Source organism: Macaca mulatta, chromosome 17 (assembly GCF_049350105.2).
Source record: "Macaca mulatta isolate MMU2019108-1 chromosome 17, T2T-MMU8v2.0, whole genome shotgun sequence".
Lineage (NCBI taxonomy): Eukaryota > Metazoa > Chordata > Mammalia > Primates > Cercopithecidae > Macaca > Macaca mulatta.
The window spans coordinates 12343948-12553334 of record NC_133422.1 but is presented as its reverse complement, the minus strand read 5'-3'; the positions used below and the strand labels follow the sequence as shown (position 1 = coordinate 12553334).

General features: G+C 36.5%; 1 protein-coding gene and 1 long non-coding RNA gene across 9 annotated transcripts; both read right to left on the bottom strand.

The window, feature by feature from the left end:
* Positions 1 to 10415: 10415 nt before the first annotated feature.
* Positions 10416 to 199726, bottom strand: PDS5B (PDS5 cohesin associated factor B). 8 transcript variants are annotated; one of them, XM_015120857.3, is made up of 35 exons: positions 199583 to 199726; positions 139441 to 139567; positions 136310 to 136513; positions 130016 to 130102; positions 129810 to 129907; positions 129052 to 129178; positions 120531 to 120611; positions 114993 to 115133; positions 112359 to 112474; positions 109380 to 109474; positions 103910 to 104055; positions 100644 to 100795; positions 99315 to 99428; positions 93632 to 93713; positions 91026 to 91074; positions 88046 to 88185; positions 86466 to 86581; positions 84158 to 84263; positions 80664 to 80824; positions 56516 to 56639; positions 53408 to 53566; positions 47592 to 47660; positions 46029 to 46165; positions 42687 to 42810; positions 34752 to 34956; positions 32338 to 32452; positions 30069 to 30201; positions 29632 to 29751; positions 28607 to 28669; positions 27874 to 28019; positions 23686 to 23791; positions 17893 to 18332; positions 17693 to 17803; positions 15113 to 15251; positions 10416 to 13428 (listed from the first exon to the last, which is right to left on the bottom strand). In XM_015120857.3, the coding sequence occupies exons 2-35, from the start codon at positions 139546 to 139548 to the stop codon at positions 13393 to 13395; spliced, it is 4350 nt and encodes a 1449-aa protein (XP_014976343.1). In that variant the 5' UTR covers positions 139549 to 139567; positions 199583 to 199726; the 3' UTR covers positions 10416 to 13392. The 8 variants fall into 8 exon arrangements, with proteins under 8 accessions (XP_014976343.1, XP_014976344.1, XP_014976345.1 ...); XM_015120858.3 differs by having other exon boundaries at positions 17693 to 17800; XM_015120859.3 differs by having other exon boundaries at positions 23692 to 23791.
* Positions 121765 to 127279, bottom strand: LOC144336262 (uncharacterized). The gene is made up of 2 exons (XR_013407885.1): positions 126945 to 127279; positions 121765 to 122028 (listed from the first exon to the last, which is right to left on the bottom strand). It is a non-coding gene; the product is annotated as an uncharacterized LOC144336262 (long non-coding RNA).
* Positions 199727 to 209387: the final 9661 nt, after the last annotated feature.

Here is a 209387-nt window from a genome sequence, read left to right as displayed (position 1 = left end):
TCAAGTTGGGCCATTTAAAATAAGCTCTAGTTTAAGAGGTCAAAAGCAGAGGGTAAGGCAAGAAGACACAGAACTTGGTCTCAGAATCAGGTTTGGATGAGATTACAGCCTGAGACATAATAATAGGAATCAAAACAAAACCAGTTGGCAAGATGAACTGCAGGCAATGGGCAACTGTCCGGTATTTGAGAGCCCATGAGAAGTGGATACTGGAAGACGGTAACATGGCTTGGATATTCTCCAGCTCTGACTCATATAAATCTCAGTGAGGTATCTATAGCTACATATCTGTATCATATCTCTGCAGTTGTTTTCTTTAAATACCAACTCTTACCCTCTTATTCACAAGTGGGCAAGGATCCCCGTGAACTGAATTCATGACATATGCTTTGATAACTAAAGGCTAACAATTTTAACTATTATTTGTAGTGTCCTTTATCCTTTACAAAGATTTTTCACACACACCATATTTGATTGATGACACTTTAGTTTTTAAGAGCTATTTTTTGCCTATTTGACAGATGAGGAAACCGTAGTGGAGACAGATAAAAATGACTTGTCTGTGATCACACATCTATTACGTTTGCAGAGCCAGTAGAATGAAGGCTCCATTGGCTATTGACCCTTTCCTTTACACCTGGAGTTAACACAAGTAATAAACACATCTACACCAATATGAAGTGTCAAATATTTTCCCCATAAATGTAGTATCATTCAAATGTACGTGGAGAGGAGTAAAAACTTACAGAGCATGGCAAATCTAAAGTTACTGCCTAAGTTTAGGTATAGTCAAAAGTACCCTTGAGGCCGGGCACAGGGGCTCAAACCTGTAATCCCCGCACTTTGGGAGACCGAGGTGTGCAGATCACTTGAGGTCAGGAGTTCGAGACCAGCTGGCCAAAATGGTGAAACCCCATCTCTACTAAATATACAAAAATTAGCTGGGCATGGTGGTGCACGCCTGTAGTCCCAGCTATTCCGGAGGCTGAGGCACGAGAATCGCTTGAATGCAAAAGGTGGAAGCTGCAGTGAGCAGAGATCACGCCACAGCACTCCAGCAGTGATAGAGCAAGAGTCCATTTCAAAAAAAAAAAAAAAAAGCACCCTTGAGAATAGGTAAATTTATGAAATGTTATTGCTTCCTTGCAAGATTTACTTCATTTATGTGCCTTATACTTATCCAAGCATATATATGTTGTTGTGATGATTAAAGAAGGTAGTAGAGTGAGATCTTTCAAAGCAAGTGCTTTTAAAATCAGTGTATTTTTTTTTTTTTTTTTTGAGACGGAGTCTCGCTGTGTCTCCCAGGCTGGAGGGCAGTGGCGTGATCTCGGCTCACTGCAAGCTCCGCCTCCCGGGTTCACGCCATTCTCCCGCCTCAGCCTCCCAAGTAGCTGAGACTACAGGCGCCCGCCACCACGCCCGGCTAGTTTTTTGTATTTTTAGTAGAGACGGGGTTTCACCATGTTAGCCAGGATAGTCTCGATCTCCTGACCTCGTGATCCACCCGCCTCGGCCTCCCAAAGTGCTGGGATTACAGGCTTGAGCCACCGCGCCCGGCCTAAAATCAGTGTATATTAATGATATGGCTCTACCAAAGTAGTATGTCTGTTATCTGTATACATATATATTTTCTCAAGGGATAATAGAAGTACAACTACTATTATATAAAAGTCAGTACAAGTATTTTTTATCTTTAAAAACAAGACAAAAAGCAGATGACTCTTACATTAAGTTGCAATGCCAATTAAGTAATAAGTGAAGAAAAACCACCAGTGAAAATAAGGGGGATAGAGAAAGGCAGGAAGAAAACCCTGTTAGAATAGTGTCACAGGGGCCAGTAAAAAGGAAGGGATATACAGAAGTCATGAACAGGACCTAAAAAAAGGACGGGTTATAGTCACTGACACGCTCCAATAATAGCTCCAAAAAAATGAGCCGCTCTCCAACTGGGGTGGCTAGCAGAAGCCCTGAGGAACTGAAGTGACTCCAACTTATGAGATGAACAGTAGTAGCATAATGACACGCTATAAGATAACAGCCTTTTAAGAAGCAGCTGAGGAAGACTCAAAGATGATGGATTGAATACAGGTTTATGAAACTCTTGTGCCCCCCAAAAAACAGGAAAGAATAAAACCTAAGTGCTGGAATCAGGGAGGGACACCATAGGATCAAGACAGAACAATGATTACTGGCAACTACCCTCCCTCATAAAACGATGGGAGATAATATAAAAACACAGACATATACTAGATAAATCCGCAATGATGAGAAAAAGAAATGTAGAAATCTTGACAAATTCTGGGGAAAAAAGTATATCCTGAGAAAGAACTATAGCCTGAAGCACATGCTGGAAAAAAATGTTGCCAGGGTAAAGCTGAGATGTGGAAGACAGCTGGCTCTAAAATGTCAAAAACTCTAAGACCTCCAGAAGAAGAACAGAGAAAATGGAGGAAAAAAATAAATAATAAAAATAGCTAAATGCTGTTTTTTAATCAGATGGAACACAAAATGACACGGGGAAGTTGATAAAAAGGAGAATCAAATACTAATAAAAAGCACAGCAAGATTAAGACCATACAATTCAATCAAAAAGCATTAAAGAGAAGAAAACAGGTATTTAATACTGCTGACATGATACAATGCATCAAGAATAAAGTATCAGTCACAGGACTCCTCACATCAAAACTTTGAAATATATAAAGTAAAAACTGATACAAATACAAGGAGAAATATTCATAATCTTTGTGGGAGACATTAACAAAACCATCTCCCCTAAACCAGAAAGTTTGACAGACAATAAAAACAAGATATAAAAATTTAAGTAACCTAAATAAACAAGCTCAATCTAAAATACAGATACACACAAACTGATACAAGGCACTGTGAATAAGCCTTCTTTTTGGCATACATAAAACCACAGAAAAATCTCTCAGTAATACAGACAACAAAATTATACAAGTGACATTCTTGGTCCATAAATTTAGCTATATCGGAATAACAAAAGGATAATAAAATAAAAAATACGCCCCTCCCTTCAAGCCTTTCCCCAAATTTTTTTCCTCCTTTGAGAGGAAAAAACAAAAACAAAAACAAATAAAAAAACAAAAAACACTAGGCTTAATAATCAAAACTAAAATGGCAAATTATTTAGTAATGAGCAAAAGGGGGAACACCACCAAACAAGACCTATGTGATATAATCAAGAAGTACTTAGAAGAGGAATGCATATATTAGAAAACAAGAAAGACCAAGATGTAAGTGAACTAAGCATTCAACCCAAGAGACTAAAAGAACTACTAAGTGCAAGTGAAGTTGAAAAAAGAAACCAAGATCACTGCAAAAATTATAGAAATAAATGCTCAAACAATAAAACTAAAAGCTGCTTCTTGGAAGTTTTTAATGATTCCAATGACAAAGGAAAAAATGTTGACAAAAAACTTAGACTCAAGAAAACAAAATATAGAGAGATGCTGCAGAGGTTGACAAAACAAAACAGCCTGTGTTAAAACTTTTCCTAACAAATTTTCAAACCTAGAAATGCATGATTTCCAAGGAAAAGATGATTACCAAAATTGAGCCAGGTAGAAGGAACAATCTGGCTTAACCAATCATAAAAGCAGCTAAAAGGCAATAAAAGTTTCAGCTCCTAAAAAAATCTACTAAGCACCAAAGGAGTCACACAGTTTTTAGTAAGATGATATGGAGACTAAACTAGTGTTCTTATCCACCACCAACAATTAGAAAGCCACTTTTAAAGAAAGTTACAATGTGCAAGACTGTTATGAAGAAAACTGTAAAACTTTATTGATAGAAAAAAAAGCAAGATCGATACAAAGAGACTGACCAACTAACCAGCCATATTCATAAATGGGAAGATTCAATATCATAAAGATGGCCATTTTCTCCAAATATGTATTTTTAAAGTAGTTCTAATAAAAATCCTAAAGATTTTTTCCCCAGAATCTGGCAACATGATCTAAAGATTCTTGTAGAGGCATAAAAATACAATAGCCAGGACAATTTTGAAGAGTATTAATAAAGAAATGCCTTACTATGAAACTACAGTAAATATACTACATACATAAGCTAATGCAATAGAAAAGGAAGCCTAGAAACAGATCTCAACCTCTAACTGCCTGCATTTAGTATACGGCAGACAGAGCATTGTAAGTCAAGTAGAAAGAATAAACTATTCCATAACTAATGGTACTGAGGCAAACGGCTATCCATTTGAAAAAGAGAAAGTAAGATCCTTAGCTCACAACACAAATACAGTTTCAAACTGATACCAAACTAAAAATGAAAAGCAAACAGAAGCTCTTATACATTGTTGGCGGAAGCATAAAGTAATATAACTACTTAGGAATGCGATTTGACAATACCTAGAAAGCAGAATGCCCGTATTTACTAAATTCAACATTTCCATTCAGAATAATTGTTTATGAGACAGGAAGATGTTTACTTTCGAACTGCTTATAAAAGTGAAAGTGCAAACAACCTGATTATCTACCAATAAGAAAAAGGATTAACTGTGATAGAAAAATGGATTAACTGTCGTATATTCCAACAACAGAATGCTTTACAGTAATTATGAGGAATTAACTACTGGATGTAATCAAATCCAAGATAACATCAATTATAAGGTACAGCATTATTCCGTCATTAAGCAAATGCTGCCAATTTTAAGACACCACTGATTTAGGAAGCATCCCATTTTAAAAGATGTTATACTGTGAAGAAATGGAGACCAACGAATGTCAACATGGCTATATTTCAAAGACACGGTGTTGGGTGAAAAACAGGTTTCAAAATGATAACTATGATGTCTTTTTTCCAAAAAAATCTAAAAAGACGAAATAGTCCTAGCTATTTTAAATGCACATAAGTAAAATGAAGATGAACACATGCATGAAAATGATACACATTATTAGGATAAAACAAAAAAGGGACTGCAGCTTGTGCACAGCTTTTTTATATGTTATAAGTGAGCTTATCTTCTCCACCAAGGGGACAGAGACAAATCAATCACTCCACAGCGTCTGTGACACACACAATTATAGAATATCCTTCAAACCCAAGAAACACAGCTTGCTAAACGTTTCTGAGATCTTATTCCTCACTCACAGGAAGTGGGTAGGGTGTGCATCTGTGTGCGCCTGTGTGTGTGTGTTGAGGGGGAGAAGTTAATGCAAACTGAAACACAGCATCGTTAGTATCTTTTAAACTTGGGAAATTAGATCATGAATATCTATTAATGAGATAATCAATGTCTGCTGTATTATTTCCTGCATGTCTGAAACACTTTTTTACTTAAAATTTTAGAAAGCACCAAATAAAACTTTTTAAAATTCTATGAAAATTTCAGGAAGCAAATAACTCCTACACTACATAAACGTTTATGGAAAAACACAAACAACTTTCCAACTCATTCTAGAAGGCTAACAAAAACTCCTCACATCAATACTGGAATAATGCTAGTATGACAAATTATAAAGCAATCTCAGACGGACATGAGAATACTAAGTAAAATGTTAGCAAACTGAATCTAGTAGCATGACCAAGCTGAGTTAGTCCTACCAAAGTGAGGATTATTCTATATATGATGTATATTAATATAATTCATTAAATTATATTTTTAAAAACATAAACTTCCATACAAACATGGAATTAAACATATATTCCAGATTTTATTTTTTAATAACCTGATTAGAAATAGAAACTGTCTTAAATTAGAAAAGGCAGAATGCTTTCTATTTAACAATGCTCTGGAGGAACCAACCAATGCTAATTAGACCAGAAAGACATTTTGTATACATATCAGAACAACATGAAACAATACTGACAAAACCATTTGCAGACTGTATTATCTATCTAACAAATCTAAGATAATTAACTGAAAAGCTGTTAGAATTAGAGTTCAACAAAGCAGCTAAAAACAAAATAGCAGCTGGGTTCAGTGGCTCACATCTGTAATCCCAGCACTTTGGGAGGCCAAGGTGGGTGGATCGGCTTGAGGCCACAAGTTCAAGACCAGCCTGGCTAATATGGTGAAAGCCCATCTCTGCTAAAAGTACAAAACATTGGCTGGGTGTGGTGGCACACGCCTGTAGTCCCAGCTACTCGGGAGGCTGACACACAAGAATTGCTTGAGCCTGGGAGGCAGAGGTTGCAGTGAGCTGAGATTGCTCTATTGCACAAAGCAAGACTGTCTCAAAAGAAGAAAAAAAAAAAAAAAAGCATAGCAGTTATACCAATTAGAAAATAATGGAAATAGCAAGTAATAATAATACAACCCATAAAACATTTTAAAAGGTCCAAAGCCTATTCCTAAGAAGAAAATAAAAACTGTATTGAAAGGAGGGCCTTAAAAAAATCTATCTCAGTGGGAAGACTCAATACTGAATAAGCAAAAATAACAAGAATAGCCAAGGAATGACCAAGACGTTTTTAAAATTAAGACTTGGAGAATTTTTGGACCAAATATAAAAACTTATCGGTATAGTGAATTAGATATTGGTACAGGCAAAAGATAAAAATTAGAAAAAGAAATCAATGAAATAAAACACAAAATATGATGGAAGAATTAGCTAAATAGGAGTGACCCATGATGTAGAGCTTTGTAGGGCACATTATCATAAAAGCGATTTATATTAAAAGTATATAAATTTAGGCACATTATCCTAAAATCAGTGGTGTCTTAAAATTTTATCCCATTGAAAGGATAAAAGGTTTATATTATTTGCTACTGTGCTGCTGCTGCTGCTGCTGCTGCTGGAGGGTAGATGAAATCATGGTACTTCACAATCTGGCTACATTATGAAAATGAATTTGAGGCGGGGCAAGAGTAAATGTGAGACCAACAAAGAGGCAAAGAAATGATGAGAACTTAAAGGAGATTGGTGGAAAAAAGTAGAAAAACTCAAGGAATAATCAGGAGGTAAACTCAACAGGACTTGATGACAGTCTGTATACAGGTGTAAGGGACAGGAATTAAAGCAAATTTATAGATTTGCATTACTAGTTAGACACTAATTCCATTTTCAGACATACAAAGACGATCAGATTTGTGAAGGAAAGGTTATTCATTTAGTTTCAGAAATGCTGAATTGGAGGTATTATAATAAATTCTTAATAGTTACATGCTTTCAGATTTTAGAAATGCCAGATGATGTAAAATGCCTACATTTTTTTTTTAGAAGCTGTTTCCACCTTCAAACAGAAATTCACATAAAGGACTGGAATCCAAATATCCAAAGCACCCAAAGACTATGTAAATACTAATAAATCACATGCTGAAACTGATGAACCCTGACACCAAATATTTTATCCTGAAGAATATGTCCCACCCAGCTTCCCTCATATCAGTAAATGACACCACTCACTCAGTTTCTCTAGCTCAAAGCTTAGGAGTCATCTTTGATTCATCTCCCTCACACTTCCATATCCGTTAGCAAGGGCTACTAACTGTAACTTCAAAATACCTCACGAATCCAAGTACTTCTCACAATTTCTATCACTCTCATTGTGAAATGAATGAACAAATTGTCTAGACTACTAATATAACTTAATAAAACTGGGGGGCTTCTATTCTTAAACTCTATTAGCCATTCTCAACAATAGCCAGAGTAGCATTTTTAAAAATTAAAACAAAGAAATCCTGCCACTCTCCTACTCAAAGCCTACAATGGATTCTCATCAACCTTTGAACAAAATTGCCAAGAGACATCACAGGTCTACCCCTTCATCTTTTGTTCAATTCAACTCCAGAAACATCAGCCTTCTTGAAATCCTTGATGCACAAAGTTCATCCTTGACTAAGGACTTTTGTACTTACTCTTCCCTATGCCTGGAATACTCTTCTTTCAGATATTCATAAGGCTTGCTGCCTCACTTAATTGAAATCCATGCTCAGATGTCACCTTCTCAAAGAAGCCGCCTTTGACTACCCTGTGTCAAACAGCATTCCTGCTGAGAAGCTGGGCGGAATAGCTTGAACGAAATCTCCTGCAGGTTTGCTGTGCTAGTCTGTCACATAATGCACATCTTACCATTAAGACATTTGAAACAACCAGATTGAATCTAACTAAAGTTGCAACCCAGGCTCAACTCTTGAGGTGATCAATCTCTATAATGCCTAAAAGAAAAAAGGGAAAATCTCTTGGGAGAAAAATCACATCAACTTCAATCCTTTAGTACTTTTAATTCAATGTCCTCAAATAAGAAAAAAGTTACAAGATCCATAAGAGGAAGGAAAAAATGTGACCAGGAAAATTTTTATTGATGTTCAATAGAAAAAACAGTTAAAAGAACGAGATCCACAAAGGACTGAGATGTTGTAGTTAATTCGCACAGATTTGGACTATAAAATTAAGAGAAAAGAGGAAAAGATGAGTAAAAAGAGACTTTCAACAGAGAACTGAAATCTATAAAATATTATTAACTGGACATTCTAGAACTGAAAAATACTTTTTTTTTTTTTAAAGACAGAGTCTCACTCTGTCCCCCAGGCTGGAGTGCAGTGCACTGTGTGATGATCTCAGCTCATTGCAACCTCTGGCTCCCAGGTTCAAGCAATTCTTCCGCCTCAGCCTCCTGAGTATCTAGGATTATAGGCACCCACCACCACACCTGGCTAATTTTTTATTTTTAGTAGAGACAGGGTTTCACCACATTGGCCAGGCTTGTCTTGAACTCCTGACCTCAAGTGGTCCACCCACCTTAGCCTCCCAAAGTGCTGGGATGACAGGTGCGAGCCACCACACTGGCCTAAAAAATACAATATTTGAAATTAATAACTAATTGAAAAGTTAACAGGAAGAACAGACATAGCAAAAGAAATCTGAAGATGGATCAACAGAAATATACAAAATGAAGCACAGAGAGAAAAAGAGAGTGGAAAGAACAGAAAACACACTTAAAGGCAGATGGGATACAAGCAGTCTAACACATTTATAACTGGAATGTCAGAAAGAGAAAATAGTGTAGAATATGTGAAGAGGTAACAGCCAAAAATGTTTCAAAACTGATGAAAGACATCAACCTGCAGATACAACTGGTCAGTAAACCCCAAGCAAATTAAATAAAATGAAAAGCATACCTAGGCATACCATAGTCAAACTGCTGAAAACAAGAAATTTTAAAAAAAAAAAAAAGAAAGAAAAATGAACTAACATGATAGCACAAAACGATTCTTAAAAAAAGAACAGAGCGAAAACAGAAAATCTATGAGTAAATATGAGAACATGGACTATTCAACAAAGATATTGTGGCATTTTTATACTGAAAATAGACAACTTTAGCACAAAGGAGCGAGAGGCAGATACAGTTGAATTGTTTTAAACTTTTTGCATTGTTCTGATGGTAGCAAAAGCATTAATCACAGACTATAATAAGTCAAACATAAAAACTGTAATTCTAAAATAACACAATCAGGTTTAACTAAAAAGCTAATGGAAGAGATGGAATAATAAAAAGCACTTAACTGAGCCAGAAAAAGGCAGGAAAGGAGAAAATAAAGGAGAGACTGGCATAAAAGAAAATAAATAGCAAAATGGTAGATTTAAAATCAACTATATAAGTAACTACACTAGAGCTTAAACACTATTAAAGAACAAAGACTCTCAGATGAAAGAACAAAATCCAAGTATGTTTACATGATACACATTTTAACCATGAGAACATAAATATGTTGAAAATAAAAGGAAAAATTTTATCATGCAAACAATAGCTAAAACAAAACTGATATGGCTACATTAATATCAAGCAAAGTAGATTAAAAATATTCATAAAGATACCAAGTGACATTTTAAATTACAAACCATATCACTTCATCATAAACATATAACAATCCTAAACTGTATGTTTCAAAGTATATAAAATAACTTCTCCATCTATCATTAGTACTTTCTATCCTGCTTTTCCTTTTTTTCACTGCATTGTTCACAATCTGACATTATATATTAATTTTTTTTCTTTTTTTTTGCTTATTCACCCACCTCTAATATAATGAAAGTACCACAAAAGCAGGGACTTATTCTATCTTGATCACACTTTATCCTCCGCAAAACTGAGTAAAATTTTTGAGTGCCTGTCACATAGTAGGCACTTAATAAATGTTTGCCAAATGAATAAAACTGCGACTGGCAACTTATTTATTTAGTGCTTATTTTTAAAGTTTATATTATACATTTATTTGGTTCAGTTACGCAATTATTTAACTTAATACTTAAAAAACCTCTGTCCGCCAACATTTTGCATGAGAAGTTTAAACAAAAGGTTTGGAAAAAGTTACTGAGACGTGTTTCCACTTTATGAAACAAAGGCTCCAAAATTAAAAATCATCAAATGTGCCTTTCTCCATTTAGTATTTAAATATATATGTTGATTTACATAAACAAAATAATACACTCATATTAACTTTCATGTTTATTCAACTTCACAGAAATCTAAAAATGTGTCTGAAAATTGGTTATCTATTTAAATATCAATTGTTCATTATAGTGACATAATACTATGTGATGGCAGAGATATGCCTAATTTAAACAAATTCTTAAATTCCTGACATTCTTACAAGTGGACAAAATGAAATCTTAAAAATCAAACTTACAAGTTATAAGAAGATACAGAAAGTAATTTAACCTTTAATACCTGGAATAAGTTTTACAGCCACATTTGTAATTTACATATACAGTGGAGATCACTGAAAAAGCTTCCTGTTGCACTGCAGCAAGACATTTTATTATAATGTGGATTAAACAAATTTGCTACAGAGTGCAGCAAGATAACCTCACTGAGGAATAAGATTTTCATAATGGAGCTTGTTACAGGGAGTTAAATATTTTCTTAATGTTATACAGTACATATTTTCAAAACGAACATTATCACTGAATAGTCTGCTAACAATTGTTAGCAATTAATGTTTTATACACAATTTTATTGTAAAGTATGTGGCTTCTATAAATGTTAGTACATGAAATGTTAATACATGAAATGTTAAGTTTAAACGTAAGATAATCCCCTAAGATGGAGACTCGAGACATCAAAACTGTGATTATTGCACCTATTTCTCTACCAAAAAAAAGAAAAAGAAAAATTTACATCGTAATCCACCCAAAAAAAGAACAGACAGGTTGTAAAATTACAGACTCATTGGCATTGAACATAACAAAATCTACAATGAACATTTTTTTGTGAACTGCTGTACAGCATTACAAAAATGTGCAACGAAATTTGGTTAACTATGATCATGCAAATAAAAATCCTTCACAATCATTTTTTCGTATGTTTTATAAAATGTTCTTAATGATATATTTCCATAAACATTTCCGGTGCAATTTAATCAATGACAAAAATACAAAGCTATTCCTTATTCTTTATGTTATAGATTTTAAAACATGCCTTTGTACTGCTGAAACAGAAATTATGTGTTTGGGAAAACCGAGCTAAGGAACCATTTCAAAACCAATGTATCTTGATCCAACCTGAGCTGCTTTTGATATATGACAGCCTCTCATAATTACTGGTGTCAGTATTGTTGTAAATGAAGAATAGTTAAATATGGAGAGATTAAGACACAATTCAAAACACTTTTTAAAAAATAAATGGCTGTTTCATAAACACGAACAAATCTTTAAAAGAAAAATAATCATATCAACTGCAGTATACATTGGCAAATAGTAAAATGTCATTTTCCAAAATAGTAGCTTCTTTATTATATGCCCCATCTATTATAACCAATCTTGGAAATATACCTTAAACATAATGGTGTATCATATGAAAATGTTCCACTATTCAATGTGATAAATTTAATAAGTTAGAATATGATTTTTATTTTCCTCTGGTGTTAACCATGAAAAAACATAACAGCACCTAAAATACTAAAATGAATTTAGGTAAGCATTAAGTAGTAACCTACATGTTTTGGTTCAAAATACAGTTTATACAACTGTACAAAGGATACCGCCTTAAGTAATTTATTTCTGTATTTTGCAGATTACAATGAAGGAAAAAAAAGACCTGCTCTAAATCCAAATAAATTTCCACTTCTCCCAATCTGGACAAAGTGGAATTTCATTCAAAGTTCACAAGACTGTGACAACTACAGTAGCTGATATAGTTGGATATATCACTTCTACCCTGCCCCACCCCCCAGAATCAATTTTTTGGCTCCAAAATAAAGTACAATAATAAACTCTTGATGAAAAACTATGTTATGGGGCAATCTATCATAGACTATGGCTAAATATGAATTTACAGAAAAGAGCACATCCCATTTTCAGCACTTTTTTTTCATAAACATGCAACTCACTATAAAATACAAAACACTTGGCTTTCAAGAACAGCTTTATAAAGACACACTGCATCAATAAAATTTTTTCTTTCTGATTAACTTTACACTGTTATGGAGAACTGGAATTTTTCTAATGTGTATATATCAGGTTTTATATTATAGTGTAATTTGCGTTTTTTGAACATAATGTTCAAGAGGAAATATCTATACACAATAACATTCTAGACTATTAAAAACTCATTCAAATTACAGAATTTTATTGATACAGTAGATTAATAAAAACTGAAAGGATGATAAAATGGGATAAAGAATTCAGTACATTATTTTATAACACACTCTTTAAAATTAAAATACTTTAAATCTTTCTTCTTAAAATTTTCATTGCCATGAAAGGCCAGAAAATTCTGGGACCAATCAATACTGAGGTGTACAGTAATCCAAGAACTTCAGGACTATTTCACAATTTGCATGGTTGTCCTCCTATCAGAGGCATCGTTCCGGTGTAATGGCAAACAATTAGCACCTCTGAAGATTAAGGGTGCCCAGGAGTAAACACTAGGTAAGATACACAAAGGGAAGAGACCATTTAACTCTCCAACAAATAGTGACATCAAGAAAATGACACCAATTGTTGAAAAAAAATTTTTTCACAGTAAAATTGCAGAGAATACAAATACAAACACTGACAGATTACTGCTTAAGATCTATCCTAACAAATTCTTTTCAAATCAATAGATCCAATAAACAGTTGGGTACTGTCAGTTTAAAGCCGCAGATAAAAGCTATACAAGCACTTCAGAAGTCAGAAACATTAAAAAAAGAAAAAAGATATTTACAAGTTTCTTCTTTATGTCTACACAGCCATCGCACATTACACTTTCACAAGACTCCATAGTCAAGGTTATCATGCGTATGGCTAAAGCATGTGACCACAAATTGTATGGGGTCACCAAAGTAAGGTCCAACTGTCCACTCTTCAGCAGTCCCATTTTGTGCATCAAAGGCTTTATTCAGCCTCAAGTTTGACCAAAAAAAAAAAAAAAAAAAAAAAAAAAGATTTTTCCAAAGCGTTCACAGAGAAAGTTATTAATTACATTTGTTCATCGTCGTTCCCTTTTAGCACTTCGCCGCCGTACCTTAAAAGGAAAGTCACCAGATGCTTAATTAAAATGGGTATATGTGCATAAGATATGCAGTAATCATTTTTAACCAATCTTTATTCTCGTTTGTTCCTGATTTTCTTTGCTTTCCTTTCCCTGAAACTTTTTTATCCTTACTTTCTGCTCTGGCATCACATATTCAGAGGGTTCTATAATATTTGAACCCTTACGTGCTCACAGACTTTCCCAGAACAGCAGAAGAAAAAAACTATTTTACTTTTCTATCACAGAGGTCAATGTCTACAGAAAGAAAAATAACTCAAACAGATTAATCATCTTTCTACTTATGTTTCCTGTGGTAAATGAAAACATTTCACATTTATGAACTTACATTATCTTTCTGGGAAAGTAGTTACTGAGTTTGAATCTTAACAATTATCAATACAGTAAAATAACCTAAAATTCAAACATATTATCATTTACTGGCAGGCACTAACGAAAGCATAAAACTTTAGTTCAAAAAATGTCAATATTAACAACAGGAATATAAAACAGGGTTTTAATTTACTATGTAGTTTTCTCTGGTGAAGACATCAATCGTTACTGACTCTTCAGCCTTCCTTACTTTGATGTCCCCCCAAAACCCTTTAAGAAACAAGCCAAATTAATTTGAGACCACAATTAAGCATATTTTCCTGTGTACTTAACTCACTTATTCACAAACATGAATCCTGGTACAGATAGGAGTTCTGATTCCATTAAATACGACAGAACAGTAGAGACCAATTCTGAGACTTGATTACAGAACTTGGGTTTCTCAAACAAAGATGGGAGAAGAGCTTCTACTTAAATGTATTATATTTTTTCATAAAAGAAATATCTGAGTTGTATTAACTGGTAAAGTTATTTATTTATTACTTTGAAAGTCAAGAAGTGCTGGGTGCAGCAGCTCATGCCTGTAATCCCAGCACTTTGGAGGCCGAGGCAGGAAGATCACTTGAGGTCAGGAGTTCGAGACCAGTCTGACCAACATGGTAAAATTCTGTCTCTACTAAAAATACAAAAACTAGTCAGGCATGGTAGCACTGGCCTGTAATCTCAACTACTTTGGAGGCTGAGGCAGGAGAATTGCTTGAATCTGGGAGGCGGAGGTTGCAGTGAGCCCAAATCGTGTGCCACTGCACTCCAGTCTGGGCCACAGAGTGAGACTCTGTCTCAAAAACAAAAACAAAAAAGTCAGGAAGTAACACATCCCTACTTTGCAAAATAAGTATGTATTACCAATTTTATGAATTCTCATTCAGCTCAAACTTCAATTTCAAAGGCTGATTTTATTCTGTGTAACTAACTTCTAATTTCTATTATGAAACCCAAATAGAAATACCAAACAGAGAGTTGTAAAATATAAACAGTAGTATACTTAATGTGTATCAGTGCCCTAAAATCAAGGTACAACTTAAACGCTTAAAGTGTCAATATCAGAATGCTATACATTCAGTTCAGACTTGACATTTACATTCTCACTAAGCTACACCTATTTGCTTAGTTTCGGGTTTCCATAAGAGATGTTCTCCATTATCCAACCTGGTAGATGAAACGATGCTATAAACTAATGAAGAAAAATATATAAATACTTAGAATTAGACAAGTACTAAATGATCTAACCAAACATTTACTGTTTTTATATACCACACCACTCAAAGAAACTTTGAACACATACATTTACTGTAGAAACTTCCTCCTCCTCTGTTTCTTCCTGTGGAATATCATCATTGACAGGAGAGCTACCCTGAAACACATCTACTTCTTCACTTGAATCATTTTCCTTAGTAGCTGCTTGTTTGGAGCGTCCTACACGGCTAGAGTAAAACACATGTAAAATACAATGAACGTTCCAATCTTTCAGTAGATTACCTCGTTAGAAGAAATGCTTCAAGTATTTCATCAATTGTCATATCATGTTTACCCTCAATTACTTTATGAGACAAGAACATTTCTTTAATATTCTGAATCCTACACTAGCATTTAATCACAGAATCTTACAAATTATCTACCAAGTAACAACAAAAAAAGTGACTGAAAACATACGATAAAGGAATTCAAAACATAACTCAAAGTCTTTTCCTTTCATCTTTCCTAATGCAGTAAAAGGCATCTATGTCTACTGAGCTGCTCAAAGCAGAAAGGGATTTTGCTTTGAATATAGTGTACCGGTCTTTGGCCTTACAGATTCTTACAGAGATCTCAAATTCATTCACTTCTCTCCACATCTCCATTGCTACCACCTAACTCAAACCATTCCCATCTCTTATCTCTTTACAAAGTTATCTTTTAAAAGTACAAGACAGATGATGTCACTGCCACTACAGAGCTCCCCACTGAGCTGAGAATAATTTGTAAACCTCCTTAACACAGTATACAAGGAACAGTAGATGGTCCATGCCTACCTGTTCATTCTCATCTCTTTCTGCTCCCCAACTCCCCACAACTACAATTCAGCAAACCCTTGCCTTCCTTTAGCTTTCTGATTTTGCCAAGATTTTTCTCACTTCAGAAACTTCAAATACAGTGTTCTTGCCACCTGTTCTCTGCCTGTCTAGCCCCTACTATTCTCAAGATATCAACTCATTGTTACTTTTAAAGAAAAAGCTTTGTCACTCCATTAAGATGGTAGAAGACAAGAACCACGAACCCATGAAAACAAGAACCATGTCTGTTTTGTGTCCCTAGCACCTAGTACTCTCTGAAACACAGGAGGCATCAAAAAATATGTAATAGAACCATCTAATCAAATGGATCCCTCTTGATAAATATTTACTTTTTAAAATTAGTAACATAACTTATCACTTCTATAAGCAATCCAAAATGTGCATTTTTTAACTCATGCTCAAACCAAACAATTTTTCTACTTGGTTTGGTTTTTCGGGATTAATGAAACTATAGAAATTACATGAAACATAATGACAATCTTTTTCAATTTCATTGATGTCAGAACAAGAAAAAGAAACAAATCCTGACATACGTTATTATGTTATATCTAGCTCTAGAAAGAGCTTCCCAGTGAAAGGAAGATAGGCTTCCAAGACAGACTACAGAATCTTTTTCTGTATCAATTTTTTTTTTAAAGAAATACTTATTTGGTTTAGAATATTCACAGGACTTGTGTAATTTTAGGAGAGCACAATAATCATTTAAACCCTGAATTTCATGATGTCCAAATATAAACAAACTAAAATTATGAGGTTTGTTATTTCCTTGTTACATCATTCATGTGAATTTTATTAAATAAAGGATTCCTTAAGAATCCTTTGTTTAGAAATACTGATTTCCTTTGGTTGAATCCAAACACATTTATAAAGCTGCCACAAAAAATGTACTTACCTTTACTTTTAACCTGATAGAAAAATTACATGGAAGATGGCATGAAGTACTGGCTAGACACCCAGGCAACTTTTCCTCTTCCTGTGGAATACACAGGAATAGGAAAATCTCTAAGATAATTGAGTATTTAACGACAGTATGTTGGCAACTCTGAAAAGTCAAGCCACTGATGTAATTATGTATGGGTGGGATTGCTCTCAGAAAAAGTGTGCTAAATTTCCGACTAATAGAAGACATGCTACTTTATTTCCACTCACATAACTGAGGAGAAAAAATACTGTCAAATCTACAAATTATAGCACTGATATTCTTATGACACTAAAATTTGGGGTACACATTGTTACTATACCTCTCTTATAAATGTGTTTGTGTGAACATCTAAAACTATATACATGTTGATATAGATACACGAACTGGATTAGAAAACAAACAAAACCAAGATATCAAACACTTGAGACCAACATGTGATAATTTGTATGGATATAATTTTTAAAAAACAGTACCTGTTACTTTCCTACTACAAGTTCAAAGAATAAAAACAGAAGCATAGACCTGTTTTCTTTCATTTAAAAGAAAAGGTGCTAATGAGAAACATTAAAAAAAATGGTTTTGTGGAATGACGAGGCAACCTGGTCAATGTGTGGTGATTATTTAAAAATATCTTATCATTTCCTTAGATATCATAAAGTCTGTATAGGAAATAATATGCTACTTGGTATCCACTTATAAAGATTTGCCTACACCTGTAAAAATGTACAAGATAGTTTATTGAGATATCAGTCACTCAGGTAAGTTTATAAAAATTTTATCTTACCTAGTGTAATGGGGCTAAATATATGGAATTTAAATATAGCAATATGTATGTTTACAAATTTAGGAACTTTTGAAATTGGTTTGAAATTTAATATTCACAACTTACACATTTTTTTTTGGTTGTGATGGTGATGGCGTTTTTGATGGTCTTCCTCGTCCTTTCTGTGGTGTGGATTGTGTGGATTCAATTGCACTAGATTCAGGAGATTCTGCTCTGCTTTGGGAAGACCCAAATGTGGATAGCATCAAATTATGATTTATAATATAGTAACGAAATAGATGCAGTTTAGAGTTACACATGCTTACCTCTGCTGTGCTCTCCTTGACACTCGGTGCTGTTTGCTTTTGGACTTCTGTTCTGTATTTCCACTTTGTCTTTCTTCTTCTTCCTCCTCCTCTGGTGCTGGAAGTCCAGATTTTTTTTTGCTTCCTTTTTTAGAAGTTTTCAATGTTGGCTCTTCTTTTGGTGTACTTCCACCAAGAGGTTTTGGTGGTCGGCCTCTCTTACCCTTTTTTGGTGGACTATTCTGTTCATCTTCATTTTCTAATATATCTTCTTTGAGCCTCTTTTCCTCAGGCCACTGCTGTTCATCAGATTCTGAAGCCGTATGGCCTCTTTTCCGACCTCGCTGACTGCCTTTAGGTTTCTGTTCCTGTACCAACTTAGTCAAGTCATCCATACCTAATTTCTCCTCCTGTTCTGTGACGGGTGTTTTTTTCCTGCCTCTAGGCTTCTCCAATTCAGACTAGAGGAAAAAAAAAAATTCACAATTTATGGTTATGAAATTGTGAGTATATATATTTTGAGGAAACAAAAAAATGTTATCTACTGTTGTCCCAAACATGTACCTAAAATATACAGCTCTTAAATACACCAGAACTGTATTTATTTGCTTTTATTATAGTTTTTAATTTGAAAAACTTACCTGAGGTAAAAGGGTACATTTTCACTCTTACTTTTAAGTTGGAGTGTCTTCAAAGGAAACCTCTCAAGATCAGTATCTTATTATATTATAAATTTTAGTGAAGAGCTATCTCATTAAAAAGAGCATTATAAATTCAGTGCTTGGTCCTAAATGACAACTATACTAAAGTATCTGTTTTGATAGTCAATTTAAGTAATTCTAATTTTACCACACAGTGCATAAGACATAAAATATTAACTATATGACATGCTTACAACATCATAAAAGAAGTATTATTTTACAAATGGAGGTTGCAAGATATAAAAGGTAAACATATTCATCATTTATTATAAATTTTGGAAACACTTCTGAATTACAGATACTGCTTCTTTCTAGGTTTAACTAACAACAGAAACAACAAAAAACCAATGGCTTTCACATTTAAAATAAAATCCTAGTCTATATTCAGAGAATCTATATGTGAACCAGCGTGAAGGCTGAAGAAATTCTCCGAAGACCCAACAATAATTTGTATGTATGAACACTTACAATACAAAGTTGATTTCCAAAAATCTGCAGCAATTTATATTTTCAAACATCACTGAAAAGAAAACAACAAAAACTATCAAATTATCTGTAACTTTTTCTAACTTTAAATTGAGTTTCCTGTGTGTGAACTGCATAATTACATCCTTGGTATTGTGTCCTTTGCCAACTTTGATTACTCGGGTGTTAGTGGGTTTTCTCTATATTCTTCTATGCTTTTGTGTATGCCTCTATGCTTACTTTTAAGTGTTATTTCTTTATTATTATTATTATTTTATTTTTGAGACGAAGTCTCGCTCTGTTGCCCAGGTTGGAGTGCGATGGCGTGATCTTTGCTCACTGCAAGCTCCACCTTCCAGGTTCACGCCATTCTCCTGTCTCAGCCTCCTCCCAAGTAGCTGGGACTACAGGTATCCGCCTCCATGCCTGGCTTTTCTTTTTTCTTTTTTCTTTTTTTTTTTTTTTGAGACGGAGACTCGCTCTGTCACCCAGGCTGGAGTGCAGTGGGGCAATTTCGGCTCACTGCAACCTCTGCCTCCCAGGATCAAGCGATTCTCCTGCCTCAGCCTCCTGAGTAGCTGGGACTAGAGGGCATGTGCCACCATCCGCAGCTAATTTTTGTATTTTTAGCAGAGATGGCGTTTCGCTGTGCTGGCCAGGCTGGTCTCAAACTCTTAACCCGAAGTGATCCACCTGCCTCAGCCTCCCAAAGTTTGCTGGCATTACAGGCGTCACTGCACCTGGCCTTTAAGTGTTATTTCTTATTTGCTTTGGACTGAATTGTGACCCCCATAACAACAACAAAAAAAAGTATGTTGAAGCTCTAATCCCAATGTGACCCTATTTGGAGACAAGGCCTTTGGGAGTATTTGGTTGAGATGAGGTCATGAGGTGGGACCCGCAGGATGAGATTAGTGTCCTTAGAAGAAGAAATACCAGTGAGTGAGCTTGGGTGCCTTTCTTCTTCCCCCCACCCCACACCTCTCATGTGAGGACACAGGAGAAGGTGGCATCTGTGACCCAGGAAGACAGCCCTCATCAGGAACCAAATCTGCTGGCACCTTGATCTTGTACTTCCAGCCTCCAGAACTGTAAGAAAATACATTTCTGTTGTTTAAGCTACCCAGTCTGTGGTATTTTATAATGGCAGCTTGAGCTGACTAAGACACTATTGTATATTGTTTTAGAATAGAATGTGAGGTGAGATTCTAAACTGGATTCTCCACTCCCAAAGACACATTCAACCATTTCAGAATCAATGATTTGTAGTGCTTCCTTTATTTTGTATGTTTTGAACAAGAAGAATATTTACGGGCTATCATAACAGAAGCACAGTATTTTACTAAGTATAATTATGTGTCTGGTAGGGCTGAACCTACCTGTATTTCTCCTCCTTTTATATCTATTTATTCCTCCACATAGACTTGAAACAAAATCATGCTGGAATTTTACAATTATATATTCACTTGGAAAAAACTGTCATCCTTTTTTACTCCTATTTCCTAAACAGGAACGTGGCCTATCTTCTCTCTCTTCAAGTCTTCCAGTTTTGAGATTTTCTACATATAGGTCCTCCCTATCTCAGTTTTGAGATTTTCTACATGTAGGTACTCCCTATTTCTTTTTAAGGTTATATTTAAATCTATGAATCTGTCAATCAATCAATCAATCAAAGTTTGTTGTTGCAGTGGTTCTTGTGATAAAGAAAATAATCCCTTTTCCCCTAAATGTACATCTGATACAAAGCAAAATTATCAGAGTAATGTTAGTTACAAACAAAAATATATACACAGGTAAGGATAGATTTTCAATTGCTTGTTTTATTTTTCTAAGATTACAAAACTAACAATTCGTCAAACATTCTAGAGCAATTCTAAAAAACAGTGGTGACAGCAGGTTGTTTTGTTTCTGATTTTTAAAAAGAATGCTTCAAGTATTTTGCCTTTAGGAAGAACGGCATTGACTACTGATTTAAAATAGACAAAACTTTTAGTACATTAAAGATGTATCCTTCTGGTACTAGTTTACTAAAAGTTCGTATTTGTCAAGAATGGATTTTAAGTTTTATTTATGTCCTCTAGGCATGATCTGAAATTATTTGTTTTTGGTTTTCCCTTTGGTTTATTTAATATATTATTATATTAAAAGATTTGGTAACATTAAGCTATCCTCATATTCTAAGGAGACGGGAAGATCTATACATGACTGGATTTAGTTTGTTTTTATTATTTAGAGTTTTGTGCACAAATTAAAAATTAACTGTTACTCAAAGATGAGAAGGTAAAAGAAATGTTAAATCAGAACTAAATTTAAAATGTTACTTCTTGTTTTAATTGCTACAATTCTTTTTGATGTCCAAAGATGTAAAAAGGAAGATGATTTCCTTTATGCTTTGGAAAAGGTTGGTGGTAAAAAGAAAACCCAATGTCTACTTTCTTGAGAATACTAATCTAGTTTCCTAAAGCACCACTACTTCTCATTTCTTTTTCATTTTGCATTGCACCGTTTTAAGAACAGAGGGAGTACAAAATCGAGGTTAGAAGCAAAAGATAGGGAAAATATGTTATTTATAAAGCTAAATATTTAAATACAAACGTATATGAAAAATAATTCCTTTGCCATAAAATTTCAATGTGAAGCTGGTAACAAGCAAATGAGACCATGCTCTTTGATTATAATCCACTGGTCTTTAAATTCAATTTGTGTCTCATAATGCTCATCTGAGGGCACTTCAGTCAAACCTAGCTTATTAGTAAGATTCTCCTAGCACCTGTAAAACTGGACCTAACGTTACACATTATCCATGCCACAACAAATAGCAAAAGGCCTCTACTGCAATCATACTAATAGATCTCAAGAGCTCAAAAATTCAAAACTGTTCTATGAAAAATAGAGTAGACTTTGCTCTGTACTATCCCAAAAGGTAAAAGTATACGTAAAATTTATAGGGTTACAGAATATTAAGAATTAATAAAAACCATGTTTCCCAACTTTTAGGGGATGGGAACACTAAGGGTATAAGTGTAGTACACTATAGGTGTGGGTATGAGTGGCCTAGTTGACTTTTCCAACAAATGAAATACATCATGAGCTCTCTGCTTAAAGCATTCTCAACATGGTGACCAGCTCTCATCACTAATAAAGGAATTTCTGCACTAAGTGAGAACTAAGAAGACATAATACCTTGTCCAATTCAAGGATTTTCTTCTGTAAATCCAGATAACAAGACTCTTTTCAAACTAAATGATCAATTCTTAATTTTGCTCATGTGAAATTTTTAAAGCACCAAAAAACATCATAACTTACAGTAAATATAGTGAGAATTCAGTAAAATTTTAGATAATTCTTTCTCGGCCGGGTGGTGTGGCTCAAGCCTGTAATCCCAGCACTTTGGGAGGCCAAGGCGGGTGGATCACCTGACGTCAGGTGTTTGCGACCAGCCTGGCCAACATGGTGAAAGCCCGCCTTTAAAAATACAAAAATTGGCCATGCATGCTGGCACACAACTGTGGTCCCAGTTACCCAGGAGGCCGAGGAAAGAGAATCACCTGAACCCGGGAGGCGGAGGTTGCAGTGAGCCCAGATCGCGCCACTGCACTCCAGCCTGGGTGACAAAGTGAGACTGCATCTCAAAAAAAAAAAAAAAAAAAGAATAATTCTTTCCAAATAGAAAAACACTCTGCCAAAATAAGTTACTGGAGAAACATGAAAATAGACTTCTTGGCATGTGTAATGTTGGACCAGTAGAAGACAAGATGGACAGTAATATTTTAGAGAAAGCAAAAGTAATTATTTTTCGGATAACCTCTCACCTCTATTAATCAAGTAGATTCAAACATTTTAACTTTTATTATTATGATAACCATAATCAAAAGTCGTAACAATGAAACAGCAGCAACAATTCATTTGGGCTAAGTCACTTACTCTGATAAAGTTTACCAGCTAAGTATCCATAATTTACATACAGATAAGAAAATTGATTCTTATAGCCTAATCAGTTATTAAGAAAATGATCTGAAGCTGAACTGTAAAGTCAAAACAAACCCAGTTAAGTCCAGAGTTGTGTTAGAAGACATAACTGTATTTTGTGTCTATACTAAAAATTCAGCAAATTTGTCTTAAAATAACACAACTATCATACAAGTTATTTTATTATTTCTATTAAGATTTAAAAACTGAACAAGAACTTGAGAACTATAGCATTTTCTACCTTTAATAGCAGCTCAATTAGTAAAAGGCTCAAGAAATAAATTAAACGAAAAAACCTTTAAGGATCCTCATTCCATTCCCTTTCTCTAAGGCTAAGTCTAAATATCCTATGTTAACACCACCACCACCAACAACAAAACCCCAAGCAAATGAGGAAAACAAAACAATACAAAAACCAAACAGTTGAGTATGCAACTGGCAAGTCTAATACCAAAAACCTGAACAATTGAGATTTCTCATCACATTCATAAGGAGCACAGATTCTATATACTTAAATTACATAGAGGATAATTATAAACTCAGGTTTGTGATTAAAGCCACTAAAATAAAATGAAAATATAAATTTGATAGTCATGTTAACTGGTTTCAGTGTAAACATTACTATTTACTAAGTAAAATTATTATTAATATTATTATAAAATCAATGCAAATATCTCACCCTTACAAGATCAGAGTCGTCTCGTTTGTCACTTTTTTTCCCCGGCAAAGGTGAAGACATTGTGTAATCTTCATTTTCACTGTGATCCATTTCAGAACTATCAAGCCTTTTAATACAGATATTTGTAATTGTTATTACAATCAAATAACCTTAAAAGCTTTTTCTGTTCCTAGTATAGCTTTACAGATTCATGGGAAAAAATTTCATTCTTTTCAAAAATGAACCAGTTTTATTCTACCATATTTGATACTAACTCAACAAGCAATGAAGCTCATTTAATTCAATATAGTGAAGAAATTTAAAAAATCAAAAATTTAAATCTAGTTTTTTCTTTTTAAAACCTAAATTCTATTTTGGGGTCAGATCATAGAACCAATTAAAACTTTTCTTGTTGGCAGGTTAGCTTGGTCTACACACTGCAACCTGCCCCAGTTCCTTACCCTATTCTATTTTTTCTTCTCTCTGTAGCATTTAACACCCTCTAACACACCATAATTATTACATCTATTACTTACTGACTACCTTCCTCTGCTAGAATATAAGCATGAATCTTTTGTCAATCAATTTTACTTACCAATGTATGCCAAGCACTTAAATCAGCGCCAAGCATAGAGTAGGCATTCATATAAAGGTCCAGGCTTCTGTCCTGGGTGGTCTCATCTTTATCTAGTTTTTAAAACTAAATCTCAATCTCTGATCCAGCTGCACTGAGTTCTAAACTCACATATCCAATTGTCTACTCAACACTTCACTTGAAACTCTAATAGGCACCTGATCTTTAATGTAACCTAAACAGTCATTTGAACACTCTTCTTATTCCCACTTCCCCAAAACACACACATACAAACAGAGCCTGTTCTTCCTCAAGGCTTCTGTATCTCAGTAAATGGTACCACCATCTTTCCAGTTATTCAGGTAAAAAGCCCAGGATACACCCTTAAATCCTCCCTTTCCCTAGCTGTTCACATCCAATCCATCAGAAAGATCATCTGCATCTAACATCTAAATAAATCTTAGAGTGGTCTAAAGGTAGTGAGTTATTCTCAACTGATTGTTCATAGTTAGTTACACATCAAACTCCTTGTTTTAACTCACTCCTCCCTTCTCACTACTGCACTTGACTACTCTTTAAAAAAAAAAAAAATCTGAAATTTGACTATTTACCATCTTCTTCCCTCTTCATCCCTGCCATAGATTATGATTCGCTGACTCCTGACTGGTTTTTCTACCTCAATTCTAGCTCCTCTATAGTACATTCTGCACAAATCATCAAGGCAATTTTAAAAAAAAACACACACACAAAAATAAGATTGCTAGACTCCCTGGCCACCTTTTCAGTTGCACTTAAAATCAAATCCAGATTCCTTACCGTGGTTCACAAAGTCCAAACATAATCAGGCTACCTCTTAACTTCCTCTCATAATTTTTCCCTCATTCCTACTCTCCAACCAAACAGGTTTCTCAAATATACCTACTCCATTCCCCTGGAAACAGTCCCACTAAACAGATGGAATTTGGAAGAAAAAAAATAACAAAACAGATTGGTCACAAGTTGAAAGAAAGTTTAAAGAAAACTATATTGAAAAAATATAGGCCGGGCGCGGTGGCTCAAGCCTGTAATCCCAGCACTTTGGGAGGCCGAGACGGGCGGATCACGAGGTCAGGAGATCGAGACCATCCTGGCTAACACAGTGAAACCCCGTCTCTACTAAAAAATACAAAAAAAAAAAAAACTAGCCGGGCGAGGTGGCGGGCGCCTGTAGTCCCAGCTACTCGGGAGGCTGAGGCAGGAGAATGGCGTAAACCCGGGAGGCGGAGCTTGCAGTGAGCCGAGATCCGGCCACTGCGCTCCAGCCTGGGCGACAGAGCAAGACTCTGTCTCCAAAAAAAAAAGAAAAAGAAAAAATATAAATTACGACACTTTTGTGTTGAGTAACAAATGGATGATAAGGAGAGGGTGAAATTATACTTATCTTGAAAGTAAACAAGGGAAGTCAATTAAGATCTCTGAGCAATGAAATAACATCACAACAGCAGTATTTTTAAAGGATTATCTAGCAGTGATACAACATACACAGTTGAGAGGAATAAGGAAGTAAACTAGTCAAATACAACAATAATTAAAGAAAGAAAATGAACTAAATGATGACAGTAAAAAGAGAAGTACAAAACATTGCTTAGAAAAAAGTTAGTAAAACTTAGCAACTGAACAAATATAGAGGTGGGAAGAGTCAAACACAATTTTGAGGCTTTTTGCCTAGATGACTAAGTGAATTAGATCATCTTTGATTATAACGAGGAATTCAAGGAGAAAAACCAGTAATTTAGAAAATGAGTTGATGGAAATGTTTCTGGTCATGTTAAATATGAGGCCACTTGGTAGAAAATGTCCAACTGATATAACTAAACGGTCACTTAGGTAACAGCCACTAACATGCATTAATACAGGAATCTAGAACAAACAAAAGCTATAAATGCAATTTCTTTCATTTCTATCATACTACATATCATTCAAAAATTTATTCACTGTAAGAAATGTGGTGGTAAGATTTTTAGAATGTCACCTACCTTCTTTACTGATTGGTTATCAACAATGAAAAATACAGTATAGTCTTTTAATAATAACTTGGCAAAAATCAATAAATAGTGGCAGGTTAGCCCTATACAATGCTCTGTGCTAACAAATGGTGCCCTAAGCACTTATGCTAAAACTAGTGAAAGGATGAATTAATTTTCCTTTTATTTTTCTCAAAACAAGAATCATTTTTAAAACATTTTTTAATGAGCAAAGGACATGAACAGACACTTCTCAAAAGAAGACAAAATGGCCAACCATAAAAAAAATGCTCATCATCACTAATCATCAGAGAAATGCAAATCAAAACTACAATGAGATACCATCTCACATCAGTCAGAATGGCTATTACTAAAAAGTTAAAAAACAACAGATGCTGGTGAGGCAGAAGAGAAAATAGAACACTTATAGGTTGTTGGTGGGAATGTGAATTAGTTCAGCCACTGTGGAAAACAGTTTGGAGCTTTCTCAAAGAACCTAAAACAGAACTACCATTTGATCTAGCAATCCTATTACTGGTTGTATATCCAAACGCAAATAGATCGTTATAACAGAAAGGAACATGCACTCATTTGTTTAATGCAGCACTATTCACAATATCAAAGATATGGAATCAACCTAGATGCCCATCAATAATGAACTGGATAAAGAAAATGAAGTTCATATATACCATGGAATACTACACAGCCATAAAAAAGGATGAAATCATGTACTTCACAGCAAGGAGGCCATAGTCCTGAGCAAATTAACACAGGAACAGCAAACCAAATACTACATGTTCTCGCTTATAAATGGGAGGGAACATCGAGCACACATGGGCATACACATGGAACAACAGACGATGCAGACTACTGGGGGAGCTGGAGAAAGGAGGATATGGGCTGAAAAACTACCTATTGGGTACTCTACTCACTACCTGGATGCAATATACCCATGTAACAAACCTGCACATGTACCCAACGTATCTAAAAGTTGAATTTTAAAAACCCAAAAAGCAAAAACACACTTTTAAAACAAACAAAAAAGTTTATACATGTACATGGTACTAAACAAAGATATTCAAATGATACCAAAAAGTATAAAATAGCCTCCCTTCTATACTAGGTTAACATAAACACTGTTAAGATTTTGTATATTCTTCAAAAAAATTTCTATGCATATAAAAACAAATGTGAACATAAATCTGCTTTCAATACTTAAAGATTCCATAATGCTGTTTTATATACTTGGCCTTTTTCACTCAATAATGTATTGTGGAAACTCTTCCATACTAACTCAGACCTCATCATGTTTAATGACTATGTATCCCATTGTATGATACACCATAATGTAACAGTTTTAGAATTGCTACACACTGAGGTTGGAAACTAGTTTATGTGTACTAACACAGATTACCCCCAACAAACTAAACAATGAAAGGCTAAGATGGAGCACCCATCCAAAATGAGAAAGCAAGTAAGTATGAACTTGTGACTACCAATGTTAAATGGAAAAAGTAAGTAATACATTACTTTCCATTTACTGACATGAAACATTTTGGATTATATTATTTCAGATCTCATAGCCTTGCTGGAATCCTTAAATGTAAATTGTGGCATTTCTTCTGCACTTACCTCCCCTTTATTCTTCCAGGAGAGCTTGGATTTGAGCTGCTGCTTGCATTGCTTACAGTTTCCATTCGTGATGATTTGGTCTGAGATTGTTTGCCTGCTGATGAAAGCGGCTTGTTAACAGCTCCTAGAACATTGGTTGTTTTAGGCTGAAATGAGAAATGCACATCTTTTTATTTGATTAAAGCCAAAAGAAAGTTACATGTAAAGAACCATAAATAACATCTCTGTCAAGGTATTTACTTACAAATCATGAAAAATGTGTCTATCCTTAAGCAAAATAAGTATAAACTAAATATTACTTGAACAAATTAAAAACTATACAGACAGCATAACAGTTGAATTTCTTAGTTATTTGGAGAAAATGGCTTACATAAAAAGTGAGAACAAATGAAATGAATAATCAACAATGAAAATAGATAATTAGACCCTTGCCATGGAAAGACATAAGAATATGTTTTTTTAAAGATTTTTTATCTTGATATTAATCTAAGAAGTCTAAGAATCAGGTCTCCTGGGACTTAATTACAAGCTAAAAAGTAAGTCTGTGTATTTCAGCTTGCATATATTTAGTAAATATAATTATTTCTTACTAGTAAATGGAAGACAGTTAATACTTATATTTTTCTAGCTTGAAAATACAAATTTTTGAAGCAATACAATATAACACAATTTTGCCAATAATCACACTAAAATAAGCTGCCACATAAAAATTAAAATGATTCTCAAAACATACTTTTCCAGGAGTGAAAAATGATTTCATTTCAGGAGGCAGATAATTTTTGGTGTTACTGAAATTCTACAACCAAGAGAAAAAGAAGTTGTCAGTGAATATTAAAACACTATCTACGAGGTGGTTCAAAAGCCAACAAAGCAAAGAGCAGTTTTTTTATTTAAACTAAATTATCATATGAAACACAAAATTTTAGTCACTGATTTTAACTACTGTCATAAGCTTAAACCAACCTCATGCCAACTCTAATATTAACAAAACATATTTGAGCTCTAACATGTTAGAGCTCTCAGAGTGCATCAGAAAACACATGCTTCTTTAATAACACCCTTCAGGAGAAAGATCACATATACATCTATTACTCTGCTCACCTCAACGTGACAGCCCTTTTAGCTACTAAGCACTCCTACAGGGCTGTTCCAAATCTCTATACCCTGGTAAGGTCTTAACTGGCACTTTGCTTTAAAAGCAAAAGGAGGATAGTGGTCATTTCCATACTCTGTTACTCAATATGTTCAGCTAAATTATGAGGAATTAAATAAATTATGAGGGAGTAAGAGGGATTGTGGGAAATACTTTTTACATCTCATATCACACTCAAGTTTTTTGGAGAGTGGTTTGGTAACACTCTTGTAGTATTCCCAGGGTCTTAGGCATGTTCCAGTGTCCGTTCTCTGTTTGTTTCCTCATACCAATTACAAATCCCAATAAAGGGCTTTAACTTCAGACTGTATCTCTATCAGCACTCTCCTTCCCATTTTGAACAATGGCCATTAATTCACAAATTCACATGCTTTGATCACATTTCTGCCTGTGCTCTAAGACTGTCTTAAAACTGAACATAAACACCAGATCATCCTAATATCTGAACCTTACGTGTGTCCTCCAGTTTGACTCATATTCTGGTTCTGATCTTAAATCACATTCTTAAGACTCATAGCAATCTTTCCATGATGATTCCTATCTTCCTACAACCCAGTGCTCAGAATACATTTTATTTCAACTTACACAAATTGTAAAGCAACTACCTTGTCAGGTTGAGTGAAGAAACGAGCTGGTAGTACTGGGTCTTTAGGAGATTCCAAACTGTATGTAGTACTCTTTGACATGATGATATTCATGGCAACATCACACACGGTATACAGTTTCTGCAATAGTATATTTTTAAAAAACAGATACTTAAGCTGGCAATCTAGACTCTGTAAACTAGCAATAATATCAGAACATGAATCCAGTCTGAACAGTAAACTAATGAAAGCAATAGTCTGTGTAAGCATTTTAGTTTACACTACTGGTTTTGCTCATTTACTTGTAATAAAATTACTGCTAATTGCATGTCAGTAATTCTAATTACTAATAGAAAAAATTATTTGATGCTGTCTATAAATACTACAAAAGTTTCATACCTTACACCTAAATTTTTAAATCAATATGGAACCATAATTATTTACAAAGAATTACATACTTCATTCATTTTTGCATCATCTGGTCCTTGGGCATCTTTTGTTTGTTTAATATTTTCTACCATCTTTCTGATAAATGCATGACTGTTATTTTCATTTTTAGCCATTAATATTTCCAGAACAAACCAAAGACATCTAAAAAAAAAAAAAAAAGGAAAAAAGAAATACAGAAGAAAATAATCCTTTGTTAAATATAGATACAATAATTCTAAATATAAATATAACAAACCTAGATTATGTAACTCCAGGAAGAAAAAAGAAAGAAACAGTTACAAATCAGCAAGAAAAAAGAATATGTCACACAAACATATCAACAGGTCAACAATGCAGACATAAGCTTATAAGATCCCTTCTTAAAATCTCACTAGATTTCCAAGGAGGCAGGTTAAAGAGGAAACATAAATGGCAGAAAGGATGAAGTCATCTTAACCCTCAGCTATGGCAGGGAGTTAAAGACTGTCAAAGGAATAGTGGGGCCATGGATCAAGTGAGGCCTCAGATACTCAAGACTGACTACAGTCCTGATGGGAACTCTTCAAGAGAATATAACTGCCTTATTAAATATAAAAACAGTTAAGAATATTCATTAATAGAGAGAACAAGTCACAATAGACAACTATAAGCATTGTCTTTACTTAAAAAGGGAAAAATTAAAAGAAAGCTTCAGTAGCTCAGTTTTAAAGTTAATTACATAAAACTCCATTCAATAAAAAATGAAAGTGTTTTGCCTATGTATTATACAGAGAGAAAGGAACAAAGTTATAGTTGATACATAGAGGAGAAAAGTAATGGGAAAAGGAAGAGAGAAATGTGAAGCAAGGTATTATACTAGAACAGAAAAAAATAACCTTTAGGAACTTAGGTATAGGATAAGTTCTTCTGAAGTGGCTCCCTGATAGAACGGAGATCACACATGGCTACACTGAGGCAACTTAGAAATACAACCGTTAAGTGTCTAGTAAATTCCAAAGGATGTTTTATTTATTTTTAAAAACCCAGTGTTCTCAGAAAGAGGTGGCTAGATGTTTTCAACAGTTTTAATCACTCTAACATAGAACTAATTTTGATAGAACTAATTTTTTTTTTTTTTTAAATAGAGACGGAGTCTCACTCTGTTGCCCAGGCTGGAGTGCAGTGGCACGATCTTGGCTCACTGCCAACCTCCACTGCCCAGGTTCAAGTAGTTCTCCTGCCTCAGCCTCCCAAGTAGCTGGGACTACAGGCACGCACCACCACATCTGGCTAATTTTGTTGTATTTTTAGTAGAGATGGGGTTTTGCCATGTTGCCCAGGCTGTTCTGGAACTCCTGACCTCAGCTGATCCACCCACCTCAGCCTCCCAAAGTGCTGAGACCTGTTTACACGCATGAGCCACCATGACCAGCCAACCTAATTTCTTATTTTTTAAAAAAGAAAACTGCAGTGGGAAAAAAGGGCATTTTTTCCTTTGCCATGAGAATTTATCAGTAATTTGATTTTATTCTCCTGAAGCTTCTCAAATTATTTAACTATGAAATATTTCCATACATTAAGACATTAAGAATTATTTTAACATAACAGGAAACTAAAGGCATCATAAATTAGTTGATTAAAAATCCCAATGGTAATCTTTTATTGTAACTGAAAGAGGACTAGGGTCTCAAGCTTATTTAAAGAATTATGCTGGTCTTAAAAAGACTTCTCTAAATATCATTATATTCCTATTCCCCATCTAGGCACGTACAGTGTTTTCAGTCTTCAAGCAATAATCTTTGAAAGAATTACAAATATTTTAAACTCTAGTTAGAGAATTACCAATTAAGTAATAAGTGGAAGTAGTTCCCCAGTTATGAATCTGGCCCATTGTTAAATCAGACCATTCTCTTTCTACAGAGGAAGATAGTTATTGCACAGAAAAATGTGCTTACTACATGAATGAAAAAGAGATTATTAACTGACCTCACATGAAAATCTACACAGTTTCAGAAGGAAGAAGGAAAAGAAAAGAAATGGAATGGAAATTTTAATGAATTACTTCAATAGAAAAGGAACACCAGACTGGTAAAGAAACATAACTATAATAATTATGATTAAGTTTTGGGAAACTATATTAAAAATGTAATATAAAGAGATGGTATGAAAAAAGAAAGACAAGAGAGCAAATAAAGAACCTTAAATGCCTAATAAATGAAATACATCAATAAACTAATTACAATTGAGATCCAATTATCAGCATTAAGGAGAAAAAAATAACTTTCAGAAAATATGAAAATGGGATGGAAAAAGTCTTACTCTTTAACATCTTTAAGTTGTTCAATATCCTGTACTTTGACATAATCTGGGTCATGTGCCAAAAGGTGAATTGTATATGGAACAACATATTCTGGTAGAAGAGACAATAATTTTTCTGAAAAAGAAAAAAAAAAAAGAAAAGAAAAGAAAAAAGAAAAAGAAAAAGAAAAAAACAAACAAACAAAAAAATATCCAGGTTAGAAAACCAAATCTTACACACTCTTTCTTTCGTACTACATTTTCTGCATCCCAACAGTTTACCACAATGACTTGAAGAAAAATATATTGAAATACCCTGTGTTGAGGTACACGATAAACAGTCTATTCATTCACCTACCATGTTCAATACTGAAACGGCCTACTAAATAAATCGTGGGCTGAGGCTACAGAAACAAATATTTCAATTTTAAAATACGTAAGGAAAAAGTGACCCAAACAAACTATATTCAAGAGTGAGAGACAAAACATCTATTTTTCCTATTAGAAGTGACCCTATGTTTAACACTCTCTTTAAGCTGCTGAGCAAAATGAGTAACATCTAGTATTTTTCAGAGTCAGTATGGAACAACAAGAGGCTGACACTACTTGTAACAGAAGAACAGAATGAAGGAACAGACTTAAGAGTTTCAACAGCTATTTAGTTTAAATTCAATTATTTTTGTATGTTGGCTGAGATAAGCACATTCTGTTAGAGAGGTCAGAATGGTAAACCTAATTGGTTTAATAAAGGGTACGCACAGACTGGGACTCATATTCTGGACAATTTCCATTTATTTATATTTCCTATTTTCCAAATAAAAATATAAATTAGATGTTTTAACCTCGTGTATATGTGTCAATAAAGCATCAAATTTCCTTTATTTCTATTGCTAAATCTACAGAGAATAGTTTGTATGTAACATCATTCATTTCAAGGCCAATGTGGAAAGAAAAAAGTAACACAGTTTAAAATCTGGTGAAATTAAAATTAAATTCTATCAAATATTTATTCAGTGTTTACTATGTTCCAGGCCTATATTAGAATCTAAAAATATAAAGATGAGTAAGACTAGGTAAAGAGCTCACACTAAAGCATAATCAGAGACGGAAGCTACACTTCAATGTGAAAGGTGCACCAAAAGAAGAATGGCTAACATACTGAGCACTTCTTTGGGCCATATATTATGCCAGGCACTGCATGTAATTTTTTAATTCTCATAACAACCATAAGCAATCAGTATAATTATATCAATTTTGCAAATAAGGAAACTAGGGCACGAATGATTAAGCAATCTGCCAAAATACGACCAGTAAATGGCAGAGGTGGGCTGTGATTGCAGAACCCTCACATTTTCCAACGTAAGGAAGGAAGAAAAAGAAAGAGGGTCACAGTGATGTGGTAGCCACAAAACTCTATTTTGAAGCATTCAAAAGGTGTCAACCATGTTCCTTGGTTTTGTTCACTGTTTGTCTGGAAAAGGGAGTCAATTTCCAGATAGAGTTAACAACAGAGAAAAAAGACTGTTACACAAATTTCAAGTAATCGAAAGTAAATGAAACAGAGAGTTCATAATAGGGAGCAGAAAGAAAGCTTGAAACTCAGGCTGAGAGCAAACTATAAAGGGCTATGATAAGGTGTTTCAACTTTATCCCACGAGCAACAGAGAATCAACAGAAATTTCAAGTAAGGGACTGATGCGATCTAATCTGTTTTAGAAGGATAATTTTGATAACAATGTGATACAGCAGGCAGTGGGTCAGAGGCACAGGAACAATTACTACAGGGAGGCAATGTATACAACAATCCAAGTGAAAATATAGCAAGGTAGGAGAGTAGAAGATAAATGTTCAAGACATTTGGAGAAAGAATTAACAGAACTTGCTAACGGATGAGAGGAGGGAAAAACGGTATGAATAATGCCTCTCATTTCTAACTGAGATAACGGGATGGATTTTAATGCTGATTGTTAAACAAATCATAGAAGTCAAGAGGCACACCAACTAACCTCAATGGGGTAAAGTGAGCAGATGAAAAGTAGGCACGCAAACACCTGATATTAATGTCAGCTACAGGTGAGAACAAACAACAAAGATCAAAGACGTGTACTTTTTTTCGACTAAAATAAGATAATGTTTAGACAATCTATATAAATGTACAAATTTTACTATTCTGTTAAAAGTACCTCTAATGTCATTGTTTATTTTCCTTGGCCATTTAGTCCTTCACATAAAGAGATAAAGGTTGATATTTAAGTACCATGCATTTATATTTTTTAAATGACCTTTATATTAAATGAAAAGCAGTTATCGAAAAATGGTAATATCTTAATGAGTGTCAATTACAAATAATAAATAACAGTAATATCATGTTGTATTCTATAAAACTGAAACTAGTAGGCTGAAAAAGTATCCTTTTCATTTTCTTATATGCTTACCACTAACAGCTGCATGCTGCTTCAAATACTCCCGCCTTACATTTATATTTTTCACCAAACATTGCCTAGCATGAGCTCTTCTCTCCTTTACAGGATCTTTTGCACAAAGGGCACAGATTGCCATATACTCAAGTGGAAGCCGTAAACGGGAAAGGCCTTTGTGAAGTTTCTGGGCAAACACTTGTCTTACTTGATAGCATTCATCCTGTAAAGACACAATTATTCCAGATATTATTCAAATGGCAGCAAAGAGTAACGACTTCAGATATAAAATTTGCTATTTTAAGTAAAGAGTAAATAGTAGCAAGTTTATCTACGATAATTGCTTCACTGCTCACAAGAGTGAGATGTTGTGACTAAAGTTCATTTCAAAGCTGCACTATTCATCTGGACCTTAATAAGTACCAGTTAGATGTGTTAGAAAAAAAACATACCTTTAAAACAGAAAAAAACTAGTAAATATAAATCTGCCCTAACTTAAGTAAGATACAAAAATTAAGGTTTAAACACAATCTCATATGTCTCTCTTTCATTTACTGGGCAAGATAAAACTGTCCAATTTATACATTTTAGTTCTATCACTGAAAAAAACTATTCATATTAAAATGCACAACTCTAGCTGGGCACAGTGGTAGACACCTGTAGTCCCAACTACTCAGGAGGCTAAGACAGACATAGCAAGATCTTGTCTTTTAATAAAGAATTAAAAAGCACAACTCTGAAGGTAAGAATTACTAATCCATTTCAGAAACACCAAATTACTTTGACTTCTATACTTAAACCAGGCTGATTATTACCCATGTGCCTGCTTAACTCATACTACTCCCCTCTCCTAAACTACCCACCCCTACTCTCCTAGCTAACTCCTACTTACCCTTAAAGACAGCTTATACATCAGACAGAAAGCAGTGTGTAATCTGTATCCAGCACCCACCTCTGTGCTCTTAGCATTCTGTACTTATCTCCAGCACAGCATTTAGTATAAAGTATTAAAATGACTGGTTTAAATGTTTGTCTTACCCATCGGTACTTGTTCCTTGCAGAAAAGAATTACCTTTACCTCTCTAAGCCTAACACAAAACCTGGCACACAGATGACCAGAAGTTTTTCTGAAAGACAGGAGTTTCCCCTTATCAGTGAAGGATACATTCCAAGACCCACAGTGGATGCCTGAAACTGAGGATAGCACCAAATCCTATATATGTGTTTTTCTATACATATGTACCTATGATAGTTTAATTTATAAATTAGGCACAGCAATAAATTAACAATAACTAATAATAAGATAGAACAAGTATAACAATATACTATAATAAATGTTATGTGAATGTGGTCTCCCTTGTTCTTAAAATATCTTATTCTGGAAAAGCTAAACCACAGATAGGAGAGACTACTGCATAGGGAAAAGTTCAAACTTTTCTATATGACCTACAAAGACCTTCATGATTACACCTTATGCTCCACCAGTTAAATACAGTATGGTGTGTTTCTTACTGTTGTTAACAATTTCTTCATCCAGAATGATCATTTACTTTGTTTATCTTCCCCAAAAATCTTGGTCATAACGTCTTGCTCTTATCTTTAAATCCTTATTTTATATATCTTCTTTCATTTCATTTAAATTTCAGTTTATCAAAATACCAAACATCTACTTTTAGAGAAGTAGTCTAAACTAAAGAGCTTCTGTACAGCAAAAGAAACAAACGATCAACAGAATAAACAGACAAACAACAGAATGGGAGAAAATTTTTGCAAACTATGCATCCAGCAAAAGTCTAATATCCAGAATCTATAAGAAACTTAAATAAATTAACAAACAAAAACCAAACAACTCCATTAAAAAGTGGGCAAAGGACATAAACAGACAGTTTTCAAAAGAAGATATACACACAGCCAACAAGCATATGAAAAAATGTTCAACATCATTAATCATTAGGGATATGCAAATCAAAACCATGAGATACCATCTCGTATCAGTCAGAATGGCTATTAATAGAAAGCCAAAAAATAACAGATGCTGGTGAGACTGTGGAGAAAGGGTAACACTAATACACTGTTGGTGGGAACGTAAATTAGTTTAGCCATTGTGGAAAGCAGTTTGGTGATTTCTCAAAAAACTGAAAACAGGACTACCATTTGACATAGCAATCCTGTTACTGGGTATATACCCAAAGGACTATAAATCATTTCTACCATGAAGGTACATGTATGTATGTATATGTTCACTGCAGCCCTATTCACAACAGCAAAGACACAGAATCAATATAAACGTCCATCAACCGTAGACTGGATAAAGAAACTGTGATACGGATACACCATGGAATACTACATGCGCTTTTTGCAGCAACATGGATGGAGCTGGAGGCCATTATCTTTAGCGAATAAAGGAACAGAAAACCAACTACTGCTGTTCTCACTTGTAAGTGGGAGCTAAACATTGAGTACACATGAACACAAAGAAAAGAACAACAGACACCAAAGCCTTCTTGAGGGTGGAGGGTAGGAGGAGGGTGAAGATGGAAAAACTACTTTTTGGGTACTACGCTTATTACCTGGATGATGAAATAATCTGTACACCAAACCCCTGTGACTCAACAATTTACCTATATAACAAACCTGTACATATACCCCGAACCTAAAGTTTAAAACACACACACACACACACACACACAGAGGCCGGGCGCAGTGGCTCACGCCTCAGCCATTTTGGGAGGCCAAGGCAAGTGGATCACCTGAGGTCAGGAGTTTGAGACCAGCCTGGCCAACATGGTGAAGCCCTGTCTCTACTGAAAATACAAAAATTAGCCAGGTGTGGTGGCGGTTGCCTGTAATACCAGCTACTTGGGAGGCTGAAGCAGGAGAAATGCTTGAACCCGGGAGGCGGAGGTTACACTGAGCTGACATTGCGCCACTGTACTCCAGCCTGGGCGACAGAGCAAGACTCCATCTTGGGGCGGGGGGTAAAAACTAGCTGTGGGGAGGGAAGGGGAAAAAGCAGTCTAGTTTTCACAGAAACAATTATCTACCCTCGTATTCAACAAAACAAAGTTAATGTTAACTCACCCTGCCCTCAGTCCCACAGAGAAGAGTCTCTGTTATAGAATTATTTATTATGAAAATACCCAATTACAAACTGGGTAAGTAAAAATCCACATATCACAAGCGTATTCACAAATGAGCAGGTCATTCATTAAAATCCCAATCAAGTACAGGTTTTTGTCCCTCTCTGACTAATCATTCAGGATGCAACAATACAAGTTAACTGCAGTGTCAACCCTTGAATCATCACACAAGTAGCAGGTTTTCAAAAAGTCATCAAAGTGATGTTAGATAACTGGGAAATCATAGGCAACTCCACTAACACAAATAATAACTGAAGAAGAGAAAACTGGCAGGAATGATGACACACACACACGAACTTCAAGAGAATCATGTGAATAATTAAGTATAAAAAGCGCTACTGGGAACTGAGGAAGTCTTCAAATGTTTTTCTGCAAAGATGATTATCCTTTTGACCGGTATTACAAAAGTGAAATGGGAAATAAAGAATAGGGTAATACAATTTTATCTGAAAAAAATGTACCCCCCAAAAAGCAAATACTGTATATAATTGGTTAAACATAGGAAAAAAACAGATGGTGTCTAATACTACAAAGTTCCCCCCCAAGATAAAGTTCCAATCAAAGCTTTTATTCACTACTGACTATGAAATTAACTTTAGTCTGCAGCTTAAGTAAATTCACTTTTAGTAGCTTTTTTTTAGTACAAAGTATCCTCAAAACTACCATTAATTCCATGTAAATCGTTCAATTACTTTGTGTATCTCATTGTATTATTGATACAACTCTATTCTCTGTTCTCCTAAGAGATTGTTAGCTTCTTTGGGCTACAACCATGACTTACTCATCTTTGTATTTCCAGAACTTAGAACAATGTACAACACACAGAAGTACAGAGTAAATTTTTCGTGAACTGAATTCCAAGTTCTAAAATATCTAAGCAATTATTGTTAAAATTCATAGTTTTATTAAATTTTTGCAAATGTACTTTCTGTTCAAGTACATAACAGCCGCCTCCCAGATACAATAGTGCATTTAAAGAGCCTCAACTCAAGAAATAAAGTACATGTAGCAAAGCACAAAGCATAGTCTTGTATGTATCAGAGGACTGCAGAAAAAATCCATAGGAAATCAAAGACTTCTTCCAGCTAAAAGAATCAGAGCGAGTTTTGTAAAGAAGGTTGTGTCTGAGCGCTGACTTGAAGGAAGGGTTAGGTTGGATGTGTGGAAATGGGAGTAAGGAGAAAATTAAAGGAAGCAAAGTACAAGGCACATAAAAGAAAAAAAGCTGTTCAGCTACATGAAATGAGGTTAAGTAAAGGAGAGTGTGCTCAACAAGATTTTTAAGTGTATATTCGGGTTAAAATATTAGAGGGACTCAAACACCAGGCTAGAGGGACTCAAACACCAGGCTGTAAAATATGTGCAGTTATTTTTACAAGTATAAACCTCCTAAATATTTTTTGAACAGAGGAATGACATGATCATACCTGTAATTACGGAAATTTACCAACAATAAAAAAGATTCACAACAGTCTTGGTGAGAGCTAATGATGATTGCAGCAATAAGAATGGTCAAGAAAGTATGAATAAAAATTATATAATGGATATCAAAGGACAGAATTATCTGTACTTTGCAACAAGGTGTAAGGACAAGACAACAGTCAAATATAAACCATGCTTTTAGGTATAAGAAATGTCATTCAGATTTATTTAACACTTATATAGGCTCTACATGTCAAGAAAGACTAGATCTGGGAAATATTACAAATTTATCTCAAGATTATATTCACAGAACATAAAAGTATAAAACTTCTGTTTAGCATTTGAAGTAGGACCCGAGTCTTGAAAAAAACTCAGGTTGCTGATTTAAGAGTCACTTACACAGATGATGAGACGGCCAAAGAAGATTGAATAAGTAAAGAAGTTGATCCTAGATAGATCCTCATAAAACACATACATTTAAAAAAAAAAAAAAAAAAAAAAGAGGACGAGCCAGAAAATGTAATCAGATAAGTAAAGCAATAATCAAGAGACAGAAACCAAATAAGACAGTTTTAAGAATAAAGGAGTAATGAGTTGTGTCAAATAATATAAATAGGATAATGAAGCCCAGTATCATTGGACTTGAGGACTTCAACAGGACATTTTTGGAAAACAATGAAGGCAAATGACAAAATATGAGTAGAGAAGACAGGATAAGAGAGTAAGAGAGACAAAGAGAGATTATTCTTTCTTGAGGTTTGGAGTTTTAAAAAGAGGAGATGGGCAAGTGATGTAAAGGAAGAACATAATTAGAGAAAAGTTTTGTTTAAAATAGGGTAATTTGATATGTTTTTAAGTTGTGAGAAGATGCTAGTAACTCATTTTTAACCACTGACACATGTTCCATAGTCAAGAGAATTCCAAAACAATCTTAAAGTTCAGGCCATTTGAACTTTCACCTTGGGAATTTGGTGCTTGAGGTGGCAATATATAACAAATATTGTGCTGGAAAGGAAGTCCTTAGAAGTCAGTAACTGTGGATGCTTTTTACTCATAGTAGACATTTACCTAATGGCTGGCACATACTTCTTAAATACTGTAAGTTTCCAATAAAGTCCATTTCTTGTATTTCTATACTTTGTGTTTTTTAAATATTTCCACTTCAATAATGATAGCAGCAAATGCTCTAAGAAATATCATACCAAGAACCTGATAGACTGTAAGTCTTACCAATTTAATAAAATAATTACACATGTTGCTTTCTTCTAAGAAATGTAATAGATACTTTTTAAACAATTTTCAGGTTCTTATAAGATTATCTCCAACAATTAAGCAGGGAAACTAAACCAAGGAAGTTATGGGCTCCCCAAAATTCTTTTTTTTTTTTTTTTTTTTGAGATGGAGTCTCACTCTGTCGCCCAGGCTGGAGTGCAATGGCGCAACCTCGACTCACTGCAACCTCTGCCTCCCCAGTTCAAGCGATTCTCCCGCCTCAGCCTCCTGAGTAGCTGGGATTACAGGTGCGTGCCACCATGCCCGGCTAATTTTTTGTATTATTAGTAGAGATGGGGTTTCACCATGTTGGTCAGGCTGGTCTCGAACCCCTGACCTCATGATCCACACGCCGCAGCCTCCCAAAGTGCTGGGATTACAGGTGTGAGCCACCGCACCCGGCCCCCAAATATTATTTCTTAAATGGTTTTGTCTGAACAATAAAACGAAAATCATTAACAGAATTTGAAATAGCTGCCTTTTTTTTTTTTTTTTCGAGACGGAGTCTCGCTCTGTCGCCCAGGCTGGAGTGCAGTGGCCGGATCTCAGCTCACTGCAAGCTCCGCCTCCCGGGTTTACGACATTCTCCTGCCTCAGTCTCCTGAGTAGCTGGGACTACAGGCGCCTGCCACCTCGCCCGGCTAGTTTTTTGTATTTTTTAGTAGAGACAGGGTTTCACCGGGTTAGCCAGGATGGTCTCGATCTCTTGACCTCGTGATCCACCCGTCTCGGCCTCCCAAAGTGCTGGGATTACAGGCTTGAGCCACCGCGCCCGGCTGAAATAGCTGTTTTTAAAAGACTGAAGTACCAGTCTTGACAAATCATTTGACAAAAATGATTACAGTTTAAAAATAGATGATTGTTTGCGTCTAGAGAGTTATACATAAGTGGCAATTTAAAAATACGTACTAGAATAAAGGGTGGGAATGAAGAATTACAATGATGACTGAAGTAAATTATTAAGACTGCTTGGAAAAGAACAGAAAAACTTAAGTGTAAAATAACCAAATTATTAATGAAAAACTCGTACTGAAATTATTTTATTTACTAATGTGAAACCCCTTTTTACTTTTCTCAATGATGCTAAAGACTTCTAAAGTTGTACAGTCCAAATATAAAGTTACTCTAACAAGAAATCCATAAAACTGGAATAGGAATCTGAAAATTTTACTGCTCATAATCTGAAAACTTAACTCACCGAGTAATAAGGAATGCTTCTAACCTGAAATTAGTTCTATGTCATATAAACTATAAACTTCTATACTGTTGTTTTCCTTTCAGGAACTGAATACATACAGTCAGTCTTCACTATTTGTGGATTCTATCTTTAGAAATTTGCATACTCATTAAAATTTATTTGTAACACCAAAATTAATACTTGAAGCAATTTTTTGGTCATTTGCAAAGTAAATACACAAAGCAGCAAAAAATGTAAGTAGCCAGATGTGTACATTCCCAGCTAATGTCAAAGAAGGCAACACCGTGCCTTCGTTTCAGCTTTCATATGTAAACTGTCCTTTTTGAGGTCACAGTTTTGTGGTTGATGTTTTTGTTAGTTCATGATGAAGTACTGTCTGGTGTTTCAAAGCACAAGCATAGTGATGAACTGCTGTCTGGCGTTCCAAAGCACAAGAAGGTTCTGATATTCCTTACAGAGAAAATGTGTGTACTAGATAAGCTTTGTTCAGGTATGAGTTACAGTGTTGTTGGCTATGAGTTCAGTGTTAATGAGACGACTATATATAATAAATAGTCTTTAAACAGAAACATACATAAAACAAGGTTGTACATTAACTGGATGATGAAAATGTTGTGGCCAGGGGCTTGAAGGAATCTATTCTGTGACTTCTCCTAAGAGCAATTGTTCAGTATCTGCTAAATGAATGCCTATGATAACATTATAGAAAACTATTACAAATAAGAAGACCAACTGTACTATGTTAGCGACCCAAAACTCAAATGACAGTTTCAGAACTCTGAGATGTTTCTCATGCATAAATTTTTCAAAAACAAACCAACCATAAACATTCAAGATTTTAATCTACGTATGACAGTGGATTTTTTTCCTTCCTAAAAGTCAAAGACCTTCTAACGTAGTTGTACATAGCCATTTCCTTACATTGATAGCTAATGCGCATAGCTGATATTGTTCTAATGTGATGATTTCATGGTAACAGGGTTCTTGTGCCAGCTTCACAATAGCACTCCCAGCAGCAAGTCTCAGACGTGACATATCTGGTTTACTGAAAAATGAGTAGAATGAAAATAGATTAGAATTTGAAATGTTTGTACAAAATGTTCTATACATCTAATTTTATTAAAAATTCTGGCCAAAAAAAGTTTAAAAAAAATGCTGTGATCTGAATGTTTGCGTCCCCCAAAATTCCTATGTTGAAATGCAAGGACCTAGGAGATAGTATTAGGAGGTGGGGCCTTTGTGAAGGTGATTAGGTCATTGTGGGAAACCCTCATGAATGCGATTAGTGCCTTTAAAAAGTGGCCTGAGAGGGCTTGTTTACCACTTCTGCCATCTGAGGACACAGCAAGAAGTCAGCAGTCTGCAACCCTGGAGAGGGCCCTTACCAGAACCCAACCATGCTGGCACCCTGATCTTGGATTTCCCGGCCTCCAGAACTGTGAGATATAAATTTCTGTTGTTTATAAGCATGGTATTTTATTACAGTAGTCTGAGCAGACTAAGACAGAAAATAATTTAGTGATACTGAACACCATATTATGCTCATTTAACTTTGGAAGAAGTTTTCTAATACTACAAAATTCTTCTTTTAAACATAAGTCAATGCTAGCGTCACTCAAGTCATTTAATTCCCTCATTCTAAATAAAACAGGTCTTAGTCAAGCACAGAAGAAATCTGTCTGTATGTTTAGTTGTTAGGTTTTATGTATTCTTCTATGGATTTTGTTGGAGATACGTTTATGTATAGATGAGGCACCAAATATGTTCTAGCTTGCTAATAAATCAACCACAACTACTGTGCTAAGCACGAAAGAAGAAGAATGAAAGCAGGTGTGGTGAGGAAACATTACTATTCTTAGCTAGAATTCAACTTCTCAAATATTACCATGAGGCTCTTTTTAAGTTCAAGGAGAGAAAACTGCTAAAATGAAGCACAATTCATAGAATTCCAGACTAGTAAATACGTCTAAACAATCCTTCCTAATATAGTGATATATTAGCTGAAATAAAGGGGATCTTGAACAAATATAAGGAGGGAGAAGTTGTAACTCCTTAAATAGAATCCCCTTTGTAGCTCTATAGTAAAAGACTGTTATTCAACATCCATGCAACAAATCTATGTCTATTGTGTACATATAGCACTGCGGGGTATTTAAAATAAAAGACACAGTCTTAGTTTTCCAAGACTTAATAATCTAGTTGGCCATGTAAAAATATTGACTGGATGCTAGCCAACATTAGTAAGGTTCTAAAGTTGTAAGACTTTGTCTCAAACGTGTGTCTCATCTCATCAACAACAATATTCCAAGTAGCTAATAATCAGTAAATCATAGTTCTTAGTGCAGAGAGTATAAACCACCTGTTGGATGTTTTCCTCACAGATGTGGGCAACAGATGCTTCCTGTGTATCCATCCTTAAAACTTCCCATCTAGACCAGGGGTTTCTATTTAACCTAGTAAACTTTTTTTGTTTTGTTGTTTTCAGCTTTATTAAGCAGAGGAAACTTTTCTTCAAATCAAATCTTACATAAAAGTTTAAGGTGTAAACACAAAAAATCACTGTTGCTTAAACAGGAATGCAAGCTTCCTACTTAAGGAAAGGACAGAGACCCCCACCTACCAACTCCCAAGACTCCATCTGTTACGTCTCTACCAGAAATAATTCTTATTCCAACTCTATGCTGCCCCTAAATATTTCTGAATGTCATATGGGTTCCATAAAAACCAGCTTAAGTGACATTATATACTGGGTATTATTCCAATTACATTACATATTTTAATACATATACATGAACTCTATAAGGAGATACTATTGCTATCCTCATTTTACAGATGAAGAATCTAAGACACGTAGAAGTTAAATAACTTGCTGATAAATAAAAGCAGCTGATAAATGGTGGAACCTCAATTTGAACCTGTGTAGTGTGTCTTCAATCTGCCTGAATGTTGTAAATCACCAAAGTATTTTGCCTCTCTGATAAAAGTTTATATAGCTGAATATAATTGGCCAAATAAGAAGTATAAAATAATATAACTAATAAATTGATTTATAAGGCAAAACGTATTAACACTGAGAAAAATTTCTACCAGGCTGAGCTGATCAATACAAAATTATTTCAAATTCAGCAAAAATTTTAAATGAAAACATACTTATTTGTAACTCCTAAACACTGGCGTATATAAATTATGGGTATAGAGAAATGAAAACAGAATAGATTAATTAGAATAAAAGAAAGTAAACAGATCAATTGTATATGCAGAATGAATAGTTTACCAAGTTTTTTTATATGTTTTGTTTGAGAAGGATGTGCTTCTCTTAACATTCTATGCAAAGAATACAGTATAAGCAAAACATACAAAGATGGAAAGGCAGAAGGCAGCTGGCAGTCATCTTTCTATGTTTTCTTATTAAAGCATTTAGATATACCAAGGAGCACAGAGCTATTCTCCTATTTCGTATTACCAAGGAGGGGCACTAAATGGCATTTGATTTACACAGAGGATAAACCTGTAAATTTCAACTAACACTGACATAATAACTACTACTATCATCAATGCTTCTAATTATTATGTGCTAAGTAGTGTTTTAAATGCCTTAGGTATACTAACTTATTTAGTTATATCATAACAGCTAGATGAACCAGGTACACATAATTATTACCTCTACTTTATGGATAAGGAAACTGAGGGACCAAGAAGTTAAAGCAACTTACTGAAGTTCACCTGACTAGTAAGTGGTGGAGCCAGAATTTGAATCCAGGCTCCAGAGTCCAGCAGTTTTCAATCACTACTCTATACTACATCTTTCAAAGAAAATGAAACAAAATAAAATAACAAAAAAAAAAGTGTTCATTTTCAATAATTTACTTCAAGTACATTTTTAAAGTATGCATTTACTTACACTTCTGGAAATAGATTCAGTAAGTTGCCTTCCACTCAGTCTGTTGTTTCCCCTTATATGTTTAACAAGAATGTAAAACACCAGTTATTGACTGGTGTACACACACTTTCATATGAGATATTCTAAAATGTAAGAATCTATTGTTTAAAATATATACAACGTATACTAGAACCCTGCACCAGACATGTGACAGCCACTGTAAAATAACCACTATACAAAAGCACATTCCAGTAAAAATATGTGAACATGTACAAAGCAATTCTAATTATTTTTTTTAAAAAAGCAAACAGCACCATTCAACAGTTACACCAAGAGTTGAAATACTGTGCAATCCAAAGAACTGTGAAATAGTAAATGCATACCTAATTTTCCCCTGTTCTGTCAAGTCTCCATCACTATGCAATATTGTTGTCAGTAATCTTAAGGTAGAAGTTCCTGATTTACTGTGATTATTTTTCATTCCAAGTAGCCATCGAACCATCATTTTAATAGCCTGAATCTATTTAAGAGACAAGTCAACAAATAAAACATTGGTACATTTTGAAAGAATTTCTGTATCAACTTTTTAAAAAAATAAAATGTATTTAGTGGATGCTTCTTAAGAAAAGAAAAAAATTCTTTTCTGTATATATGAAGATAATCTTAAATGTTTTAAATTAAAGATGTTTCAGACCTCCAAGAAAATGGCAAAAGAATGATTTGACTAAAGACTAGTTCGTTATTTGCTGTTTTAAAATGTTTTCCCAACATGCATTTGATCCTTTGGAAAATACAGTAAAATCATGCTTAACCTCTCTAATCAGAAAAGTTAAGTTCCCAACTACTAATTACATTTAATCTCTTCTGTCTAAAAAATGATACCACTCATATTTGTTCTACATTTTATAATTATGAAGTACTTAAAGTATTTTTACACCATTACTTCCTTTAATGTTTCCAAGAATTCTTTTGAACAAGTACATCTCTTTTTAAAATGATGTACAAATTATCTTTCACATATTATCTCAGCTTTTTACAGAGCTAAGGCTCAGACGCTAAGAGGGTCTTCAATAGTGTCTGGCTCACGGCAAACACTGACGATCTCTTTCCTGGCCAGTTGGTAAGTATGCCTACCAACCGGTAAGTTGGTAAGTGGCCTACTTTCTAGTCCAGTGTTGCTTTCAAGTATACAAAAACTGCAGCTTGAGACCAATGCCGAGAAAAACAGGTTTATACTGAGGCTCAAAGTATCAAGCATCATTCATTGATGTAAAGGTGGGGCTACTGTACGAGTCTGCAAAACTAGCATCATAACCTCAAGCCAGAACAATGTGAAAAGGTAGTTCGTAATACAAACTATAAATACACACACACACACACACACACACACACACACACGTGCGCGCGCGAAGGGTTTATAAGAAATTACAGCTAGAAAATAACAATATTTAATATATTTATTCTTGGCCTTCACATCTTAGTAGTGGATTGAGATGAGGTCTACATTACAGGCCATAGATGGTTTTAATAAATCAAGTCTATACCAATGATGAGCAATCTTATAAAACTCCTGATTCAATAAATTATAGGCTGAATTTTTTAGAAATAAAAAGTTTTATTAAATCCCATGGAAAAGATGAACAGGTTTAAAATCTGAATTATCATCTTTACAGAATGGAGGAAAGTCCACAAAAACTAGCACTGCCTTTTGCCATCAGGGAAGCAGCTTTCAAATCTTTTTTTCCCCTCAAATTAGATTATGTGCAGCTGTCCACAAAATCCCAGCTTTCTCATTATTACCCTATAGTCTCACAGCACATGAGATGTCATACAGTAAACATAAATACTTGAGTGATTTTAATATCTCTGCAATAGAAATTTTAATATCTCAAATATTACAATATGGTAACTATATTCAAATCAATAGATCTATGCATATTACTCACTTTGACCATTGTCTCAGGAGATACTTCTTCATCTGGAACCCAAAGTTTAGTTGTCTTTTTCCCTGGAAGCTTAAAAAAAAAAAAGGACTTTAAAACATACATATGAATCCTCCTTTTCAATTAGCACTTAGAAAATGAATGAAATCTGTACCTTCTGCAGTGACATTTGTTATATATGACTAAAGTACCTCATCTAACCCTATTTACTTTAAAAAAAAAAAAAAAAAAAGGTTGAAAGGCATACCTTCACTAGCACCGATGTACAGCACTTACAGATCCATCACGATTGGTTCTTTCTAGGTGTGTGGTGGGACTAACTCTAACTTCTTACACATCACTCCCTTATTTAGCCCCTTTTGAGATTCAATTATTTAATGCAGGTGGCAAAAACTAGGACTTAAAAGGAAAAAAAAAAAAAAAAAGGAGCCAAAAGGTGTACCTCTTAAACAAGAGGAAAGGTATTTAAAAAAAAAAAAAAAAAAAAAATCTTGAGCTGGAGGGGTTTGTTTTTGCTTTCAGCACAACCCCAAACTAATCCTGAAGTGATCATGTGTAAGTACTAGTAAATAGGTGTTTACAGTAGTAACCAGGAAATTAAAATCAGATGGCAAAAGAGCTGAACCAATCTTGGAACACTTGAGATCCCATTTTTACCCTCATGACAAGGTACAGTAATTGAATATCACCTCAGGTAACCCTCTGGCAACAAACAGGTAGCCCTAACATATAAAAGGCAAACTCCCTCAAACACAAAGAGCTACAGATTCACATACAGTTTAGGACTCATTTCTTCCGTTGAGAAGTGCCTTCAAAGTATGAAGTAAAAATAATGAAAAAGGAATCATATTAGGTACACTGTGACGAAATTTCTAACTAAGGATGTCAAGATCCCAAAAGTTTCCATAGAGAAACTACCAAAAGGAATAAAAAATAAACTTCAGATTTCTCAGCTGCAAGACCAGATGCCAAAAAAACGATGCTCTGATTTTTCAAATGACTTGAAACACAGAATTCTAATATCCAAGAAACAGTACTGAAGAATGAACACTAGAATTCAAGACAGAAAGTTTCCAAATTACAATCCATGTTGAAAGAATTACTCAAAGATAACACTAAAATATTTAATTCACAAGAAAAAACTAAATTAATATAAACTACTACAAATACAAAGAAAAATGAAAACAAAAACCTTACATAAATAAGAAACTATCAGATACTACCAGAAACAACAGAGACTATCAGGTAGATTTATAAATAATAAAGCCACAAAAGATACAACAAAAACAAATGACATATGAAATCTGAAAATTATGGGATGGAAAAACATACCAGTCAAGATGAAAAGCACTGAAGAGGATATGGACTTAAATGGGATACTGATATATTTTATCTTACAACACCAAATAAAATATAAAATTCACGAACGTTTATACAACTAGCAGAATAACAAAATAAACCAGAACAAACATGATTAAAAGCAGAAGATTGAAAACTTCATCACAGCAGAAGATGTGAATACACCTCTTTCAAAAACTGATAAGTTAGGATGAAAAAGGATAAATACCTAAAATGTAAGTAAATGTACAGAAATAAAATATGCAAGGATTAGAAAATAAAGCTGGCATTCTTTATAATTGACATAATTAAAATAGAATTTAGCAAGAAAGATGGATATAAAATCAGAACTACCAAATAATTCACCTCATCAATCATAAACATAAAACATAATCCTAAAAACTTTATTTAGCGCCGAACGAAAGTTGTATGAGAGAAATTTAAAAAATTTTTTTTTAGAGAAAACTATAAGACTTTAAGGAAAGACATCTCGTGGAAGGGCAAACAAATCAATGGAAAAGAACAGAGGCACTATAGGAGACATGAGTGGTAGCACTGCAGATTACTAGGAGATGGTAAGATATTTAAAAAACAGTGCTGGGAAATTTGGTAACCCTAAGATGCAGCAAAAATGAAATCCTTATATCATAGCATACAAAAAACAAGTAAATCAATTCCAGACGGATTGATTTTTGTGTGTGTAAAAAAAGAAAACCTTCGAACTTTTAAAAGAACATATGGGAGGCTATTTTCATGACGTTAGAGTAGGAAAAGATTACTTAAACAAGATGTAAAAAGTATTAACTACAAAAGAATAATGATAAATACAGCTACATTAAAAGTAGTAACTTTTGTTCAGGCCGGGCACGGTGGCTCACGCCTATAATCCCAGCACTTTGGGAGGCTGAACTGGCTGGATCACGTGAGTTCAGGAGTTCGAGACCAGTCTGGCCAACATGGTGAAACCCCGTCTCTACTAAAAATACAAAAACTAGGCGGGCATGTTGGTGGGCGCCTGTAGTCCCAGCTACTCGGGAGGCTGAGGCAGGAGAATGGATTGAATATGGGAAGTGGAGGTTGCAGTGAGCCGAGATAGTACCACTGCACTCTAGCGTGGGTGAGTGAGACTCCATCTCAAAAAGAAAAAAAAAGCAATAACTTTTGTTCAAAGGATCAAAGGACACAATAAAGGAGTGAAAAGACACACATAAATGAGGTTTTACACATTTCATGATGATATTATAACGTGCACCAGATAGAAGATTAATGTAGGTAAAGATTACCTATGGGAAAAAAGCACCAAGGGGAATAAAAGGTAAAATACATCAAAAGGGAATTTCAGAAAGTAGGCAACATGAAGGGTGACTAGACATATAAACTTAATTAGTAACCACAGAAATGCATATTGGTACTATAATGAGCTATATTAGATTAGATACTGTATCTATTATTTTCTACCAACAGAGTATAACATTATTGCCAGATTTCTTAATAGAAAAATAAGTCTTAACAAATATTATAGAAAATGATTTGGAAAAAAGTGAAAAGTTCAATATGTCTATATACTATGATTCATCAACTTCACTCATAGGAATAAAACCTAGAGAAATTCTTGCTCATATGTAGCAGGGGGCTTCAACAGAAACATTCACAGCAGCACTGTCCAAGAGTAAAGAAATGGAAGTATTCCGCAATCTACCAGAAGAATAAATAAATAGTATTTTCCACAGTGAAATTATAGAGTAACAAATGAATGAACCACAGTTAGATTTAGTAACAAAGATTATTCCTAAAAACAAATGTGGAGTGATAAAGGCAAATCCTCCAAGACTATATAGGGTGTGATATAATTCTTAGAAACCTCAAGAACAAGCAAAACTAAACAAGTATGTGGAAAATTTTGTTGTTGTCAGAGAATAACCCAAGATTCAAGAGAGTAGATACTAGGAACAGGGAGCAAACAGAAAGGATTGAAGAGTAATAAAACTCTAAGAACTCTAAGGAACTAAGAGTTCATAGGTGTTCACTGTATTACGAAACATGTTATACAAATGTTATATATATTCCTTTGTACATATCAAATATACAATAAAACAAGACAAATTAATGGATTAAAAATGGTGAGCAGTTCTGTTTCTGACAAGATGTGACTAGGTTGCTCTGAACCAATTTTCATACTAAAACAAATGGAAAGGCTAGACAAAATATTTTTTAAAAATCAGTTTGAAGGGAATAGACAACTACCAAAGCAGTGAGAATTTGCAGGGCAAAGTTTCAAATGAGGAGGGAAAGCAAAAGATTTGAGTCTGGCATGAGATTAGTTTTTTCACATAGACGATTAATGATTCTGAAAGTGAAAGAAAGGGGGATGAGAAGTTGAGCAAAGCTTTTCTGTCACAGAGCTGGAAGAACAAGATTAAGAATCCTGAGCCCATTAAAAAGTAAAGTCCTTGTTAAACAACCGGGACTTCTGGGTGGATCCCAGACAAATATACTCTAGACATAAGGTGACCAGAAAAAAAAAAACAAGCTTGTGAAAAACTGAAGCCAAACTTTCATTTTCATTGGATGGAAGTGATGTTGACAATGGCTTAACTGCCTGATAGAAACAAAAGTAAAATTCTGGAAGAATATAAACTCATCTGAAGCCTCATATTATCTCAACAACTTTTCATACAAAAAGTCTATCAATCAAAAGCAATATATGTACAAGATAAAATTTGACCAGAAATTTACAGAAAAAAGTAGACAAAAGTTGTAAGAGATCAAGATGATAAGCCTAACAGATATAATCTTAACATAATTAAGATTTTTCAAGGATTTAATGACAAGCAAATTCTGCAGCAAAACAAAGAGCTATGTTTAAAAACTATAGAATTACAGAATTGAAGTATATGTGTACATATGTGAAATTAAGAATTCAATGCATAAGCTTTATACGATTAGACAAAATTGAAGAGAGTGAACTCAAAGACAGGTCAGAAAAAAACAAAAACTGAAGCATGAGGAGGCTGGTAGAAAAGTACAGAAAAAGTGTGTCAGACAGCTAGACCACAGCAAAAAAAAAATGTACGTTTAAAGTGTGTTAACAGAACTGCAGTAAGAAAGAGAATATGAAACAGAAATCATATATGTAAAGATAATGCCTGAAAATTATTTAAAATTTGTAAAACACTTTAAGCTATACATACAAGAAGAGCTATAAGCCCCAAGTACAATAACCATAAAGGAAAGTATACCCAGACACATCATAGTAAAACTGGAAACCAATGGAAAATAGAAAAGACACATTCATTCTCAGCAAAAAGACAGAAGACCTTCAGAGGAACAAGACTGTCAATAAACCTCAAGAAAAAAGAAAATGGAAAATAGAATAATATATTCAAATCATTGATGGGGGAAAATATGCCAGTCTAGAATTCTTAACCCAAAGAAAGCATCCTTTAAAAAACTAAGGTAAAATAAAGATTTTTCCAGACAAACAAAAACTGACAAAATTCATTAATGGAAATCCAAACTAAAAAAAAAGTACTAAAGTCGTTCTTTAGATAGAAAGAAAATCATTACATAGAAAGGAATGAAAAACAAAAGGAGAAAATATGTTAGCAAATCTAAATAAATATTAACTGCATAAAATAACAGCTGTAATAGAACTGTGTGAACAAGAGCACCAAAAAGCACCAAGGAATAAAGGGGATTAAAGTATTTTGAGGTTCCTTGTGCTATACTGAAAGTTCAAAGCAGACCAGTTGACATTGGCCTTTAATAAGTCAAAAGTCCATGTTGTAATTTTTAGGAAAACTACTAAAATAATAGTAAAGTGCAAAACAGACTGGTAAAATGAAATAAAAATATTTAATCAAAAATAAGAAAAGAGAAAAATGAACACAACTGACAGACAAACTGAAAATAAAAAATCAGGTGGCAGATTAACCCAAATATCACTACTTACATTATGTTTACTTTTGGGAGTAGAAACTTTATCTCATGTTTCTTTTAATTCTCCAGAGAACCTAGTACAGTGCTGTCACAGCAGATACAAAATAACTGAAGACTAACAAAACCATTATTTCCTCTCCCAATGTTTTTTCATTCTCTCCCAATGTAGGGAAAAGAACTTAATATAGAAAAAGGAACAACTATAATCATGACAACCATACTATGAGCTGGTTTACCAATCTGCATATTTTTAAAAATAGATGTCCTGTCAAAAATTAAACCCTTGAAATAGATAGCATCAGGTTATATTTTATATTTATCAAGGAATGTATTTGAGGTCATAAACCTATTCTCAACTAAAAAGATGTTTCAATGTGGTTTCGCTTATAATGGAGACAAGGCTTATTTTTGTTAAATAGGAAAACCTAAAATCAAGGCAGTTAAATGGAAGTATTATTGATATCATTTCACTTCTTTCCTTGTTGAATAAAATTCCAAAAGTTAACATTACAAAGAACATGAATCTAAAAAATATAAATTACCCGATCATTCATGAGAAGATCCTTCACAATGAAAGTAGCTACCAAAGATTTCAAAGGAGCAGCAAATTGATCAGGTGCAAGGAGAGCAATATGACCAATAGTAACCAATGGTGTTATGAGATGTTCCAGGTTGCTTGGATCTAGGCTCTTATGCAGAGGCTGAAAATGAGGACAGGAAAATATATTTCAACTCTACACATATGCAAATAAACTGTTTACATATTTCATTTTCAAATTACAAAATTGTAAATTACAAATTTTGTAATTTATTTTGTAATTCAAATTACAAAAATTTATTTTGTAATTCAAATTATAAAAATTATAAAAACTACAAAAATTTCAATAAATATACACAGTATAAGTATTAACTCAAGATTACATTTAGACTTCTATAGGTTATCTATGTCCAGAAGGCATCAGGTTCAAACATTTTCAGTTTTGCCCAATTCAGTTTAGAGGTAGGGTAAAGAAACATTTCAACATGCACTTCATAGCATATAGTTTATGACCATATACATGAAACTGTTAGAGACTGCTAGGGTTCACCAATATCCACTTCAATTTCCTGGGCATAGGGATGACTCCACTAGTAGCTTCCTGTGCAGTTGGTAAGGATATATGAATGAGTTCTGGTCAAGGGAGTGGGAGTAAAATGAAGTATGCCACATATGCACTGAGGTAGGTATGAGTAGTGTGTCTTCACAGGCTGTACTCACTGGCTGGCTTGATGCCAAGGATCCAGTGGGATTTAAAGAGAAGTCACTAATCAGAATGAGTCTGTGTCCCTAAGCCACTGATTAGAGAGGGTCATTCATACACCCACTGGGCTTTTCAGAAGCAAGAAATAAGCTTTTACTACATCTAGTCACTTGAATTTGGGGGTCTTCATTATAGCATCAAATATTAAATACCGTAACAAATAAAATGATTTTTGCTTTTCTGATAGGAAACCCAACCATTAATATGCATTTTACCATGACAAAAGAATGAAGAAGCTCTTCAAATACTCATATAAAATGATACCAGAAATAAACTATTGTTAAGGCTGGGCGCAGTGACTCACACCTGTAATCCCAGCACTTTGGGGGGCCAAGGCAGGTGGATCACCTGAGGTCAGATGTTCCACAGGAGTTCCAACATGGTGGAACCCCGTCTCCACTAAAAATACAAAAATTAGCCAGGCTTGGGGCATATGCCTGTAGTCCCAGCTACTCAGGAGGCTGAGGCAGGAAAATCGCTTGAACAAGAAAGGTGGAGGTTAAAGTGAGCAGAGATCACGCCACTGTACTCCAGCCTGGATGACAGAGCAAAACGCTACCTCAGGAAAAAAAAAAAAAAAAGAAAACAAAACAAACAACGTGTGTGTGTGTGTGTGTTCTAGTTTTTGAAATCAGAAGGGTGACTAAAATATGCCATTGGCATAAAGAGAGAAAGGGGAAACAAAATATGTGTGTGCATGTGCATCTTTATATGCCCTTACTTGTATATGAGTAAAATATATCTGGAAAAGTACATTTAGAAACTAGTAACAATGGCTCTGCCTCTGGGAAAGGAAACTAAGCGGCTGGGGATACATGGGTGGGGGAACTTTTCACTGTATATTCTTTTTTGCATTCTTCTGATTTTGAAGCAGGTGAATATATTTTCTATTAGACATTTTAATGCCACATTTTAATGAAAAACTGGTGCTCTATTCTCCCACACAGAACACTAAGAATTGTAGGCTTGAAAGGCAATACAAAACTGTTCTTTCCCAAAAACTTAGGGCAATATGAGGCTTCATTTAGTCAAAAAATACATTTAAAGGAGTCTACTTCTTGCTATTCAAGACTTCCCTCGGTACTTCCATTGCACATCTTGCAAGCCTATTGTCCATATTATCAACAAAAATATCACAGTATAGTTTTTTCAATTAGCTTACTATAAGTTTGATAATTTTCCATAACAAAACCATGTCTAAAAAGCAAAATTAATGGCCAGGCCCTAGATTAGTGGAACCTCAAAAATGCCAGATATTTCTCTCAAACCTTTTTTCAGGAAGCCAGCCAACCACGTTACATAGTAATAGGACTATAGAGGTTCTTGTAAAGATAAAACAGCAGATACAATATCAAAATGAAAACAAAACTACTCTGAAATTCAGCTTCTATCAGTGTTTCTCTCATCACCATTGAAAGGAAAAGGAGAGCAACCAACAACAACAACAACAAAAAAACTTTCCTATAAATTAACATCAATTTATTGAAGCCATTCTCATATACAAACACAGACTACAGAAAATATCTCCATCCCCAAATACACAAAAACTAAACTTTCTGCTATCTAAAGGAAAGATGGTGTTTGGAAGATAAACTACTTTTCTTTCTCCTTCAGGTCTTTAACATAATACATGAAAATATGACAAAAGTACCACAAGAGTTTCTAAAACAAAGATATTAAGTCGAAGTACTTATGGTAAGGAGCGTCAGAATAATTTCTAACTTGTTTTGACTTTACTCAAGGCTCTTGAACTAAAATTACAAAGTAGGATTTTATGAATTTTCTGCTTAGCTTTTATTTGCAATAGTAATGTTAGCTTAGGTCCTAATTACAATAGGCAGCAATAAAATTGCAATGCCTGGGTAAAGTAATGTGGTAAAATGTGGGTAAAATAATATAAAATATATATTGACAAAGACACTTTATATCTGACAAAATTAGGTCAGTTATAAAAGTATAAACTTACTTTACATTAACAATTAGTACTGATTTACTAGTTTCTCAAACAGAATTCAAATTTTTTCATCCTATAAATTGAGAGAATAATCCCCTGTTACCTACTATCTGTAACTATGATTTTATATGTAATTACCTGTTAACAAAAAAGTCTCCAAATACAAACATATAAACCAATGTACAAAAATATACAATGCTTGATTTCTGAATCTGAGTTTGAATACTGAGATATTTTCATATTTTAACACTTATCAATGTTGATTTTACTGATTCAAACTCTGAAAATATATTACAAAATGATGCATCACCAAATGGGAACATTCCATTAAATCATCAATATTTGTTTTGTAACTATGACATATGAAACAAACAAGAAAATTTTTTTCTCATTACCTCAAATATCTGTGCAAACTGGGTCTCTTTACTAGAAAATATCGCATGGATACAATGAATGGCATATTTGGCTTGACGGGGGGGTCCTTTTTTAGATTTGTGATGTAGAACAGGAAGCAAGGCTCTATAAAAAAAAAAAAATCAAAGAAAAACAATAAACCAGAAAAATCAACAAGACTTCTGCTAGATACTTTAATATTTGTATTTTTAAGTAATGATTTACAAGGACAGAAAAAGTCACCAAGATTTACTCAAACTCACTTTCAAAAGCCTATGATTTTGCTTTATAAATATTTATATTAAAAACATAATCCAAATACAAATGTGGTGTTTTTTACTTTTTATTTACCAATAGCAAACACTAACAAGGCTGGTGACCCACACTCTCCTGTTAATGTCGCTTCCAAAGGGCCTTTCTCTTTTTATTCTTACTGCTATCATTCCAACTAAGTTTCTGCCACCTTACACATGTACAAAACTGACAGTCTCTTCTTTCTCAAGTCTCTGCCTCTTCCAATTCACCTTTCATTTTGTGCCAGGGCAAGCCACAAAAAGGAAAATCTGATTACACAATGCTTATTAAGCAATATTACATGACAGGGACTAGTAAAAGGCTCCAATATTTAACCTAATGCTACTAGCATTTTAGGGACAAGATAAATTAACAAAATATATGTTATGTTAAACTGTGAGAACTGCTACAGAGAAAACTTTTTTTAAAGATGGAGGATAGAAATAGGAAACAGGGAGGGAGGTATAAGAGAATTACAATTTTAAACAGAAGATCTCCCTGATAAAGAAACATGTGAGCAGAGTTCTGAGGGAGGTACTGAATAAGTCATGCAGCCACCTGGAAGAACATTCATGCATCGTATTATTTTATAACTCAAACATTTAAAATGAAAAATGAATAAAGGAGCTCTTAAACTATTAGACAAACATCTCAAGGCAAAAGAAACTTCCATATCTTCCTCATTGCCTAATACCAACCCAGTGCTTATCACACTAAGAGTAGAGTCTCACAAAAGATACTAAAGGTGATGTATAATTAACAGAAATACATTCCTAACATGTAAAGGCCTAAAAATGGAGAATGAAAAGACCAACAAAAACACAGAAAAACACGCTAGATAGAAAAAGGTAAAACGTTCTTTTTTTTTTTAATTTATTTATTATTATTACACTTTAAGTTGTAGGGTACATGTGCATAACGTGCAGGTTTGTTACATATGTATACTTGTGCCATGTTGGTGTGCTGCACCCATCAACTCGTCATTTACATCAGGTATAACTCCCAATGCAATCCCTCCCCGCTCCCCCCTCCTCATGATGGGCCCCGGTGTGTGATGTTCCCCTTCCTGAGTCCAAGTGATCTCATTGTTCAGTTCCCACCTATGAGTGAGAACATGCGGTGTTTGGTTTTCTGTTCTTGTGATAGTTTGCTAAGAATGATGGTTTCCAGCTGCATCCATGTCCCTACAAAGGACACAAACTCATCCTTTTTGATGGCTGCACAGTATTCCATGGTGTATATATGCCACATTTTCTTAATCCAATCTGTCACTGATGGACATTTGGGTTGATTCCAAGTCTTTGCTATTGTGAATAGTGCTGCAATAAACATACGTGTGCATGTGTCTTTATGGCAGCATAATTTATAATCCTTTGGGTATATACCCAGTAATGGGATGGCTGGGTCGTATGGTACATCTAGTTCTAGATCCTTGAGGAATCGCCATACTGTTTTCCATAATGGTTGAACTAGTTTACAATCCCACCAACAGTGTAAAAGTGTTCCTATTTCTTCACATCCTCTCCAGCATCTGCTGTTTCCTGACTTTTTAACGATCGCCATTCTAACTGGTGTGAGATGGTATCTCATTGTGGTTTTGATTTGCATTTCTCTGATGGCCAGTGATGATGAGCATTTTTTCATGTGTCTGTTGGCTATATGAATGTCTTCTTTTGAGAAATGTCTGTTCATATCCTTTGCCCACTTTTTGATGGGGTGGTTTTTTTCTTGTAAATTTGAGTTCCTTGTAGGTTCTGGATATTAGCCCTTTGTCAGATGAGTAGATTGCAAACATTTTCTCCCATTCTGTAGGTTGCCTGTTCACTCTGATGGTAGTTTCTTTTGCTGTGCAGAAGCTCTTTAGTTTAATGAGATCCCATTTGTCAATTTTGGCTTTTGCTGCTGTTGCTTTTGGTGTTTTAGACATGAAGTCTTTGCCCATGCCTATGTCCTGAATGGTACTACCTAGGTTTTCCTCTAGGATTTTTATGGTATTAGGTCTAACATTTAAGTCTCTAATCCATCTTGAATTAATTTTCATATAAGGAGTAAGGAAAGGATCCAGTTTCAGCTTTCTACTTATGGCTAGCCAATTTTCCCAGCACCATTTATTAAATAGGGAATCCTTTCCCCATTGCTTGTTTCTCTCAGGTTTGTCAAAGATCAGATGGCTGTAGATGTGTGGTATTATTTCTGAGGACTCTGTTCTGTTCCATTGGTCTATATCTCTGTTTTGGTACCAGTACCATGCTGTTTGGGTTACTGTAGCCTTGTAGTATAGTTTGAAGTCAGGTAGCGTGATGCCTCCAGCTTTGTTCTTTTGACTTAGGATTGTCTTGGAGATGCGGGCTCTTTTTTGGTTCCATATGAACTTTAAAGCAGTTTTTTCCAATTCTGTGAAGAAACTCATTGGTAGCTTGATGGGGATGGCATTGAATCTATAAATTACCTTGGGCAGTATGGCCATTTTCACGATATTGATTCTTCCTATCCATGAGCATGGAATGTTCTTCCATTTGTTTGTGTCCTCTTTTATTTCACTGAGCAGTGGTTTGTAGTTCTCCTTGAAGAGGTCCTTTACATCCCTTGTAAGTTGGATTCCTAGGTATTTGATTCTCTTTGAAGCAATTGTGAATGGAAGTTCATTCCTGATTTGGCTCTCTGTTTGTCTGTTACAGGTGTATAAGAATGCTTGTGATTTTTGCACATTAATTTTGTATCCTGAGACTTTGCTGAAGTTGCTTATCAGCTTAAGGAGATTTTGGGCTGAGACAATGGGGTTTTCTAAATATACAATCATGTCATCTGCAAACAGGGACAATTTGACTTCTTCTTTTCCTAACTGAATACCCTTGGTTTCTTTCTCTTGCCTAATTGCCCTAGCCAGAACTTCCAACACTATGTTGAATAGGAGTGGTGAGAGAGGGCATCCCTGTCTTGTGCCAGTTTTCAAAGGGAATTTTTCCAGTTTTTGCCCATTCAGTATGATATTGGCTGTGGGTTTGTCATAAATAGCTCTTATTATTTTGAGGTACGTTCCATCAATACCGAATTTATTGAGCGTTTTTAGCATGAAGGGCTGTTGAATTTTGTCAAAAGCCTTTTCTGCATCTATTGAGATAATCATGTGGTTCTTGTCTTTGGTTCTGTTTATATGCTGGATTATGTTTATTGATTTGCGAATGTTGAACCAGCCTTGCATCCCAGGGATGAAGCCCACTTGATCATGGTGGATAAGCTTTTTGATGTGTTGCTGAATCCGGTTTGCCAGTATTTTATTGAGGATTTTTGCATCGATGTTCATCAGGGATATTGGTCTAAAATTCTCTTTTTTTGTTGTGTCTCTGCCAGGCTTTGGTATCAGGATGATGTTGGCCTCATAAAATGAGTTAGGGAGGATTCCCTCTTTTTCTATTGATTGGAATAGTTTCAGAAGGAATGGTACCAACTCCTCCTTGTACCTCTGGTAGAACTCAGCTGTGAATCCATCTGGTCCTGGACTTTTTTTGGTTGGTAGGCTATTAATTATTGCCTCAATTTCAGAGCCTGCTATTGGTCTATTCAGGGATTCAACTTCTTCCTGGTTTAGTCTTGGAAGAGTGTAAGTGTCCAGGAAATTATCCATTTCTTCTAGATTTTCCAGTTTATTTGCGTAGAGGTGTTTATAGTATTCTCTGATGGTAGTTTGTATTTCTGTGGGGTCAGTGGTGATATCTCCTTTATCATTTTTAATTGCGTCGATTTGATTCTTCTCTCTTTTCTTCTTTATTAGTCTTGCTAGTGGTCTGTCAATTTTGTTGATCTTTTCAAAAAACCAACTCCTGGATTCATTGATTTTTTGGAGGGTTTTTTGTGTCTCTATCTCCTTCAGTTCTGCTCTGATCTTAGTTATTTCTTGCCTTCTGCTAGCTTTCGAATGTGTTTGCTCTTGCTTCTCTAGTTCTTTTAATTGCGATGTTAGAGTGTCAATTTTAGATCTTTCCTGCTTTCTCTTGTGGGCATTTAGTGCTATAAATTTCCCTCTACACACTGCTTTAAATGTGTCCCAGAGATTCTGGTATGTTGTATCTTCGTTCTCATTGGTTTCAAAGAACATCTTTATTTCTGCCTTCATTTCGTTATGTACCCAGTAGTCATTCAGGAGCAGGTTGTTCAGTTTCCATGTAGTTGAGCGGTTTTGATTGAGTTTCTTAGTCCTGAGTTCTAGTTTGATTGCACTGTGGTCTGAGAGACAGTTTGTTATAATTTCTGTTCTTGTACATTTGCTGAGGAGTGATTTACTTCCAATTACGTGGTCAATTTTGGAGTAAGTACGATGTGGTGCTGAGAAGAATGTATATTCTGTTGATTTGGGGTGGAGAGTTCTATAGATGTCTATTAGGTCTGCTTGCTGCAGAGATGAGTTCAATTCCTGGATATCCTTGTTAACTTTCTGTCTCGTTGATCTGTCTAATGTTGACAGTGGAGTGTTGAAGTCTCCCATTATTATTGTATGGGAGTCTAAGTCTCTTTGTAAGTCTCTAAGGACTTGCTTGATGAATCTGGGTGCTCCTGTATTGGGTGCATATATATTTAGGATAGTTAGCTCTTCCTGTTGAATTGATCCCTTTACCATTATGTAATGGCCTTCTTTGTCTCTTTTGATCTTTGATGGTTTAAAGTCTGTTTTATCAGAGACTAGTATTGCAACCCCCGCTTTTTTTTGTTCTCCATTTGCTTGGTAAATCTTCCTCCATCCCTTTATTTTGAGCCTATGTATGTCTCTGCGTGTGAGATGGGTCTCCTGAATACAGCAGACTGATGGGTCTTGACTCTTTATCCAGTTTGCCAGTCTGTGTCTTTTAATTGGAGCATTTAGTCCATTTACATTTAAGGTTAAGATTGTTATGTGTGAACTTGATCCTGCCATTATGATATTAACTGGTTATTTTGCTCGTTAGTTGATGCAGTTTCTTCCTAGCCTCGATGGTCTTTACATTTTGGCATGTTTTTGCAATGGCTGGTACCGGTTGTTCCTTTCCATGTTTAGTGCTTCCTTCAGGGTCTCTTGTAAGGCAGGCCTAGTGGTGACAAAATCTCTAAGCATTTGCTTATCTGTAAAGGATTTTATTTCTCCTTCACTTATGAAACTTAGTTTGGCTGGATATGAAATTCTGGGTTGAAAATTCTTTTCTTTAAGAATATTGAATATTGGCCCCCACTCTCTTCTGGCTTGGAGAGTTTCTGCCGAGAGATCTGCTGTTAGTCTGATGGGCTTCCCTTTGTGGGTAACCCGACCTTTCTCTCTGGCTGCCCTTAAGATTTTTTCCTTCATTTCAACTTTGGTGAATCTGGCAATTATGTGTCTTGGAGTTGCTCTTCTCGAGGAGTATCTTTGTGGCGTTCTCTGTATTTCCTGGATTTGAATGTTGGCCTGCCCTACTAGGTTGGGGAAGTTCTCCTGGATGATATCCTGAAGAGTGTTTTCCAACTTCGTTCCATTCTCCCCCTCACTTTCAGGCACCCCAATCAGACGTAGATTTGGTCTTTTTACATAATCCCATACTTCTTGCAGGCTTTGTTCATTTCTTTTTCTTCTTTTTTCTTTTGGTTTCTCTTCTCGCTTCATTTCATTCATTTGATCCTCAATCGCAGATACTCTTTCTTCCAGTTGATCGAGTTGGTTACTGAAGCTTGTGCATTAGTCACGTATTTCTCGTGTCATGGTTTTCATCTCTTTCATTTCGTTTATGACCTTCTCTGCATTAATTACTCTAGCCATCAATTCTTCCACTTTTTTTTCAAGATTTTTAGTTTCTTTGCGCTGGGTACGTAATTCCTCCTTTAGCTCTGAGAAATTTGATGGACTGAAGCCTTCTTCTCTCATCTCGTCAAAGTCATTCTCCGTCCAGCTTTGATCCGTTGCTGGCGATGAGCTGCGCTCCTTTGCCGGGGGAGATGCGCTCTTATTTTTTGAATTTCCAGCTTTTCTGCCCTGCTTTTTCCCCATCTTTGTGGTTTTATCTGCCTCTGGTCTTTGATGATGGTGATGTACTGATGGGGTTTTGGTGTAGGTGTCCTTCCTGTTTGATAGTTTTCCTTCTAACAGTCAGGACCCTCAGCTGTAGGTCTGTTGGAGATTGCTTGAGGTCCACTCCAGACCCTGTTTGCCTGGGTATCAGCAGCAGAGGCTGCAGAAGATAGAGTATTTCTGAACAGCGAGTGTACCTGTCTGATTCTTGCTTTGGAAGCTTCCTCTCAGGGGTGTACTCCACCCTGTGAGGTGTGGGGTGTCAGACTGCCCCTAGTGGGGGATGTCTCCCAGTTAGGCTACTCAGGGGTCAGGGACCCACTTGAGCAGGGAGTCTGTCCCTTCTCAGATCTCAACCTCCGTGTTGGGAGATCCACTGCTCTCTTCAAAGCTGTCAGACAGAGTCGTTTGCGTCTGCAGAGGTTTCGGCTGCGTTTGTTATTGCTCTGTCCCCAGAGGTGGAGTCTACAGAGACAGGCAGGTTTCCTTGAGCTGCTGTGAGCTCCACCCAGTTCGAGCTTCCCAGCAGCTTTGTTTACCTACTTAAGCCTCAGCAATGGCGGGCGCCCCTCCCCCAGCCTCGCTGCTGCCTTGCCGGTAGATCACAGACTGCTGTGCTAGCAATGAGGGAGGCTCCCTGGGTGTGGGACCCTCCCGGCCAGGTGTGGGATATGATCTCCTGGTGTGCCTGTTGGCTTAAAGCACAGTATTGGGGTGGGAGTTACCCGATTTTCCAGGTGTTGTGTGTCTCAGTTCCCCTGGCTAGGAAAAGGGATTCCCTTCCCCCTTGCGCTTCCCAGGTGAGGCAATGCCTCGCTCTGCTTCAGCTCTCGCTGGTCGGGCTGCAGCAGCTGACCAGCACCGATCGTCCGGCACTCCCCAGTGAGATGAACCCAGTACCTCAGTTGAAAATGCAGAAATCACCAGTCTTCTGTGTCGCTCGCGCTGGGAGTTGGAGACTGGAGCTGTTGCTATTCGGCCATCTTAAAACGTTCTTTAATATTATACTGAGTGGGCAAAAGTTGGAAGCGTTCCCTTTGCAAACCAGCACAAGACAAAGATGCCCTCTCTCACTACTCCTATTCAACACGATATTGGAAGTTCTGGCCAGGGCAGTCAGGCAAGAGAAAGAAATAAAGGGTATTCAAGTAGGAAAATAGGAAGTCAAATAGTCACTCTTTGCAGATGACATGATTGTATATTTAGAAAACCCCATCGTCTCAGCCAAAAGACTCCTTAAGCTGAGAAACAACTTCAACAAAGTCTCAGGATACAAAATCAATGTGCAAAAATCACAAGCATTCCTATACACCAATAAAAGACAGAGAGCCAAATTATGAGTGACCTCCCATTCACAATTGCTACAAAGAGAATAAAATACCTAGGAATACAACTCACAAGGGACGTGAAGGACCTCTTCAAGGAGAACAACAAATCAGTGCTCAAGGAAATAAAAGATGACACAAACAAATGGAAGAACATTCCATGCTCATGAACAGGAAGAACCAGTATCATGAAAATGGCCATACTGCCCAAAATAATTTATAGATTCAATGCTATTCCCATCAAGCCACCATTGACTTTCTTCACAAAACTAGAAAAAACTACTTTAAATTTCATATGGAACCAGAAAAGAGCCCAGATAGCCAAGACAATCCTAAACCAAAAGAACAAAGCTGGAGGCATCACGCTACCTGACTTCAGACTATACTACAAGGCTACAGTAACCAAAAAAGCATGGTACTGGCACCAAAACAGATATACAGACCAATAGAACAGCACAGAGGCCTCAGAAATAACACCACACATCTACAACCATCTGATCTTTGACAAACCTGACAAAAACAAGCAATGGGGAAAGGATTCCCTATTTAATAAAGGTTGCTGGGAAAACAGGCTAGCCGTATGAAGAAAACTGAACCTTGACTCGTTCCTTATACCTTACACAAAAATTAACTCAAGATGGATTAAAGACTTAAATGGAAAACCTAAAACCATAACAACCCTAGAAGAAAACCTAGGTAAAACCATTCAGGTCACATGCATGGGCAAAGACTTCATGACTAAAACACCAAAAGCAATGGCAACAAAAGCCAAAATTGACATATGGGATCTAATTAAACTAAAGAGCTTCTGCACAGCAGAAGAAACTTATCATCAGAGTGAACAGCAACCTACAGAATGGGAGAAAGTTTTTGCACTCTATCCATCTGACAAAGGGCTAATATCCAGAATCTACAAGGAATTAAACAAATTTACAAAGAAAAAAACAAACAACTCCATCAAAAAGTGGGTGCAGGATATGAATAGACACTTCTTAAAAGAAGACATTTATGTGGCCAACAAACACGAAAAAAAGCCCACCATCACTGGTCATTAGAGAAATGCACATCAAAACCACAATGAGATACCATTTCACATCAGTTAGAATTGCGATCATTAAAAAGTCAGGAAACAACAGATGCTGTTGGAGAGGATGTGGAGAAATAGGAACGCTTTTACACTGTTGGTGGGAGCATAAATTAATTCAACCATTGTGGAAGCCAGTGTGGTGATTCCTCAAGGATCTGGAACTAGAAATACCAATTTGACCCAGCAATCCCATTACTGTGTATATACCCAAAGGATTATAAATCATTCTACTATAAAGACATATGTTTACTGCAGCACTATTCACAATAGCAAAGACTTGGAATCAACCCAAACGCCCATCATTGAAAGACTGGATAAAGAAAATGTGGCACATATACACCATGGAATACTATGCAACCACAAAAAAGAATGAGTTCATGTCCTTTGCAGGGACATGGATGAATCTGGAAACCATCATTCTCAGCAAACTAACACAGGAACAGAAAACCAAACAACACATGTTCTCACTCATAAGTGGGAGTTGAAGAATGAGAACACATGGACATAGGGAAGGGAACATCACACACTGGGGCCTGCCATGGGGTCGGGGGCAAGAGGAGGGAGAGCATTAGGACAAATATCTAATGCATGTGGGGCTTAAAACCTAGATGACAGGTTGATGGGTGCAGCAAACCATCATGGCACATGTATACCTATGTTACAAACCTCCACATGTATCTCCGAGTTCTGCACATGTATCTCAGAACTTAAAGCTTAACTGTTTTTTTTTTTTTTTTTTTTTTTTTTTTTTTTTTGAGACGGAGTCTCGCACTGCCGCCCAGGCTGGAGTGCAGTGGCCGGATCTCAGCTCACTGCAAGCTCCGCCTCCCGGGTTCACGCCATTCTCCTGCCTCAGCCTCCCGAGTAGTTGGGACTACAGGCGCCTGCCACCGCGCCCGGCTAGTTTTTTGTATTTTTTAGTAGAGACGGGGTTTCACCGTGTTAGCCAGGATGGTCTCGATCTCCTGACCTCGTGATCCGCCCGCCTCGGCCTCCCAAAGTGCTGGGATTACAGGCTTGAGCCACCGTGCCCGGCGCTTAACTGTTTTTAAAAAGACATACAAATTACCCTAAAATGTATGAAAAACTGTTTACCGTCACACATTTTTTAAAAAATTGTAACAAGAGGACTTCCGCTTCAGATTACAATGGTGTAACTAAGACTATTTACTCTCCTGCCTTAAACGCCCAGAAGAGATAAATATGCTAAAGGTTTCAGACACTAGGGAACAGGCAGCAGAGAAATGTGATCCCTGATAAATGAGAAACAAACCAGAAGAGTTTTACACCTGCCCAGCTTATTGCATGGAAGTATTAAGTAGTTTCCAGGCTGTAGTACAAGTGACCCAAATAGAGCCTGGGTTGAGGGAGATAAAGATGAGAGTTCAGGGAAGCCAAGGAAGCTCTGATTTCTAGAGCACAATACCAGAAAGGAAGGAGTTACAAAGGGAAAGGCAGCATGAGCTCTGCTAATCTGCAGAGGCTATCCCTGAGTCTTTGGTTAGATAATGATCCTCACTCATGTTAGGAGGAAAAACTACATGAGACCAGAAAAAGGACCATGGAAAACAGTAGAACAAAAAATTCCCTCAACACAAACAGGGCGGGTAATTACTCATTCCCACCAGTCATACTAGAAAGCCCTTATAATATACAAACAGGAGAAAAAGTACTCAATAGAAATAGACCCAGAAACGACCATAAGTGATGGAATTAGGGTAGACATTGAAACAGCTGTTACAAAAAAACACTATGCTACACAGACTCAAGAAGGTAGAGTAAACCAGGAACGCACCGCTAGAAATGAAAAATAAAAAATATAAATATATATAAAAATATTTAAAAAGAACACAAATAGAATTACTAAATACAAGAAATACAATAGAAATGGAAAATAAACTGATGGAATTAAAAGCAGATTACACACTGCAAAAGAAAAGTAACAGTGAACTTGAAGACATAGCAATAGAAACTATCAAAATAAAATGAGAGAGAAAAAAGGGCAAGAAAAAAATAGTAACACAGCAGCTGTGATCTATAAGACAGTATCAAGCAGTCAAAAATACTTGTAACTGGAGTCCCAGAAAACAAGAAGGCAGATGGAGAGAATAGGAAAAAAAAAAAGTATTCAAAGTAATAATGGCCAATTTTTTTCCCAATCTGATTAAAATAAACTTAGAGATCCAAGAATCTCAATAAACCTAAAGCAGAAAAAAGATAAACCATTTCAAGGTACGTTATTATTCATGTGGTTAAAAATTAGTGAAAAATAGGAAAATCTTAAAAGCAGTGCAAAAAACAGAGAAACAAGGAGTGATATAACACTTTTCATCAGAATCTTCATTCCAGAAGATAATGGAGTGGCATCTTTTAAATACTAAATGAAAATAACTGTCAACCTAAAATTCTATTCCAAGTAAAATTATCTTTTAAAAATGAGGGAAAAATAAAGACTTTTTCAGACCAAAAAAATTCACTACAAGCAGAATTCACTACAAAATTCACTATGAAGAGAACTATACAACAAGAAATTAAAGAGTTCTTACAGAAGAAAAATGATACCAGATGAAAATATGAATAGACATCCAACAAATGAAAAGTGACAGAAATGGTTACTATGTGTGTAAAAGAAATTTGTCATTATTAATCTAAGATATACTAGAGTAAAAATATCAAAAACATTTTATGGGATTTATAACATATATAAAAACAAAACATAAGACAACAAAACTTAAAAGACTGGAGGAAATGGGCATGGAAGTATAGTGCTATAAAGTTTTTACACATTAGTATAATTCTATTGGATGTAGATAAACCAATAGTAAAGATAAAATCATAATACTTGACTAATCTCAAGAAAAGCAGACATAAAGAACACAGAAAAGAGGAAAACTATCAAGATGGTAGATTTAAACCCCACCATATCAATAATTACAGTAAGTGTAAATGCTCTAAGCACTCCCATTGAAACAGTTTGTCAAATTGGATTCAAAACAACCATAATAAAAGCAAACAAGGAAACAAAAAACAATAGAAAGACAACTAGGACATTTATTTAAAAATAAATAAATAAATAAACTTTTTTTTTTTTAAAGGGTCTTGCTCTATTGCCCAGGCTGGAATGCAGTGGTACAATCATAGCTCACTGCAGCCTGAAACTCCCGGGCTCAAGTGATCCTCCCATCTCAGATTCTCAAAGCACTGAGATTTACAAGTGTGAGCCACCACAGCCGGCCAAGAAACTCACTTTAAATATTAAGTCCCAGGAAGACTAAAAATGGAAAGAAAAAAAAAAAAAGGGAAAACATATGCCTTACAAACACTGGGACCAAAGAAAAGTACAAATGGCTACACTATTCTCAGACACAAAAGCCTGCAGAACAAGGAAGATAACCAGAGTTAGGAAGAGATGTATTTCATAACAACATTGTTTATTGGCAAGGCTGTAGGGAAGCAGACACTCTTATATACTGCTAGTGAGAATGCAAAGTGGTGTAACCATTATGGATAGGAACACAGGAACAGCTAGCAAAATTGTACATGCATTTACTCTTCTATTTCTAAGAATTGCTCCCAAAGACAACTGTCAAAAAACACAAAAGGCGCAAATACAAAGCTACTCACTGCAAGACTGTAATAACGAAAACAACCCAATGTCCATAAATTATGAACTGGTTAAATAAATTATGATACAGCCACATAATAAACGAGGACCTCTCTATATTTAAATGGGATAACTGCCAGTCCATGCCATTAAAGAGAAAAAAGGTGAAGAAAAGTGTATATAGTTTATCTTACTCATTTATCAAATGTGCGTACATATACATATGCAGACAGATATGTGCATGGAAGGGGGCTTTTTTTTTTTTTTAATCTATGGGCAAGAAAGGCAATAGGTTAGAGGTTTGACGAACAGATGCTAGACTTCTGAAATTTACCTTGCTTCCTTTAGATATTTTTAAAGCCATTTAACAGTTCATATAATTAAAAAATACATTAAATTTTAAAAGAGCAACCTTTCAAAAAGAATGAAACAAATGAACAAGGGTATGTATCCATGTGATAGCATAACCACCCAAAGAATAATTATTCCAAATAGCTTTAAAACAGGAATTTGACTGCAGATCTCTAATATGATACACACCAAATAAAAAAGAGAACTAACTAAAAAAGTAAACGACTACTTTTAGGAATCATATTGGTGGTGCTACTGCTACTATGAGACTGCTATGGACATATTATGGGATAAAGCAATTGAGTTATTATGTAATATTACAGGGTTATTATCCTGTGCTATGAGGGGAAAAAAGAGATACAAATGTAAAATTGAAGTTCAGTAAAAACCATGTAATCCTAAATTTGAATTGGAAGAATCGGTATAAACAAACATGAATTTCATCTTTCAAAAAAGCTATGTCTACTGAATTATCATAGAGTCATGATTTATACATTAGCAATTAGTACCCACAGGACTTGTGTTGTGATTTCTTAATACCATTCCCATTAAAGGGAACCAGAGCCCCTCGGAGAATTGGCCAATTCCAGGTCTGGGGCAGAACAAGTACAAGACGGTCCTAGAATATCTTGTTATACAAGATAGCAAAGAAATTACAGAGATTATTGGGATTGTTCCAAAGGACTCATGGACTAACCTGAAGAGGCTTCCAAGATTTTACACAGGATAATCTGGGCATCAAAGCATGCGATCACTATAACTGACTGAAACACAAATACGTGTAAACTCATTATGATTTTTTTAAAAACAACACTCAACTGGTCACCTCTGGAGTACACTAGTCCTCTTTATTTTGAATATTACTAAATTACATTCAAAAAATCAAGCATTTATCCTGCCTTTCCTAAACAAATACAATACTGGGAAACCAAAGAATCGATAAGAATTTCCTTTTTACAAAAGCATTCAGCTAGGAAGTGAAGAAGAATGACAATAAGAATATCAAGACTGATTACTAATATCAACAGCTGCAAACATCATAGAGAGATGGCCAGCTATTATGAGCCTCCTGACAGGAAAGCATATCAATCTTATAAAATAGTCCTGTAAAAATAGAAAAGTTGAACCAGAATCCAATCAGGTCTCTGGATTCAATCACCATTTTAGAAAAAATAAAGAAATATGGCCAGGCACAGTGGCTCACACCTGTAATCCCAGAACTGTGGAAGGCTGAGGTGGACAGATTGCTGGAGCCCAAGAGTTTGAGACCAGACTGGGCAACAAGGTGAAACTCTGTCTCTACAAACCAACATAAAAATAAGGCAGGCATGGTAACATGTGCCTGTAGTCCCAGCTACTCATGAGGCTGGGTGGGAGGACTGCTTGAACCAGGAGGTCGAGGCTGCAGTGAGCTGTGATCGCACCACCGCACTCTAGCCTGGGCAACAGAGCAAGACCCTGTCGCAAAAAATCAAAACAAACAACAAAGAACAACCTATCAAATTATGTCTAAGGGATACAATTAGCAAAAATCAGTCTATGGATAACCCTTGAAGAGAAACAACCTGATTCCTACTGCAAGCAGAGTGAGAGCTGGAGAGAAAGCCCACAAGAAACAAGATACTTAAAAGACACAGCAACCAATCACAATGTATAAATCTTACTTGCATCCTGAATCAAACAAACCATTTTTGAGGAGGAAGGATGGCTTGAGCCCAGGAATTTGAGACCAGTCTGGGCAACATAATGAGAGACTCTATCTCTACAAAAAGTTAAAAAAAAAAAAAAAAAAAAAAAAAAAAAAGTAGCCGGGTGTGGTGTCTGTGGTTCCAACTACTAAGAGGCTGAGGTGGGAGGGTCACATGAGCCCAGTCACTTCAAGGCCACAGTGAGCTACAATCTCACTACTGCACTCCAGCCTAGGCAACAGCACGAGACCCTGACACAAACAACAACAACAACAAAAACACATTTTTTTAGAAAACCAACTGGATATTAAGTTATTAGTGTTAACTGTGTTTGGGATAAAGATATATAGATGAAATAACAATATCTGGGATTTGCCTTCAAATATAAGAGGAACAAGGGAGTGTGTGGAGGCACAGAAAAAATAAAGCTGGCTGTAAGTTTATTCATTGTTAAGGCTGGTTGGTGAATACATGGGGATTTGTGTTCTCTATTTCTGTGTATGCTTGAAATTTTCAATAATAAAACTTGGAGAAAAAAATAGTGTAACTAAAACACTAGTCTTTTAGTCTATGTTTTGTGGTTTCTTTGTGAAATAAAAGATTATTATTCTGTGGTTACTTCAGTAACTAAACTTCATAGACAAGATCTATCTTCTCACTTGATAATGCAAACACCTATAATCTTTCCCCAATAATCAAGAGAAAAATTATTGTTCACACTAGCAGCAACTTTAGCTGAGACTGTTAAAGATAGTTATGTGAAATTTTAGCTCATCCAATGTTTTACATACTCAGTTACTTTAACAGAAAACAAACTGAAACAATGAACACCAAAAAAAAAAAAAATCTTAAGAATTCTGCAGTACTAAGTCAATGAAAATAAATAACCACCCATGCTGACTGCTTTTGCTATTAAAATGAATTTCTTATTCCCTCATTAAATTGACTTTCTTCCTTCAAGTTTTTTCCTTGATAACAATCATACCAACATAGAAAATGAAAAATACATTCAAACTGAAAAATACATGAAAACCCTGAAGAAAAAACTCAGCATTTCACTACCCTGAAACAATACTGTCAACATTTTGATGAACACTCCTAAAATTTCTCTAGACATATTATTATACAGACATTAATAAGTGAGGATATAAAATACACAGTACTTCGAAACATTGTTTTTTAAACCAACAATGTGTGTAGAACCTCATTTGTCAAATATTGCTAAGCATTATTCTTTTTACCAGTCACATAGCTCTTAGTGCATGTATAGTATATGGCTATACCAAAACTAATCTCATACTGATAAGCATTTTAGATTTAAAAGTTTTTATAAACACCTTAACCACAATACCATGAATATCCCTGTGCTGGCTGTTTACATACTGTCTCTGAGCTTTAAACCTACCCTTTCATAATCTGCTCAGAGATCCTGAAGCTGTAAATCTGCAAAGAGCTGGTTTCCTATTAATTTCTTCCACTACAAGGCACTAGAGCTTCTTAAGGCATTCTGAGCAGTAGTTTCACTGCTCCCCAGCAATAGCCAGGCCACACCATACTTTGGCAGTGTGTTGGGTGAAACTGGCAGGGTTCCTCCACCTCTTAACACTACTTCTTCCCAATTATCCCACCAGCTCTAGAGCTACTAGCTGCTTCCAGCAATTTGTATCTCTGGATTACCAATGCAACTTTTTTCTCTTTTGTCCTTTAAACATCTGTATTAATTTGTTTAAAATACAGTCATGCCTCACTTAACAATAGGGATACATTCTGAGAAACGCATCACTGGATGATTTCATTGTTGTGAGAACATCAATAGAGTATACTTACTAGATGGTATAGCCTACTACACACCTAGTCTATATGGTATGACCTATTGCTCCTAGACTACAAACTTGTACAACATGCTACTGTACTGAATACTATATGCAATTATAACACAGTGGTAAATATTTGTATATCTAAACATAGAAAAGGCACTGAAAAAATATGGTATCAAAGATAAAAGTTGTACCGCTGTATAGTGCAGTTCCATTATAATCTTACAAGACCACCATATGTATCTGGTCTATCATTAACCAACATACCATTACGCAGTACGTGACTTTATACCTAGTATAGTTTGTTTCTCTGACTGAACCCTGAACTATATGATAGATTATGTGCACATCTTTTCTAATTATCTCTGGGATAAGTTCCTGAAAGTGCAGAGTCAAAAACTATACACATTTTAAGTTTGCATATATTACCACATTACAAACCTAGAAGCATAGCATCATTTTATACTCCCAAGAGAGCATTGTTGGAATGCTAACACTGGTTGCATCACATAATTGCTTTTATTTGTATTTCCTTGATTACATAAGCATCTTTTCATGATTTCGAAGGCTGACAGGACTTCCTGCTTATAAACTTCCTGTTCATTCTCTTTGCTAGTATTCTATGAGGCTTATATTTGTTATTCCTTCATTAAGAATCTTTATATAATACATTGCAGCTGGGCACGGTGGCTCATGCCTGTAATCCCAACACTTTGGGAGGCCAACGCGGTCAGATCACTTAAGGCCAGGAGATCGAAACCAGCCCGGCCCACATGGCAAAATCTGGTCTCTACTAAAAATACAAACAAAAAAATTGCCAGGGATGGTGGCACATGCCTGTAATCCCAGCTATTCAGGTGGCTGAGGCACAAAAATTGCTTGAACCTGGGAGGCAGAGGTGCAGTGAGCCAAGAGATCATGCCACTACACTCCAGCCTGGGAGACAGAGTAAAACCCTGTCTCAAAAAGAAAAAAAAAAAAAAAAAGAGTCTTTATACATTTATACATTACAGGTATTAACCTTTTCTAATTAATATTTACTGAAAATAGTCCTCCAGTATATAATTTGTGTTTCCAACTTATTTCATGATTTTGGCTTTTATCTAAATAGTGGTTCCTCACCTCCACTAAAATATAAAGCAGAGACTTAGCCTGTCCTCTTTATTACAATATCCTCAACACCTAGAACAGTACCATACACCTAGAACCATACCATACATGGTGGGGCAGGGGTTGGGGGTGGGGGGTAACCCATAGATATCTTTTGCAACAAATGAATTTTAACAAAATAATACAATCCAGGCCAGGCACGGTGGCTCATGCCTGTAATCCCAACACTTTGGGAGGCCAAGCTAGACAGATCACCTGAGCCCAGGAGATCAAGACCAGCGTGGGCAACATGGCAAAACCCTGTCTCAACAAAAAATACAAAATTTAGACATGCATGGTGGCATGTGTCTGTAGACACAAGTACTTGGGAGGCTGAGGTCGGGGAACTGATTGAGCCCCGGAAGCTGAGGCTGCAGTGAGCCATGATTGAGCCACTGCACTCCAGTCTGGGTGACAGAGCAAGACCCTTTCTCAACAAAACAATAATAGTAATAATAATGATAATCCAATCCCTCAGTATTTCATTCACGACTTTGGTATTAGTGTCCCTTCCTCTACAAACAAGGAAGTTATAAAAATATACCAGTTACCTAGTAATTTGATTAATCCATGTTATATACTTAAAGCAAATCCATGCTATATACTTAAAATAATGCAAGAATTTGTCTTTGATTCTTCTGGAATATATGTAAAATCAAAGTAAACAGTCTATTTTCCTTTCAAAACTGCTTGTTAATTATTTACTAGGTAACCTAACTTTTCCTGGCCAATTTATTTGCTAAACATTATATCCCCCCCCCATCCACCATTATTACAGCATTGCAAATTTCTTGTATACTTTACTTCTAGGTCTTCTGATGTTTACTCCCATAATAATGTAAATGACTGTTGGTTATATAAGAAAAATTTTGGATTTTTACATACTTATTTTGGCTACTCCATTTTGAGTAGTTTTTCGGTTGATTCTCCTGGATTTTCCAAGAAAAATGAAAGCCTCTTCCTTTCCCACACTTGTATTTCTTATTTTATATTCTTACATAATTACACCAGTTAATGCTTCCAAAACAATGTTAAACAATAGCAGAGACAGTGTGGTTTCTCATCTTGTTCCTGCTTTTACCGGGAATGCTACTGGTGTTTTACATGATGCTGCCTATTGGTTTGAGAGAGATTAATTATGTTATGAAGGTACTGATTCCTATCTTATTAGATTTAATTAGAAACAGACTGATTTTTTTGGCCAGGTGCAGTGGCTCATGCCTGTAATCCCAGTACTTTGAGAGGCCAAGGCAGGTGGATCACAAGATCAGATCGGGACCATCCTGGCTAACACAGTGAAACCGTATCTCTACTAAAAATACAAAAAATTAGCCGGGCATGGTGGTGAGCACCTGTAGTCCCAGCTATTCAGGAGGCTGAGGCAGGAGAATGGCCTGAACCCAGGAGGCAGAGCTTGGAGTAAACCGAGATCGCGCCACTCCACTCCAGCCTGGGCAACAGAGCGAGACTCCGTCTCAAAAAAAAAAAAAAAAAAAAAAAAAAGCCCTTTCAGCATCTATAAAAAATGATCTATTGTGTACCCTTTTCCCTACTTATATAATAAACTGTAAACATAAACAGTAGGCTTATTAATATTATACCAACCCTCTCTGTACACTCCTAAAATTAACCATGTCTGGCCACAATATATTCTCATTTTATTATTTAAATTATCTTTTTACTAATATCTTACTTATACAAAAATCACATATTAGTAAGATTTGTGTTAGGGTTTTCTTAGGGGGTGGGGGGATATCTTTTACTAGGTTTTAGTATTCATGTTAGTTATCCTGGCTGTAAAGAAAATAAGTGCTTTCTTTTCTATACTCTGAACAATTAAAAGAATTAGAATTCCTGGTTTCTTATACATTTGAAATATCTCCCTCAAGACACAACTTACACTGGTGCTTTTATTAGAGAATAACGTTTCAATTTCTTTTATACCTACAGTCTGTTTGGTTTTTGTCTTTTCTCGTCTTGAACTTACTTACATCATTCTTAAAAATCCAGGTTTTCAAATATATTTACATAGCCATATCCAAAAGTTAAATAATTAGAGTAAAATGATAGGCAAAGACAAATCAGAGATACACAAACAAAAAGGAAACAAAATCCAGAGTTAGAGGGCATAAACAAAACTGAATTCCAGAGGGAAAAGCATACAACTATGTAGACAGGGTAACCACACGATTAAAAAAAGGGTGGTACGTTTACTGAGTCCTGTACACTTAAGAATATCCTTCATCTGCCCCTACTTAAAATTAACTAGGACTACCTAGGAAATTCTTTAGTTATACTGTTTCTTCCATCAGAGCTCTCCAGCTGTTGAATCATTAACTTCAGAAATTGTATGTGGTTTGCCGGGCGCGGTAGCTCAAGCCTGTAATCCCGGCACTTCGGGAGGCCGAGATGGGCGGATCACGAGGTCAGGATATCGAGACCATCCTGGCTAACACTGTGAAACCCCGTCTCTACTAAAAATACAAAAAAAAATTAGCCGGGCGTGGTGGCAGGCGCCTGTAGTCCCAGCTACACGGGAGGCTGAGGCAGGAGAATGGCGTGAACCCAGGAAACGGAGCTTGCAGTGAGTGGAGATCGCGCCACTGCACTCCAGCCTGGGCGACACAGCAAGACTCCGTCTCAAAAAAAAAAAGAAATTGTATGTGGTTTGAAAAGAAGTCAGCCAGCTTCATTATCTTCCACTGCACTGACCTAACTAGTTTTTCTTGATATTTGCAAGATCACCTTTGCAATCCCTGATAATTTAGCAAACTGCACCAGTATATTTTCCAAAAATGAGTCTTCATCTCCAGATTCATATTTTCAATCATTCAAAACAAATTTATTATTATTCTCTTTAATATTTTCCATTTCCCATTATTCTACTATCTTCTCCATAGACGTCAATTACGGTTTTTCACTATCTGCAATTCATTCTCTTTAACTCCATTTTTTCTGTCCAATTTCTCCATATTCTATGCAGATTTCCTCAAGCCAAATCTCTAGCTCACTGATTCCATCTTCCATATTGTTTACTCTGCTCCTTGCTACTTATATTAAATTATATTCTATAATCAATATCCTTAGCCCTTTTTCATGTATTATCTCATTTTTGTTATCTTTTTTCTCCTCATGTAATTTGCTGTTTACCTTCCTTGGCAGCTTAAATGACTAAGACTTTCTTTTGATACTAGAAAAATTCGATTCTAAATATTGCTTATCAGTTACTTTGGAATGCTAAGATCATTACATAGGTTTTGTGTTTGTTAACTTGCTTATCTGTATTCTGTTAATTCATCTTCAAGTAAGAAAAATTCTCTGGCTTTGCTATTTAAACAAACGTATAGTTAGCATCTCCCGGATGACTGAACACTTCTCTTAAAAAATTAACGTAAAAGCTCCCAACTCAGGCTGCAGTTGCTTCATCACCTGGCTAACTAGCATAGGAATTAAAGTTAGGACTAAAGGTAGTAAGTCCTTTTTCTCTGTGTAATTTATCTCCAAATTTGTTAAAACTGTTACAAGGATAAGAACCAGTCACTGGAGCTATGGGTACATCACATGCTGTGATAGGATCCTCAGTTTTGGCACATCTAAATACTTTTAGGAAAGTCAGACTCCTGAGAGACAAGCTGAGTCACAATGGAACTCATATAACTCATCGTTATGGAACCCCATAACTCATCATCATTTTTCATTTAATGGGTCAAGCGTATAACTGTTTTCTGCTCCCGTAAAGTCGGTCAAAAGATATTTCCTTCATGATTTTCCTTAGTCTTACCTCATCACTAAACTTTGCTCTTCCTGGTAAACAGGTTGACCTAAAGAAAAATACTATGACCACAAAGCCTCTCCTTTAGTCCTAGTACAGCTAAAATCAGGTTCTCTTTCTTTCTCTTAAAGTGTGTCCATACAACAATATCCTCCCTCTAAATTAGCAAATAATAGGACACTTACAGTACACTGCCAATACATATCCCTTGTCAGTCTTCTCACATTCAGTACAGTCTTAATGGCACATCTGGTGCCAATTCTGTCCAGTTTGTGGTAGCTTTATTAGATACATTTTTCTTTAGGTTCTTTTTAATTATTTTGATGAATTCAAGAGAAGACAGTTTAATCAACAGTCTCTTAACTGTATTATTTTTCCTCAAAATCAACTCACCCAATTTAATAAAACATTAAATCTACATATATAGTTTATCTCCTGGAAGAAATTATTATGAGTTATTTCATCAAGAACAGTGTGTGCACACTGTAGGAATTCAGTATCAGCTGAGTTAATTCTCCTCATGAGAAGTATCTGAAATATATTCAGTATATAAATCAAATAATTTTAAATACTTCAGTTCCACAGTAAAGCAATACATTTTAAAATGTCCCATGTACATTTCAAATTGTCCACCTTTTGACCCTGTTCTTGTGGTTCTACAAATATATCAAACCATGTTTCTTTAAAATATAAAAGTTACTAGGAAAAACAATCTAGAATGAAAATAATAAAACCTCCAGGGAATAAGCCAAACTTGAACTCTGTCAATGCTCTAATTAGAAAAGAAACTGCGGTAATGGGTATCACACCACAGGCATTGGAGCCAAACAGGCCTAAATTCAAATCCTGGCTCTGTCACTTGCTAGCTATATGACCTGGGTCCATTTACCTCTGAACATTAGATTCCTCATTTGGAAAACCAGGATAATAACTGAACTTCTGAAGGCCGGGCGCGGTGGCTCAAGCCTGTAATCCCAGCACTTTGGGAGGCCGAGACGGGTGGATCACGAGGTCAGGAGATCGAGACCATCCTGGCTAACCCGGTGAAACCCCGTCTCTAGTAAAAAATACAAAAAAATAGCCGGGCGAGGTGGCGGGTGCCTGTAGTCCCAGCTACTCGGGAGGCTGAGGCAGGAGAATGGCGTAAACCCGGGAGGCGGAGCTTGCAGTGAGCCGAGATCCGGCCACTGCACTCCAGTCTCCGCGACAGAGCAAGACTCCGTCTCAAAAAAAAAAAAAAAATAACTGCACTTCACTGAATTGTCACAATGTTTAAATGAGACAGTATAATAGGTGGACATTCAGCAAATGGTATACAGCTGTGTATAGTTTATACATAATGTGTATGTATAGGTATTACATATGTCTGTGCGAGAAATACACATACATAAAACCAAACTCATCTCTGATCTGACTAGGAGAGCCACAGCAGCATCCAAAGGGAAGCTTATGTTCTGGGATTACTTAAAAATTAGAAGTCAGGGCCGGGCGCGGAAGCTGATGCCTGTAATCCCAGCACTTTGGGAGGCCAAAGCAGACAGATCACTTGAGGCCAGGAGTTGGAGACCAGCCTGGCCAACATGGTGAAGCCCTGTCTCTATTAAAAATACAAAAATTAGCCAGGTGTGGCAGCGCATGCCTGTAATTCCAGCTACTCGGGAGGCTGAGGCAGGAGAATCACCTGAACCTGGGAGGTAGAAGCTGCAGTGAGCCAAGATTGCGCCACAGCACTCTAACCTAGGTAACAGAGTAAGATTCCGTCTCAAAAAAACAAACAAAAAAAAAATTAAGAAGTCAGTTCCAAACAATAAGGTTTCTTACTCTTGCCAGAGAGACTACTGTTATAAAATTTTAATATGTTTCTATTACCATTTAAATAATTGCCGGCCAGGCACAGTGGCTCACGCCTGTAATCACAGCACTTTGGGAGGCTGAGGCAGGCAGATCACCTGAGGTCAGGAGTTCAAGACCAACCTGGCCAAAATGGCAAAACCCCATCTCTACTTTACAAAAAATTAGCCGGCCGTTGTGGCGGGTGCCTGTAATCCCAGCTACTCAGGAGGCTGAGGCAGGAGAATCGCTTGAACCCAGGAGGCGAAGGTTGCAGTGAGCTGAGATCACACCACACTACACTCCCAGCGTGGGCAACAGAGTGAGGCTCCATCTCAAAAAAAAAAAGAAAATAATAATAATGCCTTGGTTCTATTTATCAGCAGTTTCTAGAATTAAGTACACATGAACAGAAAGGAATAACAAAAATTATACCTGAAACTCTTAATTGCAAGCTAGCTTTACTCCCAGTCTCTTTCTAAGGAAAAGACCCAGGGGCAATTCTTCTCCACAAAAACCATGGTACCCCAATCACAACTAACCGACTCACGGGTAAGCCAGAAGTGATGAGGTAGAGGTGAAAGCAACCACCTATGACTACGCCAGTATCAGAACCACCTATTCCATATTCTCTCCAAGAACTAGAAGAGATACACATAGAGAAGCAGTGACATGTAAGAAATGAAGATTTATTCTTCTGATTATAAAATCTTGAACTATGATTATCCCAGGATAACAGCTCAATTTGCAATTATGAGAAATACTGGAACACAGAAAAAATTGCACTGCTGTTAAATATTCCATGCTTCTCTACTTCCTTGTGTCAATTAAAGCCCTGCTTCTGAAATTTGTTTGTTTGTTTCAGTACCCTAAATCACAGAGGAAACTGAAGAATATTATAGACAGTCCTGATGAAATTCCTTTGAAATTTCCCATCATACCTTAAATTCATATGAATTGTTTATTCTATGCCATAATATACCAGGGATTATCAAACTGATATATCAGAAAAATATGCCATGTTTATCCCCCAAGTTCACGCATCTTCTAAAATACCAATCAATGCTTACTCCCATGAAAGGAGAATCTAAACTGAACATTACAGACTTAAGATAACCTAGACAGTTTTTCCTCAAAACTTGAAAGATTCCAATTATTACATAAATCAAGAAATAATTACGTTTCTGATGTCCAGAATATTTATCAAAATAAACTCAACTCACGATCTGATGTGTGGAAAATCCTCTTCAATTCTGCTTCCTGTGTTTTTGAAAATTTGTAATGCAGCTTCTGCTACTTTTTCATCATCCATTTTCAGACAAGCCAGTAATGATTCAAATGTTTCAGCAGAATGAAATGAGATGGGATGTGTAAATGAGAGTACCTATAAAATGAATCATAAAAATGATTTGTAAAATTTTTTCATCTTTGTAATACAAATCCAAAATATTACATATTAGAAATACTATAAATCAAAATCATAAAAAAAGTTATGTTAACCAAAATCTGAGAGCACTATAAACAAAATTTAAAACATACTCAACTATGTAATGGAAATGTTCCTCTGTAGGAAGACTGTATGATATAATGAAGTAATTTCTTCCAAAATTAAATTACATATTAATATAATTTTAGTCAAAATAATTTGGATTTTGATTATTGTTCAGGTTTTTTGGTGGAGAATGAGAGGAGAAAAGGGGACATGAAGAGAGAATTTAACAAAACATCTCTCATCTTCCCAATAAACATCATTAGCAGAGACTGAGTAAGAACAGAATAAACTAGGGAAAGGGGTAAAACACTGACAAGATAGTAAAGAAGTCTATAAAGTTCCAATAACCAAATCACAATGGTACGAACATTAGAATAATCATGAAACAAAAAATATAAGGCAGTAAGTAGACTCTAGAATATATAAAAAATTAGATTATATAAATTGTAAGAGATTACAAAGAGGTCAACAGAAAATAAATAGTCCTGAGAAAACTGAATAGCTACTGGGAGAAAATCAAATTAGGCCCCCCGCCCCCACAACACACTTTCAAAATAAATTTCAGATGGGTTGTGTTTAAGATTTAAAAAAACAAAAACAACAAAAACCCTCTGGACAAGACAGGGTTTTTTTAAGCATAAAATAAACAAAAGGAATCAAATGTGGAATGTAAAAAAAAACAGCATGCAGCAGAAAAATATACTAAGTATAATGCCACATTTATGTTTCTAAAATAATCAAAATAAGCAACATGTTATTTAGAGATACATACATAGATGATAAAACCATAAAGAATATTGAAAGAATAATAAATCCAAAATTCAGGACAATGATACCTGGTGAGGGGACGTGAGTAGGCAAGAAAAAAGACTACTCAGGGAACTTGAACAATATTTTTAATATTCAATTTAATGTGACACTCTATCTACTTTTCACTTGTATTCACTTGGTTACTACATATTGACTTTTCACCTGTATTCACTTGGTTACTATATTTTACAATTTACATATAAGAGAATATATGTTTATACATATATCAAATATGTACCAAGAAAAAGCAAAGGAAATACAAAGCTCATTTAAATCAGCTAAAAAAAAAACCACAAAAGACAGAGATGTCAGTAGATGTATGAACAAAGGATAAAAATGGTGAATTTACCATAGGGAAAACACAAATGATTAACATGTGGATAGTGGACCTCACTAGTATTAAATATGCAAATTAAAACATTATTTTTGCTTATCAGATTTGCAAATCTTTTAAAAATGTATTATATTCCATTTTGTGAAGGTTAAAAAGATGGGCACCTTCACATACTACTGATGGAATTATATATGGGTAAAATTTCCCTGTACAACAATTTAAATATACATTGCTCCAAGAATTTTGAAAGTGGTCACTCTCTTTAACTCAATAATGCTCTCCTAATTTTCTAAAAAATATGACATTACCAAGAGATCTTACATAGAAACACTCAGCTTAGTACTGTTTGTAAGAATGGAAGTAGAAAAATGAAAATATTCAACAATAGGAAAATACTAGTGATACAGAGAAAGGAGAGTCCCAAAGTGAGGCTTAGCCCGCAAGGGTTTTTGGCTTTGCCAAGGAAAGAATTCAGTGACATGGTAAAAGAAAACAGCTTTATTGAAGTAGTAGTGTTACAGTTCCAGAGGTGTTACATATACCTCTATGGCTGCTTCTGCAGAGCAGCACTACCCCACAGGTAGGGTGCAGAGAGCTGCAACTCAGGGCAGTTTCACAGTAATATTTATACCTACTTTTAATTATATACAGACTAAGGGGCAGTTTATGCAGAAATTCCTAGGGAAGAGGGAGTAGCTTTTGGGTCATGGTCATTGTCAAAGAAAGGGACTACTGTCTATATTTACTGTCTATATATACTGTCTATATTTCTAATATAGTATTTCTATATTACTATTATAGTATTTCTATATACGGGTATTGCCACAGCAATGGTAAACTGAAAAGGCACATTGGTGGGCGTGTCTTGTGGAAAGCTGATTCTGTCTTGCCCTTGTTTTAGCTAGTCCTCAATTTGGTCCTGTGTCTGAGCCCCACCTCCGGAGTCCAGTCCTGCCTCCTGCCTCAGTAGGATAGTATGATACCCCAAATAATGGACTAATCACCATTTCAAAAATGTTTATTATTATTTTTACCACAAGCTAGGAATGGTGCTAAGAAATTCACGTACATGATTTAATGTCCTTTGCGAGACAAGCACTTAATCATTATCTTTTTTTTTTGAGATGGAGTCTCGCTCTGTCGCCCAGGCTGGAGTGCAGTGGCGCCATCTCGGCTCACTGCAAGCTCTGCCTCCCGGGTTCACGCCATTCTTCTGCCTTAGCCTCCCACGTAGCTGGGACTACAGGCACCCGCCACCACGCCCGGCTAATTTTTTGTAATTTTTAGTAAAGACGGGTTTTCACCGTGTTAGCCAGGATGGTCTCGATCTCCTGACCTCGTGATCTGCCCATCTCGGCCTCCCAAAGTGCTGGGATTACAGGTGTCAGTCACCGCGCCCGGCCTTAATTATTATCTTGATTTCATATGAGGAAGTGAAGCAAGTAATGTGGTCAAAGGCAGACCTAAATGACAGCTACTAAATGACAGCCAAAAATCAGATCTGCTTTAGACACTCTTAAAAAAAAAAAACTCTTGAAAAACACCAAGAAAAATGCTTATTTTTAATAAGGGAAAATAGTTAAGGATACAAAATTGTATATTCAGCTTGATCTCAATGATCCCAACTATGCATTTGTTGAAGATTAAAAGGAAACAAAAGAAACTAATGTTTATGTATGATGAACCTATGTTTTTTATAATTTTATATATTCTAAGTTGTCAATAATGAACTAATATTTTTACAATCAGTAAAAGACAGAATATTTAATGAAACAAAAAAAAGTTTTACAAGAATTTGGCTCATTGTGCAGCAGAGCTGTACCTTCTTTGCTCACTAATGACACCTTGAATTATATTCCACTATTTTAATGTAATTAGTACTAGGCTAGATTATAGCATTTAAACCCCAAAATAATCAGATCACATGTAAGAATAAAAATACAATTTCTAAATCATCTAAAACAACTGAGAAAATTTTACTTTAGATTATATAAACTTAAGAAGAAAACATCAAGAACAAATAATATAAACTGTACATGTTAAACAGATATCTAATTAGGCACTTAATTTTAAATAGATACCTTAAGCAGTTCAAGACCAGCTCTGATGGCTTGATCAGTTGGAACACCCTCATCTTCATCATCTGCTGTTCCATCTATTGATTTGTTCACTTGCTTAATAAGAGCACTAAAATACGACCAAAAAAAGTCATTTTTTCAAATGTTCCTAGCAATGTCTAAGAAAAATAATCCTGTGTTACATATATGTGCATATACATATATACATATCTGAACCGAATACAAATTTGATATAACTGGTTTTTAACACTACTGCAAAACAACTATAATAAAATATTTTCAGATGCTTCTTTTCAAAAACAGTTCTTTTTTTTTTTTTTTGAGACGGAGTCTCGCTCTGTCACCCAGGCTGGAGTGCAGTGGCCGGATCTCAGCTCACTGCAAGCTCCTCCTCTCGGGTTCACGCCATTCTCCTGCCTCAGCCTCCCAAGTAGCTGGGACTACAGGCACCCGCCACTTCGCCCGGCTAGTTTTTTGTATTTTTTAGTAGAGACGGGGTTTCACCGTATTAGCCAGGATGGTCTCGATCTCCTGACCTCATGATCCGCCCATCTCGGCCTCCCAAAGTGCTGGGATTACAGGCTTGAGCCACCGCGCCCGGCCTCAAAAACAGTTCTTTTCCCTTGCCCATTCAAATGAGGTCAAAATGTTATTCAATTTGTTCTTTATTAATGCTATCAATATCTTTATTATTATATTTTTCATGGCAGGTCTGAGCTCAAACACATAAATGACAATTATTTTTAATTATCTAAAACTGATTATTAGTCCAGCAAGTAGAACAATATACACAGAAATAAAAAAGGATAAAGGAAACATTAAGCCCTTCTAAACCATTTACCAAATATTACTGTGTGTCAGGCACAGCTGTCAGAGTCAGAAATATATCTAGGCCTCCTCCTAAAAGGTGAGGAATATCTAAGTAACAGACATACAATAAAACCTCATTAGAACATCAGAAAAGGAACAACAATAGATCAAAAGGAAACATTATGTTTTCAAACTTTCTTCTAATAAAAACAAGCTTATGTTATTTTATTTTATTTATTTTCGAGACAAAGTTTCACTTATTTATTTATGAGACGAAGTTTCACTTTGTCACCCAGGCTGGAGTGCAGTGGCGTGATCTCGGCTCACTGCAACCTCCGCCTCTCGGGTTCAAACAATTCTTCTGCCTCAGCCTCCCAAGTAGCTGGGAATACAGAGGTGCACCAACAAACCTAGCTAATTTTTGTATTTATAGTAGAGACAGGGTTTCACCATGTTGGTCAGGCTAGTCTCAAACTCCTGACCTGAAGTGATCTGCCCGCCTTGGCCTCCCAAAGTGCTGAGATTACAGATGTGAGCCACCACGCCCAAATTTACTTAATAAATTTGTCTGATTCAGTCTTCCTCTTAAAAATACAGTCTTCTACTTCTTGTCTTGCTTTTTAAACCTCAGAACTACCTCTTCAAATGAAAACTGATATAAGAGGAGTCCAAAGTGACTGACAAGTAACCAAAATAGGGTCTCTCCATTTGTAAGGGGTCAATGACCATAAGCTATGCCCAATGCCCTCCCCAACAAAACATCCCCAAAAGGGTTTGAGTACAAGATGAAAAAATCATTAGTATTATTTATTTTAGATTATAACATATACCTCTCAAAGAACACTATTGATGACTAGTAAATCAGTATGCCCTATATATATTGTATAAGTACTTTATTTTTTCAACTGTGGAAAACATTTTAGGGAAAGTTTAAAAATAAAAAAACATCTCTTCCCACATTTCACAAAACGGAATGCAGAGAGAAAAAGAAATAAGTTTCCAACTTGTCACAGGTAGTATCAAAAGCTGAAACTTTAAATGAGGGCTGTTTTAAAAAGCAACATTTTCAGTTCTCAAATTATCTCTGAAAATGCATCATTTGTTCCTTTGCAACAGATTCACCTAGTTTCCCAAGGGTATAAATAAAATTTATTTATATTACCTAAACTATGCAAGTTAACAAAAAAGAAGAGTGTCTGGTATACTGTTAACAGATAAAATTAGGCTTAGATTGACAATTTCTCATACAATTTGAACCAATCCTTAAAATTAAGATAAATAACAAGAAAAACAACAAATATACAGGTACAGATGAGTGTATATATGTGTGTGTGTGTGTGTGTGCATATACAAATACAGATATATACAGAGGAGTACACAATACACACAGATGTGTAGCTAGTTTGGTGCCTTGTATATAGCAGGCACTCAACAATGACCGATTCCTGAATGCATGAATGAATGAACAGCAATGAGAATGTAGTATTTTATATACAAATACCTGATAGATTCGGTATCTATGTGCACAGGTGCTATCCTCTCCAAGAGAAACTTGATCATTTCCAGGAAAGGATTTGTAGGCTGTTTGGGGTTGCCCAACTTCTTAGTTATTTCACGCTGTAATACAGATTTTTTCAGTATTACAAAAGTACATTTAAACAAATCATTATATTATAATATTAAGAACCAACAATAATTAAAACCATGTAACACTGACGCTGGAATAAACAAATCAATAAGAACTGAACAAGTCCAGAAAAAAAGACTGAATTAAGGATTTAGCATATGAAAAAGGTAATATTTCAAGTAATCAGGGAAAGGTAGACTAGTCAATACACTGTATTGAAATAATTGGATAGACATTTGGAATAAAAACAAAGTAAGGCCCCTGTCTCATATATTACATCAAAAATATTCCAAAAGGATAAAAATACAAATGAATAAAACCAAGAGTCACTGGATGAACAAACTTGAGGAAGTAAAATTATCAGAAGAGCTTGTTAAAACTACAGATTCCTGAATTTAACTCTGAAGAGTCTCATTTAGTTGATCTGGGGTGAAGTCAAGAATCATCTTTCTCTAAAAAGCATTTCAGAAGGTACATAGGTAACAGATTAAGAATCACTGACAAGAATAAATATTTTCATTCACTTATAACAGAATAGGATTTCATAAGCAAGATAGCAAAGTCAAACACCATGAGGTAAATACTGACTTACTTAGATAAAGATAGAAACTATGGTATGCAAAGAACATAATAAACAAAAAGGGTAAACTAAAACTGACAGAAAATAATCTGCAACTTAACAAATGCCATTATGACAAACTCACAAATCAATAAGATAAAGACAAATACCATTCTATAAAAATAGCAAATATTATAAACCCAACCTACAAAATAAATATGAATGGCCAATAATCCCAAGGAGAAAAAACGGTCAGATGAATAGCGACTAACAAATATAAATACTATCAAAATAATTGTGTTTTTGTTTTCACTTGGGTTTTGTTTCCAGCAATGACACTGACCAATATTGTTATGTGTGAGAAAACGGTCACTGTCATTACTGGTGATTAGCATAAAATTAATTCAGTTCTGGAGAACAATTTGCCAAAGCATATTAAAGGCTTTAAAAATGAGCTGTCAAGAGCTATCAACCTATGCAATTGTACTTCTTAGAATTTATCCTAAAGAAAGAATCAAGACTGTGTAAAAATATTAATTATATTCTTCTTCATAGTAACCAAAAAGTAGGAAAAAATGTGAATGTGTAACATAGTGGACTACTCAATAAATTATAGTACATGTATTCAATGGAGCTATTAAATACTAGAAAAGACTAATTAATGAAAAAGTAAAATGTACAAAACTGTATGTATAATATAATCTCACTTTATAGAAGGACATACACCACAATATTAACAGCAATTGTCTCTATAGAGAAATTACAGTTTATCTGCATTGTTATTTATGTGACATTTTTCAAATTACATGATGAATATACATTACTTTTATAAAAGAGAGAGACAATAAAGAAGATTTGGGGGCTTTTTCAAACATTAGCTCTTTACTGTCCTTACCACACAACCTTCAGCCTGCTTGCAGGAGCATGTTGGACTAACAAGTACTTCTAACTGCTTTCTTATTTTCTCATCATCTTCTAACACCTGTGTGAATTTCTTCATGAAATCCTGAGCCTTACCAGGATCAGGTAAATTTCCTTAAAATAAATTAAAGTTCAATTAAAATCAATTTTTTTAATTCTTAAAATAATAATAGGTCAATGTTTTCATTTCTTTTATTGCTTTAAAATCCTTACCTACAAATTCAGATTAGTTTAAGAAATTAAATTGTGAAACACCTTCAATAATCAATTTTCACAAATAAAGATATATTTTCTAGAAATATAAAACAGGATCATTGTGAAGGGACATATACGCAAGGAAAGACTAAAATGGCTACTTCCAAGTAATCCCTTGTAATATTTAAAGGCATCAAATGTCAACCTGAATAATGCCAATTTTATTAATGTCCCCTTGAGCTTGCTGCACACACTGCTCTCTTATAATTTAAGAGATTAATCACTAAGTTTTACCTTTAAGAACTATTTTCCTGTATTTCCCTGTTTATTGTTAAACCAACCCAGAAAGTTTACATATACATTCTTGCTATCTAGCAGTGACATATACTGAGCAAACTATTCCAGGTGTTACTGCTGGGTAAGTCATTACTGCATGGGAAAGAATGAATCTTTGTAAAATCAAAAATGATTTTTATACTATTCTGCTAATGTGTCTATGTATCAAAATACTTATGAAAGCTAGTAAAATGTTGACTGTGGTATCTTTTTTTCCTGGCTTCTTAACTGTTATAGAGAGCCAGACTAGAATATGGCATCTCCAACAACAGAAATTGTAAAACAGAACTTCGGCACTTTGTGAGGCCGAGGCAGGTGGATCACAAGGTCAGGAGTTCAAGACCAGCCTGGCCAAGATGGTGAAACCCCGTCTCTACGAAAAGAATACAAAAATTAGCCCAGCGTGGTGGCAGGCGACTGTAATCCCAGCTACTTGGGAGGCTGAGGCAGAGAACTGCTTGAACCTGGGAGGTGGGGGTTGCAGTGAGCTGAGATATCGCCACTGCACTCCAGCCTAGGTGACAGAGCAAGACTCCGCCCCCAAAACAAAACAAAACAAAACAAAAAAACAAAAACCCAACAACAGAACTTTGGACTATCAAAAGAGTAGTAGAAATTCGAAGGAATCCCAAAATATGAATATAGTAAACATAGTCTTCAAGTTCACATACAATTCTGAAATCCCATTTTATGTCTTGGTGAGATATTTAAATGACTTAATGTAGTTAAGAATCTATTAATATATTAATCCTAAATACTTCTGTATGACCTTTTCATGTTTCTATAATAGAAAAAAGTCTGCAAAGAAAGAGAACCACATTATAGTACAACAGATAAACATGACCACTTATAGAAGATAAATGGAATGTTTTTATAAGTTTACATAATAAGCACCTGAGGGCAAGCTGGAAAACTGCTAGTTCAGCACTTCGCAATCTGTGTTCCAAAGATCACTAGTAGTTCAATGGAGTTTAACAGTGTTCAGGAAAAGGTATTTTTTCAAATAATTTTGGAAAGTGTTATTTTACAGCCCCTTCATAATGGATGGGCATCATAATAAAGGCTACAATAAGGCCTATTATTTCAGGAAAAAAAGGGGGGGAGGGAAAAGAAGGGAGAAAGAAAACTCCTTTAATTTAGCATTCTGTAAACACATACGACAATGAAATCCCTTTTTCTCACAATACTAAGTTAACACCTGCAGGATACTAGCATTCCTTGAAACAGAATCTGGGAAATACTGAACTCACTGGAAGAAAACTGACAGGAAAAAAAAAAAAGAACTTAGGGAATGACCTCTTTTAGGAGACAGAATCCATAGCCAAACTATAAAGAGGTGATAGGCCAGGCACCGTGGCTCACACCTGTAATCCCAGCACTTCAGGCCAGCAGTTCAGCACCAGCCTGGGCAACATAGGAAGACCTAGTGTCTAAAAATATGTATTTTTTAAATTAGCCGGGTGTGGTAATACATGCACGGGGTCCCAACTACTCAGGAGGCTGAGGCAGGAGGATGGCTTGAGCCTAGAAGGTCAAGATAGCTTTGAGTTATGATTGTGCCACTGCACTTCATCCCTGGGCAAAAGAGCAAGATCTCTTCTTTAAACATCAAATTTTTTTTTTTTTAAGGAACAGCACAAAACAACTTGCTTTAGCAAGTTATCCGGGTGACTGGAAAGTAGTTTTCCCAGGACAGAAAGAGATTTTGGTCTTAAAGTTCTACTCATTCTAATACTCCCATTACTTAATCCAAAACCCAGTGAGTTAGGTTTACTATTATCTTCAGTGTCTTAACTTTACTTTCATACACATCTTGGAGTATTTGGCGTCTCAGATTCATCTTAAGATATCTTCATTATCACCAAGTGGAAGCTCAGTAGAAGCATTCCTCCAGGTGTTTCTGATTATCCCTCTGTCCATCTGCTATACACAGTGACCTCTGAGGTGGGAGGAAAAGCAAATGACCCACAAAAACAGTGACTTTTCCCTACTTTTACACTGAACAAAGGAGATGTTCCACATAATCCTTTTGTATTTACTGTTAAATGAAATATCATTTTACTTAACATCACCTAAAGCAAAAAAGCAAATTAATATTTTTTCAAATAAGCTGTTATGTATGTAGTTATTAGGTATATCCTTTATATTTAGGCTTGGAGTGAATTAGCTTCAGTTAGTCACATTAGAACAAGCAATACCAAACAGATTCAGTTTTTATAAGTTTTTACATGATGATTTAAATAAACTCTTAAAAATAAATTTATGTACTCAATTCTTTCTCCAGCTCTAGCTCACATAAGAAACTAAAGAAAATTTAAAATTCCTATATTATCATAGCCTAGAACAAAACTGCTTGAAACACTTTAAATTATAAAAATATTTCAATTAAAATTACATTTTATACAGATTTTAAAATAACTTACTTGTAATAACCATCACTTTCGAAAATATGGCCTTGACACTGGCATCTGTCTGTAAATCACACAAAAAAATGCAAAATTAAAATTCCCTGACAAAAAACTTCATCACACTCTGCAAAAAATTAGACAAGCATAACCCACTAAATGCTGCAGACCCGTGCTCTTACCACTACTGTCACCTTCTTTATCATTTTTATTAAACTCTAGATAAACTGGACAGGAGGTAAAAGTAAACTCTTTCTCCACTTTCATTACGTCTTATCTCACCCTGTTGTGTTAGCCTCCAAAGAGAAATCAGACAGCTGCACTACATGTTGGAACAGGTAGGTATTTTGGGAGTTTTTGTTGTTGCTGCTGTTGTTTTTAGAGCTGAAAGAACAGGGAAAACTCCTACAATGTTTAGACCTGAGAGCTGTAAGGCATAGTCATGAAGCTTATGGGGAAGACACTAAAGACAATTAAGATGTGACTGACATGTCAAAAAGTTGTTTCTAAGAGTGTTAGTTATGGGTTGCATCAGGGAAGTGTTATTTCAGTGAATTAATTCACTACATTATACTGTATGTAATACATTCATGTACTACGGCATGTAAAGTCACATGTATAAAAGACATCTCTTAGAGTGCTAATTATTCACTGCATCAGAATAGTGTTATTTTAAAAAACAGAAACAAAAAGTCATTGAGCAAGTTTATTTAAAGTACTGAGCTAAATAAACACTGAACTGAAAGCAATAAAATCAAATATATATACAAACAGACCATACCTATTGAGAATGAGCTTGCTAAGAGCAACTGAGCGTTAAAGCATAATAAAGTTCAAGAAATAATTCCCAAATATTTGGAATTTAAAGCATCAAACAGCTGTCTAGAAACATGTAAGATTTCTGTTGCCACTGTTTTATTTGGGGGGAATGAAGCGGTGGTGGGCTATCCTCCTCCATTCTGTTACTTTTTCAAACCCACCACACATGAATGAGAACTCCATCTTTAATGTGGATAACTGGATAATTATTTTAAAACAAGCAAAAAGAAAATTCCACACTGTAGAAGAGAACTAAACATTCCAGTTGAATTGAGACTGTATTTAGTGATTTCATGTATGACTCAGCAGGAAAGTCTAAGACCCTCCCAATTTTTAACAACAGGCAAAATGAAGACGCTCCATCTAAATACATAAATTTTAGAGGAACAGTGATAATCAAAAACAAAGTTATATTTGATTACAATCTCACACATCATGCTGTTCAACATACGATTTATACACCTAATATACTACCTGGATGCTACTACGATTTCAATAATACCCAAACACAAATAATTTTTTATACATGTAAGAAAGAATACCTTATATTTTTAATTAACACTCTTACATCTTTGGCCATAAAGAGGTAAATACACAGAGCTCCAAGTAGCAGAGAGAGGCACTTTATCCAGAGATTATTAACGAAAACATACTAACTTACCCCATTATGACACTAACTGAAACATGCTTATTGGCTAAAACATACTAATTTAACAGGGTTTAAGAGAAAGGAAACAGCAAAATCACTAAATTAGTTTTAAGTCATTTATTTTAAGGGAAAACATATTTTAACAGGTTCAATATACTCAATAATCACAAAAAAAAGGTTATGTTCAATAAAACACAAAGAGATCACTGTTTGTCTATAACAAAAATATTACTCAAATGTAAGCTTCAATTAGGCAAAAAAGTGGTACAAAATGTCTTATTACTAGTGATCTGAAGGTTTAAAAAAATAGTGAGAGGGTCACTATAAACCACTCAAACAAATGGTGTGAGTTTTTTTTATCTGTAGAGCAACTGGTGAATTTATGCCTAGGGAAAAGGTGAAAATTTTCACCCCTTAGATGAAAACAACACTGCTCCACTGACCTCTATCCTGTGAAGTGTATGTGTGGAAGAGAGACTGAGAAAGAGTACTCTAAACTGAAGAAGAAAAAAAGAATATTCTTGCTTTCTCTGAAGGCAATTTAAAATGACCAGGCACACTGCTTTTTAGATGAATTATGCCTTTTACATGTCTATATACAGCATTTCAATTAAAAAAAAAAAAACCCTAGAATCATTCTAAATGATTGATAAAAGATAAAATATGATACACCCAATGGATGAATACGACCATTAAATTATAAATACTAGGTAGTACCATTAAAATCTCCATAAATATTAAGTAAAAATATCAAGATACCTAACTATAATTACATAATTATTGAAACTTTCTAAAACCAAGAGCGTATACAAAAAAGTAGGGAACATCTTACAGTGGCAACACAAAGTGTAATTTCCTTCTATTTTCTATGCTTTCAATAATGCTGAGTTATTGTTTACATCTTTATTTTAAAGCTACCAAAAAACTTTAATTTTGAGTACAGAGACCCACACTCTGTTTTATGTTGGGTATTACCTTTTGCAGATGTAAACACTTACCACTTTCTATCTAATAAGTTTCTTAAAAATTAAGAGTTTTCTAAGCAAGGAATCCTAACTTCTACAGTCAGAACTTGTGCAAACAGAATTGTAGCAGCAATGGTAAATAGTAATTAAAATACATGTGTTTTAAAAAACACTGAAGAAAAAATTCTTACTTTGGGTTGCTTAATCAAGTCAAGCAAATCCTTTACTTGATGTCGGAGCAGATTTTGACATTTCCACATTTCATTCAATGCTCTGAAAAACACAAACATACACATTTAAATAACAAAACAGAATAAAAATCTTTCTAGAATATTACAACTATATAATTTAAGGTTCAAATTATAAAAGGAGATGACAGAGATGAGATGAAATTCACAGGACTAAGCAACTGATAATGTGTAGAGGGAAATAATGGAATCAAATATAACACAGCAGGATCAAAAGAAATAATCAGTGGTCGAATTAGGGTAGGAATTAAGCAGATAAATTACAAACTTGAGAAATAAAGGAATAACTGACATCATAAGGTGTTGTAGCAGGCAGGATGAAATGGAATCAAAGACATAAAAAGAAGAATTAGTTATAAGAGAATGGGGATACTTTTTCTTAAGACAAATCTTAATTAAATTTTAAACAGTCTGGAATTATTTACAAGTGAATATTCTTTTTATATGTCAAAAACTCTGATGTTCTCTTAATAGTTGTATTGTTCTCAGGCAGAAATTTAAATCTAAAAAAAAATTATACAGGTACAAAAGAAAATATATAAAAACAATATTGTATTAATATAGAGAGAATAATGTTAATGAAATACTTGATTACAGATTAGAAGCACAGAATTAAAAATTTTTAAGGAAATCTCCCAAAACAAGGAATACTTTTCATCAGTTTGTTTTCAATTATTCTACACTTCTATTAACCTCTATTACCATACATATGAAACACTGCCAAAAAGCAGTAACACAGATGCATATAAAAAAACTCTTTTTCTTGTAATAGACAAAGAACACTGTTTCATATTTTAATTCTCCCCTTTAACAATATGTTTGAAAAATGCCTTTTGATTTTTTAAAGGTGATAAACCAGTTCAAATTTGGGACACTTGAATTCCTTTATAGTAGTCACATCAACATGGTACTGGCAAAGCAACATGAGGACATTTTCATCTTAGAAGTTATATTTCAAATAGCTATACTTTACTAATTTCAAGTTACTAAGTTCTATAAATTTTCATAAGCACAGTTTAAGAATATAAACATTGAAAGCAAAATGTTCATACTCCAGAGGACTAAAAATCTAACAAGAGTTATATGATTAAAATAATTTTCAAAGAAATGTAGTAGTCATTTGTAAAATTACTTCTGAACTCCAAAGTCAATGTATTCTCTCTTTCCTATACACTTAATCATTCTAACTTCTGAAAGGCCTAGATTTTGAAGCTTGCTTTCACTTAAAATAAAAGGGAAATTACCTGTTATAGTTACTCATTAAAGATAAAATGTCAAGCTATTTTAAAGCCCATTATAAACTATTATGGTTATAGCTTAAAACAGAAAGTGACCATCTCTAAGAACTTGTATTGTAACATGTTTATAGGAACTGTCATTTCAAGTATTTTAATAAAATTGTATTAATTAGCAAGGCAATCTGTGCCTATTTATTGCCTTTCTAAATAATTGTCTAAAAAAGGGAAAAAAGTTATACTAGGAGAAGCAATATTACAACAGGAAGAAAAATCTCTATTTAATAATAGTCTGAATTGCAGTTCTGTTGCTAAGTAAATGTAAAAACTCCAGTTACAGCCTGGATATTCTTATATTTGTTACCTGACATTTTAAATATACAATTAGTTCCCACAGTTCTCCTTGTTACCAAACCACAAGTTTGCAGCAACTCAAAGAAAAAGACAGCTACCATCAGGCTTCAGTCAGTGGCCTGTCCAAATGTTGAAGAGGACCTGTCCTCCAACCTTTACCTCCCAACTGACAAATCACCCATGGAACTTAGAAGTACAAAACTATCTAGACGCAAACTTGTTTAATAAAAGAGAAGATCACAACGAAGACCCCGATACCATCTTCTACTACTGTCGCTAACAGGAGTGCTGGGGAACTTGTGAGAGGTGGAAGTACACACTGTTCTCTTTTTCAATAATCAAGATAGTTCATTTACTTAGGAGCTTATTCAAAAACTGATTCACATAAAAAGTCTGAAATCTAAGAAATACTTTGTCTTCCCCAAAGAAAAGTAGTCAGAGAATAAAATATACGGCTCTTTCAACAAATAAGAGGAATCCTAACCAAACAAGTTCTCACTAGGAACATGCCCGACAAGCAGCTATTTTTAAGTCCCTTTCAAACTAAGTTGAAGTCATATATTCAAATGACTTCAGGGCTAGAATGTAATTTAAATGAATAAAGAGGAACAGGTGTTGTAATACAGAGTAGTGAGGTGTGTGGTGAAATCAGAACATTAATGGACCATAAAACTATAAAAGATCAGTATTATCTGTATTCAGGAAAATTAAAGATAAGAAAATTTGATACTCAAAAGATTAGGAAAAATGTAAATGTCTGATAATATACAGGAGGATGCAGAAATCCATAAACCACTGATAGGAGTATAAACTAGTATAATCATGTAGGAAAACAATTTGATACTAGTTTACAATGATGAAAAGGCACATAGTCAGAAACTCCACTCCCAGCTATATACTAGCGATTGTGAACCTTGGTGGCCCATTAAAATCTCCTGAAAGGCTTTTCTAAAAATCAAAATGCTCAGATTACACTCCAGACAAATTAAGTAACTATTTCTGAAGGAGGGACTTAGTTTTCAATTGTTTAAACCTCCCAGGGTGATTTGAATAAGTAGCTAAATTTGAGAATAACTCATATTCATACCTTACAGAAACTCTTGCATGTGTATATCAAATTGAAAAGTATTTACAGTGGCACTATTCGAAATAGTAAAAATAAATAAATAAATAAAAATGGAATACAGACATCCATTTTCTGCAGTGACTCAAATTTCTGATATCAAAATAATGGAATAAAATTATGGATTAATGACAGTGCAATTTTATAGCACAGTGAAATGAATGAGATACAGCTATGTATAATATTATGAATGAATCTTGGAAATAGAATAGAAAAAAGACACAAAACACTATATACACAGTTGTTTCACTTTCATAAAGTTCAAAAACAAGCAAAAATATATTACTGAGCGATACACATATATACACACACATATACATACATGTTAAAAATTTTTTTTAAAGGCAACAAGGGTAGAGGTTACCTCTGGGAGGAAGATGAATGGGAGAAAAGTTTACAAGTTGAGTAATAGATTCATAGGTATTTTTATTTTATTACTATGCTTCATAACATATATATGTGATTTATTATTATTACATAATAAAAAAGGTAATGGATTTTGGAGAAAAAAACCACAGATAAAGTACTAAAATACTGGTAAGTATAACAGTTGGTCAACTAATCACAAAAAGTTGGTTAAAGTGAAAATCATCTAAAAAATGATATATATGTACCGTAAATGTTTTATCTTAAAACAGATAAATACCCATTCATTCACCAACCATTTTTGCAGAATCAAAGCCTTTCCTTTTGAGTACTGGTCCAGATTGGAATTTACTTTCAACTTTTCAATGGCATTATTTTTCAAAGTATCGCTTGTGAATAGCACTGTTTCACTTTTGAATTCAATCAAATATACTTATTTAAGTGACGAGTGATATGTGACATGCTTAGTTTTATAACAACTATTTATACTTTGTATATTTACTGTTATTTTTCTTGTTTTCTATCTTGTTTCTGGTATTAAAGTTTTCATTCATTATTTTTTGTTCCTCTGTGCTTGGAAGCTATACATTTTAACTGCTTTCAGAGGCAACTGTTAAATGCCCACTTATGACATACTTAGTCAACATGTCTGCCCTCACTAATATGATAAAAGAACCTTGGAACACCTTCATACTCATTACTTACCTATCACCTTACATGCTGTTATCTGACAGGACCCACCTGCAGTCAAAATTTTTCACAAAGGCATCAGGCATCAACCAGTCAGAACCATGGGCAGTGGAAGAAGGTCCTGGAGACATTCCAGCCTTGCCCAGGCATGGTAGGGCCATAGGACGGAGGATTGCAGGGACACTCAGGAAATCTCACATAGTACTGCAGTGGTGTATGGTACAGGCTAAATACTGGCCTACATGCTACCTACTTTTTAATCCACACTCCCACCCCTTGCAAATAAAACTGTATTATTACTGTTTTTACAGTCCTTTATTATTTATACTTATAGAAATGTTTCAAATTCTTGAATCTTATAACTTCTTTATAGATTTAATTTCCTTTCTTACCAAAACAAGGCTATTCTTTAATAATTTTTTTCAAGTAGGACTGGCAAATTCTTCATTTTTGCTTAAAAGTGACATTTCATTTTTAGTCTTGAATGATAGTTGGGGGTTGAGTAGAGAAGTCTATATTTAGTATGATTTCCAATAGGTTGTTTTGAATATAATATAAATACCATATTTCATCCAATTTAAGAGGCCATCAATTGATTTTGCCATGAGAAAAAGAGCCACCAATTAGGCTATGACAAACCAACAATTTTAGGATATATTCCAATTCCACAGAAAAGTTTACAAGAAATAAAATTAAATATGAGAGTAATGTATCTTACTATGTGTAGTGGAAAAATAAGCTTTGGAACTAAGTAGGATTGAGTGCAAATTCTGACTCCCTCTTACTCTTTGTGTGATTGTGTGGAATGCAACATCTGTGTGATTCATTTCATCATATGTAAAACAGGAAAAATATCACTTAAGCCAGGGTTGCCAAGCTTTTTCTGTAAAAGGCTGGACAGTAAATATTTTAAGCTTTGTGGGCAATCAGATCTCTTTGCAACCTACTTTTCCACAGTAGCACAAAAGCAGTAATACATAATACAAATTCCAGTGCCTGAAATACAGCAGGTAGGGGGAAAAAAAAGGTGTATTTCTCCCCTCTACAACCTTTTCCTCAATATTTCTGTATAAAACATAAACAGAAAATAAAATTATTTCCATGGAAAAAATGAAGTCAAAGTCTCATTAAACAGTGGTATAAATGAAAATTACATACAGTCCCTTAGATCTCTCCAATTTCTCAACATTTAATCCCCAATACTTGTAAACCACATTTGCTGGAATACTAAGGATCTACATTTCCTAAAACCTGAAGCAAATCTCTAAGACCTCAATTTCCTAACCCTTAGTATGATTCGATTAGACTAACAATGCCTTTTCCATGTCTAACATCCCAATGCCATCTTACCTAAACACCCAAAAGTATTTTCTTAACTACAAAAAATATATATATTTGTGCTTACTCTTATGTCAAACTATAACATGGTGCTGCTCAGGCTATGCAGCACAAAATTTGCAGCCTACTGCTCTATACCGTAACGCAAATCAGTACACCAAGTGAGAATAAAAAGGTAGTATCTTCATAACATGAATGTTTCTTAATGTCTTAAGGAAAACAAACAAAAAAGAATAGGTACATCAACATTTCTTGAGACACCAACAATATGAATAGAAAACTCATCCTAAAAGATTTCATGTCAATCAGCTCTATCTTTCAATTGCTTATGGCTTAATCTCATGTTTAAAGTGGTACTTTCTGAAAAAATAGCGAAGTATTATATTATGACATAACCCTTTAAATAATGTTTACACTACATAGATTACAATTTAAAATACAGGTGTTTGTAGTTTCTTTTTGATAAAATCCAATATATTGCAAAAGATGAAAAGAACAGAGTTTGATATATGAAACATACTTCACAGCATTTAAATCCAGTGTGGCATACAAGTAATATAAGCATTTCATCCGTTCTGTAGTTTCTAAATTGTGAGGAACCATGTATTGAGCAAAGATCCGTTCAACAAGTAACCTACAAAAAAGCAGAGAAGGCATTGCAATGATTTTTTTGTAATGTTCTAAAGTTATATATAAAATTCCAAAACTATGTAAAGAACATATATTAAAGAAGTTCCTGCTGCTCTGAGTGGAAATGAGATTTCCAAATCAAAACCTTCTAACTGTAGACAGAAGGGGACCAAAACAGGATTTAGCTGTATGTGCTGAAAACAGCCCTACACCCAGCTAAGACAACTACCAGCTCCAGGATGTTGGGCACATTATATATCAGGGATTTTTTCTTTATCTGTATAATGCAGAGTTTTAAAATATGACAGGTCCTTTCAAATTTCCAAGTTCTAAATTTCTAAGTCAAAACTAAAGAAACTCTTAAGATTCTTTTGCATTTTCATAGGCATCATCATGAAAACAGACCTGGCTAAAAGTACTAAAAAAAAGTCCTACAAAATCATAATGTAATTCTTTGTGCACTGATGCCATACCCTCAAAAAGTACAAAAACTTCAATTTTATAAAAACAACTATAAAGTTTCATAGATAATCCAGTTTTTAGTATCTACGCCTCTTAAAATTTTACTATGACCTGCTTCTTAATTTTCTCATTCTGATCTGCTACAGGCAAAATCATTTGGTTTCCACTAATCTATCAAATCATTTCAGACTATAAGTAGGATTTAGAGCTCTATTAACTAATAAATGACTGCAGTCCATACAAGATCTAATCTGAGCCTGGAATGGAAAAAATATTAAGATTATATTCAGATAACATGTTTTTTATATAAATTTATAAACTATTTTTTAGTCTTCAGTAGAAATTGTTTTTAAATGTGCAAAATCCAACAGGTTTTTAAAGTTTTATTTGAAAAAAATTAATGAAGATCCTTGTAACACAATTACCTATGAACTAAAATTATAACTATACACAAACCTATTTTTAGATATTACTGTTCAAATACAGTAATATCTGTATTTGAATATGGTATTCAAATATGATATGTATTTGTATCAGAATATGGAACATAAAACCTGTACCCATCCCTAAAGTTATATGTACATTACTGCTTCATTTATGGCTTGGGTGGGAATGAGCCCAGTCACTCACTACCATTACCTTATACTAAAAACTGAGGGAAAAGTGTAAGGTCATAAAGAAAATACTTTGCATAAACCAATAAATCAAGTTATATAACATTCAAAGTCACCAAATATTTATAGTGTCCTTAACTTACCGATCATCAATACTATTTTGATAATATATATGTAGCAATTTGTCTTTGATCCATGCTATCTGTTTTGCGGCATCTTTTCCAGCTGCTGATTGTAAAGCATATTTCTTATAAATCTGGGCAAGTCCCATCATGGCTTCTTTGCGTACTCTCCACTTAAAAACAAAAAGTTTTATTTATAATGTAAAAAGTCTTCCATTATATAAACTAAGGAAAGTCTAGTTTCCTAGTTTTGTGTTTTCCTTCCCTTTACAGATTTTTTTCAAGTCTCAGATACTAAATATCAATTTATAATTACTATATTTATAAAAAAAAAGCACACAACTATCACATAAATATTTCTACTATGTAAAGTATGGGAGAAAAATCAACATGTGTAAAGAACTTTAACGCTTTAATGTCTTAAACCTATCATCTATGCCTCAAAACAAAAGCTAATCACACTCTACATATTGTGACTTAAAATTGGTGAGGAAAAACAAGCTACCAAAATTTTTGTTCATGCATTTTTAGAGACAGGGTCTCTGCTGCCCAGGTTGGAGAGAAGTGGTGCAATCACAGCTCACCAAAGCCTCGAACAACTGGGCTCAAGCAATCCTCCCACCTAAGCCTCCCAAGTAGCTGGGACTACAGGCATACAATGCCGCACCTAGCTAATTTTTTATTTTTGTTTTTTGTAGAAACAGGGTCTCACTATGTTGCCCAGGCTAGTCTCGAAATCCTGGCCTCAAGCAAACTTCCCACCTCAGCTTCCTAAAATGCTGGGATTACAGGAATGAGCCACTGCAGCCAGCTCAAGAAAGTAAACATTAAAACACAAAGACAGAATTAAATAGATAAACTGTGACCCATCCCTCACAATTTTTTTCTTAATTAGGGTCTATATTGAGCATACTTACACTATTACAAATAATAGTAATTAAGATGTATTAAAGGCATATGATATTGGCTTTATCAAATGCTGAATGTAAAAATACTTATCAGTAGTCCATTCTGTACATCTGGGACTGAGTTGAAGTATAAGGGAAATGTATTCAACTTTTTCTTAAACAAGTGTATATTTGTTACAGTGCATCTGACATTCATTATCTTAGAATAAGTTCATTCTTTAATTTTACGTAAACACAGCACTGTAATCAAAAGGAAGCTGGTAATGTTGAAACCATCATGAATCTGCAGAGATTATTAATTTTTTCCTTTATGGTCCTTTTTCCTTCACTATAGTCTGTCGTTCATAGCAACAAATTATTCCCTTGGTTTTTCTTTCACTTAATTACAGTATATTAAGAATATTTATTGTCTCATTCATCCACCAACTACATACTGAAATAAAAAACTTCTACAAATCTTAAAAAGATTTCAGGCCAGTCATGGTGGCTCATGCCTGTAATCCTAACACTTTGGGAGGCCAAGGTGGGAGGATGGCCTGAGACCAGGAATTCGAGACCAGCCTAGGCAACATAATGAGACCCTGTCTTTAAGTCAAAAAAAAAAAAAAAAAATTGGCCAGGCATTGTGGCACATGCCTGTAGTCCCACCTACTCAGGAGGCTGAGGTGGGAGGACTGTTGGAGCCCAGATCAAGGCTACAATGAGCTGTGATGGTACCACTGCACTCCAGCCTGGGTGACAAAAGGAGACTCTGTCTCAAAAAAATAAATACGATTTCAATTTGTTTATAAAAACTTTGTATCTCTAACTCCCTATGTTATCTCTAACTCTTAACTCCCTCTTCTTCGAAGAGAATTTAAAGATACATCATATTCTAATATTACCAAGAACATATATATAGTCAATTATTTTTCAGTGCTCAATTTTTATATGAATGAATCAAGCAACCATACAATGAACATAACATGATGATCAAAAATATACATTATGATTCCAACAATACACAAAAACAGCTCAAATTCTAAGTCTAGCTGAAAAAAAAGTCATTTAGAAGGCTATGAACAATGCAAATATCCTTTCCCTCCATGTCTTTTGGCCCTTTTCACTAATTAATACCACAATGAAATATTCAATAAAGTCTAAATTTATCAGTTAAAATAAATTGTTCTGGATACCTATAGATTTGAAAGGAAAACCATGTGCTTCTTGCCCATTTATCCTCCACGCACAACCAGCATTATCAAGGACAGTATTAAACAAGGGAGATGGCACGATCAACCTGTTACAATTTTTTTTTTTTTTTTTGAGAAAGAGTCTCGTTTTGCTGTCGCCCAGACTGGAGTGACACAATCTCAGCTCACTGGAAGCTCCGCCTCCCAGATTCATGCCATTCTGCCTCAGCCTCCCAAGTAGCTGGGACTACAGGCGCCCGCCACCACACCCGGCAAATTTTTTGTATTTTTAGTAGAGACGGGATTTCACCTAGTTAGCCAGGATGGTCTCAATCTCCTGACCTCATGATCCGCCCGCCTCAGCCTCCCAAAGTGCTAGGGTTACAGACGTGAGCCACCGCGCCCGGCCTACAATGTTTTAAAGAATTTACCTAGTCAAAGCTATTCCAACAACCAATAGGCAGGCCTCCCACTTTGTCTGCTAATTAGTACTTAAGTCAAAAAGTCTCATCCTTCACCAAAATTACTCTTATGCCTAAATGAGGCTTAGATACTATTATGGCCAATCAGGAGGGAACGAACATCCATTAAAGTATTTCCTGAGTGCCTAATATATTCCATGCAATATGAAACACAAACATAACAAGATACAGTCGTCTCAAGTTCACTGATTAATGAGTGGAGCTAGTGGGTACTCATTCAAAAAAGTTGGCTTGAGGTCACAGAAAATAGGCTAGAAGCATGGCACTCTATCGGGTTTAGCTTTTGTAAGTTGAAAACATCTTTCATTCTCTATTCCATGTTAATTATAATGCAACCAGCTAGACAACTACCAATTCATACCCATATAACAACAATAGCCCTGAAAGAAGAAAGAAAAAGAAGAGTCAACAACATAAGAGAAGTTGTATCTCAGGCCTTTACAAAAGTCCCTTATCATTAACACTGGTATACAGGCTAAACATCTGACTACCATTAAGAGCTGTCTTATTTTTAGGATTAGAATAAATATCTTTGATGAAGAAAAACTGATACATTTTAATATAACAAAAAGTAAAACTACATTCAGATAATTTTAAATATTAAAATGCCTCCACTCCCTAAAAAAGGCTAATTATATTGAAATATATATTTAAATATATTTTCAAATACTGTTAAACTTCAAGTATTAAAAATGAAAACTTAGTAATTATTTATTTGTACTTACTCGTTTGTCTAATGTTCTCTCTCTCACAAAATTAAGTAAGTGATCATTGACCAGAAGAATATCCTTTTTAGCAGCTGTAACTATTGACACAATAACATCATGTCTAATGGCTTCCTCAGGGTCATGTGACCTCACTTTAAGATACTCTGAAAGATAACATTTTATTACAATGGAAACTTTAATAACTAAAATGTTTTTAAAACACTGCATGATACCCTTAAAAATAAGCCTTAGCAAAACAATACCTAAGTAGAAGTTTCAAGAAAATTAAGAGCCCAGAAAGGAAGGGAAGGAATAAAGAAGGAAAATTAGTTCTTCAGTCAAAAAACAGTAGTGACATCCAATTGAGTAGTAAGAGCCTCCTCTCCATTTGGTAGATTGGGTACTTAAGAATTCACTAACCTGACTGGGCGCAGTGGCTCACGCCTGTAATCCCAGCACTTTGGGAGGCTGAGGCAGGCAGATCACTTGAGGTCAGGAGTTCGAGACCAGCCTGACCAACATGGAGAAACCCCATCTCTACTAAAAATACAAAATTATCTGGGCATGGTGGCGTATGCCTGTGATCCCAGCTACTTGGGAGGGTGAGGCAGGAGAATCACTTGAACCTGGAAGGGAGAGGCTGCGGTGAGTTGAGATCGCACCATTGCACGCCAGTCTGGGCAACAAGAGCGAAGCTCTGTCTCAAAAAAAAACAAACCAAAAAAAAAAAAAAAAAAATTAAAAGGTAGGGCGTGGTAGCTCACGCCTGTAATCCCAGCACTTTGGGAGGATGAGGTGGGTGGATCACCTGACGCCAGGAGACCAGTCTGGTCAACATGGTGAAACACCATCTCTACTAAAAATACAAAAAAATTAGCCAGGCGTGGTGGCACACAGCTGTAGTCCCAGCTACTCGGGAGGCTGAGGCAGGAGAATCACCTGAATCCAGGAGATGGAGGTTGCTGTGAGCTGAGATTGTGCCACCGTACTCCAGGCCTGGGTGACAGGGCGAGACTCTGTCTCAAAAAACAAAAAAACAAAAAAAACAAAAGTTTTTTAAAGGGGACAAATAACAAGAGAAGAGATCACAACAAGAGATCACAGCAAGAGATGTGTCCACAAAATTTTGGCAGATGGACAACAAGTAAATGTCACAGGACAAAGGAAAAGGACGAAACCCAAACGGGAAAGAAAACAATAAATAAGCTTATTTCCAGAAAAAACACTGAAAACATTTAAAATAGTTTAACAACCTATAAGAATGGCTAAAAACAAAAAGACTGAAAACATAAAATGTTGTCAAGGATGCTAAATGACTGGAACTCTCATTCATTGCTGGGACAAATGTAAAACACCATAACTAATACGGAGAACTGTTTTCACTGTCTCTTATAAAGTTAAACATGTATCTACACTATGACCAGCAATTTCATTACTGTTTGCAAAAAGAAATAAAAACATAAGCCCACAGAAATCCTTGTATAAGGCTATTCACAGTAATCACTATTAACAGCCCCAAATCAGAAACAACCCAGATAACCATCAAAAGAAGGAGGAAACAAATTATGGTGTATTCATACAACAGAATAATAACAATAAGGAATAAACGATACAGGATAAATTTCAAAAACATGTTATATGAAAGCAGACAGATCTCTCTCTCCATTCCCCACCCTCAAAAAGAATAGTACACACTGTATGATTCAACATATATGAAACTCAAAAACAGGCAAAACTAACCTACAGAAATAGAAATCAGAAAATGATGACAGAACTAACCGGAAGGGGATATAGGGGGACTTTTTGGCATCATGGAAATTCACTGTCTCTTCAAACATCAAACTGAACACTTAGGATCTGTACATTTTAAGTTAATTACACTTCTTTTTTAAGTTAAAAAAAAAAAGAAACTGTAGAACAGACTCTGATATTTTCTCTAAAATACAGATAAATGTGAGTTAGGTGTTCAGGTAGTCATCCAAATACTTTACCAATTAGGATTCACAGAGCTTTCCATATCCCCCTGTGGCAGAGAATAATTGAGAAACTTGTGGAGGCATCTGTTATCTCTATGTCATATCCAAACATTTAAATATTAAAATATATACTACTTTATTATAAACTACTTCCCTTTGGTTTCTCCTGTATATCACAAATAGGGCAATTAATTTTTTAACTTTTTTAAGTGGATTGTTTTATCTATTCATTTTATTTAAGGGAGAATTACAAATTATTTGCTTAAAAAGGGAGGACTGGGTCTGATGAGGTTGAGAAGCACTATAGTATAAGGTTCACATGTAGAAAGTGAAATGATCCTGCTAGTCAGGAATGAAGCTGGAGAAATTTAAAATGAAACAGGGTATATGGGGTTTAAAAGAAAATAACTGAAGATGTGACTGAAACTAATAAAAAAAAAAAATCAAGACCTCACTTTTTTTTTTTTTTTGAGACTGAGTCTTGCTCTGTCGCCCAGGCTGGAGTGCAATGGCATCATCTCTCAGCTCACTGCAACCTCTGCCTCCCAGTTTCAAGCAATTCTCCTGCCTCAGCCTCCTGAGTAGCTGGGATTACAGGTGTGCACCACCACACCCGGCTAATTTTTGTATTTTTTAGTAGAAACGGGGTTTCACCATGTTGGCTGGGCTGGTCTCAAACTCCTGACCTCAAGTGATCCACCTGCCTTGGCCTCCCAAAGTGCTGGGATTACAGGCTTGAGCCTCCGCGCCCAGTCTCAAGCCTCACTCTTTCAAACAAAAGCAAGGATTGCTTTACTACTCTTACACTTTTATCACTTTCTCTAGCAGTAAAAACCTCTGAAACCTGCCATCATATTTCAGGTAGGGGAGAAAGAAAGAATCTTCTACAGAATGAGTTAAGAGAAGGATAAAGCAAGCCCTCATCTGTAGCAACAGCGAGTAGAAGTTAAAAAGCAAGAAACGACTGACTCTCTAAGGCTACTGGGAAAGAGGAGATGGGAAGCCAATATGAGCCTAAGAAGGAAAGGCATACATTGGCAGGATATTTCCAGCACTGCCTCTCTCCTGCTCAGTCAGTATAAATCCTCTGTGACCTATGTAACCTAACATGACAGCAAGTTCAATGAAAGAAAAATTCTATCTAGCCATGTACAAATCAATGGTGCACACTGTTACACGTTATCAATGGCAAAAAAGCAGGGGTCTGGTTTTAATAACTGAAAAACATGATTCAAATATTTCAATTAAAAAAATTCAAAATCAGCCTGGGCAACAGAGTAAGACCCTGTCTCTTAAAAAACAATTTAAAAATCACAACTAAGCAATAAAACTTACTTTTTAAAAATTCAAAATCTAAAATGAAGGCAGGAAAATAATAATGTAGTATAAATAAGTATTAAAATTATCATTTTGATTATATATCACTAAAATTTTCGAGAAAAAAGATAAATTTTAAGAGAAATGTGAACAATTATTGCATACTGAATTATTTAAAATTATTTAAGCTCCTTAAAGATGAGTGATACAATTAAAAATATTTTGGAGATACAACACACCTAAATACTTCGGAGAACAAACCCAATGGAATGGCACGAACAAGTAAGAGACAACGGGAAAAAAAAAAATAGGCTCTGAAAAACCAGATGAACAAATATAACCAACCTTGGATTCCCAAGAAAACAAAATCCTAAGCCACTAGAAGAAAAACATGTCAACCAACTCAATATATACTACACTCTTCAAAAGGCATAGGAACTAGCAACAAGTACTTCCGTATCTTAAAACAAGGAAGAGAAGGAAGGACTGGGTGAAGGCTGTTTGAGAAATCCATTTAGGATACTGACCCTATTCCACAACAAAAGAAGTCTGGAGATAAATTCTATAATAAAAATATAAAACAGTAGCGCTAAACTGGGGGACACCAAACAGTTGAGGGCATGGATACTATACCCCAAAAGAGGATTATGTGACAACTAATCTGAAATGTGAATGCAGAAACCCATCATTCTTTTCCCAAACACATTAGTAACTCACCTTTAACTTCTAGATAAGATACTCTTCTATTGGAAATTTGACAGGATGAAGAGGAAGTATCTAAACTAAGGGCTCCCCAACAACTTACTCTGATCACTCAAAAGTGAAGTTCAGAGTTGACAGACCCAACCATGTACTCAGAGTGTTCCAAATATTACAGCTTTTTATTCAGCCCCCAACTCTCACTCATGAGCAGATAGCCACAGATTGCCAATCATTTGAGGAAAGCATATACTCAGGGCTTTCCAAACAGCTTTTGATTTAGCGCCCCCACTCTTAATCATGAGCAGATGGCCTTGGATTGCCAATCATTTGAGCAAAGCCTTTAACAAGGAAAACAAAGACAAAAGCAAATATAAGGTGAAAAAAACAAATTAGCAGAAACAGACATTTTGGAAGAAAAAGATAAATTCCTCAAAAAACTACTATTGACACTCTCAGTGAAAATACTGTATTAGCAGCACAAGAAAAGGATGCTTAAAAAAAAGGAACATCCAGAGAAAAAGGGAAGGAGAAAGGGGAGGTGGAGAAACAGACACACACACAAACGAAGAGGAAAGGAGGGGAAAAAGAAGGGAGGAGGATGGAAGGGGAGAGCAAAGATAGGAGGAAGAATGGATGACACTAAAGTCAATGCTATATAGCAGAAGCTCAGAGCAAGCAGTCTAAGGAGTACAGATGTGAGTAGGAAACCAGAAAGCTCCAAGTGGTATGTCTCCCAAAAAGGATGAAACTGGTAAAATATCTGCTTTTTTTAAATTATTATTATTATTATTATTTTGAGACAGAGATTCGCACTTGTTGCCCATGGCACAATCTTGGCTCACTGCAACCTCTGCCTCCCAGGTTCAAGCGATTCTCCCGCCTCAGCCTCCCGAATAGCTGGAATTATAGGTGCACGCCACCACGCCCAGCTAATTTTTGTATTTTTAGTAGAGACAGGGTTTCATCATATTGGTGGGGCTGGTCTCGAACTCCTGACCTCAGGTGATCCACCCGCCTTGGCCTGTGCTCAGCCTGAAGCTAGAATTTCTACTGCATAGTTCTCACGTAGGCTGGAAGCATCTACGAAAATGTCTATCTCCAGGAACAATTATTAGTTTCTTAGTTTAAAGACAATTCTAAACTTATTTTAGACATTTGGATTTAAACAGGTCTTGACTTTGACTAGATTGTAAGACTAATGTTCTTTAATATTTTAAGAACTTAGGTGAGTCATGGTAAAGTAATTTAACCAAGGCAGAAGGAAAGCTTGAGTTCAGGAGTTCTAGGCAAGCTTGGGCAACATAGCAAGACCTTGTCTCTATTTAAAAAAAAAAAAAAAAAAAAAAATCTAGCTTCAGAGAACAACTTCCATGACCTTAAACTAAAACAAAACTTTACCTACTGCCCCCCAAAAAAGGGATTTTTTTTCCCCTATGAAACTTTTTTCCACTGAAGAGCATGTAAGAATATTTGCTGTTACATATATATAGTACCTGTTAAGTCCTTTGCTAAATCAGGATGGTTCATGAGACAATGGCTGGCAAATTTCACACATTCCAGGCGGATCGGTACGTGGATATCATTAAACCTGATAAAATATAAAGGCACAGAGTGATCTTTAAAATAAGAGAAACAGACATGCATTAAATCTGTACCCAATTTATATTTTTCTAATGAAAGAAAAAAAAAGTTTATGAAGGAAAATGCAAAGTAGAACCAAACCATTTTACAAAGTTTCTGATATAAGATGTATGTCTGAATGCTCTGGAACCTCTATATAAACTAGGGCAATCTCCTGTGAGAGCTGTGTGATTTTAAAGAACCTGATTAAACCATATACATTAGGCTCAAATATAAGAATGACAAAAAATTTCCTATAAACATTATACTTTCAAATACATCTATTTATCCAAGTGTGCATATACAGTTCATAGAAATATCATAAATCGCAAACTACGTTTGAAAGAAAACTTTCCCTAAAGTATTCCTTTTAAAATATGGGGCATTCACTAATGTATGGCAGATCTCATACTAAACCCTATAGTATATTACATGACTCTAAAAGTGTACCCAAATTACTACTATCCAATTACTCATCACAATTATTACATTGCCACTAATGGCAAAACCACTTTTTACATTACATCTGTAAATATGTATGTATCCCTAAAAAGTTAAAATTCTTTGGTTGATATGTCACTTAAGCCTCTTTTAATCTTTTGTTTTCCCTCCAACTCTTTTTTTCCCCTGTAATTTGCTAGAGCAACTGCTGTGTGTGTGTATGGTTTTATTCCATAATTTAGATTTTGCTAATTGTATCATTCTGATATGAATTAACAGGCTCCTCTCTCTTCTAAATCCTGTAAACTGGTAGTTAGAGCTGAAGACTTGATCATATTCCGGTCAATTTATTTTTGTCAGACTACCAAAACACCATAGAGGGTATTGTGTTCCTCCATTAGGAAGCACATGATGTTGAGCTGTCTCTCAACCACTGATGTTCAGTCTGTATACGTTACTTTATCACAGAATGTAAAATAGTAATTAAGAAAAAAATTAAGTATCAAGAACATTAAAGTGAAGCCAAGATTTTTCCATTCAATATTTTCATATGTCTTAATTCTATGAAATCAAAAGGCTCCCAAATCTTACATCATTCAACACCTAAGAAACAAAATTTAGCATTATAAAGGAGAGGGAAAAAAGTCTTCAAAATCAGCACCAAATTACTCATAAAAATTAGAAAAAAGCATATGTTCCATCAAGTATACCTCCCCTCCCAAAAGTTATAAAATCTAGCCTCTGGTCCCATACAGCTTCCTGAGTGTTTTGAATTCAGGTACTCAATCCTATATACTTTACCATTTCTCAGGTAAACATGCACCTTACAACAATTAAAAATAAATATACTAAGATGTCTTTTAAAAGACTAACTCCTTAAAGTTGGTGTTATTTAATACTGTGTAAGTTTCATGTCATTAATATTAAAAGGAAAAATTACAATAGGATAGAAAGGTGACATACACATTTACATTAGGATTTCTCCAGTTAAAAACCAAAAAAATACATCCCGGCTAATCCAAGTCTTAATTTAAAGATATAATAAATAACTATATAGTAAAAGTATTTTTGTTTTAAAATATTAAATAAAATAAACTTTAAATTGAGTTGCATAATTTAAACTGATATTCTTCCTTACTGTCTAAAAACTTTCCATTGTATTTAAAAGAAAAAAGTTGGCTTAACTTGACTCACTGAATATAATTATTGAGCTAAATTAGAATCAAGAAATCAGACTGGAGATTTGAAGCTTAACAAACACTTATCAAACATCTTATATCCTCATTTAACAAATCAGAAAAATGAGACCAAAATATGAAATTTACTGTAATCACTGACAGTTTTTATTAAAATGAAAAGAAAGTGGTGATACCATTGCAAATATTTCAACACAAAGAAAATAAAATCAGAGTCTTTAAATCTTACTTTTTTTTTTTTTTTTTTTTTTGAGACAGTCTTGCTGTCGCCCAGGCTAGAGTGCAGTGGCAAGATCTTGGCTCACTGCAAGCTCAACCTCCCGCGTTCACGCCATCCTCCTGCCTCAGCCTCCCGAGTAGCTGGGACTACAGGCGCCGCCACCACGTTTGGCTAATTTTTTTCTATTTTTAGTAGAGACGGGGTTCACCCGTGTTAGCCAGGATGGTCTCGATCTCCTGACCTCGTGATCCGCCAGCCTTGGCCTCCCAAAGTGCTAGGATTACAGGTGTGAGTCGCTGCGCCCAGCCAGATCGTACTTGTTTGTTTATAATTTAACTGCATTATTTGTTATGAGAATAATTTGAGGGGAAAAATTCTCTTTTTTTCTGAGTCAAAGCAGGTTTCAGCCAAGGCATTTGTCGGGCTTTTAATATTTCAAGGTCAGGGATCTCTTTAGAAAAGGTAATGAAATGAATACCTCTCACAGAACAGTGACATACACAAACATATGCAAAATTTTGCAACCATTTCAGGGATTTTGTGCATCATTCAAACCATGCAAGGAATCCAGGCCATCATTTCCTTTAACTGAGAAATACAGAAAGGAAGTTAGGAAGAGAAATACAAATAGTCATTTCTTTATTCACTCTGTGAATATTCTTATCCTGTCAATATCTCCAAACAATCTAATTAATTTTAATTAATTTGTGGAGGGGCTCTATCTCCCAAAGAGGTATTTTCAGTTGGAATTAATCACTGCCTTAAAGTAATAATATTAACTTCATGGTCATAATACCCTAAGAGATAGCTTTAAAATGTATTATCTTTTAAAAATTACTGAGGATAAAGACTAAAAGAGTAATTATAAATACAGCCAGTCATTAACAACTTTCAAAACTTCCAGAGAACACAGTTTAAACGTGGATAATGTTTTTTTAAAAAAACGGTCAGTAGAATCATGTATTACTTTTAAATGGGAAACCAAAATCATATACCTGCCCAAGTAGCACTGCCAAAGTGGCTTGTTTTGAGAAGCCAATTCCGAATCCTTTGCCCCAAACATTTTTGCCAGTAGTTTAACAACTTGTAGGCGCTCCTCATTATCATTGCTCTAAAATAAAACACAATCACAGCTTTAAAACCATGCAGTAGATATTCAGAATAAGGCTGCCCATTCTTTGCCACGATTTCCCTGATGCTCCAATTCCACAGAAAATCTTTCATGAACTCTAAATGAAAAATTACATAAAAATGCTCACTTTACTTCTCACAAAATTAAATGTCATCATAAATGCTCTAATTATCTCAAATTCCATTAAAGAAGTACCCTTTCATGAAAATACATCTTTAAAGTTTGTTCCAATGTTAGAAGCCCCTCCTACAATTAAGGTTTATTTCTATTCAGAGTCAAAATAAACTCTTATAAAACCTACCCAGGACCCTTGAAAAACTATGTGTGGTTTTTCAGAACAGACACTGACAGAGGCCAGGCCTACAGAAAATAGAAAACTCTGTGTGAATATACTTTTTAGCTCTATTAGTATGTGCTAAAGTCTCCCAGTAAGACACTTCATCTACATAGACCAGATTTCTAAAAGGAGCTCAACAGTAAAAAGAAGAGGACTTAAACCTGTGAAAACTCAAATCTGTTTTATATACTACACTGGGGGCACCCTAGGGACGTGAACTCAATTTTACTACTGATTTTGGCACTGCCAACAAATGACTCAATGGATAAGTGAATGAGCCAGTCACAATACTAGACTTGAACATAAAGTGTGGGAATCGGGTATATCAAAAGGCATTGATATTCAAGGTGCTATGGAAATGTCACTACACAAATTGTTTTTAAATTTTCAACCAATGCCACAACCTGCCATGCCAAGAGCCCCCACAATATGACCTAACTCATCTCTATTATTTCTCTCTTTATTCCTCTAAGTAATTATATCTCAAGCCTGGCTGTACATTAGAATCATCTCAAAACTTTAAAAAAAAAAAAAATTAAAACAAGAACAACAACAACAACAACAACAAAAAAAAAACCTCAATTCCCCAAAACTCTGAATCAGCTAGTCTGGTTTAGTGCCTGGACAGCTATTTCTTTAAGTCTTAACAAGCAAAGATTCTAATATGCAGCCAGGAGTGATTTAAACTTACTTTATGCTATCTTCCAATTATAATTCTTTGTGTTCCACAAATTTACCCGGAACCTTCCTACCTCTATATGCTTCTGCATGCTGTTTCCTTTGCTTCAATTGTACGCTGTTTGTATCTCTTATGACACTTATAATATCTGGCCTCATATTAGATCTGGATTTTTTTCCTCTTCCTCTCATACTAGATGTTAAGTTTGCTGAAAGCAGGGATGATAATTTCCTTATTTTTGTATTTCTCATAGTGTGTAGGAACATGCATAGCATTTACTCAATATCTTTACTAGAGAAAATCATATAAACCAACAAATAATTAGAGGTGTGACTACCTGCTGCCTCACCCAAATCACTAACCACATTAAAAAGGGGACAGGAAGGCCAGTTAATTGAATGACTCATTTGAGAAACATACCGAAAACATACTCCAGAATATAAGAAGAATACTTATGTACTGGCTACTTGGGGTGTTCACATTACCAATGTGGACTGTTTTGTTTTTGAAAGAAAATCAAAATTTTTAGACGCAAAACTCATTTAAGAACTTTTCTGGGTCCACAAGGATAAATAATTATAACTAGCTTTACTTAATCTTACTGTAATGATTTGAAAAAGAAAAGTATATTCTCCAATTCTGCAAATAAAGCTCAATTTTACAGCATAATTTAATGTCAAAGCAGTTAGGAACATGCTACCAAAAAATTTCACTGGGTCGGGGGTGGTGGTTTCTGCCTGTAATGCCAACACTTCGGGAGGTCAAGGCAGGTGGATTACTTGAGGTCAGGAGTTTGAGACCAGCCTGGCCAACGTGGGGAAACCCTGTCTCTACCCAAAAAATACAAAAATTAGCAGAGGTGGTGGCGCATGCCTGTAGTCCCAGCTACTTGGGAGGCTGAGGTGGAAGAATCGCTTGATCCCGACAGGCACAGGTTGCAGTGAGCAAAGATCACACCACTGCACTCCAGCCTGGGCAACAAAACAAAAAAAATCCTCTCAAAAAAGTAAAAAATTCACAGAACTATATAAAAAGCAAACAAACTTGCAACATAAGCAACATGAGATAATATGCATAAAGGGAAAGCATTTCACACTATGTGGATAACAAACTCTAAACTATTTTTATGGCCTAAGTGGTCAAGGGAACTACTATAAACTGCGCCTTGAAAACATAAGCATGATGTATAGCTAAGACTTCAAAAGTTAGTCAAATCCTAGAATTTATCTGGAAAATATCTGGAGGAAAATACCATCTTGCTAACCTTACTAATCATTTATTAAGCAGTTACTATTTGCTAGGCACCTGCCAGGCACTGAAGATTCACAGACAGACAAGGCACAAATATGTGAGGATATAATAGTAATACTCCCCCTTCATCTCTTACATTCAGTTAAAACTATTGTAAAAATTAAAAAGCTATAAATAATGCTCTTTGCTAATAACTTGGTTGGCAGAATCATATTATTTTTACAAGTTACCTTTAATTTAAATTCAAGCTGGGGTAAAACAGAGAGCAGCAAATGACTATCAATATTGTAGAGCTCCAAAATTAAGTCAAAGACATGCTCTGACAAATCGCTGATAGATGTTTTCCCAAGCATCAGAACCTGATTAAAAAACTTTTGAGAAAGAAAGCCTATCATTAGTAGAAAAACCAGAGACAAGATGAATGTTTTCAAAATCGTAATTATTTGACCAAATTCATCATTATTTTATACAAAATCAAATTAGGCATATCAAAATATTTTCTAACATTACATGGGAAACCAGTACAGGCTACAGGAAAAGATAAAACATGGAATCCATCTTGTATACAATAAAACAGACCGAAACATTTCAATAAACATTCTACTTTTCAAATATACTCTGCTCCCCATTATAATACTGACTATATTCTATCCTATATTATTATTTGTGTATATTTCTGGATGGTTAATTTTATGTGTCAACTTGACTGTATTAAGGAATACCTAGAGAGCTGGTAAAGCATTGTTTCTGGGTGTGTCTGCAATGATGTGTTTGCAGAGGAGATTGGCTTGTAGACTTAGTGGGAAAGATCTGCCCTCAGTATGGGCAGGCATCATCCAAATAGGCTTGAAGGCCCAATAAAGCAAAAGGAAGTGAATTCACTGTCTTCTGGATTGGGACATTCATCTCCTATCCTTGGACAGCAGCACTCCAGGTTTTCCTGCCTTCAGACTCCAGACACTGCACCAGCGGCCCAGTCCCCTGCTAGGTTCTCAGGCCTTGCCTTCTGCCTCCGAGAGTAACACCACTGGCTTCCCTGGTTCTCCAGCTTGCAGACAGCCTACTCTTGGACTTCTCAGACTCTGTAATCTCATAAGTTAATTCCCCTAATAAATTCCCTCTCATACATATACATGTGTCTCTCAGTGTGTGTGTGTATTTATACACTATGTGTGAATATACACACACATATATGTGTATGTGTGTCTGTATATACATACACTCACTCACTATTGGCTATTTCTCTAGAAAACCCTGACTAAAACAATGTCTTAATCTCCCCAAGGGTGAGGGAAAATAGCTTGTTCACCTTAGTACATACAGAAGAAAACACCATCCCATAGATACAGCCTTCTTACATTTTCATAGAAGGCAATTCTATGTTTGAAATATGTAATTTTTTACTTCTGATGAAAAACTACCTCTTTCTAATCCTTTGTCTTCTTTTACGTTCTGATGTGTACATATCTACAGGGTTTACAACACTAATTAAAATCCAATTAAAAGCACACACAAACACAACGAAAATCCAAATTTAAACAATTTTTCCCTACCATATAGCTCGCTCTAACTAGTTTCCACACTCAGATCATTTATCATATTACTACTGAAATTGGTAAAGACGCATGGCGTAACTGTCAAGTTCCTTTCTATTTAAAACTTTCCAAAAACATAAAAAATTAACCAAAAGCATACCCCGCCATATATCGTTCATGGTTTCCTGAGTCTCACGGGAGAAGGAGTCAAGGATTCTTTATACCATGCAAGCTGCCCTAATCTCTTCTGTGACAGTTAACACACAACTGGCTTAATTACACTTTAACTTTCTATACTGAGAGTACAAAGTGGAGGATTTCATATTTCTATGTCTTTTCTGCTTACTTTTACTTCTTGCGTTGTTTTTATGTGACTTTTGAAGAAGAACAAATTCTATTTTGCTATTCTTTCTTTATTAGTTTTAAAACGAACTTGTTTGTCCTTCCTATTTATCAATTTTATAGGAAGAGAATTTCATGACATCAAAGGTTAAATTCTTACTCAGGCTGAAAATAAAGTGGCTTTTTTGCTTCCATTCACAAATTTTCTCCTGCTTAACACATAGTAAAATAAATACTACCTATTTAATAAATAGTATTTTCCTTAATAAAGAACAAAAACCCTTCCCAATCTCACCACCAAAGTGGTCGAACCATCATCATCTTCTAACAGTCTGGGAAAAACTTATTTGAAAAATTAAGAAAAAAAAATCATTCCCTGGTTTAATTTCTCACAAATTCCATTAAAAAACATGTGTTGAACACTTTTATAATCTCCAAAAAGACAATGACCAAGCTGGTCTTCTCCAGTGTGTAAAAGCCTACCTAGCACAGTGCCTGATACAGAGGAGGCACAGAATATATGTTTGGTAAATGAATAAAAAATATGCAAAAGACAGTATGATACAAATATGGGTAAAACAATCCGAGCCCTTCCTAAGGGCTGAAAATTTAGTGGAGGCAGATTTAAAGTTGATTAAAATATTTCCTTCCTAAAATTCTTTCATTTACAAATGGGTAATTATATACTGCAAATTAATTTTTTTGTACTGCAAATGCCTCCTAATGAAAGATGTCACCAGTCAGTAATAAATTCTACCTTAATTATAAATAAATTATAAAAAATTATTAATAAATTCTACCTTAAATATACATGGCTAATTTTAATTACAAAGTGCTTTCACATTAAATAACACATTCTCTACCACCACCCAAGCATTACAGGTGCAAAAACAGAGGCTCAGTGGAATTAAGCAATTTAACCAAATTTTATCTATTCCAACAAGGATTGGATGTACTTTTTTCAGTCCAACAAAATAATTTTTTGCCATATCCTAAAATTTGTGATAGAAAAAAGAACTGGTGAAAAATAATATCATTAAGAAGTGATGCATGTAGGAAATTTTTAGAATTATCACCATGTACTTTTTGTTCTTGATATTCCATTTTACCTTTTAAACAAATATATATGTGCTGCTCAGCTTCCTAGGTTGTTGTGTTACAACAAATTCTATTTTAAAAAAATAACCTAGGCTGGGCATGGTGGCTCACGCCTATAATCCTAACACTTTGAGAGGCTGAGGCAGGAGGATTGCTTGAGCATAGCAATTCAAGAACAGCATGGGCAACATGGTGAATGAAACTCTGTCTCTACAAAAAATTTTTTTAAAAAGGAAAAATTTGCCAGACGTGGTGGTTCATTCCTGTAGTCCCGGTTACTCAGGGGGCTGAAGTGGAAGGATCACTTGAGCTTCAGAAGCAGAGGTTGCAGTGTGCCAAGATCACACCACTGAACTCCAGCCAGGGTGCCAGAGCAAGACTCTGTCTCAAACAACAATAACAAAAAAATTTAATAAATAAATAACCTATACTACCACAGTGATTTCTTAAGTCTTGATATGTAAGAAACACTATCTATTAAAAAAAAAAAAAAGAAAAAAAAGAATGTGTCTGTATGTGTGAATGAAAACCAGAAAAGAGAGAGAAGTGGGGTTATTATCTCAGTATCTTACTCCTATTTTTACTTGCTAATTCTCAACTAGGAAGATCAGTAAATAATGGCTTTTTCAACTGTAAGTCCAAAAGGGCTAAGAATGATTTCTAACACTGAACTAATTTTACCCTACTACAAGACAATTAAGTTCACTAGAAAGTGATTTTATATGTAATTATAAAGGTTTGAAATGGAAACCTAAGCAGACATAAAGGAACTAAAGGGAGGGAAAAAGCAATTCTTATTTCTTAGCTAACCTTCAAATAAGGCAAGGAATAAGAAAACAGGGAGAAATAAGAAAATAGTGGACAAGGTACTGGAAGAAAGTATATATAATTCAATGTGTGCTCAGAACACTCTGCTTGGCCCCTGCTCCCCAGCTTTTGATATAGATACAATATGAAAGTTTGGGGAGTTCACGGGGGAAGGATTCTATTTCTGCACGCAAGAATAACAGGAAATTAACACAAGGTATAAGTGATAAAGAAATGTTTTTACCTTGATGTATTCTGGGATTGTTAAAAATATTTCCTCAGCCTTTTTTTCTTTAACTTCTATTATAAATATTTTCAAACATACAAAATTTGAGAAAACCATATAACGAACCTAATCACCTAACTCTAATAAGTTTCATTTATTGTGGATTTGTTCTTTTAATTGCCCAATCAAATACTGATTTTCCCCAATCAGAGTAGAGATATCAATACGGTACAGTGATCTTTTCTTATTTTAATGCCAGAAAAAGAAACCAAAATAAGATGTGTTCCCCCCCAATTCGCCCAGAAAAAAAAGAAGAGGAAAAAAAGAAACTGGCTTGGCAATATGAGTTTAAATAAATGGCCACCAGGAGGAGCTCACCTAGTGTGCTCTAATGGCCCATGCAAATAGTCATTTAGAAGTACTTGAAGCAAGGGAAAAGGATAATTACAGAATGTTTAAGTCTAGGTCTACACACTTCAAGTGCCACTAAGCCAATGATGAAAAAACTCAATCCAACCAATTTATCTCAGCCAATACCCATAGCTTAAAAACTGCAGAAACCAGTATTTGAAGTTCCCTGACAATCTTGGAGCAATTAAGATAGGTTACAGAATTTGATTCCACAGCTTCTGAAAGTTTACCCTTCAAAACAATTTCCTTAAAAATTAACTTTTCCAAATCATCGTATGTTTAGGATTCTCTAAGGCTATAAGCCAGAAACAAAAGCTGGAATTTATTAACTTACTGTTTTATGAAGTATGTTAGTTTTCAAAGTACATCTTTTCATGATATATTTCATACACTGACTTTAAATTTGTGTATACTACAAGAAAAACTCTCCCTCAATAAATTTTAGGAGAATGCATAAGTAATTACTAAAGGCTTTCTTTCTTACTTTACTCAGGAATGCAAATTTATATCCTTTACTTGTCTGGAGGTGAGTGAAACTGAAAAGCAGGTGGAAGGACTGTACTGTTACACAATTCCAAGCGGCACCATTAACACTGTACTCTACATTTGTATTCTAGGAGGCACCATTCACATAGAATATAATATGAATACTGCCACCTAAATCTGTACAACTCAAAAGAACTGTGGAGAGAAAATAAAACTTACCATAAACTTCTGTCAGTGAACCTAGCAGCTAAAAAATATTTCTTCTAAAAATAAATACAAGATAGTCAATCATAAGTAAGTAGATTTGGGGTGATACTGAAAGGGCTCATTTTATTACAATTGTTCCTTTTTTTCAGAAAAGATAGATTTATATGGAATCTACCCCAGGAATAGCAATAGATAAGCAACTTTTACTAAATCACTACTGCCATTCATACTTGCCTTCAATTTCTAGGTCTTAATATTAGTTCATATCTTCTTCTTGTACAAATCAATTTAAGCTCCAAAAACCTGTAAGCAATGTCTCTGAATAATGAAAAGTTCCACATGTTTTATCTAATTACATTTAACTCTATTTCTATCAGTAGAAACAAACAGAATATCTTGCTAACCAAAATAAAACTGTTTAAGTTCTCAGGCAATTTGAAAGAAAATAAAGAACAAATAGGATGAAAGCAAGCCTTCCAAAAAATATTAAGCAAGAATAATTTTAAGAAGGAGAAAGAAAATATATTACTTAAGGGTTAAAACAACACAAATTTGTTGTTTTTAAAACTATATACTATCTGACGAAATTTTGCTTCTAGCAAGTCTTTAAATTTTCGGTTTAATCCTTCTGACAACCAATTATAAGTAAGACTTACATTGGTAATATATGGCTCAATAGCTTGAGCTGTCCTCTTCAGTAAAGCCTTTGCCAAATCATATGCTTGCTTGTTTAAATTCTGAAAAATATAAACAGTATCTATATTATATATCTCTAACATGAAAAGCAAAATATTACCTGTATTCAAAATGCTACTCTTGAGTAAATGAATGAAAAAACTAAGACTCAATTGGAATAAAAGAGAGAAGGCAAAACCACTTCTCTTTTTAAGGACTAACTGGCCTACTGGATCTAAGATTCCATCCATGTAAGGATAATTATATTCTCTTCCTATTTTGTTCATAACATAATGTAAACCACATAGAAATGGTCAATAAACGCTTATTAGATAGAGTCATTCTAGATCTAGTCCCAAAATCAAATCAGTTAATTACAAACACAGGTTGTTCCACTCCAGGTCCAAAAAAACCCAAAACATCCTAAGAGAATGAACGAACTATGTTCTAGCGTGGGCAGCGATGGGGAACCACAGGCAGGGAAGGACAAAGGAGTTTTCAGCAGCTGTGGGAAAGCAGATTACTCAAACACATTTCAGAGCACAAGTAAGTAGAAGGATACAACAGAAAATACAACAAATAGTAAAGTATGGAGGGAAGACAACAAGAAAAAATATAAGAAGAAGATATGTTTCTCAGAGACTTTAATAATGATACAAGGAAGTAAAGATAAAAAATGGAGTCACTACTCCAGTTTAAACATATTCCAGAGAACAGGAACACTGTATATATCCTTAAACTCACACTCTTTACTCAGCATATTTTTAGATTTACCTACCTTAATGCTTGTATTTTATTATTTCATTCATACTAACTGCTGTTTAGATATGATATACTACAGATTCTTTACTGATTCTCCTATTCACTGACATTATATGTCTTGTACAAGTCTCCTTATGTAAATGAGAAGTAATTTTCTGTAAATTCTATCTTGGCCAGTTTTCAATTAGGCTGTTTAGTCTTGCTCTTATTTATTTTTAGATTTTCTCCATAGACTCTACGGACTAAACTTTCGTCAATTACAGATGTTCCTCTACTTATGGTGAAGTCACATCTCAATAAACCCATAGTAAGTCAAAATGCATTCAATAACCCAATAAACCCATCATAAAGTAAGTCAAACCATTAAGTCAGGAACTGTCTGTACATGTATAACATACCTTGGTCTATATTTGTCTTTTCACAGTATTTATGGTGTCTTAAAGTATGGAGACATTTTTCATTTTTTTTTAATTGATATGTATGTAACAACTGTGCTTATTCTGGGGGTACATGTGCTGTTTTGATACATGTATACACTGAGTAATAATCAAATCAAGGTACCTGATATATCCATCACCTCAAATATTTATGTTTTCTTTGTCCTGGGAACATTAAAATCTTCTCTTTTAGCTATTTTGAAATGTAAATTATTGTTAACTATAATTTCCCTACCGTACTATCAAATACTAGAAAGAGGCCAGGCACCGTGGCTCACACCTGTAATCCCAGCACTTTGAGAGGCAGAGGCAGGTGGATCACCTGAGGCCAGGAGTTCGAGACCAAGGCTAACCAACATGGCGAAACCCTGTCTCCAATAAAAATAAAATGAGCCGGGCGTGGTGGCGGATGCCTATAATCCCAGCTACTTGGGAGGCTGAGGCAGAAGAATTGCTTGAACCCAGGAGGCAGAGGTTGCAGTGAGCCAAGATCGTGCCACTGCACTCCAGCCTGGGCAACACAGTGAGACTCCACCTCAAAAAAATAAATAAAATAAAATAAAATAAAATAAAATAAAATAAAAAACTAGAAAGAACTATGCCTTCTAAGTGTATTTTTGTACTCCTTAACTTCTCTTCATTCCTCCCCTCCCCAGTTCCTTTCCCAACCTCTGATAACCACCATTCTATTCTCTACTTCCATGAGACCTTTTTTTAGCCCCCACATGAGTGAAAACGTACTTGTCTTCCTGTTCTCATTTTATATCACTTTACAAAATAACCTCCAGTTCCATCCATGTTGCTGCAAATGACATAATTTCATTTTTTTATGGCTGGAATAATATTCCATTGTATACATATACCACATTTTCTTTATACACTCATCCATTGATAGACACAGGTCAATTCCACATATTGGGTACCACAAATAGCTTTTATTTTTAATGTAATCAAATATATCAATGCTGTTCTCATACGGAGTTGCTCTCTGTATCTTTAAGAAATTCATTCCTATCTTGAGGTTAAGATGTTTATTTTCAAACAAAATTTTTAAAATTATACTTTTCAGATTTAGACCTTTATTCCACCTGTAATTTATTCTTATGTATGGTCTGAAGTAAGTATCTAATTTTTATTATTTTCCATATAAGTGCTAAACTGTCCTAAAACCATTCATTAAATAATTTCTTATTCCCTCTTTGATAACGTAATACCCACTCTCTCAGCTTCTATATAAGGATGCTTCTATTAAGAAATTCTCCATTATTTCCATATGTCCCTTTGTCTATCACTGACTGATTATGGCCAAAGGGGCACATGAAAATAATGTCAAGATTAGGTCCCTGTTTTCTTATTCTTCTTTAAAACTGTTTGGCTATTATTGGTTATCTGCTCTTTCATGTCAATGTTAGATTCATCTTGTCAAATTACACACAAGTGCACATGTTATCGGTTTCTTTCTTTTTTTTTTTTTTTGAGACAGAGTCTCACTTGGTTGCCCAGGCTGGAATGCAGTGGTGTGAACATGGCTCACTGCAGCCTTGACCTCCCTGCAAGCGATCCTCCCACTTCAGCCTCCCAAGTAGCTGGGACTACAGGCATGTGTCACTTCCCCAGCTAATTTTCATAGAGACAGGGTTTTGCCATGTTGTTCAGGCTGGTCTCAAACTCCTGAGCTCAAAGTGATTCCCCCGCCTTGGCTTCCCAAAGTGCTGGGATAACGAGAGAGAGCCACTGAGCCTGGCCTTGGTTTCTATTTTTGATTGAATTATTGATCAGTATGCAGAAGACTGACATCATTATGATACTGAGTCTCCCCTTCCATAAACAGTAAATCTCTCAACATATGTAGGTTTTCTATTACGCTTTTCAGTCAATTATAACAATTTTCAACATAAAGGTGATACCCATTACGGTTAAATTTCTAAGTACCTTACATCTTTGTTAAAGTTACAAATGAAAAATGTTTGAAATTATGTTTTTGTATCTTCTTATGTCTCACAACCTTCTAGAATGTTCTTATATTTTCTATAAATTTGTCTGTACACCATTTTGTGTTTTCTGCACAATCACATTTCGGTTTAGTTTCTTCTTTCTAATCCTTGTATACTGTATTTGTCTTGTCTTATTCCACTAATGTAATACACCTACTATAATGCGAATTAAAAATAGCATGCTTAAGATATGGAACCAATCTAACTGTCCACTGATGAGTGGATAAAGAAAATGTGGTATATATACACCATGAAACACTACTCAGCGATAAAAAGAATGAAATAATGTCTTTTGCAGCAACTTGGATGGAGCTGGAGGCCATTATTCCAAGCGAGGCAACTCAGGAATGGGAAACCAAATACTGTATGTTCTCACTTATAAGTGGGAGCTAAGCTATAGGTACACAAAGGCACACAGAGTGATATAATGGACTACAGGGAATCAGAAGGCGGAGAAGGGACAAGAGATAAACACATTGTGTACACACTGGGTACAATGTACACTTCTCAGGTGACGGGCACTAAAAGCTCAGATTTCACCACTATACAATTCATCCATGTAACCAAAACTCACCTGTACCCCAAAAGCTACTGATATTTCAAAATATATAAATATAAATAATACCAAATTTTTTAAAGCATGTTTGCCTTTTTGCCTGAGTAGAGGCAATATTTTTACAATGTTCCTCACGTCAAAGAGAATGCTTCAACATTTCACCATTAAATACTGTAACATACATTATCTCCTTATCAGTTTAAGTTCTATTTCAAAGTTGCTAAGTTATAAATTATAATGAATTGTATCCATCTTTTTCTGTATCTATTAAAATTTGTCTTTCTCTTTGATCTATTAAACAAATATCTTAGTCTATCACTAACATTTTTGATGTCACTCCATCCTTGTATTCCTAAAATAAAGCCAATTTGGTGATTATCAATAGTATTTTAAATCATTCTGGAAATTACTATTTTATATTGGAAATCAATTAGCCTATTTTTTTTTTTCTTGCTTGGTTTGCACCTGGTTTCCCTAGGAAGATTATTCTCTGCTCATAAAATGAGTTATGGAGTAGTCCTTTCTTTCTATAATTTGGAAGTGTGCTGAAGGTTAGGAATATTTGCCACTTAAATGATCAATAGAAAAATCCTGGTAATGGGTTTACAGATCCTTTTGTTGTTGGTTTGAGTTCTGCTGCTGTTATTATTTTTGCTGCTGCTATCGTTGCTATTGTTGTTTGAAAAAAAGAGCTTTGTTTTATAGGCAGAGTTTTTAAAACCAACTAAAAGTATTGGTTGTAGGCTATTTGTCTTGATTTTCTCTCAAGACAAATTTCCCAGGTTATATTTTCTAGGAATTTATTCTAATTTCAAATATGTTAGCATAAAATATTCCTCATGGAATTGTCTTTTGATCTTTTTCATGTTCACTGTTTCTCATTTCATTCTAAAACTATACATAGATACCATTTCCTTTTTTGTGATCGAGATTTCCAAGCATTTGCTTATTTAATACATTTTTCAAATTACTAACTTTGGGTTTTGAGGGAATGTCACTGGGTTTTCTATTTCACTAATTTCATTTCTTCACTATTTTCTTCCTTGTATAATTTATTATCATAACGTTTTTATTACTCCTTGAAATGGACATTTAGCCATGAGGTTACACTTAAAGTGTATCCTGCAAGTTTTAATATGTATCACTTATCCTTTCTAAATATTTTAACTGCCATTATGACAATGTTTTGTCAGATTGTATGTTTGCTATTAAATTACTGGTTTTGTGTTTCAAATCCTATTTTTATAAACTCAGTTTACCTGATTTATAATCACTAAAATACATGTTAAAATGGAACACAAATAGTGAATTTTCTTCTTGTTAATTATGCTTGTCATTAAATTAGCAGTTTTGTGTTTGAAATCCTCAATCTTTTTATAAACTCAGTTTACCTGATTTATAATCACTAAAACACATGTTAAAACGGAACACAGGTAGTGAATTTGCTTCTTTCTGTCCATAATTCTTTCACTTTGTGTTTTATATATTTTGAGCCTGTGTGCATAGAAGTTTAGAAATCTTCCTGAGTACTGAATCTTTTCTTATTATATAAAGCTCTTCTTTATCCATTAAAGACTACTAGGTCTAATATAAGCTATCTTGGTTTTCTTTTGGTTTACACTTGCCTGGCAAGTACTTTTTCCATCCTTTTATATTCGACCTTTTGTGAACGTATTTTGGTTTTATTTCTTAGTAAAAATAACCACCCAGATTATGTTCAATCTAGTCTGAGAACCTGTCTTACATAGTAAATATAGGCCACTTACATTTACTGTAACTCTTCCTTTTATTATAATCCTTAAAATTTTAACATAAATGGTTCATTTAAAGTTCAAATTTAATAGCTCCAAATGCTCCTGATTATCCCAGGATCATATCACTTATTAATTCCATTAAACCACTGTATTTTACATAAGATTACATTTATTCTCTAACACTGCAAGTGAGAAGTCAGCAATCAGTTTAGCCTTCATTCCTTGGTAAGGGCCATGCCTTTACCTTCTGGGTGCTTTATACATGATTTCTCTTTCAGTATTCCATAATTTCAGGATGGGCCTGGACAGGGATTTCCTCTTTTTTTTTTTTTTTCACTCTAGTCATGGTACTTTTTCTCACTATTCCATAAATTAATGGCTTTAACCAATTCTGGAATATTTTAAGCTAACTTCTACTCGAATATCATCTCTTCTCAATTCTCTATTTGTTATTCTGACATCACTATTAAATATGTCAGACCTTATCTTTCATGTTTCATCTCACTGTGCCTGTATAATTTCCTCACATCTATCCCAGTTCTCTAAATATCTTTTACATACAATTCAATCAAGGTTTCTATTTCGGTGGTCATTTTTCCTTTTCTTTCTTTTTTTTTTTGAGACGGAGTCTCACTGTGTCACCCAGGCTTGAGTGTGCAGTGGCACAATCTCGGTTCACTCTAACCTCCGCCTCTCAGGTTCAAGCAATTCTCCTGCCTCAGCCTCCTGAGTAGCTGGGATTATAGGCGCACACTGCCACGCCTGGCTAATTTTTGTAATTTCAGAAGAGACAGGGTTTCACCATGTTGGTTAGGCTGGTCTTGAACTCCTGGCCTCAGGTGATCCACTTGCCTTGGTCTCCCAAAGTGCTGGGATTACAGGTGTGAGCTACTGCACCCAGCCATTTTTCATTCCTAATGAGTTTTTCTACTAATTTTCTCCTTTAATATGTCTAGTTCTTTACCTCTTAAACATTTTATCATTAATCCTTTCAAGAGTATTTATAATTTTTTTAAAAATTTTGTCAGAATGTTTTATTCAGTGTCATTCACTAAATTGCAAGGAGCTATGCAAGTTATGCAAAGGGCTGCAAAATAGTAATTGCCTTGAGAAATTTCCACCCTAAGCTAAATGGACTAAGCAAAGATTGAATCCGTAAGTACTTGGTTTACTAGATCCTACGATTCTAGTTTCTGGACGTACCTACAGGTCCTCTCCCCACAACAAGGCCAAAGAGAAAATGTGTAATCAGGAAGGGTGGGTTTATTTTCCCCAACAGTCTTCTCCATGACAATGGATGGATAGAGACCTCAGATGCCTCTGGTAGTCAGCTGCTCAGTGCAGAAAGCCAAGCTAGATACTGGATTTGTGTCTAGGAGGGTTTGTCTTGGCACAGTTGACAAGTGGATGAGGGTTCCAGAGAGCTAGGCTGAGAGTCCAGTCAGGCACAGCCCATTTGAAAGGCTTAGCAGGTCTCCCCCTGGGAATTCAGCCTTCCTCCCTAGGGCATTCTGTGGCTAGATTCATAACCTCTGTCTTCTCACCTGAGCACACAGGCAGTAGAGTTTGTGGCATCAGGACAGGTGTTCGTTTGTCCAGGGGAAGTCACTAGCTGGGCCCCAGGCTGATTTTTAAAAATGGATTAACAGGGATTATAACTAGATGTGGGCACCAAGGTGAAGGAGACAATGGGACAAGCCTCTGCAGATCTGCTTGCCAGCTTCCCCCTTCCTTCTTGTGGTCACCAGAGGCAGAAGTGAGGCTGGTCTGGGTAGAGTCAGCACATGGTGTGCTCCATTCAGAAGGTGCAACAGGAAGGAGTGAGGGGTGGGAAAAGGAGCAAGATGGCAGCTGACTAGGAACCCACAGCACACCAGGACCTGTGAATTTTATTTAATAAATATATTATCTGAATTTCTGAGCTTTAATCTTGCTATTAGTAGTGTCTGCTAAGTTTCAGGATTCAGACACTGTTTTCTTTAAGAGTTTGATTTTTGAATTATGAAATCATTTTCACTCAAGCATTATTTGTGTCAATCCTGCATAGCTCAGGCCGGGCGCGGTGGCTCAAGCCTGTAATCCCAGCACTTTGGGAGGCCGAGGCGGGTGGATCACGAGGTCAGGAGATCGAGACTATCCTGGCTAACACGGTGAAACCCAGTCTCTACTAAAAATACAAAAAAAAAACTAGCCGGGTGTGGTGGCGGGCGCCTGTAGTCTCAGCTACTTGGGAGGCTGAGGCGGGAGAATGGCGTGAACCCGGGAGGCGGAGCTTGCAGTGAGCCGAGATCCGGCCACTGCATTCCAGCCTGGGAGACACAGCGAGACTCCGTCTCAAAAAAAAAAAAAAAAAAAAAAATCCTGCATAGCTCTACACTGAGACTATATCTTGCCAGAGAGGTCTTATATTTGCACAGATAATTACACTGGTGATTCCTGTCCTCCTCTCCTTAACCCACAGCCTTCTAAATTACAGAACCGTATTTCTAACTGGAGATTCAGTCATTTTCTAAAATCAAAACACAAACACACACACACACAAACACAGAAACATAACATCTTAACATCACACAGGCAAAAAACACTGTCACCAACATATTACTCCTCTCCCATTTAGTAGAGACTTCCCTTTAAATTTCACCAGTCCTCTCTATCTACATTATCACCATCTTTTAGTTATCGCCCTACTCGGTTCCATCTTCTGACAAGTAAGTTATATAACAGCATCTAAGTAGCTACTAACTCACTCCCTGAAATACACTCTATACACAACTGAATCAAAACAAATATGTTATTACATGAAATCTACAATTTCTTACTAGTGACTAAGTGTATCTTTTTATTACACATTAAACACAATAAATATGTATTAATATAACTAAACCAATAGATTCTCTAAAAGGTTAAAGCAGGATAAACCATATTTAGAACCTAAGCACAAATGTTAAGCCTTACTATTAACAGGCATTAGACACACTACAGTATATATTGTTACTCACCTTATGAGCAGGTACCAGATTTACTAAAACTGTATCCAAAAGCTCCTGAGACACTGTATCACCTTCACAAATAATAGAGCTCATAAGGTCTACCATGTGCATATGGACTTTCTGATTGTGGCCATTGCTGAAATTCAAAACAGATTTTGTTTCAATTACAACTGAGATATACAGGATTTACTCTCAAGATGATACTGACAAGCATTATGCTTCACAAAAATAATACTAAAATATTAAATAAAATTCTATGTATATTCATTTAAAGCTTCCCTCTCTCCCACATCATACAATAGTATACAAATTGTATTTTTAAGCTACATTTCTTAAATTATTTTTCCCTAATTTTAACCAGTCTCACAATCAAAAGTAATTACATCAAAAGTAACTTCAGTTCTGCCTTAAATTCAGAAAATTGAATTGCTTTGAAGTTAATTCTAGTAAATAATTTTAAAGAATACACAAAAAGCTCAAATAGCCACATGCATTAAGAAGTCAGTATGTATTTTTTTATAGACAAATAATGCAATCCAAAAAGTTTTACATTGGCCTTATGCCATTCCTCTAACCAATAATTACATATAAATACAAAATCAAGCTCTATTCATTTTTGAAACATGTATAAAAATAAATTTAAGTTGTGTTAAAAGTTACATCTCTTAGCCTTCTAATATTAATTATAACAGTTTATGCAGATTCACCTACATGTTCAAAATTTGTTATCTTTTTTTAATGTTACATACTTAATAAAATAAACTTACTTTATAACTGAAAATAAGGTTCTGTATAGCTGGGTGAAAATTTCATTGCTATCTTCTAACTCAAAGCATATGTTATATGACTTGACCCAAGCAATGTTCTAAAAATAAGAGGTAAAAAAGTGAAAGTCAAACATTTTGATTAGTAAAAATATATAAACAAAAAAATCAGTTTAAAATGTCATCTCGAGATACAAAATATTGCTTACCTCAAGTAAATAAAAATACCTATTGAATTGTGGGCTCTTTGTATCCTCTAGCCCCTTCAACTGTCTTGTTATAAACATAAATATATCCTTAAATAAAAAAAAGACAAAGTGCCATTCAGATTATGAACACTAAATGAAAATACCCATGAAATCCCTAGAGTTTATTCAGCACTCATGTGTACATATCATAATAAACTATAAAGAGCCAGAAAAAATTTTTATTTGGCTAAAATTTTTTTAAAGTACATCTCTGTATGAACAACATTAAATATCTTACATTAAATATCTTACTATCCTTCACAGGAAAACAGTAAATCATTTACCATAATCTTAAAGTCAAAAAACTTCATCTTACAACAAAAGATAAACAAATAGACCTGAAAACTGAGACAGCTAAAATTTATGCTATTTTTAGAATAAAAAGTGTTGCAATGACTGAGAGCTGATCAGGTTTCCTGGAACAGCAAAATATATGGTAATTAAATAGCAAAAGCAGTTTAGGAAACAATTTTTGTAATTGCCAAATGACAATACAATAGATACCACAGAGAAGCTCAGACTCTTAGAAGTCAATTTGTCAAGCTTCCTACTAATCATTGTAATTACTTGCTTTTCCCTATCTTTCTAAATCTATTCCCATCTCATATTTTTGACTAATTTACTATATCTGCATTTGTATCTACATTTGTATACAGCAACCACACAATCAAGTCTGCATAATAACCAGCTAACAACACGATGACAAGACCAAATGAGCACATACCAATATTAACCTTGAATGTAAACACATTAAATGCCTCAATTAAAAGATGCACTGTGGTCAGTTGGTTAAAGAAGCAAGGCCCAACTGTATGCTGTCTACAAGAGACTCATTTCATATACAACAACACTGATAGGGTCAAAATAAAGCGATGGAGAAAAATCTAACAAGCAAACAGAAAACAGAAAAAAGCAGGGGTTGCTATTCTAATTTCAGACAAAACAGGCTTTAAACCAATAATGATAAAGAAGAGCATTACATATTGATAAAGGGTTCAATTAAACAAGAAAACCTAACTATCCTAAAAATATATGCATCCAACAAAGAAACACACAGATTCATAAAGCAAGTTCTTAGAGACTTATGAAGAGACATAGATAATGACACAATAATAGTGGGAGGCTTTAATACTACACTGACGGAATTACATTATTGGGACAGACATCTAACAAAGATACTCAGGACCTAAACTCAGCATTTGACCAAACGGGCGTAACAGACATCCACAGAACTCTCCATTCAAAACAACGGAATGTACATTCTTCTCATATGCACATGGCACATACTCTAAAATTGACCACATAATAAGCCATAACAATCTTCGCAAACTTTTAAGATGTGATTCACCACATAATGATGACCACATATGTTGAAGTTGACAGCCAAATCAAGAACACAATATCAGCTGGGCACGGTGGCTCAGCCTATAATCCCAGCACTTTGGAAGGCCAAGGCGGGTGGATGGCTTGAGCCCAGGAGTTCAAGACCAGCCTGGCCAACAAGGTAAAACCCCATCTCTACTAAAAATACAAAAAATTAGCCAGGCATGGTGGCATGTGCTTGTAGTCCCAGTTACTCAGGAGGCTGAGACAAGAGAATTGCTTGTACCCAGGAGGCAAAGATTGCAGTGAGCCGAGATTGTGCTACTGCACTCCAGCCCGGGTGACACAGCCAGACTCTGTCTTAAAAAAAAAGAAAAAATACACACACACACACACACACACACACACACACACACACACCACAATTCCATTCATAATAGCCACAAAAAGAATACCTAGGAATACAGCAACCCAGGGTGCTGAAAGATCTCCACAAAAAGAATTACAAAACACTGCTCAAAGAAACCACAGATGACACAAACAAATGGAAAATAATTCTATGTTCATGGATAGGAAGAATCAATATTACTAAAAAGGCCAGGCTGTCCAAAGAGCAATTTACTAAATGAAAAGCTATTCCTATCAAACTACCAAGGACATTCTTCACAAAATTAGAAAAAAAACATTTTAAAATGTCTGTGGAACCAAAAAGGACCCCAAACAGCCAAGGCAATCCTAAGCAAAAAAAAAAAAAAGAAAAAAAAAGAAAGAAAAAAAAAACAAAGCTGAAGACATCACATTACCCAACTTTAAAGTATACTACAAGGCTATACTAACCAAAACAGCATGGTACTGGTACAAAAACAGACACACAGAACAATGGAACATAATAGAAAGTCCAGAAATAATGCTGCACACCTACAACCATCTGATCTTCAACAAAACCACAAAAACAAGCAATGAGGAAAGGACTCCCTATTCAATAAATGGTGCTGGGATAACTAGCTAGTCATACGCAGAAGACTGAAACTGGACCCTTTCCTCAAACCATATACAAAAATCAACTCATGATGGATTAAAGACTTAAATGTAAAACCTTAAACTATAAAAACCCTGGAAGATAACCTAGGAAACACCATTCTGGACATAAGACCTGGCAAAGATTCCATGATGAAGATGCCAAAATCAACTGCAACAAAAACAAAAATTGACAAATGAGACCTAATTAAACTAAAAAGCTTCTGTACAGCAAAAACAGTTAAGAGACAACCTACAGAGTGGGAGAAAATATTTGCAAACCATACATCAAACAAAGGTCTAATATTAAGAATGTATAAAGAACTTAAACATTTAACAAGCAAAAAACAACCCCATTAAAAAGAAGGCAGGCCGGACGTGGTGGCTCATGCCCGTAATCCCAGTACTTTGGGAGGCCGAGGTGGGCAGATCACAAGGTCAGGAGTTTGAGACCAGCCCAGTCAACGTGGTAAAACCACTCTACTAATACAAAAATTAGCCGGGCGTGGTGATGGGCGCCTGTGATAAAAATTACTGGGGAGGCTGAGGTAGTAGAATCACTTGAACCTGAGAGACAGAGGTTGCAGTGAGCCAAGATTGCACCACTGCACTCCAGCCTGAGCAGCAGTGCAAAACTCCGTCAAAAAAAAAAAAAAAAAAAAAAGAGGGAAAAGAACATGAAGAGACATTTTTCAAAAGAAGATATACGTATGGCCAACGTGCATATGAAAAACTGCTCAACATCACTGATTAGAGAAATGCAAATCAAAACCACAATGAGATATCATCTCACACCAGTCAGAATGACTACAGATAAAAAGTAAAAAAAAAAAAAAAACAGATGCTAACAAGGTTGCAGAGAAAAGGGAATGCTGATACATTACTGGTGGGAATATAAATTAGTTCAGCCATTGTGGAAAACAGTTTGGCAATTTCTCAAAGAACTGAAAACAGAACTACCATTTGACCCAGCAACCCCATTATTGGGTATATACCCAAAGGAATATAAATCATTCTACCATAAAGACACATGTATGCGTATGTTCATAGCAGCAGTATTCACAATAGTAAAGACATGGAATCAACCTAAATGCCAATCAACAGTAGAATAGATAAAGAAAATATTCCATATACACCATGCAATATTATACAGCCATAAAAAAGAATGAGATCATGTCCTGTGCAGCAACATGGATGCCACTGGAAGCCATTATCCTAAGCAAACAAACACAGGAAGAGAAAACCAAATAGCGCATGTTCTCATTTATCATTGGGAACTAAACATTGAGTACATATGAACACAAAGAAGAGAACAGACACCAGCATCTTCTTGAGGGTGGAGGGTGGGAGGAGGGTGAGGATCGGAAAACTACCTATGGGGAACCATACTTATACCTGGGTGACAAAATAATCTGTACACCAAACCCTCATGACATGCAATTTACCTATATAACAAACCTGCAAATGTACCCTTGAACCTAAAATAAAATTAAAAAAAAAAAAAAAAAGATTACTTAAAACAAGTTACTTTAATAGCAATACTGTGGAAAATATGTTCTCTATGAATGAACCCTTGCTGGATTGCTGAAAGAGTATACATGCCATATGGACTCTATGTGGCGACGGAAAGACAACAGTCACTTATAACCTCACCAATTACTGCCTAAACATGAAGCCAACTGTATAAAAGGGGTTTGCTGATGACAACAACAAACTGAAAGTGGAAAAGTAAGGCTCAAATATCACAATTTTCTAACATGCATACAACACTACTATAGACAAAATACATACACATATATATGAACCTGACGCTGATCAAAACGAAGTGAAATCTCCTAAATATTTAGAAAGCACCCTCAAAGTCAATAATTTTTAAGTACTGTCCTCCAAAAAGAAAAAAGAAGCATTTAGAATAAGACTCAAAAATTCATAAGAAAAACCAAATACTTACAATTTTTCAGCTAGGGAATAATGCAAAAAGACCCTAATTTCAGCTCTTTTACAGTCTTTTCATAAATTGTCCCGTTACAAACAGAACAGATATGTAGCTATTCTTTAGGGAGAACTTTTCGTTACCCCCAAAGCCCTGAAATAGGTCCTTGATTATGCAAACTGAAAGATCCCCAAGAGGCAAGTTAGACTTCCTCCTCATGAGAATGCCAACAAGACATCTAGTACGGGAAAGCCACAGCCACCATCAAACAAATGGAATCATTCCTTAAACCAATTAAGCATCTCCATATGAGAAATTCACATTTAGAAATCAAGCTAGTACCTGGGTATACAATTACATGGACCAGCCAATCTTACAATTCAATTCCACCTTTAAATGACAAATATTGCCCTCTACCTCCCTCATCCTAAGATTCTTTTACCAATCAAAATTTAAAACAAGCATGCCCAAAACAGGTTGCACATTCTCTACCTGAATTTTGGTAGACTTGATCAAATAAGCACATTTCTCACTTCAATTATCAAGAACTCCATGAGTCTAAGAACCATGCCTGGGTTTTTTCACCACTGTAAATCCAGCTCCTGACACATAAGTAACAGCAAGACTTATTAAGTGAAATAAACATAAATTGTCTGCCATTTTTTCACACTGTGGATTAATAATCTTTCTATGGACTCATTTTCTAATCCATAGTTTCCACAATTTTTTTTTTTCTTTCTGAGAGTCTCGCTGTGTCGGCCAGACTGGAGTGCAGTGGCACAATCACTGCATCCTCCACCTCCCGGGTTCAAGTGATTCTCCTGTCTCAGCCTCCACAGCAGCTGGGGTTACACGCATGTGCCACCACACCTGGCTAATCTTTGTATTTTGAGTAGAGACGAGGTTTCACCATGTTGGTCAGGCTGGTTTCCAACTCCTGACCTCAGGTGATCCGCCTACTTCAGCTTCCCAAAGTACTGGGATTACAGGTGTGAGCCACCACACCCGGCCTCCACAATTATCTTTTATTGTTGCTGTTTTTAATTCCTACCTGACCTGACTTATAAACATTCAGTATCTTTTGCACGATTCCAATTACTTCATGTTTTCTACCAGCATTTTCCTAAAAAGATTACTCGTGCTATTCCCCTTCTCATCTTTTAAAGATTTGCACTTACATAGTTTTACTTACAACTACTGTAACCAAGAAATACATGCCTTTTGTATCTTTCCATTAAAACTTTGTTCACTGATTTTTTTTTTTTTTTTTTTTAAATAGAGACAGGGTCTCACTCAGCTCAGACTGGAATGCAGTGGTGCTGTTTAGGCTCACTGCAATCTCCGCCCCCTGGGGGCTCAAGCACTCCTCCCACCTCAGCCTCCCAGGTAGTTAGGGGATTACAAGTGTACAGCACCACACAAGGCTTTTTGTTTGTTTGTTTGTTTGTTTTTTAAGTAGAGGCAAGGCCTTGCTATGTTGCCCAAGCTGGTCTCAAACCCATGAACTCAAGTAATCTTCCTGCCTCAGCCTCCCAAAGTACTGGGATTACAGGCCTGAGTCACTGCGCCTGGCCTGCATTTTCTTCATAACAATTTATATCACACCTTCCATTAAATAAATTAGGATTATATATTACAAACTCATGTTTATACTAGGTATTGTCTTTTAAATAATGGCCATGGTCTTCAATATGGATTTTCGAAAGTAAAAAGGAATTGCCTCCAAAATTATAATGAAAGAAACAGAGCTAATGATAACATAATATAAAAAAAGTATACACTGTTTTAATCTACTTCTTAACCTCAAGACCAGAGAGTTTTTCAAAAATATGTTCTAAAAAAACCCATAAGTTTAGCAAAAGATTACTGTAGCTAATGTCAAAGTGTCCAAGGAAATCATCTAAATACCTTAACTCCTATTTTAGCTAGAAAGATAAATAAAAGTATCAGTCAATCTTGGAGTTATTTAAATCAGTACTTGCCTTTAGTTTATCAGGGGATGTGTAAGGAGCTTCAGGAGCATAAATCCTGAAAATATCAGCAAGGCAGCAGGCCACCAGTAAGCGAACATCTTTATCAGGATGCTTGAGAAAAAAATCTGAAGCAAGATGTAAAGCTAGGTTTAAATAAAGCTCCTTTTCTTCTTCAGAGTCCTGGTCCATATCCATAAAAGTTTTCACAACCATCTATACAAAAATAAAAAAATCAAATAATGAAATGTTCCATGTAAAACTACAGCCATGTGAAATAAAGGTCATATTAATTGCTAAGGTTAACTTCAAATGAATATACTTTCATTTTTCTGCAGAAAGTCTCTACTTGAGAGAACACAATCCTCCTAAAACTACAAAGTAAACTTTAAAATATTTACTAAAATATTTTTTCATTTACCCAAAATATCTGCTAACCAGATTTTTAAAGTTTAAATTGCCCTTATGTAGTAGTCATCATTGGAAGAATTCCAACAGAATATTTGTGGAAACTTCTGGTCTCACTTGTACAACTGGACTAAAAGGATAAGTCCTTAAGAATACCATCTTTTTTAAAAATAATATTTCTAACCCTTTCATGAGAAGAAAAAGTATATGCCTAAAGAAAACCCTAAGATGACAATTTAATTTTCCATTTAAGCCATTAAACCACTCCAGTCACATGGTTTTAAGAAAGGATGTCAAAGATGCATCCCTAAACACTGAAAAGTTACTATGAAGTATCTACCATAGCATCCAACAAAATATTTCTTGTGCAGCAGTAAAAGAGAATATGATATGGATAATTCATTAATTCAGTGGCACATGTGAGTTAAGCCAAAGGAAGCTAAAAGAAATGGTTCTTTTTTCAAAAAGACTTCTATAAAAGGTGAATAGAAAATAGAATGGTACACCATGAATTCTGAGAAGAGCTTTCTCTGATTTCAAAATTAGTAATTACAATGATGATCTCAGTCTGCACTATTCCTACTTCAGATGAAACAAAATTGCCTAACTTGATAGGAACTGACATTTAAATACAACTCCAACGGAAAGGTGAGCATCCAGCATCCACTAGGTGGTGCTGCAAATACTAGGCAACAAGTGTGGCTGGCCACAAGGTATCAATGCTAAATGTCTTGGTCCTTTATGCAGCAAGGATTTCCACTTGCCATCCAGCTAGACTTCTGAATAATAAATGGCTCAATTTCTACTGAATTCTCAGAGAAGCTGTGGAAAACACTGTTCCTCACAGAGCAAACTCTCAGTTCTATTATGCCAGATACCAGAACCAACCCCATCTCTACAAAAACCAACAGTAGACTAACGCTTCCAACCTTGTACTACATTTAGATTAAGGGTATGATGTCCAGGTCTTTTAACTTTTTTATTTTATCACTTTTAAGATTTATGCTTTGATTACCTATGTGTTTAGGAAAAACCACAAAGGGTAAAAAAGAACTGTGTGCATGGAACTGTTTATTTCTGTAGATCTCTTAACAAAAGATAAGAGATTAAACATATTTTGAATAAAATGTTACAGGAAAAAAATAAATTTTATAAACAGTGTCACCTTACATGTTAACAAATTGTTATATGTATAAAACTTACTTGGGTATTTGTATATATCATCCCACATAATTTTTTTATATTTTTCTAAGAAGGAGGACGCTAAAAATAGGAAGTATAAATTACGAAAATAAATGAGAAAAGTGGATTGCTGCCAGACATAAATGTCTACAAAATAATGAAAGCCTATTACAAACACTAAATATGAGTACTCAGGCAATCATTCCAACAACAATAACCACAAAGTTTTGTTCAAGGTTCAGAAAATGGGAATTCCTCTCTACTGTCTACAACTCAAATACTGTTATATAACTCATTAATAACTCATGAGTCCTCCAAATTAGAAAAGAAATCTGAGAAAATAACATCTCTAAAAGACACTAATGCTAATCAGTTTAAGTGCAGGCTCTGAGTTCAAGATTAGTTTTTCAACAAACAACAGGAATGCTCATTTATTCTTAGTATAAACAAATACAAGGTAATAAATGTATTAGTTTCTCAAAAAATGCAACAGGTCAAGAGAAGGTAAATATATAGAAAATAAAGCATGTCATATACAGAAGGGATTTATAGCTTGACTATTCTTAATAAAATATACACCGGTTCCCAACTAGATAAAATATCCACCTATTAGTAAATTTAATCTGCTCAAAGATGATTTTCCTTTGAATAAACATCTGATGTCTGACAATCTAATACTTTAGGTATAAATATATATGCACAATATTAAGACTTTATGTGAAATTTATGACAGCATTAGCATCTTTTTCTCCTTATAAAAATTGCTATACACCATGTAGCAATAAAGAAGAGTATTTGTTTTTAAGGCCCTGGATCTTCAATGATTAATTTAGGAACATTTTTCAGCCCTGACATCCAGGTAAATAACAATATATCAAGGAATATAAATATCTAGGTAGACACAACCTCGATCAGAAATGCTCAAAAATAAAAACCATCTAACTGATAGACCAACTTAACATTCTCCTTGGACACTATGCTCCTTTATCCATTTTAACAATTACAGAGATTACCGCCACCCTAAAGGAAAAGGTGAAAATATTATTCAAATACATATGAAGAGGCCCTAGCCTCATCCACAGAAGTTCACCAACAATCTTGATTCATTACTATATGTCAGAAGCAAAGGAAGAAGCTAAAAGTGAAGCCCTTTGACCTACTTTGAAAATAACTTATAAGTAGTACACAGCCTAATTACTCAGTATAAAGATTTAAAACTCCATTAAAGTGGTTGTCTTTAGAAACCATATAGGAGAAAGGAGACAACTTTGTATAGACAATAAGGAATATGAGTATTGTAGACTTGTTCTTTATACCCAAATATAGAAGATCCTAGAAAATCTAAGCTTCACCTTTCTAACTGCTGTCCCATTAATCACAGCCAAATCCCCACTGTTCCTTATATACTCTATTCCCTTAGATCTTTTCTACGCCATTTGCTGCTTTGCTTTGCTTTTTCAAGTTACCCTAACAAGATCTATTATAGCCCCATGTGATTTCCACAAGGGACCTCTGCCCTACACAGATGTCCAAAAGAACATAATTTTACTTACCTTTAATCGTCTCACCATCTCCTCTTTAGATATTTTATCTGAGATTTCCTTGACCCCAGGCGGGTATGTAATTTTTCCATCATTGGTCCTAGTCTTTGAATGAGCCATGACAGAAATATTTCTACCCCTAAAACAAGAAAACTATTAGATGCAAACCAAAAAATAGATACAAACATTCTTAACAAACATAAATGGTAACCTTCCCCACCAACCAAAATTTATTGAACATTTCCCAAAATTATTTTTAGAAAACAAAACTTATTTTTACTTTCATTTCCTCAGTGGCAAGCTTTGTTATTTGCCCTAACCCTCCAACTAAAAATAATAATAGTAAGCTAGAGAAAAAGAATAAAAAATAAATACTTTTTAAAAGCACCACAAAGTACTCAAACTAAAACCTAAGAGAAAACAGGAATCCAGGGAAGTAAGTGGGAACAACTGGGACATTATAGCTACTTACACTCTGAAAGCATCTGTCAATTCTGATAAATGTGGGATTCAGTTTTGATGGTCTTATAGGGCCAGGGGAACAGAAGAGTATCTGCACCTATCAAGGCAGACAGTCAAAGAGGAAACTCTCCTGACATTAATGTAGGCCACCACCCTACCCAAAGAAGATATACCTGCAAAGGAGAAGGTAAACTAGAAATGAACACCTCCTTCCCCAGCCCCACCTGCCTAGAGGGAACCGCTGAGAAGGCTGCTTTGGTGCCAAACAGAGAAGGGCAACACGAATACAGGGAAGGAATAGGTAATTAGTTTTGGCCATGTGCCTGCACACTTGTTGGGGCTGACATGACCTAAGTGGCCCAGAGAATCTCAAAACATGCACCCAAGAGACTCCCGGTTAATACAGTCGCAAGCACCTAACATAAGTAAATCCAAGTCCTGCCTAGAGAAGGGTGCCTTCATCCTAAATATCAAAGAATCTCCACTATGATGCTTCTAGAACAATGAGCAGTATCAAGTCAAAAATAACCAAGCAACTATGAGGGAGAACCAGCAGAAATACCAGATAACAGAAACAGACTCACAATTTTTGATAGTATAACTATCAAAGATTGTAGAACTATTATAATCTTAAAGAAATAAAAGACAATTCCAAAAATATCTACAGGAAACAAAAAAAATTATAAAGACTAAACTAGAAGATTTTTTTAAAATAGAACTTCTAAAAATGAAAAAATACAATTACTGAAATTGAAAACTCAACAGGTCAATGTATTCGCAGATATGAAAAACCATTAACGGCCAGGTGGGACTGCTCACGCCTGTAATCCCAGCACTTTTGGAAGCTGAGGCAGGCAGATCACTTGAGCTCCAAAGTTTAAGACCAGCCTGGGCAACATGGCAAAACTCTATCTCTACAAAAAATACAAAAATCAGCCAGGCGTGGTGGCACACCCCTGTAGTCCCAGCTACTCAGGAGGCTGCAGTAGAACTGCTTGAACTCAGGAGGTGGTGGCTGCAGTGAGCTGAGATTGCGCCACTGCATTCCACCTGCATCAAAAAAAAAAAAAATGAAGTGAAAGAAAGGTCAGAAGAAATTATCCGGAGTGCAACACAGTGAAACATACAACTGAAATACCTAAGGATAGAAAGGCCTAAATGTAGCCTACAATTCATGGAAGTTATAGAGGGAGAAGAATGAGAGATTCATTCATGGGATTCATGAGAGTACCAGAAGGACTAGATTGAAGCAGAGGTCAAATACCTACAGAGAATATCATAAAATACCAACCTACAACATCACACACCAGGACCTATCATGGGGGGGGTGGGGGAGGGATTGCATTGGGAGTTATACCTGATGTAAATGACGGGTTGACGGGTGCTGACGAGTTGATGGGTGCAGCACACCAACATGGCACAAGTATACATATCTAACAAACCTGCACGTTATGCACATGTACCCTAGAACTTAAAGTATAATAATAATTAAAAAAAAGAAAAAAAGAAAAAAAATACCAACCTACAAATTCAATAAGCCCAACAGGATTAAATTTAAAATAATCATAACTCCAGAAAACAAAATTTAGAGCACACACAGTACCTTGAAAGGAATAGCATATAAACTAACAGGTGACTTCTCAACATCAACAACATAAGCCAGAAGACAGCAAAATGTTATCTTCAAAGCGGAGAAAGAATATAATTGCAAATCTAAAGTTTACAACCAAGGAGTATAATTTTTAAGTACAGAGTAAAACAAGGACAAATTAGCCAAATGAAAACTAAGAGGTGTATTTATATATAAAGTACCTACAACATTGTTTAGCACACACTAAGTACTATATGTGTATGTAATATACACAATCAGGTTAAAAGAAAAAGATTTTAAATTTCAATATAAACACCTTAAAAGACAATGAAAAATGTGGATACATGTTGAAAGTAAAAGGATGGAAAAATATGTCATGCAAACACTAAAACCAGTTAAGCTAAACATCAAGTTAAAAAAAAAAAAAAGATAAATAGGCCCCAGATTCACTCTGTGGTATTTACTCAATAGAAACGTATAGTTTGTCCACCATAAGACATATAAAAAAATGTTCACAGCAATACCATTCAGTTGCCAAAACAGAAAACACAATGACCATCAACACTAGAATTAATAGCAACTTGTAGTATAGTCACACAATGGGAGCAAAAAAAAAAAAAAAAAAAAACCAGCCATGAGAGTGAATAAACCATTGCCTCACACAATAATACGGATTAACATTACAAACATCTGGATGGGCATGATGGTTCACACCTGTAATCCCAGCATTTGGGAAGGCTAAGGCAGGTGGATCACTCGAGCCCAGGAGTTCAAGAACAGCCTGGGCAATACAGTGAGACCTCAACTTTACAAAAAATAAAGATAAATTAGCCAAGCCTGGTGGTGTGCACCTGTGGTCCCAGCTACCCGGGAAGCTGAGGTGAAAATCCTGCTTAAGCCCAGGAAGTCAAAGCCACAGTAAGCCAAGATCACACCACTGCACTCAAGCTTGAGTGACAGAGCAGACGCCGTCTCAACACACACCACACACCCACACACGCACCCACACACACACCAAAGTGAAAGAAGCCAGACAAAAAACACTACATAAGAGTATGATTACATTTTTATAAGCTCAAAAACAGAGAAACCTAATCTATGATGGTAAAAGTCAGGACAGTGATGTTTTGGGGGACAAACGTTAACGGAAGGAGGGGTGAAAAGACACTTCGGAGATGCTAGTTACAAAAGTATTTTCACTTTGTGTAAAGTCATAGAGCTAAAGACATAGTTTTGCACTTTTCTGAATGTATGTTACACTTCAACAAAAAGTTTAACAAAACAGATAACAAGAAAAGCTCCAGACATTTAAATTTTTTAAAGCACTTCTTAATAATCAATGAATCAAAAGAAAACAAGCGTAGGATCAACAAAGTCAAAAAATCACAGGCCAATCTTATAAATTTGATAATATAACATTTGAAAATGTAGATAAAACTGAGAAACTACACCTTATTACCAAAACTAACTCAAGAAAGAAAAAAAGAAAAAAGAAAAAAAGATTAAGAAAAAAAAATCAATCAACAGATCTTTCCACAAGGAAAAATATCCAAGTCTAGATGGCTTTACTAGTGAGTCCTGCCAAATAAAGGAAGAAATATTTCCCATGTCATACAAATAGTTCCAAGAAATGAAAAACAAGGGAATCCTTCCCAACTAATTTTAAGCAACTAATTAGCATAACTCTGACAACAAAACCCAACAAGAACAATCACAGGCCAGGCACAATGGCTCCTGTCTGTGATCCCAGCACTTTGGGAGGCTGAGGCAGGAAGACTGCTTAAAGCCAGGAGTTCAATACCAGTCAGGGCAACAAAGCGAGACCTTGCCTCTACAAAAAAATTAAAATGAATAAAAAATTAGCCAAGCTGAGGTGACAGGATCACTCGAGCCCAGGAGTTCAAGGATGCAGTGAGCTATGAGTGCGCCACTGAACTCCAGCCTAGGCAACAGAGTGAGAGTCCATATCTGAAACAAGGAAAACAGAAAAGAACAATCACAGAAAATAAATCACAGACAAATCTTAATCATAAATGCAAAACTCCTAAACAAAACATTAGGAAACCAAATGCAGCAATATATTCTTAAGTGTTTATCCTGGGAAGGCAAGGTTAAATTCATCACAGCAACAGGCTTAAAAAGAAAATCACATTTAAATTATATACTAAACTGATTTTTTTCAAATCTCAATAAATTAAGAAAAATTTGGTAAAATTCAACAACTCATGACTGTAAAACAAAAACGAAACAAGAAACAAGTTTAGTAAACTAAGAACTGGGTGAAAGTTTCCTTTATCTGAGAAGAGTAGGGTGCTATAAACACCCTACAGCATAAATAATGTTTATTGACAATCCACTGAAAGCTTTGTGTTCAGGAACTACAGGAACATACCTACTATCGTCACTTTTTTAAAAATTTGACACTGCAATAAAGATGCTAATCAACAAAGAAGGTGAAGAAAAAGAAATAAAGAGTATAAGGATTTAAAATGAACCAGTCATTATTCACAGATGATATGTTTATGTACATAAAAACTTCAAAAGGATTTACAGATAAAACATGTGAATTATTAAGACTGAGTTTAGCAAGGATGAAAAGTAAAAACATCAATATATAGATGTTCCTCAACTTACAATAAGGTTAGGTCCCAATAAACCCACTGTAAATTTAAAATATCAATAAGCCAAAAGTGCATTTCTATCATATGTCAAGAAGCATACCAAATGTGTACTGCTTTCACACCATCATAAAGTCAAAAAATTGTAAGCCAAACCATCATAAGTCAGGGACATCCAGAACAAGCATAAGTCACCAACAGGTAACAACAGGTAACACAAATACTTAATGGTAAAAGACTAAATGCTTCCCCTTTAAGATCAGAAACAAAGAAAGGATGTCTACTCCCAGCACTTTTATTCAACATAATGCTAGAAGCCCTAGGCAGCACACAAAGAAACAGAAAATAAAAAGCATACATATTGGAAAAGAAACTGCCCCTACATCCAGACAACATGATTGTCTACAAAGAAGATGCCAAAGGAATCTACAAAAAATAAACTACTAGTTAGTTCATCAAGGTTGCAGGATACAAGATTAACATCCAAAAATCTGTGTTCCTCCCGTACACAGTCATACATCACTTAATGATGGGGTACATTCTGATAAGTATGTTATTGGGAAATTTTATTGTTGTGCAAACATCATACAGTGTACTTACACAAACCTAAATGGAACCGACTACTACATACCTAGGCTATATGGTATGGCCTATTGCTCCAAGGCTACAAACCTGTACAGCATGTTACTATACTGAACACTGTAAGCAACCATAACACAATGGTAAGTATTTGTGTATCTAAATATATCTAAACATAGAAAAGGTACAGTACAAATACAGTATTGTAAGTTTATGGAACCACCATTATATGCAGTCCGTCACTGACAGAAAAGTTGTGTGGTACGCAACTGTACATGAAAAAAAGTGGTAGGGATGATGGTTAGGAAAGAACAGAGAGAATACAATAAAAAGTTCAGAAGACACTTCCATATCTATGTCTTTTAAAAAGGACACTGTACCTATATTTCACACCATACGCAAAATGAATTCCAGGTACAGTAACAACCTAAATATAGAGGCAAAGTGTTAAAAGCTTTTAGAATATGATACAAGAGAATAGCTGCATGACTTCAGGTTAGGAAAAACACTATCTAGCAAGAACCAAGTTCATAGTTACATTCCTTCAACCAAAGAAGATACTCAGCAAATGCCTAGGACAAAGCACTCCAGGGAAAGATTGATAAATTTGATAGGCTTCTCTTCCACTGAGTCTGGAGTGGAAGAAAGTCTCTCTGCCTTATCTCAGAGACAAAAGCTGTTCATCATTCATAAAAACAAATACATGAATATGGCCACAGACCACAGAGTGACCCTGTAAAATATACTCATCCATGTAGTCAAAAATTCATCAAGCACCTCATATGCAGAACACAACAGCAGAAACTACAGAGCAAAACGAGTAAAATGGGTCTCAAAATCCATGAAGAGAAACAGACATTCCCCTAAATAAGTGAATCACAGTTGATTCTGAAATTATCCTAACAGAAATAAACAACAAGCTTGGGAAAAATAAGACTGAAAGAAACACCACTTCTGTTAAGTGGACAGGGGTAAAGTTGTAATAATATAGAGAATAAAAAGACAGAAAAAAACATTCTGAATAAATCTCAGAGAGCAAATTTCAGTTACTGTCCCAGAAGTGTGACTGAAGGAGAAGGTGGAAGGAAGTAAAAGGAGCTAAGACGGAAAAAATAAGAGATAATAAAGAGGGAGGTTATTCAATTTGCACTTCAGTCTTATAAACAGCATTGTAAGGAAAGGTTTGAAACACCTCTGTGAATATACACAGGTTGTTTTTCCTCCAGTAAAACATACTGGCCCTTGTCTACTAAGCAAACTCTATAGACCTTAAAGTCTCATTTTAACTTTTCCTGACCTCAATCAGGCAGGGCTAGGCTCCTCCCCTACAGCTAGTCACACTTTGAATCTACTACAATTAGCACTGATCACATTGTATCTATTGTACTTATTTCTGTCTTTGTCTCTCCCACTAGACTGTAAGCTCCTTAAGAAAAGTAGAGTATAACATTTACGCTAGCATCTATCACATATAATAGCTACTATTAGTAGTAGGCACTCAGGAAATACTGAATGAATGACCAGAACTATTCAAAGAAATTACGGTTACAACAAAAAGTAGAGCTAGACATAGGAGAAATTAAAATTAGTTAGAAAACTACTGCAAAATTCCAAGAAAGAAGTAACGAGGAACTGACTGTAGGCAATGACTACAAAACAAGAAAATGATTCAAAGACTTATGAATGATTATACCAGAGAAGCAGAAGATGATTATAAGATTCAAAACCTTTGTTCCTAGAAAGCCATTTATTTAAATATTTATTGAGAATTTACTTGGTGCGATATACTAAGTACTAAGGACGCAATGATGAGCAAATGTACAAGAAAGAGCTCTGCCCTCATTGTAATGGAGATGGGGGAAACCCCAGAGAGAGATTAAGTCTTGAGAGAAATAAACTTTGCTCTAGAAGGCAACTGTAGATTATACATCTAAAGTTCCAGAAAAAAGGTCTAAAATGAGAAAATATTTTAGAACCATTTATTGTTCATGCTTTATGGGTTTACAAGAGGAGTAAAGAAAATGGGTAGGGTGAGCTGAGATACCAACACTAAATCTTAATGAAATACCTATAGTGATGGGGGTGGTGGGAGCCCACAGGGGAGATAAAGAAGGAAAACAAAAGAAAGTCAAGAAAACGACTTTAGAAAAATTAGAGTAAATGTTACAAAAATCTAGGGAAAAAATGTTTGAAAATGAAGGGGTGATATATAGTGATACTACAAAAACCTAGGCAAAAAAAGTTTGAAGATGGAGGGGTGATATATAGTGATGATTACCCTTGGTGAAAACATACAAAATGACCTCAGCAAATACTCTCTTGAACTTGACAGGATGACCTTTGAGAAAAAAGTGTCCAGAAAATGATGGGAATGAATACCAAATTACGAGATAAGAAAAAGGTGAAAAGAAAAAAGAGGAAGCAGAAAAGGAGCAATGCAGAAGAAGAGGGTATCATTAAGTCAATGAAAAACAGGTATTGATACAGAGTTGCTCCTTAAACAGAAAGTCAAATAAATGATCTGACATATAATAGTTCCCTTCATCTTTGGGGAATCTCAACTATTTACCATTAAGGTAGAGTAAACAAAAAATGAAAAATAACTGCACTTCGAAAATAGTTATATAAAACTGACCTGTATCAGACTCCATTTTATAAACTATGGTACATTACAGAACAATGTGCTGATTTATCAATTTCTCCATTTAAAAAATACAAAATTTAAATTTACCACCATTTTACAGTAAAACTATAACCTAGAATTTCCCTTCTTTCAAAGGGTTATTTGAAACAAGCATTTTCAGAAAACAGTTCAGTTCAAAAATTATATGTATATTATTATATTTACATTTTTATGTTCAGTATGAACAGTAAGCATAAGAAAATATTCTAATACTAGGCCACGCACAGTGGCTCACACCTGTAATCTCAGCACTTTGGGAGGCCAAAGTGGGCAGATCACCTGAGGTCAGGAGTTCGAGACCAGCCAGGACAACATGGCGAAACCCCGTCTCTACTAAATATACAAATATTAGCTGGGCATGGTAGCGCATGCCTGTAGTCCCAGAGATACTCAGGAGGCTGAGGCCGGAGACTCACTTGAACCCGGGAGGTGGAGGTTGCAGTGAGCTGAGATCATGCCATTGCACTCCAGCATGGGTGACAGAGCAAGATTCCATCTCAAAAAAAAAAGAAAAGAAAATATTCTAATACTAAAGATTTTTTTTAAAGTTCAAATAAAATGATCATTAAAGGAAATATATGAGAATCTTTTAATCACACTGAGTACCAGGAAGAAAAATCAATGAAATATTCATTCTTTAATATTATCAGACGTAAATCAATATTCATAAATGTAACGAAACAAGAGACTGTAGTAAAAAACATGTAAGATATTTTCACTGAATGGAAAAGGAAAACAAAGTACTGACTAAAGAGCAAGAGCAGCCATAAAAATAAGCAATCCTATTTTTTAGTTGATTTAGGCATCCAAATCAACAAATAAAGACCAGCATCTGCCAGTTTCATGTTGATTTTTCTTAAAAATTCACAGTGTGACATTAAATTCACAGCCACAGAAATCAAATCAAATCACTACTAGAATCCGTACTTGGCCATGTTAATTAAAAGCTGTTTTTCCTTCTGGGATTTTACTCCAGGTTTGAGGTGGAATTCAAAGGAAAACATAAGATTTTGTGAAGAGTCTGATATAACTGCAGAAGGCAGTCTTCTCCACAACTGCTACCTCTTACAACCAGCAGATGGTGCCCTCCATAAAGACAACTCTTTAGTACACAATAATTAAACAGTCTAAAAAGTTAGGCTTATTCTTGTTGAGGGACAACGAAAAATCTAAAGGGAGTTTTTCCTAAGAGACAAGAGACTAAGTAAATTATGCTATTCTCCCCTAAGCATATAACTTGAAGGCCATATTTACATATTTTCCAATTGTTTAAACAAAAAGCTGCTTTTTTCAACATACAATTTTTTGACTAATCTACCATGCAGCTTGAATTAATCTTTATTAATTCAAAATCAGTGTATTTATGTTATTCCTTATTTGTTCTGATAAAACAGAGTAACGGTGAATACTTTAGGAAGTTCTTTTAGAAACTGGACCCTTTCTCTGAATACATATTTTTCCTAATGTTTATTTGTAAAGGGCAAACATGGTCACTTGCCTATATCATTTTTTAAGAATCATCAATGTTATGGACAGTAAAGTTTAACTGGCTCAAACAGAAAAGGAGCCCCAGGCCCTGGAATATCTCAACCTGCATCAGTTTCTAACAGCACAGAAAGTGTTCTGTTAAATCTCTTTCAAGTAATTATTGTGTATTAATAGTGATAATATCTCTCATTTATTGAATGATTAGTATTTCTCTGGTCAGTAGTCAACTCAATATCCCATTGTGGGGGGTGGGGGAACAGATAAAATTACAAATTTTTCTATTCACGTCAAATCTCCAAAACACATTCTTGCACAACGACCCCCCCCCGCCCCCACTTAGACTGCTGCTTCTTCATTGAGAAAACAGAAGCGCCATGAAACAGAAACTTCCTCAGCCTCTTATCACCCAATTTACATGCCTATGTACATTTGCACCCATTCCCTCCCTTCTCTCCTTCCCCCTTCCTTCCTTCCCTCCCTCTTTCCTAATACCAGAAAGGAAATAGCCCTCCTCACATCACAACACTAGCCCCTTCATAAGCACACAAAATCCCATCCTCTACTCAGAGACTTTTATTTGATTAGTTATCTCCTTTTCCCCCTGTACCAGCATCCTCTATGTCTACTAGATACTTTCTCTCAGCATTCAAATATATTCTGTTATTGGATGGATGGAAGGCATTCAGGCAGAAAGGGAAAGAAAATACAACATACCTGCTTAGACTACAAATACCTCCCCGGCCTCAGCTATTGTCCTCTATCCCAAATTACCTTCACAGACAAGCTTCTCAAAGAGTAATCTATACTATCTACTTTCAATTCCCATTCACTATCCATACTAATCTAGTCTAGCTTCCAAACAGTTCCCCACCCCCACACTCCGCCCCATCAGCAAAATCCTTTTGCTGCAGTCACTGTAGCAGATTGCAAAAAATGACAACAAATTTTTCCATTCCTTGTATCTACATCCTTACAATCTGACTTTGTTGCTCCTCCCATCAAGAAATGAAAGTGTTTTTTCAGACCTAGAATCTGAGATGGTGTTATGACTCTTTGGGCAACGGGACATTGAGAAGTTTAGTGTTTGCGCTCTGGGTTAGCTTACCTACTGCTCTTGGAATTCTGCTATGGAGATGTCAGCAAGTCCAAGCTACCCCAATAGAATATTAGAACCTATATGCACAGAGGCACACTGTCCCCGCCGTGGTCATCATGAACAAGCCAGCCCTAGTCAAATCACCAGGTGACCAGAGGCACATCTGTAGATGCATAAGCAACCCCAGCTAAAATCAGCTAAGCCTTGCCCAGATCAGTAGAACCACCCAGATAAGCCAAACCCAAATTGCCAATATACACAATTGGGAACAGTTTTTTTCAGTAATTAAGTCTTTGGGTGATTTGTTATGCAGTAAAAGCTAACTAAAAGTCATCAGTTGACCTCTAGGTTGCCAATCAAGTGAACACTTTTCTAACCCTTATTTTATTCATCTCGGCAGTATGATATACAGTTGACCACAACCTCCTCCTTGAAACATTACTTTCCTTTTGTTTCTACTAGTAACACTTTGCCTTTTCCTGATTTTTTTCCTACCTTACTGGTTATTCCTGTCTCCTTTGTAGACTTCTCTTCTACTCAACCTCCAAATATCAGTAACTTATCAGAGCTCAATTCTCTTTTTACTGTTTATGTTTTTCTCCCAAGGCTATTGCCCTAAGCTTTCTTTTAATACCTACTCCATAAAGACCTCTCTTTTCAACTCTAGTCCGCATATACAACTGTCTACTTAACATTTCCACTTGGGTATTCTCAAAGATACTGTGAACTCAAGATACTCTAAACAAAATGTCTCCCAATTTTTTTCTCCCTCCAAAAAAAATCCTCATTCTTCATTCCTCTCCCTCTCCAGTGTGTGTTGCCTTCATGTACCCATTTCTTCCTCACAGTTTTCTGGGAATGAAGCTTGGCAATTCCCTTTCAACATTTACAATCAACAATCAAGTCCTATAAATGCTACCTTGCAAAATGTAAATGAAATCAACCCTTATTTAGCCATTACTTCACCACAACATAAATCTATGCCACATCCAATTCATTCTTCAGAGAGCAACCAGAATGATCCTAAGAAACTAATCTCTTCATATCACTGCCTTACTTAGAATTCTTAAATAGGTTCCCACTGCCCTTCGAATAAGTTCCAAATATACTAATCTGACCATTTGCTCATTACACTCCAGTCACATCTCTATTCCTTGAAGACACTAACCAAGATCCTTCTGTCTCAGGGTGTGCTATTCCTTCTGCTTCAGGAAACTTTTTCTCCTCTCTAGCCCTCATGCCTGGCTAACACTACTCTTTCAAGTCTCACCTGTCAATCAGGGAAGCTGTCCCAAATCTACTTAGTCTAAATAAAATCCCTACTACATGCTGTCACACCACCCCTACACTTTTCCTTCAAAGAATTTATCATAAATGTAAATATAAATTCTCTAATGTGTTTCCCCTTCTGAACTGCACACTACATGAGAAAAGTTTAAGGATCCTAATTTGTTCATTGCTACACACCTAATGCATAACACAATGCTGGTTAAAAAGCAAAAGCTGAATAAATGTTCTTACTAAGATGAACTACATAATTGTGCCCATTTATAAATGAGAAAATTGAGGTTCAAAGAGGTTAAATAACTATGCTAAAGTTATCAACAACTAAACTTATATTGAGCCACATCTGATTCCCAAAGCCTATGCCCTTAACCTAATGGTTTTCCATCTCTGGCACACTGTTGAATCCTCTAATAATCAGACCCAAACACTTCCATATGAAAAAAGCTCCATGAGGAAATTTACATACCAAGTTTAGTAACAAATGCCTTACCATTACAATATAGTGCCAATTCTGCCTACTATCCCTGTACACATTTCTGATACTTTATATACGTAAGCATGGCAGCTTTAATTTTTGAAAGATCATGGTTTTCAAAGCTCTTTCATGCACACATTTTCCTTCAAAATTCTATGAAAGTGGGAATTATCCCTATTTTACAGAAATGAAGTTCAGAAAGCTGACGAACTTGCATACAGTCACCCTGTAGTAAGTGGCAGAGCAATGACAAGAGGTCAAGTTTTCTCGTTTTACTTCAGGCTCTTAAGGAACGCTGAATTGGAAATTAAGAGTCAGAATACTAGGCCAGGCGCCGTGGCTCACGCCTGTAATCCCAGCACTTTGGGAGGCCGAGGCAGGTGGATCACAAGGTCAGGAGATCTAAGACTATCCTAGCTAACACGGTGAAACCCTATCTCTACTAAAAATACAAAAAATTAGCCAGGCATGGTGGTGGGCGCCTGTAGCTACCTCCAGCTACTCTGGAGGCTGAGGCAGGAGAATGGCGTGAACCCAGGAGGCGGAGCTTTCAGTGAGCAGATATCACGCCACTGCACTCCAGCCTGGGCAACAGAGCGAGACTGTCTCCAAAAAAAAAAAAAAAAAAAAAAAAAAGAATCTGAATACTAGAAAATCTGAGCAAACTGAACAGAAACAAAAATGTTAGCCCATCCAGAAACTCAAGGGACAAAGATATTTTATAGCTTAGACGAGTACAATGGCACTAATTAATAAGACAGGCCAGGCAGGGCACAGTGGCTCACGCCTGTAATTCCAGCACTTTGGGAGGCCGAGGCAGGTGGGTCACGAGGTCAAGAAATCAAGACCATCCTGGCCAACATGGTGAAACCCCGTCTCTACTAAAAATACAAAAACTAGCTGGCGTGGTGGTGCATGCCTGTAATTCCAGCTACTTGGGAGGCTGAGGCAGGAGAATCACTTGAACCCGGAGGCAGAGGTTGCAGTGAGCCGAGATTGCACCACTGCACTCCAGCCTGGCACCAGAGCAAGACTCTGTCTTTAAAAAAAAAAAAAAAAGCCAGGCATAGTGGCTCACACCTGTAATCCCAGCACTTTGGGAGGCCAAGGCAGAAGGGTCACTTGAGGGCAGGATTTCTAGACCAGCCTGGGCAATACAGTGAGACCTCCCCGATCTCTACCAAAAAAAAAAAAAAATGTAATTGGCTGGACATGGTGGTGCGTGCCTGTAGTCCTAGCTTCTCAGGAGACTGAGGCAGGAGGATGGCTTGAGCCCAGGAGTTCAAAGCTACAGTGAGCTATGATCGAGTTACTGCACTCCAGCCTAGGTGACAGAGTAAGGCCTTGCCTCTTTTAAATAAATTTAAAAAAAAAAAAGGCAGTAAGAAGTATTGTTGAAGCTGTGAAGAAACTGGAACCCTCATATTTTGTGGGAATGTAAAATGCTGGAGCCATTTTTGGAAAACGTTTCACAGTATCTTAAAAGGTTAAATGTTGGCTGGGCGCGGTGGCTCACACCTGTAATCCCAACACTTTGGGAGGCTGAGGCGGGTGGATCACGAGGTGAGGAGTTAGAGACCAGCCTGGCCAAGATGGTGAAATCCCATCTCTACTAGAAATACAAAAATTAGCCAGGTGTGGTGGCGGGCGCCTGTAATCCCAGCTACTCAGGAGGCTGAGGCAAGACAATCCCTTGAACCCTGAAGGTGGAGGCTGTGGTAAGCCGAGATCGCATCACTACACTCTAGCCTGGGTGACAGAGTAAGACCCTGTTCTCAAAAAAAAAAATAAAAAAATAAAAAAAGTAAATGTAAATTTACCATATGACCCAGCAATTCCCCCTTCTAGGTGTCCATCCAAGAGAAAACCTATATCCACACAAAGACTTTTACCAGAATATTTATAGCAGTATTCATAATGCCCAAAAAGTATAAACAATCCAAATATCTATTAACTGGTGAATGGATAAACAAAATGATACTAATTGAAATAGAAAGGAAAAAAGTACTGAAACAAAAGTGAATCAGCCAGATTCTGTGCATGTACATATACATGTGCACATATTGCTGAAGGTGTTATAAAAGAAATTGGGACCAGTTAATCTAAGGCTTTAAGGAGTTTGGTCATTATCATATAAGGCAGTTGTAATTTATTTTTCTTTCTTTTCTAAGAAATTTACAAAGAAATGAGATTTATATTTTAGAAAGAGAACTTCCAAAGACAAAGACATACCAGCAAGAACACAGGAAGACTGCGGGAATCTATGAGGGACTGAAAGAAGCTTGAAGCAGTAACAGGAAGCTCTGAACAACTGGAAGATAACACAAAAGTATTTGAAGAGAGGATATAGTAGAAAACAGGAGAGAAGTATATAGTTTAGTAGGAGAATGAGGTTGAGACAGAAATCCATGAGGCACTGCATAACACTACATTGTATCTTTTTAAGATGAAAATAAAATGGGCATAAAAGTATTGATACCTAAGGACCCAATGTACCATACTGTATACAGGGCAAATGAGAGTACAATTGTTAATTCTACCTAATTAAAGTAACATAGTATCCATAATGATAAATATTTAATAAATCTGCTTACAAAGTTATGTACCTTGTAGATAAAATAATAATGAGTAAACTGGGGGAGGGGTTATAAGAAAAATTAGGATGTCAAGTCGACCAAAAAGTTTAATTTGGTAAGTTTCTCAATAAATTTCCCTATAATGGGAAAAGCTTAACAAAATCATTATAGTACATACACACTTGATATATTCCTCAAAGACATTAGTTTTGAGGGAATGCATATGGATTAATATTACTAAATCTAATCTAAATCTAGTCTCACTGATTACATCTACCTTATATGCTTCCTGGCTAAAATCAACAACTTTGTTTTGTGACACTGTTGTTCAAACACGGATAGCTGGTTGTGTTTTTGTTTCCTTAAATAGTTTTATTAAGATATAATTCACATATCAATTCATCTTTTAGAGTGTACGATTCAATAGTTTTAGATCTAATACATTTATTTTTTGTGTAAAAATATATGTAACATAAAATCTACCATTTTTAAGTGTACAATTGAGTGACATTACTTATATTTACAATATTGTGCAACCACTACCATTTCCAAAACGTTTTCATCAACCAAAACAGAAAGAAACTTGTAACCATTAAGCAATAACATCCCATGCCCTCTTTTCCCCAGCCCCTAGTAATTCTAATATACTATCTGTCTCTATGAATTTGCCTATCCCTAAGTGCCTCATGTAGGTAGAATCACAGTATTTGTCCTTTTCCGTCAAATTTCACTGAGTATATTTTAAGGTTTATCCCTGTTACAGCACATGTCAGAACTTAAATTCTTTTGAGTAGCTGGGACTACAGGCGTGCGCCAGCACGCCTGGCTAGTTTTTTGTATTTTAGTAGAGACGGGGTTTCACCATGCTGGGCAGGATGGTCTTTATCTCCGGAACTCAAGATCCGCCCGCCTCAGCCTCCCAAAGTGCTGGGATTGCAGGTATGAGCCACCACACCCGGCCCAAAGCTTCAATTATTTTTATGACTGAATATTATATGTATATACCACATTTTGTTTATCCATTCTTCTGCTGGTAGACACTTGGTTTCCATTCTTGGCTACTATGAACAATGCTGCAATAAACACGGCTGTACAAATACCCATTTAAGTCCCTGTTCAATTCTTTACAGTATACAGCTAGCAGTGGAATTGCTAAGTTTATGGTAACTTTATGTTTAGCTTTTTGAAGAACCACCAAACTTTTTCTCACAGCAGCAGTGAGCTACACCAGCAAATGAGGGCTCCAATTTTTCCACATCCTCTCCAACAGTTATTTATGGTTTTGTTTTGTTTCTTTATAGCCATCCTAGTAGGTGTGCAGTATAACCTCATTATGGTTTTGATTTTTATTTTCCTAATGATTAATGATGTTGAGTATCTTATGTGCTTACAGGTCATTTGTGTATCTTTGGAAAAATGTCTATTCAAGATCATTGCTCACTTTTAAATTAGGTTGTCTTTTTGTCATTGACTTGTAGGAGCTCTTTATATATTCTGGACATTAAATCCTTATTAGAGATATGACTTGCAAAAATTTTCTTCTGTAGGTTATGTTTTCATTTTCTTGATAATGTCCTTTGATGCAGAAAAGTTTTTAATTTTTATAAAGTCCAATATATATTTTTTATTGTTTGTGCTAATAAATTCAAGGTCATAAAATTCTACTCCCATATTTTCTTCTAAAAGTATATACGCCTAAATCTTATATTTACATCATTGATCATTTTGAGCTCATTTTTATCCGCTGTGTGAAGGAGAGGTCCAACTTAATTCTTTTGCATGTGGAAATCCAGTTGTCCCAGTGTCATCTATTGAAGATTATTCTTTCCCTCTTTGTTTTTAATAAGGATATTCTGGTTCCTCCTCTAGAAATTTTGATTCAGCGGGTGGGGGGAGAAGTTTCAGAACCTGCCATTTTTAAGGAATGTCTCAGACAATTCCTATGGTCAGACAAGTTTAGAAAACAGTTTAGAATACAACTTCAGGTGCTCAATTCGTATTGCAAAGAAGCCAAATAACTTTTTTTTTTTTTCTTAAATCCTGGCTTTGCCTTTAGATGCATATTCCTAGCCTATACTATATCCAACTGACAACTTAGGTAAGAACTCCTAATTTTCACAAAAAATTGTCAACTTTACTGCACCTTTGATCTCTAAAACATTGGGCTCTGCCAAAACAATACAATCAGACTTGCCACAATACAGACAGATCATTCATTCTTTCAACAACAAATATTTATTGAGCACCTATTATATCCGAGGTACTGTTGACTGGGGAATATAACAGTAGGAGAAAGCCAAAGATTATTGTTCTCATGGCATAGCTTATATTAAAGTTGAAGGAAAACAACAAATGTCAAGTGTGTGTTAGATAACGTAAAATGTTAAGAAAAATAGGGGCCAAGCGCCATGGCTCATGCCTGTAATCCTAACACTTTGGCAGGTCAAGGCGGGTGGACTGCTTGAGCCCAGGAGTTTGAGACCAGCCTGGGCAATACAATGAAATCCTACCACTACAAAAAATACGAAAAAAAATTAGTCCCAGATAATCGGGAGGCTGAGGTGAGAGGATCACCTGAGTCTAGGGATGTTGAGGTTACAGTGAGCCACGATCCCAACACTGCACCCCAGCCTGAGCAACAGAGTGAGATCCCATCTCAAAAAAACAAAAAAAGAGTCAATAGGGGTGGCCAGGTGTGGTGGCTCATGCCTGTAATCCCAACACTTTGGGAGGCTGAGGCAGCTGGATCACTTGAGACAGGAGTTCGAGACCAGCCTGGCCAACATGGTGAAACCATGTCTCCATAAAAACACTACAAAAATTAGCCGGCCATGGTGGCGCATGCCTGTAATCTCAGCTACTCGGGAGGCTGAGGCAGGAGAATGGCTTGAATCCAGGAGGCAGAGGTTACAGTGAGCCGAAATCGCACCACTGCACTCCAGCCTGGACAACAGAGTGAGACTCCGTCTGAGGAAAAAAACAAAAAAAAGACTAAGTAGGGGAGGGAGCTGTTTTACCTTGCAAAGACTGGAAAGGACTCTATGACCAGGTGACATTTGAGCGGAAACCTGAAAAAGAATGATGATAAACCATGCAAATACCTGAGGGAAGAATATTCAACACAGAGTGAGGCCCAGAGATTTTAACCCTGCACTATCTACTACCCAACTACTATCAAAGAAGGCCAGAGAACAATTACATTTCTGAAGGATTTTTTAAAGAAATCCCATTAATCACTTCCTCTAGATCAGGGCTTCTCAACTTCAGCACTCTCAGGTTTTTTGCCAAAAAGTATTTATTGCAGGTAGAGGTCAGGACGCACCTGTACATTGTAGAATGTTCAGCAGCATCCCTGGGCTCTGCCACTAGACGTGAGTAGCGCACACACACCATCACCATCCCCAGCTGTGACAACCAAAAATGTCTCCAGACATTGCCAAGTGTCCCCTGCAGGGCAAAATCACCCCACACTGAGAACTACTGCTCTAGGTCTGTTCTTACACTCAGGTTCTACATAGGAAACCCATAAATGGTCTTCAGGAGGTCTATGAACCATCTATAGTCATTTAAAAGTATACAGAGTTTGCATGCATGTGATAATGTACATTTTTCTGGGAAGAAGGATCAGGGCTTGTGATGTATTCTCTAACGTCTACAGTCAAAAAAGAAAGTTAAGGAACACTGCTTCTAACATCTCAAGGACGTTAAGGAACACCACCTGGAAACTCCAAATCTGAGCTATGTTTGTCTTGGCCCATACATTCACTTTCTGTTAGTTGAATGCAATTGGGTATCTTCTTTCTTTTCTTTTTGGCTTTCATTAAGTAACCCATTAAAAGCCTATAAACTAGTCACTGAATTTGCTGAAAGATGTTTTTGGAAAATCATCAACTCTGATTTTATTATCATCCATATTTAACAAATGAAGAAAACTGGGACAAGAGAAATTCACTGATTTTGCCCAAGATCAGAAAGTTCCCAAATGGCAGAATTAGAACTACATCATACCTGCTTACATGGTTATATGGCTGGAAATGGCCAGAGAGGCACACTTAACTTCTTGGTTTATTTCAAAAATAAACTATAAAAGCACTGTAAGTAAGGTACAAAACCAATAAATCAAAGGGCATAAGATGAATAAGAAATATCAACCATAAGTTTAACATTGTCTAAGAGCTACTGAGGAGAAGTGAAGCTGTATGTGACATCTACATCCTCGCTGAAACCTAATGGGTCAGTGGGTAATGTAATGGATAACTCTATCAAGAATAAGCACAGAAGTGAGTTTTAGTCACTCCTTTTTATTCTTCAATGCAAGCCAAAGTACAATTCAAAGTACTTAAAGTATGATTCAGTAGAAAAAATTCTACAAGAATTGTAGCCAACACAAGGTATCCAAAAAGCCAGTGATCTCAATGTCTGGTTTGACCTAGAAAAAAAGGAAAAGGTTAAAAAAAAAAAATGAACAACTCAGAGCAATGATTCTTCAAACTTATTTTAATCATGAAACACACTCTTCTAACCAAAACATTATAACAATGTGCAATACATCAAATAGGTTAAAAAAGAGCTGCTCTGGCTGAACTGAGTGATGGATATTCCAATATCCCCAACTTCTCTTATCAAGAAGTTTCACAGAGAAAAATCTGAAAACCAGTGTTCTGTTAGATGTTATTGGAAATGTGAATTATTACAGCCTTTTTGAAAAAAATTGTGTTAATATCTATTAAATTTTAATGATACATTCCCTTCAACCTAGCAATACTTCTCTTCCAATTCTCACAGGAATAAAAATGTCAATATAAATGTACTAGAATATGTATCTTAGCACTGTTTACAACAAGCAGAAAAAAATATCTGACATCGACAAGGGAACAGCTACATGAAGTGTGGTAAATCTTTACTGTGGAATATTATGCAGTCATTACAAAGAAAAAAAGTAACAGCATTAGCCAATAATACTAATGTACTAACGAGTGGGAAAAGCTCAAGTGTGTAGTATGTGCACACGTGTGGGTTTAATAGTATTTTTTGTAAAATAAACACTACTGTAACATACACCAAAACAGTACCTATTGGGCAATAAAAAACACCCCCAAAAATGTAGATAATTAAATTAATGGGAAGTATAGAGCATAATTTTTTCTTTTTTTTCTGAGACAGAGTCTCGCCGTGTCACCCAGGCTGGAGTGCAGTGGCACAATCTCAGCTCATGCCAACCTCCACCTCCCAGGTTCAAGCAATTCTCCTTCCTCAGCCTCCCAAGTAGCTGGGATTACAGGCACCTGCCACCACATCCAGAGCTTGTATTTTTTGTAGAGAAAGAGTTTCACCTTAGCCAGGCTGGTCTCGAACTCCTGACCTCAAGTGATCCACCTGCCTCAGCCTCCCAAAGTGCTAGGATTACAGGCCTGAGCCACCACACCAAGCTCAAAATTACTTGTATTATTACTGCAAATATGTAAAAATAGAACATAGAAATGATTTGAGCTTGGGATGGAAGAAAGGATACATCTCTTGTAGATACGTTATTTCAAAGTATTTGTAATAAAGTATTTTCTGAAAGCAATCCTAAAAGAAAGAAAACTAATAATCTATAGGTATTATGGATTGCCTATCCTTCAAAGCTGTTCTCTATTAACATTTTTTTCCCTTAAAACTGAACTTTAAATGAAGTTTGGGCAACAGATCTATCTATTCTAGATTATATACTCTGGCAGGAGCCAAGAGAGTAAATATTCTGAAATGTCAAAAGTGCTTCTGCCTTTAACAAGAACACAATCATACAGTATCACCCTCTTTCCTCCTCCTTCTCCTCCTCCCCACTAACCTCTCTCTCTCTCCCTTTTTACTTTCTCCTCCACCTCCCACTGTAACATCTTAAACGGTACGGAAGAATTCAATTAGATGACCCAACCCTCATCTCCATCCTCATCCCACCTTCCAGATCTAAAACTCTACAATTCTTTTATCTTACTGTATCATGTACTTGCAGTTTTTGGCAATCTTTAATACTTATCATTCCAACAATATTAAATATAATCTGTTCTTTACAGATTAATTAATGCAATTACTGCAACTGCTAATTTGCAAATTAATTTTTCTATTTTTTCCTTCATTTTCCCAGGAAAACAAACTCACAATGCAAAGAACTGCAATACAGAAAATGGTTCTGCTAGAAAAAAGATACTTCTTTTCAACCCCCTTGCAAACATAAAAAAAATTTAAAAACTTTCTTCCTCAAAAAGAGTAAAAAACAACCCAGGAAATGAACTACATATTTTTAAAGTACCAATCAGAAATAAACTATAAAGTATATACTGTCTTGTGAGAAGCAAATAACACAACAGAGCAGCTTTGTACAAATATCTATAACTAATTCTACAAAGTTGACTCCATTTTCTCTTCCATAAAATGTAGATAGCATCCATCTGCTTAATTACTGCACAGATTGTAAAGCACTGCACCTGCAGTTACCAAACTGTAAAACAAGACATCTCAGAGACCCCTAGATACCACAGCAAATGCACAGGCATTGGGGGATATTTTAAGTTCTCAAGGAAAATACAGCTATTCTCAAGATCTGTCAGACACCAGGTAAGCTTACCAGCTCAAGGTAGTTCCATTTGAACATGAGATCATTGTTCTACCTTCTTTTTGAAGGTAATATATCTTTGAGAAGCTAGGTTTTGGGGCAGCTGATGTGATAAAAAGTACTAGATAGAAATCAATGGAAAACAGGAAACAAAGGTGGCAGTATTCAGTCTGATTCCAAGACTTAAGAACTTTGCATATGCCCAACAGGCACACACATCAGATCAGTAAGCATATGTCATTATTTAAGGATAAAAAGGGAATGTTTTTATTTGATTGAACATATAATTCTTAAACCATAAATACTTATTAGGCTACTTGTATCTAACTAAAACAGAACTGTTACATATTCTATTTTGGCTCCATGAAAAAATGATGAGACGCTAAGGACACCATGAACAGAACATTTAGGAATGCCTCACTGTACATTTATAAGGGATTCTCATAGATGTCTGTAAGTTGCACAGTTGTACAACACCTTTACTCTTTCTTCACTGCAGACAAGGCAAAGAAAATAAAAAAACCATCGAGACTGAAAACATGCCAAAAATGAGTAGGATGGTGACAGGAGGCTCCTCATTACATTTGTTCTAGAAAAGCAGGAGGCAAAACCAAAGACTGACTACAATAATTAAAGAAGAAAAAAATCACAAATGTTGCCTATTTAATGGCTTATCTAAAGACAAGGTCGAATTCAGCCTTAAAGCCTTGATTATCTAACAATGGTTTTCCAATACACTTTAGCAAATGAGCCCTCTTTTCAAGCCAATCTCCCCTAAATTCTAAGTTACAAAACACAGAAAAAGCAAAGTTCTGTTTGTAGTTGAGGAAGAACATAGGACCACAGTCTGGCTTACCTCCCTCCACACCTGTAACTGCATTCACAGGGTCCTCTAGCCCTTCAACAATTCAGTAGGAAAGGGATTATGGGTGCCACAGACCTTCAAAGCAGCTCAGCTTTACAAAACATCTCACTTGAATACTGGTCTGGAGCTGGATGCAGTGGATCATGCCTGTAATCCCAGCACCTTGGGAGGCCCAGGCAGACAGATCACTTGGGGTCAGGAGCTCAAGACCAGACTGGCCAACACGGCAAAACCCCATCTCTACTAAAAATACAAAAATTAGCCAGGCGTTGGTGGTGCATGCCTGTGATCCCAGCTACTCTGGAGGCTGAGGCACAAGAATCACTTGAATCCAGGAGGCGGAGCCTGCGGTTGAGCCAAGATCTTCCCCACTGCACTCCAGCCTGGGCATCAGAGCAAGACCCTGTTTCATTTAAAAAAAAAAAAAAAAAAAAAAAAAAAGAATACTGGTCTGGGCTACAATTCACAGACTAAAAGCTAGGACAATGCATTTCAAACTTTTTTTTTTTTTTTTTTTTTTAACTGCAGCACAACACAGTACATAAACACACTGGGGAAAAAAATGTCTCATTAAGTAACATCCTTCTTGTGTATATTTCATTCTGAGGTTTTCTACTTTAATTAAAACCTGATTTACAAACTCTAGCCTAAGAAATTATCTCAATAACTTCTCAAAATACCTGAAACTAATTAAAATAAAATGAAATTCCACTTATACATAAAACCCCATCAGGATAAATCAACAAGTACATCAGGAGACTCAAATAGTTCAAAAGAGGGACACAAACTGAGAATCACAACAGGTACATAAAATTAAACATTAATACAGAAAAACACAAAAGAATTTTTTTAATTTTTAGTGCTGTCACAATGAAATGTGCAGAGATTTGTATACGTAAAACTAAAATAGGTTAGCCAGGCATGGTGGTGCACACCTGTAGTCCCAACTACTTGGGAGGCTGAGATGGGAGGATCAGGAGTTCAAGGCTGCAGACAGTTATGATCTCGTCACCTCACACCCTGTAGTCCCAAATACTCAGAAGGCTCAGGTGGGAGGATCGCTTGAGCCCAGGAGGTCAAGGCTGTGAGCTGCGAACACGCCACTGCACTCTAGCCTGGGCTACACAGTGAGATCTTGTCTCAAAATGAATGAATAAATGAATGAGCGAATGAATAAAAAGATACAGCTTAAAAATTGAACGTCCATTTCCAGTAACATATATATTAATACTATATATCCTGAAACGCCCAATAAATCCAGCAGAAAGCTGTTATTACATTGCTGAGCTCAAAGAAGTAAGGAAAATCTACAAGAACCTACCCACACCCAACCTTCATTTCCACACTCACCATCTGTCTCTCATCTGCACACACAAAAAAAGGGTAAACTGAAACCCAAACAGTAAGTAGTATGCACTTGGAGATGCAAAAGGGCAAATGTGCATATCAGCATTTGCCCTTTTGCCAGTTAAGCTTGGACTGTAGAAAGTTCTCAGGTAGATGACAAATCCTATTTCTCAGTAGAAGCAAACACAAATCTTCTGTGGAGTTAAAAAATTCTCAATTTAGGCACCAAAATTTTCCACCTATCAAGCTCAACAAAACATGAGTCCTTTCCCAAGGACTAACAAACACATAAGAAAACTAAACACCAAGAGTGATTCATGCCCCCAATGAATTCAGATGTTGAAATTTCATTGTCAAAATATAAAATATGAATGTTTAAAGAAACTTTTAAAACTGAAATCACAAAATCAGCAAGCAACAAGAGGCTGCTGAAAATAACAAGAGAATGAACAGTAACAAATACTTTAATGAAAAGTAATTGTTGATTTCAAAACCTCAATGGACAGGTTAAGCAGATTAAACATGCCTAGAGTTTCATAAAAATTAGTAACTGAAGAAACTACCCAAAATGCAGGGCCAAGAGACAAACAGATGAAAAATTTTTAATGAAATTAGGAGATGCTGGAGGACAGAAAGACAACTTTGAAATCTTAGTTAAGAGAAAATAAAGAAAAAGAAACTCTAAACATGAAAGCGAAATATAAACACATAATATCATGTATAACTTGGGGGATAAAAAGGAGAATAAAATGCTAGGCAACATCAACATGGAAGTTGGAAGGGGAGTACTGACCAGATTGGTAAAAGGGCCTTTGTGTCAATTTTGCAAAGAACTAAGGGAATTAAGCACAGAAGGCAAAATTTCAAGTGTAACAATTTTTTTATAAAAATAAAAAATAAAAAAAAAGGAATAGCCTGGCCAATATGGTGAAACCCCATCTCTACCAAAAATACAAAAATTAGCTGGGCGTGGTGGCACACGTCTGTATTTCCAGCTACTTGGGAGGCTGAGGCAGGAGAATCACTTGAACCCGGGAGATGGAGGTCACAGTAAGCCAAGATCATGCCACTGCACTCCAGCCTGGAGAGAGAGCCAGACTCTGTCTCAACAACAACAACAAAAAAAGAAAAAAGGAAGAAATAGATTATAAACTGTAATTTCCCTAACAGAAAGAAAAAAGAAATGGATCGTGGAAGAATGAAAGTAACTAAACTTTTTTTAAAAATAAAAAATAAAAATAAAAATAAATGCAAGCAAAGAAAAGGGAAAAATAAGGCAAAAAGAAAATGAAATTTATAACAACAAGAAAGGTGGGTATAAGACCTCCCTTGCAAAATTATAACAGTGAGAGAATCTAACATAACTGACTCCATCTTGCTTCTAACCTCACAAGCTAATTGCCTTTGCTTATTCCTATACATAGGTCAGGCTAACAACGTTACTATGTTTATAGTTTATATATAGTTAAAGCAAGGAGGGTAATAGTCCCTTCCCAAGACTAATCCACCCCTCCCTGTTGAGGGACCAAAACCAACTTTGTATAACAAACACAAGGCCACAAGCTTAGAATTATGGTAGGGGCCTCAATTCTACTAAGATATAAGCATAAATAGTAACCAGTCATTGTTCCCTAACCCTCTTTTTTATAATTACTTGCTGATCAGGAATCATGTAGCCAGTGGTCCAAGATGTGTAACTTCTCCAATTGTTCTTTCATCACTACTATGAAACCTAAACCTAGTGTTTGAGATCTTTTTCAAACTTTGCATTCTGTTCTACCAACTGATGCCATGCAGACCAGCGACCCATACTAAGAAAATGACTCAACTGGTCCTGTCACCCTCACCCAGGAACTGATTCAGCACACGAAAACAGTTGACATCCCTGTGATTTCATTTCCAACTCAACCAGTCAGCAGACTCATTCCCAAGACCCCTGCCTGCCTGCCTGCCAGCCAAACCCCTAGTCTCCAAATTCTTGGCAAGGCAGATTTAAGAACTATCTCCCATTCTCCTCACTCAGCTGCCTTGCAACTAAATTCTTTCTCTGCTGCAATACCTGTTGGCTCAGTGTACTGGCTTTTTCTGTGCAGCAGGCAAGAACCTGAATGGGCTGTAACAGGCACCTACATTCTTATCACACCGAACAAATTTTTAAAAACAAAGAATTGTAACACACACAGAAGCCATCACAAAATGATTAAAAGATTCAAATTATCAGAAAAAAATTAATTTATATTAACTATTAAACAATATGAAAATAATAAAAACTGATAGACCTGGAGGGACAAACCAACAGGTCCACCGGCACAGTACAAGAGTTTTAACACACTTTTCCACTACTCATAGATTATATACTACAAAAACTAGTAAAGACATAGAAGACTTAAGGTAATGAACAAGTAAGTTTTGTTGGTCATTTATAGAACTTTGTACCCTTACACAGTCTTTTCAAGCACATATGTAACATCTACAAAAACTAATGACTATCTGGTACATAACGCATGTCTCAACAAATTCAAACTAATCCAAATCTCACCCACCACATATTCCTTACTAAAATGTAATTGTCAGTTTAAAAAAAAAAAAGTCATTTCCATGTGTTAGGAAATGTAAAAATATGCAAATAATTATAATTGAGTAGTAAAGAAAATAATACATACAAAACTTGTAGGAATTAGGAAATGTGGTATAGTGAGGGAAATATATAGCCTTAAATGTTTATACTGAAAAGAAGAAAGTTTAATACAAATAAGCTAGGCACTAAACTTAAGCCAGGAAAAGAAATTAAGAATAAAATGAGAATGAATTCAAAGAACAGAGAAAGAAGATTTAAAAAGAGCAGAAATTAGTTAATTAAATAAGAGAATGCATCTAAATAGCCCAAAATTAGCAAGTCTCTAGTGAGGCTAATCAAGAATAGGAAAAAAAAAAAAAAAGATTAACATCAGGGGAAAAAAATGAGATGTTAAATACAGAGATTAAAAGAAATATTGAAAGAATGATAAAGTGTAATTCAAACCAGAGATTGGCAAACTTTCTCTTAAAAGACCAGACAGTAAATGTTTTTGGCTTGGGACTCATACCTTCTGTCATAACTAGTCATCTCTGCATTTATAACACTAAAGCAACCAGACAATATGATTAGGTGTGGCTATATTCCAGTAAGATTTTATTTAGAAAAAGAGGCAGGCAGCCTGTGACAGGCCATAGTTTACTGAGTCCTGCTTTATGCCAATAAATTTGCTATTTTAGATGATATTTCCTAGAAAAAATATAATTAACAAAAAATTATTCAAGAAGAAATTTGAAACCTGAATAGAGCAGTAATCATTAAAGAAACTAAGTTAAAATCTTCCCAAAAAGAAACATCAGGCTTGATGAGCTGTTTCAAATTTTGGAAGAACAGAACTGTCTCCATCTTATACAAATGATTCCAGAACACAGAAACAAAGAGAATACTTTCCACCTTCTCTTTTTTTTGAGACAAGGTTGCCCAGGCTGGAGCGCAGCAGCACAATATTGGCTCACTGCAACCTCCACCTCCCAGGCTCAAGCAATCGTCCCACCTCAGCCTCCAGGGTAGCTGGGATTGCTACAGGAACACACCACCAGGCCCAGCTAATTTTTTTATGTTTTGTAGGGACGAAATTTTGCCATATTGCCCAGGCTGCTCTTTAACTCCTGAGCTCAAGTGATCTGCCTGCCTTGGCCTCCCAGAGTGCTGGGATTACAGGCGAGAGCCACCGCACCCAGCCATTCCATCTCTTGAAACAAGTATAAGTTTGACACGAAAACAGATAAACATACGTAATTAGATTAGCCAGATAACTTCAGCAATGTCTTTAAAAAGACAACTGTACCACAGCACTAACAGAATTTTCCACAATAATGGAAATGTTCTGTAATTTCTGTTTTTCTAGTATTACAGACATAACCACAATTAGCACTTGAAATGTGGCTAGTGGTTACTACGTTGGCCAGTGTAGCTATATCACAACCAAGCTTGGTTTATTCTAATAATGCAAGGTTGGTTTATCATCAGAAAAATTTATTATCATTCACCACACCACCAGAAAGAAGAAAACTATGTCAACAAATGTAGAAAACAGTACCCATTTGTTAAAAACAACAATAAAATGTTTACCTGACAAAGGTTATCTACCCAAAACTAACATCAAACATCATTCCTAATGTTGAAACACATCAAGTACTTCCTCTAAAGCCAGAAACAATCAGAATCCCGTCATCACTACCACTTTTTAGAAGTTACCAAAGGACAATGGTCAGCACACTAAGAAAAGAAAAAGAAATCAATGACATAAGGATTGGGAAGAAACTACAGTCTCATTACTTGCAGGAGATAGTACTTCTACACAAAAACTCAAAAAATTAGTATTGTGAAAATTAAAACTTAGCAAGGTGGACAAAAAAATCTGTTTCAGGCCGGGCGTAGTGGCTCAAGCCTGTAATCCCAGCACTTTGGGAGGCCGAGACGGGCAGATCACGAGGTCAGGAGATCGAGACCATCCTGGCTAACACAGTGAAATCCCGTCTCTATTAAAAAAATACAAAAAACTAGCCCGGCATGGTGGTGGGCGCCTGTAGTCCCAGCTACTTGGGAGGCTGAGGCAGGAGAATGGCGTAAACCTGGGAGGCGGAGCTTGCAGTGAGCTGGGATCCGGCCACTGCACTCCAGCCTGGGCGACAGAGCCAGACTCCGTCTCAAAAAAAAAAAAAAAATTCTGTTTCATTTCCATACGTCAGCCAAAGTAGCTGAAAATATAATTTTAAACCAAAAAGTTTATTATAAGATACATTTTAAAAATCTAACCAGGGTCAGGCACATTGGCTCATGACTGTAATCCCAGCACTTTGGGAGGCCAAGGCGGGTGGATCACCTGAGGTCAGAAGTTTAAAACCAGCCTTGCCAACATGACGAAACACTGTCTCTACTAAAAATACAAAAATTGGCTGGGTGTGGTTGCGGGCCCCTGTAATCCCAGCTACTAGGGAGGCTGAGGCAGGAGAATCACTTGAACTCAGGAGGCAGAGGTTGCAGTTAGCCAAGACCGCACCACTGCACTCCAGCCTAGACAACAAGAGCAAAACTCCATCTCAAAAAAAAAAAAAAAAAAAAATTTAACCAAAGATGTCTCAGACCTATGTGGAGAAAATTATTATATTCTGGGGGCCACGTGATGATTTCAGTCAACAACAAACCATATATAATGGTGGTCTCATAAGATTATAATAGAGCTGGAAAATTCCTATCATCTTGTGACATCATAAATCATCATGATATCATACTTTTTTTGAAATAAATTTAACATAGCCTAATTGTACAGTGTTTATGAAATCTACAGTAGTGTACAGTAATGTCCTAGGCCTTCATATTCGCTCACCACTCACTCACTGACTCACCCAGAGAAATTTCTAGTCCTGCAAGTTCCATTCATAGTAAGTACTCTACATTTATCTTTTATATCATATTTTTACTGTACCTTTTGTATGTTTAGATATGCAAATACCACTGTGTTACAATTAATTGCCTATGGTATTCAGAACAGTAACATGCTGTACAGATTTGTGGCTTATGTGCAACAGGCTACACCATATAGCCTATGTACACTCTACCATGTTCACATAGTGAATAAACTGCCTAACGAAGCATTTCTCAGAATGTACCCCTGTTGTTAAGTGACATGTAACTCTACTATGTTTATATCATAAAGATGCTCAATATCATAAAGATGTCAACTCTCCCCCAACAGGGTACCTCAAAGACCTTAGCACCAAATTTTTAAATCACTTGGACATGCGAAGAGCCAAACAACTTCTGAAATACAGGGTAGGGGGATTTGCCCTGCCAGACAGTGAGATTTGTATAAAGCTATAATAATTAAGGAAGTGTGGTATGACGGTGAAGACAATTAGGCTGCAAAACAGAATTGAGCCCAGAAACAGACTCACACGTATATGGAAGCTTGATTATGAGAGTTCATTCTGCACATCACTGCAGAAAAGATGGACTCTAAAGAATGAGGTTGTGAAAACTATCCATACGGCAAAAAATAAGTGTCAATCCCTGTTCCACTACTGGTGGGGAAAAAAGAAAAAAAACAACCCCAGTGGACTGAAACGAAAGACAAAGCTTTAAAACAGGAGACTATTTTAATTACCCAAGTCTGAAGAGATGACTTCTTAAACAAAAGTAAATATAAATAAATACATGAATGCTCATATAAACCAAAAAAGACCTCACTACATTAAGACTGTTTTTCACAAGACATCAAAAAAAGTAAAATTATTAACTTCAACAAGGGAGAAGGTACATGAGGGATGTGTTCCAAGACCACCAGTGGATGCCCGAAACATATAGTACTGAACCCTATATACGCAGTTGGTTTTTTATATATATACAGTAATGGGCCAGTAGTATTACACTGGACGGGTAACTGGACAAAGGAATAATTCACACCCTGGACAAGATGGAGCAGAATGGCATGTGATTTCATCATACCACTCAGAACAGTGGGCACCTTAAAACAAGAATTGTTTAATTGGCCGGGCGCGGTGGCTCACACCTGTAATCCCAGCACTTTGGGAGGCCGAGAAGGGCGGATCACGAGGTCAGGAGATCGAGACCATCCTGGCTAACACAGTGAAATCCCGTCTCTACTAAAAAACACAAAAAACTAGCCGGGCGAGGTGGCGGGCGCCTGTAGTCCCCGCTACTTGGGAGGCTGAGACAGGAGAATGGCGTGAACCTGGGATGCGGAGCTTGCAGTGAGCGGAGATCAGGCCACTGCACTCCAGCCTGGGTGACAGAGCAAGACTCTGTCTCAAAAAAAAAAAAAAAAAAAAAAGAATTGTTTAATTATAACAATTTTCCACTAAGTATTTTCAGACCATGGTTGACCACGGGTAACTGAAATCACTGAAAACAAAATCTCAGGTAGGACTACTGTACCTGCAACTCACAAAACTGATTTTTTTTTAAAGTTAGTGAATTCAAGTTAGTAGAATATATCCCCTCCAAAATTCTGGTGTTGAAACTTAACAACCAATGTTGTAGTAGTATTGAGAGGCTGGGGCCTGAGTGCTTAGGCCACAAGGTCTCCTCCCTTACGAATGAGATCAGGTCCTTAAAAAAGCGGCTCCTGGCAGCCAGCGTTTGGCTATCTGGCCCTTCTACCTTCCTTCCACCATATGAGAACACAGAATTATTCACCTCTGGAGGATGCAGCCCTTTACCAGACTACACAATCTGCTGGTGCCTTCATCTTGGACTTCCCAGCCTCCAAACCTGTGAGAAATACATTTCTGCTCTTCATAAAAATTTTAACAAAATACCTAGCCTTAGGTATTTTGTTAAAGCAGCACCATGGGACTAAGTTAGTAACCAGAATATATAAAGAACATACATAACGATGAAAAACACAACCCAACAGTAAGAATGGCACACTGCAAAAGAAGAAATATCCAATAAACACTTGACATGTTTTACCCCTCTCATTTGTAATGAAAGGAATACAAATTAGGACCACAATGAGGATTTCACACCCACTGAATTAGCAAAAACTGAAACAGGTAATGCCATTATTAAGCCAGATACCAGCAAGGGAAGCAGAAAAGCCACAGCTGGTTTAAACTACTCTTATTTAACCCCAGCCTCCTCTGAAGCAAACTAGCCCTGAATACCTGTAAAAAATCTGAGTTATATTTGCAAGAAACAAGTGGGAGAAGAGCTATTAAATTAAAAAAAAAAAAAAAAAAAAAAAAAACAGGATTTGCCACAGTTGTCTCTTCCTTTCCAATATTTACATATCTTATTTATGTCATACTTTTCTATTCCCAAGATATCCAAAACGGTATGTCTATGTTGTAGATACGTATGTGGCTACCGCTCCCACAACCATTACACCTCTCTCTGATAATGTAACTACAATAAATTTAGGGAAGTACTAACAAGCAACTCTGTAAGTAGGTGCTAACCAGTAGCCAAGACAGGATAATTTCATTGCCCTAAATTATATTAAATAAATGGCTTAGGATAAAACAGATTTAAGCTGATTGGGATAAGGCAATTCTTCTAGCCAGAGGTTATTTATTCAGAGGTGGTCTGACCGTAGCTCAGAAATTTGTTGTGGATGAGACACGTAATATGGACACAATTTCACTGTCTCACTACTGGGAGAGCTGTCTTTTGCACACGAGTTCACTACACAAAGACTGCCAACGTCAGAGAAACTATTAATAGATGAATTACAATAATAGGTAAAAGAAGAAAATGCACAGGATCATCTAAACTGTTTATTATTCCTGACTTTAATCCCTTAGAGAAAATCAGGAAGAGAAGGAAAATTCTTTATTATGATAAATAGTACTTTTCAGAAATAAAGAGTAAACTTACAAACACTATGGCATTTCCACTAGGACAACTGAAAAATGAGAGTGCTCGCAATATGTTAGAATTCTTGAATTGTTAAGGAACAAAATTCTGCAGTTCAACTACCTTAAACAAAAATTTAAAAAAAAAAAAAAAAAAAAAAGGCTATATTGTCTCCGGTAAATAAATAATCCCAAGGTAGAGAAGGCTTCAGCATGGTTCCAACAATGTTCCTGGCCCCATTTCTGTACAGTTCCCTTGGATCAGATTATCAGGCAATGGCAACTTGGCTACATTTTCTTGTATTTATATGCAGAGGTAGGCAAAACAGCAAAATACTGAAAATACCCACATGCCCTTCAATAGAAAAGTTACATATTTCTTGGTAACATCATAAAATGATGAAGCATTTTATGTGCTGGTTCAAAGTCCAAACTGCATCACTAAATTGAAAAGGCAAAATAGTATCCATAGTATGATCCCATTTTTGTTTTTAAAGTATAAAAAAATTTTAAAGAGAAGGGAGGGGCCAGGCACAGTGGCTCACACCTGTAATCCCAGCACTTTGGGAGGTCAAGGCGGGTGGACTGCCTGAGGTCAGAAGTTCAAGACCAGCCTGGCCAACATAGTGAAACCCCACCTCTACTAAAAATACAAACAATTAGCTGGGTGTGGTGGTGGGCACCTGTAATCCCAGCTACTAGGGAGGCTGAGGCAGGAGAATCACTTGAACCCAGGAGGCAGAGTTGCCAGTGAGCCAAGATCACGTCATTGCACTCCAGCCTGGGCAACAAGAGAGAAACTCCATCTCAAAAAAAAAAAAAGAGAGAGAGAGAGGAGGAAAAATATCACTTCTAGTTTAGCATCTTGATGTATTTCCAGAACCCAACATATATTTCATAGTATCAAAGAAGTCTTTGACTTTAGGCAAGAATTTGGACACTATAAAAAATACTTCAGTATTCTGAAAACAAAAGTCTATTCTGGATTGATGAATTATTGCACTAATCACATAATAAAGAATAAAACTAAAATTCACAGAGCACCTATTGCCAGGGATTATATAAGTTACTTTTATGTACTTTCTATGATTTATTATTTCCAGCAACCATGAAATATTTGATATGCATACTTACTAAGAGAAGCAACACGTCCAGAGCTCACATGGTCAAAACACTTGCATTTGATATAGCTGGAATTTAATTCCAGATATAATTCCAAAATTCACACCCTCTTCATTACACCATGATGACTAGAAGTTCAGTAAGTCTCTTCAAAGGGTACAGACCTTCTCATCACACTAATTATAAAAACATCACAACTAAAAATTACAGAAAAAGCAAAATGTAATAAAGTCCAATCAATCCCCATAGGAGCCATCTATTCTTGATGATTCAATACACACGCTTTATATAATAAATTATGATACCCCATTTCACTTTTGTATGCCAGGAATCTTCCTAATCACTCTTATCAAAATTCTGATTCCCACAAATCTCAATTCAGCTTTGGATAATATAATTTTGCAATTAATGAGACTATCTGATGAATAACTGAAAATAATGTATAGGAATTTAATGACAAAAGTACCAGGAATATCCCTGCTTATTCTACTACACACAAGATAGACAAACCTCATAAACATGACGTTGAACAAAATAAGTCAGATACAACAAACTATGTATAGATATGAGTCAATTTATATCAAGTTATAAAACAGACAAAACATGTTATCACAAAATCATGATAGTGGCTACCCTTGGGGTAATAATTGAAAGAGGACACAACAGAGGTGGTTCTGTGGTGTTGGTGATATTCTGTCTCTTGACATGAATGCTGGTTACATAAGCATGTAAAAATTCACAAACCTGTCCACTTATAAACTTGTGTTTACTTTGTACACACATCAAGAAAAAGTTACAAAAGGGACAAACTCAACTAAGCTCAATCTCTATTGGAGAACTTTAAATAATAGTCTCAGAGAAACATTCACAAGACTTCCAACAGGATTAAGACGAAGATACAAGAAAATGAGTCATGTGAGTAGGTATAGTGGAAAGAACCTGACATTTGGAGTCAACAGCCAAAACGTTTTGACTTGAGCCACTGTCAACTTAGACAGCTCACTCAACCATTTTCAATGTTTTTATGTTTGTAAAATAAACCTGGCAATAAGTAATACCTACTTTTTATACTTTGAGTATAAAAAATTATTAGACAAATATTTGAGACAGATGAGTAAACTATTAAAAATCCAACGTGGACCGGGCCCAGTGGCTCACGCCTGTAATCCCAGCACTTTGGGAGGCCAAGGCGGGCAGATCACTTGAGGTCAGGAGTTCAAGGCCAGCCTGGTCAACATGGTGAAACCCCTTCTCTACTAAAAATACAAAAATTAGCCAGGCGTGGTTGCAGGTGCCTGTAATCCCAGCTACTCTAGAGGCTGAGGCATGAGAATTGCCTGAACCCGGGAGGCGGAGGTTGCAGTGAGCCGACATCACATCACTGCACTCCAGCCTGGGTGACAGAGTGAGACTCCGCCTCAAAAAAAAAAAACTCCAATGTGAATCCCAGCTGATTTTCTTGCCGAAACAGACAAGCTCATCCTAAAATTCACATGGAAATTCAAGGAACCCAAAATAGCCAAATGAAACTTGAGAAAAAAATCAAAAGTTGGAGGGTTCAGACTTCCGAATTTCATAACATACCCCAAAGCTACATTAACTAAGACAGTACAGTACTGGCACAATGAGATACACACCAACGGAACAAAACAGCCTAGAAATAAACTCTCATATTTACAATCAATTGATTTTCCAAGGATGCCAAGCCAATTTAATGGGAAAAGAACAGTCTTTTCAACAAATGGTGACAGAACAGGTTATCAACCTGCAAAAGAATGAATGAATGTGCACGCCTACTTCATACTATACACAAAAATTAACTCAAAACAGACCAAAGATCTAAATATAAGAGCTAAAACTATAAAATTCTTAGAGGAAAAAACAGACATTTAAATCCTTACAACCCTGGATTAGACAGTACTTTCTTAGATATGACACCAAAAGCATAAATAATAACAGCAAAAATAGGTTAAATAGACATGATTAAAACTTACAACTTTTGTGCTTCAGAAGCTACCATCAACAAAGTAAAAAGACAATTCACAGAATGAGAGAACATTCATACACGTCATATATACAAAGCACTTGTATCTAGAATATATAAAGCATTATTACAACTGAATAGTAAAAAGATTACCCAATTTAAAAATGGGCAAAGGATCTAAATAGTTTTCCAAAGCAGATATACAAATAGCCAATACACAAATAAAAAGATGCTCAGCATCATTAATCATCAGGAAATGCAAATCAAAACCACAATGAGATACCAGTTTACACCCACCGCAATGGCTATAATCAAACTGACAGATAAGAAGTATGGGCAAAAACATGGAAAAACTGAAACACTCATACATTGCTGGAGGTAATGTAAGATGATACAGCAGCTCTGGAAAATACTCTGGCTTTTCCTCAAACGGTTAAACGTGGAACTACCAAAGTGATCCAGCAATTCCACTCCTACATTTGTACCCAAGAGAAAGAACATATGTCCACACATAAACTTGTACACAAATGTTCATAACAGCATTATTTATAATAGCTGAAAAGTGGAAATAACCCAAATGCCCATCAAACTGATTAATAGACAAGCAAAATGTAATATAGCCATAAAATGAAATACTTGGTAATAAGAAAAAATGAAGTACCAATGCATGCTGAAACATCGATGAACTTCAGAAAACTGTGCTAAATGAAAGCCACTAGTTACAAAACACCACGATTTCATTAAGAAACAATGGCCGGAATAGGCAAAACTATAAACAAAAAGTCAGTCAGTGGATGCCTAAGGTTGAGGGGTGTTTTAGTCGATTTTGTACCGTTGTAACAGAATATCACAGTCTGGGTAATTTACACTGAATGGAAATTTATTTGCCTGACAATTATGGAGGCTGGAAAGTTCAAGATTGAGGGGCCAGCGTCTAATGAGGGCCTTCTTACTGCAACATAATACGGTGGAAGGCATCACATGGGCAAAAGAAAGAGAAAACGGGATTCCCTTTTATAATGAATCTACTCCTGTGAAAACTAACCCATTTCCACAACAGCAGCATTAATCCATTCACTCAACCCTCATGATCTAATCATCTCAAATTAGGCCCCACCTCCCAACACTGCTGAATGAGGATCAAGTTCCCAACACGTGAACTTTGGCGAACTATTCAAACCATAGCAGAGGGCATTGCCTAAGAGGTGCATGGTTTCTTTTGAGGGTAATGAAAACATTCTAAAATTGATTGTGGTGATAAATGTACAAGTCTGTCAATATACTAAACCACTGAGCTGTATAGCTTTTAAATTAGCTAATTGTATGGTATGTAAATTATATCTAAATAAAATTGTTCTTAAAAAAAACAATGTGGGCCGGGCACGGTGGCTCATGTCTACAATCCCAGCATTTTGGGAGGCTGAGGCAAGTGGATCACCTGAGGTCAGGAGTTCGAGACCAGCCTGACCAACATGGTGAAATCTCGTCTCTACTAAAAATACAAAAAAAATTAGCTGGGCTTGGTGGCGGGCGCCTGTAATCCCAGCTACTAGGGAGGCTGAGGCAGGAGAATCGCTTGAACCCAGGAGTCAGAGGTTGCAGTGAGCCAAGATCACGCCATTGCACTACAGCTTAAGCGACAGAGTAAGACTGTCTCAAAAAAAAAAAAAAAAGTGATAAATGCTATAAAGGCATGTACCAATACAGGTAAAGATTCCAGGTGTCTGAATACATGTGCACTGAAGTAAGGAAAACTCCCTGAGAAATCACGCCAGTTAAATCTTTAAAAAGATGCACAGTCTCCTAAAGGATAGCCTAGGTGAAGGAAAAAAAAAAAAAAAGATGAACAGTCTGAAAGTCTGCCAATAGAACAAACCCAGGCAGATTTCATATGAAATTAAAAGTACTGAATATGAGAGTATTCAATAGTTTCATAAAGCCAGAACTCAGAAATTCTGTTAAAAAGTAAAGATTCTGCTGGAGAGGGAAGCAGAGACAGATCACAGACGTATCAGGAACCTTGAATGATCAAATTTATCTTTTCCTGCAAACAATGGGAAGTTAACAAAAATGCAGGTGGGGGCAGTGGGAGCCAGGCACAGTGGCTCAGGCTTGTAATACCAGCAGTTTGGGAGGCCGAGATGGAAGGATCGCTTGAGCCCAGGAGTTCAAGACCAGCCTGGGCAACAAGGCAAAACCCCGTATCTACCAAAAATTAGCAGAGAGTGGTGGCACGCACCTGTAGTCCCAGCTACTCAGGAGGCTGAGGCAGGAAGATCACTAGAGCCCAGGAGGCAAAGGCTGCAGTGAGCCAAGATCATGCCACTGGACTCCAGCCTGGGCAACAGAACAAGATCCTGCCTCAAAAAAAAAAAAAAAAGTTTTAACCAAAGGAATAAAATAATCAAATGTCTTTCACAGAAACTGTTTTAACAATTACTGAAGGACGGAGTAGAAAAAGACAAGACTGGAATTGGGAGACCAGTTAGGAGGCTACTACACTAATGAATGAAAAAATAATAATAAGGACCTCAACTTAACCGAAAGCAACAGGCACAGAGAAGAGAAGAGTTTGGGATAATATAAGAAATAAATTTAGTGACTAATTGAAGAAAGAAGAAAAGAAATCAGTGCACGAAAATGAGAAATGAGGTAAAATGTCAGATGCTGATTTGGAAGTAACATATAACGGAAGCCATGGAAATGAATGACTATGCAGAAAAGGCTTAGAAAGGAGGTGGAAAAACAAAAAAGACAAAATCCTGTGGGATAGTTTTTCTCCAAACTGAAATGCCCCTATTTGTAATCAATTCACATATGTAAAATCCATAATTATTATATTAGGGAATTTAAACCATAAATATTAATACTACTTCATGAAAAAAAAAGAGATGGCTCTAAAAAGGAAACAGTGATAATTCAGCCTCACTTAAACTTTTCAATAAGAAAGGTTTTAAAAGGTTTGAACTAAAGGCAGCATGATACAATACTAAGAAGAGACGAACAACACTGAGGACCTACCCTGTGCTCAAAATTCTAAGCACTTAATACGTATTAATTCATTTCATCTTCACCAACAACTCTGAGGTAAGCAATCTCTTTCCTAGCAAGTGAGGCACAAAGAGGTTAAATCATCCGCTTAAGGATGAACAACTAGTAAGGGGAGAGCCAGGACTCAAACACAGTGACCTTCCAGAATCCACATTTTTAACCACTATATATCTCTCAAAGGAAAAAATTAGATTTTTAAAGCAAAAAAAAAAAAATTTTGGTTCAAATGTTGGATCTACTACCAACATTAGCACATTGGTAACTTTTAAGCAACTCTATCCATCTCCTCAAGTTTAAGAAGGAAAAGATCACATTATTACAGGATTATGATGAACATTTGGTTAGGAATGCAAAACACCAGAGTAACTGTTAGTGTTACTAATAATCATACTTAACATTTATTGAGTACTTCTTGGAATACATCAAGACATTACACCTTAAGCACCCTACGTAGGGTAAGTATTTTATCTAATCCTCAAAATTGTCTTTCAGAGAATATCATCAGAATTAGAATTAGAACTCAATCGCTAACAGCAACCTGTCCCTTAACTTATTATGCACTTTCTTGATGTATTTATACTTAACATTTTTGTATTGGGCTCCCTTAACTTCCCAAGTATTACCTATATGTACCTATATTGATTTGTATTAACTCACTGTCACTCTCAACTGATGATCTAATCCACTGATACATAAGACACACCACATTATCTACCAGCCTATATGCATCTATGCCCATATACTCTACCATCTCTTCATGTTACAAGAAATTCTCAGTGCTCCTAAATAAGCCAACTCTTACACTAGTCAATCTTTTCCTACTGTAGGACATTGCTCCAGCAATTCTATCATCTCTCTCCTGCCTCCATCAATTTTTTTCCTCTACTAAATTTTATTGCTATTAGCATAGAAAGGTGTTCTCATTTCTTTTGTGTGTTTTTTCTTTTTTTCTTCCCATCCCCACAATTTTAGCCTCTCCTAGAGATCTCAGTTCCCAAGGAAGGAATGTTTCTGCCAAGGGATGCAGCAATGGTTCCATTACTGTAAGCTGAAACTGCCACCCAGCCACTTTCGGCTCTTCATGACTATTAACCAACAAAAGATGAAGATTACAGAACTGACTAGAGTGACTGGTCTCACTATCAAGGGGAAACCGGGTTGCTGCTGCACAAGGGGGCTAAGAAAAAGTATGTCTGGAATGTAGGAGTTCCTCTGGGACACCACTTACTATTTCCATGGACTATAGTTAAAGTTAGTGGAAACAATCCAGGCAGGACTGCTAATGGTCCAGAATTATAGAATGAATGAATGAGAAAGCAAGCAAGCAAGCCTGGTTCACCCCACCAGGCAAGAAACCACAATTGAGTTGCTAGCCAGAGACAGAGGGAACATGGAATGGCAGTGGAAGAAAGTAATTACAGATAACAACTACAAGCACATAACTTGATGCAGAAGTAAGAACTCTAGTAAGTATTTTCCTCTTATTTTAATGTAAAAAAAAAAATCTGTGTATATAATTAACCAATTTATTATTTTCTTGCCTTTTCTACAACCATCTAATAGTAGTTAACCTCATATCTCAGCATTTAAATTAAATATAAAATGTGACTTAGATAAAAGAAAAATTAATCCCACAATGGATAACAGGACTTGGAGCCTCTCTTAAGGAGAGGATTTATGTGTTGTCTGAAACTAAGGATAGTTGCATTATGCACAGCAAAAGTATAATTTTCCAGCCGTCTTTATTTGCAAACTAAATATGATTAAAAGAGGTGTGCATAGGTTGACAAGGGCGTGAACTGAGATGGCTTTGTATTGTATCAATTTAGCTAGGTTGCAACTACCCTTCTCTAAATTCTGTTCCACGAATGGGTGTGAGTTAGGGTTCGCCTCAAAAGAAATTTCCATGAAATTTAGAAGACAAAAGTGAAGCAGTAGCCATGTTTGTGTTCAGTAGGTCAACATAAGATAAGCACTGCCACTTTCTCACATGTTGTGATCTTTTGGCTCACTTTCAGTGGCATGGGGTAGCAACTGGGCTCACAGCTCCTCCAGTGCCTATCAAATTTCATTCTCCAACTTCTCCAAATAATCCTGGGATCAGTTTGCGTGAAGTTCCATGGTAAAGTATGCCATATCTACTGCCCACATCATCAAAGTTGCAGGTTTAGAAGCAGGGAGACAGCAATGCAGGTTCAAGTTTGAGCTTATGGGTCAACTTGAGCTTATTTCCATGACTTCCAAATCTCTGTAGGTTCCAGTTTAACCATGATCTCCCCAACTTCATGTCTATCATCCCTTCCCAACTGCCAGCCCTACCAGCTTCAAGTCTAGCACCAGACTCAGGAGCATACAAACAGTTCCTAGAATTGGTTAAATATATATTTATATATATACAATCACTATAATAAATTTCTTAAACACACAATAATTTTGCTTCTTTAATCAAACCCTAGCTGATAGAGATGGAAATGTAATTTAGGGTTAGACTACTGTAGAAAGGAGTGAATATGTCCACCTGTCTCCTCTCTACTTCATATAACCCCAACTAAATTTTTGCAACGTTTTTGTTTTTTTTTTGAAACGGAGTCTCGCTCTGTCACCCAAGCTGAAGTGTAGCGGCGCAATCTCGGCTCACTGCAAGCTCCACCTCCCAGGTTCACGCCATTCTCCTGCTTCAGCCTCCCGAGTAGCTGGGACTACAAGTGCCCACCACCAGCTAATTTCTTTTTGTATTTTTAGTAGAGATGGAGTTTCACCGTGTTAGCCAGGGTAGTCTTGATTGGCTGACCTCATAATCCGACCACCTCGGCCTCCCAAAGTGCTGGGATTACAGGCTTGAGCCACCACACCCAGCCAATTTTTTGCAACTTTTAAAAGTCAGTTGGGGTTATATGAGGTAGAGAAGAGGCAGGTGAACATATTTAACCCTTTTGTGGTAATCATGCACCTGGATTTCCTTCCATCAGCAAAAATACTTAAGAATTTAACTGGAAGATCCCTCTCCAAGATGGCCAAATAGGAACAGCTCCAGTCTACAATTTCCGACATGAGCGATGCAGAAGATGGGTGATTTCCGCATTTCCAACTGAGGTACCGGGTTCATCTCACTGGGGCTTGTCAGACAGTGGGTGCAGCCCACAGAGCAGGGTGCGGCATCACCTCACTTGGGAAGCGCAAGGGGTCAGGGAATTCCCTTTCCTAGCCAAGGGAAGCCATGACAGACAGTACCTGGAAAATCAGGACACTCCCACCCTAATACTGCGCTTTTCCAACAGTCTTAGCAAATGGCACACCAGGAGATTATATCCCACGCCTGGCTCGGAGGGTCCCACGCCCACAGAGCCTCACTCCCTGCTAGCACAGCAGTCTGAGATCAAACTGCACAGTGGCAGCAAGGCTGGGGAAGGAGCTTCCGCCATTGCTGAGGCTTGAGTAGGTAAACAAAGCTGCCCGGAAGTTTGAACTGGGTGGAGCCCACTGCAGCTCAAGGAGGCCTTCCTGCCTGTGTAGACTCCACCTCTGGGGGCAGGGCATAGCTGAACAAAAGGCAGCAGAAACTTCTGCAGACTTAAACGTCCCTGTCTGACAGCTTCGAAGAGAGTAGTGGTTCTCCCAGCATGGAGTTTGAGTTCTGAGAATAGACAGACTGCCTCCTCAAGTGGGTCCCTGACCCCCAAGTAGCCTAACTAGGAGACACCTCCCAGTAGGGGCCAACTGACACCTCATACAGCTGGGTGCCCCTCCGAGACAAAGCTTCCAGAGGAAGGATCAGGCAGCAACATTTGCCTTTCTGCAATATTTGCTGTTCTGCAGGCTCTGCTGGTGATACCCAGGCAAACAGGGTCTGGTGTAGACCTCCACCAAACTCCAACAGACCTGCAGCTGAGGGTCCTGACTGTTAGAAGGAAAACTAACAAACAGAAAGGACATCTACACCAAAACCCCATCTGTACGTCACCATCATCAAAGACCAAAGGTAGATAAAACCACAAAGATGGGAAGAAACCAGAGCGGAAAAGCTAAAAATTCTAAAAATCATAGCACCTCTTCTCCTCCAAAGGAACACAGTGCCTCGCCAGCAACAGAACAAGCTGGATGGAGAATGACTTTGACGAGTTGAGAGAAGAAGGCTTCAGACAATCGGTAATATCAAACTTCTGTGAGTTAAAGGAGGATGTTCAAACCCATCACAAAGAAGCTAAAAACCTTGAAAAAACATTAGACAAATGGCTAACTAAACAGTGTAGAGAAGACCTTAAATGACCTGATGGCGCTGAAAACCATGACACGAGAAATACGTAACACATGCACAAGCTTCAGTAGCCGATCTGATCAAGTGGAAGAAAGGGTATCAGCGATTGAAGATCAATGAATGAAATGAAGCAATAAGAGAAGTTTAGAGAAAAAAGAGTAAAAAGAAACAAACCAACTTGGAAAACACTCTTCCGGATATTATCCAGGAGAACTTCCCCAACCTAGCAAGGCAGACCAACATTCAAATTCAGGAAATACAGAGAATGCCACAAAGATATTCCTCAAGAAGAGCAACTCCAAGACACATAATTGCCAGATTCACCAAAGTTGAAACGAAGGAAAAAATGTTAAGAGGAGCCAGAGACAAAGGTCGGGTTACCCACAAAGGGAAGCCCATAAGACTTAACAGCGGATCTCTCGGCAGAAATTCTACAAGCCAGAAGAGAGTAAGGGCCAATATTGAACATTCTTAAAGAAAAGAATTTTAAACCCAGAATTTCATATCCAGCCAAACTAAGCTTCATAAGTGAAGGAGAAATAAAATCCTTAACAAACAAACAAATGCTGAGAGATTCTGTCACCACTAGGCCTGCCCTACAAGAGCTCCTGAAGGAAGCAATAAACATGGAAAGGAACAACCAGTACCAGTCACTGCAAAAACATGCCAAATTGTAAAAACCATCAATGCCAGGAAGAAACTGCATTAACTCACAAGCAAAATAACCAGCTAACATCGTAATGACAGGATCAAATTCACACATAACCATATTAACCTTAAATGTAAATGGGCTAAATGAGCCAATTGAGACACAGATTGAACAACTGGATAAAGAGTCAAGACCCATCACTGTGCTGTATTCAGGAGACCCATCTCATGTGCAGAGACACATATAGGGTAAAAATAAAGGGATGGAGGAAGATCTACCAAGCAAATGGAAAACAAAAAAAGGCAGGGGTTGCAATCCTAGTCTCTGATAAAACAGACTTTAAGCCAACAAGGATCAAAAGAGACAAAAAAGGCCATTACATAATGGTAAAGAGTTCAATTCAACAAGAAGAGCTAACTATCCTAAATATATATGCACCCAATACAGGAGCGCCCAGATTCATAAAGCAAGTCCTTAGAGATCTACAAAGAGACTTAGACTCCCACACAATAATAATGGGAGACTTTAACACCTGACTGTCAACATTAGACAGATCAACGAGACAGAAAGTTAACAAGGATATCTAAGACTTGAACTCAGCTCTGCATCAAGCAGACCTAACAGACATCTACAGAACTCTCCACCCCAAATCAACAGAATATACATTCTCCTCAGCACCACATCACACTTATTCCAAAACTGACCACGTAGTTGGAAGTAAAGCACCCCTCAGCAAATGTAAAAGAACAGATACTATAACAAACTGTCTCTCAGACCACAGTGCAATCAAACTAGAACTCAGGATTAAGAAATTCACTCAGAACCACTCAACTACATGGAAACTGAACAACCTGCCCCTGAATGACTACTGGGTACATAACGAAATGAAGGCAGAAATAAAGATGTTCTTTGAAACCAATGAGAACAAAGACACAACATACCAGAATCTCTGGGACACATTTAAAGCAGTGTGTAAAGGGAAATTTATAGCACTAAATACCCACAACAGAAAGCAGGAAAGATCTAAAATTGACACCCTAACATCACAATTAAAAGAACTAGAGAAGCATGAGCAAACACATTCAAAAGCCAGCAGAAAGCAAGAAATAACTAAGATCAGAGCAGAACTGAAGGAGATAGAGACACCAAAAAAACCCTTCCAAAAAAATCAATGAATCCAGGAGCTGGCTTTTTGAAAAGATTAACAAAATTCATAGACCACTAGCAAGACTAATGAAGAAGAAAAGAGAGAAGAATCAAATACGTGCAAAAAAAAATGATAAAGGGGATATCACCACCGATCCCACAGAAATACAAACTACCATCAGAGGATACTATAAACACCTCCACACAAATAAACTAGAAAATCTAGAAGAAATGGATAAATTCCTGGACACATACACCCTCCCAAGACTAAACCAGGAAGAAGTTGAATCCCTGAATAGACCAATAACAGGCTCTGAAATTGAGGCAATAATTAATAGCCTATCAACCAAAAAATGTCCAGGACCAGATGGATTCACAGCCGAATTCTACCAGAGGTACAAAGAGAAGCTGATACCATTCCTTCTGAAACTATTCCAATCAATAGAAAAAGAGGACATCATCCCTAACTCATTTTATGAGGCCAGCATCATCCTGATACCAAAGCCTGGCAGAGACACAACAAAAAAAAAAGAGAATTTTAGATCAATATCCCTGATGAACATCGATGCAAAAATCCTCTATAAAATACTGGCCAAGTGAAAACTGCAGCACATCAAAAAGCTTGCCCACCACGATCAAGTTGGTTTCATCCCTGGGATGCAAGGCTGGTTCAACATACGCAAATCAATAAACGTAATCCATCATATAAACAGAACCAAAGACAAAAACCACATGATTATCTCAATAGATGCAGAAAAGGCCTTTGACAAAATTCAACAGCACTTCAAGCTAAAAACTCTCCATAAACTAGGTATCGATGGGACATATCTCAAAATAATAAGAGCGATTCAGGACAAACCCACAGCCAATATCATACTGAATGGGCAAAAACTGGAAGCATTCCCTTTGAAAACTGGCACAAGACAGGGATGCCCTCTCTCACCACTCCTATTCAACATAGTGTTGAAAGTTCTGGCCAGGGCAATCAGGCAGGAGAAAGAAATTAAGGGTATACAATTAGGAAAAGAGGAAGTCAAATTGTCCCTGTTTGTAGATGACATGATTGGATATTTAGAAAACCCCATTGTCTCAGCCCAAAATCTCCTTAAGCTGATAAGCAACTTCAGCAGTTTCAGGATACAAAATCAATGTGCAAAAATCACAAGCATTCCTATACACCAATAACAGACAAACAGAGAGTCAAACCATGAGTGAACTCCCATTCAGAATTGCTTCAAAGAGAATAAAATACCTAGGAATCCAACTTACAAGGGATGCGAAGGACCTCTTCAAGGAGAACTACAAACCACTGCTCAACAAAATAAAAGAGGACACAAACAAATGGAAGAACATTCCATGCTCATGGATAGGAAGAATCAGTATCGTGAAAATGGACATAGTGCCCAAGGTAATTTATAGTTTCAATGCCATCCCCATCAAGCTACCAATGACTTTCTTCACAGAATTGGAAAAAACTAAAGTTCACGTGGAACCAAAAAAAGAGCCCGCATTGCCAAGACAATCCTAAGCCAAAAGAACAAAGCTGGAGGCATCGCGATACCTGACTTCAAACTACACTACAAGGCTACGGTAACCAAAACAGTATGGTACTGGTAACAAAACAGAGATATAGACCAATGGAAGAGAACAGAGCCCTCAGAAATAATAGCACACATCTACAACCATCTGATCTTTGACAAACCTGACAAAAACAAGAAATGGGGAAAGGATTCCCTATTTAATAAATGGTGCTGGGGAAACTGGCTAGCCATATGTAGAAAGCTGAAACTGGATCCCTTCCTTACACCTTATACAAAAATTAATTCAAGATGGATTAAAGACTTAAATGTTAGACCTACAACCATAAAAACCCTAGAAGAAAACCTAGGCAATACCATTTGGACTAGATTGAGTTGGTTATAGAGATGGCACATACATCTTTTAATAAGTTGGTTCTTTTGTATTGCCAGCACAAGTGTAAGGGTAACAGTGTAGTTTAAATGCATTTATTAAAATGTGTTGATTTTTCTTTTGAATTTGGACATTGCCCATTTTGTTTTAATGTAAATGCAACTGTAAGAAGTTAGGTTTTTAATATTTGATCTTCCTCCTTTAGGAAATGAATGCATTCAAAACAATGTTTTTCAGTTAAATTCTTTTTTTTATCCTTGTATTTATTTATTTTTTTTAATTTTACTTTAAGTTCTAGGGTACATGTGCAGGTTTCTTACATATGTATACATGTGTCATGTTGGTGTGCTGCACCTGTTAACTCGTCATTTACATTAGGTATGTCTCCTAATGCTATCCCTCCCCCCTCCCCCCACCTCACTTCATGTCCACTGCAGAGGAGACATGAGCTTGAAGTATGGACAAGTGAGAAGGGCCTGGTGAACAACTCAAACTTTTTGCTTTGTTTTGAAGACCAGGTCTCACTCTGTTGCCCAGGCTGCAGTGCAGTGGCAAGATCTCGGCTCACTGCAACCTCTGCCTCCCGGGTTCTAGCGATTGTCCTGCCTCAGCCACCCAAGTAACTGGGATTACAGGTGCCTGCCATCACACCCAGATAATCTTTGTATTTTTGTAGAGACAGGGTTTTGCCATGTTGGCCAGGATGGTCTCAAACTCTTGACACCTCAAGTGATCCACCCACTTCAGCCTCCCAGAAGTGCTGGGATTACAAGCATGAGCCACCGTGCCTGGCCAACACCTAAGACTTTCCTATAGACCCATCTTAAAACAGAAGATCAAGGTTCCACAAATTCAATATAATCAGCCACTAATTTTAACATTCATCAAGGGAAGCATAAAAAGAGTTTAGAGATATGATGTATCATATCCACTCTATAACAAAAATTTTCTATTCATGAAATGAAGCAGGAAAATGTGACCTACTATCAAGGGGGAAAAAAGAGTCAAAAGTCCATTAATACAGATAAAAGAATAAACAAGGACTTCGAAACAGCTATTATGAATACATTCAAAGACTTAAAGAAAAATACTGTTACAATGGAGAATCTCGGCAGATAAATGGAATTTTTTAATGGAATTTTTTAAACAAAATACTGTAATTGAAGGGTGCATTCATTGAAAACAGGCTTCCCTACACATTAAACACAACATTTAAAAGAGTCTGAAAAACAGAGAAAGATTGAAAAAAATTAATACATATTCATGGACCAATTTTAAAGAAAATAACATGTAAGCAGAATCTCAGAAGGTAAAACAGAGGAATGGGGCAGAAAAGGCATTAAGTGAGGTCTGAAATGTACCTAATTCTGTGAAAAACATCAACTTACAAATCAAACAGGCCAGGTGCAGTGGCTCACGCCTGTAATCCCAGCACTTTGGGAGGCCAAGGTGGGCGAATCACGAGGTCAGGAGTTCAAGACCAGCCTGGTCAATCCAGTGAAACCCCATCTCTACTAAAAATACGAAAAATTAGCTGGGTATGGTGGCTTGCACCTGTAATCCCAGCTTACTCGGGAGGCTGAGGCAGGAGAATTGCTTGAATCCAGGAGGCGGAGGTTGCAGTGAGCCGAGATCACGGCACTGCACTCCAGCCTGGGCAACAGAGCAAGACTCAGTCTCGCAAAAAAAAAAAAATTAAATAAATGAAAAATAAGCTCACCAAAGTCCAAACAGAATACAAAAACAATTCATAAATACAATATAATTTTATCCTACTCAATATGTATGTTATATTTATATGACAATAACTTTCAACATCTTGAAAATTAAAGAAACGATGGAGACCAGAGAAGAATAAAATGACATCTTAAAAGTGATTAAAGAAAAAAAAATCAACTGAGAATTCTATATCCAGCAAAAATATCCTTGAAAAATGACAGTAAAATATAGATATATTTAAAGTAATGAAAACTGATGCTATTACTAGACCTGTACATTATGCAACATTAAAGGAAGTTCTTGGTGGCACATGCCTGTAGTCCTAGCTACTCAGGAGGCTAAAGCAGGAGGATTGCTTGAGCCCACGAATTTGAGGTTACAGTGAGCTATGAGTGCACCACTGCACTCCAGCCTGGGCAATACAGTGAGACCCTGTCTCTAAATAAGTTAATAAAATGGAATATTTAAAAACTACAATAATCTCAATAAATACCAAAAAGGGGAGAGGGCATCTGACAAAATTCAGCATCCATTCATAATTTAAAAATAAAAATCCTGGCCAGGCACGGTGGCTCACGCCTGTAATCTCAGCATTTTGGGAGGCCGAGGCAGATGGATCACAAAGTCAGGAGTTCGAGACCAGCCTGGCCAACATAGGGAAATCCCATCTCTACTAAAAATATAAAAAGACTTAGCTGGGTGTGATGGCAGGTGCCTGTAGTCCCAGCTACTTGGGAGGGGGAGTCAGGAGAACCGCTTGAACCCGGGAGGCGGCACTTGCAGTGAGCCGAGATTGCACCACTGCACTCCAGCCTGGGTGACAGGGTGAGACTCCATCTCAAAAAGTAAATTAATTAACTAAATTAAATTAAAATCCCAGTAAACTGGAAGGAAACATCTTGTCTGATTTTCTTTTCTTTAATCTACAAAATATCCACTGCTGACATACTACTTACTGGGGAAAGACTGAATGCCTTCCCCCTTAAGATCAGGAACAAGAGAAGGATGTTCACTCTCATTTAAAAAAAAAAAAAAAAGTCATTTTAAAACGTATTTTATGTTAACACAGAAATTAGTTTAATTTTCTTTCTTTGTTTTGAGATGGAGTCTCGCTCTGTCGCCAGACTGGAGTGCAGTGGCGCAATCTCCGCTCACTGCAACCTGCGCCTCCCAGGTTCAAGCGATTCTCCTGCCTCAGCCTCCTGAGTAGCTGGGAATACAGATGTGCGCCACCATGCCCAGATAATTTTTGTATTTTTTTAGAGGAGACGGGGTTTCACCACATTGGCCAGGATGGTCTCTATCTCTTGACCTCGCAACCTACCTCCCACCCCGCCGCCTCGGCCTCCCGAAGTGCTGGTATTACAGGCATGGGCCACCATGCCCAGCCGCTTTCATTTTTTAAAGAGACAGGGTCTCTCTACATTGCCCAGGCTGGACTTGAACTCCTGGGCTCAAGCAATCCTCTTGCCTCCCAAGTAGTTGGGACTACAGGACCATACCACTGCACCCAGCCATTCTCACCATTTATTTTCAATGTTGTATTGAAGATCCTAGATGCTGCAATAATATGTGAAAAAGAAATTAAAGGGCCAGGCACGCTGGCTCATGCCTGTAATCCCAGCACTTTGGGCGGCTGAGGTGGGAGGATCACTTGAGCCCAGGAGTTCAAAACCAGCCTAGGCAACATGATGAACTCCATCTCTACAAAAAATACAAAAAAAAAAAAAAGAGCCGGCCATGGTGGCACGCATCTGTAGACCCAGCTACTCAGGAGGCTGAGGCAGGAGGGTGGCTTGAGCCCAGAAGTTCCAGGCTGCAGTGAGCTATGATGGAGCCACTGAACTCTAGCCTGGGAGCATGAGATGCTGTCTCAAAAAAATAAAAAATAAAAACTCAAAGCACAATCCCTAAAACAAAAAGTTGACTGACTAGACTTCATCAAAATTTAAAACTTCCACTCATCGAAATACACTGTTAAAGAAAAGATAAGGCAAGTTACAAAACAGGAGAAAGTACTCTCAATACTCTGATCTGACAGAGTTTGTACTGTGAGTACATTAAGAATTCCTGCATATCAATAGGAAAAAGATAATTCATTTTTTAATGGGCAGAAAGCTTGAACAGGCATCCTACAAAAGAAAATACACTGTCAAAAACCATGCAAAAAGGTGCTCAACATCACTAGATATTAAGGAAATCCAAAATAAAACCACAATGAGATACCATTCCACACCCACTAGAATAGCTAAAATTAAAAAGGTTGACTACCCAAGTGTTGGTGAGGATGTAAAACAACTAGAACATTCATATATTCAGGTGGGAATATAAACAGGAAAACCACTTTGAAAAACTAGTTTCCTGTAAAGTTAAATACACATATGCCTATAAACCAGCAATTCCATTCCTAGGTATTTACTCAAGAGAAATGAAAACACATGCTTGCAAAAAGACCTTATAGGCCTTATTCGTAATAGTCAAAAACTGGATTCTACCCAAATGTCCATCAACAGAAGATAAACTGTGAAATATTCACCCAATGAAATATTACTCAGCAATAAAAACTACTGATACATCCAACCCCATGGATGAATCTCAAAATATGTTAAGCAAAAGAAGCCAGATACACAAGAGCACGCACTGTATGAAGACAGAACAAAACTAATCTACATTTAGAAATCAGTGTTTGGAGGCAAGAGAAACTGAATGGAGAGAGCAACAAGGGAACGTTGTGAGGTAATAAAAATGCTCTACATCTTCTTGTAGTTATTGGTTACATGTGTATAATCGCCACAACTCATCCAAGTGAACAGCTAACATCTGCACATTTTACTGTATTTTAATTACACCTCAATAAAAATAAAATTTTAAATTTCTAAATAAATCTGTGGGCTTAATATTGTATTAATTTTCCTTTTCTTGGGTTGTCACATGTATGTTTAGTGTGTGTATATATATATTCTTACATATATTCAATAAATATTCATCATCTACAATGTGCTGAAATCTTCACTAGATCCCAAAGTAACTGCAAGTCTATGCCCTCAGGAAGTCCACCTCAGCCTCCTAAAGTGTTGGAATTACAGACGTAAGCCACTGTGTGTGGCTGCCAGCATTTTCTTTTATTTCCAGACAGGTCCTCTGAACCCCCCAAACAATGAAATGTTCTAGCATCCTATTGTTAGACCCTTTGTCTCTGTGTCTAATTGATATTTCTCTGCTTATTAACAGTTCAGTTCGGCTTATTTATGTGTCCAAAGTTCTGCTTTTCATCTTCTATTCAGGACCTAATAGGAAGGTTTTTCCAATACCTAACTCTTCTTTTAGGGGATGCATGGTGGTTCTTTCTCCTTCTCACAGACCCTGTGTATACCTTTATTGTGGACATCCCATACTGTGTGTTATTATTTGTTTAAGCATGTGGTTCCTTCTATATGGTGGTTTTTAAATCCCCAGAAGGGTATAAGATAACACTAACATACATAAACATTTGAGACAGATGGGGAAGGAATGAGTTTTTTTATTGTATATCTTTTTTCTTTTCGCCCTCTTACTTTCAGAGTATATATGTGTGTATAATTTAAAATAATAATAACCTTTAAAAATACTATATCAGAATCAACAAGATTTGGTAACTTATTTAATGTGAAAGGTAGCGGAGATGGAGAAGTCGAGATGACTCCCAGGTTTCTGACATGATAAACCCAGTCATCCCCTACAACTTTAAAAAAAAAAAAAGAAAGAAAGAAAGAAATCTGTTATTAATCAAAGTACAAGTTGGAAAGATGTTAAAGAGTAAGAGAAGGTAGCTCAGTTTGAGACATGTTGTACTGGAGGTGCTGGGTCCAACAGTGCACTAGAAAAACAAGATGGGAAATTCAAGAGAATGGTCAGGGGACATAGTTGTTACTAGAAGCCTTGGAGAAGAAAACATGTATACAAGGCTAATTTTCTAGGAATTACTTATTCTATAAGGCCAATTAACAGGGATGAAACCAACACCCACAGAATAAACTAAAAAAGCAACTATATCAAAATGACAGTAAGACCATATATTGTTATCCTTTCCATACAGACATCAGGCTCTCAATAAAAGATTATTTAGTAATTTAGTCCCTCAGGTTCACAACAGATTAGAAACATCAAAAAAAAAAAAAAAAAAAGGTGTAGGAATAGCTTCCAGAGGCAATCATCCGGCGGTGGCAGCAGCAGGAGGGTACAAAAACAAAAACAATTTAAGACTTCAAAAAGCATAGCATTCTTTACTCTTCATTAAAGCCAGAAATCCCATCTTTCCATCATCTAAGACTTGGTCAAAATGGTCACTCCTTCAAGAAGTTCTTCATAGTTCCTACACTCTCAGAGTAACATGATTAATCTCCATTTGTCAAGTTTCCAATTCCAAATATTGTATTGACACCTTCCTGAAGGCACTAACTATACTCTGGCTTATTTTATAATTATTTTTATACCAGCCTCTTTCCTCCCACTTGAATATACATCTCTTGATTGAATATCTTTCATCTTTATATCTCTATCCAGCACTGTGCACCACATCCTTGCACAGTATGCAAGTATGCAAACATCCATTCAGTAATTATCCCATTTTCGCATTCTCTAAAACTATGTAAATGGACTTTGCCACATATGGTCTCCCTGCAAAAAGTTAACTGCTTTTTTTACTGTGTACTTACATTTTGGCACCAACCTAACATTTGACCTGGCTTATCCCAAACACTAATGAAATAAGGAGTGATGGGAAGTGACAGCTAGTAAGTTTGGGGTTTTTTTATTTTTATGATTTTTAACCAGCATATAATTGTACATGTTTGTGGGTTACATGGTGATACTTCAATACATACAATGCGTAATGATCAAATCCGGGTAATTAATATATCCATCACTTCAAACATTTATCATTTATTTGTGTTGGGACATTCAAAAGCCTATCTTCTAGCTAGCTGAAAATATGTAACAACAACACAGGTCTGAACTGTGCAGTTTCACTTATACATGGATTTTGTTCAGTAAAAGTTACAGTGTGCCTGCCTCTCCTTCCTCCTCTTCCACCTCCTCCACCTCTTCCACCTTGTCACCCTTGAGACAACAAGACTAATCCTTCCTTTTCCTCCTCCTCCTCAACCTACTCAACAGGAAGACAAAAAGGCTAAAGACCTTTATGATGATCCACTTCCACTTAATGAATAGCAAATATATTTTCCTTCCTTATAATTTTCTTAATAACATTGCCTTCTCTCTAGCTTGCTTTAAGAATACAGTATGGAGGCCAGGCATGGTGGCTCACACCTGTAGTCCCAGCACTTTGGGAGGCCAAGGCAGGCGGATCACCTGAGGTCAGGAGTTCAAGACCAGGCTAGCCAACATGGCAAAACCCCATCTCCACTAAAAATACAAAAATTAGCTGGACGTGGTGGCGGGTGCCTGTAATTCCAGCTACTCTGGAGGCTGAGGCATGAGAGTCGCTTGAACCCAGGAGGCGGAGGTTGCAGTGAGCCAAGATCGCGCCACTGCACTCCATGTGTTAATTGACAGCTTGTGTTATCAGTAAGGCTTCCAATCAACAGTAGGCTATTACTAGCTAAGTTTGGAGAAATAAAAGTTATATGTGGAGTTTCAACTGCACAGGGATTGGTGCCCCTAACCCCTTCGCTGTTCAAGGGTCAGCTATAGTTACCTGGTACAACACTAGAACTTATTCCTCCTATCTAGCTAAATTTTGTAGACTTTAGCCAACCTCTCTCTATCCCTTCTCACCTCTTGAGGAACCCCCATAATATTCTCCGTAATGGCTGTACTAATTTACATTTGGCTTGGCGTTTTTCACAGGAGACAAAAATGTTCCAAACTCAGACTGTGATGATGGTTGCACAAACCTATGAGTATCCTAGAAAACAATGAATTGTATATTTTCAATGGATTATGGTATGTGAGTTATATCTCAATAAAGCTGTTTTTTAAAATGAGGTTTCTGCTATCAATCCCACTGTTCAGACTAAGAAGTTGAGATTTAGTAAGATTAGGTAATTGCTTGTTTAGCTAGAGCAGATAAAAACCCACGCTGTCTTGACTCTTAAGTCTATATGCTTAAATTAACCACCATGCTCTTCTGCATTCCTTAGAAAGGGACCTCACTTATCAAGCATCACATCATGATATATGCTCCTCGGGATGTTCAAGTCTTAAATGCCAGTGACCTTCCAAATTCCAACTACAGTTATAAAGACTTGACCTATTTATGCTACCCCAGAAGGCTAGGGAGAGTCGAAAGCTGAAAGGAATGGTACCAAAGAGACAGGGGGGAAAAAGAGCGCAAGAGCTTCTACTCAGGCCAGGCGCAGTGGCTCATGCCTGCAATTCCAGCACTTTGAGAGGCCAAGGCGGGCAGATCACCTGAGGCCAGGAGTTCGTCGAGACCAGCCTGGCCAACATGGTGAAATCCTGTCTCTACTAAAAATACAAAAAATTAGCTGGATGTGGTGGCGTGCACCTGTCGTCCCAGCTACTCAGGAGGCTGAGGCAGGAGAATCGCTTGAACCCGCGAGGCGGAGGCTGCAGTGAGCCGAGATAGCACCACTGCCCTCTAGCCTGGGCAACAAGTGCGAAACTCTGTCTCAAAAAAAAAGAAAACCAAAAACTAAGCACCCCTCATCTCTGGGGCAACTGAAATACCCAGGTCCAGGCTGCCATGCCTGACAAGAAAAGAGAAGAAAACCAAATGACAATATGAATAAAAATGAAATGATAGTTGAAGGTGGTAGGGAGGAATGATGAGACAGGATAAGCAGATGGTACAAGGTGGGGCTGACTCTATGCAAAATTTATTTGCTCTGACTCTCAAATCTCCCTTCCTGTCTGTCGCTTCAGTTTCTCTTCTACCTTATGTTAACACCAAGTCAAGGGCTTTCAATACTCTCATACTGACCCAAAATTGTTCAAAGCTGGGTGCTGTAGCCTCTCCATTCCAAGCACTGCTCCCTGTCAAGGTGCCACGAGCCCCAAAATATTTTTCCTCTTCTGAAAGTCCCACCTCTCTCAGACCATCTTAGCTCTTAGGTAAGGGTGAAGGTATGTGGTGGGGGCAGCAAATAAATTAAACTAGCATTAAACCACTTGATTAAAGAATATGTTGCAAATGACTTCCCCCTAATAAGCATATAAACAAATGGTTACCTTCACTCACAAAGAAATAAAACCTAAAACAAGAGAAATTTCATATATCAAATTGGCAATATAGTTTTTAAAGTCCAATGTTGGTAAATACATGTCAAAGGTATTCTCACACAGTGCTGGTTAACGTAAACTATTACAACATAGTACTTACTCAACAGGAGTCAGAAAAAATAAATTATGTTATAAAATATTCTAATCATTTCATGATTATGTTGCTCTGTATGTGCCAGTATGAAAAGAGCTTGTGACTTAACCAGGAAAAAAGTAAATTACAGTTAAAAAATAAAATATTAGGCTGGGCGTGATGGCTAATGCCTGTAATCCCAGCACTTCAGGAGGCTGAGGCGGGCGGATCACGAGGTCAGGAGTTTGAGACTAGCCTGGCCAACATAGTCTCTACTAAAAATACAAAAATTATCCGGGCATGGTGGCACATGCCTGTAGTCCCAGCTACTCAGGAGGCTGAGGCAGGAGAATCGCTTGAACCCAGGAGATGGAGGTTGTGGTGAGCCGAGATCGCCCCACTGCACTCCAGCCTGGGCAATAGAGCGAGACTCCATCTCAAAAATAATAATAATAATAATAATAAAATAAATAAAATAGTAAATTTTATTAGTAAATTTTAATAAACAGTAAATTTTAATAGTACAGCAGTTTAACAATACTCTTTGTATAATTTTTTTTTTTAAGTAAACTTTTGAGAAACTGTTAACAGTGGGTTGCCTGTGGGGGGAGGAGAAAAGTAACATTTTTTACTTAAAATACACAATTCATTAAGTACTCTATTCCCCTAATAGAGTACTTAAGGCCTGCAACTCTCACCCCCGCAACTCTCACCCCTGTACCCAATCCAAGCCATCCCATATCTGAAAGCTACCTGGTAAAATTTCAGCTACTAAGGGACATATTTTGGAGATACAGAGCTTTCCTTTAAAATCTCCTAATTACTTCCCTAAAATCACCTCTGGGGAGAAAGAATCCTATCCTACCTAAGGAAACACAAACTCTCATTTCTTTCCAGGTCCCTAACCATTCTCTTCTAGAGAAAGACAACGGTCTTGGTTATAACAGCCCCTCCTTCTCCTTATGGGATCTAATCTTGGCTAATTTCACTCTCCCACATAAAAAGAGCAACCTCAACTCTTCACTGAAAAGGAAGGAGGGCCTGCTCCTCTGGAACTAAGTAACAGCAGAGTTCCTACTCTCTGGTCTGTCTCAGTTCTCATCACCTTGCTGTGGATGGCCAACCACTACTCTACACTTCTATAGGACAGGGTGTCTTCTTCAGTCCTGTTTATTACACCATCCTTGGTACTGTATGTATACAGAAGTTTAGTGCCTGTTCATTTTAACTGAATCAGGTCATGATCTGTCAAAAGAGAGAGTGGCAGGCCTCAAAATAGTTTCTTGCTTTAATCAGTCTTTCCCCCACGCCTGTTAGCCTTCAAGTTTTACACAGCTAAACCAAGTATTTCTAATTACTACTTATTATTAATGTCTAATTATTAGAACACAATGATTATGGATACTTTTTAAATCTCAAATTAAAGGCTTTAAGATTTGAACAACCAAATTTTATTCACCTAAGATTTATTGTCATGATTTTCTCACTGTACATGATCACTCATGCCAGCTAAAACAATTACAGTCTCAACACAGCAGACTTATTCTTAACTCTGAACTAACTGATGAGAAAGGATTCTAAAACCTTTTTCAACTAATGGGGGGAAATGGTTAGAATCAGGTGGCTTATAACAGAACAGTGTGAGAAAAGGGCTCAACTGTACTCTCCAAGGAGTCAGAACTGCAAACCATTTGGCAGCTTCTTAACTAAGCTTAAAAAGTAAATACATTCTCAGAGAAATTACTGGGCTTATTTTTAAACTAAGTATTTTTGGAATCTTTAACATTCCCGAACAGAAATACGAAAATCAAATAAAATGCATATTGTAACTGGAAGTGACAGATGACTTGTGTGGCAAACTAAGTTTAAAAATTAAAAAAAAACACACACTCATGTATGCACTGTATCTTGTAACAAAACAAAGGTCATACTAACTTTCCCAAATTACTCTTAGAAGTTTCACAAACAATAAATAAATGCCATGTCAAGTAATATTACATAATGAAAGAGCAGGCAGCTCCCGGAGACAGAGGCCTACAAGAGGTTATCTTCTGAGACAACCTAAAGGGACTGAATCCTAAACAGAAATTATTAAAAACCAGACGCTGAAACAGATGGCTAACCACAAAACTTTATTCTTGGTTAAATGAATAAAAAGGTGAGAAGGGGATGGAAGGTAATGTGCTACCCTGAATTTTTATTAATAAATATTGCTAAATCCTGAATAGAACAAAAAAAAGACAATGGGGAAACTTCTCAGCTTCCAGGATATCTAAGAGCTGCCCCAATTCCACCACATGAATACGACTGTGACCTCAGATAAATCAATGAAATTAAAATCTGAACCGAATTTCTCATGTATAAGCGAGTTGGAGATCATCCTTAAGTTTTCTTGTTGCTCTCTAACACTAACGGAGGAAACATAAATAACTTTTCCAATATAAGTTATATACAGTCCATGTCATTCAAGAGTCCATAAGCCAAATCTTACTGAGCGCACTCCTGTTAGTTCTAAGGCAGTCTCTAAATTTCCCAAGAGGAATAAGCAGAAAGAATACAACTTCCCGAAATATTCCTTTCTCACAAAGTTTTGGGTATTTTCTACCATTGCATTCTTCTCCAGGGCAAGCCCTAACACAAAGTATTACTTTATCTTAGGCCTAACAAATTATTGATAAAGCCTACTCCTCAAAATGTTACTTTGTTAAACAAAGCTGCAGAACAATTTAAACAACTTTCATCAAACAGCCAACTCGGTAGAATCTTACTACAAGTAAGCTTAATACAAACATCTCACGACAAGAATCACTATCATCAGTACATGTGTCTCTAATACGGGGGTAAAAATGAGAGGGGAGAGACATAACACGAGAGAATAAAGGCGACAAGAGTAACAAAAGCTGCTGTAAAAGGTAATATAGGGAAAATCAGCCTTAACCAAAACAAGGAGAAAAGAAAAAAAGAAAAAGGGTGAACACAAACACTACCTTCCCATTTAAAATACACCTTTAAGTAAACGCCAGCTGAGAAGAGGACAATTTTTTAAACCATCAGAAAAAGGAGGAAAAAGTCACTATTTGGATAATTTTTATAAAGTCTAAAGTGCATCTTTTTACATATACTTGTAAACGTATATCAAGCACAAATCTTATTTCTAAGGAATAACGTTCTTAAAATGTTTTTAGTTTCTGACAATCAATCGATCTTAACATAAAAGGTCCCATGTAACTTTCACCTATTCACCACTACAAATTTTAATTCGGTTTTCTGCTATCACCATGAGATACAAGATTAACTGTTCCACGAACTGACCCACATACACCATTGAATACTCATTTCATTGTCCCTAAAGATGGGAACATCTCAGACATGTGTACTGCATAACGAGCTGTCTTTCAAGTCCATATTTGTGGCTTTTAACTAGTTTACCTGACCACTACATGAGTTAATATAAAAAACGTTCTGTCTGGGAACTCTGGATGGGTTAACTGAGAACAACGACTATATTGCCGTTCAAGTATTGGGTAATGACGATTTATTTACAGCTCGCCTCCTGCATGTAAACACAACGTGAGTTTTTGAAGTTTATTAGGAAGATGGTATAGGATTACCCAACTCTCTCCACACCGCAGACCAACCCTCTAAATTAAAGCTATATCCAAAGTTTCCGAAACTATTTCATCGACAGGGTAGGATCAGTCGGGGCACCACTGCCCATCCATCACCTCTTATTAAAAGTACAAGAAGCACTTTCTTCGACATAAAAAAGGGTTAACCCTTGCTGGGGTAGAGAGGCTGTTGAAGACGCGCGCGGAATGGGTGGGTAGCTGCTCTTTCAACCCTTCCCGGAGCTCGCCCCGTCCGCGGCAAGGAACGCAGCAGCCTGCAGTTCCGAAGGCGAGGGGCGGCGTTTCTGGTTTCAGTCATTCCTCCAAAATAACTGTCGAGCTACTTCTGAGTTAGCTTTCACGTCTCTACCAAAAACCAACAGCAGTAGCAGCAACAACAACAAACAAGGTTTTTCTCCGGACCGAAAACTTTTAAAGTAGCATTAAAATAACAGTGCAAAAACATTAACGAGTCACAATTGCACACCATTTTCCCCGCCGTTCCTTCCGAAAGGAAAGCTAGAACCCAGTTGTCGCCTGGGAGGAGTCCCTCCACGCCAGCGCTGGGCTCTTGCTCAACGGGGTCCTCAGGTTCCCCGAGCACCCACTCCGGGCGGCGCGGTGAGCGCGATTTCCCTCGGGCAAGCAGCGAGGAACAGCGCAAAAATGTCATGCTCAGCCCGTCCCCTGGCCCGAAGCGCAGGCCAGGCGGCGCGCGGGGACCCGGCGGCGAGGGCGAGGGCGAGGGCGAGGGCGCCCGCGGCCCCGACCCGCGGTCCCCGCCCGCCCCTCGCCCGGAAGGGGGAGAAGCCCGCCCGCGGGAGGATTCAACAGGAGCACCGCGCCGCCCGCCTGCCGCCCGGGAAACAGCCGCCGGCCGGCCGGGGCGCGGGGGGAGGGGCGCGGCGGCGGCGGTGGCGGCGGGAGGGCGCGGGCGGCCGGGCGGCCCCGGGACCCCAGCCCGCGCGCAAGGTCACCGCCCGCCGCCGCCGCCGCCCGGGCCGGGATCAGAGCGGCAAGTTTAATTTCCAGAGGCTGCGGCAGAGCCCGCGGCGTGGAGGCGCGAGTCGGCCGCGGGGCCCTCCCCACCCCCACCGCGCAGCCGGCCCGCGCCCCGCGACCCCCGCCCCGGGCCGCCGCCAGGCAGCCGCCCGCTGCAGCCCCCGATGCCGGGAGGCGAGTCGCGCCTGGCACCCGGGCGGGCGGCGCTTCAGCCCTGCCACACACACACACACACACACACACACACACACAGCAGCAGTGGCGGCCACCGAAAAATGGAGCGCCGCGGCCAGAGAAGAGAGACATTTTCTTTCCGTTAACTGAATTGTTTCCTACCTCCGGGTTTCCGACTCGCTACTCCTCTCACTCCGCGGCTCTCCGGGATCCGCCGCCGCCGCCGCATCCAATCGCCTTCTCTCCCCCCTCCCCTTCCGCAGCCAGCCCGGCCGTTCCTCCTCCTCTCCGCTTCAAAATGGCGCCAAGCGCTCTTCGGCGGCTGCTCCAATCGAACCGCCGCGGACAGCACCCGGGGGCAGGCAGAGCGCGGCATGGGTGCGCAGCGCCCCCTGCCGACCAGACGGCCCCGCGCGCGCCCGCCCTCCGAGCTCCGCCCCGCCCCGTCCGCGCGCGCGCACTCCCCTCCTCAGCCCCGCCCCGTCCGCGCGCACGCAGCCACACGGGCACGCCGCCGCGGAGGCCGCGAGACTGGCAGCTGTCAAGGCGTCCACTACCCTTGCAGCTTACTAGACCTCCACCGACAAAAATCATTCCGATTGTTACGTAGCCCTATCTTTTTAGATAAAGATTGGGAGATTTTTTTAAACACTGACATTCAGCACAGGTGTTGTGCTAGGTTAACATAATTGGTATTATTAACTACTTTGCTCCTTGTTAATTCTGACCTAGTCGTCTCGGAATGCCATACAAATAGTTTTCCTACACTTTATGTGTTGTGTCTTTATTAAATCTCCCCGCTTTCCTAATTTGATGAATTGTTCATAGGTGGTAAGCTGGCGGAGACACAGAGTAATTGAGCCTGTGACGAAGCATTCTATTCCTTTGGCAGAATTGTCCTTATTAGAGGAAGACATCATCTGGAGACCACAGGGACACATTCCAGGAGGTGGGTCTCCTCCCCTCTTCACCTTTCGGGGATGCCAGTCCCTCAAGTGGGTTTAGCCTGGTCACAACAGATCACCTACCTTTGGGGAAGCTTTTCCTCCCCTGCCAGAACTGAAGAAGGGACTTCCTCCTCTTTTTACTTTAATATCATCCCTCCTGTAAGGAAGTTTCCCCCGATATGATGTATTTGGTTACTAGAATTTTGTTCCAGGGAGAATTTGTTTCAACAATGAACAAGCAAAGGGTGAATGAATGGATTACAATAGGATACTTATCAACTGAAAGAAAAGATAGGTAATGCTGATCTGTAAACTAATGTTACTGTGCACCTAGAGATACTAGGTGCATTTTCCTCTGTCTGTCCTAATGGTAATTGCCTCATTCACCCTTACCATGTAGCTGTTTTGAAGGCTATCTCCTTTCTGCACCTAGAGATACTGAGACCTCTTCATTTCCATTTTTGTGGGATTTCCTGGACAATTCCGCTTCAGTCTCCTACAGTGCTTGCTAGACCAATATGTTGTGTTACTGTATTCCTATGTCCAAGATTTTGCCACTGAATACTCCAGGTTCTACCCATTTTACACATTCCTTGATGAAGTCCACTATGAGTTTTTTCTGCTCTCTTTTTAAAATTATCTCAGGAATTTTCTTATTTTACATTGTTGTTCCATCAGCATAAATCTTGTATGGAAGAAGAGAGTAGGATGTCTAGATCTAGAAAAACCTTTCCTCTTTGGTTGTTTTTATCTTTTTTACTTTATTTTCTTCAATTCCCAAACCTCCAAAGCCAGGAAGCAAGAAAGTTTCAGAAGAACGGCAGGATGAGAGCAAGAATTTTTTTTTTCTTTTTTTTTTCTTTTTTTTTTTTTGAGACGGAGTCTCAATCTGTCGCCAAGCTGGAGTGCAGTGGCGCGATCTCAGCTCACTGCAACTTCCCCCTCCCGGGTTCCAGCGATTCCCCTGCCTCAGCCTCCCAAGTAGCTGGGACTACAGGCACGCGCCACCACTCCCAGCTAATTTTTTGTAATTTTTAGTAGAGACGGGATTTCACCATGTTGGCCAGGATGGTCTCAATCTCCTTCCCTCGTGATCAACCCGCCTCAGCCTCCCAAAGTGCTGGGATTACAGGCGTAAGCCACTGCGCCAAGCCAGGAATTTTTGTATAAATTATTCAGTGCTCTTATCCCCATCATTTGACACCTAGAAGCCTCAGTAAATATTTTGTTGAATGTATGAATTCTTTAAGAATGTCACTCTACATCTTGTATATGGCAGTGAGTCCTGAAAGGGATGAAGGTGTCACATCAGCTTTGTGAGCTGTTTTGCCAGTTTCGCCATTAACCCGCTCTCTTATGAAACGATGCCTTGAGTTTCAATAATGAGGCCCAGAATACATATCGCCCACATTAGGCTGCTAACACCACAGGATTAAGCCCAAGAAAGAGAGGGCAGAAAGGAGATAGCCTTCAAAACAGCTACATGGTAAGGGTGAATGGGGCAATTACCATTAGGACAGACAGAGGAAAAACTCTAAAGCTTTAATGAAGCATAATTTCTAATGAAAGGGCATACTTTTATATGACTACAAGTGGCTTTACGGAAATCAGTAATATAAACCTTCATTTAAAACAATACTGTTTGGGAAAACTAAAATCTAAAATTGATATTTGAACAAAAATAATCTTCTGTGTTTGGGATTTTTAAAAATAGCCAAGTTGCAATTCATTAGCATCAACATAATTGGATGTGACATTATTTAAGACAGTTAAGAGTGTGAACCATTCAAAACTCAGTTGTGAATGCTTTCTACTCCAAGAAAGAGAAATTATGTGGGAATTATGTCCAAATGCTGGTTTTAAACAGAAATGGTTAGGAGAATTGTCTTTGATTATGAATAACCACAAATGTAGTTCCCACTTCTACTAATTTTACATTGCCACTATAACAAATCATCACAAAGTTGGTGGCTTAAAAGAGCACAAACTTACTGTCTTACTGGAGTGCAGAAGTTTGACAGGTATCTCGCTGGGCTAAAATCAAGGTGTTGTCAGGGCTGTGTGCCTTTCTGGAGGCTCCAAAGGAGAATCCATTTTCTTACTATTTCCTTCTAGGGGCTGCCCAGATCCCTTGGCTCATGTCCTCCTTCCTCCATCCTCAAAGCGAGCTCCGTGGCGTCTCTCTGACCTGCTTTTGTCACTGCAGCTCTTCCTCTGACTCCCTTATCTACTTTTAATACCCTTGTGATTATATTGGGCCCACTTGGATAATCTGTAATTTAAGGTCCATTGGTTAGTGACCTTTATTCCCCTTTGCCATATAACATAACATATTCAAAGGTTTAGGGATTAGGACATGGATTTGTAGGGGGACCATTATTCAGCCTGCCACATCACTCATATTTGGGTTACCTGGGCTTTTTTAAATAGAGTCTAAAGTTGAGGTTCAAGAGGTCAGGAAGTTGGAAGACATCAGGAATGCACACAATTAACCTGGACAGTCCTAAATATACCCCCATGGCCCCTACTGCATTTTGAGTACAACCTTGCTGCACTACAGCATGGTTTCCAAAATGTGGTGAAATGTTTACCATATTATGCATAGTAGAGCACACTGGGCAGCTAGTTAGTAAATGATGAGACTGGGCCCTACCTAGACAAACATTACCTGTTCAGTGTAATTCAAGGTATGTCCCAAAGGCTAGTCAAGACAAAAATATGATCCCTGTTAGCCTGCAACTGTGCTGAAATTCCCACTCAACTAATTTATTGGGTTAAGGCATTGGATTCTCAGAAAACATCTTGGAATGTGGTTGTGTCACTTCAAAAAGTTAGGCCGGGCTTGGTGGCTCATGCCTGTAATCCAGCACTTTGGGAGGCCAAGGCGGATGGATCACAAGGTCAGGAGTTCAAGACCAGCCTGGCCAACATGGTGAAACCCCATCTCTACTAAAAATACAAAAATTAGCCAGGTGTGGTGGCGGGCACCTGTAATCCCAGCTACTCAGGAGGCTGAGGCAGAGAATTGCTTGAACCCAGGAAGGGGAGGTTGCAGTGAGCGGAGATCACATCACTGCACTCCAGCCTGGGCAACAGAGCGAGACTCCACCTAAAAAATAAAAATAAAAATAAAAATAACACACTAACCCATTCATATCCATTTGGAGAGACTAAGCCCAACAGAAATTAGCTTTGTGATATTTTAGGCATTAGGCAAACAGGTGAGGCATTGTGATAAACTCCAAGCCCCTGAAGTTGATCCTTCAGGGATCATAATATCACTGCTGCTGAAAGATAGCGTACGGGCTCTTTTCCTTCACCCTCATCCAAGACTCAGCCCCTGGTGCCTCAAATTTCTCCCTCCACAGTTAATCCCCTGCATGAGGCACTGTGCCCATCTTGTGATCCTCTTTACAATGCAAATATTCCTGAAAGGATGCCACATTCGTCTACGGTCCCAGGGCAGTGGTTCTTAACTGGAGTGGAGTGGAAGAATACCAAAATCATCTGGGAAACTTCTGTAAACTAGATCTTCAGAAACTATACTGGAATATGTTTGATACATCTAACTTTTTAAAAGAGTTTGAAAGATAGATGACAGAAATTTTTACACAAAATATGGTAGCTTGCATTATCGTCCAAAGAGAGATTTGGGTTTAACAAAGCATTTATCATCAGTTCAACTTCTGGAAATAATAAAGAGATATGGAACCGAGAGCAATTTCACTTGATAAGTAATGAGAATGACAGCCGGGCGCGGTGGCTCACGCCTGTAATCCCAGCACTTTGGGAGGCCGAGGCGGGCGGATCACAAGGTCAGGAGATCGAGACCACGGTGAAACCCCGTCTCTACTAAAAATACAAAAAATTAGCCGGGCGCGGTTGTGGGCGCCTGTAGTCCCAGCTACTCGGGAGGCTGAGGCAGGAGAATGGCGTGAACCCGGGAGGCGGAGCTTGCAGTGAGCCGAGATCCGGCCACTGCACTCCAGCCTGGGCGACAGAGCGAGACTCCGTCTCAAAAAAAAAAAAAAAAGAGAATGACAAAGGAGAATTTAGACTGCTGGTTTGAATATTTGTGCAAAGACATATAAATTCCTTCAATATAATACGTTTCACATATATTCATATATTCACATGCAATCAGTAATCAATGTTATTTAGTTTTGCACTGTTTGAAAAATCTACAGGCCAGGCACGGTGACTCATTCCTATAATCCCAGCACTTTAGGAGGCTGAGGTGGACAGACAGCTTGCGCCCAGGAATTTGAGACCAGCCTGGGCAACATAGCAAGACCCTGCCTCTATAAAAAGTAAACAGTTAGCTGGGCATGGTGGCACGCACCTGTAGTCCCAGTTACTCGGGAGGCTGAGGAGAGAGGATCACTTGAGCCCATGAGGGAGAGGTTCCAGTGAGCAGTGATTGCACCACGACACTCCAGCCTGGGCAACAGAACAAGATTCTGTCTCAAAGAAAAAAAAATTTTTTAATTTAAAAATCAGCATTCCAGTGCAAGATGGCCAAAAACTCCAAAACAATTTTTCAGTTTCACATTTCTGTTCTAGGCAACAGCCTGTTTTTGAGCATAGGGTAGTATCTCACTCTATATGGAACCAAGTTTGTATCACTTTTTATTCCAAGTAAATTAACTTGACTCCTAATACTTACTCTTCATGGATATGTAGGAAGCATCCTTTGTTCTAACACAGGAATTCTATTTCTTCTCCTGGCTGTCTCATTTAGTTAAAACGTGGTATTTAAAATTAGCTTTATTCAGTGGCCAGCAGATGGAGCTATTGAAAAATGTTGACATCTCCATTCTTTTTTATGAAATAAAACCAGTTTAGAGATACACTTTAATTTTTTGCTGTATAAATAATCTGCCCATTATAGAGAAATCTGGAACTGCAGTTAAGATTTAAAAGAATAAAATATCACTCATAATTATGCCACCAGAAAAAATTACTTTTAATGCTTTGGTATATATCAGTCCAGAATATATTATATTCACATATTTAGATTTAGATTGTTTTACAAAACATAATGTTTTATAATATAAAATTTGCTCCTAGAGGCATAGAAATCTCCAAGGATAATATTAAAATATTTGCAACTGTACAGGACAGGCAAGGACCAATGAGAACAGATACTGGCTGTAGCTTGAATAGGACCCCATATGCTTCCTGCTGTGTGAAGCATTAACTCTTCAATTGATGGATGATGGGCAAGGTCTTGGGGGCAGCAGGGAAGGGTTTCGGTGCCCAAGGAGGAAGGGGTGGGTTCAGAGAACCGACCGTATAACAACCTTATAGAAGTGTTTCATTATTTTTAACAACTAATACAGCCACAATAATAAATACCAGGTGAACTATCAGCTCTAGAAATCTCTGGAAGAATATACAAGGTTACACAAAAGTAGAGGACTCCTAGATGGGAATCTAGGTGACTTGGGAACAAAGGTGAGAGAAATCTGTCACTGTAATACCTTTGGTACTATGAGCATGCATTTAATATTTTAAAAATAAGTTTTAAATAAAATATCATAAATAACTTTCTGGTGAATAAATACACATTGATGTTATTATTTTAGTGGCTATGTAATAGTATTTTATTGTGTAGTTATGCTATGATTTATTTAATGAACCCCTATTGTTAAGTAGTTTGATAATGAATTGTAACACAAAAAATATATTTAAATCCATGACTCATAATATATCTTAAAAATAAAAACAATCGGCCAGGCACAGTGGCTCATGCCTATAATCCCAGCACTTTGGGAGACCAAGGTGGGCAGATCACAAGGTCAGGAGACCCAGACCATCCTGGTCAACATGGTGAAACCCCATCTCTACTAAAAAAATACAAAAATTAGCTGGGCGTGGTGGCACATGCCTGAAGTCCCAGCTACTCAGGAAGCTGAGGTAGGAGAATTGCTTGAACCTGGGAGGTGGAGGATGCAGTGAGCCAAGATCGCGCCACTGCACTCCAGCCTGGAGACAGAGCAAGACCTCGTCTCAATAAATAAATAAATAAATAAATAAATAAAAAGAAAGAAAAGAAAAAAAACCATCACTGTTGGAGGTTGCTAATGAATTATTTTTAAAACTGACAAATAAAGGAAAGAATCAATCATTTATCCTGCTTGCTCTATATAAACTGTACCAGTGGAAAATTAAATAGTAATCTGTAATCTGTGAACAGAAGTAGTCCAGCTAACAAAGGAAGAAGGAATGTAAAAAGTAGAATATTGTTATTTTAAAAACCCTAATGAAAATAACTGATCCAGACATTGAACATAAGTACCTGCTGGCATCACCAAGAGAGAGAATAAAGCATTAGATATTCACTGACAGAGGAATACACCAGCACCTATGTAATCATCGTGCCATACAAATCTAACCTGAATGTGAAAGAGCCTCTAGATACAAGTATCAATTTACAAGAAATATATAGGAACATGTTCTGGTCTTTCACCCAAATAAATTCCAAGGAAGAAATAAATGAGGGATTGGAGGAGAAACATAAATGTTAAAAGAGTTCAACCAATCAGTCAGTTGCAATGTGTGTACCTATTTGGACCCTGATTCAAAAAAATAAACTGTAAAAAATATATTGTGATTGGCCGGGCACGGTGGCTCACGCCTGTAATCCCAACACTTTGGGAGGCCAAGGCGGGCAGATCACAAGGTCAGGAGATCGAGACCATCCTGGCTAACATGGTGAAACCCCATCTCTACTAAAAAAAAACACACAAAAAATTAGCCGGGCATGGTGGCAGGCGCCTGTAGTCCCAGCTACTTGGGAGGCTGAGGCAGGAGAATGGAGTGAACCCAGGAGGCAGAGCTTGCAGTGAGCCAAGATCAAACCTTGCACTTCAGCCTGGGCAACAGAGCAAAACTCTGTCTCAAAATAAAACTAAAAATAAAAATATAAAATAAATAAATAAATTGTGACATATATAAGACATTTGGAAATTTGAACACTGGATATTTAACGATATTAAAGAATTATTGTTAATTTGTTTTTTGCAATAGTAGTACAATAGCTATGCTGAAAAATTTACTGAATACAAAATCTTCTGTTTCTTGATCTAGCTATTACTTACCTAGTATGTTCAATCTGTGAAAGTTTAGAGAGCACCACATTTTTTGTATGCACATTATAGTTCAATATAAATTTGAAAATATAAATGCAAATGATAAACATGGCTTTTTTTTTTTTTAGAAAAAAGGAACGATATGATATAGTATCTAGGATTTACTTCAACGTAATATAGAAAGGGAAAAAAAAGCAGACAGAGTACATATGGAACAAGATTTACCATGAGTTGATAATTGTTGAAGCTGGGTGATTGTAGTAGTTCATTCTCATGCTACTAATAAAGAGACACCTGAGACTGGTTAGCTTATAAAGGAAAGAGTTTTAACTGACTAACAGCTCAGTATGGCTGGGGAGGCCTCAGGAAACTTACAATCATTATGGAAGGGGAAATAAACACATCCTTCTTCACATGGTAGCAGTAAGGAGAAGTGCCAAACAAAAGGGGGAAAACCCCTTATAAAACCATCAAATCTCATGAGAACTCACTTACTTTCAAGAGAATAGCAGCAAGGGGGTAACTGCCCCCATGATTGAATTATCACTCACCAGGTCCCTCCCACAACACATGGGGATTATGGGAACTACAATTCAAGATGAGATTTGGGTGGGGACACAGCCAAACCATATCATTCCATCCCTGGCCCCTGCTAAATCTCATGTCCTCACATTTCGAAACACAATCATGCCTTCCCAACAGTCCACCAAAGTCTTAACTCATTCTGGCATTAACCTAAAAGTCCAAGTCCAAAGACTCATCTGAGACATGGGAAGTCCCTTCTGCCTATAAGCCTGTAAAATCAAAAGCAAATTAGTTACTTTCCAGATACAACAGGGGTACAGACATTGGGTAAAATATGCCTGCTCCAAATTGAAGAAATTGGCCAAAACAAAGGGGCTACAGGCCCCATGCAAGTCCAAAATTCAAGAGGGAAGTCATTAAATTTTAAAGTTTTAAAATGATCTCCTTTGACTCCATGTCTCACATCCAAGTCATTCTGATGCAAGAAGTGGACTCCCATGGCCTTGGGCAGCTCTGCCCCTGTGGATTTTCAGGGTACAGCCCCCCTCCAGGCTGCTTTCACAGGCTGATATTGAGTGTCTGTGGCTTTTCCAAGCACAAGGTGCAAGCTGTCAGTGGATCTACCATTCTGGGGTCTGGAGGATAGTAGCCCTCTTCTCACAGCTCCACTAGGCAGTTCCCCAGTGGAGACTCTGTGTGGGGGCTCTGACCTCACATTTCCCTTCCACACTGCCCTAGCAGAGGTTCTCCTTGAGGGCCCCACCCCTGCAACAGACTTCTGCCTGGACATCCAGGTGCTTCCATACATCCTTTGTAATCTAGGCAGAGGTTCCCAAACCTCAATTCTGGTCTTCTGCATACCTGCAGGCCCAACACCATGTGGAAGCTGACAAGCCTTAGGGCTTGCACCCCCTGAAGCAATGGCCTGAGCTGTGTCTGGGCCCCTTTTAGCCATGGCTTGAGCTGGAGCAACTGGGACACAGGCTGCACAGAGCAGTGGGGCCCTGGACCCAGCCCAGGAAACTATTTTTCCCTCCTTGGCCTCCAGGCCTGTGATGGGAGGGGCTGCTTTGAAGTTCTCTGACATGCCCTGGAGACATTTTCCCCAATATCTTGGTGATTAACATTTGACTCCTTATTATTTATGCAAATTTCTACAACAGACTTGAATTTCTCCCCAGAAAATGGGTTTTACTTTTCTATTGCATTGTCAGGCTGCAAATTTTCCAAACTTTTATGCTCTGCTTCCTTTTGAATGCTTTACCACTTAGAAATTCCTTCCACCAGATACCCTAAATCATCTCTCTCAAGTTCAAAGTTCCACGGTTCTCTAGGGCAGGGGCAAAATGCCAACAGTCTCTTTGCTAAAGCATAACAAGAGTCACCTTTGTTCCAGGTCCC

Coding starts and splice junctions, on each gene's coding strand:
- PDS5B (XM_015120857.3), bottom strand. CDS start 139,548: ATGGCTCATTCAAAGACTAGGACCAATGATGGAAAAATTACATACCCG. Junction 136,514..139,440: donor AGATGGTGAGACGATTAAAG/GTAAGTAAAATT, acceptor ATTTTTGTATAG/ATGGTTGTGAAAACTTTTAT. Junction 80,825..84,157: donor CTGGTCTTGAACTGCTTAAG/GTATCTATTTAA, acceptor TTCATTTTATAG/GTACTCTCATTTACACATCC.